General features: G+C 43.1%; 7 protein-coding genes across 29 annotated transcripts; 6 read left to right on the top strand and 1 right to left on the bottom strand.

The window, feature by feature from the left end:
• Window positions 1–3,799: 3,799 nt before the first annotated feature.
• On the top strand, window positions 3,800–25,495 carry MKRN1 (makorin ring finger protein 1). 2 transcript variants are annotated; one of them, XM_054833032.1, is made up of 9 exons: window positions 3,837–4,135; window positions 10,865–10,993; window positions 14,248–14,316; window positions 15,576–15,802; window positions 21,125–21,351; window positions 21,846–22,060; window positions 22,769–22,879; window positions 23,334–23,472; window positions 23,896–25,495. In XM_054833032.1, exons 1-9 carry the CDS (start codon window positions 3,963–3,965, stop codon window positions 24,106–24,108), a joined length of 1,503 nt encoding a protein of 500 aa, XP_054689007.1. In that variant the 5' UTR covers window positions 3,837–3,962; the 3' UTR covers window positions 24,109–25,495. The 2 variants fall into 2 exon arrangements, with proteins under 2 accessions (XP_054689017.1, XP_054689007.1); XM_054833042.1 differs by lacking the exon at window positions 14,248–14,316 and having other exon boundaries at window positions 3,800–4,135.
• On the bottom strand, window positions 15,802–35,816 carry RAB19 (RAB19, member RAS oncogene family). Of its 3 annotated transcripts, XR_008577995.1 has the most exons (6): window positions 35,609–35,816; window positions 35,289–35,501; window positions 34,230–34,413; window positions 30,953–31,855; window positions 16,588–16,698; window positions 15,802–16,465 (listed from the first exon to the last, which is right to left on the bottom strand). XR_008577995.1 is itself a non-coding variant. In XM_054833056.1 (4 exons), exons 2-4 carry the CDS (start codon window positions 35,481–35,483, stop codon window positions 31,590–31,592), a joined length of 645 nt encoding a protein of 214 aa, XP_054689031.1. In that variant the 5' UTR covers window positions 35,484–35,501; window positions 35,609–35,816; the 3' UTR covers window positions 26,672–31,589. The 3 variants fall into 3 exon arrangements, 1 of the variants encoding a protein (XP_054689031.1); XR_008577996.1 differs by lacking the exon at window positions 16,588–16,698 and having other exon boundaries at window positions 15,809–16,465; XM_054833056.1 differs by lacking the exons at window positions 15,802–16,465; window positions 16,588–16,698 and having other exon boundaries at window positions 26,672–31,855.
• A 15-nt stretch (window positions 35,817–35,831) lies between these two features.
• SLC37A3 (solute carrier family 37 member 3) lies at window positions 35,832–61,427 on the top strand. 2 transcript variants are annotated; one of them, XM_054833004.1, is made up of 15 exons: window positions 35,832–35,943; window positions 39,493–39,668; window positions 40,651–40,765; window positions 43,268–43,360; window positions 43,856–43,939; window positions 45,146–45,291; window positions 45,938–46,034; window positions 47,133–47,217; window positions 48,249–48,430; window positions 50,991–51,132; window positions 52,392–52,493; window positions 54,413–54,460; window positions 55,857–56,008; window positions 57,744–57,809; window positions 58,663–61,427. In XM_054833004.1, the coding sequence occupies exons 2-15, from the start codon at window positions 39,568–39,570 to the stop codon at window positions 58,753–58,755; spliced, it is 1,506 nt and encodes a 501-aa protein (XP_054688979.1). In that variant the 5' UTR covers window positions 35,832–35,943; window positions 39,493–39,567; the 3' UTR covers window positions 58,756–61,427. The 2 variants fall into 2 exon arrangements, with proteins under 2 accessions (XP_054688979.1, XP_054688990.1); XM_054833015.1 differs by lacking the exon at window positions 35,832–35,943 and adding an exon at window positions 36,023–36,269.
• A 1,886-nt stretch (window positions 61,428–63,313) lies between these two features.
• Window positions 63,314–89,483, top strand: LOC129201437 (uncharacterized). 8 transcript variants are annotated; one of them, XM_054812718.1, is made up of 5 exons: window positions 63,314–63,605; window positions 75,825–75,912; window positions 79,602–79,674; window positions 85,419–85,552; window positions 88,426–88,883. In XM_054812718.1, exons 1-5 carry the CDS (start codon window positions 63,446–63,448, stop codon window positions 88,427–88,429), a joined length of 459 nt encoding a protein of 152 aa, XP_054668693.1. In that variant the 5' UTR covers window positions 63,314–63,445; the 3' UTR covers window positions 88,430–88,883. The 8 variants fall into 8 exon arrangements, 3 of the variants coding, with proteins under 3 accessions (XP_054668693.1, XP_054668692.1, XP_054668691.1); XR_008575402.1 differs by having other exon boundaries at window positions 63,314–63,533; window positions 75,820–75,912; window positions 85,419–89,483; XM_054812717.1 differs by having other exon boundaries at window positions 63,314–63,533; window positions 85,419–89,483.
• Window positions 89,484–90,924: 1,441 nt separating this feature from the next.
• Window positions 90,925–161,888, top strand: KDM7A (lysine demethylase 7A). 3 transcript variants are annotated; one of them, XR_008575415.1, is made up of 21 exons: window positions 90,925–91,233; window positions 119,660–119,745; window positions 124,523–124,640; window positions 125,537–125,697; window positions 127,608–127,749; window positions 128,022–128,208; window positions 128,880–129,042; window positions 132,572–132,659; window positions 133,392–133,498; window positions 136,597–136,688; window positions 139,068–139,157; window positions 140,028–140,237; window positions 141,828–141,952; window positions 142,486–142,643; window positions 146,835–146,932; window positions 149,233–149,381; window positions 149,529–149,741; window positions 151,888–151,969; window positions 153,092–153,368; window positions 154,166–161,450; window positions 161,569–161,888. XR_008575415.1 is itself a non-coding variant. In XM_054812756.1 (20 exons), exons 1-20 carry the CDS (start codon window positions 91,115–91,117, stop codon window positions 154,258–154,260), a joined length of 2,757 nt encoding a protein of 918 aa, XP_054668731.1. In that variant the 5' UTR covers window positions 90,925–91,114; the 3' UTR covers window positions 154,261–161,888. The 3 variants fall into 3 exon arrangements, 2 of the variants coding, with proteins under 2 accessions (XP_054668731.1, XP_054668730.1); XM_054812756.1 differs by having other exon boundaries at window positions 149,236–149,381; window positions 154,166–161,888; XM_054812755.1 differs by having other exon boundaries at window positions 154,166–161,888.
• Window positions 161,889–175,920: 14,032 nt separating this feature from the next.
• Window positions 175,921–200,644, top strand: LOC129201453 (cystine/glutamate transporter-like). 5 transcript variants are annotated; one of them, XM_054812757.1, is made up of 14 exons: window positions 181,620–181,900; window positions 182,580–182,685; window positions 184,652–184,921; window positions 187,702–187,828; window positions 188,558–188,673; window positions 189,305–189,430; window positions 191,865–191,964; window positions 192,054–192,098; window positions 192,284–192,407; window positions 192,715–192,818; window positions 194,621–194,717; window positions 195,552–195,701; window positions 198,165–198,339; window positions 199,227–200,644. In XM_054812757.1, the coding sequence occupies exons 3-14, from the start codon at window positions 184,726–184,728 to the stop codon at window positions 199,289–199,291; spliced, it is 1,425 nt and encodes a 474-aa protein (XP_054668732.1). In that variant the 5' UTR covers window positions 181,620–181,900; window positions 182,580–182,685; window positions 184,652–184,725; the 3' UTR covers window positions 199,292–200,644. The 5 variants fall into 5 exon arrangements, 3 of the variants coding, with proteins under 3 accessions (XP_054668734.1, XP_054668735.1, XP_054668732.1); XM_054812759.1 differs by lacking the exon at window positions 181,620–181,900 and adding an exon at window positions 175,921–176,224 and having other exon boundaries at window positions 182,580–184,921; XM_054812760.1 differs by having other exon boundaries at window positions 181,608–181,900; window positions 182,580–184,921; window positions 195,614–195,701; window positions 198,235–198,339.
• Window positions 200,645–202,696: 2,052 nt separating this feature from the next.
• LOC129201454 (protein mono-ADP-ribosyltransferase PARP12-like) lies at window positions 202,697–212,660 on the top strand. 6 transcript variants are annotated; one of them, XM_054812761.1, is made up of 9 exons: window positions 202,697–203,110; window positions 204,587–204,629; window positions 205,990–206,125; window positions 206,604–206,724; window positions 207,774–207,864; window positions 209,052–209,127; window positions 209,843–209,973; window positions 211,745–211,896; window positions 212,327–212,660. In XM_054812761.1, the coding sequence occupies exons 3-9, from the start codon at window positions 206,066–206,068 to the stop codon at window positions 212,605–212,607; spliced, it is 912 nt and encodes a 303-aa protein (XP_054668736.1). In that variant the 5' UTR covers window positions 202,697–203,110; window positions 204,587–204,629; window positions 205,990–206,065; the 3' UTR covers window positions 212,608–212,660. The 6 variants fall into 6 exon arrangements, with proteins under 6 accessions (XP_054668736.1, XP_054668739.1, XP_054668741.1 ...); XM_054812764.1 differs by having other exon boundaries at window positions 204,571–204,629; XM_054812766.1 differs by lacking the exon at window positions 204,587–204,629 and having other exon boundaries at window positions 202,697–203,079.
• The last annotated feature ends 34,184 nt before the right edge of the window (window positions 212,661–246,844 follow it).

The following is a 246,844-nucleotide window of genomic DNA, read 5'->3' as shown; positions in this document are numbered from 1 at the left end:
CCCCTTTGTGCTTATTCCTAAAAAGCAGAGGAATTGCATTCATGCCTCCCCCGCAACTTCACCAAATGCAGCTGTTAAGCTCTTTCTTCTCAGGGTTAAGAGCTCTACCCAGCTCTTGGCCTCCCCAGCGAGGAAAGCTGTCGGTCTAAAGCCAGTTGTGGCAATACTCTGTACAATGCAGACACCTGGCTACGCAGAGAACACCAGCTGAGTTCACAGAGAAAAACTATCGTAGTCTCTTGCTGTAAAGACAATCTATTCTAGCAGTTCTAGGGTGGCTTTGAAATTAATAAATCTTTGTCCCCTCATAAAAAAGCCATGCTACTTTGAGATCTAATGCACTGATATTACGCATGTTTCGATTTTATATTCTGCAGAAAATATCAGAGTTCAGAGTTAAATGGCTGCCCATGAAGGAATTGATTGACAGGATAAAAGACAGACATGATTCTATGCAGCTTCCATGCATAACATAAAACTAGCTAAAGTAATTGCTAATGTATTGCTGAAGTAATCAGTGTCAGGGAACTGATTTTACTGCAATCCATTAATAAGGAAATTGTAAAACATAGGTCGTTAGAGCTGTATTTGCACTTTACACTTGTCCCTTTCAAAAGAAGTTTCCTGCAACTTGTGTTTAGCCTGGTAATCATGAATGTCGTCTTATTTTCTACATCCTTCCAATCTTTTCAACTAAACACATTCAAGGAAACTTCAAACAAAGCTTGCTATGTTACAAAGACAATCCGCCTCTGACTTCTGCTATGCGGTCTGCAGGGAATTTAATTGCAGGAATGATAGATTGCATCCTCAGATACCATAAATGGATGCTTCTTCCTGGGAGGAGGAGTGGCTAGATGTATAGAAAAGAAAAAGTGTCGGTAAAACTATATTTTTGAAAAATATACACAAATTATAATGACATCATTTTACTTTCAATTAGATCTATTTGGAAAGACTGCAGTACTGCAGAAACCTATCTGGGCTATCACATTTTTGGCATGCTACAGGACAAGATGATTTAGTTATCAAGCTGGTCACTCAGTTTCCAGCTCTAAAGATCAAGATCATCTCAAGATGATCTTATGCAGTGGGCACCCAGTTCAGTCTGCCATATCAGATAAGTCAGGGCTAAGAGTACGTTGCTTGATATGCTGTTTTTCTCTTCAAACCAAGTGGAAAACCAGCCTGTTGGGTTTCTAGCTCAGCTTTCCAATATGAACCCATAGGTCTCCGAGACAAAACACGGCCACTCAAGCAGCTCTCTGAGGGCACTCCCACAGGCTTGCGCACAGCCCAGGTTTTGGATTTGTCTTCTGGGTTTATTACAATGAAAACAAGAGCTTATGTGAGCAATTTTCAAGGGCTAACCCCATCCTTTACTAGAAAAGCCACTGAGGCTTGCTAAACCAGGAAGAGAATGGGCCACTTCGATACTGGCTAGCCCCTACGCGGCAGGCTGGCCGTGCTGTTCCCAGCACGTTTCTGAAATGGGGTATATGGCTGCTGATGGTATAGGGGCTAGGGTGACAGGACCACAGTGTGTAGGTGACTGGGAGAAGAGAAAGCCCCGGAGAACAGCTGGAGATAGTTTTCGTTGGAAATTGTGGGGGCTGTGTGTAACTTGCTCCTCTGCTTGCTGCAGCTTTAGCCTATGTTCCAGTCCTGTCTGCCTGCAGTGGCCTAGAGATCTTGCTGCTGGTACTTCCCCCTCTGGGCCTCAGAAGTAGAGGTTAATATTAAAGAGGTTACTGGGTAAAATAGGAGCGACTGGGAAGAAATCGCCATAGCAAATTCCTGCTGCCTGCTGGGAGCTGGGCCCTCAGGCCACCCTTGCATTTTCGTCTCAGGGTCATTCCTACCCAAGGTATCATCTCCTCTGAAACATTTTCTCTCTCAGGGGCGTCGCTACCAAAGGCATTAGGGAAATGAGAAGCTGCACATTAATTTTGTCACATTGGCACGTCTGCCTTGGGACAGTATTTTCCTTTCCCACTGTACCTGATTTGTGTCTATTAACCTGCAGCAGTTCTGTGAGCTGGAATGTGCTTATTGGTGTCTCTCTGTTGTGAAGCTTGTTTCTAGGCCACCAGTATCCAAGAGATGTACTAGGGACGTGCAGAATCAGTTATTTAACCATTTATTTATTTTACCTTCAATACAAAGGCCTGAGAAAGCCACTCTTTAGTGATTTAACCTGTCTTTAAAGGCTTACATCCTTGCACTTTTATCAGATTTTCATGATTGTTCTAATGGTTCCAAAACAACTTTCCAGATTATCTTAATGGCTTGGTGATAAAGTATTTGATTAATTTATTTTTTCCTAATACAAAGTATTTTTTTCTCCAGCTGTTTCTAACAGAATGTAAGACTGAACATACAAACCTGGTGCAGTTTTTGAACTTGTTTTGGTGTTGAACGTTGTAATGAAAATGCTCTGATGTGCAATCAGGTGTGGAAAGTAAGTTTCTTCTTATTAATATGAACTTTAAAAAAAAAGGTCTTCCTGATTCTTATGGTTCAGCTTTCCATTGAACATCCCGGTGTACTCATAACAGTGATTAGTGGAACCGAATTTACAAACTCTCTGGCACTGATCACTGTGCTGGTGATCTCAGGAGGGGGTCAGCTGCTGCTTTAGCTAAGCAGATGCTTTAGCTGATGCCAGCTCCTTATCTTGGGTGAAGGTTGGTCTTACACAACCAACCATGTTCATTCCCAACAACTAAACATCTCTGTGCCCAGACCTCTGTCCCCTGAATCCTGTGAAGTTCAGCTTTTGGCAGTCTTTTTTTTCTGATGCATACCTTTACCTCAGCTTGAAGTCTGTTGCAATCTGTATGTATGTATTTCACCTCCTTTTACTTCAGAGTTCTGTTTGCCCAGCTCACGGCTCTGTATACTCCAAAAGACTGTATTCACATTACCTCATTCCTCAGGCCGTTCAAGGGCACTTAAGTCATTGTTTCAAGGCAACCTGAAAACAGGCTTACCTCTTCTGACCTCTCTAGCGTACTTCCTAAAGTCCTGCCATGCCAGGATGGCGTCCTGCTGTCTACTTTGAGAACAAAGGCTTAATTTCAGTATTGTCTGAAGTGACCGATGGCTTAGGTATGTTTGATTTTTAAATATATTTTCAAATAGATATGCAAAATATCAGGAACATTGCACTGACAGACTCCTCTCTTCACTTTGCCCCTGTATCCCTGCTTGTCACTCTGCCTTTTTGGGCTGTGTCTAGTATTTGGCTTAAGACTCTTGGCAGTAGGAAGAAGTCAAGGACACGATGCAGATCAGGCAAGTAGTAGTTTCACAACCAGGATTTATTATGGCAGAAGGACACGATGTTTCTCACCCCAAATTAGCAGCACTGAGCTCCCCGGTGGCCTAGTGCCAATTTCTAGTTTGGGCTTTTGAAGCGTCACTGGCTCGTTTCCCCCCCCGCTCGCACCACATTGCCGTTACCCGTTCTTCCTTCCCTCCAGGGCAAGGCCCGTTTCCCGCCGCTGCCTGAGCCAGCCCAACCGGCGCAGCCCGGGCCGGCAGCTGGGCGTCTCTGAAGGCCCCACCCCGCCAGGCGAGGCGGCCTCTGAGGCCCAACAGACGGGCTACGCCTGAGCCCGGCCCTCAACGGTGCAGCCAGGTGGCCTTCCGCCGGTCGCGACAGAAGGCTGAATCACGCCGTTAAATTAATGAGGCCGCGCGGCAGTAACGGCCGGCGCCCACCCGCCCGCACGTTCCCGCCTGGACGTTCCCCTCCACCAATCGCAGCCGGCGCTCGGCAAGGGGGCGGTGCCTGTCCCGAGCGAGCGAGGGGGCGGAGCTGGTGCCCGCCTCAGCCGCTCCGCCGCCCGTTGCCGCCCGGCCCCCGCCCCGCCGCCGCCCGGCTGCGCTCCGTCCGCCCGGCCGGAAGGATGTGCTCCCGGAAGTTCCGGTGCTGCCGCTGTGTGGGATAAACAGTAATGGCGGAGGCGGTGGCTCTGGGAACAACGGCGGGCGCTGCGGCGGCTGCGGCCCTGGGAACATCTGCTGCAGCGGATGCGGGAGCGATGGCCGCAGCCTTCGACTTTGCAGCCTTGCCGCCACCCGTCGTGGGGCCGGGAGGAGGCGGCTGGACCAAGCAGGTCACTTGCAGGTACGCACTGTCCGCAGCTGGGGGGGTGGGCGGGCGGGCGATGGCGATCTCCATCGCGATCGCCGTCGCCCTTCCCCCCCACCCCGGGGCCGTTTCCCTCAGCACCGCGCTTCTCCCCTCCCCTCCCCCCTCGGTCACGTACGCGCAGCGCGTGGCCGCAGCGCCCCCTCCCCCCCTCCCTGTCCCGCCCCGCCCTGCCCTGCCAGGCGCCCTGGGGGAGGCCTGCGGCAAACTGCGCAGCTGGCCGGGCCGCGCCGCGCCCTGCGGCTGCTCCGGGCGGAAACCGGCCGCGATGGCGGGGCTTGTGGGGGATGTAGTGCGACCGTGGCGGCTCCCCACTGCCGGAAGTACCGGATGGCGTCGAGCGCGCTCCGGGCCTAGTCTTCCCGGAGCCGGACCCACGGGCGGGGGCGGTGCGGGCTGTGGCCTTTCTTCTGTCCCTGCCTTATGGGAAGGTGTTCCCTGCGGCTCCGCCGTGCAAATCGCGTGTGACTCCCATCCTTTTGCTATGTCGGGGGGGGCTGGAAGCGTTGCTGGCTCCTTCTGAGATGCCATGGGCCGCTATTTATTGTGTGAAAATATGCCCGCAGTGGTCGGTGTGAAGGAGACTGTAGAATGGAAGTCCTCTAACCGCTTTCCAGAACATACGATAAAGCAGGAAATGCAAAATGTTTTAAGTTCTTGTCCATTTGAATGGAAATTAAAAAATGGAAATGAATTCGTGATTGATATAGCAAGATTTATTTATTAAACCGGACAACGGGGATAAGTCATGATAGGCTGCAAAATGTGAGGAGTGCTGCTACTTGCCTTAAGATACTGTATGCTGCGTCACTTTCTATTTATATTTTCCTTTAAACTGTATTTCTGATAAATCTTTTATATGGGATTATGCAAATCATACTGCATGTTGTAAAGCTTGCCAGATGGACTATTTTTAAACTTACACTGCTGGTTTGTTTGCAGGCTGAAAGGAATATAAAACACTTTTATGAATAGAGAAATATATTAGTTTATATGAAAGCAAGTGATAATCCAAGACTAGCATCAAGGATCATCTCCCGATTTTTTAAAAAATATTTTTGGTTTGTATTTAAATGAAATTGTAAATTACATTTAACCTGAATATGTTTCTGGGCAAATACATTCAAAGTCACTTGGAAGCAAAAAGGAACATCCTTTGGGCAGAAAGGAAGAGACTGTAGATCTTGATGAGATCTGTCTCTCTTCTGCATATTTTTCCATTTGTGCCAATCGCAGATTGAAATAGTATGAAGAACCGTTGCTTGGCTTTCAGTGCCTCTCTTTTGTGCTGTTAAGTATGCCCTGCAGTATGTAAAGCATTCCTGTTAACTGTTGGTCACTGTTTATTTTGGTTAATGCACTGTTAACGTGTCCATTTGAGAAGCACTGTTTCTCAGCTCTCTCTGAGTACATCTGCATACAAAGAGGTTTTGCCTATGAATAACAGGGTTAATATTTGATGCATGGCAGTTAAAGGTAGGCCAGCAATGAGGAAATGACCGGGAATGATGCTTAGCTCAGCTTTTAAGTGAGCTGCAGGGCTATAGGTTAGTGCTCCCTCTATATAGATTGCCTCATAATTTCTGAAGATCGAAAGGCTCAATTAGGTGAAATGGATTGGCGAGATAGAGAGAGAGATGTTCTCAGGTAACAGACACAATGAATCAATTTATTGAAGAAAGTGACTGCAGTAGTACAGAAGCAGTCAAGTTCATCAGTGTCGTGTGGTGCAGTGAGGCCCTCTAACGAATGTATTTATTTACACTCAGGACTAATGGGAAGTAAAAGCTACTCTCTTATAATGGTTAATATGCTTTAATTTGTTCTTTTTGACTAGTCCTCCTAGTTATCCCATTGCTTGCTTATTTACGTGGTTGTGTGGAGTGCAGTTTTTTGGGGGGTTTTTTGTTTAGTGTTTTTTTTTTTACTGGACCGTTCAAGTTGTAGGCAGAATAGCTTTCCTCAGACATGAAAGTGAAATTAACAATTCCAACGAGCTTCTGGGAATGTGTGATAAAAATTTTGTTTTTCTAAGTTTGGTTTCAATGGGACATATTCATAGTCAAGAAAATATATTTCTTGCATTAAATCTTGCTTTATCTTCATAAATGAGCTTCAGGATTTAACTGTGAGGTGAAGCAGTTGAATTTTGAAATGCGGGGTTTTTAACGTAGTAGGAAGAGCAGTTTCTGTTTTGAGTAACACTGCACAATTCTAGTTGTTCATAGGCTTTATTTACTTGAATCAAGTAATCATATGGGTGACAATAAATGCTGCCTGAAAAACTTCTAGGAGATAGTAGTCCCTTCTGTATAAGGATTTAGCACTTCATAGCCGGTGAAGAAATACTGCTTTTTTTTTTATCAGAACTGGCAGTTTTAGAATTGGTAGAATAAGTTACTGCTGCTCCTTTGAATACCTGATATGATAGATTGGTTGGCTAATGAGTTTTATTATGCCAGTGCGATATCCTTGAGATGGATGATTGGTATCTCGGAGTGAGACACATGATGATTAAGATGAAGGACTTTCATTTCTCCTAGACATCTAGTTTTGCAGATGTTACCCTTCTGCTTTTCTTGCAGCTAAAGTTTAGAAATCTCAGGGTGAAACATAGGAATTCATCATATTCCTTAAGAGATAATGAAAAATAATTTTGTTACATTGCTTCTATGATTCAGCAGTTTTCAAGGCTTTTGTGGTGTGTAATAATTTATAATCTCTTAATCTGGAATAAAACTGTAATTAATAACTACTTCTTATTTAATATTCTGTTCCTTTTGTTCTTGATGTGTTTGAAATGAGAAAAAGAATGGTGGTCCTTACTAAGTTTCTCTGTCCTTCCAGTTTCAGGTGGATATGTGGTTTTATTAAGCAGTGGTATGGCCAACATTTTTTTTCCAAAGACATGACAATGTTAGTTCAGATACTTCCCCCTAATATCATGCAATAATAGTTGAGGTCATCAAGTTGACGTAAATAGATTATGTTTCATTCGTTTGTTTAATAAATGAATATAAATAAAACCCTTAGCAACTAATTAGTGTATTTTGAGAGTTGTCTCTGTGTTTGTATCTTTGCTGTTCTTTCTGAAAACCTAGATCAGGTATTCATCTGTCTTTTAATATGAAGAATCTGAATCGATAAAGTATGCCTCCTTAATTCAGTGCAGCACTAGTGATAAGGTGTGGAGCGCAAACCCTGTAACCGCCTGCTTGTATTGCCCCTTTCTGAGGTGCTCAGTTCTGGATCCCACACTAGCTTCTTGCTGAAGGAGGTGAAGAAGGGACAAGGAAATGAATGCTATTAAGACCTCTTTTCTTTCTTTTATTTTCTTTTTTCTTAAGGTTACTAACTCATGTAGAATTTCATCAGCCACTCATGCGGCTGAACGCCCACGTGCTGTGCTAGATAGAACAGTGTGCCTGGCCTCTTCCCCGCTGCCTTCTTCCTTGGGAATTCTGTGTCTCTGTATGGCATCTGAAGAAGCTAATGAATGCGGTTGGCTATTATCCTGAGGTTCCCTGTCTGCCAGTCATGGCAACGTCTCAGTTTTTGAAGGAGGTCTGTTGTTGGGTGTGACATTCTAATTCAGCAAAACCAGTAGTTTAATAAACAAGATGGAGTTACCTGAAAGCAGAATTAAGTGGACCTGAAGTAAAGAACAAACCACACCTGAATAAGCAAACTCATTGCAAGCTTCAAAAGCTATGGAAAGAAGTATTGCATATTGATTTCACTAATAGGATTACAGAAGTGTAAACTTAATACATAGAAGGAAGCATCTGAAAGAAGCTAGTATGTGTTCAGGATTTTAGACTGTAGTTATATGTGTTTAACACTGCAGTGTCTTTTTGATAAAGGCATTGCAAATTCTTTTTCTCTAGCTTATGGTAAGTAATAGAAGCAATATTATTCTAGCAGTGGACAAAAATTGGTGCAATCCTTAGAGAAATACATTTTTCTTTCCTCCCACCCCAGCCTTCTTGTTCAAATGTTGCTGAGTTTGCTGCGTAGGATTGCAGGCCTCTAAAAGCGAGGTGTGAATTAAATTGAGCTTGTGAGTGTTTCAGTTTTGGGTTTTTTCCCTTTTATAGCCTACCATCTTGATGCAATGAATTGTGACAACTTTCAGAATGATACAGAATCTGTATTTTCAGAGGATTTTCTAACATAAGATGGGAAGGAAGGAAAAGGACTTTGAGCTCTGTTTCCTCTGTCTAACAAGCATTGGGAGAGCCTGATTTTGAGGCTTGTGCATTTAGGATAAGTTATGTTGACCAAGTACTTTCTAACAGAAGTCCTCACATCAGGCTGTTGCCTTTCTCTTAGTCACTTATTTCAGTCGTAGTTGTGTCCCAGCACTTTGGTGGCTTAAGTAGCAGTGGGGCTGAGCAGTGATCTGATCTGGATTAAAAATAACCATGGGGGCAGCAAAAGGAATGTCAAGTTACATCTGAAGGCATTTCCTGATCTGAGTCAGCTGGTGGCTATGAAATTGCGTGCCCCAACGCATGGGGGAAGCAGTGCTGTGTGGAAATAAGCCAAGGGTGGAGATAACAGTTGTTAAAGAATGAACGTTTAACAACCTGAATTATTTTTTACCCTATTGGTGTGACTTCTATTTCTTAAAAGCAAGCCAGAAATTCCAGTTATGTTCTGGTTCCACAAGGTTTTTTTGTGGGTTTTTGTTTCTTTTGTTCATTGGGTTGCGGGTTTTTTTTCACTTTGAGGTGAGTTTATTTGTGAGTGGATTGTGTTGGGTGGGTGGGTGGTGGGGGTTTTGGTGGGGGTTTTTTGGAGTGTGGGGTTTGTTGTTTCGTTGTTTGGGGTTTTTGTTGTGTGGTGGTTTTTTCTTTGTTAGCAGTGGAGAGTGCTGGTTATGGAGCATGGATTTTTTGTTTCGTTTTTGCAACACCCTATTCTGGTGCGTGCTGGCATAGCTGTGCAGCCACCTGGCAAACCTGACCATGGTACTCATCTCTAGGGAGACTGTCCTGCAGAATCTTATCTTGGCCTTTTATCACTTGTTTTTATGTAGGACTACATTTCTTAATCTGGTTACTATACAGCTACAGTGTACAGACAGGTGATTGTTTTGAGTGTGAATTGCAGCTTGATGGCAAGTGTCAGCTGGTGGTTTACAAAACCACTTTAGATTTTTTGTTCTTAATACCTCAAATACACCTCTGGTTTTGGCATGGAAGGTAATCAGCCCTCTTAATACTCACCTCAGGTTTTAATATCCCTAGTACTGGATTACAAATGTAGCTCTGCTTCTGTAATTTGGTGAATTGTTCACTTTGATTTATCTGACTTCTTAAAAATATAGCAGACTAAGTACCTATGAAGAAATTCATGCAATTCAACAACTTGGCACTTTTAGGAATATCGACTTGAACATGCTGTTTTGTGAAGAACTATTCTAACCTTAGTTTGGGCTGCTGAAAGATGATCCTTCTGTCTCTTGTGCTGACTCTACTGCTGTGTGGCTGCAGTCAGCTGGTTGTAGGACCTGATTCTGCTGGCTGCGTAGGTGTGATGCCAATGCAAAGCAGTGGAAGTGTGCAACAAGAGGAGGGCAAGACTGCCCCTTTCAGCAGCAAGATGGGCTTAGAAGGGTATAATCTGCTTCTCAATCTTCCATCAAGTGGTGTTTTGTGTAAGACCTAAACCCTAACAAATTTCCCTGTTTACCAGGATTTGATATTTCCAATGAGTTCAGAGTTTGCAACTTCCGTGGTATCTGGGGGCCAGTGCTTCTCTTTCTAAACTGAAGTGTTGGTAGTCATGTTGATGGATTCAATTCTTATGTAGGTTTGAGTGTTCTGGGTTTTTTTTTTCCTTCTTTTTTGCTTGGCTAATGGTTCTGTGTGGATTGGGAAATACGTACTTAAACTTGTATTTTTAGTTGTGGTTTTGATGAGAACATATTGAATGAATAGTTACAGTGCCTTGAATTTAAAGAAGCTTGTGTCTTCTAGGTTAAAACTTAAATTGAAATTGTTCAGTTTTCTTGAATAGCTGAGTTTGAGGATGCTCAATTAAACTTGCATTATTTGACATGCTAAAATGTAGTAAACTGTCCTCAAAAGCTTTGGAACTGTACAAATCTTTCAAGACAAGCAGTACAGTATTGAAGCAGGGTGCTTCTACTGATTATTTGGCTCCTATGGCAAAAACGAATGTGTATGTTTTGTGAGATGTAGTTATCCATCACAAACGTGTTTTGCATTCTTGGAGAAGAAATTACTTTTGAATTGTTTACAAATTAAAAATAAATTTAAGCCTTCAGGAAACTTGTTTAGGGTGTGGCTGATTTTGATTCTTGGATTCAGTGGTGGGCTTCTCTAAGGTTTTTGTTGGTGTTGAAACACAGGAGCTACGAGTAAAACTTTGTCCCCACCTACCTTGTCCAAGACTTTCGTCTCTGTGTCATAGCCCAGGATAAGGTTTGCTTTGCAGGTTTTTTTTGCATGCATTTGTAAGCATAAGTCTCTAAATGTACAGTGCAGTTCACTGGAGTAGCTAAGGCTTCATCTTTTCTCAGATCTTCTTATTTGTATGTTTATGCTGCGATGTGGTCCCATGAGTCATTAGTGGTGTTCCTAATTCAACATACCTTGATTTACAGAACTCATCATCCAAATACTTTGTTTACAGCTTCAGTGCTTCTCCTTAATTCACAGATATTCTATCTTACAGATATTTCATGCATGGAGTTTGCAAGGAAGGAGACAACTGTCGCTACTCCCATGACCTCTCCACTAGTCAGTCTGCCATGGTGTGCAGGTATTATCAGCGAGGATGCTGTGCTTACGGAGATCATTGCAGGTAAAGAAATGCTGTTGACCACCCTGGAGGGGAGTAATTTCATTCTTGAGTTCCTGAGTAGAGAGCTCATAGAAAAGCAATAAATCTTAAAATGTTTTCCTTTTTATTGCAACTTCAGAAATTTATAAAAATAGCTTCTTTTTACAAACTGCCTTCTCTTGCTAAATACTCTGCTGTGCAAATAAATAAGCAAAGGCAAGGCAAGAAGAGAACTGTTTTTTGTAAAAGTGCTAGGTGTCAGGGTGTGGGGGGTTTTTATTTATTAAGAACGCGAGTACGTGAATTAATTGAAGTGTGAGACTACATTCAGGCTAGCTGAACTGATGGAACTGTTACATTTGGTAAGTGATCATAAAAGCCTCAACAGGTAAGAATTTTTTTTTTTTTTTTTTTTTTTTTCAATTCTGTGTATCTCTTCAGGAATTGCTACTCTGACACTGGAACTGCCATTTTGGAAAAGTAACTGGAGTGTAGTCATGTAGGTTCTAAAATGTTGCCTGCACAGAATGGCCCTACATTAAGAAAACATAATATGACTTAACTTACACACCTGAAATTATTGTAAAAAAAAAAAAAAAAAACGTGAAGAAAGGAAACGGATGCTTTCCTAGTGTAGCAAAGCTTTACAAAGGCTTAGGGATGTTTGCATCATCTGAAGTTCACTTTATTAAAACTTATCAGGAGTTATTAACATTCTGTCTTGTTGCAACTCTAATGCATGATTAAATATTTGCTTCATAACTTCATATGGTAGCTCATAGTTAGCTTTACTTTCATGTTTTAATATACGGTTACTATGTATAAGAAAGATAAGAAAAATAGGCTATAGAGAGGCTTATCTGCCAGTGTTGCTTTCTTGACCACATAGATCAGTGGTGTCCAAACTTTTGATCATACACCCTATCAGCAAAAAATTTTTGAGCACCCTCCCAATATAGATATATTCATCTGTAGATTATATATACTACTGTGCTAATATATTGTGTACATTATAAAACATACAAAAAAAATCAGAATTTTTAAAAGGCTGTAATAAAGATGAAATAAACAATATTTTATAAGTATTTTATTAACAGTCCAAAACCATTTTGCTCTCACTAAAAGCCTTATTAGTAATAATATTATTTTACTGGCAGTAATATTGATTGAATATATTTCATTATTTTTTTAAAATCTTAGTTTTAAATTTTGCAATACAGCGATTTGAAGTTCACTTTATTTCAGTAGGTAGTTTTAATGGCTGTCATAGCTGCAAAAGGTCTTTCACGAAGATACATAGATCCAAAAGGAAGAAGTGTATTGTTTGCTGCGATTACTAATATGTGATAACATTTTTTCAATCCTGTCCACCAATTATGCAAAGATTTTTGTTAAAATTTGGCTAGTAAATTTCCATCTTCTCTGATGTCAGTCAGCTGTTATGGCAGACTGATTGGAAGGTGTTGCATTTCTATTTTTTTAACAAATGGATCCAAAACCCCCTGAAGCTCTTTGGAAGATTTTTAAACATGCTAGAGAATTCTGTCTCCAAATTTAAGTGTACAAGATATAGGAGGTTTTTTTTGTTATCGTTGACACACTTGCATCAGTTTTGGCAACAAAACCGCATAATGGTGGAAAAGTTTTGGAACGGCCGTTTTCAAAATGTTGTCTCCATACTAGAACTTTTTTCCAAAAAGCAGTGACTTGTTCTTAAAATGTCTTTACCTTGAAGGGACAGATTGAGTGTGTTTATTTTGACAATATCTGCTAGGTAGCATACTACTGACAGCAACTGGTCATCATGGAAAAGGTCAGCAAATTTGGAACACTTGTCTTTTTGTGAAAGAAAAATGCCTAACTCATCTTTGACACCTTTTAAGCACTTTACCACGAGATAACCAGCAAACTTTTGTGTGGTACAGAAGACTTTCCTGGTCACTTTCCATCTCATAACAAAGTGTTGTAAAAATTTGACTATTTAAAGGTCTTTTTCTAATAAAATTAGCCATATCGATGACACTGTAACAGTTCGTGTGCTTCTGGCTCCATCTTTGCTACAATATCTTGCCTATGAACAATGCAGTGAACGAATTTCTGGTGTGGTTCTATCTCTAACCTTACCCTGGAATCTTTTTATTTATTTATTTTTTTTCTAGTCAAAGCAGCAACTCCTTCAGTTGTAATACTTGCACAGTTTTTTCCATAAAACATTGTTTTTATTAAAGAAGTCATTTACTGTTGAGAATATACTTCCTCCAGTACATCTTTTTGTCTTTATTAAGGAAGTTATTTGTTGAGAATATATCTCTTCCGGTACATCTCTTCGTTAGTGGCTCACAAAAAGTAGTTCTTTGTGTATTTCATTGTTGAAACAGAATCTAGCAAATATCATAAGCTGAAACATGTTAGAAACATCTGTACTTTCATCCGGCAAACTTCCCGCACTGCAAAATTCATTCTAATACTTGTTTCTTCAAATCTTCAGCAGTGTTTTCTGTGCATTTCCCAACAGTGTTTGCTGACAAAGGAATGTGTTTTACTTTGTCACTGTATTGTTTTCCATGTGTTATTTCAGTCATTTTTACCACAGCAGGAAGAACAAGTGGTCCAATGGTATGTAGCTTTTTGTCTTTCACTATTACATAAGAAGCCTCAAAAGAGGCTTCTAAACATTTATTATGACGTTTTGTAAAGTACTGGATTGAGTATCACATGAAGAAATTGGCACATCTCTGAAAAAACTGTGGAGGTTTGTCTTCATGTTCTGGATGTTTAGATTTTAAATGCCTTGTTAATTGTGATGGCTTCATACTACCACTAGTTAATACCTCAAGGCACAATATACACTGAGGGCAAGGTTCATCATTAATAATACTGGATGTAAATCCATTCTTATGGTAGTCTGCTTGGTAACGTCTGTTCTGGTTTTTTTTCCCCCCTCACAAGTTCTTGTCAGATATGATTGGGTTGACATTGTCTTTACTTTGTAATGTGGCTGATGACGAGCTCCTAGTAGGACATTTTCTTGTTGTTTGCTTTTGCTCACGTTATCAGTATTGTCTTCAGTCCACAGTTTATTTGCAGGAATCTTTTTAAGCCACTTGTACATTTTGTCAGGGTTAGCTTAGGTAAAACAAGATAATATAATCTGTCAATCCATTTCATTGGGCGCAAGCAAACTGCAGTGTGTTGCAATATGCTGAAAGTGAACAAACAAGTGAGGGTGCCACTGTCAACCCTGCTGTGTGGTGAAACACCCATTCCTCCTTCAGGACACCTCGTGCATACCATACGTGGGACCCTCTGACATATGGACCGAGTGAGGACGCTTCCATCAATCTGTATGTTAAATATTAGTAAAACTTAATTTCTTATTTTTTAGAAAAAAAGAAAGACAAGAAGCTCTAGCATTTTCTTCCTGCACCACAGTGGGTTGTATTGCTCACCTCATAGGGTGCATGCATACCACTTTGGAGGCCACTGATGTAGAGATCTGAAGGCTTGACTTTTAAATTTGTGCTTCATAGCTTCCTTAGGATTTCAAAGCTGACATTTGGTTGGGAGCATCTCTTTAATATGCAAGAACTGTGACGCTTTTTTGTTTTTAATCTAACACAGGATAAATGAATCACAGTTGCTTAAAAGTTTTGTATGATCTCCAAAAATTCCCTCCCTTTTTCCTTGAAATTAGTCAGCAAATATCTAAGACTTCAAAGGTACACCTGTAATCTGTTTTCACATGTAGTCTACTAGTTACTGGAAGACAGATTTTTTGAGGGAAATGTCACTTTCCTGTTGCTTGTGGGCAGTAGGGATCAAAGTGTTCTGAGCATCATTTTCCACAATAAGTTGAAAGAGGCATTAGAAGTAACTAGTAAAATTCAATGTAAAATCTGAATGAGGCAAGATGCTCAGATGCAGAAAAGGAATCATTTATGTTGATGAGGATCTCTGGAGCTGTTCTGAAGGCAGAGCCAGTTTAGGTCAGGTTGCCCAAGGCATTGTCCTTTCAAGTTTTGATTATCTGCAAAGGATGAAGATTGTGCAGCCTCTCTGGGCACCTGTTCCAATGTTTGACTACTCTCACACTGAACCTTTTTCCTAATGTCTAATTGTAACTTCCTATTTTGGACTCGTGTCTACTGACTGTCATGCTGTCACTGCACCTCTGAGAAGACTCTGGCTGCATCTTTTCTGTGGCTTCTCATGAGGTAGTTGAAGACAGCAGTATCTGCTGTCTTCTCTTTTTAAAGCTGAATGAACTAATTTATTTCATTCAGTAATGCTACACATGCATAATAGGTATGTGACCAGTTTTGGACATAATTGAAGTTCATTTTATGTAAGTTAAGTAAGAATTGTGCATGCCGCTCCATTTCCTCCAAAATCATGGAGTACCTTCTGTTTCCATAAGCAGTGCTGACAGATTACACAAGTGGAAGCATGTCTCTCATCAGTGGCTTTCTCTTCCAAGGCATTTCTAGGTCCTCCTTCCAAATAGTGTGTTTACATCTTAATCAGTTTATTTCCAATACCTTGGGCTGCTTTATGGAGGTGGGTTTTTTGTGAAGAATTGACTTGATGTGTTTTCCCTTCTTAGATACGAACATACCAAGCCACTGAAACAGGAAGAAATGACTGATGTGAATCCAGATGAAACAATTTATCCCTCAGTATCCTCAGACTTTGCATCACTCCCTGAAACAGTTGAAGAAATTCTTGCTGAGATAGAAGATGAAAATGTAGATCTGGCAGCTGCAGGAGTAGGTGCTGAAGACTGGGTGAATGCTGTAGAGTTTGTCCCTGGGCAGCCATACTGTGGACGTGGTAAGCTGATCATGGGATAACAGTAAATTTTTTGTCATGGGTCAACAATTTATAGGTAGTGCATCTATTGTAATGCTTTTGGGTTTGTTGCATACGGCTATTCATATGTATTAATCACTTCAAGTGATCAGTCCTTAACTTATGCTTGAATTTTCTGACATGACTAGTCAGTGGTGACTACTGCTGTCCTGTTCTGAAACCAGGTATACCTAAAGACAGTCTCTGCATAATTGACTTCCTCTTGTTATGGCTCTGAATGACTTGGAAAATCTCCTTCTTTGAATTTTAGTTTGCATATGTGATGGGAGAAGAAAATACTGATGATGCAGTTGATATTAATATCACTACTCTGGAAAAATAATCTGCTGTCTTTGGGTTTTGGTTTTTTGTTTGTTTGGGTGGGGTTTTTTGTGGGTATTTTTTTTTTAATCTTCTAAAGGTCTTCCAGTAGAGGTACAGATTCCTGTAGAACGAATTGAAGCCTAATGCTTGCTTTCATGAATCCCATGGCTATTCAGACCAGAGGCTGGAAATCATTTATTCTAGTTACCTTTCTGAGATTCGACTTTTTGATACTGTGACACCTCATGTTGAGAAGGAGATTGAAGCAGCTCATCATATGGGATCAGACTGTTTAAGCAGTGTACTTGTGATCTGCTTTCCCTGCAGAAAAATAGCACAAAGACTTAAATTTTAAGTGAAAAGTAGGCTGAAGGTATTTACTTTAGCATAGTTTCTAATATTTGGCTCTCTAAAACTGAAGGCTTATGGCCATGAGTACTCACATAATTGTTTGAAATCAAAATGGACACCTTGTGTACAGAAGAGTTTGAAGTTGTCATACAGTTCTCGGATTATACTTCTTTGTCTCCACAGCACTACTCAGATTCTCGGATCTGAAAAGAAAATGACCTTCTCAATGTTACAGGGTGCTGCTGGAGTCTGATCTGAGCAAGGGTGAAGAGGAAAGGAATGGTCTAGTGACACTAACATTTTGCTAGTATTGTTGAGAAGTTTGATTGTGGAATTGTTGGGTGTATCTGACTTGAATATAGTCCAGAGGAATGAAAACTCGTCTTCTACCTGTCAATATGTCACCTTACTGTCATAAAAGATACAACTTCTTTGTTCACTGACACAAAGGATCCTTTTTTTAATCTTTTAATCAGAATAGAATACTTCAGATTGGAAGGGACCTCTAGATGACATCTAGTTAATTTCCTGTTCAAAGCAGGGTTAGCTACATCAGGTTGCCAGGTGGTTTGTTTAGTTGAATCTCTGTCCGCAGAGATGCTGAAAACACCATAAGCTCTGGGCAGCCTTTGCAGTGTTTGACTTCTTTCACAAGGAAAAACTCTTTCCTAGTATGTAATTGGATTTTTCCCTGCCTCTGCTTGCCTTCTATCGTTTGTCCTGTGCACATCTGAGAAGAGTCTGGCTCTGTGGTAGCTTTTTTTCCCCCATTAAGTAGGTGAACGTAGCAATAAGATTGCTTCTTAAGCTGAACAAGTCCAGTTTTCTCAGTCTCGAAGGAAGTCCTGAAGCGTAAGAGCATTTCATTATACCTTGAAGCAGTTCCTTTTTCTAGGGGGTCAGACTTATTCTTCTCTGACTGCCACAGATTAAATTAAATAACATTCTCTTTGCTGAATCTTGTTCCAAATTCACTGTTTTGTATCCTTTGAAATTTGATGTGTTTTAGTGTACAAACATACTCAGCTGTTTCTCTTCTGAACAGTGCTACATGATGCTAATTCCCATGGTGACTTCTTAAAAGCTGTATTTTAAAAACTTCACTTTTCTGAAGCCACTGTCTTTATTAAGCTATAGTAATGAAGAACCTTGCTGCAGTGATCAGGAAGATGTGTGCAGTGTGTTCCATTATTCTTGTCAAATGCCTGGAGAAATGTACAGGTACTTGGAAACTTTAAAATGAAGCCTATTTCTTAAAAATAGCTAGAAGAAAGAAGCCTGTGTGTTTTAAATTGTCTTACAAATGCTGAAGATTCAGGGTTGGCAGTTTAACTATGCATAGCTTGGGTTATAATGTTCATCTTTTGCTGTGAGATGACATTCTGCTAATGTAGATGATTCTCTGATTTGGGACTAAACCTGGTATCTGATATTGATAGTGACAGTTCTTCAGATAATCACTTGTGTGTTGTACGGATGCACCAAATTTCCCTATTTGTTCTGCTGCTACTGCTGCTAGATGTTCTGGAATAATTGAGGGAGAGTAGAAAGGCAGAAATATAAGAAACACTCTGAATTAGATGGCTGTTTCCTGCTGCTACAAGAGGAAGATATTTAATGCTACAGAGTGTGTCCTAGAGTGAAAGCAGGTGGTGTGTGAATTGAAGGTAATGAACTAGGGTTTTTTTTCACTGGTATGAATTTAACCCTGTTGACTGTGAAATGGGCAGTGAGAAGATAGAGATTGGGTCCACCTACTGGAGGGTAGTGGTTTTGCAAACAGCGGACAGAATCAGAGAGAGTAAATGTTACTCTGTGGGGGATGTTGGATTCAGAACTACTGAGGCAGTGGAGTCTTGTCAGTTTCTCTAGTTTGCTTTCGAAGAAGAAGCAAAACTGTAGCAGTTACAGTGCAGTAGATTCAGGAGATATGCTTGCAGGCCTTTAGGTTATGGAAGCTGAGATATTCAGAAGTGGAAACACTAATTTAATTTTTATTTCATAGAAATACAGCTCTTGCTGAGGGAAAGTGCTGGGACAGCACAGAAGACTGGGACTGGAAAACTAATGTCACTTTTAGTATGGTTTTCCCTTTCCCACCCTCTCATAATATAGAAGTACCCAGAGCCATTATTAAAGACTGACATTAATAGATCTGTATCTTTTTGTCTAGATGTCTAATCACTAAGAACTGGTTGTACTTTTTTATGCAAGGACTTGCTGGAATTTGGTAGCTGTACTGTGTACTGTGCTTGTTGACTTAAGTTGTTGTTGGTTTGTTTGTTTTTAAGTAACAGCTCTATACTTTTTTTGTGCTAAGATGCGAAGCTCTGCTCTCTCCTTCTGTGAACCAGCATAGTAAATAAATGGATTCCTAAGTCAGTCTCTGGAGGGCTAAGACTTCAAAGCCTTTATTCTCAACCTCAAGCAATAAGTGGGTTTTTTTTGGTTTTTGGGGTTTTTTTTATTTAAATGAATAAAACCCTTACTGAATAAAGTTTTGATAAAAGATAGTCTTGAGGGAAGTGCAGGTGAGACTGGAAAATTTTTCTAAGAGAAACTTCAAATTTGCCTCTTCTTTCAAAGTATGCATTTTCCAGGGATATAGGATTGCGTTAAGCAAAGATCATCTTGCCAGACCCATTAATATTGTATCACTTGATTCCTTTGGAACTCAGCTGCATTTGTCCGTCCAGTAGGCTTCTGCGCATCCATGCTATGATCTGCTAAGCTCTCCTTCCTCACTAAGGGTCAAACAAGATGTCAGAAGTCATGTGAATCAACTAGGTAAAAAATCTGTAGCAACATTAACTAGAAAAACAGGGGCAAAAATGACAGTTAAGGGAATAGAAACTGACTGGTAATTGTGATTTTTTTGTTACTTCTTTTGGAAGTGGAGACCATTGATTTCAAATGGGGTGGAATTTCAATTAATAAGTACAAATTTTCATACTATGTTCAGCTACTCAGAAGAGTAGGCAGACCCTAGTGTATGGTTACTTACTTGTTACTTTTTTTGGTGCCAGTTCACTAGAATTCATGGGGAAGAAGAGGTAATGAAAATTTTTTTGTTGGGAATCTCTTACTGAAAAATGAGCAGGTTGACAGCTGACTTGTTACTCTGTCACTCACTTGCTTTTGAAAAGTATGTTTCTAGCAAACAGACCGATCCAAGATTAGCGCGAATGACCTCTAAAGTCAGAGATGGTTCAAGAAGCAGACTTGAACTTATTTTGAGAGCTAATATTTTCCTACACTAATCTTCAATATTTGCTTATCCCCCCAAACTGTGAGCTCTCGGGGACCTTCTTTTTCTTTTTCTCTGTATGTTCGTAAGCTAACAGGCTGATAACATGTTCGTTGTGTCCCTTTGCTCCATGGGGATGAAAACTGTGTGAGCGTGCAGCCTCCGATTCTTTTTGGGAAGGAGTCGGTCCTTTACTAATCCAAGTCTGCCTTTGATAGTTTTTGCTTACTTCTCTAAATCTATCTCTCGAACAGTTTATAAAAGTAATACTTTCTTATAGCATAGATGACTTTTTATTCTTGTAACAGCTAATGGTTATGTAAATGAAGTCCAGTTGCTGTTCTCCCTGGTGTTTATTCTGAACATGGTGATGCTTTGTTGTTCTGCTGCATTTATTGTATCTTCAGACTGACTGCTTTTGTCTTGTAACTTGGTTTATCATCCTATTTATGTAGTGGTCTCAAAAGCCTGCTTGGCTTTGGGTGACACAGATAAGCATATGTTCAAGAGGTACAGGGAGAAGCAGAAGCTGTCTGTTAAGCAGAAGCTGTCTAAATGGGGAAGAGAAATGACACAGATTTCAGTTCAGTTTAGAATTAGGTAAGGGAATTTACTTAGGATTTTGCAAAACTGATGGCTAGCTTAGAATGCAATGAAAATGCCCTCAATTTCAGTTTCTGAAAGCTAGGCTTATGTGTCTGACTGATAGACCGGATAGAGTTTTTGGCTAATATGTAGAATAGATTTAGTTAAAGGTGTGGACACAGCTTTTGTATCATTCATACAGATGCATGGGAGTCTAGAAGTGAAAGTTGGTTGTTCAGGCTGAGCAACAGCATGCTAATTAACCTGCACATAAGGAACTGCTGGGTGGTGCTGCCATTCTAGTGTTTTGTTATGCTGGATACACCTTTAATTGCTTCAGCTGTATAATTTCTGGGGAAAAGCCTGTTAACTTTAGCCAATGTGGAATTGATTCTTAAAGCAGTGAGAGATTTGTAGCCTTATTTAATTGTTGCTGAACCAAAGTTTGTATTAAAATGTACTTAAGCTGCTGAGGACTGATGAGTTGGGGTTTTTTTAGTGCCTACTTAGCCTGTAAATGGGTCTGAATCTGACCACTGAAATCTTGATAGCTTTAGTCTTGTCTGGATTGAAGGATGAAGAAATTGGTTGTGCTTTCTTGAGTGGGAAAATAACTCTTAGTTCAGGTTGAGGGTGTGTAAAACATGGACTGAAATAAACCTTGGTTGTTTTTATTATTCTCTTTGGATAACTTGAGCAGGGTTACCCAAGGATTGTTTTGTATTAAAACAATGTGTTCTCACTCCCTGTGCTCTAAATCTGAGTGTATTGCTTACTGTTGTTAATTTTATTCCCAGCTGCTCCTTCCTGCGCTGAAGCACCCTTGCAGGAAATGGTGATTGAGGAAGAATACGAAAAGCAGCAAGTGGATGTGGAGATAAAGAAGGAGCTGTGCCCCTACGCTGCGGTAGGAGAATGTCGTTATGGAGAAAACTGCGTGTATATCCATGGGGATGTGTGTGATATGTGTGGACTGCAGGTCTTGCATCCAATTGATGCTGCGCAGAGATCTGAGCACATAAAGGTAAGTAAACAACTGTCTGGTGTTAAACAGCTTTAAGTTATTGCTTCCTAGCTCCCCGCAATCACTTGTCACTAATTCCCTTTCTTTTGAAGATGCATGCAGGTCAGGCAGTGAATGAAATTCCTGTTGTAAACTGGACTGTTTCCTGTCAGGGCCATATTCAAAAGCAGCTGGGTTTCCTTATCTGTGCTGGGAGAGCAGTCTGCTTAAAGATTCTAAAGCTTTGTTCTTTGCCTAGTAAAACTGGATGGTCTTTTAGATTGCCTTTCTCATGTTTAAAAGCAATGTCTGAGGAAAGGAATTTGAACTCGGAATTGATTGTTCCCCACTATCTGAGCAAATTTATTTTTTTTTTTAGGATAAAGATTTTTCAGCTTATTCATACTCCATTCATTATGCAAAACAGCAGAGTAAAACTGAGCTTAAAAACCTGCTTCAAATTCATCAGGTGACCAGTTGTCTCTGTAGTTGTTTTCTTTGTCTCTCCTTTTCAGTCTTGCATTGAAGCTCACGAGAAGGACATGGAGCTTTCATTTGCCGTCCAGCGTAGTAAAGACATGGTGTGCGGGATATGCATGGAGGTGGTGTATGAGAAAGCTAATCCTAGTGAGCGCCGCTTTGGGATCCTCTCCAACTGCAGCCACACTTACTGTCTCAAGTGCATCCGCAAGTGGAGGAGTGCTAAGCAATTTGAGAGCAAGATTATAAAGTGAGGCACTTTCCCGTTTCGATGGTGCTTTGTTACTATGGAAGAACGTAGTAACTTGTGACAACTTGCAACAGACTTCCAGATGCAGACTGCACAGAGACTGCATTTAATGCATACTAACTTTAGTTTGGAAGTAAAATAATTGCTAGGAATAACATTTACACTCTGATTTGGTTAATATGGATTTAGTTTGCAAAACTCAACGGTAGAAAATAATTTTTGTTTATTTAGTAGCATGTTGTCCAGTGGTTACTGTTTAAGTCTTTGGACACCCAGCCAGGAATCTGAAAACAGATTAACCAGTTCAGAATGTATGCTTCTTAATTCATTACCGCCCTAGTTCATTAATCAGTTGACAAAACATTTCTCCATTTAAAGACTGTTCTAAAAAAACCCCAACAAGGTTCCAATGAAATAAATACAGACATCAAACCAAAATAAATTTATTTAATTCTAAAGAAAAAGGAGTCTGTGTGAAGTGTTTTTTTCAAGCTTTTCTGAGACAAGCTGACTAGCTGCCATTGCCATTGAGTTCTTTAAGAAGATAGTTTAGGTTATCTTCATGTATGGGAGAGAATCTAGATTGAAAAACCCATACAGCAAGTGTACGGGTACAATACGTCTTTAGATATATGCCATGACTTGTTATATAGGAGAGAGAGTGCCCTGTAATGTGGAATTCTGCAGCACAGTCTGTTCATTCCCCAGGTCCTGCCCAGAATGTCGGATCACATCTAACTTTGTCATTCCAAGTGAGTACTGGGTCGAGGAGAAGGAAGAGAAGCAGAAACTCATTCAGAAATACAAGGAGGCAATGAGGTATGAGCACTGCAGCTTTTTGTCAAGTTGAGACAGTAGAGATAAAGGCATACCTGGATAAGAAGGGTGTTGATGTAAAGCCTTCTCACACCTTGTTTCCACCACCACATGTGAAATGCATCCTTACCTATCTGCTCACAGATCCATGCAACCACACAGTCGCAAAGCTATTCCTATGTTCTTTGACCTCAATCTTTCCCTTCTAGACACAAAAAGTCAGTGGTGTAGCCATAAGGTAGTATGAGCTACTGCGCTGCAAGCCATCAGTGTCCCTATGCATGCATCGACCCACACACATTGTGTAATACGTCATTTCTGCGTGTAGGTGTTATACTGACAAAAATACCTTCAGCTCCAAATGGTACCTGAGATCCTTTTGGGCTACAGGTAAACGCAATTCTGAAGTCTGGTTGGGGTCTGCTGTGAGTAAGGGTTATGATATTTTCCTTTCCAGCAACAAGCCATGCAGGTATTTTGACGAAGGCCGTGGGAGCTGTCCATTTGGAGGAAACTGTTTTTACAAGCATGCATATCCTGATGGCCGCCGAGAGGAGCCACAGAGACCCAAAGTGGGAACATCGAGTAGATACCGGGTCAGTGCTGCTGGTTTTTGTCCTTTCTATACAGAGAGAGTGCAAGAGGGGCATGCGTTAAATCAACTACCTTGAGAAGAGGACAGGGAAATGTTGACTCTTTTTTTCCCACTTCTGATAGACCTCTGTAAGGGGGAATTTGAAGGAGGCAGTGGTTTAAAGTTTGTGAACGCTGGAAGATGGAAACAGTGGCTTTAAAAAAACTTTCCTAGTACACCAACCTACTGAAGTAGAAATGTTGGGCAGCATTAATAGGGGTGTGTAAGGGTAAATTCTACTGGAGGTCAGTATCTCCCTGAATGTGGAAACGTCGTTTCCTGCATGTCAGAAAGTAGACCGGGGGCTGAATCTTGTCAGCCTCTGGGAAGACTCCAACCTTGTACCGCTTGGTCACCTGTGGAAATACTTGTGTTCCACTTGCAGGCCCAGCGGAGGAATCGGTTCTGGGAGTTCATCGAGGAGCGAGAGAACGGTGATCCGTTTGAGACCGATGAGGATGAGGTGGTGACCTTTGAGCTTGGTGAGATGTTGCTTATGCTGTTGGCAGCAGGAGGTGACGATGAGCTGACGGATTCCGAGGATGAGTGGGACTTGTTTCATGATGAGCTGGAAGATTACTATGACTTGGATCTATAGCACCTGTCAGTGGAGTGTGGACTGTCGTCTTGGCTTCAGGCAGTAGCTATTACCTGTGGTGTTGTGGCAGTGCCTGTGTTTCTCCTAGGCAGGCCGATCAATTCCAGGTGCTGTTGTAATAACTTTTACCCAGGGTCTGTCTCTTCCCATCCCCTCCCACCCCAGGAGTGTTGTTTTTCCTCTGTTTAAATGAATAACAAGAAATAAATCTTTAAAATGTTAGTTTTTGTAAAAATGAATTTAACTGTCAAACAGTTAGCTTAGGTTTGTTGCTTCATCTGTGTACCCAACAGAGTTCACCCAGTTCCAGGGTTAAAGTGTTTACAGGACTTCCACACTCATTTTGAAGAGCCCAGATACAAAAATGAGCAGTGGCCATGCAGTGGGGATGTAAATTGGCTGATGGCCTCTCTTCTGTCTTTGTACCAATATTTCTGATTTCAGGCCAGATACAAATACTCTCTTTCTGGCATCAGCTCCGTTCCAGCCCCCTCATGTACACATCTTCATTTGTGATTTTGGTCTCTTGTTTACTTGCACATTACTATTACTACTGTGTAACCAGAACCAGGTGTGAACGTTCTGGGTTTTTACTGTGTTTAGCATGAAAGGAAAATGTCTTTGTGAAAGGAGAACTCTCTATGTGTATATACAGATAAATGTAGAGTTGGACCTCAAGGATGGGGAGACTCTGTGTAAGTTAAAAATAACAAAACCATCTTTCATCCCCTCTTGGTGCATGAAATCTAGCCTCCAATTGGACATGAAACTGGTTCAGTGGTCTCAGCTCAGTCTGTGGCAGTGATCTTTACTATCGCTTAATAGATGGCACTCCCTAGTACACCAGCTCTCTTTCATGTGTATGATTAGGGTTGTCCAGGAGCAGAAATCCGGTTAGCCAAGGTGGGGTCAGAGGAACACCAGAGAGGCCCCTTTAGCTTTATTGCTCTGTAAGTTTTAGAACTTGGTGTAACCACTTAAGCTGCAAGCTTTGCTAGGAAATCGCTATGCCTCTCGGCTGGTTTGAGGTACATGTGCCTCATGGCATCTGAGTTGGGCAGGTTGCCTGGTAAAGCTGTTCAGCTTATGTGCGTTACTGCTTACAAAGGCAGTCATGCAGTTTCTGGCTGTAATGTGCATTGAGAAATTACTTTGCCACCAAAGCCCCAGCACAGAAATTTTAACCTTGCATTACATTATTGCTGTTTTTTATTGACTTGTGGATGCCCCGTGATCTGTTCTCCTGCTGCTCTTGTCCCCTAGACTGCCTCTCCTTTCACTTTTAAATGGAATGAGAAATTGTTCTGAGGTCTATAACGTATTGTTTTGCAGCTGCCTTTTGTAAGAAGCACTTTTCCCAAATAAAAAAATCAAAAAAAAAATTAAACAAGAAGTCTGTCTGTTCTGTGTTTCAGCTTGATTGATTATTTTTGTGTGTGTTTCTGTAAATACAAAGGCATTTATGTCACTTATTCTCAACTCATGCAGAACCGTGTCACGCTAATATGGAATCTTAACTTGGTTAAGGCAAAGAGCCTGTAATGTAAGGAACATGTTCTGAACAGACAGCTGAGACAATTGAACTGTAGAAGGAATTTATGAGGCCATTAGTGAGAACAGATGTGGCTTGCTTTCTCAGAAGTTCTACACTATGGTATTAATTTTATTTGTCCTGAACAAAGCCAGTTGCAGTGCATATTCTATGCATAGTTTCCTGTTGTAATGCTGTTTAGACAGCAAGTCCAAGCATTGCTACAGGCCACTTCCTGAGAATCTACATGCTTTTTTAAGCCTATGTGTGTTCAGAAAAAAATGTTCTTCAGCAGAAATACATAAAGTTGGAAGAAAACTACTAGAAACATATTCAGATGCTGAGGGATATGACTAAGAAAAGTTTAACTGAACAGTCTAAACTGTGTTTGGTTTTTTTCCCCAGAGGCAAGTAGCAGAGGGAGAAAAGGATTTGAGCTTGATTTGCACAATTGACATTTAAAACTGAAGCGGGAAGAAACAGGAAAAAATTAAAGGCTTTGAAGTAGAACTAGCCTTTCCTCCTGTACATAGTGAACATAGGTTAACATCCTATTGGAAAGCTGCAATCAAACATAAGTTTAACAAAGATCTGTGGTGGCAAGATGCAAAAACATAATAAAGGTACCAGTCAGAGTACGTGCATCAGCTTTCCTTCATAAGGGGTCAGAAAGGGCATGTTTTACTTTGTGTGTGGTGTACGTGTGGCATAGTGGTTGATGCTGCTGCTTCTAAGCCTTATTTCTGCTACAGGGGCAGCTGAGTATGCAAATCAGTGATTTGTTTTGGTGAAGGCTGTTTTGTCTAGCTGCAGGGTGACTGATGTAGTCAAGTGCATTGTGACAAGTAGTTTCTGTTGAGCTCTTGCTTTGAAGGGTGCTGTGGTTCTTGTTAAAGAGCTGCATGTGTTTTGTCATCAAGCAGTACTGCTATGTGTCACTTCCAGTTTGAAAAACTTACTGGTGGTAAGCCTGTTTCTATGTTTCTAAGCTTCCTGTTGCACTATGATCCCCCCCTCCCCTCCAAACTGGAATGACTGAAAAGAGTAGGGTCTTTGAAATCAGTAAAGTATGTTAGCAGGCTGCTATGCTTTTCCTCTGTAAGAACAGGAATAAATTCAGTACAATTAAAGCAAACTTTTTATGTAAAAATAAGGAGGGTGACAACTTGGGCTGTGCTACATTTTCATCAAGCAACTACCTGACATACAGAAACTGAAGAGGCCAATGAGAGTAGTGTCAAGGTGAAAAAGGTATAAAGACTCCATAAATTTTCACCAGCAAAATCTTGATTTTGAAACAAATACCTAGAAAAAGATGCATGCTTTCACTTGAAGTGCCTTGACTTTACTCCCTATGCAAGAATATATACATGTGGTTTGATATAAAATTTTATATCTTGTGGTAAATGCAAAATATGACTGCTGCCCATTCTAGTTGGTTGGAGTGGGATCATACAAGCAAAGAGCACTTCTTAAAACCTCTGCTGCTTTAGTTCAAATTGCAGTAGCACAGCACTCTCTTGATTGTAGCTTAAGGCCTATTGTAATCTTGCTGAGGGATGCAAAGTAACAAAGTAACTCCTTCCTGCTACAGCAGGTACAAAACATTTCTGCTTAGAAGATACGGTGAGGTATGGAATGTCTCATGTTTGGAACAAAACTTGTACAGATGGAATTATTAATGCTGCAACAGCTTAAAACAAGGGAATCCACATGTCCTTTAGGATTGAAATATAATACAGGGCTGTGCTGTAGGGATCAAGTTGCTACAAAGTCAGCTTTAATCTAATGCTAGCATTAGGGGGAATTACTAAACTGTAGTGGTGAGCCTCACTTCAGGGTAAGCAAAACTAGACAGACTTGGCAGTGAAAACTGTCATAAGTAGTGATGTTCACGGACACAGCTGTAGCAAGGAAATGTGGGATTGCAAATATGCTAAATTTCTGCCCCTACTTGCTGCTGTTGCTGTTAGCTGTGGGTATGCTATTTATCATTTTCAGTCAAGCTAGAGTCAACACCTGTTTGGCACCAGCTTGATGTGATTGCATAGACCAAGCCTGTGCAGGCAGCTGAATTCAGAACAGCAGCACTAGAAAAAGTGCTTTAAAAGACTTTTAAAAGTCCTGTCTCTCTCAAACTGTAAGTTCCTATTAAAAGTTATAGGACTCTTTAAAGGCTCTTGGCCTGTCTAAAACTACTCGTACAGAACTCACATATCCCAGTGTTGCCTGTTGTACGTAGTTCCAGTAACACACACTTGCTTGAGAGGTGCTTGAAAATGGCTTCATGAGTCAGTACATTGAGTAATGAGTATTAAAGCACCCTGTCTGGAGCTGAGTGGGGGTGTGGGAACTGATACACATAAAAATCTGCCTCTAGGCAGCCTGCAGCTGGCAAGGGGCACCTCTAGGCAGTGCGTGTGGTTAGAGTGCTCATCTGGCTGGGGGAAGCTTCAGTTTCAGTTCCCTGTCCAAAAACACAGGCATGCATCTCCTTCCTGAAAGGAAGCTCCAGGATAGAGCCCTCTCCCTCTCCCCTCAGGGCCTGCAAATTGCTTTCTCTCCCTCCTTTCCAACTATACTTAAACATTAACTGGAATTATTAGATAAGAATATCAGCTTTTGTTATTAAGAGCCTGTCCCCTATGTATGAAGAAAAGCTTGACCACATAGGTGGTGCCATTTGCCTTTTACGTCACTGGGTTACAGTTAATGGTTGCTTTTAAGCCACTCACCTTCTGGGATGTGTCAAGAGTTTGCTCCATTTTAAAATACTTCGGGGGGGGGGGTGTTACCCTGTTACGTGGATAGGTGCTGCTTCAGTCTCATCTTCCATGGCTGTGATACCAATGCAAGTAATGTGCCACAGCTAAGATTCAAATACTTCTTCCAAGTACACAAAAATTTAACAAATAAGCTCATCTGCAAGCTGGATGTGCAGCTCTTAAAACTGGGGGGCAGTAGTAGTTTTTAGAATAGCATTGTAAACAACATTACATTAAGTTACACTTTCTACAAGTGTATTAATGATGCTGTCAAGAAGCACGTTAGATTTGCATATGATGCTGGGGGAACAAACACGTTAATATAAGGTTCCATAGCAGTTAACATGGTTTTTGGTTAACATGCATTGTCATAGCTGCATGCTTCCATCTGCTCCCTGATGGGGAAGACACAGCTGCAGAAGTTACACTGTGCCTGTTTTTTTAATGTAGTGGTTGCTATCTTACAGTCTAGAATACCATGCTATGAAGGGATTTTTTTAAGTTTATAGCTTACTTTGCATATTACCTCATGAATAATACTGTCTACTAATATATACTCTGAAGAGCCTCCTTCTTAGCAACTGCTGCAGCTAGCTCTTCATTCACCTGAGGACAACTCAATTACTCTGGAAACCATTCAGTATAACTGCCCCAAGGGCTTGTTGAAGATGCCAAACAGAGCCTACCAAAAGAGGTCTCACTCCTGTTGTCATTACACAAGGGGCAAGTATTTAAGACTAGTTTCTTGAAAAAGCATAAGGAGCCTGTAACACCCATTAAAGGAAAGGGACAAGTGTAGCTCGAAGCACAATCCCAATCCTGTTCTCCCAGATCCCGTGTTGCACAGCTTTCTGCCAGTGAAGGACTTTGCAAGGAGCTCCATGTGTGCGGGCAGGGAACAGCGAGAGCCCTGCAGTGCTGGGCAGTTAAGGGAGCATCAGCCTGCAGAAGCTTCTGTACTGAGGGTAAGCAAAATAACTTCAGAGAGTAAACTAATTAAGGCAGTAAACCCAAGGGGCCATACAAAGGTTAATACTCTGCTGGTAAGATCCTTCCTCTAATTCTTGGATAGTGAAAGTGTAACTGGAGGTGAACATGATACTTTACTGTTAAGGTCACCTGGAAGATTAGTATTTGTTGCAAATACTATCTCTAGTATATCTGAAATAGAACAAAGTTTATTAGCAGTTTAAGTGTGGATACTAAGAAAAAAGTAAGAACTGCTACATTACAAACTACTACTGGGAGTAGTTTGGATTTTAAACATGCAGGAATATTAAACTTACGTTTGACTGTTTTCCTAGTGATGAGGTATAGAAACTAGTTGTTTGGAAGCTGAATTGCTACTTTTTCAGCTACTTTGAAAGGTTACGGTGTTTACTGTTGCTTAAATATGCAAGCTGAAATGCAACTACTAGGTTAGTACCAAATCAAGAGGAAATTAAGATTTTAAAAGTAAACAGATCAGAAGGAGGATGCCTGAAGAAGATGGAGCTTTCTCCATAGCAGGTTATAGCAGAGGGCTTAGCAGCTAGCATGGAAGATTTCTCCCTCAGTTTACACATAGCTGAATTAACCCCTGCTCTTTGCATGTCATAGCAAATAACCTGGCCAGAGGAAGCATTAATGATATTAGAAATATTTGCAAGACTAAGTTAGTGATTCATTCTACTTTATTTTTTGTGCTTCTCGGACAAGATTTTCCAGAAATATTTGCTACATGTTTTTTCCTATTTTTCCAGAACTTGTGAAACATGGGCAGACTGCCATCTGGTAAGCTAGCAGCATACCAGCCTTCCCAGGGTTTCTTTGCATGTAACCCAGACTGTATTTTATCATTACAGAGTTTGATTTCCAGTTCATAGCATAACAGTAACTACTTAAGCAATGCACTTTGGTACATGTGGACTGCAGTCAAAAAGCTTCCTCCATATATTTCTTTCCTCCCTCTCCTTCTGTTTCCATCTACTGAAAAAAACCCCCACCAAAAAACCACCCAACCCCAAAACACAAAACCAAAACCCAAAACAAAACCGTCATTCATTTCAGTACACAGAAGTGGTGAGCCCCCCCAGAAGCAGACCATGCATTTAGAAACAATACAAAACCTTGTTGCTACCAAGATGTTCAGTGTCCACAGCAGCAGCTTATATGCTTGCCTAGGGGTAGCTTTCTGGTATGCTCCATACCATTCCCTTACTGCTTTAAGGTGAGGTTGCATAATTAAACCATCTTACCCCTTGCTGAGTTTTACAGGAGCTTCAATCACTTCTTCACACTCCCTTGAAAATCTACAGGCATACTCTCAAGCTGTCTTTGGCCCATCACACAAACTACAGAAGGTTTTTGATTAACATCAGCACATCAAAAGCAAGACAAAGTTAGGAGGAAAAAAAACAAAAGTCCTTTCACCCCAGCACTGATTTAGGCCATTACTTGTGCCTTCAAAGCTTCACTACTCCTAGCAAGTCTATATTAGTAAGACAGAGATCACTACTGGAAACAATTCTTATAATTAGAGAAGAAAATAAAAGACAACTTTTCTCACCCCAGGAAGAAGGCTGGGCCCCTCGTGTATCATATTCTGCCTGCTATGAGACCCCAGGGACATCTCCCAGTCTGTCTGGTGAGGAAATCAGTAGAGATGTGGAATCACATACTCTATTATGTTCCTTGGCATGGGTGGCCATGCACCTGATTCAGGACCACCCCTAAACCAAAGTTTAAGCAGCAATGGATAAGTGCTGTCCAAGCACACATCAGAGTTTTTAAAGCTACTGGCAAAGAGTAAAGTGCTTGCGCTAGAACAAACAACATAGCTTAGAAGGGTCAAATCAACGCAGAGCTGTGGTGCAAATTTATCTTCTGACACAGCCAGAAAATCATTTAAGGATATAATTAAGGCAATAATTTTTTTAAGTTCTCTTTGGTTAAGGCAAGGGCTGGCAGCTTCCTGAGTCCTCTCAGCTCAGAAGTTCATGTTAAAGTATACGCTGCCATGTTCAAAGCAACCTGTGCTGCTAACAGCAACAAGGATCTCTGGAGATACTTAGAAGCCAAACTGCAAGGTAGAGATATCGGAGAGATGGCTTGAGGTGACATAGCACACTTTCATCAACTGAATAAAATGAAATCAAACAGCCTCAGAAGAATGACTACTTCCAAGTTCTTCCTGATATGTCTCTTCAACAGAGGCACTGGGACTTCTCCACACTTGGACTGACAATCAGTGGCCTGGAATCAAGATAGATGCTGTTCGGAGGGTTCTCTCCATGAAGCTGTAAGGTGTTTCGGGCTATTAGCTCCTTAGCCATTAACGTGAAGACCTCTTCTATGTTTTGAGCTTCCTTTGCTGATGTCTCCAGTACAGCTAAGAGCCCATGCTTCTCTGCTAGTGTGCAGGCATCTTCAAACAGGACTTGGCGCTTATCCACAGAATCTGATTTGTTCCCTTAAGGCAAATGGATAATTCAATAATTTAGTCTCTCAAAAAAATTCATCTTTAAATGCAGTACATTAATTCAATTTTGTTAAATAATGGTATTATGTTAGGAATAAGAGTTACTGGAAAAAAAAAAAAAAACAAGATCTGAGCCACAAACATAGAATGTGGATCAAAACTGCAGCTAATCATATGATGATATAAAATGAGTTAAAAAACCCAACCAAACAAAAATCCAAACCCCTGTGTTCATTCAATTGCTTGCTGTAGGTAATGGTGCCAGAGGATTATTTGGAAACAACTGTTGGACCCTGTTCCCTTGTGTTTTTAAATATTAGGCAACATTTAAGTTAAATATTAAAAAAAAAACAAACAACAACTTAAAAATCTCAGAGCTATAGTGACTCCACACAGTAAACCAAAGCAGTGTTGCATAAAGGTTTAGTCCATCTTCAGTGGAAGCCACACGTGTTATGCTACTGTCAAGGTATTCTGACACATCTCAAAGTGGATGCTCAGCTCTGAAGATCTGTGATGTTGTTAGTCTAAAGCAGATATCCTCAAAAAAAACCCAACAAAAAACAAACACCAAAACTGAGGAAGAACCTGCTCAACTGTTAAATCAGATTTTAACATGGCCTAAGTCAGTCATTTTAAGATGATGTCAAAAAAGACAAGAATTCACACCAGCTACCTTAATACTTAAAGTACATACTTAAGTTTCTGCATGTATAGATTAAACTTATACTTGAAACAGTTTAATTAAACCCTGTCAGAAGTCATGAAACACCTCAGATAAAATACCTTTGTATATTTAAGGAGTTGCAGCATGTGTGGCGTTATCATCAGTTCTGGTACATGCAGTACCTGATTGAAGTCTATGTTCATAGTTTGAAGACAACTTTTCATCAAATTCAGATATTTAATTTGAATTATATATGAGCCAGCCCCCCCCCGCCCCATTAAGTCCCTTTCAGTTTTTCTAAAAGGAAAAAAAAAACCCCACCAAAAACCCAGCCTACAAAAGAAAACCACAACCCCGCAAAAAAACCACCTTGCTTGAGGGTTATTTGCCTTCTTAAAAAGACTCCCTTTCTTTCCTTCTTCAGTTCCACATGGGAAAGTTAGACTTCTTAACCTCATACTAGAAAGGTGTATGTAATAACTACATCTAATTAAATGTACAAAGCCTTCCTGCCACAGTAAGTAAAGCAAACAGCACCAGCTTTAGAAGAAAGGATCAAGCTGGATCCTTGAAAAAAGCTTTATTTTTACCAATTTCAGAACTTCTTAAAAAAACCCCACCAAACAAATAAACAAAAACCACCACCAGCCCTAACACACACAGATAGGTCTTGTTCTTTAGATTCATGAAAAAAGTTATAAAAATCCTACCAAAGTTTAATGATTTCCCCCCCTTACTCATTCCAAGCATTGCAGTTACATGCAGGGCAGAATTTCAGAATGTGTTTGTTTCTTCAGAGGAAGAACAGGAAGAACCACCGTGGCAGAAGTAATTTGCTAGGAGCACAAGCAGCAGCTTAGGTCCCATGCCTGCTGTGCTGTGGGGCTCAGCACTGCCTATCCTCAAGGGCCAGCGTGCGCTCGGCACAGTACCACAGTGGAACAGGCAGAAGCGGTGGAATGTAAATAAAAGCTGTCATTTTACTACGCCAGTTCTCTCATTTGTAGCTTCTTCCTTGGAGGAGGGAAGAGCGATAAGAACCTGAAACACAAATGGGAAAGAACCACACTGCTTCCTGCCAGCTCCATTCTCAGATATTTCCACCCATTCCTTTCCTCAAGGGGCAAAGTTTCTTGAATGCTAGTGGAATAAACGAGGAGGAGGAATGCAAGCAGACTACTTTGTGCTCTGTAAAAGCCATGTCCCCATCTACTGTCTTACCTGATCAGAATCCCATTACAGAGCGATGGACATGCATATCAAAAGAACAGAGAGGAAAGATGAGACTGAGGAGTTGTGTTGCTCTGTGCATTCCCCTTACTCTTGAATTATTGAGCTGCTAAATTCCTCTGCATCAGGAGTATAAGGTCAGACTTACTGCAATTCTAACCTCAGTATGGTTGTCCCCACTTGCTAGACTAGCAGCAAGTTTGTTGTGTTATTCCAGGAGGAAAGGAGCAAGTAAAAAAGTTTCACTGTCTGCAATGGGCTTGGTCCTATCAGGACCAGGCTGTGACTTCAATAATTTTTTAAGCTTCGGTCAAATTGACACAATTTCTGATCTATTCTAATTACAACTGCATTCTTTAATGTATAGTCCATAGATGATTTAAGTAGGGGGCTAGGGAGGAAGTGAGGGGGTTTTATACATGTATTAAAAAAAGCTATACAATATAATATTTAAAATTAGATTCCTACCAATTAACATCATGACCAAGTTTGCAGCACCATACTTTTCAATTTCATGAATCCAGTGAGGAATGGATTCAAATGTGGACCTCCTAGTAAGGTCATAGGCAAGGATGGCCCCATGGGCACTCCTGTAATAAGACTGGGTTATTGTCCGGAAGCGTTCTTGACCAGCTGTATCCCACACTTGGATCTGTAAGAGAAAGGATAGAAGTTGTAAAGACCAGCAAATGCCACTTCCTATGTGTTTGCCATCAGCATCTACGCTTTTGAAACCCCTCATCTAGAAGGCAGCGAGACCTGCCCCAGCTCACTCTGCTACACCCACAGCGTGCCTTTACCCTCTCTACATCTGAGGAGACATTTACATGCCTGTAAACACAATCTACACAGACCAAAGAGAAAGCTGCAAGCATAAACACGGCTTTGCAAAAGGCCAAGAAACCCAGTTTCCACAACTGTACTAAAAGATAGAGAGCATTACAGCCTTTTAATAGGAAAGGAAGAAGAGCCAAGAAGCCCTGATGCGGGGCTGAGCAAAGCAGAGCTATATAAAGGGCAGGCATCTTTGTGCATGGAGGTAAGTTCTAGCTAACAATTTCTTCCGATGTTCATCTTGCAAGTCTTCACCTTTCCTCAGATCAAGCATGCATCAAAGCAGAGCCTTTGCAAACTAGAGGGTTCTCCCCCCTCAGTGTCCCAGCTCAAACCCTCACATCTCTGAAAGAGAGGAGAGACCTCCCCTCCAAACCAGACCTGGCTTTCAAAGAACTCCCTGCAGGCAAAACATCAGCCCTCTCCACAGGTAGATCCAGAGAAGCCACAAGGGCAAGCCTGTACCAAAATTAGGGTGACTGCATCCCCCAGGGCATCCTCCTGAGGAAAAGCTCCCCTCAGCAGCACCCCTGGTCAGGAAAGCAGCCGGCTTTTGCCTGCTGCCTTCAGCAGGGCCAAACAGGGGACACTGAGCATCCTGCTGCTCCCCTGCACAGGAATGGCGACCCACTGGGTAATGGGGTGCAGCAGGTGCTGCCCACTGAGCGGCTCCGGCTCACTCTGGCCACCAACCTTCACTTTCTTGCCGTCGATGTCCATCGAGCGCACAGTGAAGTCGACACCGATGGTGTTCTGCTGCTTCTCGTTGTACTGCCCCGTCTTGAAGCGGTGCACCACGCAGGTCTTGCCCACGTTGGAGTCTCCGATCAGAATGATCTTGAAGAGGTAGTCAAAGGCATCATCCGCACCAGAGCTAGAGAAAGGCATTGCAGCTCCCGGGCAGGCCTGCGGCGGGGGAACACGACAGTAAGAGGGAGTCGCCGCCCTGGCCCCGCTCACGGCAGCCGAGGGCCCGGGGAAGGAGCCCCTGTCCCCAGCAGCCACCCACTCACCTGTTGGCGCTCACCTGCCGGGACAGGTAGCGCCCGCTTTGTACCCGCCCCGGCCCTCTCGGGGCCGGCGGGAAATGTAGTCCTCCTCCTCCTCTTCCTCCGCCCGCCCTGCCCCGCGGGCTCAGTTGGGGGAGCGGTGCCGGCGCCGCTCGGTCCCTGCCCCCTGCGAGGGGGGAGGCGAGCAATGGGTCCGGGGCGCCCCGATGCAAAGCCGGAGGGCCCTCCCTGGCGGCGGCGGGGGGCGGACTACAACTCCCGCCGTGCCCGCGGGCCCCTCCTGCCGGAAGAGCCGCCTCCCTCTGACTTCCTGAGGGCTGTGCTGGCCGCCGGGCCCGGTACGTGGGGGCGGGTGGTTTTCCCTGGGGCGGGGAGGGGGAAAGGGGGTTAGGGGGTGCGGGGTGGGCGGTGGTTTAGTGGCCGTGGTGGGGTAACGGTTCCGGTGGAGCTGGTGTGTGCGCTGTCGGTTCGGCTCCCCACCCCGCTGAGGACGTGGCCGCTGGGCCACCCGCGCCGGGACCCGGGCAGGGGTTTGCTGAGGGGAGTGAACCGCGTCCTCATCGTCTGCCTCGGCGCTTCAGCGGGGGAGCCGGCCCGACCGGCCCAGCCCAGCCGCGCAGCGGGGTGGGGCAGTGTGCGAAGCCGGTGCCGGAGCCCGTCTCAGGTGAGCCGTGCCCGCCGGCGGGAGCGCGGCCTGCGCGCCGGGCCGGGCCGGGCCGCTCAGCCCAGGTCTCTTTGGCCGGAACTGGGTTACCGGGGCGGGGGGGCGACCTGTCAGCCTGTCGCCTCCCCAGCTGGCGTGACCGTGCTCGGGTCGACTCGGTGCTTGAAGGAGTCCCTTTTCCTCCCGAACGGCATCCAGCTGGGGCGCTCAGGTGATGGGCCGTCTGCTTGTGGTGGGTGCCAGCTGCCAAGGGCCTGTGCCTTTCTTCTTCTGTCTGTTTGGAAAGACGGCATAAAAGAGTGTTGTTTAAAAAAAAAAAAAATTCGTTTGTTTGCTTTGCACTTTGGAAGTCCCAGGAATGTTAATTCTGGTCTTTCCTGTCAGCTTTGGAGGGCGACAGGGTGGTATTAAGGAAGTTTATTTTGAACTTAAGGTGTTTTATTTTGACCTTAAGCGAAGGGATAAGGGAAAATGCAGAAAGCTTAACAAAAGCTTATTCAAAATACCGGTTAGCTGAAAGTAAATAGCGCTAAACAAGCAGACAAGGCAGTCTAACACCCTAAAAGCAGTCTTCTTCCTTTCTTAAGGGCTTGTGCTTCACTGCCTTGAGTTCTGTGGTTTATCCTACCTCGTAGTTTTTGCTCCCCCTCCACTACTAATGTGGTGTTCTCAGAATAATTAGAAGATTAATTTGTAAGGATAAACTCCTGGATGCATACCCTTCTAGCCTAGGGAGAATGCCAATTTTTAATATAAAAAGGACAGGATGAAGAAAGAAAAAAAAGGAAAACAAAATCTTTCATACTCATCTCTACACTGTAAATAAGGTGAAAATTGCAGTCCTGTGCCAGAAGGTTGTCTTCTAGAAGGCTAGCTGAGATTGAAAAGCTCTGAGGAATAGATATTTTTTTTTTTATAGTATTTACTACTGAAACTAGGTGACTTTAAGGTCAAAACCAGGTCTTTGTTTTAAAAAGACTTGGTATCTTAGACAAATAAGGTCTATATTTGCGTATGTTGACATGAAGCAAGTAGTAAATCTCATGATTCGAGCTGCAAACTGATTACCCGAGGAAGGAACTTTTCCCGCAGCGTTGCACAACTGGCAGTGTTTTGCTTTCCTCAGGAGAACTCTGTTATCTGTTGTTGCCTGGTGGGAGAGGCAGGGAAGGAAAACAAGCTCTGGTGTTTGACCAACAGCCCGCGTGGTTCACAGACCTTTAAGGACTGTAGTGCTGGGAAGTTGGAGTGCCTTCAAGTTCCTTTCTCCATGCAGCTTGTGTGGGGGACAGCCCTGAGCACTTCTGCTGTTGCCTGAAAGGGAGTAGCACTATGTGATGCTTGCGTGGGTGCTCAGTTTTCATTCACTGATGTTGAGGAACAGCCTGGGACCTTAGATGGATGTAGTTTCAAGACTACTTATGAAGATGCCTCTTCCAGGCTTAGCCTTGCCTTCCCACAGCTCCAGCTGTAGGTGCTTTTTTTTCCCTTTGCGTGCACCCAAGCATCCTAGAACCATGTTCCTACGAGAAAGTGCTGCTGGACCTGGGCAGGCTGTCCTACCTGGAGGAATGGGAGCGTGGCTCAGCTGCACCTGGGCTGCATAGATGCAGATGGTCTCAGATCTTGTATAGGCTTGCTGTGTTTATCCTGGATGAGAGTGGAGGCATTCAGGTGTGGTGTAGGGTAAACATGACTCCAGTGTCTCAAAAGTGTAATAGCTGGGTCCCTATTACTCAGAGGATCTCCATGCCTTGCTCTGTTTTGGAGGTCAGATGTGGCCTTGATTTCCGTGATGGTTAATGTATCCAGTAGTAGCTGGCATCTGTTTGTTGCTAGGGCATGCATCATCGAGAGAACAGGAAGGGACGACTTCCTACAGTGAAAGTTGTCTTGATGAAATCTTTAACAGTTATTAGAAGGAAGAGCAGAAATCTCTGTGAAATACGGGCAGAAATTTGGATAAGAGGGAGTCTGGGCAATGACTTCTAATCTTTCCAAGTGATGGTATGAAGCTGAACTTAAAAATTGTATGTCAGATTTACAAATCATTACAAAAAGCACCTGTGGATATGAAAGAACACAAAGGCATTATGTTCCATCTTATTTCAGCTCTGATTCTTTGGGGGAATGGGGATGGTGGCTTATTTTACCTCAGCATTCAGAATGTGTGTGATGTTTGAATGTCTCTTGGAGGCGCAGCTCCCACCAACCGATTTGTCTAGCTGTCTTAAGCCAGCTAGCATGAACAGAATCAAGTTCTGCCTTCAGCCCTGCCTTTGTGAGCTGTGGCAGGGAAATCTGTCTGAAAAGATCTCTGCCAAGAAAATAAAAGGGAGGATTGGAGAGAGCAGCGGGGTTGTTTCTGTGACTTGGTTTGTAGAAACGGCTCCTCAGCCACACCAGTACGGCTGAGGGAGTAGGGTGGTATGGCATGAGCTAGCACTGAGAAACTGTGTGTCTAACATAGCCTTTCCTCAGTACCGATAATGTCTGGTATATAGAAGTTTAGGCAGATGTCACCATGCCCTACAGATGGGGACAGGAAAGTATGACTTGCCACATGCTGTACTAATGAGTTAGTGACAGATGGAGCTATAATGTAGGGCATGAGAATGAATAGGCAGGGTGTCTAGCTGTTGGATTGCAGCACTGTCCTCACAGTTACTTTCCTTCTTCCAGCTGTCCAAGTCCACTCTTGGGTATATTCTTTCAACAACATCTTAAAGAGGCAGTTAGACCCAAAACCATTCCCCACTAGTAACCAAATGCTGCTCTCATGACTATATTCACTATAGCCAGCCAGGTGGCAGTGGAAAGTTAGTTTATTTATGACCACTCTGTCACGCACCATGTATGTAAAAGGTGCAGAATGGTCTTTAGCATGGGAACACTGGAAGTTACTAGATCCTGAGGGAACCCATTTGGCGATGGGCACTGCAGAGGCATCTGCTAGGAGGGGAACAAAAAAGAAATGGGTTGGAGGATAACCACAGGAGTACTGGGCGAATGGGAATAAAAAGACATTTCTGGGCATAGAAGGTGTCAAGGAATGTACAGGTGTGATGAGATGGGTAGCGATGTGAAACAAATTGGGAAGGAACGGCATAGAGTTTTTCCTGCTGAATTCTAGCTGTCTGGGTAACACAGCTGTATTTTATACATGTGTTTTAATTCAAATATGTTTTCTTTTTTCTTCCTTTCCCACCACCTTCTGTTTAAGTGAGGAGAAAAATGACCTAAGCACTATCCAGCCTTTGCGGCCAAGGGTGGAAACAGGGGTAGGACAGCCAGGAGGATGGCTTTCCCTGGAAGCTTACGGAGGCAGCCTGCAAACAGAGGCCTTGTGTCCCATTGCACCCACCATCATATTGTTGTGTTCCTGCTCACCTTCTTCAGGTAGGTTGAGTTTATCTCTGCACAGAGAAGTGTTCCTCTCATTGTATTTGGGGAGGTGAGGGCATGTCCAAAGAAGGAGAGTGAAGTAGGGAAATACTTTTAACCTTTGGCTGTGAGCCTTGAAAACAAACTTAAAAGCTAGTAGTACCAACCGGTCTGGGAGTCACACAGTAGTGGAGCTAAGTGTGCTATGCCCCTGGGAAATCCAACCACAAACAGGGCTTGCACCAAAGGTGAGGCTGACTGTGCCAAGCCAGCAGTGGCCCTTTGCAGAAGGATGGGTGTGAGGAGGAACTAGCTGAAATGAGGAAGAAAGCAAACTCTGATGCTCAGAACTCGTTTAGTTCCTGTTCTGACTGATGGAACATGCTCTCAATGCTTCTGGTGGCCTCTTCTCTCATGAAAGTACTGTTTGCAGAGGGTGGACAGGCCTCTAGAACAGAGAGGTCACTGCTTCAGATCTGAAGGTCTACTAGATTTGTTTGTTGAAAGCTTGTTTGTTACACCAGCTGACAACAGCTGGAATACCATACTGCCTCTCTTTACAAACTTTGCCTTGCTGATATCCTCTGATCTTCACAGCAATACTGCCACTGATACCTAATCTGTCTCTGGAAGAGCACTTGTAACTGTGGTTAGCCAAATGAGTGCCTCTTCTCTTTCTCTTGTTTGTTTGTTATGGGTTTTGTTTCTCTTCTTGTCTTTCCTGAGGTACCTAATTGTTGTTGCACAGTCACTTCCTCTTTTGAAAATAAAACAGGAGGTCCTTTCCAGTCAAGATCCTATTTCACAACTCCCCACTAAAATCAGTGTGTCTACCCATAATTTGGGGGTTCCTGCTGCTGACTACTAGCGCCAAAACTGCCAGTCCCCTGCTAGTCTGCCTGCTTAGACAGCACGTATCTGTATTTTGAGTCCCATCCTTTCCCACTTGACCTCCAAAGAAGATTTAGCCAACCTGTGCTTATGTGTTTTCTGGCAGTTACTCCCTGCTCCATGCTTCCAGAAAGACATTCAGTAACGTCAAAGTCAGCATTTCCAGCCAATGGACTCCCTCCTGCCTAAACAGCACAGCCCCCGAGCTCCGGCCGTATGAGGTAAGGATACAAGGGATAGGCAGGTGCAAAGAAAGATGGGTGACTTCCAGTATGCTGAGTTTGTGGTGCTGAAGAGACCCCTTGAAGTGTCCATCAGGGACACTTCTCAGAATGTGAGTGGGAACTTCAGGTGTCTGAATTGTAGTTTTCTCTATCATCAGGTGATGCAAAATCTTTCCTAGTGGTCCTCAGAGAGAAACTTCTCAAGAAGTTTCTCCCAGTAGAAATGGGGACTGCAGGAGAGTGTAGTAGCCAGCAGCATGGAGGTGGAGGAGGAGGGGGAAAGAGGGACCGTACCTCTGAAGTGTCAGAGGCAATAAACGAGAGCAGTTAATGGGCTTACAGAGATCTCTCTAAAACCCTGGCTGTGCCTTTCTCTGTGGTGGTGGTGATGCTGCTGCCACCCTGTCAAAAGGATAGCCAAAGCAGGAGAGAAGAAAGCTATCTGAAAGTGACAGCTGCTTATCCTAAATTGATACTGAAGAATGACATTTTATCTTGCATCTAAAAGGTCTGATTTCCAAAAATTCTGAACATCCAGTACCCCTTGTCTGTAAAATCGTAGCTTCAGTGAAATCAATGGGAGTTTTGGCTGGGTTTGCCTGCAAAAAAAAGTTGTGTACTGCTTGCACCTCACAAATGGGAATGCAAGGACTACCTCCTGGCTCCTACCCATAGTCATTTTAGGGGCATGCTTGTTTTTAGCAGTGGCTTGTCCTGATGCTTTTGAGAAGTGGAAGAAATCATACATTCACAGCTTGGTCACAGGCTATGAGATCTGTTAGAGCAGGGAGATCCAAGTTGGTTCCATGGGTGTTGTCTGTGTTAGAAATAATCAATTATTTGAACGTTTGACTGAGGCATGATAAATACTGACTTTTTGTGGTTAGTGCAACCAGTAAATTGGGCCTGTAATGTGTTCAGGATTTTATAGCACGCCAAAAAGGAGTGAGCATCTCGGGGATGCTAAAATGAACTACAGGGTGTTTATATTTAGTTCCTTAACTGACATTCAAACAACTAGTATATTTTGGAAGCTGTTTTGATTGATTTTTTTTTTTTAATAGATGATTTGGTGTTTGCTGGATGTTGAGGTGTACGTGTCTGATCAAAAAAATGGTCCTTTTGGTATCAATTTAGGTTATGTCAGTTAACAGTAAAGTGCGTTTTGGGAAATTGATAGATTAAGGATATGAACAGAGAAGCCACTTAGGTGCTATCAGTTTTGAACTTTGGTATATCTTTTAACCACAGTTGTTCTTTATTTTTATACTTTAAAAATATTTTTAAAGTGTAACAAAATATTTTGCAATTGTTTTGTAAGTCCTAGTATGATTTTATTAGAAGGACAACTTAGATCTATACTTTTCAGCCTTTAAACAACCTCTGAGGTTGTTTATTGAATTTAAGCCTAGTGACAAAAGACTGGGTTCTCTTATCTTTCTAAGACTCTAATAGCTTGCAGACCTCCAGGGTTCTGTAGTTAAAAGTTGAAAGCTACTAGTGTAAGTAGGTATTGGTGGCCTTAAATAGCAAAAAATATTTTTCAAGGGCTTTATTAGTTTTCTTGGACACATGAGACTTAAGCAGAAGCTGTGTCAGTAGGCCTCACCCATGTTACATCTTTTAAACTAGGTGGATGTGTAGTTAGTGTTGTCTGTACAGAATGTTCTCCTGGAGAGAGGTAGAATCAAACTAAAACTGATGATATTTGAGTTAGACACATCCATCGGTAAGGTTTGGATTGAGTTTTTTGTTTTCTAATGGGGGCATGGTCAGGAGGGAAGAAAACTTTGTCCTGATTAACTTCATTTTTTAAGTCATCCTCAAAGCTGATATCATTAATCTTAGTTTGGGGACAATTGAGTCTGTTTTTTCCTTTTTTTTTTTTTTTTTGATCATCTTGAAAGTAAAATGAAACTCAGGGTAAACACAAAAAATAACAACATTAGTGACTGGAATTCATTGTAAACAGTTTCCAACCAGTCTATTTCTTTCCCTTGTTCCTTTTGTGTTCTTTCTTTTCTGTTTGTGGTCTGTCATTTCATGTTATGATTGCTGCCACAACTACTTTAAGGGAATTATTCATTTAGTGAAGACAGCAAGATAGGTATGGAAGAGACACTGTACATAAAACAGAATATGCCTTTATTGTATTATTCATTAAGGTGCTCGTCAGTGTTTCTGTGTAAGATGCTAGCAGTTGCATTCTTGTTAGAAGTAGGGTTTGTTTTGCCAGTCATTTGCTTGATCCAGGTGGAACGAGCATTTCTCGCTTCTCGTTTGCTAGCTTGCCCTTTAGAAGTGAAATGAAGTGGCAGTGGACATTTTCTGCAGTAGATAATACCAGAATTGTTCTTGATTTGATAATTAAAGTGTCGGAGGAATGGGAGGTTGCTGGGGCCAGGTGCTGCTCTGCTTTGAAGTTGGGGTTTTCAGTGTAAAAAAAGTAGAATGAGCTGTGACTCTCCTTGTTTACCTGTCAAAATTTTCTCTGTGTAGCTCTGGAACAGCAACCATTTATTTCCAAATGCAGAAGAAGCAACTCTCTTTTTGGGGATGTTGGACACTATCTTTTTGTTTTCTTATGCTGTGGTGAGTAAAACTAACCCAAAGCTGCTAAGCTTTGGTGGAATCTTATTAGGATGATCACACTCACATTTGGAGGGGATGAATAGGATCTTCTTCTTAGACTTGCCTAGCACTAATGCGGTTAAAAAGCTTAGTTCAGGAGCAGATTTTTTTCCTTCAATTTCTGTTAGTTCTGCCCATGCCTGTCACCCATGTGAAGATGCTTGTTAACAAAAAACCGAGAAATACTATCAGAATTTCTCACACCCCTGTCACCAGTGGGTGGGAGAGCTAGTTTTATCTCTCCAAGAGCTCTCAGCTGAATTTTTTAAAAATAAGAAATTTAATGAATAACTGCTAGCAGAGTTTCTCTGGTGGCAGAAGAAGCGGTTAGAATCAAAATGTAAGTTGGTATAACAACAACATTTGGATCAGTTTGACCCTTCTACATCATTTTAATTCTTGCAAATAATAGATGCAAATCTTGTGGCTTTATTTAATGCTGTGTTTTGTTCTTAGGGTCTTTTTGTCAGTGGCATAGTTGGAGATCGCCTGAATTTACGCTGGGTTTTGTCTTTTGGCATGTGTTCCTCTGCTCTGGTGGTAAGTCGGAACATACTAGTGTGATTTGGAAATATCTCTTAGGGTTTCTGAATAGGGTTTTACATCAGGGGAGAAGAGGCTCTGTTTCTGTGTGAATCCACCCATGAGCTGTAGCTGTACCTCAGTGGTCTCAAAGTCTGTGTGTAAAACTTTGTCCTGGATGCACTTACTGCATTGTCTCAAGCGTAGAGCTATGCTAGATGACTCACCTCTTCCTGAAATATCTATTTATGGATACTGTGTCAGAAGGAAATTCCTAAGTTTGAGGCACCGTCTAGAGACTTGATGAACAGCTTTTGTACGAGATTGGTGTGTTTGGACTTTTTAGGACTGTTTTGTATTATAACTGTTCTCCCAGCCCACATATGTTGTCATCAAGGCTTTTGCTTCCAAATGCAATCTTAGCTCCCTTCTTTAAAGGACGTGCTAACAATACTAAGCATTCATTTACTTATTTTGTAATTGCTGGAAGGGCATGTGTCAAGAAAGAATGTCCGCTTAAAACAAAAGGGTTCTTCAGGTTCAAGCCACTGCAGATAAGTGTGAATCAGTTTTATCTCATTGTGGCTTTCTGGTTATTAAAGTAGTGGTAAAATGCGTGGAGTGCTTTTGATTCACCCAGTGGCTACAAACCCCACTATGACCTATTGTGTTCTGCAAACACACGACCACAAACATGCATCAAGCAGAGTGTGCCACAAAGTGTGTTTATTTTCTCTAGTTTGCGTTAGGGCTCTTAGTAATTTGAGACCTGGCTGTAGTATTAATGTTCAATTTTGCTAAGGTAAATGACTGCTGAGGGTTTTGTGTTTGCACAGAGCCTCTTGGATTAGGATGTCAGTACAATAGCAGATCAAGAGGCTACTGTATTTTTAGCATTGTTACTGAAAGTATTTGTCTCTTTCTTCTCTCCTGTTATAACTGTGCTGTTAATGAAGATAAAAGTCTTTTGGAGTGGAAGTGCCATGACAGCACATTTGTCTGGAGCTGTTTGAGCTGTGGTGGCTCAGCAGAGGGTGCTATTAGCTCTGAGTTGTTTCTTAAACAATGCCAGGCTTGCCTCTGGCGAGGGACCTTCTTCCTCAAATGTTACATCTTTCTTAGGACCCCACTCCTGCCTGGCTTTCAGCAGTAGCCTCAGTTTCTTCTCTCGTTTTTTTTTTTTTTTTTTTTTTTTTTGGTTTGGCTTTTTTCCCTCCACTCTAGGTATTCTTCTTTGGCACACTCACAGAATGGTTGCATTTCTACAACAAGTGGTTCTACTGCTGTCTCTGGGTTGTGAACGGCTTGCTGCAGTCCACTGGTTGGCCCTGTGTGGTTGCTGTCATGGGCAATTGGTTTGGAAAAGCTGGGTAAGTTGAGTTTTCTTCAGTGACTCACTTATCTGACCTGCTGAGTAGCAGATTGAGCTGAAAGTCTCAAACCAAAAAGACCAACTGGTAGGTGAGAATTAAAGTTATGTGAGATGAAATATGCCTCACTTGTTACTATTCTCTCTTCTTTTTTCTTTTTTTTTTTTTTCTCTGGAGCCACAGTACAGTTTGGTGTGAACACAATTGTGTGTGTTAAAGGGACAGGCTCAAACTTCAGAAGTCCTGTAGTGCAGAGTGGCTGAATTTGAATTTTCATGCCACTGGAAAACCTGTTTCTGTCCACTTACCACTGAAGAGACTGAATGGAACCTGACTCATTGTAGATTCAACTCTGTCTCTTTGGGGTATTGCAGATGAGCTCTAGCCATAACTTGTAACCCTGTTGTTGCCAGCTCGCCTCTGCTGTAACACAGGTGTTTCAGGATGGAACACTCCTCACTTATCTGTTTGTTACCCCCAAGTTATTCTGTGTTTTAAGTGACCTTTGAGTCTCCTTGAAGCAGACTGGGAGAATGCTCTAACTTTATTCATAAGTTAAAGTTCACTTGAATGTTACATCTTTGTCTTGCTCCTAATGTTACCTCTCCCTGCATCACTTTTTTCAAATACTCTTCCCCTTCTGCAGGAGAGGTTTTGTGTTTGGACTCTGGAGTGCCTGTGCATCTGTGGGAAACATCCTCGGGGCGTTCCTTGCCTCCTGTGTTCTCAAATACGGCTATGAGGTGGGTATTGCTGTCTGGCTTCTAGCTAGGACTGTGTGTCTGATTGGGTTATGTGAGATTAGTTTCTTATCCTGTCTCTGAGAGATAACAGGCTCAGAGTGCCCAGTTTCATCTTCCTGAATTCTGTGGTAGGAAGCAATAGGCAGAATAGAAAGGGTATTCCTTTCCTGACCCTTCCAAGTTGGGAGAAATGAGCCTGAGACTTCTCTGTAAAGGGGACTGATGTTATTGAAGAGCCCTAGTGTCATAGTATACCCTCTTCTGATTTGGGTGGCTTAAAGTGCTCTTCAGAGTCATCCATCAGAGGTTCTCATTTCACTGAAGTCACTACTGCTGAATAGTGGCAAGCTTCTGGCAGGTACAGGGGCATAGCTTCTGTAACAGGGAAGAGGCCAGGCACATGCGATGTTGCTGTAACACAGCAGACAGACAATGGAATACAGGGTGTATAAGTGAACCAGCGCATCTTGCGGCACGTGACCTATGAGGACAGGCTAACTGAGCTGAGCTTGTCACTCTGGAGGTGCGGAGGCTTAGGGTACCAAATACCAGCATTACGAAGCCTGTGAGAAGATTGCTGAGAAGTCAGAGCCAGATTCTTTCCTGGGTGACATGGTGAGAGCGCTAAAAACTAATGGGTATAAAGTGAAGCAGGGTCAGTTCCAACTGAATGTTTGGAAAACTATTTCACTCTGAAGAGAGTTAAGCATTGGAACAAGGGGCCAGAGCCTGGAGGATCTGTCTGTGCAGGATTTCAAGACCTGACTGAACAAAGCCCTGGGCAACCTGGTCTAAATTTGGTGTTTGACCCTTCTTTGAGCAGTCCCTTCCAATATACTTGGATTTGTCGTTGTGTTGGGTGAGCTCCTTCCTCACTGCTGTCGCCTCAGTACACTTAACCAGCTGTTTCAGCCTAGATAGAACAGAGTCTGTTCAGGAGACGCAGAGATCACTTGTTTCCAGGTTTTATGGATGAAGTCTGGGTTGTTGTAGCTGTGTTTACTCTCAACAAGGTTGGAATGTAAAGAAACCCTTGTTAGTCAGGGAAGCCTGTGTGACTGAAAGTGTTTTAAAAAATAATATTTTATTTATTTTCAGTATGCTTTCTTGGTGACTGCCTCAGTACAGTTTGCTGGAGGAGTCATTGTCTTCTTTGGGCTCCTGACGTCACCGAAGGAAGTGGGTAAGTAGAAGAGGGCTGTACCATTTCAGATCTGCAGCTTTCCATGTAGTACTAAAAGTACTGCTCATTCTGACAGTGCTTATCCTCAGGGCTCTTATAAAGTGGTGTTGCACTTTAGTGTATTTAATGGAGCAAATGCTTTACTCACCAAGATCACACTAAATGCCACCGTACATCGTGTATAGAGTCTGGATAACAGTCTGGCTCTAACATCTCCATTAGAATGTGCCTAACTATCAGTTTTTCTTCACCTGGAAAATCAGTATTTTTTAAAGAAACAGTAGGCAAACTGATAACTGGCTATTGTAGGAGAAATCTATGGCAAGCGTTAACTGTGCAGTGGGAAGGGAAACTATTTTTCATCTGCAGCTCTCCTGCAGCCTGTTAAATAGCTCTCAGGTTGGATATGGTCCTTCTCTGAGAAGATGGTAGGCAAGCCAAAGTGTAACAGGAAGACAAAAGAACTTTTGGGTTTTGACAGGGCCATGGAAGAGGTTTCCCAGGTGCCTGCAAAGCCTATAAAGTTGGTAGCACTAAAGCAACCATAAAGAGCGCTCATAAGAGCACTCAGCAGCCCAGAAAGTGCAGTGCAGTTCCTAGGATTTCCGCTCCAGTGGAGGTGTTAACAGGCAGCAGCTCTCTGAGTAGTTGCTGGTACACTCAGCCTCCACACTCAAGGAAAGTGGTGTCCAGGAGCCAGGTCCAAGGATCCCAACCACTAAATAAGGGGGGAAATGCACTAATTTGTTGTGTCTTCCAACTAATGGCCAGACACTCAGAACAGACAAAGCCGACGCCAGGATCAGACAGAATACTTTCAAGAGCGCTAGAAGACAAGGGGTAGAAACTGGCGACACTGCAGAACACCATCTAGAAGAGTTTCTAAGCCAAAGGAGGATGGAGGTATGGGAGAGCAAGGGAATTGCTAGAAGGGCGAATTGCTTGAAAGAAGCTAGCATAGCTTTAGAGTGGGGAGAGGGTGAGTAGGCTGTGGTCTGTTGTTCCTGTTGCATATCCCTTGTGTAACTTAGGCCTCCCTGAGCTTGGAGCAGATGAAGACGGTGGTGTAGAGGAAGATGCCAACAGACCTTTAATGGGCAATGATGATGCGGATGATGATGACCGGAATTACTCTATCCAAGCAACTGACACTGACAACCAGCCAAAGGCCATTGGCTTTTTCCAGGCTTGTTGCCTTCCGGGTGTAGTGCTGGTGAGTATTACTATACACAGATTCTTGAGTGGAACCTGACTTCTTATGTCGTTAAACATAAAGCTGATTTTTTTTTTTTTGTGTATTGTCAACATTTGTTGACATCACTGTTAATATGTTGATCATGTGGTGTAGTTGTCGACATTTGACTTCTTACGCTATTAAAACCTTGGGGTTGGGACTGTTATCCTTGTATGCGTGGATTATATATACACACACCGTCTGGGTATGTGGTTGCGTATTGCTCTTCCCATCAGACTCCTGCTTCATTTAGTGCATGTAATGAGCCAACTAAGGGCAGCAGAGATCCTGCCCTTTTTGCTGCTCAATTTAGAACGGAGGCCATGAGTAAAGGTGCCTGTAAGATGCTTTCTTGGTAAGGTAGCTAAGCAGCCCTGAGGAATGGGATTCTCACTGCTAGCTGAGCATCACACAGAACTCTCTGGCACTGATATTTGGGTTGGTTTGGGTTTTTTCATTGCCTTAAAGCAGAAAGCTGGCCTGACAAGCCTTAATCAACATGATGTAACATGTGACAGAGTAGGCAAGTTTTTTTTATAAACAACTGGAAACAAGGCCAGGTGATGCAGTTTCCACATATCCCCATCCTGTCCCCATGTGAGAACTTGTACTTGTGCATCAGCAGTATTGCCCAATTAATGGATTTGGTTCAATTGAAAAATTAACCTGCTATTAAAAAAACAATGTTAGCTTTGTGTCAGTGGGCTGTGTGCCTCCTGAATACTAGAGCTAGTACAAGAAAGGGGACAGGGTAGCTGGCCCAGTAATACGGTGTGAACTGTCTGGATTTGATCATGAAGCAGAACTACTGAATGCACAGTATTGCCAGATACCCTTAATGAGTAAAGTGGTTGGTTGTTGTGATTAAGGCAACACAAAACCTAGAAGGGATGGGTCAATTGTTAGTGTTTAGAGTGCTAGACAGCCATAGCTCTGTCATTAAGATGAGGGATGGCAAAAGAAAGCTTACTCATTTTGAGTTCTTTCCTAATATAGCTAAATGCTGCATAGACTATGGCTTGGTTTTCGTGGTGCTAAGAATGGGCTGAGGTACAAAGAAACTCTAGGCAAAATTTCTTAGTGGTGGAGGCTGCCTCAGCTGATGTGTGACTTTTTTTCATTGACCAGAACATAGGGAGGTCCTATATAACTGATGTTGCTGTTTCTGTACTTGGAATTTTAAAGATGTGTTCTGTGTGGTAACCCAGCAACATGAACACCTCTGAGTCTGAGTTTTATCTGATGTCAGATCAGTGCCCAGCCAAACCAGGACACTATGTCAGATCAGTGAGAGACCAAATACCAAGAGAACTTCCAAAGCCTTGTCAAGATTCTACAAAGACTTTATTTGACATTTTTTTTTTCTGTAGTTCCTCTCTTCTCCTGCTGAGTGATATGGTGGAAGAGTTTTAGTACACTTTTCTCCCGAGCCTCTAGAAATTCAATGTTTAATCAGTCAGACAATCTGGTAGACAGTTTCTAAGCACGTTGTAATAAATATCGCTTTGTACAGTGCGCTTTTCACACCCAGAGGCAGGAGAACTCTACCAAACATCCCTGTGTCTTACATGTATCATGGAGATTAGTTTGTGTCCTGTAAGAGTGGAAAGGCATTAATAACACAACTAAAAAGTATGTCTCTATTAAAATAATATAAATTCAGAAGAGATGATTTTGTGGAGTTTAATATATAAAAAGATCTGCTTTTTGAAATTCAAAGACAAGTGTGTATATAAACACATACATACAGTCTCAAAAGCTGTGACTCTAACAGGTTGGGTTTTTTCCCCAACCTTCATGCTTGTTTACCTCTTCAAATATGGGTTCCCTGAACTGCCATGTCAGTGTTTATCAGGAGGCCTTACTGAAATAGCGTGCCTTGTCCCTCTGCGTGCTGGGCCAGTGATCCCAGAGAACAAACCTCTGCCACACTCGTGAAAGCTCTAAAGAAGGACATCTGCTAGCTAAGGAGAACTTGAGCCCAGCAGTCAAAAGCAGGAGGTTGTTTCAGCTGTTGGGTTTGGAGGCGTGTGCTTAGCTCTGGCCAAACCTTTTATCTCATGTTCTGGAGGTTATGAACGAAGCTTTCACTTCTGGTGCTGTAAGGAGATGAGCCTTCTGAACAGCAAAAGATAGCACAGAGGAACTACTTCACATAACTTTTCACAGTATGATGCACAGATGACTAAATCTCAAGGCTGTTTTATGTCGCATGGTTGGCTCCCTTCTCTTCAGAAGGTGAATTAAATTTCCTTCATTTTTTGAAGTCTGGTGTCATTTCCTCTCAAGATTACACTGAAAGTGTTTTAACCCGTTACATTCAGTGAAAAGAAAATAACCTTCTTGACAGTGATTTTTGTATTCCTGGGTTCCCTTTGATGTTCAGCATTAAGCTTTCATAATGCTGCCTTCTTACATGAAATGCAGCAGCACTTCCCCCTGAAAGCTTTAGCTGGAGACAGAGCTTTATGGCAAGAAGCAGAAATGCTGTTTGCATTTCTCAAGTGCTAACCGTTTGCTGGCCCTCTCTTTGTTCTAGTACTCTTTGGCCTATGCCTGCCTGAAACTGGTGAATTACTCCTTCTTCTTCTGGCTGCCTTTCTACCTCAGCAACAACTTTGGATGGAAAGAAGCAGAAGCTGACCAGCTCTCTATATGGTATGATGTGGGAGGAATCATAGGTGAGTGAGCAAGTGAATGACCTCTTCCTGCAGTTGCCCTGCTAGCGTTTGAAAATGAAAGACAGCAAATGCAGCTCGGAGCAGTCACGTTCAGTAGGATCTAGCTGTTTACTGAATATATGAAGAGGTTAGTTATGTATGTGGCTGCTTGGCTGGTTTTTGGTTTTTTTTTTTTTTTGGTTTGTTTTTTCTTTTTCACATAGACTATATGAGCCCCCTAAAGAGTTTACATATAATTTAAAGGGCACTACCATGTTCATGTACATTACCCCCAGCGGACACTTTTCAAGAAGTCCCAGTGAGTAAAGAAGAGTGCCATGTACGAAACAGTGTCCCTGCTGCTTGCTCCTTCCTTTCTGAGAGGTGCCCTTGAGGGAGAGTTTACATATGGACTTACTGGGTTCTGAACTGTCCCTGCTGTCCTGTATTTTTAAGAACAGACTCAGTGCAGATATCAGCAGAGCAGGCACAACTGTGTTACATTCAGAAATGAAATGTAGTTGCGCTTGTTTCTGCTGGCTGCAAAATCTGACCCTGTTCCTCCAGAATAAAGAACATATTGTATATGTGTTTAGTCTTTCACTCTCCTGTGCTCAGGTGCTTGCTTTATTACCTTGTCCAGTTAGCTTTCCTAGAATAGACATCTTTGTTTTGGTCTGTTCAGGGTCAGTTTTTCTGCCTCTCTGGCCTTTTCTATATTAGGCATTCTCAAACACTCTAGTTTTTACCAGCAGACCAGTTCCTTCAGAGGTAGCAGTGATACATAAGGTGATTTTTATCAGCTATTGGCATTTGTTGCAATTAGTTGCACCTGCCCTAAGTAGATGAGACAGCAGGGAATGTGAGGCCCCTGTGTGCTAACGCTTTCCCTGTGAAAAAGAACTGCCTTTTCCTGCACTTCTGTTGGAGAAACCAGCCGCAATGTTAAGCTTGCTTACATCCAGAGTTGTGGTGATCCTAGAGCTGTGATGGTCCTATAGGGAAGGGAAAGGAAAGCAGGAGCGTTGGCTAGTTGCGTGCCAGAAAAAAAGTAGTGATAAATTCCTGGGAAGGCAGTATGAGTAGTTTTCCCTGCCCTGTCAGGATCATGTAAATGCTGTTGTCTTGTGCGTGGGGCAGTGAGGGCAGGAGACTTAGTTTTCAGGATTTTAGAGAGAATGCATATTGATGAGAAGGCAAGAGGCCACTGCACTCCGTGAAATGAGTTTTGTTCTAGGTGTTAGCATCCTGAGCCTGACAATGATTTATTTTTTTTGCAGGTGGGACTATCCAGGGCTTGATTTCTGATGTGCTACAGAAGAGAGCCCCAGTGCTAGCAATTAGCCTGCTCTTTGCCATAGGATCTCTTTTTGGATACAGCCGTGAGTATGCTTTTGCCGCGCAGTGGTAAGAGGTTCATTTGGTGGTACTTAGAGAACCATAGCACGGCCTGTTCTAATTATCTTTTCTGGTCTTGAAACTGCTTCTGGATCAGGATGGTGCCTTTTGGTCTATTTTGTCTGAAGTGTGGCACTGCAAAGAAAGAAATCGGTTCTCTGGTTAATGAGGTGGAAAAGAATTAGCTGAGTGGTTGGATTTCTCTGGTGAGTTATGGTACTGCTCCTTCTCCTGTGTCATTGTACCAACACCATAACTGGCAGAGCGGGAAATATCAGGTGCATCCCTATAGTAGAGAGGAAAGAGAATCTGGGGACAGATCTTTGCTGGAGTATATATACACTACAAAGAGACAGAAGCTCTTGGACTTCACCACTTACACTTCTGTGAGTGATGAAATTGAAGAGTTTCTGACTCTTATAAAAGATACAGTTCTCAGTGATTTGTTATTGAAAGGATTCTGTCAGGAAAACTGAGTAGGAGGAGACAGGCAGATCACATTTCTATGAAACGTCTATGGAGCTCTTCTAAGGGTAACAGTTTTGTGTCTTCAGACATGGTGTCCTGTGGTACCAGAGGGCTTTAACTCACTGGGATGTCTTCTGCTTCTGTGTCTTCCTCCAAAATGGGGTGGCAATACAGACTGGCTTTTATAGAGCACTTTGAGATCTGTGGACGGAAATCGCTGCCAGAGCTGGACGCAAACAGTAAAGTGTGCCTTTCAGAAGCATGCTGGCTTACTTGGACAGTCTCAAAGTAAGGTCAATAAGGTGTAATCATTAAATAGCAAGGATTGGGTTTGGTGGAGTTCGGTAGAGTTTTGTAGGCTCTTGTGCTACCTCATTACTTTCAAAAGTGAATTGGAAGCAAATATAAAATTATTGCTGACAAAGTTTGAAGTTTGTTGTAGATAGCAGAGCAGGCAGAGGTCCAAGTGTCTTGTGCTTAGCTCTGTCCAGCCGGTACAGAAAGCTCAGACAGGCGATACAAAGTTACTGCAGTGTGATAATTAAATTCCAGCAGCAAACCAGGAAACCTTTTCCTGCTCATAGCATGTTGCCCATAAGAGTAATAATGGCCTGAGAACATGTGAAGAGGGCTGCAGCTTGCCTTACGCATGATAACTTGACCATGTGCGGGCTCTAAGTTGAAGCAGTGAGTAAGGAATTCAGGTGATGCCTGGAAGTGAGGTATTGGGGAAAACAATGTCTGAAAAGCACTGAGACTGTAGTGGAAAACCAGCTGCATGTACACCGTATGATTCTGTTCCTGGAAAGGCAAGCAGAACCTGTAGATACCCAAGCATGGCTTTGTAGGGAGGAATGAGGATATGGGGGTTTGCATTTTTTTTTAATTTATTGTGCAGCATTGTTTAGGCAGTTGCTGGATTACTAACTCCGGATCTAATCTCTGTATTTTAAAAAAGATTTTGGAAAAATCAGAATGCATGGAAGGGTGATTCAAGTACTGAATACTTTATGGTGGGAGAGATTGAGTTGAGTCTAACTTCTCCAGAGAGACACAGGGAGGATTCTCTTACTATTCAAACGGACTTTCAAGGAGGGTAAATGCAAGCTCTGTGTCATAGAAAGATGCATAACAAGGGCTGGAACCCAGAGCCAGGCAAATCTGATATCGAAATAGGGTGCAAAATTTTAAGGGCAAAGGTGACTTTTCTACTGTAAAGTGCTGTCAGGAAACTTCTGGGTCTTTAGTTTCTAAATACCTTTGCAGTAAGACTCTGTAGAAGTCTCTAGTCAAATAGAAGTTATTGTTGTCACTATGTAGCTACTTGAACAGGCAGTTCAAACTGGATGTTTGCATGCTTCTTTCTGATCCTAAATAAGTGGCTTTCTTAAGTTAATTTGTTTTTATTTACACTCATCTGGGCTTTCTCTTGCAGGTTCTCCAAACAGCAAACCTATCAATGCTGTGATCATGGCAATTACAGGTATCTATATCAAGTGCCACAGTTATGCTAGTACACATATATAGGTATATTGCAGAAAAATCAGTAACACCAGCCTCAGGTGGTGGTAATGCATTTGTGTGTGCTGCCATCTCTGCTGGTTTTGCAGAAAGAGTGAAAGCTGGGGCCCAATTTCTCTTACTTTTGGAATACAGCTGTATTACAGAGGGAGGTATAGAATATAGACTGTATAGAATAATGGCTTGGAACTAAAGGGGTCTGCCTTGGCTCAGTATGATGAGGACAGATTTATGCCAAAATAACTAGCAGTCATCTGGTATCTGAGGAAGTGTATATATGGTAAAGTCATGAGCTGCAGCTCATATTTGAGAGTGTTTGTCTGGCAAAACCTCAAATGTACCCCTGCGTACTGTGAGAAGTCACAAGCTTTGTGTGCTAGCAGACATAGTATGCTGCGTAGCAGAGGGCTACAAAGAAGATGAGGGGACTGGAGCATCTCTTGTATGAGGAAAGGCTGAGAGAGCTGGGTCTCTTTGGTCTGGAGAAGAGAAGATGGAGAGGGGATCTCATCAACACTTACAAGTATCTGAAGGCCGGGTGTCAGGAGGATGGGGCCAGACTCTTTTCAGTGGTGCCCAGTGACAGGACAAGGGGCAACAGGCACAAACTGGAACACAGAAGTTCCATCTCAACATGATGAAAAACTTCTTTACTGTGAGGGTGACCGAGCACTGGAAGAGGCTGCCCACAGAGGCTGTGGAGTCTCCTTCTCTGGAGATATTCAAAATCCACTCGGATGCAATTCTGTGCAACCTGCTGTAGGTGATCCTGCTTTAGCAGGGGGGTTGGACTAGATCATCTCTAGAGGTTCCTTCCAACCCTTACCATTCTGTGTTATGGAATTAAGATTAGCATGCATGAATAGAGTGTTTCTTTTCAAATGCTCCTACTTCAGAACTCTGTCCTGTTGCATTTTTTTTTCCCCTTCCATCTCCATCTTGACCAATCTCTGGATACTGAGGCAGTAGCATGGGAGTGTACTACTCTAAAGTAGAAATGTGTCTAAAGCTGCTTTTTGTTGAGGGTTTGTACATGCATGCTGTTCAAAAGTAGCTTTCTGTATTGTTTGGTGTGTTCTGACTCTTCTTGCAGAGTGTGCCGCAGCTAATTACCTCATTTTTGCTGTTGGATGTTGTTTTGCTTGTTGGCAATTTCTGTGTGCGTACTCCAGGTACACAAGATGTGCCATGACCGTATGCTTCAGCCGTGAGGGTGCACCTCTACCTATAACTAGTCTGTGATCACTATCCCTAGACTTAATCCTTTTCCTGAGCTTTGCATGGTAGAAAAATCTGGGTTTTGAAGATGTTTTGTTGAGAATCTGTTTGCACCAAGGCTGTTTTCTTGGCACTTCCAGGATTTTTCATCGGAGGCCCTTCTAACATGATCAGTTCTGCAATTTCTGCTGACCTGGGGCGCCAGGATCTGGTGAAAGGCAGCAGCGAGGCTCTAGCCACAGTCACAGGAATTGTGGATGGAACTGGGAGTATTGGTGCTGCAGTGGGCCAGGTGAGGCTACCAAAGGAAAATAGGGGTCTGGGGAAGGAGGCAAAGAGTCTGTTGTAGTGAGAGATGTTAGTTCGTTCCTCAATCCAAAACTGCATGGAGAGAGAGAAAGAAAGGGTTATTTTGTTTTTTAAATTATTTATTTAAGAAACAACCAAGGGAATGTGTGTGTTTTAAGCTTCCAGTGGAAGCAATTTAATTAAGAACTAAACTAAGTATTCGTAGTGGTGTTATGGCACTTTCATAATTTGAATGAATTTTAGAGACTTTCATATCCTGAACTCCAAAAAGCAAATAAAGGTCAGTTTCACTCTTTGTGAAGATAAAATATTTTGAAGTTTTTTGGGGATCTTTTGTTCAAAGGTAATAGCAAAACCTTTGCTTACAGAAAAGTTTACGTGTATAACCAAGTAAAATTAGAGTATCTATTATTAATGTCAGGTGTTTATAAAATAATTTTAAATTTGCTCTTATTTGTGGTTCCCCTTTTTGTCTGTGGATGCCTCTTACACCTTGTAAATCCAGCACCACTTGCTTTGATAGTCCTTACAGTATGCTGCCAGAGGTCTGAAGATTAGACTGTTGCAGAAAAGAAAGCTGACAGTGTGCCCGCTGGGGATGTTCTTCTCAAATACAAATGTTACCTCTGTGAAATAATACAGTGGTGGTTTGGGGAGGGGAGAATTTAGTAGAAAGATTGGAGACAGTCCTATTCCAGGCATCCTCTGGTGCTGGTAAAATACCATGGGCACAGGCAAGACATACAAGCTTATTTTCTGGAAAGGGATTTGGGTTGGTACTTGCCATTGATTGCCTGATAAATACAATTGTTCAGTCTCTATTTTATAGGAAAGATGCTGCTTAGCTTCATTAAACGTGGAAAATTACAAGTGCTTTGTGGACATCTTAAAGTGCACTGTTACATTCAGTGTTCTTGCATCGTTTACAGTGCTTCTGTCTTCCCCCACACATACCATTCAAACTTACATCATCATAAAAATTGGCTCTTTAGTTCTGAAAAAATCCACCTGCCTCCCATTCTAACATTGCATTTATTTCAACAGAGGCAACCATGATGTCATTCTGGGGGTGTGTGAATAACAGCAAACGCACAATGAACATGTTAGAAATTCAGATCCTGTTTTGTGCTAATATAACCCAGTAGTGAAGAAGGGAGGCCCTTATACAGCATCTGACTATCAATCTGCTAATAGGGAATACATTTTCTTTTGTAGCCTGTGTAGTCCTATTGAACTAGGATGCAGATCAGAACAGACTGTAGTCTCAAGTGTCTTGCCTACTACGAAGGGTTAAGTAGTTAGTGGTTGCACGGCTCTTGAAAATGCGTCCTGTGTAATTTATAAGCCATTCTAGAGCTTTTAGTTCTTCTGAGAGTACTTACATCCACTTATGTCCCAGTCTTCTGTGCAAAAACCTTGTATTCAGCGGAGTCAATTTGTCACCCTTTGAAACTGTAGTTCAGTTCTGTCTTTATGCTGCTATGAGTTAATGTAAAGCTTCAGGATGGTATCTTTGCTTTGCTGAGACTGTAGGCTTTATACAGAAAGGCTGCTGTCCTGAGTCATCTCTTCTGACAGGAAAAGATCAGCTGGAAGGTTTTGTGATCAGCTCTGTATGGAGTGTTAACAGCCCACAAATTCTAGAAAATGATAGTGTGATGCCTGAAAGTCATGCTTATCTTCCCAGTTGGAATAATTTTTCCCCCCTCTCTTTTTAGTATCTAGTGTCTTTGATCCAGGAGAACCTGGGATGGATGTGGGTTTTCTATTTCTTTATTCTAATGGTAAGAAATCTCCTTTTTTAAAATTCTTTGTCAAAGTTCAATTTGCAATAGAAAGTTTTTGTGAGAACCTGAAAATTGTGAGTTAGCCATGCGATCTATTTCTGCAGCTGCTGTGAACTCTGGTGCCATTCTCAGAGTGGTCTATGGTGTGCCTTTGCCTCAGGGTGTCTAAATCAACAGGGTTCGTTTTGAATCCTTTAAAGTCATGTTGGCCACCAGGAACTGAGATTGTGGCAGAGGCACAGAAATACATGCCTTAAAATATCTGTATGAATTTCCTAAAGCTCGTACCGCCTGACTGACTTCCAAGGCAGGACTTTTTCCTCAGTCATCATCTCCATGATAATCCCTAACATTTTCAGGGAGCTGAAGCTAAGCTGCTTGTTTGTTAGCCCTTGAAGATTAGTGGTAGGAGTGATGAGGTTCTTGAAATGAAAATGAAAATGCCTTGCCCTGGTATACCACGGGGGGAGAAGACCATTCAGGCCCTGATCTCCTCAGCATTGCCACAGTGGTGAATGCTGTACCTGTTCTTCCCTGCTGGAAGTGCCAGGAATTGTCTTTGCATCTGTGCTGACAAGGGACAAGGCCACTTTGGTAAGCAGCAGAGGTGGCCAGGAGGAAGGCTGTTGAGGAGGTGAAGAGCTCCTCTTCTTTATGAAGAGAAAATCATGACAGCTGAAGTCGTACGAGCTTTCCTGCAAGCTCAGTCCTTCCACCTGATGCCCCACTTTGTCATCGCTTCTCTTAGCCTGTGTCTTTCTGGGGAGGCCCTGAATGCGCGTTGGAGTGCAGGATGGCTGCAGCTATGGTTGCTCTGTGCTAATTGTCCTGGATATGCTTCTTTTCACAGACGAGTTCAACAATCCTGTTCATTTCACCATTAATAGTGAGAGAGATCAAATTGCTTCTGCATGAGCGACGCCTGCGAATGCTGACTGAGTGACTCCTGCTTGCCTCTGGAAGGACTGTTGTATGGACCCGACAGCTGGAACACTAATCAAAACTCCGGGAGACTTGTTTCTTACATCCTCCAGGTTTGGACTAATTCAAAATGGCTCTGTAAGACTTGATTGACCTGCCTTTGCAAGCTCAATAGTGAAGTACCAAATACCCGTCCCGAGACCACCTGCATCGTGGAGCTGCTGACCTAAGCCAGACAATCCACGGGACTGGCGGATTGTCCCAGCCTACCAGACTCTTTCTTGTCAGCAGTCACACTGAGGTCTTCTGTTGGGTGGTCTCACTGCTATACCCTTTCTTATTTATTTCTGGATGTCCTGACCAAAGGTCGACTGTTTAAAACTGACGGTGGAGAGGCTGTCTTGCAATGAATTTTGATGCTCCGTTGTGCCGGTGAAATCATGTAGTGCATTTCACAGGTAGTCTAAATTTATGATCTCCTTAGCTTTTAGAAAGGGCATTTGGAAGTTGCGCTGTCTAGTTGTTTAAAAAATGCTGTTGCTAAATCTCTGCACAGACAGACCTCTGCTATCCCTAGCGATTAACAGTCACATATTCCAGTAGATTCACATGGAGAAGTTACCTCCATATTTGTTTTTTAGCATTTTTTAATAATAATATTATTACTAATCTCTGGGAATTGAGATTTCAATTTTTAACTATTTAAGCAGGCAAATAGTGTGCAATACTTTACTGTGATCTCTGACAATAAGCCTTAATAGATCCTTTGTGTCTGAAGGATCCTTGAATGGCTTTGGGGATCAGTAATGGGACACAAATACTTTCACTACTGTTTTGTTTTTTGAACTTTGATCAATACTGACCAAAATGGGACTGTCAGGTGACCCTCTGAAGGAAGCTGGTGTCACTGATTTCATACTCATCAGGCAATTGCTCATCTCCAGCAAAGGAGAACCAGAATGGAGTTAAAGGAATTTAAGGGACCTAGCTGCTCTCGAACATGGGCTTCCAGGCAGGGACTGAAGCATATTCGTGGAATAGCATCAATGAGCAAGTGCTGCTGTCTTCCCCCGTGCTCCTCTGCCTTCTGCTGCATAGGGGACCTCAAGCTCCAGGGTTTTAAAGCTTGAGTTGTATCTTGAAGAGAAAGGTAGATGCCAGTCAGCACTAAGAACGTGACTGCACTTTGTGTGGTGGTATCTGAGTATTTCACAGTACTGCAGTAAGTGAGGTGACCGACTGACACCTCTAACCTTTGTTGATGATGTTAATAGGGTCGTCAAGTAACTTCTCAACAAATTGTTTTCTGATTATGCCTTGGGATGTTTTATTGTAATAGGTATGTGTCAACCAGCAGAACTTCTGATCAAACACCCAATCTAACTAGTCAGTGATCAGGGTGGGGGGCAGGAAGATTCTTGGAGCTGAAAATCTGAAACATTTTAAACGGGAAAAGTTGCCTTTTTAAAATGTACAGTGATTTTTTTTTTTAAATTTATGAATGTCAGTTTTTAGTCATGTGTTGGTTGTAATGAGTGGAACACTATTAGTGCCTTACGGTTTTACTGTATTGAACAGTTGCTTGGTGATTGCTGCTTCTGCAGTGACGGCTCTCTGCACAGCTTTGCTTACTGTGAAACTCAGTTGCTCCGTTTTATACTGCTTTTGAGAGTCTCTTTCCTTCTTGGTGGAGGTGATTCTTGCATTTTTTTGCTAACCCTTGAAAAATTTCAGGGCTTGGGAGAAAATGATGCCATTAAGCTGATGAGGGACCTGAATCCTGTTCTCGTCTCTTCTCATTCCTGTTCCAATTTTTGCCTGTATAATTACAGCAGGAGACTGAGAATCTATCATCCTGTTCTCAGAATTATGCCCTGGGGTTAGTGTTCACATCCCAAGCTACTCATTAGCCCCTGTACAAATAGAATCAAAACTCCTTGAAATTTAGTTCCAAAACTGATGGCGGCACCGTTTGCCCCAGCTGTGGCATCTGAGAATCTGTGGTTTCAAATTCCAACCTGGATGAGCTTTTTGGCTGCCCGGCTGGGCACTAGATAAGCTTCTGATGAAAGGTGGGGTGGGAAAGGGACGTGGCCGGGGGGAGGAGAGGCAGGCCCCTGTAACAAATGGTTTCCTGTAAACAGTTCTGTCCCCTCTTGAGAAGTGTCAGATGTGTTGCAAGCGCTGCAAACAGCAAGCTGCTCGGCAGCTCACATCTAAGTGTGTGGCGGTGCTTTGAGGCCAGCCTCAATTAGCGAGACATGCCTATGATTTCAGGATTGTTTTGTTGTCGTCCTGGATTTTTGGTTCTGTGTATTTCCTCAAGGTGCTCAGATGGAGAAAGGTTTTCAATCTGATCATGTCCAAAGTGATCTCACGTGAATAAACTTACTTTGACTTGATGTGGGCTGATTGTACTGTGTGCTTTATTCCACCCTTCTCAATGGGGCTCTGCTGAGCATGCTCCTCTTCCTCCTCATTATAGGCCTAGCTCTAACAGCTGCTTTTCACTCCACTGTTGTGAAGACCTGAGCCCTAACGCTCACCCCAACCTAAAAGGGGGCCATGTTCCCACATGCTGTGCTTTGGCACTCTTCCTGACCAGTCTCATGAGAAGCTTTGTGGAGTCCCCCAGCAGAGATGCCCTGAGATAACAGTGTAATTGATGGTCTCAAATAAAGAAGCCAGAACGTGCACTTGGTTTTATCTATTTGTTGATCTGTGTGTATAAGTCAGGTGTTCTTCCCTTGAAATTAAACGTGCCACGTGGCTGCTGGCCCTGCTGTGCCTTCCCTCCTGTGACTTGTTACTTGACACACAAATCCACACCTACGCTTAGCTGTGTTTAAAAGGACATAGTGGGGAACTTTGTAATTGTGTTTGTGTTTTATAGTTTACTGTAAATCAGAGTTGAGCATAAAACTGGATTGCTGGAGGAGCCCCCATGCCTGCACTTTCTGGTCCCTCAACTCCTAGTAGTTGGGTAGTGCTGTGATGCTGTTCCTCAAGAAAAGTAACAATATTTTTATGCAATGCTACTGTGTCCTGGTTTTCTCAGAGGTCTGGAACCCAAGCCTGCCTGCCCGGTAGCAGTATCGCAGTGCTCTCTGAAGGGGGAAGAACTGGGCTTCCGCTCTAAGTGCTGCGCAGCCTTACAGAGCATGTGAGCTTCTTGTCCTCACCAAACCCAGAAGAGCAGCTTTCCCTTCTGCAGGAAAGTGGGAGGAGAGGCAGCAGCATGTTTTAAGGGTTATGGTTTTTCTCCCTGAGATAAAAGGAGACAGTATCTCTTTCGAGATAGTCCCACGGATGTCACCAGTGAAAGCACTAGCTTGTTCAGGGATGTCTCAGGCACATCACTGATCAGTTCCTCTTGTGTATTTTTGCCTTCTATCCAGTGGTGGCCAAAGTGCTCTGCCAAGCCTATTTGCAATTCTCCCCCTTTCTTTTCTAACTGAAAGTGCCTACGGGGATGTTTTGGGTTCTGTATTGCAAAAGTTTTCTAAGGCACAGCATGCCCACCTCCCTACATCTTTGTCAAGCCTTATCTAATCCTTTTAGTAAACAGCCTACCGTTCTCTGAAGGCTGTAAATACAAGCTCTTAGACCATTTTGTGGGCTTGGATCTGAGGGGCGTGTGTGTGTCATGTACGGGCCTATGAAAGCATCTTGGTTCTAGTAAAGCCTTTCTTAAATGAGAGTTGCTTAGATGAATATTCAGAGTAATGCAAAGAAGAAGAATTTGGGCAATTGCTGTGAACGTTCCTTTGGTTCTCCTGCGCTGGTGATTATGTCTGTGTACATGTCTGGATCCCTGGAGGTTCTCCTGGAATGTCTCCTTTGGCCTCCTCTTAAAACAGTGTACAGATGTCTATGAAAACAAATGCAGTGGGCAAATCAAAATGTACTCCTGGAGCAGATAGCAAGTTTTGTGGCTCTCTGAGGTTTAAGGTTGCTGCCAGGAGGAGGAAGATTTCTGTCTGAGATGACAGAAGCCCAGGTAAACTGTTTGAGGACAACCTATCTTGCTTCTGAATATTTTTTAAAGCAGCAGATGGCAGTCGATGGACCTTTAGGTGAATTGCTGAAGTCTGTGTCCTTTGGTGGTGGTGCTCAGCTGTGAGGGACAGGCAATTCGTACACTACCACCTCTGCCTCTTGTCCTTGCGGACCTTATAAGTAACAATATAATCCAGAGCGTACCGTGGAATGAGAGCGGGTAAAGATGAGATTACTTGGATGTGCTATTTAAATCTTCTTTCCTGATAACGTGGTAAGCAAAGTATTGAGGATCTGGGATGGGGTGATTTCTCTGGGCTCTTGGATTCCAACACTAGCTCAGAGAACTCCCACACCCAGAGACCTACATCCTCACTCTTTTTCCCGTTTATCAGGTGAGACCAGTTTCCAGAAATTCACTCCTCTGCTCCGGGGCGCATGGCAAAGAAAAGCGACGTTGGGCTGGCAAAAGCTGCTGCTTGCCTGCTGCAAGTGCCAAAGATGACAAAGCAATTGGGTAATAGCTGACTGTTATTCAGCCAGAAGGATGGGAGTATCCGAGAGGCAATTTTCATCAGGACTGGCTCCACTATTCATTCACCTCCTCTTCAGCCTCCTTGCCCTCTGCTGTAACTCTTGCATCCTTCTGGGAATATTAATGTTTCGTTTCTTCCAGCCAGAAGCAGGTTCATCCCAGGACTGCTTATCAAGGCATGGCACCAATTAGGACAGACGGCAACAGGCGGCTGTGGTTCCTACTGTTGAATGCAAAGGAGCTGTTATGTGAGGAGAGAAGCAAAGGTAGGAGCCCTGCCTGCAACGGCAGCCATGCGTCAGTGATTTCAGAATTGGTGCGCACCACTGAAACGTCAGGTGAGCGTGTGTGCAGGGCTGGTAGGGTCTCTGCCGGAGGTGGCTTTGCACCGCTTAGCTTTTCTGTGCGCATCTGCGATGCTGTTGTGGGCTACTGGAGCTCCCAGCCCCTTCTTTAAACCATCTTGGCCCTGTGTGCTGAGGGAGTGTCGGGGCTGGTTTCCCTGAGGGAAGGAGGAGGGTGTCGGGGGAACGTGGAGCCATGGCCCCAGCAGCTGGGTGCCACCGCGGTTCTGAGGGACTCTGGCCTTTGCTCCCAGACGGCGAGATCCAGAGTGCTTTATGCGCCTGGTTCTGCTGTACTTTGCCACTTGCTTTGGCGGCCGTTTTGCTATTGGTGGGATGAGGATCTCTGCCTGTCTTCTGCGACTTTGCTGACTGCAATTTTCTCAGCTGCCCTCTCTTCTTAGGAAGGGAGCAGAGAGTCACTTTGGTGGGTTTATCATAAGTCAAAGTCTTGGTTTGCCAGACTTGCTCTTTTCTTCCTACTTCCACTGTTTCACCTCAGGTTATCCATTCAGCCTCAAATGTGCAGGGCCAGATTCCTCTCTTTTCTGTCCCCAGTCTGCTCTCTTTGCTCCAGCCTTTGTGGAGCTTGTGTCCAGGACTAGAAAAGGAGTCAGTATTTTCTGTGCTAACAAAGTGAGCATTGTAATGCAGTTGCAGAGTGGGTGGATGTGATTGCTGACAGACGTATTCCTTCTGCTAGGGTGTGGATTAAAGCTCAAGGTGACTTTGTTCCTGCATAAATTCACTAACTTTCCCGGGGGAAACCAAAGGGGCAGGGGTGGGAGGGGAGAAGTATGATAAATGAAAGTGTCGGAAGGAAACGCACTTACATAGCACGCGCTACCAAAGCATAAATGTGTGCTCTGTAAGGAGCTTTCAACAGAGCTCCATGGATTAAAAATAAACCCAGGACGATGTTTAGCCGAGAAGTTGAGCCTGGCTCTCTGCAGGCTGCTGTCCCGGTGTAATTGCCTGGGTAAGTGGATTAGCAAGCAGCAGCGTGGCTTGTTCAGGGCTAGGTGGGCTTTGAGGGGAGCGAGGAGGGCACTGCTCCTCACAAGAGGATGAGAGGGAGGCAGGCAGCCTTTGCTGCTCTCTACCAGTCAGACCTGTTCGACACTGAAAGCTGTGGCAGACGGTTGGGTTGTCATCGCGTGCGCTTGCTGAGAAAGGGTCCCATGGAAACAGTTCCTTTCAGAGCTATCACTTGTCCTTATCTGCCGCGAGGTGGGTATGGTGACAGCAAATCACATCTTGGGACACTTCTTCTCTGCCTTTGTTGCCATGGGAATCGGTGTCTTCCGCAGCTTTGTCTTCTGTGAAAAAAGAGTATTGTTACCTCCCCTGGCTCACCCACCAAAATGCGTCGAGGATGGAGGGCGGTTGTGGTCAGCCATGTCGTGCTTGGAGCAAAACATTCATGCTGGGGACGAGGCTGCGAGGTTGCTTGCCTTAAAATCTCATCCAGTCGTGCATGTCCCTCTGTGGTAGTTACCACGTCTGCGTTACGGGGTGGTGATGCAGAGCACAAAGCGGTGAGGCACGCTTGCCCAGGTAGCTCTGCTCTGCTCGCCCTGGTGTCTGACACAGAACCATCTGACCTTGCCTGAGTAACAGGGCTGGGACCTGCCCTTGCACCCGCTTCACAGTGAGGTAGAAGAATCTGGGTCATGCAGATGTCTGACATGTCAAAACATGATGTTTTGAAGGTCTGGCACAACCTGGGGGTTAGAACACTTGTCCAGCGGGGACTCAGGTGGGGTCGCCCACCTTTGGGGGGCTGCGGGGGGGGGGGGGGGCAGAGGTGCACCAGACTTGTGGGGAGAGGTGCTGTGGTTCGGTTCCCTCCCTGGGTGAGTGAGCAGCCCCCGGCAGGGGTGAGGGAACCACACGACCTGTCCTTCATAACCAGGAGGTGATGGCACTGCGGAGCCTCCGAAGGGACCCAAGGAGCTCCCGGGGAGCCCAGTCGGGAGCCCAACCCAGGGTCTGCATCTCTCCTGTGCTTCAGCCAAGCCCTGTCGAGTGCTGTAGGGAGAGAAGGGAAACCGCTTTGACAAAGCGAGCTTTAACTCTTAGGGGAAACCATTTGGTCCCTGGAATTTTCCGCGCTGTACGGGGAGCCAAGGCTCTCGCTCAGAACTATCCCGAGGCGACAGGAGAAATCAGCTCAGTTCAGAGAGCTCCCCGCCTTTGTACCGTACGTCTCATTCCTTCCTCCCAGCCCTTGCTTGTGTCATTTCTTTAGATCGTAACTGATCTCTGGTTTAGTTACGCTTCTTGAGCGGATTCCGATACTGAATTAAAAGATATTTATCTACCCAAAACTCCTACAAAATAAAGAAGTGGTGTTATTTCCACAGTGCGAATGAGGAACTGAGTCAGCGGGAGGCTAAATGACACATCCAAGGTTACCCAAGAGTGCCGAGCGCTGCTGGGAACCAAAGCTGGCAGTTCCTCTCCCCCCTGCCAGAGCCCGAGCCCTCCGCGGCGCTGGACGTGGGGCATCGCCCCGCTCTGCCCCCGGCTTTGCACCTCAGCCTGGCCCTTGGACTCCGAGATGAGCCATAAATGCAGTCAGCCTCTTTCAAGGGGAAAGAGTGATTTATCTCGAGCCCTAAACTTTTGGCAATGGAATTAAAAGTAGAATTTGAACTGGTCTGTGTAAATAACCCCACAATTACAGTCCGGCGCTTTTGCTTAGACTTTGGTGTTTTGTGGTGCCGCCTTCTCCTGGGGAAATGGCTCTTACGCCTCCAATTGACAAAAGGTTCGTATTTGTTGCAAAGTTGACATGGGGTTTGCAGCTAAAAATACTGCACGCTTTCAAACTGTGCTGCTTCATGCTATGCAAAGAGTCTTCTTGATGATCAGTCACTCAAGTTAGCAGCAGTTAAATGTAGAAATATAGATGAGAAATGGGGAATTCTGAGGAAGCAGGAGAAAAAAAGGCCACAGCAGTTTAAAACATACAGTTCTCTCAAAAATGTGTGCAAGTGCTGTATTTTTAAATATAAAAAATATCTATGTAATAAGCTGTTTTAAATGAGCCATAAATACAGGAAGTTTCACTCTCTTGTCTAATAGATGCATGTTTCTGTGTTTACCCTTTTGCATATGTATGAGTATATACACATGTATAAATACATGAAATGCTCACACTGCTGTAGCTCCAACAGTTTTTCCATCTTTCTCCTTCTTCAAGTGACGTTGTTTAGTCTTCAAGGATATTCATCACAAAATCCACTTTAACTCGCGCACCGCTAATTTAACAGAAGGGGGCTTCGATTACAGCTCGAAGCTGTTTTCGTTGCCCTTGACCTCTGTCTGCGAAAGGGCCTTCTTGGAAGTTGTCAAGAATCTTGAAATAAAATGATGGGATAAAAACAATGAATAATAGAGGGTGGGCAACTAATGAGTCACCACGAAATACCGTCAATGGAATATGCTGAGTTCCAGCTCAGCTCGGTCTGGCTACCTATGCATCATTGCTGAGTTCTTCGAAATGCCACTACAAACGGCTGCTGCAGTCAGCTAACCACAGTGAAATGGTAAAACTTCAAAGCTCTGGGAATAATAAAAGTCATGTCTGCCACTGTCTGCTTACTCAGCCTTGAAACGAGTCGGTATGAAAGCAGCGGAGAGCGATTTAGGCTCACAAACAAAATGACTTGTGGGCTGTGATGTGTTAGAAATTAGTCATGTTTCGGTCTGTGCTTCTGATTTCTCTCAGCAGTCGTCTGCGGCGTCTCGGCCTCTGCCTGGAAGTCGGGCAAGACGGGAGAAGCGGGGGGAGCTCACGGTCCGGTGTTGGCAGGCAGCCCTCGCTGCCGGCACGGCCATGCCATTGCCTCTGGTCGGTGACCGGCTGCTGCGGGCTGAGATTCACCGGCGCTGCCGGCAGGCGGGAGCGATGAAGGTTGGGAAGCGCCGTCGGACGGGACGTTTGAAGGCACAAAGGGATGCTTTATTGGCCCGGGGCTTCTCATTCAGCAGCTTCCCTGGCGTGGACATCTCCTCAGGGAGGTCTTTTACCTTTGCCAGAAGAAAGGAGGGAAAGGTTGCCCTATTGTTCTCAGGCTTCAAAACCGCTTCCCCTCCCCAAAACTGTGTGGCCAGTGGGGGGCTGCTTTGGTGGTGTTTTTCTTTCATGAGCCTGGGGGTGGGTTAGCCTGGTTTTTAAACCCCTTCCTCCAGTCTTTCTCTTATTGTACAGCCATATACTTCTGCCGACAGGCAGTAAACCAGCAGTTAAAACCAAATCCCTTTCTGGTGGGCTCTGTGAGTGCCCCGTCCCTCCTCCTCACTGCTGTGCTGCTTTTGAGGATGGGCGTACAGAGGTGCATCCACCATGGCTGCAGGGTTTGCTGGAGGTGGGAGCTCGGCGCTGGCCGTGCCTGCAGCCCTGCCCGGTGCAGCTTGCTTCCCCCAGCAAACTGCAGATGCTGCGGGCCAGAGCTGGGCCCTTTCCTCTGCTTATTCTGTCCTGGGAGCCCACGAGGGCTGCTGGCATTTCCACCCACTCCCTGTGGGAGCGGAGCATGGGATACCTGCGCTGGGGCAAGCTGTGGTGGGAAAGAGCTGAGAGAAACGAGCCTAGGGGTGCAACGCCATGCTGAGGTGGCACCTTGCTGTCCTCGCCCTCCGAAACGAGGTGCCCAGCGCACAGGGAGGGAACAGCAATGCTGCAGCAGCGTTGGTGCCATGCTGGGAATGCAAAGGGCCTGAGCAGTGGGCGGGTTGATTTGTGGGATGTGCAGCGATACATTTTCCCTAGCGCTGTGGGCATCCTGGGTTGTAAAGTGTGCTGAGACTGCCAGGTGCTCTGCGGAGCCCAGTTCTTATCAGTCACTTTGTCTCTCTGCCCGGTACCCGGTCGCAGGGGACACAACCCAAGCAGCGGCACGGCCGAGCGCAGGCGATGCCCACCCGCCTGGCGTGTCACCCGGTACATCCGCTGATGGGCACGGTGCTACATGGAGCCCACCGAAAGCTCTCAGCCGTCAGGGCAAGAAAACTTGCATTGGCTCTGGTCTTTCAAATAAGAGCTAGGCAACGTTGGTAAATGTGAGCAGAAGCTGCAATAGCTGTTTTTAATCAATGAGAGGACATCTTGCAGGTGAGATCAGCTCCCCGCCACGAGGGCCTGCAAAGGGACCCCTTCCGAGGGGGTTACCCAGTGCTGCCAGCAAAGCCCCAGAGACCCGTGTTGAGTTTGGGCTGCTTTAATGTTTACCAGGTGCACCTCCACAACGCAGGTGGTGGAGCAGGAGGCTGGTGGTAGTCAAAAGAGAAGGAGTTTTACAGCACGTGCTGCAGGCGCTTTTTGAAATGTTAATATCGCGTCATCCTTCTTCTACTTTTCTGAGTCGACAAAGTCCAATTGGAGCTAAAATCTTCTGGTGGAGCTAACGAGAGTTGTACATATCAGTCTTTTCAGTGGCTAGGAATTAATACAGAATATTTTATACTTTAAAATGCTGGGCAAACATTAACTAATCCTCTCAACACCCTTCTGGGGTAGGTAAATATTCCTCTCTCCCAGGTGCAGAAACTAAAGAGGAAAAGTTACGTGATTTGCTTAAAGCCACAGAGGGAATCAGGTGGGGGTAGAGATGGGGGGGGGGATTTTATAGCTTGTGCCTGTGCTTGGGCTCATTGCAGGTGCTGCCTCTCAGCCACAGTTGTTTTATGAAGTCAGTTGTGGTGGTGGGGTAAATGTGCTGGCGGTGTCTCAGCGCTAGAAGGAGCGGAGGGGCCGATGCATGAGCACCCCTATACAAACCAGTGATGCTCCGGGGTCTGCCCGGGGTCTGGACAAAAGGAAGGGCTTTTGGTGACAGGGTTTTCAGGGACCGCACGGCTCTGCAAAAGCCCTCTCGCTTTGAAGTCTGTAAAGTTTCGGCCAGTCGGCTTCAAGGCAGAACTTAACGCCATGAAAAGCTCGTCGCTTCCAGGCTGAGCTTGCCATGAGTGGGGGTGCCTCTCGGGGGGCTTAGCCCTGAGCCGCCTGCCTTTAAAGTGGGAGATAAATGTTGTCTGCAGAGCCGGACTTGTTTATCTTTGGGATTTACATAGCAGATACAGTGGCGGGACGGCTCTGTGTTTGCAGACCTGGAGGGAAAGCTGCGCACCCATTCCCCCCAGCCCGGCCCGAGGAGGGGGCTGCTGCCGCCTGGGCTCAGCCTTCCCGCAGCGTCCGCCGCTGCTGGGACGAGGGTGGCTCTTGGGAAGCCGGTGCCTGGTGCTCCTCGGGACACTTGCCTTCTCTTCTTTGCAGCTGGGATTTTAAATGCCCTCATAGCGAGGGGTTTCTGTTGCTGTGCTTAATTGCACCACGCTAACCTCTCCTTGCTCCCGTTCCCATGGCGTGTTGGCTTGTCTCCTTGCTTGTTTTCTCATCTCTGACCTGTCCAGGGCTTCAGTTCACAGGTGATCAGAAAAAATTCAATGGAAACCTTTGTGTGCAAAGTCGTTCTCGCCTGCTAAGATAAAGGTCACCTGTGTGCCTCCAAGGTAGCGCTGGGGTTTACCGAGTGATTACCCAGCGCCCTGTGACCGCCACCACCTCAGGGCAGTTGCCGTCCCATTGGAAAGCCCTTGTTTGTCATCCCCCGATCCTGTGTCAGATGGGGTCTAAGGCAGGGCCGCATAGTCGGGGGCTGTTCCCGTGTGATGGGCTGCCGGGGAAGAAGGCTCCTGTCTCTGCCGCGCAGTGCCCGGGCTCCTTTAATTAGAGACACATGGCTTATTATTTAAAATAACATGTTTTCCCAGTCGTTTGTTAGCATCTTGTATCTGAGAGTGCTGCAGCTTGTGAACCTTAAATTAAGCCGTACGAAGGACATTGAGCGCCTCGGGAAGGGGGTGCTGCAGAACCGGAGCCTATTGTTCTCGCCCTGAATTGCAGGGAAGCTCTTTCCCCGCGCCGGCTCTTTTACTTGGTAGCCAACTAATACACACAGCGGTTTGTTTCTGTCTCCATCTGTTCCAACTTCAGTTTATTCACGGCTCTGTAGGTATTGTACACTCTGCTGCTGCTTTTTTTTTCTTTTTCTTTTTTTTTTTTCCGATGGGAGAGCCTCCCCTTTTCATGGTTCACTTATTCATTTTGTAGGTCTCTGGCTTCCTTGTCAAGTTTTCTCTTTTGTTGTATTAATTGGTCTTAAATCTATAGTCAGGTGCTACACGCGTGCTTCCCGTGTACACCTTAACCATCTGCTGTTTCATCTCCATGGTAGCCAGGCCAAATTCCAGCTCTGGTAATGACATCCTGCCTCCTCGCGTTTTTCCCTGCGCTTTTAATTGGGTTTAGTTCACTTTTTTTTTTTTTTTTTTTTTTTTTTTTTTTTGTCGTAAGGCGCCCCCCGCGCTCGGTGGCGGGGAGAGGTGGACTTGAGCGGTGAGGGGCTCCAGGCTGCCGGCACCCACCTGGGGACGGGACGTCTGGCTCCGTGACTGGGGAGCGACACGGGGAAAACATTAGATCGGAAACAAGCTGCACGTTTTCAGCACTGAAAGCAGTTGTACGATTTTCCAAGGCACGCAGTGAATTTTGCATTTTCCTGAAGTCTTTTTCAGGAGAGTAGGTGGCTTTCTGAAATGGGTGCCACTGCCTCCTGCCCGTCCTTCTGTCAGAACAGATCAGCTGTAGTTCCTGGAGGAGGGCAGAGCAACTCCTGATAATGTTTACCTCTGGCCTTTACCCTCATAGATCTTGATACGTTCGGAGGAAAACCCGACGTGTCCAAGTGATCCCAGAGCATATTGAAGCTCCAGGAGTCTCGCTGGCGCTTTCGCCTGGCTTATCTGACACTTTAATAGCGCAACAGTTGTTAGCTTTACAGCCGGGTTTCGGGAGGACGAGACTGGTGTCTGCGTTTGGGAATTGCTCTGTGCAGCACACCTTTTCCTGGGGGAGGGCTGAGCGGGTTCTTGCTACTCTTTTTTCCTTCTTTTTTCTTCTTTTCTCTTTCTCTTTTTTCCTTCTTTTTTCCTTCTTTTTTCCTTCTTTTTTCCTTCTTTTTTCCTTCTTTTTTCCTTCTTTTTTCCTTCTTTTTTCCTCCTTTTTTCCTCCTTTTTTCCTCCTTTTTTCCTCCTTTTTTCCTCCTTTTTTCCTCCTTTTTTCCTCCTTTTTTCCTCCTTTTTTCCTCCTTTTTTCCTCCTTTTTTCCTCCTTTTTTCCTCCTTTTTTCCTCCTCCTTTTTTCCTCCTCCTTTTTTCCTCCTCCTTTTTTCCTCCTCCTTTTTTCCTCCTCCTTTTTTCCTCCTCCTTTTTTCCTCCTCCTTTTTTCCTCCTCCTTTTTTCCTCCTCCTTTTTTCCTCCTCCTTTTTTTCCTCCTCCTTTTTTCCTCCTCCTTTTTTCCTCCTCCTTTTTTCCTCCTCCATTTTTTCCTCCTCCTTTTTTCCTCCTCCTTTTTTCCTCCTCCTTTTTTCCTCCTCCTTTTTTCCTCCTGCTTTTTTCCTCCTCCTTTTTTCCTCCTCCTTTTTTCCTCCTCCTTTTTTCCTCCTCCTTTTTTCCTCCTCCTTTTTTCCTCCTCCTTTTTTCCTCCTCCTTTTTTCCTCCTCCTTTTTTCCTCCTCCTTTTTTCCTCCTCCTTTTTTCCTCCTCCTTTTTTCCTCCTCCTTTTTTCCTCCTCCTTTTTTCCTCCTCCTTTTTTCCTCCTCCTTTTTTCCTCCTCCTTTTTTCCTCCTCCTTTTTTCCTCCTCCTTTTTTCCTCCTTCTTTTTTCTTTTTTTCTTTTTTTCTTTTTTTCTTTTTTCTTTTTTCTTTTTTTCTTTTTTTCTTTTTTTCTTTTTTTCTTTTTTTCTTTTTTTCTTTTTTTCTTTTTTTCTTTTTTTCTTTTTTTCTTTTTTTCTTTTTTTCTTTTTCACTGGATTCTGATTTTCATTTAAAAGATCCTTTAAAGCTCAAAACTCCCTTAAAAGCATGGCCTGAACACTGATGCACTTTGTTTATTCCTTGCCAGCCTAGAAGCTTTCTCTTCTCTCTGCTAATCCTGTTACTTCCAGTGACAGCCCCAGTCGTGGGGGTGAGCTGCTGGCAGGGCTCCGTCTTCCCTGCGCCCTCCGACTGGGACTCTTTAATGTCACAGCCCAGCTCCAGGTGTCGTGCCGAGTCCTGTACTGATGACTGTGGGCACCCAGACCATGGATGGATGGATGGGTGTCCTCCTGCTGTTACTGCTTCCTGCTTATCATCTAATCTCAGTTTTATTGGAACAATTTTGTGTGGTTTAATGTCAATGGTCAGACCTCTGCTACCCTGGCATGGTTAGCTGCTCATTTTTATTGTTTTACATGGGGCAACCTGTCAGGGGATTTCTCCCTGGCCGTCACCTTGGTGGGAATTCAGGGCATGGACCCATTTCTGCCTCCTTTCCGGTGCTGGCCGGGAGCAACAGCAATGCAGGATGCTCATGGAGGGGCCTCTGCACTGGGCTTCCCAAGGGCATCTGCGTGTCCTGCTTTCAGGCATCACCGAACAGGAGAAACAGCGACCGTCTCCTTCATAAGGGTGATGGCCGAGAGCCCCAAGAAGGGGCCATGCTCTTTGGGATTCACCGCTGAGCCTGGCTCCTGCCTTTCCCGTCCAGAAACCCAGCACACTCTCAGATGACTCCGTGAACTCTTAGAGGGGACCAAAACTGCTGTTGTCTCCGTCCTTCCCAAATCCAGCTCCTCTTCATGTGGATTAGCGGTTCCCAGGTGCTTTCTGAGGGCTATGCTTTGGACCATGTTCCCCTCCGTTTCCTTGGTGTCGGGTGGAAGCCGGACTGTTTCCCCCATCGCAGAGCGGCTTGTAGGGGCAAACAGTCCCGGTGGCCAAGGCAAGGGACTAAACTGGACGGCAGGGCCAGGTGCCCAACGCGGAGGCGTGGGCCAGTGTCTGGCCAGGGCCACCACCAGACTCTTGCCAGCTCTGCCTCTGTTATTAGGTGAATTTATCCATGCTCAACTAACTTCCCCCCTTTACCTTTCATACAATCTTGTGTGCCAGTTACGGGATAGGTTGGGACTCTCATGTGCTTTTAAATGTTGGTAAAACGTGTATAAAATGAAATACCTCCATGCCTTTGCGCTTGTTGGCACTTGGCTACCCAGTCAGTAGCACTCTTACAGCTTGCACAGCCTGGAGCTGCTGGTACCCACCGAGAAGGTGGGTGCTTGGTGAGGATGGTAACAACACCTGCCTCTTATACGGCATTTTGTAGCAGGTAAAATCTTCCTGGTGGAGTGGGGGATCAGTGGTGGAGGCTGGGCTGCAGGCAGCCACTCAAAAGCAGGGCAACGATTGGCATCACCTTTTGCCTCGGTAGGCAAAATGTCCGCGGGACTTGAAATGCCTGGTGGTGGTTTGGGCTGCTTTGGAAATGTGAAAGGAAGGATTGGGACTGTGGGAGTATTCAAGGGAGGGTTGCCATATGAAGTTATGTCACCTCCTGGGCTTCTGTGAACCAGTGGAAGAAACGTCAGGGCTTGTCCTTGCAGATATCCTCTCACCCTGTTCTGCACAGACTTTCTCTTGAAACAGCAGTAAGCCACCTGTGTTCCTGCTCTCCTAGCAGTGGAGGATAAAGTGCTTGTACCGATGTCTCCCCTCGCAAACCAGCATTGAACGCGTAGGGAGAAAGACCAGTTCTTATCAATGAACAAAGGAGTACAGCTAGCAATAAAAACACCATCAGGGAATATCCCTGCAACTCCCAATCCAACAAAATCCTTGGAATATTATATATTATTTGTCTTTTGAGCCTTAAGGTCTTTGTGAAGATGGTGGCCTGCTTGGCAAGGTGTTAAGCATGCACACATGTGCGTGCAGGGAAGTGTCTGCCCTGAAGTATTTAGAGTCCAAGTGCACAAACCAGGTGGCAAGGGGCGGGGGAAAGGAAGGGCCATGGATCCCGATTCCCTGACCGGGAGCAGGCTGACTACAGGACAGATTTTTTAAAATAGTATTTGGAAGCACAGAGACGTAGAGAAGAGGTTTCCCTGATGAGTCGCTTGCTGGGACACTTCATAACATGACCTTTGGTGCATCTCTGAGTCATTAAATGTCCTTGAAAATTCAGTCTTTGACTTGTGAGACTTGGGAGTTCAGCACCAAGTTTCTGACTCTGAAGTAGTCTTTTAACCACGGCAGCATCCTTCATTTGCTGCAAGGTCAAGACTTCTAGATCAGCAATCTGTTGGGTCAGATTTGATTGTTTCAAACACGTGGGCTGGTTTACCAGTGTAGGGGGTCGGTACGTTGCTTGTGTCTGCCCCCCCGTAGCTCTAATTTCTGTACTGATGGAACAGTTTGTGAATGTTAATGGATTTATCACTGCTCTTGCTCCTGTGAGAAAGAGAAGTGTTTTTCACGTTTTACAAGTAGATGGTGTGCCATAGAAGAAATACTTTTTTTTTTTTTTTTAACTTGGCATCAGAGAAGAAAGCGTTGGCGTGGCGTTAGCATTGCCTCAGGTGGGCAGCATCCCGCCTCTGCCACAGGAATGCTTACAGCAGGGAGCAGAGGTCCCCTGGGTAAGGACGCAGTCGGTGCTGCCTTTTCCTGCCCCTTTCCTCGTTCCCACAGATCAGATCAGCCCTCTGTGCCACAGCCTGTCATCTGATTTATGGGAGCCATAAACTGCAAAGCAGAAAGAAATAAAAATACTAAACACTTAGTTTTTTAAAAGGCCAAGAGTGCATTGAAGTCTTGGTGATAATTTGCTCATAAAGAAATATTATGCTTCAGATCACAATCTCAGGCTGCAGATGGAGGCTGAGATCTGGCCTGAGTCTCTTGCACTTAGGCTGTAAAAGGAAGGCAATGGGATGAAAAACCCCACGTAGCATGTGTGGATTACGCTTGGCTATCATGTTGTCCATCACCTCCTGTGCTTGGGAGGTTGTGTGGAGAAGTGCTGATGTTCTCCAGAAAAAAAACCCTTGTCCTCTGCTGGAGGGACAGCACGCTCATGGAGGGATCGGAGATAAGAAGAGAGGCAAGGATAAAAATCCATGAGCAGAAGTCAAAAAACTGAGATTTATAGTCTGTGTGGGAGTACCCAAATTGGATTGAGGGCTGTTCGCCTTGGACTAAGCAAGGGGTGTCACCTACTTTAACTGTAATATTGTCAGCCTGGCCAGGCCAAACACTTGTAGGTGCTATTTGGGGAGCACTTGCCTTTAATAATGTTTGCTGAATACTGTTTTTTGCTCAGTGCAGATGGGTCTGCTTCCAGTGGCGAGAACCAGCCCCCAGCCAGCACAGCACCTGTAAGAGCAGAACAGAGAAGCAGGAGGCACGTGAGCAGGTTAGACCTTAAGTGGTGTCGGTGTTTGATTGCTAGAGAGGTTTCCTGGCTGCCCCAGGCAGGGGCCTGCTCTGAGCGGATAAAATTCCTTTCTGGTTAAGCTTCCTGCTGCAAACACTGCCTGTGCCTGTTTACCTACTGGGCTTGCACTGGTCACCAGCACCCGGCGGCTAAAAGCAATGTATTTCTCCAAAGGAGATCAAGGATTTCAGGGCCAGTTCAGTGCAGCCGTATTTTCTCCTATCTGATCTTCTCCACCTTACCCTGTCAAAACCACCTATTAGTCCACTGCCATCTCAAATGAATCTTGCTGTGATGCTCTAGGGTTGCAGGAGGGCAGGAGGGTTGTCAGCAATGTTTGATCTTTTTTTTTTTTTCTCCTTCTGTCCTTTCCTTTGATTCATTTGAGATGTCCCGCTGGCAGGGAGGTTGCTGGCAGCACTGCTTTGTGCCCTGAACAGCACAGAGCTTGGTTCCCTTTTTCAAGTCTTCCTCCTACAAGAAACTTTTCTTTAAAAGAGAAGCTTGCTTTCTGAGGTACACATCCTAACTGTGGTGATGTAGGGCCATTTATAAAGATGTGGGAACTGGGAGGAAATAGTCACATCTGGGTTTTTGGGAGTTTTTTCCTTTTTTTTTTTCTCTCCCCAATAATCAAAATGAACAGATTTCTGAGCCCTAACTCTACTCTGGGACTCATAATATTCATGAAGTGCACTCTTCCAGCTCTGTTCCAGGTGCAGCCTTAGCAGTGTTGAATTATCACCTCGCCACGGCCTCGCTGGCCACGCTGCCCCTGCCATTGCCCACTATGCAGTTCATGGCGTTTGCAATGAGAGCGCGCTGCTAACTCACACACGGCTTGGCGGGCCTGTAACTCCCGGGTCCTTTTCAGCCGGGCGACTAACTTGGCCAGTCTGTTCCCAGCCTGCGCCGATGCCTGGTGTTATTCCTCCCCAGGGCAGAGCATTGCGCTCCCTCTCCTGTGCTTCATGAGGTTGCTGTTGGCCCAAAACTTGAGTTTCTCAGGGTTGTTTTGGATCCTCAATTTGCTGAGAGTATGATCTTTCTCCCATGCTACATTTAAAGGGTTTTTATCACTCCTTGACAACTACTGAGGTCAGCGAAGGCTTGCTGGCGATCTCAGCAGACAAACGTTAATGGTAACCGAAGTGGCAGGGTACTTCATTTCAGCAAGGACTTTCTTAATTAAAATAAGAAGGCTTTAACAAAAACAGATCCAAAGCTTAAATAGCCTGGCTGAAAAGGGAATCTGAAGTGTTTAACTTCTCCTGCAAAGCTGCCACTTGGACAATTCCCCAGTTGCCGGGGTGGCCCTGGGGCCGGCAGCACCTGTGCTCCTGGGGCAGGCGATGCTCCTGCTCTCCTCATGCAAGCAGGAGAGTTTCAAACACTCTTTATCAACCCCAGAGAAGCAAGGGCATGAGCCTAGTTTAACTTCCCCTGGTAAAAAAAAAATCACTTTTACCTTGTAAATTAATCCAGCTGAGAGCATTCCCTGCTCTCCAGCCCTTTACAGTATTGAACGTTGTAGGAGAAACCTCTCTGGGAGAGAAGGCTCACAGGCTATTTCTACTCTAGTTAGAACAGGCAGTTCATTATCTTGGAGAAATCAAAACTTTCAAAGCTTCTGGCTGCCCCCATCTTTCCCTTAGTGTTTCCTGAAATGTTTAACAGCATCCTCTTTGCCTGTTTCCCAGAGACTGGGTTCCTCTTTGCGGTCAAGGTTTCTCTTTCCCTCCTCCTCAGTCAGTGAGAAGGGCCTCGTTAGTACGTCTTGGCAGGGAAAACAAATGATCACGATGGCCAAACCACACCATTTCTTCATAAGTGGCTGCAGAAGTGGAACTTTGTTCCTTTCTCCAATTGTATTTGCTTCTGGGATGTTTTGTGCCACCAGACACGAAGTACGCTTGGAAGCGTGGTGAATTTTTAGGGGTCTCTTTTAATAATACACAGAAAGAAATCAGCTCCCAACTTTATCCCCCCCAGAGCCAGCCTTTGATTAAAAGGCCACAAATGATGTGTCCTTGCAGGTCTGGCGATAGGCACTGGTACCATCCGAATGGCAGCGAACATCTCGCTTCTAATAGGGCTGAAATAGTGGCCCTTTGTGGATCAGAGTAAGTAATAGTTGCATGTTCACAACCAGTGCCAGAAGCGGTTGATAAATCACTGTTCACTCCAATAAAATGCTCAAAAATAAGGAACACTTCCAGTAACTTTACTTGGATGTTCTTAACTCTGACCTTGAGGGAGTGCAGATACTTACAAAGAATAATACACAGATACAGTTCATTATAAAGTACGTAAATTAAAAAAAAACCCACACTTTAAACAACAGAACTATATCCTCTCTGGACATCTGCAGGTTTGGATAAGCAAGCAAGCATGCTTATGCATCGTCCTTTAAGTCAGCGTAGGCTTGTCTCTTGGGTATCAAGTCCAACGCTGTTACCTACGCTGGTTTGGGCAGTAGCTACAAAGTGAATGAAACCTGTTTGGCTCTTTTTGGTTGTGAGCCTGCAGGGAAGCTGTGGGTAGCAGAGGATGTTTGGGTGCTCCGCTGGGGGGGAGGTAGTTGTAATTGCTGTGTAACCCCTTCTCACTGAGTAACTTGATCGCTGCAACAGGCGTACGCTGGGGTAAGCAGTGCCGATCCCAGGTCAGCCAGGATTCAAAGCATGCCACCTGTCAGTGACTCTTTTGCTTTGATTTTCTTTCTGGTGTTGTCATGCCCAGTGGTACCTTTCAAAGACTACATTCGCAACTCCATCCGTCAGTCCTTCTCTCCCAGGTTTGATCAGTGATGGGCTCTTGTCTTCCTCTCTGGTTAGTAAGAACCTCCTTTCCTCTGTGCCCTTCTTACGGCTCCTCTGCGCATACCCTCGCTGCCTCCAGTGGGGTAGGTTTCCCGCCCACCAGTGGGGTGACCATGCTCCAAGTCTGCCAGGGCTGCTCTCCCTTCCTCTGCCTCCGAAGACACAGCTCCCCGGGAGCAGCGGTCAGCACAGCAGGCGGCGGATAGAAAATCACGCCTGGCATCTCCAAATTTCTTTTGGAGGTGACCTGGCTTGTGTGGGCTTTATGGCCTGACAGGAGTCTGGCTGCAGGAACCACAGCAGTCCCCTTACACGCCCCTGTCCCTCGCTCCCAGGAGGAACAGCCCCGCTGCTCTCAATCTGATGCTGAGGTGCAACGCTGACTCCGTTACCCATCGCCATTTGTCCAGCGGCAAAGCAATTAATTTTCCAAGTGACATAGTCTATTGAACACTTCTTTAAATTAGGGCACCAGAGGCGTAATTTAGATTAGTGTTAAGTTCCAGCTGCAGGGGAGACACTTAAACCACGCAGCGCGTGTGCCAACAAACCCACTCGTCTCACCAGAAAGCAAATAAATCTGCCTTCTTGGCAGAGAACTTTCCCCTAAACCTGGGGACCGTTTCAGGCTTTGCTGGGGCACAGAGCTGTTCTGTCGCGAGAGGAGGAGGAGGAGGGAGCCATGGCCTGATGGAGACGGGTGCGGTAGCTGAGCAGAGCTGACTCCTTAGTCACAGCGTGGCGAATAAACACAGTCTCACGACCCAAACACACAGCGGTGCGGTGGAGGTCTCTGGGCAGATGGGGTAGGGGGTGCTTTCTCTGGACATCTCTTTTTATTCCTAGGAAACCTGCGCGATGTGCTTTTCAAGTCTGCTGTTCCAGAAGAGCAACTAAGCACGTGCTGAACTTTGATCGTGTGAGTGTTGGCGTTAATAAGTTACAAACTGACCCGAGTGCTCCGCAGGAGCTGAAGGCAGCCTGGGGGAAGTTCCCTGCTCTTCAGTACGGGGCACCTCGCTGCTCCCCATCCCGTTCCCACCGGCTTCATTAACTCCGGCAGCCTCTCCGGCTCGGATGCCAAAACAGCTCTTGCGGTCACTTCAGTTCAGCGCTGGGCTAATGCAACCAAGCCTCCAGCTGCTGAGATGTCGCTGTGCAGGAACGCCAGCTCGGTGCAGGCCCGGCGGGGCAGGGTGGCCATGTCCCTGTTTGCCTGGGGAAGCAGGGAGGTGTCATGGAAGGGCCATGGAGAAGAGGGACCAGGAGCTCTGCCACCAACCCACCGCCTAACTCTGGTCTTTCCCCTTCCTCTGACTTTTTATAGTCCAAGATGAAGGCCTTTTGCTTTATCTGTCATTTTGCCTTATCTAGCCTCACAAAGTTGCCTCTTAGTTGGTGGCTTTGGGAACAGTTGCTTCTACAACTCAGACATTACTGGGAATCTCCCGTCCACTGAACTCAGCGCTAGTCCTGCTTATAACGCCTGAGGATACTTTACAAGAGCTGCTGAAGCTTCACTGTGAAGTGCAAAACTGAAGGAAGGAAGTGATGCTGTTTAGATATCAGGGTTTCCAGGCCTTTGTTAAAGTAGGAATTTTACAGTTTTCTTTAGCAAAAACTTATTTCTGAACAGCGCTTGTTTGGAGACCTCCTTGTTGATGGCCATAGGAGCTTTTTTGCAACAACTACTTAGAATTTATTTTAACTGCACCAAATATAATGAAAAATAGGAAGAGAAACTGAATTTTGGATAGAGCCTTCCTCTTTATCGTGCACTCCTTAGTACCAGTAAATGTCAGAGACCATTTTCCCAGCACAAAACTGAGAAATGAGCTCTTTAGTTGTATGTATACAGCTGCCTCCTTACCATCCTTGTGCCTTATAGACACCCTTCAGGCTCCTTCAGCAGCCTCCGTACAGTAAGTCTGTGCTTGTTCCCAGCCCCTGCTGCTCTCTGCGCCGGAGCACCCAGTGCTGCTGTCCCAGCGGTGGGCCAGTTGCGTGCTGGGGCTCCTTCACGGTCCCAGGCATCGTCTCTCAGGATTAAGCTCTTCCCTTGGGTTTGGACCTTATCTTTATTTCTTTGCTTACGTCCCATTACTGTCCAAACGAGACCCACCTTGCGGTTGTTTCCACATGTGGCTAAGATCGCTGGTGGGAGCAGTGCCTGTGGGGTGGTGCGAGACAGCCGAGGGCGGGGAGGGCAGGGACCGCACGAGCCGGCGTGCCGTGTCTGAATGAGCAGTACCTCTCCGTAGGTCACTTGCTGGAGCCGGCCCGTGTGCCGCGGCCGCTGTGGGGCCGGGCAGCGCTGTGGTCCCTTGGGTGGTGGCACAGGCATCGCAGGGTCACCCTGCTCCCCACGCTGGAGGGACCTGGCTTTCCCCTTCTTCCCTCTGTCCTGGTCCCTCTAACGGCAGCGTGCGGTGGCGGTGGGAGGAGAGCCGAGCGAGCGGTGTGCTGCAGCTGGGGACTGACCCCTTGGGAGGGCTTGGCAATTATGGCTCTGCCCTGAGACAAGGGACTCCGGGTTCTGCCACCAGCCCCGCAGGACTTGGGGGGGTGTAATGCTGCAGCCGCAGATGTGACTCGCGGGGGGCGGGGGGGCACGGCCACTGCTCAGCAAAGCGGCAGAGGTTTGGCAGAGGCATCTGTGCTGCTCCTGAGGCTGGGAGGGATGCAGAGGGACGTGGTGGGTGCTCGGTGCACACCGAAGTCTGTGTTGCCAGATCTGCTCCCTAACGCAGCCCAGCAGGGCTTGCCGGCCATGCTGGCCCTGCATCAGCCCTCCCGCTCCCCTCTGCAGGACCAGGTGACCGCTCCCCGCCTCCCAGAGGTGTCTCAGGGTCAGATCTCTGGGGAAGCAGGAGGCGCTCAGGAGTGGGCTGGAGACAGAAAGCCCAGGTCTGTCTGTCCCTGTTGCTCTGTAGCCCCTGGCTCCCAGCCCTGGGCCAGGCTGGACCGTTCAGGGTGGCACGGCAGGGACCCTACCTGCCCTCTGGGGCAGAAGGAGCAGGGGCCCGTGTGCCAGACGGGCACGTATGGCAGGGTGAGGGCAGGAGGCTTTTTGCACTGGAAAGGCTTCTTTCAACAAAGCCGTTTCTGTCCTGCTCCCAATATTTCTGCCTGTGCGGTTGGGGACTGGGGGGGGGGGTGTGGGGGGTGGAGGAGCACAAAGGACCCCAGACAATAGGGCGAGTGGGAGCATTCCTCACACCCATGGCGGCCAGCGAATGAGCTTTGTCTCCAGCCGCTGCCTCCCTCCGTTTCGGGGGCAGTCGCTGCCGTCCTCCCCTGCTCCTTTGTTCCCGCGCTGCCTGCCAGGGGTGAGACAGGCAGGTGAGCGGCGCGCGAGGCAGGGGGCTGGCGACGTGCTGCGGCGGGTGCATATTAATAGATTTCCCCAGCCTGTCGCTGGGTGTTTGACTTGATTCATAAGACTCCTCCGTCTTGGACGACGAATGCAGCTGGGAGGGAGAGAGAGCAAGGACAGAGCTATTGTCTGCCAGGCCTGGGGCCCTGCTGGTGCCGCTCCGGTGGCTGCCACTGCCACCCCGAGCCCCAAAAGCGCTTTGCACCTTTGCCCCGATGTCCTTCCCGCCCAGGGTGTCCGTCTGTCCATGGCGATGCAAGAGGGACTGGCTGATACCCGTGCACGGTGCGTGTCCCTGTGGTGTGAAGGTGCGCAGGGGAGCAGGCAGGCAGGTTCCCAAACACACTGCCTCGAAGTGCAAAAGCACGCTAGTCGCAACGGGCTGCGTCCAAGCAGGGCTGCTCATGCGAGTGAAAATGCTCCCACCCAGTGCCTTAGCGGCATCAGAAATCAAACACGGAAAAGCCTTTTGGTGCTCTTTTTTTCTTTAACGGCAGCTGGAGATTTTACACTAGATTTTATGATTGGTTATAATTTTCGAACAAAATAAATACGCAACTGGTGGACAGATATTAGCTAGGCAGAAATCAGCCTCTGTCTTGAAAAGGCTGATTCAGGTACAGCATTTGATAATGCTCATATGGAAAGGGTGTGTACGGTAATACCAGGAAAGGAAAACAAACAGGACGGAGCGTACTCCATCGTGCTGACAAAGACCTGGATTGTACATGCTGGGGTGCAAATAGGATTGTTTGCATATTCAGCCGACTCTGTTTTCCCTTTTCCCCATCCCCGAGCGTTGGTGGTGCCTGAGCTCCTTGGGGAGCTGTTTAAGTCGGGGGGACAAATGTGCATGGGGGAGGGGAGTGAAGGAGCACGTGGAGGAGGGATGAGGGCAGAGAGGGTGCTGCTTTTGGGGGCTACAATGGAAAGGGGCTAGGTGGTGGGATAAAGCTCCAGGGGTAAGGTTTATCAGACTGAACGTAGGAAGCTACAGCTGAGCTTGTCTGACAGCTTTCCTTTTATATCCCTAACATGTAGCTCATCCTGTCCTGAACTAGACATCGAACAACACATCTAAATCACGCTCCAAAGCAAAGTAAAGGTCCTGGGGATTTTTTTGGTGTTCCCACCCCCCTCAGTTTCAAGGCATGAAGCTGAACTGAGAGGGAAAGGGGCGCTTGTTCCCAGTGGGTAAAGAAAGGAAGGCTGAAATTAAGGATTTTCTCCAGTGATAGTACTCCCCAGGCGGCAAACCCCACCTCTGAGTTTCCAGTAAACCTACCAGCACTACAAAGCAAACAAATCAGGAAACGTCAAGGTGTATTTACTCTCCTGTTAACCTGCTGGCCCTCTCCCTCTCTGGCACACGTTGGCGGCACGCAAGGGTGCACCCCGATGCTGCGTCCCGGGAAGGGGGCATGGCTGCGAGCCTGGCTGCGGAGAGGTGACCGAATGAGGACCTGGCTCCCAACTCCCGCTCTCCGGCTGTCGCAGCGTGGAAAAGGGGTGCTGGAGGGGAGCCTGTGTTGGGAACAGCGGTGCTCAGGGGCTCTGCCAGCCCTTTGTGCTCTCTGCTCTCAGCCAGGGAGAAAATTGGTTGTAAAGGAGAACTTGCACACACCTGTCTGCACCTGAAGCTGGAGGAGCTTATGTTAGAGGTCACCCAGACTTGACTGCTGTCAAATATTGCCTGCAAGTGAGATGGGTTTCCTGAATGCTTTACTTGGTGACACATCCAGAATCTCTGGGAAGAGCTTTTTCAAATAAGCTTGTCCTCAAGCTTTTTGCAGGTCTCTTTTCTTTTTTTTCTTTTTTTTCCTTCTTCCTTCTTATAAAGAGAATTAGGCAATGACAGCATTTTGATGAAGTTGCTTCTTAGCCTCTTGCTTCATAGCACGTGGCCTTCCTGAACAATCAAGGAAATGCTGATAAATTGGGTGTAGGAGTCTTGCCTGCCGTTCCTTTCCTCATCTTATGTTCCTCTTTCCGCTGCCCTTGGAGCATGTCCTGTCCCTAGTTGCTCTGTTAATTTGTCTATACTTACAACACACTGTACATAAACCACAACTGGGCGCATTTTGCTCTGATTAAAATCATGCTGTGTAAAAGAAAATACAAATTAGCTCTGGCCTTTGGGCTCCTGACAAGTTTCCAGCAGCACTTTCAGTAGCACAGAGATTGTGTAACTCCGTGTCCTCCGTGCAGTGACGTCTCCTCCTCCGTCATGAGCTGGGCTGGCTGCTGCACATCCAGGTTCAGCTGTTAATACTTCAAGCAGCTTTTAGCACTGAAGGAGGTAGGCAGAGAGGTTGCCAGCAACTGGGTGAAACGCAGGAACATGCTGTTTCTTGGTAGGGGACAATGATGTGGGAAGGGGTAAAAGGAAGAGGATTTCCTGGGTAATTCCCCAAATCTTGATGATTGTGCAAATACCTCCCGGTCTAATGTGTCCCGAGTGACTGGGGTGCCCAGCGCAGGGAGAGCTAATGCTCCAGTACAGGATTAACCCTTGAAGGAAGAGTACAGTAGCATCTTATACAAACGATGGCTTAAGTTTGCCAGATTTTTTACGCAACGAAGCACAAGGCGCTTTCCTGCCTCCTCCAGGGATTCAAGCTGGGTACACTATGTTGCATCATTTCAGCATTGCTAACAGAAGGGCTGAGGCTGCAGCTATTGCGTCGCATTTTCAGTGGAAACCTTTAAGTCTCGGTGACTTCCTCTAAGGATGCTGAACCAAACACCATCCAGACCCGCAAGTGAACGAGCTGCAAATGACGTCACTGGTTCGAAATGGCGCGTGGGCATGATGTGGGCGAATGTTCCCTGAGCTGGGTGTTTTCTAAAGGTCTCTGAAGAATAAGGCATGACTGAATGACTTGTGTTTTCTTTAAATGACGTGTGGGTGAATCTTGAGTCGTTGGGCTGCTTTTATTTTTGTTAGATGTGTGTGGGCTGACAACATGACTCAGTATTTTCTCTGCAGATGCAAAGATCATATTGCCAATTCTGGGTATACTTCGGGCAGTTTCATGCAGAGAACTGAAATGCTTTTTTAGTCCGGAGCTTTGCTTTTTGGCAGCCTTAAGCCTCTTGACGTGAAAATAAATAAATAATTTTAAAAATGAGTGCTTTTCCACAATGTACAAAAATACACTGAAGAAATGGCTGAACATGGGGAAAGTACCTCTACCCCTATGTTTTCCCAACAGTTGATCTGATTATTTTCATGTTATTCTAGAAATGTCCGTTAATGTCTGATTTTTCTTTCTGATTCTCCCCAGTCTCGATTGCTGCTGGGTATCATCTCCGGTATTTGTTTAACCAGCCGTGCCCTGCTGGGTGACAGTCACCGTCCTCTAACTGATGGGTGTGAGTTCTCCCCCTCTTCCCAAGAGACAAGAAGGCATATTTGTGGGTATGTGTATGTGGTTCGGCCAGTACATGGAAGTGACAGAAGTCCCCTAAAATTTCCCTTTCTCCCTTCTAGCAACCTCCCTGCCCTGCTCCCCCTTCTTTATCCTCCCTGTGTGCCACCTACAGCATATGGCATGTGCTTTGGGACATGCACGAGGTCAGGCACGGGCTGTGGATGCTTTTATTGTGGCAATGATGAGCACTCTCTTCTCCCATCCCCTCTGCTGCTGAGCAGAATGCTGTTGGTCATGTCCTTGATAAGAACAGATTGCTTGCTAAGACCCTTACCTGTAATCATAGCCCAGCATCCCAGAGCCATCAATAAACCATTTTTTCCCTGCTGATACACGCCCTCAGCCCACCATGAACCTTGCTGAAGATCTGGGAATGGCTAGACAATAAGAGACTTGTGGGTGAAGGATATTGTATGGTGAGGGTTTTCTTTCTTTCCTGGATAACGAGGTCCAAATGCTTTTTCAGAAGGGTGAAAATGAAGGGCTTCCTATTCTAAGGTGAGCTGAGCAACTGAGTGCTTCCGTGCCAAAGTGTGTGAAGGAGGATCACTAAAAATGCCTCTAACTTTTCAAGTGGACAGAAGAGGCTGAGTAGCTAGGTTTAGGGAGAAAATAAGAGACCTATAGAGATAAGATTAGGGGACAGAAAAATGTTTCCTTTGGTTCTGTGGTTATGATAACCGCCCAGGTAGGGCTTCTGTTTGGGAGATCAGAAGATGATGAGCCTACAGATGCATTTTATAGAGTGCGCAGGGTGAAATGAATTCCAGACACCCTGCTTTTTTGATCTCTAACAGTAACTTTAACCACACAAAAATTCCCACACTCAACCCCTAGTGACAGCCTTGGCTAATGTGACCTGTACTTAGCACCATGACCCAAACCCCACTACTGGCCCCCACAACAGTGAGCCATACCCAACCCATAGTTCATTATAAGCCACATGCATAAGCATGTATTGTAGTGCTAGGGGTCTGTATCATCTTCTTATCATTCTAGTTCCTCAGTCCTAAGCTCTATTCCCTATTCCTGACACTTTTTCTAGCCTTCACTGCCCACTCCTGGCAATAATTCACCCCAGACTTTAGGTCCAGCACATCGATCATCACTCCAGACCTCACGGGAAGCAATGTGATTTGTTTAGCTCAAGTGCCTTTGCAGCCCTGTCCCAGAATGACAAGAACCGGGTCCTAGATCTTATCGCATCTCTGCAATCCTCACGTTATTCAGGAATAATCCTAGACTTTCAGCCCTTTTTATCCCAAAGCCTGATTCCAGCTTTAGACATAAACTATCACCCAACACCCCCCCAAACACAACCCGAAGCTTCTGCCTCGCCGAGTACCAGCAATCATCGGGCTTGTCCAGAGGAGCATAGAAAGTGGTGGTGCTCCTTGGTGTTGTGGTCTCTAACCCTAACTTTAGTGTTACAAACCTGCTGCTCTATACATACGGGCCTATACCTCTGACTGCCAGAGCTGCTCACCCCTGCCAGCCCCTGCCCTCTGTGTTCCTAAGGTCTTTGCTGGAGTCCGGGCACAGGGCTGGGGGCACCCAGTGGTGCTGGGTGTGGAGGTGGGAAGTTGTGTTTGTCAGGATTTGTGCTCGACAGGGCAGGACACGTTTTGGTGGAGGTTAGGGTGGAAAGATCTTTCTTTTGGGGGGGGTGTGTGGCTTTAAGGATCAACTGGCTTGTTCCAGCTGCTGAGGGGATGGTAGGCTGGGTGCAACCTAGAGCGTGGGGCAAGAGGGAGCGTGAAAGTGTCTGTACAGCAGTGACAGAGCAGGGAGGCATGCTATCACAGAGAAAAGGCAGTGGGTCAGGGATGATTAGCAAAGCCTGAGAACGGCTGATGTGTTTCAGTGGCCCTGCTCCTTTCTTTAAACAAGCCTCATTGCTCCTGCCTGCTTACTTCTCACTGCACTTCCACTGGTTCTTCATCACTGTCCCCACCCCTTGCCCTCCTGCCTCTGGATCTCCAGAGCTACTTGCTCCTCTAGAGCTGGTTCTTCAGCCTCCCCAGCCCCGTGGCACTGCTGCCTCACCTTCTTTTGGCAGCCACATCTCATCCAGGGGCCAAGCATATGAACCCAGCGTTGCTTATTACAAGGCGCTCTGCACCCCGTATTTCACGTTGGCATGTCTTGCTGGTCGGGAGCTGAGGACGGAGAGGGCTGTAGCTCCAGGTGTCTCCAGGTGCCAATGTATTGCTGTGAATAATGAACTTGCTTCTGAAGGTTTTTGGGGATTGGGCTGTAAACTGGCTTCATTCATTTGTTTACTTTCAAGGTTGGTATTGCAATTTTTTTGTTTCTAAACTGCATTTAATAAGACTGTCATATAAAAGCTCTCCAAGTTCCTGGGAAGAAAACTTATTAAAAGTGGGTTTGTCATCCTTACAGTGTGCGGTCTTTGGCTTTTCTGAACTTTTGCTGTGTTACATTCAAGAATAGTTTAGTGTAGTTGGAAAGAAAGCTTGGAAAGAAAAAAGCTGATGAAGAGCAGATCAGACTGAGAGGGCGACGGAGCTGGTTTATGCTTCTGTTTTTTGCAGCAGAGGAAGTAGGTATTCCCCACCTGCTTAAGGAGTGCCCACAGCAGACTGAATCACTAGCACACCTTGTTCTGAGAGGAATCACAGCAGCAAAAGGACGTTGTTTGTGGCAACAAAGAAAGTGCTTATTAAATGGCAAGCTTTGCTTTGCGTGCTTAAGGTCGCGACTTCTTTCTTTTCCAAAAAACCCTAAGTTTGTTGCATTAATCAAGGCTGGTGAAGGGAAGGTCCCCACAGAGTGCCGAGACCAGCCTGCTTCCTCATTCTTTGCACTCTCATCATTGGGCAACTTTCTTCTATGTCAGGTGAAAACTTCCTCATCCGATCCAGTAACGCTGGACTCACTCTGAAGAAAACAAGGTCTCCTCCCCATGTAACGCATGTTAGGCAGCCTCACCCCACCTCTTAGGGGAATACCCAACGGTGTGCTTCACCATGGTGATTAAGAGACCTCCTGAAATACAACGTGTATTTTTTATGGCCACTTTGGATAAAGTTACTGCTGCAGCTGGTAACTGCAACTTCAAGATAAAACCCGCCACCTGACAACCTAAGAAACAGCAAACTAAGGAGCAAGGAATTGTTCGTTTTTTTCAGACTCCAGCATGGCTATGTATACTGATGCTTCATTGCACATACACAGAGTAACAACTTTAACAGTTGTCTCTTAGTAGTTGTTATGTTATCTGTAATTATTTCTGCAAGAGCTCGCAGGCCCTACTGTTAATATGCATCTTCCTGGGGGTGCTTTTGAATCAGATTAATAAAGGAAACCAATATTTTTCATAAAAAAGCCTCTTGATATGTATTATTTCCAGAAACGCACCTTACTGGTGTTTTTTACCCCTATTAAGCTTAACATCAGCTTTTTAGAGGACCGAAGCGGCCACATTCAGAGTTGCTGAAATACTGGGATGTGCTGGAAAACAAGAGTCCTGAAACACCCACTACCAACATCCTGCATGTCAGAACCACACGCACTTTCTAAATAGGTCAGGGTTTGGTCTAAGAATCTGGTATTTCTTGAAGACGTCCTTTACATTTCCTATACTTCTCTACTTCATTCAGTCACATAGCCTGTGTGCTGGATTTCTTTGTTTTACGTTTCTTTGCTGCCAAATCATCATCTCGTGTTGCTGTCTTATATAAATGTTAACGTTAGCTAGCTTCACAATAACAGCCTGGAAAGGAAACATTTACTTCTGAGTTTTCCCCTGCCAAAAAAACCTACAGCGTGGTTTTTTTGGTGGCTACTGGTGGTTAAGGGTATGGGATGTAAAATGATAATGCTGTATGCATGGTTAGTCTATTACGGTTATGATCACCGTAACATGCACTTCAACATATTTATTGTTTCACTTTTAAATTGGTACATTCAGCATGGAGGACATGACTCCCCGTTCCCTTATACAACATAGTCTCCATAGGTCCTTCAGACTCTGCCTGCCAGCAGGAAAAAAATATAAAAATTTACATTTTAAAATCTACTTTTTTGTCCTTGATGACATATAATGAATGCATCAGTGTTACTTTTGTGTCCTGAAAGAAAGGGTGATGGCATGGAACAGTTGTACAAACATATGCAGAGAGCCTCACAAGAAATAAACTGATTACAAACCCCAGCTCAACAGCATGAAAACACTGGCCTGTCTAGGCTTCATTACATCAGCCGTGCCTCTGTCCTCAGATCCCCCCAGGAAAGAGCACCACAGCACGTCCACTGTAGCTCTGTGTGGCATTTAGTTTGTGCGCTGGTGAGCTGCAAAAAAAATTCTTCAAAAAATGCAATAAACTAATGCTATTTCATTGACTTTCCATAACCCTTGGTTGGGTGTTCAGCTACTTTTATGTAATCCACATGAGAAGAAATGTTACCACCGGAGGAGATGACCTCCTTGAGCAGGCCCATGCGGGTCCATGGTCAGACGCAAGCAGGACCCAGCCATTCCCACCAGCCACCAAGCTCGGGACGGAGCTGGCAGCGCAGGCCCAGGAGGCCGAAGCACTGGCGCTCCACAACACCTGCTCTGAACACACCTCGCCGGTTCCTCAGTGGTGCCAACCGCAGAGGGGTCTCTGACAGACACCGGTGCTGGCCTCCGGCCCCGCGGGCCGAGCCCTCCGGCTGCCTGGCAGCGGCCCCTCGCCAAGGCGGGTGCTGTCTGCGGGAGGTCCCTGCTCAGAGCGACAAGGGCGAAACAACCGCCGCCTCACGCGGCCCCACCTCACACACCTGCTCCACGCCAGGCCGGCAGCCCCGTCCCACGCGCAGCCCCGCTGCCCGTGACCCTCACGCCCCGACACGGGGGGGGGGGGGGGGGGGGGAAGGAAGCGGGGACCGCGCCTGCGCCGGCGGCCCGGCAACACAGTCCAGCCTTCGGACACCTTCGGCAGTGCTCGGCCGCTTCCGCCGCCGCGGTTACATAAGGGGGAGCCGGCGCGCGCCGCGGCCCGCCTTCTCTCTGCCCGTGTCCTCGCGGCACCCTGCCCCTCCCCCTCCCCGCGTGACACGGCCCGGGGGAGGGGGAGGGCAGGACTAGCGCGTGCCTCCCCGCGCCCCGCCTCCCGGGGGGAGGGGCGGGCGGCGGCACGTGCGCTCCCCTCCCCGCGCCCAATGGGAGCCCGCTCCCCCCCCCCCCTCCCCCCGCGCACGCTCAGTTCCAGCCGCTCGGCGGAGACGGCCGGGCCGGGCGGGGGTGGGGGTGGGGTGCGGGCGTTCTGCGGGGCGCAGGCGCGGCGGGGACGGTCGCCGTGCGGGGAGGGCGGGGGGGGCGGTTCCCCCCCTCCTCCCGCCTCCGCGGGGGCCGGGTGACGCACGTGCGCGCGCCCCCGCGCGCTGTTGTTCGCTCGCTCCCGCGCCGCCTGCCCGTGCCTGCCTGTCGGCGGCGGGGCGCGCGCGGCGTGTGGGGCTGGCACGCGCGCTGTTGTTATTGGTGCCGCCGGCCGCGGCGGAGGGAGGGGGAGCGGACGCCTCAGTCAGTGAGTTCTTTAAAGATGGCCGGAGCGGTGGCGGCTGCCGCCGCGACCCCCGTGTACTGCGTGTGCCGGGAGCCTTACGACGTGAGCCGCTTCATGATCGAGTGCGACATCTGCAAGGACTGGTTCCACGGCAGGTAGGCGCCGGGAGCCGCGCGGGGCCGAGCGGCGCTGGGGGGGGGGGAACCGACGGGTCGGCCGGTCGGCCCCCGGGCACAGGCGGTGGCAGTCTCCACCGCCACCACCTCCCCGCCCGGTAGCGGCCGGGGGCACAATGGCTGCGCGGTGGCGACACGGGGGGGGGAACGGGCTCCTGTCCGCTCCTGCTCCCCCCCGCGGCGGTGGCAGCGGCCGGTGCCGGCGAGGGCTACAGTTCCTGGGCACATGGGTCTTCGCTTGCGAGGGGGCGGTCGGGTCAGGCGAGGCGGCCGGGCGGGGGGTGGCCGGTTATGAAAGAGCAACAGATGAGGGGCTCCCCGGCCGGCGGCTTCTCTGGTGGGGCCGGTGCCACCCTAAAGTTGAGCCGGCTTTGGGGAGGTGTCGTGTACCCCCGTCGCCCCGCTCCCCCGGGGGGTCTCTCCCGGGACAGGGTGGTCTCTTCGCGGAGGAGTGCGGAGGGGGCACTGCGCCGGGTGCCGGGGCTCTTCCCCGGCCGGGCCCGGGCTCCTGGCTCGCCGTGCGTTTTGTTTGGGGTGGGCGGCTGGCGGAAGGCTGCGGGGGGCGGAGGAGGGTCGTCCCACTCCTCTCGCCGCTTTGACGTTTCCAACCCGGTCCCGAGCGGCCGCCGCCGACTCGCGTGTGTTTTGCGAGCCGACCGTGTTAATAATAAAGGCCCGGCGGCAGCCTCCCGGCTGCGGGGAGGAGGAGGTGGAGGTGGCGGTGGCGGTGGGGATTCACGGGCAGTTAAACAAAGGAGCAAGTTGGGGGCCCGCGGCTCAAGCGGTTCGGCCAGGCTGAGGCTGCGGGGCTCCGACTTGCCGCCCCCATTATGTGGGGAGCCCCGGCGCCGGCGTGCGGGCCGGGGAGCTGGCGGCGGTGTAGGAAGTGGCTTGTGATTGACAGCAGGACATTTAAATACCCCCGGTGTAACAAAAACAGGCTCCCGGCGTCGCCGGCGAGACAGCCGCCTCGCCCTCTGCCGGCGCGGGGTGGCAGAGCCCGGCCGGGCCGAGCAGAGCGGAGCCGAGCGGCCCGGATCGGAGCCGGCCGCCGCCGGGCGCCCGGGGTCCGGAGGTCCCCGGGCCCCGAAGTTGCCCGGAAAGCTGTGACCGCACCGGGGTTTTACACCTCGCCGGCGCAGCCGGCCGCTGAACAAAGCGGTGCGCCGGGGAGGGCTTCCCGTCGGGGAGAGGTGTCGTGCGGCAGCGCGCCGGCGGTCCGGCCGCGCTTGCCTTTCATCTCATGCCCTCTGCGCTGGCAGTAGAGACACGATGATTGTGTGTGTGTATGGTTTTTTTTGTTTTGTTTTAATTTTCTTTATTTATTTTTTTCTTTCTTCCCCTCAATGGCAAAAGAAAAACGCTGGCTAAAAAGTAGGCTGCGTGTCTAGGGGTTACTTAACAGTGATTATTACACATGGGTGTTTTCTTGCCACATTTTAGGATGAAAGGAATGCTTTCAGTATTTCAGAAGTTGACTTGTACATATGTTGAGTTGATTTGTTCTTTGTATATGGATTTCCCTCGACTCAAACCACAGTATAATAGAAAGTATGAAAAGGGCTTTGTACACCGTAAAAACTGGCAAAGCAGAATTGTTGTACCTTTAAAAATAACCCCTCATTAATAATTTTAACTAGACTGCTACTACTCTTGCCAGTACTGTTATTTGAAGCTAGACGCGTGACAGCTTTTTCGAGTTAAAGTAGCTTAATAAAAGTTCATCAAAACTTGGTTGCTGCTTGTAGTAAAGGTGTAGACATCTTCTGAAGGTCTTTGTACGGTTACAGATTCTCTCTCTTGCAAGTATTTTTCTGCATTTGTGTGTTGCTCTTTCAGTCTGTCTTGGCAATTGTGCAGCTTGCATGCAGGCTTAACTTAAATGCCAGTCTTGTGCGCTAATATTACTAGGGTACAAGGTATTGTTACGAGGAGGAAAGTATTGACTGTCTGATACAAAGGTGGGACAGACCACTCTGTAGCTTTCTTAAATCTCGTTTTGCATAAAGATCCACAGTAGTTCTGTGCTTAAGCCTTCGTGTTCTCTTTTTTGGTAGAAAAACTGTGCTGGCACTGAACTGCTTTGCTATTCTGAAACCCTGATTATGGAAGGTAAGCAAGCCAGCAGGAGCAGGCAACAACCATGTTGCTCTGGGATTTAATTGCATACTCACCCAGTCTTGGACAGGATTGTGGGAGACTGTTGTCCTCTCCCAGCTGTGATCTGCTCTGGGAGTGCCTTTCCCCTTGATCTAAGAGTATCTGAAGACTGTTATGTAGCTTGTGAAAGAAAATATGCACCCTCAAATCTTGAAGTTTTTGATGAACTTCTTGGTTTCATGCTTTCTTGATTATTTTTTTTCCCCAGCCTGTGGAATGGGATTGATGTAACTTCATGTTAAGAAACAAGTAAACCCCATGCTTACTTAAGGCTGTGATGCACTAGCGTGATTTGTAGCACGTTTTATTGGATTACAGACTCTTTGCTGCTTTCCTATGTGTAGTCAAGAGAGTGCTTTAGCATATGCTGGAGGCAGTACAAATTCTGTTCTGACAGAACACTAGTCCCTTTAAATCTGATGTGATATGTGATATTTTATCTGGGTGTTCTTGCACTATCTGTCTTCAAATGACTGTACTTTGGCTTACTATCAATATATTGATATTATCAAATATGCATTTTATTGCCTCTGGCAGATACTTGTGTAAAAGCAAATAGTTTGATATACCTTACAAGGTTGCAAACCTACATTCTGTGTTTTAGTTACTCTACGGGCAGGCCTAATATCCGGCCACAATCTTGTGTAATTACCTCTTGCTGAACAAAAGAGCATAACGTGTGTGTCTGTGTGGTTTTCTAGGCTTCATCACTTTCTTGAATGACTTGCAGGAGAGGAGAGACTACAGGGACTGAAGTGACAAACTGCCAAATCTTTCAGATGGGCAAATCCATTTATATTTTAGACAATTTCTGTGTTTTCCCTGTCTTTTTATCTTCTTTAAATGAAAATATCACATTAGGCTGTTTCCCCCTTTCTGGCTTGTCTAGAATATACTCCAGCTAGAATGCAGCAGCAGAACTCCTGTATGCTGCTGTAAGTGTTCAACTTTTTCTTGAAACTGTTCAGTAGCTCTAGACACCTATTTAAATTCTTGGCTTCATCTTCAAATGATATGTATCATAGTGTGATACTTCTCGTTCTGTTTGTCTCAATTTTTTGATGCTCTACCTCAGTTACTAGGTTAACTACGTACTGTCATCTTTTCTTGCTTGTGTTTTTTACTGTGATGTATGTGACCTTACGCACAGAACATCTTTTTAGCTGAACTTGTAGTCAGCGCTGTTCTTGGAATATGTTTATGGAGTTTGCAGAAATCGTATTGTCAGCTTTGAAATGTTTGTCCTTTTTTCTGTCCATAATACCTGTACTCGACTAGATTTATGTGCATTGCGTAGATGTCACCTATTCTTGTAGACTAGATTTCAGACAGGTTGGAACGAACTTAAGTTTAAGCATGTAATTCAGGTTTTGTCTGCACAACATAATGTTGTCTATAATGCTTCAGGAGGAAATGGTTATAGAGTTAGCTTTTAAGGCTGTTTGTGTTGTAAAGCTGTACTGCTACTGTACTGGTTGTATGGGAGCATGGAGAAGTCAGTCAGTCAAACTGAGAATCTCTGCCTCTACTAAGTTTTCTGTTTAGCACTTTTCCAAGGGATGTTTTGTTTGTCAACAAATATAAAGTCAACTTCTGGCATGTGTCAATGACAATAGGGTAAGAAGTTATCAAATGTGTGAATGTCAATTACAGTAACGGTCTCTGCCTTTTAAAATGCCTGTAATCTTTTTAATATTTTTTTTTTACATTAAAAATTTTTTTAAACCGAGGAAGTCTTTTAATTTTCAAAGACAAAGCAGTGGGGAATAGGAAGGGAAAGTGTCATTTTTTGTTCAAAATTAGTAATTTTTCCTAAAATTTCATAGTGGTGTCAACCTTGGTGTTCCACACTCCAGGAGAAGAAAGAAAACAGTCCATCAGCTTTGCTCAGTTCATATCTTTGGTGTTTTGTGTAAATGAAACTTAAAAGAAAAAGGATTTATGGCTTCTAAATTTATACATTTATGTTTATAGAAATCAGCATTTCATTTGAGCAGGTTGGAGGGCAATAAAGGAAATACAGCACTAATCTGTATGTAGTGTACGTATGTATGTACTTCTGTTGCAAAGCAAAATCAAATTGATTAAATGTATATAAAATTGTTTTTAAATTGATAGCTTTTGCTCTCAGGATTAATTCTGTATTCTGTGTAGCCTTCTTGAAAGAATTAACTTTTTTTTTCCTTTCCTAGAGCAGTTTATTGATGATATATAGAACTTTGCCATTAAGTGTTTGATGTTTTTTACAGCTTTGTCATTATTAAAAAACATTTAATAACATAATTTAAAAAGAAAGGTGATTCACGTACCTTTTGAGGATGATTATTTAAATTGCAGATGCCTTGAGGCTTTTTTCTCAAATGGAAAAAAATTTCAGCGCCAAAATCACATCTGAGCTAAGTTCATGTATAACATAGTTTTTCTGATATTGTGTAGACTTGAGCATGTCTTCATTTGGTCTCTGCAGAAACATAAAATTTCCCAGCTACTCCTTAATCTGATCCCAATTTCAAAATCAAGGTTCCTTCTTGTAGCTGTTAAGTTGCATGGTACAGTAACATGTGTTAAGGTCCCTCTTAACACACTGGGTTGTACTCTGAAGGCAGGCTTTCTCCTTAAGAAAAGAAGGAAATGTACATGCTATAGTGACTACTTTTCCTGAATTGGTTCTTTGTTTTGGAGCTTTATACATGAGGTTCTGCACGATGGGCTTCGCCAACTCTTTGCTGCTGAAAGAGGCTGTCTCACTCCTGGCTGCATGCTACTATAATTTCTCTTTTGCTGGTTCAGTGCTTGTCTGATTGTTTGGTAAGTCAACTCTGCTCAGAAAATTGACAAAACCCATTCTTTTGCTGGGTTAGCTTTTTGTTGGGTTACTGAGCTGAACAGGCTCATCAAGGGCTAAGGTGAGTCCCAGACTGTAGCAAAACACTGGTAAGGACCGTGTGGCTGGAGGAGATGATAGGGAGTGGGAAAAGACAGGGGAGTTGCCCATTTTTCTTCCTCGCTGCCCACTTTGGGATCAATGGCTCACTCAGTTTTGTGGAAGCTTGTCTTTTTGTCTGTCACCATACGTGGTTCTGCTTTGAATCTGATGGCCTCGGCCCAGACCTATCTGCTTGTCTAGTGGGGTCCTTAGCAAGCAAGGCATTTCTAGTGCAGCTGCAGCATGGCAACCCCAGAGCATCATCTGTTTGCAGAGGCAGGCAGAGCTCCTGCATCTGTCTTAAAGGGACTTAGAGAGCAAGGTATGGTGATGCTCATGTCAAGAAATGTGGAGACTGCAAAGAGAGACTGTTACAATTGCCTTCTGGTGCAGACCTCCTGTTTACAGAAAATTAAGGCCTTATAAATGTTCAGGGGCCTGAACTGAATCAGCATATCATTGTCTGGTCACTAGAGCTTTGGTCTGGGACTAGAGGCTCTTGAGCTGACTTTATGGCGTTTATAATGTATAAGCCTTAAATTCTTCCTGTGGCAACTGGGTGTATGTTAGGGAACGTTTCTGACCTCAAGGGAAAGTTAATGTGTTTGTTAACCTTACTTTTCTTTGGTTTAGCCTTGTTTCCTCAGAGGCAAGATAGAAGACTCAGCTTAAGTCCAATGAGCTGTGTCTCCTCTGCCAGAGAATTAAGTGGCTTCAGCTCTTCTAACAATACAAAAGCTGAAACAGTTTTGGTTAAACTGAGAAGAAACTAATAATAATAATGATTCCAGACTAGCACTTGTGTAATTGGATGTCTGTTTCCAATCCTTTTATATTCTTCATTTGAGCAAGGCATTTTTTCCCCTCTTGGTTCCCATCTGTGAAGTGGGAAGACTTATTAATATATATTAAAGTAGATGTATTCTACCATAATAAGCACTGTAGAGTAGTAAGTATTCAAATGCCTTCAATTTTTGAAACTGTGTAATAACATGTGGAATTATATGTACAAGGTTTTTTCTTTACAATTTTCTTGAAAAACTGGTTTTTTTTGAAGTATGTATACTTTGAAAGTTAACACTTCTTTCCTTTAGATCTGTAATTCGGTAAGTTTTTTTCATTTGCTGTTCTGGAATAAAACATAGTAGCTGTTTTAGAATATGCATTCCGACATAATAACTAGGGCAAGGAAAAAAAGTACTGTCCAATAAAGATCTGTAAGAGAACTGAAGGGTACATAATTTAACTTTTTTAATTAGAATTGCAACAAGATTCTAGTGAGTTTCTAAACAATTGTTAATTGCGAAGAGTTCTAATTTCTAAAGTACAAATTAATTATTGTCTATTCAATGTTACTTAAAAGATGTGAAGGTTCAGAATTAGTGATTTAAACAATACCTTTATTTTGGTTTGTAATGTTATAGTTGATCTATATCAATATTTTTGGTATCGTTGGGGGTTTTTTGCCATTCTTGACCATGCGAACGAAGGCTCTTTATGTGTAATTTCGCTGGCCAATAATGATTTTTTTTATTAGCTAGTTAATTTATGATGATTTTATATTAAAAGTGTCTTTTGTTGTTGCTTACATAGCACTTTAGTATCTTCCTTTCCTTTCGTTATATTTAATACATGCTCGATTTGATTGAAAAATTAAAATGTTGTCAGAAGGCCCTGTTTTGTGACTTCTGTATCTACAAACTACAGAGGTAAGAGAAGTCTGTGTAGGGGGCTGCTGCTTGGTACACTTAATTTCTGTGTATATCTGCTAGAAGCTACAGTGCTGAGTGTGAAATATATTCTTTTCCTTTGAACTTATCTTGATCTGTTTATAATGCTGAGTTCTCTTACAGCAGCACAATGGCAATAAAATGGATTAAGCCTTACAGTGGAGTATCACTCTGTTAACTGCCAGTGGGAAAAATCACATTAATTTTGTTTTCATTCTTCATTTGTGGTTTCTAGCTCTTTTTTTTTTTTTTTTTGTGGGCAGTTTTCATATTTCAGATTTCTTGTGCTCAGTGCAGTTTTTGGTGCACTTTCTGTATCATCGTTTGAAAGATCACGTGATACAGCGTCTCTGTTCTGTTTACATGACAGTTTGCACAAGTTGAAGATGAACTCATAGTCTTCATGTAAATATTTGTACTTTCCCTACATCATTTTAAAATAAAATACCATTGTCTCAAAACAAGTCTGAGTAATCAGTAAAGACTTTCATAGGTACATGAGCATGTTTCTGTTTAAGTATGTGCAAGTTTTACATTTGTCTCATTGCTGAAGTATGAAAATTCAATTAACATTGCTATTGCTTTATTAGCAACGTAGAAGAGATATTTTAGTGAAATGTACAACTTTTAAAATAGCGAAGCTATTTTTCATTTTTCAGTCCCTTCTAAGGTGTTGTAACATTAGCTCATGAATATACAGAACTAACAATCTATGGAGTATGAATAGTCTTGAGATGTCTGCTATATGGTGGTAATGTGGATTTATGTGGCTAGTTACATCTCCTCAGGTCAATTCTGCTTTTGAATGGAATTAATATTTAATACTGTTTTCTCCATTACTTCAGCATTAACTAAAGTAGACTTTAAAACTGGTCTTTCTTTTTGAAAATATTGAGTTCATTGTTGCTCAGGAAGACATAAATGCTGATGTTTGCCACAAAAGCAAGAAAGCTTGTTTTAAAAAACCCTCCCACATCATTCTGTTTTAAAAGCCAACTGGAGTGAGGATGACTGTTCTAAATTTTTAATATATTGTGGTATGAAGTCTATTTATTTTCATTTGAAATTGTCAGCTGACATTGCAGCTAGCCTGGAAAATTAATTTCATAAATTTAATTGTTTGTTCCATTTACATTAACGCTTTATTAGAATCATAGAATGGTTTGGGTTGGAAGAGACCTGAAAGATCATCTAGTTCCAACCCCCCTGCTACGGGCAGGGACAGCCTCCACTAGACCACGTTGCCCAAAAGCTCATCCAACCTGGTCTTAAACACTTCCAGGGAGGGGGCCTCCACAGCCTCTCTGGGCAACCTGTTCCAGTGCCTCACCACTCTAACAGTAAAGGATTTCTTTCTAACATCTAATCTAAATCGACCCTCCTTCAGCTTAAACCCATTACCCCTTGTCCTGTCACTACACTCCCTGATAAACAGTCCCTCTCCATCTTTCCTGTAGGCCCCCTTCAGAAACTGGAAGGCCGCAATTAGATCTCCCCGGAGCCGCCTTTTCTCCAGGCTGAACAAGCCCAACTCTCTCAGCCTGTCCTCATAGGAGAGGTGCTCCAGCCCTCCAGTCAGCTTCGTGGCCCTCCTCTGGACTTGCTCCAACAGCTCCATGTCTCTCCTGTACTGAGGCCCCCAGAGCTGGACGCAGTACTCCAGGTGGGGTCTCACGAGAGCAGAGTAGAGGGGCAGGATCACCTCCCTTGACCTGCTGGTCATACCTCTTTTGATGCAGCCCAGGACATGGTTGGCTTTCTGGGCTGCAAGTGCACACTGCTGGCTCATGTTGAGCTTCTCATCAATCACTATCCCCAAGTCCTTCTCCTCGGGGCTGCTTTCAATCCATTCCTCACCCAGCCTATAATCATGCTTGGGATTGCGCCGGCCCACATGCAGGACCTTGCACTTGGCCTTGTTGATCTTCATGCGGTTCGCATGGGCCCACCTCTCAAGCCCATCAAGGTCCATCTGGATGGCATCCCTTCCCTCCAGCGTGTCGACCACACCACACAGCTTGGTGTCGTTGGCAAACTTGCTGAGGGTGCACTCGATCCCATTGTCATGTTGCCGACAAAGATGTTGAACAGTGCCGGTCCCAGTACCGACCCCTGAGGGACGCCACTCGTCACTGGTCTCCACTTGGACATTGAGCCGTTGACCACAACTCTTTGAGTGTGACCATCCAGCAAATTCCTTATCCACCGAGTGGTCCATCCATCGAACCCATGTCTCTCCAATTTAGAGACAAGGATGTTGTTCTTATTCACTTAAAGGCTCTTAAAGCACTATTCATGAAAATAAGTGCAAGGAAAGGTGACTTTCTGAGAAATGAAGTCTTTGATATTGAGGATATAGGATTGATCTGATCTGTCATTCTTACCAGTTATCAGGCAGTATTTTCTGAACAGACTGGCATTTTCCTTTTGGGATATTGATGTTTGAGGGCCAATAAACAAAGGCCAAATCAGGTAAATGAAGAGCAACCAGAGAAATTGCTGTGTCGTCTTACCCAATAGTACTTGTAAAACTTCTTATTGGCCTGCCCAAGGTATGGATTTTTAGTTTTGTTTCAATAACAAAAATATTTGGATCTCTTCACTAAAGGACTACATCATGCTGTTGACTTGCAAAACTCAGTGTCAAGAACAAGGGGAAGCGAAATGAGGCACTACAACTTAACATACATCTTTCAGGGGTACTGATGGGCAGATCTCTGGGCTGCACAGTATGGAGCAGTCTACGAACAGTACCAAAAGCAAGATAGCCATGCTAATGTGACATTGTGTCCAGGCAAATCTTGCCAGTCTACCTTTCAGGATAGTGTTTTCCCTTTCTATTTCATGATGTTGTGCTGTGTTGACATGCCACAGCCTCAAGCCCAAACGTGCTGTCCTAGGTATTTCTCTGTGCTTTATTATTGCTTATGTAAAATAGGACCAAAAGCATATTAATAAAAATGGTGTACAAATGTAGTCTGTTAAATCTCACGTTAAGTTCTGACTACACTATTTGTCTGCCTGAAGGATAGATACATCAGTGTGATGCACGCAGGTCAGCAGCAACTTGCTGCCTCTGATGCTGTGCCCTCCTGTGTGAATTGCTAGGACCTCTGGGGGCATCACTTTGAATCTCAACGCTGCGGTAAAATGTGCTGCTCTTGATGTAATGAGTGTAGAAGTAGTTTAGAATACTGTTCTTGCTGACGGTGAACGGGGCAGCTCTGCTATTGAGTGATTGGACTAGCATCCTTGATGAAAAGTGTCTTATTTAACTGAGTGAAAGCAAATGCCTTGGCTGTAGTTTATACTTCCAGCATGGTCAGATGGCTTGTGCTTGAAGCATCGTGAAACTCCAGTAAGAAGGATTTAGGTATGAACTAGATTTAGGAGTGTCACTTGAGTAGATAAGAATTTTCTGAAGCGAAGATTTAACTCATAAACACTTCTGCAAATGTTACCTCCTAGCTTTTATATTGTACCAGTAAGGGCAAATTGTAATTTTGTTTTGTTTTTTGGAATTGGTGTCTCGGCTGGCATTGCCAAATGAGAACGTACTGTGCATTCTATTTCCTGGCCCTTATTCGAGTGTGGAAACAACTTTATTGGCTAATGAAAAAACCACAAACCCTCCACTTAATAGAAGAATAAAATTTTTTACTCCCAGTTAGTTCTGGGACTGGATACTGAATAGACTTATTACTGCAAGAGAGATCAAAATCTTGTATATTAGTGAAAGGAAGGTATCACTGTTGGTGCCAGATAATGTGAGGTGCCATTACCTGCTTCTTACGAAGATGCCTTACATCAAACTGTATTTATCTTCAGAAAATGCAAGAATTAAGATTGGACTTGATGCAGCTGATTCAGGTTAGATTCCATTCAGAGAAAGATACAGAAAGCTACATTTTAAATTAAAATTAATGTCGATCATCACTTCTTACTTTCTACATACCATAAAGTAGTTTCCATCAAATGAAAAACTCAACCATGCATCTGTATCAGCATCAGCAAGCCTACTGGCTACACTAGAACATGGATCTTCCACACTTCACTTCAGAGTGATTAGTCATTGCAGCAGATACTTAGCACAGAGGCTTTTTTCACTCACAAATTAATGTTCAAATTTAAAATTCCAGATTCTTGCAGTACAAGTTAATATTCTCCAACTATTCTTTGTTCTGATAGGTGTTTCCTTCTGCATTGTCTTCAGTTTCCTGTCCTCTCTTCATCCAGCTTCTCACCTAGAAGACTCTCTCTTCTTCACTACGCTGCTTGCTCCCTTTTGTAGATACCCCGTGAGAACAGAAAAATCTCCTAATCTCAGTTCTGATTTTTCAAACACCTGAGTTTGGTTACTTTGTGTCTGGTACAGAGTTTTGAAAAGGAAGTATCTGCTTTACTCCCAGCCCCTTAGCATATAGTCAGTAAGTTTCCAACAATGATCATTTAGAGATTTGCAGTTTTTCTTCCAAACAGTATACATGATGCCAGCAAGCATATTAAGGGTAGAGAACATTTCCTAACAAAAACCTTGTTCCAACGTATCATGGTGCACAGACTTCATAGAAAGCTGATGAATTTCTCAGAGGCTCAGAGCAATGCATACATTCACACCGGAAAGAGTCTCATCCAGTTTCCTCAGGTTGGCATTATAAGAAACTGAATTCTACTATGCTGTGTTAACCAAAAATCCAGTATGTAAAACACATTTACCTGCTACTTCTGTCTCCAGATTCCCTTCCCCATTAGCTGTACAAAAAAATACAACAGAAAAATAGACCATTCAAAACATTTACTAATGTGTTATAAAAAGTATGTTATATTTTACTAGTGTTGCCCTGGGATGGGCAACTGCAGATAGAGGCTTTCCTGCTTCAAGCTGCTATATGGTCCACAAGGAACTCTCCGGGAGTTTTCCATGTAGTTTGCATTGGGAACTCACATCATATACCGCAGGGATGCGTTCACTTCCATTCTTGGTACACCTGCTCCAAGAGCAGTAAGGAATGCATTGTGGTTCACTCTTAATTACATGATGTAAATTTGCCAGTACCTGTTTTATGTAAGTTTAGCCCAGACAAACAAGATGTTTGCTCAGAATCATTTCACTGATCATCCAATGATACTTAAAGGCTAAAGTTTTAATTTCCCATGTTTTACTACTTTTTCATGATTTTATCTCATTTCTTTGTCCTCCTCAGCACATAGCATTGCAATTTAAGACTGTGTGTAACATCAAAGAAAAAAGAGAATTAGATGCAGTGCTACCCTATGAAAGACAAAGATTCAGCCAATTAAGGTGGAGACATGCATTGACATTCACATGCTGGGGGGAAAGAAAAAAGGCACTAGAATGCTAATGTGTAATAAACAGGATTGTTCAGATATCTCAGCTCTGTTCCTTAGTGTAAAGAAACTGCTTTTGGGAAGAGACCTGTGCTATGTAATACAAACAAACTGATAAATAAACTTTTCTTCTGTAATTGAATTGTAAGAAAATGGCTTAATACTTCACATTCAGTGAATTATTGAACTCATTAGACGTGCTTTAGAGATCATTGACCTCTAAATCTTTATCTAGGAAACACTCGTGGTAAAGGATTGTTCTTATGTGAAGTATTTACTACTTTTTGCTAATTATTAAAGAAAAACCTTTTTGGCGCTTCTGGATTATGTTATTAGAGGTCGTAAAGAAAAGAAAAAAAATTACTGTTGCTTTAAAACCAGAAAAGCAACAACTGTTAAGTGTTACTGGTACTCCACAAAGTCTGGCAGGTATGAGTCAGGTTTTAGGCAAATTTAAAGTCTTCACCAGTTCCTGAAACATTTAGAGAAATGGACAGTTCTGTGTTTTTTAAAAGAAAAACAGGTGCATTCGTAGTCAGGGGAAAGACTGTTACGTTCCTGTAGGAAGTGCTATTAAATCAAAAGACAGACAAAAAATATTAGTATATCTTGTAAGACCTGCAAAACGTTGTGCTGTACTGCATGCTCGCTGGTTGTGTTTTTTCACTAATGCCAGAAGCAGGGACCAGGACCCAAGATAATCTTGTCAGTGTCTGAGTGCCCTAACCAGAAGATTATGTTTGGGTCATGTTACATTCTGTTATGGGCCCATAATTCTTGGATTCTTTTCTGCAGAGTAAGAGGCTGTACGTGGGGGAGGTAAAAGGATCTTTACATAAAAAGTAACCTGGAGGTGAACATTCCCTTGAGATGTGTGGGCCTGAACTCCCACAACCTGAATAAGCGCCACTGCCATCTCACTTGGAAAAACAAAGTTACTTTTCTCTTCATAACTATTTTTTAGTTCCTGGTATGTTGAAAGTATGGCAGCTGTGCTTGCCTTCTGGCTTAGATGCCAGGGAATGTGGCACAGGGGGAGCAGAATAGATAGTGCTTTTGGAACTATCAGGTCAAGTGGTGAGGTGCCAGTTGACTGTAGGCACCTCTGTGGTTTGCTGTCCTTCTGAGTTTAGGTGGGCTTTAGGGGCCAGCATCCTTATTTGAATATTACCCTAATACCCTTATACAGATGTATCCTTTTTTTGTGCATTCATGCAATTTCACCCTCATTCTTCTCTACTCTGGATTTGAAAGTAGTTGTTCCTTACAACTGCTCATTCCAAGGCTGCATCCTGTTGTACTTGCTATTTTAACTAACCCACTTAGTATTAATTGATGTGGAACAAGAGTCCTCGGGTAGTCTTACTTTTGGTTTAAACCAGATTTATAGTAGTGTAGTGATAGATCCAAATTAATCTAGAAAATTTTGATTTAATAAATAACTTCACAGAATCACAGAACCACTGAAATTGGAAGGGATCTCTTGACATCATCTAGTCAAGCAGGGTCAGCTAGAGCAGGCTGCTCAGAACTGTGTCCTGTTGGGTTCTGAATGTCTCCTCAAATGGAGACTCTTCCAATGTTTGACCACTCTAGCACCAAAAAACCCCCAAACCCATAATTTTTTTTCCTTGTGTTCAGGTGGAATTTCGTGTGCTTTAATCTGTGGCCATTGCCTTTTGTCCTGTCATTGGGCGCTACTGAGAAAGGTCTGTCACCTTTCCCCTCCCATCAGGGGAATTTATACACATTGATATTTACACACATTGATAACATTCCCCCTGCACTTTCTCTTCTTCAGGCTGAAGGGTCACAGCTGTCTCAGCCTCTCCTCATCTGAGGAATGCTTTAGTCCCTTATTATCTTAGTGACACTTAGCTAGACATGCCTCAGTGTACCCATGTCTCTTCTACTGGGGATCCCAGAACTGGAACCAGCACTCCAGGTGTGGCATCACCAGTGCTGAGTAGAGGGGAAAGATCGCCTCCTTCGATGTTTTGGCAATGTTTTTCCTAACGCCGCCTGGGAGGCTACTGGCTGCCTTTGCCACAAGGTTGCATTGATGGGTCATGATCAGCTGCTTGTCCACCAGGGCTACAAAGAAAATCCTTCTCTTGCAGAGCCACATTCCAGCCCATTTGCCTCCAGCATGTAATGGTGCAGATTACCCTTGCAGAGAAAGACGAGGACCTGTAATCATGTGTACTTTCACTCTTGAATTGCTAATTTACTTAGCTTATATCAAAACATTTTCATATAATCACTTCTTGTAGTATTGACACCCAAAATAAAACACTTGGATGTGTTGCTCTTTGGCAGACTTCCTGTCTTCTCTCATGGAAACAATTAAGCAAAATTTGAGTGAGAAATTTTCTCCTGAAGAATTAATTTTGTGTTTTTTTGCAATAAGTGAACCATAATGTCTCCTGTATTTTTTTACAGGAATGGTAACTCACTGTACCTTTTGCAGTAGGTCCTCTGCTTCCTGCTTCATACTTTTCTTGTACATCTCTTTGAGCACTCTTGTTTGAATGTTATTGGTGTTTTTTCCCACTACGAAGAAAGAGGCATTGTAAGGGCTATATACATACACTAGAGTGATACGTAGATAAAATCTTTTTTTTTTCCCCCATCTACAAGCTGCAGAGTTGAGTAGTACAGACTTTGAAGTAAATATTACGTCTAAAAGTGTTTGTGTATAAAATCTAGAATAAAAGATGTGGATTTGTGTGTTTCCAAATAATTTAGATGACTCTAGCTTATGATAGAGCAAAACTGGTTTCAGAAACCTGGATCTGATAGAGTTTTAGTTTAAAATCAGTATGCCAAATTACATCCAGAATAAAAATAATTGATGCAGATAAAATTAATCTTAGTCCTGATGTAACTCAGCCCCCAAACTCTAGCTTTGTTCTGCACTATTTGAAGTTTCTGCGTGGTCTGAAAATTAGTGTGCTTCATTAATTCCATCTGACGAGGATTGAACAGTTAGATTTCTATAGATGGAATAATGTGTAACAATAACTTCTTGATATGTTACGGACTGCATGGATGCAGTTTTGGCCAGTATGGCCCCCTGGACCTCTATAAGCAGCTGAGAATGCAATAAAGATCTTTAAATTATGGGCATTATCTAGTTGATTGAAGGAGCTTATTCTACTTACTGCTTTGCCAGTCAGCCAATGTAACATCTGATATTTAAACTCATTATCTGTGTATCTGAAACAGTTTGCTTGTATCATAGCTTAAATAGAAGTTAATGTAATCAGCTACTCCATCTGCGTTTGAAACGAGGATGGGGAGCTAGAGATGATGAGCCAGTTTGCTCTCAAATTTCTTCAAAAATGAAGCGTCTGTCTGCTTGCTATCGACTGCAAGTCTGTTTGCCTTATAAAAGTAAGGTATTTCAAAGCTATAGGAGTCATCACGTATTATTTTATGTTGTGGTTAGAAGATGCAGAAATTATTCTGCTTACTGAAATGCTTACTTAAAACGTTCTTAGCAATGTCTGGAAAACATTGTAGACTGGAGGGGGAATTACACAGTTGAGAAGCAGAGGAGTTTAAAAATGTCTTTGTGTTTTTGGTGGTTGTTTTTTTTCTTACAGGAGGAGAACTATTTAATGAGTTGAATTTTGAAGGTAATAAAATACTCATTTCAGGTACAGCTGCAGAGAGTCTAAATGCTACTGTGAGTGTTAAGGCTACATAATAGGAGGCTCAAGGAAGTCTTTAAAACCAATCTGGTTCCAAAATTTTTAAACCAGTTAGGTGATACACTGTAGTCAGTGTAAGGAGCCAGTTAAAAGGTGTGCAAAGAAGGCTGAAGCCTAGTTTGCTGTTGCTACAGTCTGTAAAAGCAGTAAATCAGTCATATAGTAACCCAGAAATAAGGGATTTGCAGCAATGGAGTCTTAAGGTTGTGCTAATACTCGTTACTGGTGCTAGAACGTGGGAGACAGAAAAGAGTATTGCCTAATGTTGTTAGCAGAAAGTTGTATTTTCAAATCATGCCTGATGTCATTTTTCCAATGAAGGGACACAGTTTAAAAACAATCATTAGCTTCCTAATCATTTCCCTCAGGCTAGGAAACCATTGTGGGTTTGGTACTGTTCACCTCCAAATCTTTTTTCATCACTGTGCTTGAGAACAAGACAGATCTGATGGTGTCTTACTGACAGTATTACTCAGGATGTGGAAAGCTTTACAGACTGTGCGTTGCATAACATAGTGCAGTACCGATAGTACTCGTCATGCTTCATGATCTTTCTAAACAGCTCATCTTTATTAGGCAACCTGATCTTTCTGAACAACTCATCTTTATTAGGCAACTGGAATAACTAGCTAGTACTCTCTGTTGGAGACTGCAGTCTATGCCCTTTGTTGATGAGGAGCAGTCAACATTTCCAGCTGCTGAGAAGGAAATGGAACTGCTGAAGACATACCAACAAATTCCCAAATTAATTAAATCCTGCTTTTAATATACAGTGCAGATCACCTAAAAGAGGTGGTTGGCCTAATACCTAATATTGAAGAGATCTGTTTGTTACATAAGAATATTTTATTAAATTATATAATTTGTTCAGCTTGGAGAAGAGAAGGCTGAGGGGTGATCTCATTGCAGCCCACACCTTCCTCAAGAGGGGCAGCGGAGGGTGAAGTGCTGATCGCCTCTCTCTGGTGACCAGTGACAGAACATGAGGAAATGGAATGAAGCTGTGTCAGGGGAAGTTCAGATTGGATATTAGGAAAATGCTCTTTACTGAAAGGGTGGTCAGTCACTGGAACAGGCTCCCCAAGGAAGTGGTCACAGCACCAAGCTTATCAGAGTTCAAGGTGTGTCTGGACAATGCTCTTAGTCATATGGCTTAGTTTTAGGTAATCCTGCAAGGAGCAGGGAGTTGGACTTGATGATCCTTATGGGTCCCTTCCAACTTGAGATATTCTATGATTCTATAATTTTTTTTTATGAGACTTGGGTGTAGGTAATTCTGGAATTCAAGAACTGCTGTGAGTGAATATGCAAGAACCATTAGTGAGTTTTTTCTACTCAATCTCTAAAAAATTAACCCCAAACATTGTCTTGTTGCTTCCCAACAAGCTCGCATAAAGTGATATTTCTTTTAAGAGCAGGTAGATACCTTCACACTTCAGAATGGTCATCACATTTCCCTCAAACTAGGAGGTGGGATTCTAGCTGAAAATTTGTCCTTCTGATTTTGTCCTGCTTTATGGAATGCCATGTTTGATGTGGTTTAGAAATGTGGCTTTCAAACTGTTCGGGTTACTTGTTTGTTTTTCTGATCTGTTATAGTTACTGCTGTTCTTCAGTGAATTACTGGAAAGAGTCTTTTGTAGGCAAATAACATACTGGAGTGGCATAGTCATACCTCTGGCTGGTACTTGCCTCAGCTACTCTTGTAGCTGGAGCTACAGATAACTGGTCTCAAGGAACTGGTAAAAGTAAACACTTTGTCAAAGAAAAATTGGGATACCTAAAGGCAATCAGACTAAGGCCATCTTAAATGCTGTGCTATCTGAAAAACCTTGGTTCACTTATGGCATCTAGTGCTAGTATGTGCATCTCTTGGAGTTGGTAACATCTTTTTTGATGTTGTGCAGGGTATATAATTAATTTCTAGGAGGTTTTTCAGATGCAGAGAGGGACGTTCCCTGTAATCTAATTGGTAGGCTATTGGCAATTTATCTATTAGATCGGAGTAGTTCTGAGTATTAGAGGATAATGAGAGTGAAGTTCAACACTGACTGGGCCTAGTAACTTCCATTGCCAAAAGAAGCAGTCTTGCTTCTCATATCCCTCTCTCCAGGTTGTATAGTCCCACTCCCTCTTATGAATTGGCTCTGATAGTTGTACGACTGTGCTGTAAGCTAACTTGATAAACAGGCAGAAAACTGGTTAGGTTAGTTTCTGTCAGATAAGTGAGTGAAAACAGGTTACCTTGTAACTAGGCAAGTACCAGGGCCATTGCATGGAAGGGGAATGGGAGTGCTTGCTTGGAAGGGAATGATTAACCTGCCCCTTCCAGTGGCTGCAAGCTGTTGGATCAATGCAAGCTATATCGTGTCATTGCTTCCTAAGGTTTGTTTGTCATTTTGGATTGAACCTCAGTTTCTCTTCATAGGCTGTTTGTGATTCAGTTAATTTCTCTCTTCTCCCCTCCTCTTCCAATGCCCTCTCTCTTAGAAACAAGTAACTAGTATGTCTGTTCTGTGTACAAAAGGCCCTTGCTACGCAATAGGAAACTCTGCACTGGACATGGAACTGAAATTTGTGTTGATTGTGGTCAAAGGACTTGGGATGCCAGTAATTCTTAACACTACATCATATGCAATATTTCATGAAGATGGCTAGAGACAGAGTGATAATTAACAGGAGTCTGTATGCAAGTTGGTGCTGAGGAAGATTAAGACAAAAAAAACTAAGAATGTAAAGTTGAGGCAAGCAAACGTGTAGACAATATATAACAAAAAGAAAAGCTTATTTAATTTTCATTTTTAAAATCTTCATTCAGGAAAAGGGGTGGCCTTCACTTGCTGTATTACAGTTGTCATAGTTGCTTTATTCCTGAATGAGTGAAGGTCCAATTAACTTGTTTACTGACTTCCCTTTTCCATCCTCTTGTTATCTCTATAGTAGAGCTTAGCCTTTTTCTTCCTCTTTCTGTTAGCGAAATAATGGTAGCAATTTTGAGTAGCAGTTTGTTCTTGAGTAGAGTACAACCACACACAGGCAGTCAGTTATGAAGTCTCTTTCAAGAGAGCTATGGCAGCTGTTTTAAATGGGTTGAAGATTTTGTGGTTTGATGTATTTTCCTTTTCTATTCATAAAATCGAGGCAGAGTGGTGGTTCTGCCTTTAAAACCTCTGTGGTTTGAAGATATTATTTTAAAGTACTGGGGTTTTTTGCTGCTTGGATGTAAGGGTTTGGATTTTTGTTTCCTGTTTTTGGTTTTGGGGGTTTTTTTGGTGGGGGTTTTTTGTTTGTTTTTTTTTCTTTTTTCCTCTCCCCATTTGTAAGCACAATTATAAGAGAATAACCCTGTCTGGGAAGTGAAATAAGGCAAATTATGTAAATAAGATACAGTTACCTGTCAGGGGTTTTTACTAGGTTCTGGAATATCTTAGGGTGAAAGAGGTGAACTTTTGTTGGCTTGGAATCTTGAGGAGGAGATAAAAATACATGATGGAAAAACTTTCATAACCAGAATTAAAATTCATGTTGGCTGTGGTCAGATAAACTGGGACTCCAGTATTCATAGAATTACTTGTAATCCAATATTAATCCTGTTTCTTGTATCATTTGTGGGAAGGACAGGACAGGTCTCATTTATTTCAACAGGCTTCTAGCAGTTGCAACTCCGCTAAGACACAGTGCCTAAAGAAAGATTGGGCTATTGTTTCTCCTTTTCTTTGGTGTGTCACTCTGGCCACACTGGAAAAATGAATGGAGAAAGATGGGAGTCTGAACTGCAACAGAGAATCTTTCTGAATTCCTGAGACGAATGCTTTGCTTCATATGTGAAGGGTTGCACTGATTACTGGTTTTAAAGTGCTAAAAATTTTTTCTTCAGGTCAGATTGATAGACATTTTTTTCTTTCTTTCCTATGAATCTTATGTCTTCATTCACTTGCTGGTGTTATTCTGATTTAATTTATTTGGTTTCACACTGAAATGAGGCCTTCAACTACCACTACTGCTTTTAAAATGCCTTTTCTCTCTTCTCTCACTGACATGCTGTTTAGTTTTGAGGTCTGCTGTAGTTTTCTTTAATGTTATTTTTCTGATCTTCTTGAGGCAGCTTATTTTGCGAAAATCCATATTAAAAGATCTGGACTCCTTCAGACCTTCATTTCTGTAAAACAATGAATTTAAAAGGACAGGGACAGAAATTAATTGTAAATACTCTTTTAAAGCAGCTTGATGCATTCAGTCTGGTTGGGAAGAATAAGTAGAAATCTCAGTTGGCATAGGAAGGAGGAAGAAGAAATTGGGTATGTGCTTAATAGATGATACTAAACAGAAGGAATACGTCAGAAGTACTTTGGTAATGTTACCTTGGCCTTGTCAGGAAATTGTCATTAGGAAAAGTACTTCTCTCATAAAACTGCTACATGTAATCCATGATGATCGATGCTATTATGAATTAAGCTGGACTATGTGTCTCTTCCCAGCAGTCTTACATTGTAGTGAAAAGGTTTTTTGCCTTCAGTGTGTATTTTTGCATGTAAAGCTCTTTGGAGTATGTACTTTTTTGACTGCAGTTTAAATAATTGTTTTACTTTTTTGCTTAAATTCCTAATAGTTACATGAAGTCATTGTATAGAAAATCAGCTCTCTTACACAATCTTTTCATAAACAGATGATTAGAAGTAAGATTGTGCTGATTATACCAAGTATTCAGTTGTCAAAGTATTTTGTACAAGTAATGGTCCTTTCTCTCTTCATTCCGGCAATTTCAATAAATTGGACTAATTGTACTTAAAATCTAGATCTTAGAAAAAAGCATGTGTTCGGTTTCAAAAACATATCAACTAATTTGCAGATTGGACTGGAATTATGGAATGGAAGAATCAATGTACAAATAATGTATGTCAGTGTTACTTCCCTGAGATTTTAGGTACCATGGTGATAATGTTGAATATATGGCTACATCCCTAAAATGTAGGCAGAAAGTTTTGTGTATCTGTAACTGAACCTATATCATTATGCAACTTGATAGCTTTGTTCCATTGATCATCATTTTCCTATTAGGTTTCTACTTTTCAGAATCCATTCTGTGGAGTTGAGCTTGCTTTGACAAGATGCCACGTACTGGTTTTATTTATTTTAGCCTCTGTGCTTTAAGGGAGTGAAAAGCACTGTTACTTGAAATTATGTTTACTGATTTTCTTTCTCAATGTAAGAATGCACGTGGGTATTGCCATTAAAAATGTCTTCAGTAAGGACAGCACTGTTATAGCTAGCAAACTTAAAATTTTCTATCTGGAGGTCCAGGAAGCCAGAGCCTATCTGCATGTTTGTGTTACTGCAATACCTCATTTCAGATAAATGCTACATAATTGAGAAGCAGTAGGGTACAATAGCACAGTCTAAACCTATGTAATGAATGTTTCCATTTTTAGTGTGCAATGTGATGGTTAATCTAAAGTAGACTAAGATCTCTTAGGACTTTGGAAGAGTCAAAGCAGATGCCTCTGAGTAATCAAATGTCAGAGTTTTATGTGCATTATGGCACGAGGTGTTGTTTTTCTTGTGATTCTTATGTGTGTTGTAGGATCATGCAATATTGAATGTTAATATATTTTGGGTATTTTGAGAGTTGGCCTTAACATGTCATTCTTCTGTCCTTGATAACTTGGTTGGTGGAATGTGTGTGAGTGAATATGTATTAAAACTATGTATGCTGTTGGGCCAACATGCATATATTTTATACAAATCTAAAAAATGATTATTTTTTTTTCTGGAGAAAATTGGTAGCTCTGAGAGCAGGGAATATTTGCTACAGGTAACCATTATTCTGTGTTTTGTTTTTTATTTTTTAAATTATTTTTTAAAAGTGTTTTCATGCATGCTATTTGAGTTATGTTTATACCAGTCATTACTTTTTAAAAGGTATTTCATTTTCAAAAGTGAATATGGCAAAAACAAAGGCTCAAATATTTTTATGTTGAGTATTTTTTTCTGTAATTTATTTTAAGGCAGTATGGTTCTATATCTAGTGTATAGAAGTTTGTAACCTTTTAAAATTATTTAATTGCCAAAGTAAATTGTTGTAAGCCTAAAATTACTAGTATTGTGATTCCAGAATTGTTACCAGGCTTATCGTGGTAAGACTAAGAGATAGCTTGCACTTTCCTTGAGCTTTCCCATAATGCTTTTTGTTTTTTGATCAGTTTTATTATTTTGATGTAACTGCATGCATTTTGAATAGAGGGCGTTAAAAAAAAAAAAAATCTAGCTGGCACTTGAGGTTAAGGTTTTTAAAGCCCACGACCTTTCTTTTAAGTTTTAGACTCTCTTTCAAATAAACTTGATTTTTTAGCTGTTTTCATGGCTGGTATGTAGTCTGTCACACTATGACTTTGTCTTTCTATTCCTAATTAAGTATTTTAATATTGTCCCTGAACATTTGATTGTGGCAGTGACGTCTTTAGTACTTCCATTGTTTTAACCTGTAAATATTGCCTACTTGGCATTCTTTTCCCACTTGGAAAGAATAGGCTTGAATTAAATAACTAACCAGAATTCCGTAAAATTTGCCAAATTTACTTCCTACCCCATGCTTTTCTTTGCATTCTTGGGATGGAGTAGGAAAAGCTGTTCTTTGCATAACTTGCAAGCTTGCTAATTAATTTTGACAATAAATGCAATGGTTTTGTTATGCTCAAAGAGATGAGGACTGAAAGCAGCAACTGCAGACCTCGTTACAGGTAAACTGAAAAGTTTACTATAATACTTGCCTACTACTACTTAAAGAGTTATTTGCTCAGTATGTTAATAGAAGTATCTCTCATCGTGATGATTTGAAATTCAGTAATAAGGCCTGATACTAAAAACACAAGTGTCAGTCTCCTTCTTATGTGTATATTGTCAGCATAAGATTGCTAAACAAATACCTTTTTCCTATTGTTTAGCAATCATTTTTAGAAAGACGAAATAGTGTAGAGGTGCAATAACAGAATATTTTCAAATATCGTATCTTGAAAATAACAGCAAGTTATATGCTTGGTAAATAACTGCATATAACTGTAACATGTACCATTTTATTTTTATTTTTTTAATCTATAGGAATCTTATTGTTAGGGTTTCTAAAACCTATCTGAAAAAGTGAGTCAAGTGGTGGTTAATTTTTTTCCTTTGGATCAGCTTGTTAAACTGACTTGTCATGTTGGCTACCTGATGGTTTAGATCTCGTGAGAGAAACAATGGAAGTCCATGGTCAGACAGTTGGGGGAAGGAGGGTGGGACCTTTTTTCAGCAGCAGTAGCTACGCTCAGTTTAATATTACATGAAACTGTACTCTGTGGTAGTGACTTCAGGTTTTGGACAGTTAAGACTGTCCTGTTACTAATGAATCTTCGCTACTTCTGGAATTGACTTATTCCTTTCCTCATCCCTGTTAAGACACAGTAGGGACCCAGTATCTATGTATCTTCACAGCTGTTCTGTGGATGACTGGAAACTGAAAAAGGATTTTGGGGATCTGCTCTATCAGATAATAGGAAACATGCGTATACCCCTAGTAATTGTCTATAGCCCTGCATTCCTAGTAACAGGGAACATGCTCTAATACCCCTAGTATTTTTCCACTGTTCCAGGCTTTTTGTTGATTTATTTTTTTTTTCCTACTGGATGTCAAGACATTTGCTTTTCTCTCCTTTTACGGATAAAGCCTGCCACGCTGTCTGAGGCATAGCAAGGAAAGGTTGTGGGTGCTGATGCAAGGGTGGACTTAAAGAACAGGAAGTGCCAAGTTCTTGTTCAGAAATAGGGTAGTAGAGAAAGAAAAGAACATTAATTACCCAAAGTGTTCATTCAGGGACAATATAGGGGGATCTTGGAAAATGTAGTTTTCAGTAATTTTATAGCTTGGAAAAGATACAAGGTATTGTGCCTAATTAAACATACTAGCAAGAGTCCTGAACTTGCATTTTTGCTGCACAATGACAGCAAAAAAAGTCAGACTGTTCAGGTCAGACTGTGGAAAACCAAGAGGTCTTTGGGCCTGAACTTTTTGTATCCCAAGAAGAAAGTAAGAGTCTTAAAAAACCCTTTGTCTCAATTTTGAACTGTGAATCAGTATCTAATTGTAAACCAGTATCTATCTAACACTATCTGTTGAAGAAGTAGTAGATGTTCCTGTGATGGCCTGTCATGTTTCCTCATCTGCTAGGTGAAGCTTATAGGTACACAGTGTCATGCTAGTGTTGAGAAAAGTGGAAGCTACTGTGGGAAACTTCATATGAAGAGCAATTGCATCTGGAAGGAAGAGTCTGTTAGATTATCTTCCACATGCTGCTGAAAGGGGTGAAAAAGGAGCTTACGGCATTGAAGTGATGGCGGGAAGACGGAATCCAAGAGGATGATGTCCTGTGTATGACCCAGCTTCTTGACAAATGAACTCATTTTTTCCATGCTGAGGATGATCCATCTGTTTTCTGTAGCCCTTTTATTAGATCATTGAGAATTGCTTACATCTTTCAATTTTCAAGATTTATATTTTCAGTATGCCTTGTATACAGGAAAACTCAGAAATTTCCTGATAGGAATATCTTGCTGACAGATGATAATCTGGCCTGTTAGTCTTTTCAGCTGTGCCAATTAAATTGGGAAAATGGGGATCCAAACTTAACTCATATCTTGACTTTTCTAGTGCTATGTGTTTAATCATTCCCTTCTGTACTTGGAATTTTATATATACACTAATTGTTTTAATCAGATAAAATAGCTTTTCAAGTAGTCGTGTCCCTTTAAGGACACTGAAAATAAGGCCTTGAATCAAGAGTGCTTTGTTTTTTTTCTTAAACCAAGATTCTTTCAGTCATACCAACAGAGGCAGTTAAGCAATCTGTAAAATATTGTGGTCATGCTTGATAACATCAGAAATAGGGAAGATAAAAAACAGACTGGATCGAGAGCAAGCAGGTAGGAGATTTGGAAGGCGCAGCAGCCTATGTGGTGACTGACATGGATCCAATACTTGTTCACAATGTCGTGCTGCTGTAGGAGAAAAGAGGTGCCAGGTGCCTTGGGTGGCTTACTGTGTACAACTGTGCAGTCTTTAGGGATAATGCTTCCTGTAAATGTTCTGGACTTTTGCAAACTCTTTGTACAAGGCATTCCAGCATAATTGTGAAATAGTTGTTGAATCTGTCATACCAAATTATCTGTACTCATCTCTTAAATTCTAAATTAATAGCCATACTGCAATAGAGAACAGCCTCTGCAGGATTTTTTTTTTCCCTGTGAAAGAAGCCTTATTTTCCCTTTACGGAAAAGCAGAGGTCCATTGGTATCTATCAGATATGTTAGATAGTCATCTTCTGATTGTTTTTGATTTACACTTGCTCCGTTTTCATAGCTAAAAATACAACATCAAATGGAAAGTTGAGACTTAATCAAAAACATTCACCTTTTAGTGAGACTTAAGTCTGGAGAATTAATTCCTCAAACTTTGAGTAGCAAAGGATTTCTTCAGTTGCCAGGGATGAGCATGTTCTTGTATGTGAAAAAACTCAGTGCTTCCCTGATTCTTCTACTACCTCTTCCTGACCTTGCCTTGACACTGGACACCTCAGGGAAGTTATGAAAGTCTGACCACTCAGAGACTGATGTCATGGAGTCTTATTTTTGACTAAATTTCTCTACGTTGCTACTGCTTCTAGAACCATTTCAAGTAAAATTGGGCCTATTTAGGTCTTCCGCCTTCATGAACAGAATTAGAGATGTATTTTTGCATAGTCTCCTACCATTGTTTTTATTCTTGTTATTGTATTTTATTTTTTATTTTGTAATACTGTAAACTTTTCGCCATTCCTGAAGATTAGTCTACAGCCTCCCTGCAGGAGATGAGCAATTCAGAAACTAGGTAATATATACTAATGACATTTCAACCCAAATGGGTGGTGAGGTGAAGGGTAATAATGATATTTCATTCAGGAAAAACATCAGTGGATTGGGAGTGTTACTGTATTTGAGTATGTTAATGCTTTCCAGGCTTTCTGCTACCTCTTGGTGACCTTGCTTTGATGCTTGAGGTCTGAAGTTGCACTTACCACAGTAATTGATTGCTTGCTAGTAGCCAGAATGATTAATGTCAGATTCATCTGTGTATGTTGGAGAAAGGGACTCAGGAAAGTGACTTGTAATGGTGCTGTATGTGATTGATGTGCTCTGTGGCATCCTTGGCAATGCGTGGTCTTGCAGGTGCTGGCACCTCATTTGCCCTTTGCATCAGTCAGGTGTTGACTACTAGATTCACTTCCAGTATTTCCCAGTTAGTGTTTTGCCTTTCCAGTTAGTTCTGAGTTTAGAGCATAACTAGTAGACCAAAAATGTTTGCTGTCTTTATTGAATGGCTATTCCAGCTATTCTAATACCATTGCAGCATCTGCTGCTCTCTCTGTACACAAAGCCCCATGTGCCTTCGTGAAAGGTTATGGAATTAATCAAGTCAGAAAGTATTTAGTACTTAACAGATTTTCTGCTTTATTTTCAGGCTATCTGTAACATTCTATAAGAGACAATAAAATCAACATTCTTAAACAGAATATGACAAACAATTGTTAAATATTTACTATACTTTGATGTATAGTAAATATATACTATACTTTGATGTATAGTAAATATGTATGTTCTTACTGTTAGCAAGGTAATCTGATTGGGGTCATGATGAATGTATCAGAGAAACACCAAGAAAAAGGAAAGGGAGAAAGTGAAGTTTTCCCATGGAGCACTGTGTTTCATTGAATAATTGTGCAAACTTGGTCAAGATACAGTCCAACGTAAATATCTTTAACTGTTCAAAAATCAGAAATTTAGCTAAAATAATGGAATGTGTAAAACTAGCCTTCTCATTTAGGGCTTTTAGAGTGTACATTTTTAAAACAGTTTTCTTATAATACATAGGATTATGAGTCATCTATTCTATAAAAAGAGAACACAAGCAGAAGGAAATGGGACATGCATTTTTAAAGGCTGCTTCTGCCTTCCTTTTTGTTTATATGTCAGCTGAATTTTCATGTAACAACAATTCCTGTAGTTGTGGTCTTAAAACAGATACTAAATATTTCAGGAATTGTGATGAACTGTGGCAGCTGAGTTTTGCATTTAGATTTTAAAATAGTATATATATAAAAAAGCTATATAATTTCTAAATTTCATGTGGTATGTAGTGAATGGAGAAGAAGAAGAACCAGCTGAATCTGTTCACAGAGAATTCAGAATGGTGTACTTCTCACTGATAGTTATATGGGAGATGCTCTTCAGTTTCGGATTTGATTTGCTCAATGGTGCGCTTTGAATGCTAGACCATTTAGTATATTGTTTTGGCAGCACGTACTGACACTTACTGGAGCGTGTCAGCAGTTTTGGCACTAGGCTGCTAGGGAAAAGATTTCGTGTAGCTGGATCATTTCAAAGCTTCAGTGTTTAAGCTGTCATTACACTTTTGATATGAAACGGGTTACCTGAATGGAGTACTGTTCAAGTTCTCATGTTACTAGAATGCATTGAATATAAATACCCAATTTTGGTGTAAATGTTCTGTGTTGTAGTCTTGCTTCTGTATTATCAAGTCTGCAATTTTCTAAGTGTCAATGAACTTTTGAGAGAAAGAACTCTGCCAGCATTCAGATTCTACCAGCAAGTAGGGATTAATTTTTTTTTTTGAGAACTTTGTGCAAAAGCACATCTTCTCCAATTAACCTCTAGTGTTTCAACTTCTAAGAAAATGCACTTCATTTTTACTTGAGAATTGTGGTATTTAGATATACAGCAGTGTAGATGCTTTGTCATGACTGTTATAAAGATCTTCAACTTTAATCCTACTTCTCCTGTTTTACTGGGGAAAAAATGTGCACCAGGAGAACATTACATCTCTCAAGTGCTCTTTGAAATACTTGTTGCTATTTTAAAACAAAAACACTTCTACAAAATGGTTTGTGTGGTCACTGTGTAACTTACATAGCTAGTACTAGTAGTGTGAAGATTTCAGGAAGAATATGAAAATATTCTTTGATTTGTCTTGGTGGACAGGAATCAGTTAAGTGCTTTTTGCAGAAAATAAAAAACAAGAAAAAAAATCCAAGATATTTTCTATACATTGTCAGCACATAGACTTCAGATTTTTTTTTAAATTAACTTTTATAAGGAAAATTGCTTGAATGATTTCTGCATAAACTGTTTCCTGTAATTAGGATCAAAGCTTTTGGGGGGGTTGAGGGGTAATGGTATTTATTGTGGACTCATTTTTAAAGAAACTTGATTCTTGTTCCCCTTTTATGATTTCTTTTTTTTAAATGGCATTCTCTGTTCAGTGATGAGCAAATTATTACTCAAAATTTATGTGGCAACTCAGTAGTTGAGATAATTTGGTATCTCATTACAATTTTGTAGACTAAGCATGTTCTGGTAAAAACTTAAGATTTAATTATTTTTCAGCTTGAAAAATAAATCTTGCATGCATTCTCATTAACATTTTAAAAATATTATTCCAGCTGTGTTGGGGTAGAGGAACACCATGCTGTTGACATTGATCTATACCATTGTCCCAACTGTGCAATTCTCCATGGACCTTCTTTAAGTAAGTATGGGTTATTCAAATTTTGTTTTACACTTTCAGTCTGTTTTCTCTCCATGTACAATTCAAAAAGACTATTCGGAAGAACATTCAAGATGAGTTTGATAATTTAGAAGGTACTGATTCTACATGACTAACTCTTGAGCTGATAAAAAACCCCCACAAACCAAACCAACCATCCTGAAAGGTTCCTTGACCTGGAGATGCAGATGGAATAAAATATAAGCCATTGCTACAGATTAGGGAAATCAAAATGCACAGAACTAGAAGAAAACAATCTGAACTTGACAGAGAGTAAGAGAATGAAAATTAGGAAGTCATTGTTGGGGTTTTTTTTGTTTTTTGTTTTGGTTGGGTTGGGTTTTTGTTTTGTTTTTTAAAAAAAAGGAAATCCAAAAGAAGGCTTAAGGTTCCTATAGTTTAATCATCAAAATTCTAATACCCAGGAAAGGAACTTTGAGAAAACGTAGGAGTTAGCTGTCTTACCTTCTTACTTTTCTTGATGATTGTAGGCTACATGCCACAACAGTCCAGTGAGATCTGAGGATATATATGAACTTCCTGTGGGTAGGGGTTTTCTTTTTTTTCTTTCTTTCTTTTTTTTCTTTTTCTATTTATGTCCTTGAGAGTTACACAGCTCTGAATTTCAGGTTTCTGATTTATAAACAAGTTTCCACCAAGGTCCTCATGCAATTTTATGAGTTGCTAGAGAGTCTGTGAAACAGAGCAGCAAGAGTCACCTCTTCTTTGGTTCTCCTTTCAGTAGATAAATTTGCTGTAGAGATCTGTAGTGGAAAGATGGAATACTTTTTGTCTTTCTGTAACTTCTGAAAGGATATTGCATTATCCAACTCCCTAGTTTTTTCCCCATGAGTTCTGTTCTCAGAAGGAAACAATGTAAAAATGAATTTCACCTTTCCAACAATGAATTAAGTTCCTGTGTTCAGACCTGAAAAATGTTTATATGCACTGTGTCTTTAACCTCAAAGCACTAAGTCATGGTCATTTGTGTTTTCTAATGTGTTTGCTTTTTTCCTTGAAGACCACATAATGATTTATAATCAGCAGTGACTTAAGAACTAGAATCTTTTGAAAGCTAAATTTACTTTATGATTTAGAAATAAGTTTAAAACTACTGCACCCTCAGTGGTAGTCTTGTGGAGTATGAACAAAGTGATAACGCACAACTTATTGATGTAATTAATATGTATTGCATGATATGTGTCTTGTATAGTATGTGAGCTTAGGGATAGCTACTTTTAGGTTTTTAGGCTAAAAGGTAAGATAAATGCTATTTTACATGCTTGTAGTTTTTAGTAGTACACTTGTCATTTTCAATTAAAAAACCTCATATCTTTCCTGTAAATCAGAATACAAATAACAGCTATTTCTTTTGCCACCTTTCTACTTGGCTCTTCTGTGGAAGAGGAGGAGGAGGAGAAGGGGGATCATACCAGACTTTCAAAATAATAAAGTAGTAAATTTGAAACTTCTTTTCTTGATTTGGGAGAACTAGTATTCACCATGATGCCTGTGAACAACTTTTCTTGTAATGCAGAGGCTGCTAGCTCTAATGGCAAGCTCTGTCTCACCTGCAGCAATTTGACAGTGAGATAAGAGTGATGTTTGTGTTGAAAGTGTTTTCAAAAAGACAAGAATCTGTAGTAAAAATTGTCATTACTTCATATTGCCTCAAGAAGATCATCTAGATGTAGTAGAAGCTTCAGACACATCACTTAACAACTGAAGCAGAGGTGATATATTGAAATATGTCTTCACCTGGAATTTTATTAATTGTTCTCAGCTAAGCTGTCAGAATCAAATCTATGATAGTTTGTGGTTTGGGCTCTACTAACTTTAGTGTTTAGAGAGACCAATAATGTCTCATGACTTCAAGTGTTGCAGCAATGCTCCAGAGTGCTTCAATCATATGAAATTATGTATGTAAGTAAAAAAAGCATTTTTATTTACAGCTTTGTATTCTAAAATCCCTTTGTCTAAAGGAGTTTTGAAAGAGACAAAAATTCAGCTGTTTGATTTAAGAGGGCTAGTATATCTGTGATTTCAGCGGACACTTGTGTATATAATCCCGTCTAATCAAATGATACAGTGCAAAAATTCACTAAAAATATACAAGAAACACATACTTCATACTATCAAATGGATGGTTACTTTCAGTATCCTACAAAATTATGTGAAAGCTCCAATAATGAAAAAAAAGCTACTGCATAGTTAGATGTAAAGATAAATTAACCAATGAATTTCTTCTTGTATTTCAAACAAAAATAAGTCATCTTCTTGATTTGGAAGAGCAACAATTTTAGAAGACCTTTAGTAAGCAGCCGTGCATGTAAAATGCTAAATAATTAATCCTAAAATCCCAAACAATTAAAAAAAAAAAAGAATGATTTTAAAAAATAGTAATACACCATGGATTTTTCCTAGCTTTTTTTGGTTTAGAGTCTTCATATTACATTTTGTTATTTTCAAAGTTTTCTCAGTGATCCTTAAAGCTCTATTTGTATGAATTCTGGGAGCCAGTTCTGTCACCAGACTCTAGAATCCAGAGCTTTAAGAGAGCATGAGGTGCAGTAAACGTTAACAGGACTGTGATTGTCAGGACGTTACTTTCTTAATCTGGTTTTACTTCTCAAATTCTATAAATACCCTCCCACTTGTTGGGTTTGGGTTTTTTTGTGGTGTTGTTTTGGGGTTTTTTTTTGACTGTGATAATAATGCCAGTGTTTGGTTTGAGCTGACAATATGAGATGATATACCAAGGTTTAGAAGTGGTGTTGTATGTATGCTCCCTAAAATTTTTCAGTCTTCCTGTGCTAACATCTCTCTTGCCTTTTCGGTCACTCGATATAACCTAGAGGACCACTTCCAAGACTTGGGGCCTCATTGTACAGATGTACACCCCTTTATGGGTCAGTCCCCTTTTGAAGTCTCGCATGCAGCCTTTGAGGCAAACAGACTGGTAGTGCGAGAAGACCAGGAATAGTGTTTGCCTAAAGTAGGTACAGTTATTGGCCTGTTGTTTTGAGTGTATAAGGAATGTAATTTAAAAATAGCTTTCTGCTTATTTTTCATGAAAGCTTCCAGCACACTCCTTTGCTTTTTTTAACCCCCCTGCAACTGTCTAGTGTACTTTTAGTGTTGTCACAGTGGGTTGTGCCTCAGTTTTCAGGAACAGCAAGGGTGAGCACTAGTTCCTTCCACTGGTTTGGAGCGATTGGGAGGGGAAGGTGTTATATGTGCATTTCAACTTATGTAGGTTTTTTTTCTTTGTTTCAATTTGAGCATGAGGATCAATTCAGTGAAATTATTTTTCTTGCAACTGTTATTGTAATATCTTAAGGGGTTATAAAACCTCAAAAATTAAGATACACGTAAGTGGAAAAAGTTTTCATTACTGTTTTCTGTTCTTCAGTGTTCTCTTACTTATGGAAGGTTGATGTACATTGCCAAGTACTAAGTGAAAGAATAACTTTCATTTCTGATTTTTAAGTGTTGGAAAGTCAGATTTTTAAAAGTTGGTTCTGTGCTATAAAATCTCTTAAGCAGCTGTATCATCTTACAATTTTAATGAGCTGTTGTAACAGCAGTGAATTTATGAGAAACTACTCTGTTGCAAATTAGTATTAGCCACTAATTTCTTGTATTATTATTTATGACTGAGAAAATAGCTTTGAAAACTTAATAAACCTGACTGTATTATTTATGAAGTTTTACTGTATTTGGATAGTTGGCTCATTAAGCAGGCTCTTCAGCACTGGTTTTCAGGTTAGCGAATAGCTATAAATGTCAGTTTATTCTCTTAAATGTCTTCTAAAGGGTGCATTTTGTCACATCTGTAGGAAACAGCTTATCAATAGGAGTAATTACCTCATGCGTAATAACTATAAGATGTCAGTTATTCCTATATAATCAACTGTTTTTTCTAGACTATTTTTTCTTCTTAGAAACGACTTTTTTCCCCTCTTAAATCCTTAGCTTCCTGTTACTGTTAGCTGTGTTTTCAGTGTTGCTAGCACTTTTTTAGATTTTGAGTGCATCGTGACTTTAGTAAACTTAAGAATGAGCTCTTCCATAAAGTTCAAATTCATATTATTACTGTTTAGCCAGGTGTCATATTTGCATTGCAGGCTGTTTTGTATGCACCTGTAAAACACCATTTGTGTTGACAAGTAACAGTGGCTTTTCCTTCTGTGTTACCTCAGTAGATGTAACTAAATTTCTGCTTAATACTAGTGGTTTAATTTATAGATCTGGTCTCAGTAAATCTTCTTGGGGCAGTCTTCCAGTAGCAACTATCTAATGCTGTAGAGCAGAGTTTGGCTTTTCTAGGAAAAACTGAAACGCAACCTAAAAATTACAGTACCCTTAGTATGTTTCTTACTGTTGTAAATGATATGTTAGTGGGTCAGTAGAAAGGTAGCAAGTTCACCACTGTTGGAGTTTCATTCCCAGATGATGAGATGGCAGTCCTTTTGGGAATTTAATAGGGCTTCTCAGCCTGTTGAATGTTTGAGGACGAGAGATACAGGTTTATTTGTATAGACAGAAAGTGCTTCAAAGTGCATTTTGCTAACAGATTATACAATACAATAAGAACAGATACAATACAATAAGAACACACAGATAGATGATACAAAACAATAAGGTTTGTTAATCATTGTAATGTGATTGAGGCATGTCTGGCTCATATATGGGATTACTGCTAATCTGAGCCATCTGATTTAACTAATTCAAAGTTTAATCCTTCTGAAACTTGTAGTGAAGAAGAGGAGGAACTGGCACAGACATGACTACACAGAGTTGGATGATGGTTCCAAACCGGTGCAGGCTGGAACACGGACCTTTGTTAAACAGCTGCGGGCTCGCTCTTTCCCAAGGTACAGAAGCTTACTTACACATTTAAAAAAAAAAAGATAAATGTTGTCAGCTTGAGTGTGTTCTAGGGCAGGCGACTAACTTTGCTTCAGAAAAAGAAGGTCAAGGATGACTTCCTTGTCCTTTAGAGTCCCCCCTGGCCCCATCCCTGTTTCAGATGGATATGGTTGGACTTAAAATCTCAAAGGTCTTTTCCAACCAAAATGATTCTATGATTCTATGACTTGCCTTTTCACCCAGTAGCTTCCCCTGTTTGGTTTTGCAATGGGCTATGTTGTCTGTCAGGACAGGATGGTGAGGGGGGTTTTGTTTGTTTTTGTGGGGGCAGTAGCATGAGTGGTTAGTTTTTGTTTTTCTTTTCTTGTGCCTGAACTGTCAGAATATTGTCTGTCAGTTCCTCTAGTCCAGGAATAATGCTCAGTTTCATTCTAAATAACATAGAACACTTACATGAGCTGCTAGTCTATCCATTCACATGTGCTTTAGAAGGAAGTGGAGAAACGTTGTTGTACTTTCATCCTGAGCTGTCTGTGACTGGCTATTTCACTGAAACATAATGACTTGCAATTCTGTAAAGCAGTTTGTTGTTGTCGTTATCAAAATGTACTTTAAAGCCTTCTCTGAGAATTCCTTTTCCACATCCTCTTAAATTAACTGTGTTCAGTCATATAGAAAGATTGAGTTCCCAGCTTATGCATGACAGTAAACCTTTCCTCGCTGGTTTAGGTTGTTTTCTTTTCTTATTGTTAAATGCTTAATATAATAGTACTGGGTCCACTTCTTTTGGATTCAGATGTAGCCATTCCCATCTGTCCTCCCCCAAACTGTGACATAATTTTTTTTCAGTACTGCTTGGAGGATGCTTTTCTGCTAATATTTCATTATTTTTTTCCACCAGTGCTGATGAAGTCATTCTGAAAATGCATGGAAGCCAGTTGACACAAAGATACTTGGAGAAACATGGGTTTGATGTTCCCATTATGGTTCCTAAATTAGATGGTCTGGGGCTCAGACTTCCTCCGCCAACTTTCTCCGTTTTAGATGTGGAACGCTATGTAGGTAAGAGTCACTCTGGAGTACTTACAAATGATCCTGTCTGTAAATTAAAATAAATACTTACATGATTACAAGAGCTTCCAGGGTGTTAAATATATATTCTAAATTGAAGACTAGCAGAGAGAAAAATTAAAGCTACAGGTTTGGATTTTTTTTTTCTTGCTCTTTTGTTTGTGTGGTAGATATGTGATAGGACTACATCCTTATTTTTAAACTTTCAAACATGTTAATTTTGGTGCAAGCTGAATGTGGAATGCTGGAGTTTTTTTCTGCTACATGTTGTAAACCAATAAAGTATAATGACTTTTAGATTGTTCTCTTTGTGGGAATTGAATGAATCACTCTTATGATCAATGAAGTTTAATCATTGGTTAGGATATTGCAAAACTTAATGTTTTGGGCTCAGTAAATTGGCATTTCTGAATTAAATCTTTCTTCCTGGAAAATTTCCTACCTTGGCTTCCTTTGGCAGGAGAGCTCAATCTTCCCAAGGACCATTTCTTTCTTATCAGGTCTCTTGACAGTCTGTAATTGTTTCAACCTCATGTAAGTGTGCAGTACAGAGAAATAGAGACTGAGCCAATTGTAGCATGACATTTCCTGTAACATATAGTACAGTTGGGAAGTCTGTATATGGCCTTGTCTGTGTTCTTGTGATAATCTAATACAATGATGTGTGTTGAAACTAGGTGTTCTGTCTATCAGCATTTTACAATGGCACCAGAATACAGGAATTACATAGTATATGGAATGTTGTTACCATTACGATGATTTTAAACAATAATGTGTTCTGCTTTACAGTGTGATTATAATTTTGATACTTCTGAATCTTTTCTTTTGAAATACTGCCTCTTCTGATTCAGCAAGAAACTTGATCTTCTCATTCTCTCATACATATATTTTGACCTGTCAGGTTCTCCAGTTTAGGGAAAAAATTGGAATGCCACAGATTTACCTTTCTATTATTGAAATCAAAAATTAGAAAACTGAATAAATACTGTTCCAACTGGAATTTATCAAGATGATACTAACTTACAAATTTAAAGTAATTATGTTTATTATGTACATCTAGATACATTCCAGCTTCCAAAATTAACTGTCAAGTTTGACTATTGTATAACTAAATGGACATAAACCAATTACTGTTATAATGTTGTTGTTAGTCCTTTCTTTTGGGTAAAGATTGTGTCTTGCTTGTCTAGTTCTACAGATGTATCACTTTAAAACACGGAATGTGTAACCCAGTCCTTGTGGTCTTCAGAAATGAAGCACACTCATGACAATTATTCAATGAAATTACGGTGTGCTTAAAAGTTATGCATGTATATAAGGAGGGTGGGCTTTATAACGTTTGCGAAGGAGTACCTGCATAGTTTTCAGTGTTAATAACTTGCCAATTATGACACAAATTTAGTTCAATTTGCTAAGAATTACAGGCTGCGAGCAGTAGGATTTATTATTTGTAAAGAATTCTCAGTGGTCCTTGTGTTAAATATTCAAGTGCTATGGTGATTAATAGGAAGAGTGAGGAATACATCTGCCTTGATAACTTTCTCTACACTAGTCTTTCCAATTGCAGTGACAAACCTTTTTTTTTTTTTTTTTTTTTTTTTTAAAACCAGTTGCAGTCATTCTATACTGCTCTTTTTCTTTTTGGTTAACCATAGGAAAGAGGATTTATTTTTAGAGTGTTTTCAGTTCTGTCCTTAACTGATTATAGTAATTAAAGTTAAACCTAATAAAAAGTTGGTTTATACTGATCTGTCTCTGTTCCAAGAGAATACTGATAGTAGTGAAGTTTTTGTGCAGAAATGTTTTGCTAAAGGCTGGAAAAAAGTTAAATTTCTCTTAAACACCTTAATTGGCTGGTTTTATCTGTGATAGGTTTAAGAAAGTCATCCTATTTTTCACAGGTGGCGACAAAGTGATAGATGTAATAGATGTAGCAAGACAAGCGGACAGTAAAATGAAGCTCCATAATTATATTAAATATTTCACAAATCCTGAGCGACCAAAAGTATTGAATGTGATCAGCCTGGAATTCTCGGACACAAAGTGAGTATTGACTTAAATTCTTTGAACGTAGGAAGTGGGTTTCACTAAGTTGAACAGTATGTGTAGTAATATAATTTCAGTTGTGGGAAAGATAGGAGGCTGTGTATTTTATGTAGACAGCTACTGTGATGTAATGCAGGTATAAAACATTTTTTATTAATTCATAAGTAATAACTTTATAGGAAACAAAAATTCAAAGCTGTCATTTAAAAAGAGGCGTGCTTACTCTTGATTATATTTACAGTTCTTTTTTGTTTGTTTGTTTTTAAAAGGATGTCTGAATTAGTGGAAGTACCGGATATTGCCAGAAAACTTTCATGGGTGGAAAATTATTGGCCAGATGATTCTGTCTTCCCTAAGCCTTTTGTTCAGAAGTATTGCTTGATGGGTGTCCAGGACAGCTACACCGATTTTCATATCGATTTCGGAGGAACATCAGTTTGGTACCATGTTCTCTGGGTATGAAGGCTTCTTGATTTATGACTATGTGAAACAAATTTTTATTCAGTGTGTAATCTTCTGCCATGGCATCATCACCTGTATGAAATTTTGTGCTTAAAAAGCCTGGGGAGAAGCTTGAAAGTGAATTACTGATTGTTGGTATTGCATTTTTATGCTTTTATTTTAGCATGCTGTTGGTGACTTCTAGACTGTAATTGGTTGATCATTTCAGTAGATTGGTAGGTGATATAGTGAGGTTTTAGTATGAAAAAAATTAATTGAATGAAAATCACTGATATGCTCAACTTTTTATTCTTCTCACAAACTTTGATTATGTATACATCCCAGAAGAGGCAAAGTGGCTTCATCTTATGTTTTCTTATTTGGCATGTGTGCACATATCCATAAATTGTTTATAAAAGCTGGAATTTTTTATACTCCAATGAAAAGTTTTGGTTGGTTTGTTTGCTGCTTTTACATCACAAGACACCAACTGGTTAGTGTACTACTCACTAAGCTTTTGGTGGATTACAGTTGTGAGCACTGGGGCTAGGAAACCCTAACATTCCATAGCGCGAATATGGAATACTTGCTGTTTAGATCAATCTGTTACTTGATTAGGAATGACTCAGAGGTTGTAGTGTGCCTCCAGGACATTAATTTATTTATTTCATATTTTCGTTTAATAGGGTGAGAAGATATTCTATTTGATCAAGCCCACTGATGAAAATTTGGCTCTATATGAGTCTTGGAGTTCATCTGTCACCCAGAGTGAAGTATATTTTGGGGACAAGGTTGACAAATGTTACAAATGTGTTGTGAAGCAAGGACACACTTTATTTGTTCCAACAGGTAAGATTTTACCCTTATTACTTGGACTTAGTATGTCGGATTAAACTTAGCATGTTTAATCACCAGGAATTAAGGGTATCCTAAAATGGTTGCATTATCAACATTTGGTTTGTCCTAAAATTTTGGATAAGAGAGAATAATAAAAAATTAGATTTTCAAAACAAGTAATTAGCTTTTTAGATGTCTTACAGTAATAACAGTTATCAGGGAAAGAGGGTGTTTGTTACCCAATTATAAGACAACAAATTAAAGCTTAATTTGGATATCAGGGAAATAGTTCCAATTCATAGAACATACATTGTTCACCATTTGTTAGATATCTAGACTGAATTCTCATCTTAATTTTATAATACAATCTTGATTTTATAGCTTTTGAATATTGTAAGACCTACTAGGCAAAATTATTACAAAAACATCACATAAACTTCTTGTAAGCTGTAGGCTAGAGGATTAAAAAAAAAAAGTTGGATGGGTGGTTTTGGGGTTTTTTGGGGGGGAGGGTGTGGTGGGTGGTTTTTTTCTATTTTTTGTTTTCTGCCAGCAGGAAGTCTAAACTGTGGTGGAGCCTGTGGAGACTCTCTGAATCTAAATGAAAGTGTCCCTAAATAAAATTGAAGAATATATAATTGAATTAGTGTTAATTCCTTTTAATAAAAATAAAAAGATATTTGTAGATATAGTTTATGAAACTCTAGAGTTCATAAATTCATTTCAGCATCTTCCTTTAAAAATGATGCAGAGGCATGTTTTTTTCTGATTTTCTTTAGCAACATTTCTTGTAGCTGTCACCCAATAGCATCTGATAAATTACAGGACATTTCTGAGAAATGAGAAACACCAAAACAATTAAACTTCTTTATTTAAAATAACACAGAAAAATCCTCCAAACAAAGCACCTCACCCCCACCCCCCAAAATTGCAAATACCATAAACTTAGAAGTCTTTAATAAAATGAATTTGCCATTGATTGCCATTATCAATCAATTTTTCCAAAAAAGTGAGTGCTAGTTAATTTCTTGTATTTTCACTTATCCAGCCCATCCATATAAATACCTTTTATTATTTTATTATTAAAGATTTGTACTGCGTACTATCTTCCCTTTTTGGGGGGAGAAAGCTTTAAATACATGGAGAAGGAAAACGGTGGATGATTCTACTTCTGGAATAATATGTTCAGTACCTTATTCTGTCATGGGCTTCCTAGAGACACTACCTTATTTTTCTCATACCTCAGTTCTGTACCTATGGGGCTTAGTGTTTACTGTTCTAGTTCATGGCATGTACAGAATAAATAATATATAAAATAATATATAAATAATATACAAAATAATATATACATAATATTCTTGAAAAATAATATACAAAATAATATAAAAATAATATTCTTGAACACCTCGAGCTTTTTAAAACCATGTATTTTTGGCAAGAGATGACATTAATTTTCCATTTATCTAGGGATAAGGTCATACACCTATGAACAAAGAACGCAGAATTACAGAATTAAGAACTTTATTGTGACCCACAGATCTTTGAAAATAGTTACTGCTTCCCAAGTAGTCAGCTGAACCCGAGCTCTCACTATAATATGGCCAAAAAGAAAAGTGTCATAAATGATAGTTTCTGATGTATACATGTATCTGTGTATATATACACATAAAATTATACTTTTTAATGTAAATGTGCGTATACACATATACATATATATTCATATACATACAATGGAGTATAGTGTAAGAACCAATAAATTAAACTAGGGTTCAAGACAGGTGTTTAAAAAATGGGAAATTCTGTAAGACTGATTAAAGGCTTTAAAAAACCCGTGATCTCTACTGAAAACCACATTTGCTCTTCCTGCCTGCACTGATGCTAGTGGATGTCATAATTATTTTATAATCTCTGAAATACGTTCAAAGTAGACTTTTGATTTAAAATTAATCTTGCATGTAGATGAACAGCACCTACTGGGAGGCTCTTGAGAGTTATTTAAATATAATTCAAGATATTCTGTGTGGTCTACACCAGATTTTCTTGCCTTGTTACATAGACCTTGATCAAAACTAAAGCATAAAAATAGCAAGTAGGAATGTAAAAAAATTAAATCCTTTAGTTGGTACAGGTATGCCATAAAAATCCTTGGTGTTGATGCAACAATGACGAAGCCTTGTTGTCTGGGAAGATGTGTATTTTAAAGATTGAAATACGCATATTCCTTGGAGAGTCAGAGGTATTCATCTGCTGTGATGATAAGAATGAAAAATTGAAACCATGTTAACAAACATAAAATGCAACTGGTAATACAAGGCAATCTTCATTGCACTGCACTTCTCAAAGAACAGAAGTAAAACTGAACAATGTATAATATTAATTAAAACATACCCCTTAGGTTGTATGTGGTGTTGTATTCTACATTCTCTCATACACTATTTTGCGACTTCCTTCCCAGGCTACATAGTGGGCATGTTGCTTAGTCATCATAGTTGCTAGAGTTCAGGTCTTTTTACAACTAGAACTGCTGGTTCTTAACTGAATTAGCGCATGGATTTAATGGTAGTTTGCAATACATAGTTGCTTGTCGTTTGGTGTGATCTTCTCTCAAGCTGGGGAGCTTCCTGTGTTTGTACGTCTTGCCTTCTTGCCTACACTCAGTCAAACCATGAAGTAATCTGCAAATGTATGGCCAACTCATCTCTTGTCAAAAGATCTTCTGTATGCGTGCAAAATCGGAAAAAAAATCTTGAAAGAAGAAACTCTATTTGTAGTTTATTTACGTTAAAGCTGCACAGTATAAATTTTAAAGGTAACAATTTTTAATCAGGAAGCTAGTATCATATGGGTTTTTGTGTACTTACTTGAAATTACCTAGTAGTAATCAGCAAGATTGATAGCATAATGTTGGTCATGCATTGCCATGTTGAATAGCAGAGTTCATGAGAACAATATCTCAATTGTGTGACAAATTTATATAGTCAGAGTGCCTAGACTGGGCTTTAAACTGATCGTAATTTCACTGGAATTAGGATGACTGGATTTAGAATAATTAATGGCACTACTTCTGAATTCCTATTTGAGAAACTTCAATATTGCTAAATGGCTTTTTCATGTTGTGCAAACAGCACAGTTACTGTAAGCAACATGTAAATATTGAAAGGAAGATAATTTCTATATTATTTTTATGACTTTATATTTTGTTCAGTATATTTTTTCTCTCCTCGCTTGTTTTTGTTGATTAGAGGGAAAACTTTTGGGAATTTTTATTTGAAAAAAATCACTGGTGGTCTTGCATTCCCCCCCCCCCCCCAGTGAAAAATGTCTTAATCTTAACTCCTTCAGAAAATTACAGTTCCACTCAATTTCCGAAACACTGTAATTTACAATTTGTTAAAATTTAGATTACTTGCTCTTAGCACAGAATACAAATTTGTTTGCTTTTTTTGTTTCCAGGTACAGCATTTTTGCTTACATATCTATTTAAAAACAGTCTTAGAATAATTTATATATATGTATTGAGTTTCAGAATCTGTCATTTCAGGCTGGATTCATGCTGTCCTCACATCTCAGGATTGTATGGCTTTTGGAGGAAACTTTTTGCACAACCTCAATATTGGCATGCAGCTCAGGTTAGTCTCAGCTCTTCCTATATACCTTTTCCTCAGTAAGTAGGATATTCTCTTAATAGATACTTTTCTTCATGCTCTTAACCAGGATCAAATCGGTACAGGCTCTCAAACAGACAATAGTGGCATTTTCAGTTAGAATGTATCAAGCACATACTCTTATCTCACTTCTGCAAAGTTTGTTTCAAAAGCAAAATGAAGGGTATGCAAGAATTTAAGTGATAAGAGAGAAAAAAAAAAAAAGAAAAACTCTACTTTGGAGCTTAGTATAAGTGAGTAAAACGAAACTGAGCAAGCCCAGGTGTGCGACACTGAGTTGAAATGAACGTCCTCAAGTCAGCATTGCTCTAAGGGCAGCTGTATTTAGTTTTTGTCCAAGATGTGGAGCTGTCTTCTAAACATATTGTTTTTATTTATTACAGTGGAATCCTGATAAAATTCCATCTGTTAAAAGATCACACATTGGGTTTGTATCCTAGTTTTATGAAGTCCAACTTTATTCTTAGAAGTGCCGCAGTCAAACTTGATAAGGTCAGAGCCTGGATGAGACCAGAGTTCAATCTTGTCTGTGGTCTTGTTGGGATTTAACTATGTGGTACTTGACTTCTTTTATTTATCATGGCCATGGTTATTTTATTTTATTTTGGACATTGTGTCTATTTGAATGATTACATAGTTGAATAACAAATTCGATAATTAAAACATTCATGTTTTGTAATATTTCTATTTATTCAGGTGTTACGAAATGGAGAAGAGGCTAAAAACCCCGGATCTTTTCAAATTTCCTTTCTTTGAAGCCATCTGTTGGTTTGTGGCCAAAAACTTACTGGAAACATTAAAAGGTAATCCTTGTTTTGTTTTAAGAGATATGCATGTATCTGCTTTTATTTTTATTTTCTCTTCATTGATAATGGAGAAAATTATACTACTGTTGTGTGAACAGAGGAAACTTTTAAAGTCTGGTTTTCCAGCTTAATTTTTTTTTTTCTTAAAGTCACACTATTTTTTTTTGACCAGATTTTAGTGAATGCTGCACTGTGACAGTTTTAGATCCAACAGTTATTGGTTTTAGTAAATGATCTTTCTGAAAACTACTTCGGTGATTAAAGGTTTCTAGGGTAACTTGTGCTGTGCAGAAATCTTAGTGCACTTGGTGGTGTGTGCAGCTAACACTTTGTATCATGCTGCTGGAACCTTTGAACTATTTTATTAGTGTTTTTCATCCAATGCTGATGATGTATCTGGTCAGTGAAAATATCCTAGATTACCAAGGCAGAGTATCTGAGATCCTGGCACAGTGCAATTTTACTACCAGCCAAATAAGATTAACTTGCTATTTTCTGAAAAGGCCTTGTTAAGGAAAACAGGAAACTTATTTCAATGGCATCAGTTTTTCAGTCAGGCTTTTTCCTTGTCATTTAAGATCTTTGAGTACTCACTTTGATAGCCTTTCTCTTCTTTCAGCAAATGACTCTCCAGATGATCCCACTAACACATCTGTGAGTTTCTTCTTGGTGGCTTCACAGCTGAATGAAGAGGTTTTCTTGTGCTTCTACAATTGTCTTTGACCTTTTCAGTCAAACTACCTGTTGTCTGGTGCTCTTTGTTGTGAAGGGAAGGGTGTCTGTGAGGGCTTCTGTAGGAAAGGTGTTAAATCATTTATATCAGTGCTTATCAACAGCCTCTTGTTCTTGACAGTTGCTGGTCCTTTCCAAACTTCTTCATCTAGTCCTGTAATTTCTATATCTGTACCCATGTATAATTGAGCTTGAGAGAGTGCCTGACTTCACCTTCTTTTCCTCAAATATCTAGCCCTCTGCCTGCTCTATTTAATCTTAATAATAAATGTCATATTCCAAATGATGTATTTCAAAGGAGAGAAATCAACCTTCAGAGGAGGCTGCTGAATTCAGCTTCTGCTTTGGAAGAGATCAGAATCTCACGTAACCTTTTTCTAATATGAAAACAGTCACAATTATTGAAAAAGATCTATTCTCCTTTCAGCAAATGAAGGCATTGAACAACCCTCGTTTCCTAAATCAGTGTTTACAGTTTCTGGATAAACCTAAAGCAACTCAGAAATCTTACCATAGAACGAACTTGCAGAAAATTTTTCCTTCCAAAAAAAGAGTGTTTTCTTCTTGAAAACTTGCTTTCGTTGGTCTTAACTCCTGCATATTTAAGATTTACAAACTCAATAGAAGACACAGGAGCTGTATTCCTGATGGAAGAGCGGTGGGATATATGTCTGTATATCATCTAGCTAAGTATGAGTTGTGTCCCGTGTCTGTTCCCCCCTCTTCACCCTCCCCTTTTTATCCCATGACTCCTTGAGTACTTAGACTAGGAGCCTCTTGTGACTTGCGTCTTAGGGGAGGGGTATGAAGCTTACTGTCATGTTATTTTTAATCTATGGCTTAGCAGATATTTTGTTGCAGAACAATGCTGTGATCTATAAACCCATCATAAAAAAAATAATTGAGGTTTCCATGGTTAGAGTGAAGATCATGTTGGGCTTTGGCATCAACTCATGTGAAGTAGGTGTTTGCTAGTCAGAATCCATTGCTTTATAAATAAGGGATGATACCAGTTCGGTTATGAAAGGTAATGGTGATGACCAGTGGTCATGACTTGTAAAATGTTGAGTATGTGGCTGTTAGCAGTACTGTATGTGAAATTCAGTAAGCAAAATCAACACAATGTGTCTTTCTGGTTCTTTTTATAAAACAATAACAAGGTCATACACATTTTGATTTTGTCTTTTCATTGGCAAGAAGTATTTCATGATAAGTGTTGTAGCATTCACCTAAACTATTTTTCTTCATAGTTCTTGGGGCTTCGGAATAGGTAATTTGCTCATCTATTTGATACTCATTAATTTTGATTACTCTTACATCATGCAGTCTTTTCTATTGCAGCTAAAAAATCCAGCCTGTGGTGCTGCATTATATTCTCAAAAATTTATCAACTGAGTCAGCTAGTGGGCAGGAAGACTTCTGCTGCAGCTCAAAGGCCTGACTCTCCTTTTCCTGCCCTTTAATGAGTAGGAGGCATCTTTGAGGGAAGAACAGCTGTTTAGTAACAGAACTTCCCTTTTTCTGCCAGCAGACTAACACATTATCCATAAGAATAGTGTTTTATTAGTGTATTCTTGTAAGGGAATAAAATGAGCCAAATAGTGCTAGTGTTGATCGATTTGCTATTGACAAGTGGAAATATTTGTCAGGAACATGGGGAGAGGTTGCAGTCTACTTTTGACTGGAGGATTTGTCTTTTCCCTTCTTTTTTTCCCCATGAAGGAAAAGAGAAAATTGAAAGGGAATTGCAATCATTTGGGAGCACTGGCTTTCTTAAGAAGAGCAGCTTCTGTAACAGAGTGATTTCCACCCCCCACCCCCTTTGATTTTAGGAGGGAAAAATGATGTAAATTGTGTGAGGGAGAACTGTGATAATTGGCAGGGTGACAGAAAATGTTTGGGGAATGGAAGTGTGCTAATGTGAACCACTTGGTGTATGTATGGGAATAAGCAATGGGAATTCTAATTTAGAGATACATCCCACATCTTTCTGTCTCCTTTGACTAAAATATTTCTGAATGAAATAAAAGTGATTTCTTTCTTCAAACATGTTTTCTCTTGTTCTGTATCTTAGATCTTTTTCTTTTAATTGACCTTTAGTATGTTGTAAACTATCTCTAATTTATACAGGAATAATTAAAAAAAAGATTTTATGTAGAATCAGTTTAGGGTTGAGTTGTTAGTTTTTGGTTTTTTTTGTTACAGTGTGCACACAAATACAGGAAGTCATGTTTCATTTGCTTCCACAATTTTTCCTTTTTTGTGCTGTTACATAATGGCAACTTTATTGGCTGAAGGGTAGGTATCGTTCTATTCTTTTCACTGTTAGTGTGTTTCTAAATTGGTATCTATATCCTTTTTAGAACTGAGGGAAGATGGTTTCCAGCCTCCAAGCTATTTAGTGCAAGGAGTGAAGGCTTTACTTACGGCTTTAAAATTATGGATGAAAAAAGAAGTAAGTATAAGTGATTTTGTTTGCTATTTTGGTGAGCTCTGTTTTGATTTAGAAGTAAGTGAAGGTCTGTGCCCTTTCAGACCTTAAGATTATTTTTATCTGTTAATGAGTACTGAAAGACTCTATGGAGATTATGTACTGCTGATCTGGGGAAGAATCATTGTGACAATTTTATATTCCATGATGCTAATAGAGTCTTTTTAGACCAATTAATAAGCTTTTGTATTGTAGCTGATAGAAGTACAGTCTTGCATCACCTCAGGATGGGATAAGAATGCTAGCTGATAAGGTGGGACTTCTGTCTAACACATCTGTTTATGTAGTTGATTCATCCTAGTCTGAGGCAATGGAGGGATGGAATGTCCTGATATTTAGCATTTTCCATTTATGTCAGTGCTTTGGAGAGCACATTTCAGGAACACCTGTATTACTGAAGAATCGGTTTAGATTCAGATGAAGCTATTACCTTCAGTTGAATACTGTCTCTGCTGAACATTGGCTGACTCCTGTAAAATAATTAATATGTTGTCTACGCTGGCTTTGCTGGTGCTCTGCTCTCCAGGAAAGCTTGTTTGTTTTGGCACAGTACTGGATCTGGCCTAACTCCATGTGTTTTTTCATGTGCCTGAGCTAATAAGCCCTCTGGGAACCTGTGCTTCTGGGAAGTGCTGTTCACTGACAGGCAGTTTGGTTCTGACTGAGCTTACTAATTCTAGTTTGTTGCTGGCCATGCTGACTTGAACAGGCTCTTGGAGATCTGTTTGGTCTTTCTGCCCACAAGTTATCCTTGTAAGAGAACTTATACAACGGGTATGATATTTACACAATGCTGCATCCAACATAATGAACTTTCCTTTTGTCAGACTGTTAGGTTATATATCTATTTGAATTTGTTAGCATATTTAAGTTGCTTGGATGGATTTTTATTTTTTTTTAAATAATTAATCTGACACAGGTGAATTGAGAAAGCTTTGGTGTAAGTTGATACCTTTTATAGTGGCAAGCAAGTGCCAGTGGAACTTACTTTGCTCAAAGAGTTACTATAAATCATACTGGCAAAATAATATGCTTCTGATATAAACTATGTTTGTATTAGGAAGGCTTTTCAGTATTTTTAAACCAGAGAAACTTTGAAGTCAGTGTTTTGGAGGGTTGCATCGGTCACTTCCTCTTTAAGTCTTCATGGACAGGAAGACTTTTGGGAGAGTGAAGTCCTTAAGAAGAAAGGCCTGAATGGTCCTAAGATGACCAGTAACTTGCTGGAAGAATTAGAGTTTACTGACAGGTGCTGTGTTCCCAAGTGTGAATGTGTAGAGGTGATGCATTCAAAGAATGAACAATGGTAAATAATAGCAGCTGATTTAATCTTTCCTGTAGAATTAATGGCACTGAAATTAATTATTATATCATGGTTACACATCCATATTGGTTTTTTTTTTTGGGGTGGAGAGAGCATTTGAAAGCCAGGTTCAATGAAATGCACATATAGTATCAAATTACTTCTAGCAATAATTTTGCTGCTGAATCTCATTTTTGAAATGTGGGTAGCAGAAAGTGTTTGTGGGATGTTTTTCCATTTAAGTAGTCGATTAAAGGGATAGCAGAATTAATGTCAATCATTCTGATCTATGTGTGAGTGCTGTTTTGTCTGTTTAATTCTAACTGAAAGTGTTTTGAGGCACATTTAAACTGTACATACAAAATAAACCTTTTTTACTACATCTAACTGTAGAGTATTTGGACTTACTCAGACTGGAGATATATATATGAAATCTGTCTCTGAAACTGTTTCAAGGTATTAAAGCGAGCATAAACTGTTACGGCTTCCTAAATTGTTTATAGGGAATGATTTTTTTTAATTGCTTTCTCCAGCCTACTAGATTCTAAATAAGCTAAGAGCGTAATTTTTAAAAGTGAAATGGGAGGCAGCTGTCTAAAAAAATCTGCATGTCGGTTACTGATTGTTATTCTTGATTTGCTCTTCGGATTAAATTTTTGCCAGAGTAAAATTCCCTTAGGTTTTAGCTGTTTTGAAGGTCATTCTGAAGCGTGGTTCTATACTGACCATGCTAAAGGGAAAAAAAGAAGCTGATTACTGTACTGAGGGGAAAAAAAAATTAAGTGGTTGTCAGTATGGCTTTGTATTACCCCTTCTTGGGATTCTTAGATACACCGAGGGATGTCTGCTGCCTTCTAAAGTTTGGACTGGAAGCTTCAGTGTGTGTGTGTATCTGTCCTGGCAGTTCGCAATCATTATTACAGAAATTAATCTGTTTTTTCCTTTCAATTTTTTTCCTTGTAGATTTGTTTATTTAGTATTACTTTGGCTTTTACCTGAAAAAATGAATTAAGTATCTTTTCTTCCCCCTTTGCATACAGCTTGTAACAGAACATGCCTTTGAAATTCCAGACAACATTAGGCCTGGGCATCTGATAAAAGAGCTCTCAAAAGTGATTCGTTCTGTAGAGGTAAGAACAGAGGCAACCCTACATAAGCCTGCATTGAAAAACCCAACTTTGAATCAGGGAATTCCGTAGTAGTTATGCTTCTGATTGACCGTATTCACCTTCTGATTTGTTTAACATTCATTGAATAATAGCGGATCAAGAGGAAAGCTGTTGGCAATACTAAGTTATGGGTATTTCAGATGAAGAAAATGTATAGTGAGGGTGTTCTATGTATTAAAAAAATACATATATTTTAATGGTGAAATTATTTGTAGGTTAGTATTTCTAAAACATTTTCATTTATAACTACTTAAAATAATTACTGAGAATTTGTTGTTAAAGAGTTTAATTTGAAATGCTGTGCATATTCCATTCTCCTACCCTCTTGTTTGTTAGTTCTGGTCCAGTTGTCATCTCTTCCGCTGTTTCTTACGTTTTGTCACTGTTACATAGTCAATGGGTTTTTTCTTTCTTTTTTCCCCTCCTATACCAGTGGTTTGCTAATTATTCCTTAATGAATATTGATTCTTCAAAAATTTCTCACATTTGCCTGTGGAAAGAACAGTTCTGAGAACTGAAGAGAAGTGTAATCTGTTGAGTGCAATACATGTCTACCCTATGCTGCCTTCATGAATAAAACCTTATGTTTTGGTGGTAACTTCTGGTGTTAGTACTACTATTTTGGGAGAGTATAAAAGCCTCAAATGGGAAAGAGGTGCAGTAGAGCTAAGCTTTGTATATCAAATCCATAGGAAATACGTAGTACTTCTCTGAAAGGTCTAACAATTTTATTTCTATAATTTACATTTAATTAGAGGAATAAGAAGCAGCATTTAAATATGTGGATTTATTCCTCTGAGACTATTCTAAAATATGTGTTTTTAATTAAAGGAGGAAAACAGCAAACTAGTTAAAACTCAGGGAATTCTTGGTGTGTGTCCAACTTCACGGTCTTTGCATGAAACAACTTCCCCTCACCACTCCAGACGAAGGGTGAGGAAACTGCGAGACCATGCTACCAAAACTCCTTCTAATCTGGACATCCTGGAACTCCACACCAGAGAGGTACTGAAAAGGCTGGAGATGTCACCGTGGGAGGAGGCAAGTATCGTTATGTGCAAGAAAAACAAAACCAGAGTAGATTTCTAATCTCTGTTGAAAGGGAAAAGTTTTTAACATGCATAAGAATATAGGCTACTACTCTTTGTCATATCAGACATGGATAGACTTGTTTTCCGTTTCTTGCTTTTGAGTTTTCCTGATAGGAATTGCAGCCTTCCAGTACCTGAAGGGGGCCTATGAGAAAGCTGGAGAGGGACTGTTTACAAAGGCATGTTGTGATAGGATGAGGGGTAATGGTTTTAAACTGAAAGAAGGTAGATTTAGATTAGATATAAGGAAGAAATTCTTTACTGTGAGGGTGATGAGGCACTGGAACAGGTTGCTCAGAGGAGCTGTGTGTTACAGTTTTTGAATTAGGACTGCTGCAGCTATCCATTGCTACTTAGAATCAGTTCTGTGAGGAAAAGGGAACTTGCAAACCCTGATTTGGTGAGGCTCTGAGCCAGGCTGTTTCTCTATATGTTTTTAGATAGCTGTTTCTCATAGTTCAGTTACTGTCATTTGATTAGCCTTGTTTTTTGGTCATGTTCCTATTTCCTGTTTGACTGTGCCTCCCTACCAGTAAGCCTAAGGCTGCCTTTGGTCTCCATTGTGGGGCTGTGGACTTTGTGGTCATATTACAAAGGTATCATGGAGTGAATGAGTGAAATGTAGTCCCTTTAAAAATTCTTTTTTTTTTTTTTTTTCAGGTTTGATAGCCTTATTTCAAAAAACAGCAGTAGAAATGGGAGAAGGAGTGAGAGAATGGAAATAAGTAGCTTTTTGGGAATAAGAAATGCTGACAAATTTAGTTGGGGCAGGATGGACTGTCATAGTGGAGAAATACTGATTTGGGTCTTTACATTGATCTTCATAAGACATGAACAAGAGACATTCATTTAGCCTCCAAAGTCAAGAAGCTGAACTAAATATTTACCACAAATAGTTAACCTGTGCAGTCCATTGCTATAAACAGTTTTTTAAAATAAAATGTGAAGAGTGTTAGTCATTGTCATTTAATGTAGAAATATATTGTTCACTATCAGTATTGACTTGTAAAACAGCATTATTTTTTTTACATGTTCCTGGTTTGGCACATATCGCCAATTGCTTCAGAGTATGTGTCAAACGTAAATTGCTTTGAGCTAAGAAAGTTCTGCTTATGGCAAGTTACTTTCCATTATTAATGTTTTGCTGTCTTACAAATCAGTTCTGGGATACGAATTCAAGGGATCAGATACCCAGTCCAGGAGTTGCCTTATCAGTTCCAAGCCCTGATTGCATCTTGCCTGTCTCTGTTGGTATTTCTTTGTTTTGAATACAATGATAATTCTCCAAGGAAACACACAAGGAGTATTAATAGTGAAGTTGTAGCTGTTACAGATGCTTCAGGAGAGTATAGATGATTCAAGGAAGGAGAAGATGCAGTCTGCTGTTTTTTATATCCAAACATGTTTTGTCTGAGCTTTCTTCAGTTGGTTGTCAGGAAGGTAACCATCCTGGCACTGAGTTTAAGCTTTTGTGAAGTGCAGAAAAAACAATTGAATTTATACAAATAAATAATAAGCAACATTGCTTTTATTTCTTTAGGATACAGCAAGCTCGAAACTGAACGGGAGATTTAACAAGCCGTTTCAGCCATCTTCTACAGTACCTGAATGGCGAACAAAAGACAATGATCTTCGCCTTCTGCTGTCAAATGGAAGAATAATTAGGTACAAAGGGTTGATTGTGTGTGGATCACTTGTTCCTAGTCATTATGGTCTGGAGCATGCTAATAGTTAATAACATTTCTTTTCTATTTGTGAAGCTCTAAGTTCCCTTTTACTAGTAAGATTCATGTTAGGAATATAGAAGGAATGTGTTGTCTGTTGTGTCTGCTGTCCCCTAGTGGAGCCACGGTTATGGAATGAAGAGGAGGAGATGCTTTGCATGTTCCTTTGTTACAGCATTTCATTCAGTTGCTCAGTTGGATTTGTACTGAAGGGTATGCTTCAAAGTAGAAAGGGTTGTTCTGTATCCATCTATTAGAGTGAGTCTTATTAAAAACATTCTGGTGTAAAACTTCACATCTTTATGGAAGTGACAGTTGTACAGGGAATAAAATGGAAATACATACAATTTGGAATGAAGAGATAAGCATAAGAGAACGTCACTGTTGTATCACAAGAGCATGTTGCAAATAATGAAAGGAAAACAATTGCTTCAGGTTTGTAAGAATAACATGACTTTTTTTCTTGTGAGACAGAGATGAGAGACGCCCATTTACAGATCGAAGTCTTTACACAGCAGATAGTGAAGATGAAGATGACAGGACAAGGTCGAAAAAGACAACTGTTAAGGTAGAAGACCAGCCCTCAGGACTTGAAGGAGAAGGGAATTCAGATGCCCAGAAACCACTGAACAGTAAGCTTGTCTCTAAGTCCTATCAGTTGAACATTTTGATGATCTTGAAGGGGATCTATCTATTGTGAAATCTGACTGAAATTTTACCAAAGTATCAAGAGGATAAACTAATGATCAGAGTAGCAATATTAGAAGTTACAACAAAACATTTGTCAAATATTATGTGTCTACTGAAGAAGCTAACAAGGTAGAGTTGAAAAGTAAAATTCACCTTTAAACTTTACTCTAAACTATCCTTCACTAAGAGTTAATCTTTTCTGGTCTTTCTGTAGCCTCAAGCCAAGTGTTCAGCAGTGCCAATCACACAGTGATCAGTACTGTATCAATACTGAATGCCTATTTTCAGTGCCTGGTTTTAATAGCACTGTTATGTGCGCAGTGACAAATTGGTCCTTGACATAGCTGTTCAATTTAATTATCCTTTCACTGTAGATCTTACAAGGGCTATGGGGGTACATATTAGGAAACTGAGGTGAAAACTTAAAAGATAACGAGACTCCTCTGGAGACTTACAGTTCCATTAGTTTCCTGCATAACAATATGTAACATCTGAGTCCATTGTCAGCCTGTATAAAATATTTAATTATTTTTATTAACAAAGCAATTTGTAATCCCTGTTGACTGTGCTTCCAAAAGGTCACAGAGGACGGTATTAAAAATTTGCACAGGAACGAGGTTCCTCTTGGGTACTCATGAACCAACAAGGCAAAGAGCTTGTTGAGTGAAGGCTTAGGCATGTGTGGTGTTTTTTCACTTTCAGAATTAAACTAAGTTAATGAAACTATACTTGAATCAAAGATTAAAACATACAGAGGAGGTGCAGATTTTCTTCAAAATTGTTGCTCTTATTTGATACAGAATGAATATGGCAGTGTGTGTCTAAATGTAAGAAAGGTACTTACAATTAGAAGTCAATGTTGAGATTGTTCTTCCAGAAACTGAGTACTCAGGACTGTCGCTAGTATTTTTAATGGAAGCAAGTCTTCAAACTTCCCTGTCAAAGATCACCTACATGTAATTATTTTGCCCTCACTGAAGGTCTACAGAGAGAGAGAGAGAAAAGATATTCTTCTGTAGATAATTTCATAAAAGGAACTACCTGTTTCTCTAACAGCTGCTACCTTCCATTGTTCTTATTGGGATTTAGGCCAAGAGGCCATGTCCACAGAGAGATGCCTTTAAGCAGATCAAGCTCTATATAGCTTTGTGTGTCATGCCAAGATCCCCTCTCTAAATGGTGAGCCAGTGTTATCAGAGAGACAAAGATCAAGTGCTGTGCTTAACAGAGCAAGTTACTTTGTATGGATGAAGGGAAGGTGATTTCAGAAATTTTTTGGAATTCACAGTAGTTTAGCCTGATCTCACAGATGCTGACTGCTTTCATTCACCTGATTTCTGGAATACTCCTCCCAGTCTCTGGAAGCATGCAGAGCCATAACTTCACCTGAGGGCAGACTGGTTCATTTTAAAGTAACAATAGTAATTACTAAGGTAATTCACAAAAACAACAACAAAAAAAGCGAAACCCAATTTGTATATTTAGACTGAATTTTTAAAAATCTGAATCACAAATCACATTCATGGATGAAGAAATGAGAGGTCCTAATAATACATGATGTGTTGTTCTGAAGATCAGTAAATGTATCTGAAATCTGTATGTGAAAGGGAAGGGTGAGAAAACTACAGTAATATTTTTGCACAGAGTTTGCAAAATAAAGAAGTGGTAAAAATGGACAACGGTTTGGCCACATAAAGGAATATTGGCATAGCCAGACTGGATCGAACCTGAGGCTCATACAGTGTGTTATGTCATATGTGCTAGTACGCAGCCCCAGGTGAACCAGGAATGTCTCAGTAATGTTAGGTGGCTTTAGCCATTCAGTCTAGATCATATAGATAGTAGGCAGATAACAAATAATTTGTCCCTCTTAGTAGGGTATCATCAGTTAATCTCTGTGAGAAGGTGAGAGGGCTTCTGAAGTATGAGGCTCTGTATTTAGCACTGCTTTTATAAATCTGTATATTTTACTAATTATTTACATGTCCAGGGTTTTTTTTTTTTTTGTCTTGTGGAATCATTTGCCTTCTTATATGAAGACTCACATTTCTTCTTAATAGTTTTTTCATTTTAATAATTAGAATTTTCCAGTTCCTTAAGACAGAAGAAAAGTTCCTGAGGAGCCTTCACGATGAAGGTTGTTTATTTTCAAATTGTGGTTCGTTACTTACACATTAATTTTTGCCTAAGATCTGAAGCTCCACATGTGAGCATACTTAGATATCCTTAATTCCTTTAAATTGTCTCTAAGTTTGGAGCACTTTTTTTCTTTGAAAAAGGCAGTAGTCCAAAGGAAAATTCATTTGACCTATGTAATGGTATTATTTTCTGTATCATGCATGCAGTGGCTTGTCCTAGAATCTTGGTTTGCCTTTTTGAAATGAGTTGAAGACTTGAGTTATCATCAGAAATCCCTTGGTTTTTTTCGAACAACAGTAATTTAGAATATTCATTTTATTGTCATATGTTGAACATTACTTTATTTAGCTTACCTTCATATACAGTGGTGGTGGTGCTCATTTACTGTGTTTGGGTATTCCTTGCAGTTCTTTCTAATACTATCTTAATTAGTCTTCTAGATTTTGGTCTCAGCTGTTCATGTTACTCACTTTCTGACAACCTATCTCATTCTTAGCTTTCTTCTGACTCTAAAAATAATTTCCACTTATGCAGTGTTTAGAAATTAATAATATCCCTTGAAATATATTTGATGCCTATTTATGAGCTTTGCCACAGTCTACAATAGGAACAAAATCCTGCTAGAATTGCAGTGTATATAGGGTTACAGGCGCATCTTTTATGCTTGCATAATTAATGGATTATGAAGAATTGCATTCTGTTTATGTGGTTTCATATAAAACTATGCTGAAACCAAACCTACATTTTAACTTTACTTGTCTTCATTCCAGAGGTAAAGTTAAAATGTTGGTTTGGCTTCAGCATAGTTTTATATGAAACTGTAAGTACTGGAAAACTTGAAAAAAATATGTTGCTTTCTTTATCTGCTACCTTCTTGACACACATTCATGAATTTTTTATTCTATTTGTTTTTTTCTCCAAAAACCTTTTGCTAGTTAAACTGCATACTGTAGTCTTTCACAAATTGGTACTTAATCAAGATTTCTGCCAGCAGCCTTGACACAGGTATACAGCCCACTGACCTTGAGCCTTGGATTCTGAACACTTGCAAATGTGTTCCTACTCGTGGTTGATTGGGACGTATGCTGTCTTTTAAGAGGACATGCTTCTGAGAGCTGCTCAGCTACTTCATGTTTGAGTTCTTTCGGCACTTAAAAAAGTAAACCGTGTGGACTAGGTGGATGATTTGATTGATTGCTTTGTCATATGCCAGTGTTTTTGATGTCTATTTTGACACTTCATTCTCTGATTAGTACTTTATCTTACTACTAGCAAAAAGCATGTCTAAGGTTGGTATTTCTTCTCCTCCTCTTCCTTTTCACGTCTTTCTGTGATGAAAACCAGTGCAAGTATATTGTGTATCATCACAGTAATATTTTAATTGTCTTTAACAAGTCTGCAGTTTGACCCCTGATTGGCAGCTCTGTAGTAGCACAAAACAGAGAGAATATGCCAGTAAATTTTGATGTAAAAGTAAAATTGCAAGTAACGCAATGATTTTTTTTTACCTTTAAATCACTTAATATTCTGACTTCCATGTTTAGCATTTCTGTATAACTGCTTTTATTTTTAAACAAGGAAATTCCAGGTTCAAAGAGTCTAAGACAAAGTAATATTGAAGATTATTTCTAATTAATGTTTTCTGAGAGCCACTTCTCTGACTCTAGCTGATAATCAAAAGCAGGAATTGCCCAAGGTGCCATCTGTGAGTATGTGCTCTATGGGAGAGAAAAAAAAATATGCTCCTACTGCACCTGATTTCTTTTCCTCTGACTTCATCCAGTGAGCTGATTGAGGAGTCTATTGGTCAACAGCAGGCAACTCACTAGAGTTTTAAGCAAACTTGGCTTGTGAACCAGATCAGTATGTGGATGTTTTTGTTTACAGACTGTTAAAAACTAAATATGTGTTCCTTGTTCTTTACTTCCAAAAGAATTGTTAAATGTTGTATGTAATAAATGTTGGGTCTTATATTTTAATTTTTCTCTCCTCAGTGTTCTTTGAAAGTGTGAAATCAGAACTCAGGAATGGATCCTCAGAGTACTCTGATATTTCTGATTCAGAAGAATCTGAGCCTGATTGCACTACACAGGTATAGCTAGAAAAAGTCACAAAAGTTAATGAAACAATTAAATGTAATTTTGCTCACTGATTTCAAATTTATCTGGTCAAAGTTTGTGTCAAAAGAGCATTAACAAAGTATTTAATTTTTGTTTAAGTTACTATCGCAAACTTACCGTTCTTCCTCATTCTTCATTTATTCTAGTGTTGAGGAAAATGACAAGATATGATGTCTTGAGCTAAATTTTAGGATCTTTCTTGTCATTAAAGTGGGGCTGGCAAAGGATGAGCCCTGCTCTGGGACATGCAAAGTCTGAGAAAAGTTAGATCCTAGTTGTTTTGTTCATTTCTTCCATAACAAGTCTAATTTTCATCTTTAGAATTATGAGTATCTACCACACAGTTTGATTTTAGAGCATGGTTAAATGGAAACAATCTTTTAGGCCTTCAGCTATTTAAATAAGTTGAAGTGGCTAAATTCTACTGAGTTGTTTTAGACTATTTGAAACAAATGGGAACCCTCCATTTGAGGATCTAGACTGTAGTGTTTTCTTTACAACTAAATGCAATATAAATGCACACACACACATGTACATGTGTATATGTTTACACACATCTATTTGTATTACAACTTTTAGTGTTTAGAACTGTACATATGTATATACAAATATTTTTAATTATTTTTTCCCTTGCAAAATTGTGCTCTGACTTACTAATTACAATTTTAATTGGATAGAAGTAAAATGCTAGTAGGGTGGAGTGATTACCTCAAATTTTTGTTTTGTGCTTCTGGAAAACTAACGCTTTGGTCTTTCTTTCAATCATCAGCCTATTATAAGACTTTAGAAGAAGTCTTCAAATTTTTTCATGGTGGTCAAGATCTGTTTTTAATATTTATTGTCTTCAGTCATTACCTTATCTAGATGTTGGAATAAGTGATGGAAACCTTCATGATGTGGCTTCTTCTGGTTTCCTAAACTGCATTGTCAGCAACTTTGGCTCAGCAGGTTTCCTTTTTTAAGAAACAGAATCAATAGTTATTCAGAAGTGATATATTTCTTCTTCACAGGAGAATGTAGCCAGTTTTGAATGACTTTGTCATTGAGTGAAATGTTTTATGTTAACACCACTTACTCTCTCAGTTCCTTCTATATCCTTCTGCTTCTTAATTTCTAATAGTATCTAATGGAATAATGTTTCTGCTTGTTTAATTTGTCTTTTGTAATGATATATTCAAAATGAACCATCTCAGTAGCTCCTGTAAATCCTTTCTATGTTTTTATATTGCACCAAAGATGATCTCAACAAAACACGATAATAGCTTTATTACTAACATTGAGTCATAGTTATAATTTAATTGCCCATTTGTGTCGCTTTCCAAGTGTCAAAGATTAATAAGCTGCTCTTGTGAATGAAGCTATTGTATAAAAACATCCCATGGTGATACAATGCACTTCATTCATTCCAGTTCCGTTTTTGATGATAGGGATAGTGGTGTCAGTCTTGAAGGATTATGATTCCTCCATGTTCTGATCTTCCACTTTCAATGCTTTTATTGAATGTCATGTATATTTCTTGACTTGAAAAAAAATTGGGGCATTCTCTGTACATGTTGAAAGTCGATTGGTCTAAATTACCAAGATGGAACATATCTATTGTAGCTCTTGCTTCAGGTGAAGGCATATTGTGTCATACATGGTTGCTCCACCTTTGAGAAGCTCCTGCCCATACAAGCTGTAATCTCAGCAGGAGCTGAAAAGCCCTTTCATTCATGAAATGAGGCTGTGCCACTATAAGAGAGGCAACAGCTGCTATGTCTCTGTTCCCGCTGTGTTCTGGATTTACCTGAGAGCTTCTGTCACTCAGAAGAGAGATGCTGCTGCTGAAAGTTCTCTTTTGTGAGAGCAGGAACCAGAAACAGTTACTTGGGGCAGGATATGTCCCGTTGTATGTAATAGGCATCAGTTCTGGCTGCTGCTTGGAACCATATTTCCATATTTTTTCTCTACTTTGAATATAGAAGACAGGAATAATCAGTGCTCTCTTTAAAGATAATACAATAATTTGTGCATGGTTTAATGTGTGTAGTGATTTCTGTAAGAAAATGGATTTTGGAGATGCTTTCTGTATTGCTGGAGTGTGTACTTCTCAATGTTACAAAATTTGGATGTGTAGCATCTCAGTTGCTATATTCAAATTAACTGCATTCTGAATATATATAAAAAAGTTGGACCTGGAAGCTTTTGCGTTTTTTACTTAGCATAAATTAAGGTAGCATCTCTATTTAGGACATATGGTGACCATTCTGCGTACTGTTTCCTCTTGTTTCAGCAGAAGGATTCCTCCACAGAGGAGTCGGAAAGCTCAGGTGATGAAGAGAAACAGGAAGTAACATCAAATTTCAAAGAGGAATCCAAGGTCACGAGACACCTTTGTCAAAATACCCAGAAGCCATCCAGAAATGAAACTCCCAGTAAAAAGTAAGCACGTTGTAGGCATTTCTTTATAAACAGTTAGACCTTTTCACACATATTTATGGGCTTTGCTTCATACCTATGTAAAAATCATTCCTTCAGAGAAATTTAGGGTTCTGTTTTGAACTGCTTAATACCCCTTTATTTTTCTAGGGAATGTCCTACCTCGACAAGTACAGAAGAAGAAGCTATTCAGGGCATGCTTTCTATGGCAGGATTGCACTATACTACATGTTTACCAGGTCATACTCAAAGCACAGACTGCACAGATAAAAGAACCTCTCTTCAGGAACACAAAAGCTACCCCAGGAGTCGGCATAAAGACAGACAGCCATCTCAGAGCTACAAAACAACAGAATGTGGTAGGTATCTGAACTACTGACACTGCTGCGCTCTGCTCTTGGACAAACTGCTCAGAATAAGCACTTAAACTTTTAGATTTGTCACTAAGTTTTTAAGTAAGTCAGATCAGCATTTAAAAATGTGTGTTCTTTGGTTTGGTTTTTCTATAAAATGTAAACGTTTTTTCTGAAAACTGGGACAAGCTTAGCTTGAGAGGTCATCGGAATACATCGTCTCTAAGTATTGTCATCTAAAAGTTATGTGGCATCCTTACAAGAATGGCAAAGTTATGGCTAGATTGAAAGTGTAGTCTCCTTATTGAAAGTGTAGTCTTCAGAAAAGATTGACAGAACCATCATGCTTGCAGCTCTCATGGCATGTGTGTTACTTAGATATCCATAGGAATCTGCTTGGTGATTTTTCATGTGTCTTTGGAAGGCAAATTTGGCTTTACTCCTGAAATTCTACTGTGAATGCCGTGCATTAAAGTAGAATCTAATCTTGAAGAGGAGAATTCAGAGGTAATTTTTTTGTCAGTGGCATTTTGATGTCTGTGGAAAACATACATCTGTTAAATTCATTTTGGGAATGACAGACAGCAGAACATTAACACTAATCCCCTCAAAGGAATCAAAATCACTTCCTGGAACAGAGAGTCATTATGTTTGAAAATTCTTTTCTTGAGAGGGAAATGGAAGAGGCTTATAGCTTTGCTGATGTGAAACAAATAGAACCCCACCAACAAACAGGGTGCTAATTCAAAGAACAAATATAGTATGTTGGGTTTTGTTTACATGGATAACAGGAAAGCCTAATGTGGTGTCATGGACTGTGGTGTTCTGGTAACTGAAGCTGTTAAAAAAACCCCACCAACCAGCCAACCAAATAAACAAAACCAACACCAACAAAAAACCTCCAACCAGCAAACCACGTAGACACATACAGTGCTTTTCCATCTTTGTAACTTTATGAAAAACATAATATCAGGGTTTCAGAATTGTGGTGGGCTGACTGAGGCCAACAGCTACGCACCCACACAGCCACTTGTTCTTTCCCCCCGCCCTGTGGGATAGGGGCAAGAACAGAAAGAGCAAAAGTGAGAAGATTCATGGGGTGACTTAAAGACAGTGTAGTAAGTGAAGGAAAGAGGAAAAGAAACAAGCGGTGCAAAGGCAGTCACCACCTTCTGCAAGCAGACTGATGCCCAGGCAGTCTCCACGCAATGACTACCTCGGAAGCTTGCCTTTCCCCCAGCCGCTTCCTCTACCCCATTTTTTATTGCCAAGCATGACGTTATATGATATTAAATATCCCTTTGGCCAATTCAAGTCAGCTGTCCTGGCTGTGTCCCCTCCCAGTCTCTTGCCTCCTCCAGCCTACTTACTGCAGGGGGCAGAGTGGGGAAGGAGAAAGCAGTGACACTGTGCAAACACCGTTCAGCAACAGCCAAAAACTTTGTTGTGTTTTTAACACTGGTTTAGCCACAAATCTAAAATATAGCTTAATATGGACTGTTAGGAAAAAAAATCTGCTCCAGCTGGACCCAGTACATGTATCAAACTCCGCAGGTGAAGAAGATGAAACTCCGCTTCTTAGCTAGCAGGTTTTGCAAAACCTTTTGGTCTCTCCAAATTTGAATTAAATTGATGTATTGAGATACCCTTAATTTTGCAAGTTAACTGTATTGTAAATGTGTTTTCAATCTGGACACTACTTCTCTAGGCCTGTCAGCATAGATCTTCCATACGTCGTACCTGAATAGCACATCAGTGCTTAGAAACAATGGAGTCAATAATACCTGAAAATTAAATGTCCATCTTTGTATGAACTCCTCATGATACAAAGCCATGGTAGAAAACTGTAGTGTAAAGAGGAAAGTAAGCTGTCTTCAACATCAGTACTTCCGAATTTGAATTACTATATTTGTCTGACCTTCTTACTGTGCTATATGGATCTTTAATTAGGTGTATTTATACTGTGAGATTGTTTTTCCTATTTAGTGTGTAGAACCAAGCAGCTCTGACAACTTTTATTTTGTGTCTAGGAAATATTTTCCATTGTATTTTCCTTTCTTTCTTGTTTTAATTTTAAAGTCATTCAAATGTATAATTAACTTTATTCCTAGTTACTGATTTTAAAATTGAAGCTTGTTGAACCTCTCTTTAGGTAGGTCTGTGAAGGAAGAGGAAGGAGAGTTGGGGACTTCAGCATGGGCCAGACAACTGAATGAAGCTTCGAGGATTACCCCTCAGGTAAAGCAATATTTTAAACATTTTGAACCCACTTCTATAGGAAAAATAGATCATGAAGTTGTAAGTACTGAAAGCATGGTGGACAGGTCTTTCCACACTGCATATCTGATAATAGATACTTCTGGTTCTGGTAACTATTATATTTTTGTCATGCTTTCTTTCATTATTGTGGTGGTGGTGGTGTTTTTTCTTTCAAACTCTCTCCTGTCATAGTGACTAGTATTAAGATGCTCAGGGCAGTATCTTGAAAAATAAAAAATACTTTATAAAAAAAAGTGTGAATTTACATTCAGTCTAACTGGGGAAGCATTGTATTGTTTATTCATTGTTATTCCCAACCAGAGCATCAGAACAAGTGGAACCTGTTGATAGTATTTATAGTAAAGATACTTGCTTAGGAAATTGGTACTGCCAAACTGATACAACCTTTCAACAGCCAGCAGGTAGGAATATTTTTGCTTTCTGATGTCCAGGTGGAATCCAGCAAAGAATATATGAATGAAAGGTTGTGTGTCTTACACTCTGAACTTTTTAGTATTTCTAAACTTGTCTATGCTAGAAGTATTAGAACAATTTAACAATTAAATAGGACAATTAAAGTTGCAAAATAACAGTGCTATTTAATAGCTGTATTTTAACTGCATATTTTGTAGGTTTTTTTGGTAAGAATATCTGACTACATGGTACTCCTTACAGTTTGTAATTGCCAGTTTAGCATTTGTTCTCTCATCAGCTGAATATTGAAAACAAATTGCCTGTTTAGGTAGTCGATGGTTATGGTATGACTTGCTATAGTGGCCAATTTAATCAAGAGCAATTGCGTTTGTTTCGATCACTGCAAACTAAACCCAAAAAGTAGTGAAATTGAGTACACTTGTATGTGTGATTAATCTGTAGGCCTTAAGTGCATATGGAAAAGCTTGCACAGAGATAATATACTGTGTTATATCTTATTTTTAAGAGGTATCTTTACTAAATGATGGAATCTTGAAGTGATCAGGCACTGTTGGAACTGAAGTATCTTCTTCAAAGATACAGTAGTATAATTAGAAAAACTGGAGTGAACATGTAGCCAGAAGGTATTAACTTCTACTTTTTTTCTTCTCCTCATTTGCATACTAGGATCCAAGTAAAACTCAAAAGTATATCAAGAAAGAGGGTGCATCAGAAGCCAATCATAAGGTTCAGGAAAACAGAAGTATAGTCCACAACAACAGCTTGAGTTTTCAGCATGGCAAGTATACACGAGACTCCAGTCTAATTCAAGGAGAATGTCGGCTGAGTGATGGCAGCCTTAGCCCTGACAGGCCATATGGTGAAACATCCTTGTCTGTACCACTTCACCCAACAAAGAGGCCAGCATCAAATCCACCCCCTATCAGCAACCAGGCGACAAAAGGTAATGTTCATCTCTGTCCTCTTGCCAGAGTGGGGAAAAAAGGAAAAAGAAGACTAGGAAAAGGAGATTGTAAACATCAAAAAGAGCTGTTAGATGCAGAAACTGAAAAAAAAAAAAAAAAGGACAGGGTTAGACCTTGAGGAAAAAATATAAAATGGGCATCCTGTGGACATTCGAATTTTGGCACAGAATGTGTAGAGGTGGAATTAAGAGAGATCTGACTGGGTGTGTGGCCAGGTGAAACTTTCATAGTTACTGTTGCACCTCTGCAGGTGTATCTGTTTTGCATTTATTACAGGGAACAGAACCACAGCTGTACTCTGAAACACTGGCCTGAATCAGTTACCGAAGTGAAGGTTTAAAAGCTGTGACACTTCAAAAAATAGTCTGATGATCATACTATTTAATTTTTAGTTTCTAGTTTATTTTCTATAATTTACTCAAGGGAATAACGTGACCAAAATTTAGGAAGCTCAGTTTAGGTTTTCCCCTACCACACCCGCTGCCATTCCCTAGACTGGAAATGTTTGTAAATAACATAATTGTTTTATTTATGATAATGCTAGTCAGAGTTTAGGGAAGACAATTCCTACTTTTTTAAAATTCTGATTCTCTGTTTGCTCCCAAACAGACAAATAAAGAGCTTTTTTTTTTTTTTTGCTTTTTTTTCCCCCTTGAAACTGATTCAGGTGAAAATTTTGCCTGCTTCAGCTTGAAAACTGGGTTTCATCTTTGTTCTGCAATGATAAAAATTTGTTCTGAAATTCCTGATTGAAGCACTTGATTTCATTTTCTAGGCAAACGTCCAAAGAAAGGAATGGCAACTGCTAAACAGCGCCTTGGGAAGATCTTGAAGCTGAACCGGAATGGCCATGCACGCTTCTTTGTTTAATGTAGCTGCTACTTCTACTACTGCTGTCTTTCCTACACAGACCAGTATCGAGGTCAACAGAGCCTGGAGCTGCTGTTATTCCTCTGCTTGAAGCAGACTTGCATGTACCATATATAAAACACTGCCTGATGAACAAAAATGAGAAAGAAAGAGAAAAAACAAAAAACAAACAAAAAAAAACCCAACCCAATGCTGCATTTTCACTGTGCCACACCTGCTCAGCAATAACCATACAGGAATGGGGAAATCTTCAGAGAGACATGGACTGTGAGAAATAGTCTCTCATCAGGGCTTGAATATCATTTGTTGCTGGTAGTTTCTGACCTAATTAATGAGGGGAAGATGATGAAGGTGGTTTATCGATAATTTATTTCTGATAGATTTTGACAACTTTTAAATTCATTTAAAAAACCTATTTATTTGGAAGACTTTTTTTGTGGGGGTTATTAATTTAGATTTAAGAATGTGAAAGTTTTTAATTGTTTTGATAATGTATGTTTGGTGCAGTGGAGAGCCACATTAATTGTGATTAGTCTGGACTCCTAAATTTGATATTCAGGTTATAGTCTTAAATAGGGGTGAGATACATTATTAATTATTTTTTAAATTAAGGCATATGGAATCTTTTTTTTTTTTCCTGCTTTTTGTAAGCTATTGGCTGGGCTTCTGTTGACTTGCAAGTTGCATATTCTCTGCCAGCTTGATTATTTTTTGACCTGTCCTCTTCAATACAGATTTATTTATTTGATGGACTAGAAGAGACTCCTAAAGACAGAAGGATCTTGTTATGTCAGTCCAGTAGCTAACTTGTCTTAAACTGTACCCCTTTCCTCCAAATTGAAGCGCATACTTTTCCTCCTGATGATCTGTCTGATGATTTTCTTCTGTAAAAAGGCTCCCTGAAATTGCATTTGTACAGGTTATTTAAGAGTTGGTACAAAGGAGGGAAACCTTATGTATCTATCTTTTTGGAGGAGTGGGGACATCATTTAAGATAAATGTTTCTTCAGAACAATTACTCTGAAATAACTTCGTAAGATATACATTGCAGTCTTAAGATTTGTCATATTACTTAATGTAGCATGGAAGAAGCATTAAAATACTAATAGTATACTTTAAACACATTTTACTGAAGAGTCAGGAAGGCAGGAGAATGTGTGTTGCTTTCAAAGCTGGGTGAGACAGCCAATTAAAACTCTTAACTGGTGCATATATAAGCATTAAGTAGCTTACTGGTATCAGAATGATCATTTGTGTCAGGCTTCATACAGAGCTGATAGCAAATGCCGATTCTGAATTATTGTAAATAATTTTGATTTTAAATTTGTATTTTTCTGTAATATAAAATTAAATATTTAACTTTTAGGGGATGGGGATGATGGTGGAAAGGTGAATACTTTTACTTGATTCTGGAAAAAGGGCATTTTGCAGGGTCCAGCCAAAATGTAAACATTAATATGCTAATGACAACAATATTCTTGGTTGTTCAGGCTTTTTTTTTTTTGTTGCTAAGAGTAAAAATACTAAGGCATAGCTATCCAAGTCATTGAATTGATTTAACTTGACATACCAGTTTTTCCTTTCTCCATATTCTATACTGGAATCATTCTCTCTTGATGTGGTTTAAAAACAAATGCAGTTGGACTTTCCAGAATATTTGTGCAGAATTATTTTTATCTAGCCTAGATTATGAATGCCTTTACAAATTTATGGAAGTAGTTCTGATGTCAGGTGGTTTTGATTGTTGCAGGGTCAAAACTATTTAGCAGTATGTTGTCCTGTTTCTAAGTTGAGAAACATCAAAACAATGCAACTGCAAATAAGTCAGGTAGCTTTCATGGCTTTACTTCCTCTGGAGCTTGAAAATTATGATTGAGGAGTGGTTGTTTGCAGCCCTGCTTTTACATTGTATTGACTTGAGTTTATAGTTTTGTGTGTGTGCATATGAGTGAATTTTTTTAACCTTTTTGTTGTTTGCGAATTATGGTTTCACAAAAGCATGTTTTCAGTCTTTTTTAATTTATTTTTTTTTTAATTTAATGCAAGCTCTCAACCTTGTTTAGATTATTGGGAACGGAGTTAAAAGATTTCTAAAAAGCAGAAGATAAGCTAAGAGGTACTTACTCTACAGGTGCTGAAAGTGACTAAAAGTACTTGCTGTTCTCAGGTGCTATGTTTTCCAGATGGAAATCGTTAAAAGACAATATTTTAACTATCTTCTAAAATGTTCACACCAAAGTCAGTCAAAGAAATAAATTATGTTGTCAATATTAGTTAAAATTATATACTCATAAATATTCTCTGTGCTTAAGCAAATGGATTAATGCCTGCCAGGCTTTGGAAACTGTTTCAGCTTTAGCGTATTGAACCAAACTGTTTCCTTGTTGCTGGCTGTATAGTTTTTAAGAATAGAAAATTCCAGTTTAGGGCAGCAATCAGATTCAGAGCAGAATGAAGAATGTGCTCTCTCTCCATAAAGGCAGATTTTTGAGAACACTTACCTGAAGTAGAAGTATGCCAGAATAGAATCTGGAGTAAGGAATTTTAAAATATGGAGTATGCTTTCTTGTACATGTGAGTGGCTTATACAAAGTCTCTTTTCTGACCGTCTGCATTATTTGTCTGTATCTTACTATTGGAACACAGATGTGGCTGGACCCATATATATTATTTCTTCTTGGTTTTATTCTTTCTTTATTCTACTTTCTACCTTTTTTTTCAAAGTGGCTCTCCACTGTCATGAATTTATGTAATAGTCTCTTCACAGGCTGTCAACAGGAAGAGGTTCATTCCCATTTTCTTCAAATATCCATACTTCCAGCAGAAGTTAATTCTGATGTTCCACATCAGAACAAGTAATTTAAAAGAAATTGCCATGATGAGCGGTATTTAAAAAATTTTTAAAAAAAGAAAAAAAGGAAAAAAAAAGTCTCCTGGTAGCTCATGAAGAGGATGTGGTGACCTCACTTGTTTTGTGTACTTGTATGTAGGGATATTTTTATTGTGTTCTAGATGAAAACACTACTGCACCAATCTTTCTGTAGATGGACTGAACTTTGTGTTGTTGTAGTGGACAAAAAAAGCCCTGTTTTTCCCTTGCTGTCTCACCTGGGGTGGAAGAGGGAGGGAGTAGGGAACGGTGACTGGACAACAAAGAGAATTAAGCCTGCTATGGTAACTTGTTTTCAAGGATAACCTTTTTTGAAAAGTCAGAGAACTTGGATTTGGCATAAAGCTTTTTTTTTTTTTTTTTTTGTAGACAGAACAATAGGAAATGAAATACTGTAGGGGTTTTCCCATTCTCTAAGTTCTCACGTTCCTGCAATTGAAAAAAAACCAACAAACAAACATGAAAATGGAAAGACCACCTAGAAACTATATCAAAGACTCTTCCAGCAACTTTCCCTTTTCTTCTCCTACTATACTTGCTAATAAACCCTTGCTACAGGGTAGCCTTTGTTGACCTCTGAGGTAGATGACCTATGCAACCTATAATACTCTACATTAATCCATTCTTAAAGACAATTTTGAAAGGGTTAGATGTTGAGAGTTAAAATTGTTGCTTTCTGATCACATGGGGGTTTTGTTTTTTTGGTGGTTGAAGTGCTTGTGTTACCCTTAGTAGAGATATAAGAGAGCACAGTGTCATGATCACATTTTAGAAGCTTCAGCTTTCCCTAGGCTTTGCTATATGGCATAAGCTACTGTCATTCACAAGGCCATGAAGTTGTAAATGTTGAAAATTTTTGCAGGGTTTCAGAGTCAGAGCTGATTTGAATCTTGTTACCCCCTTTTTTGTAACTGTGGAGACTAAGCAGAATTGAAGCTAGAACGACCTGGTACTACAAGCCTCTAACTAGTGCCCTATTTAGGCTCCACATGCCCACCTATCCCTTCACACCCCCACCATGACCCCCAAATCTAGTGTCTTTCCAGAGTTTCATTCACATAATACTTCCAGACCATTAAAAGCTGTTTGTAGCTCTGGGGTCGAGTGAGCCCAGAGATACTCTTTCACAGAAGAAATATAAATGGAACCAAGGGCCTTACTGTTTGTGGTTAAACAAGATTAAAAGCTGCAACATCCATTTTTCCAAAAAAAACCCAAAACAAAACAAAAAAACCCAACAAAAAGCCCACCCTAGTATCCCTCTTTGTGGGAGCGTATGAGTGATAAATCATGCAGTGGATGGGAAATATAAGTAGCACTGATAAGGAAATGCATGTTCTTCATAGGCTGCATTTCTGTTTGGGAAAAAAAAAAAAGACTTTTTCTACTTTTAATATAAATTAAGCCATAAGAGTTTCATGCTGTGGGAAGGGAATGAAAGGGATCACTTTAAGAGATTATATTGATATGTATTGTCACTTCTGCTGGGAAATGTCTATTGCTGCCAATGCTTTGGTGAATCTTTTTTTTTTAAAAAACATGGAATTTGGGGGAAAAAAAAAAAGGGGCTAGTTCTTGGCTATATTTACTAGTTTTGTAGTAATGTTTTGCTGGCCCATTTGTCTTTTCCTCTCCTTTTTCTACTCAGTCTAATTTCTATCTTTCCTTCTAATGTCTCTCAATATTAGCTTGTCTGCTCAGTAGGGGTCGGTGTATGTGTGTCTTCCTTTTTACAGAAACGCACTACTGTGTTAAGTATTTGGCTGGGAAATGGGATGCTGCAGCTTTAAGAGCATTTTTTTCAATTCAGAACAGTATTTCCCATCCTCTTTTGCCTGCAGGCAGGGAAAGTGTATGTACAGTATTTATTTTGTTTTGATTTTACTTTAAATTTGTAAGTTTCTATAAGTAGTTCACATTGATTATTCTAGGGGAGGACAAGTGGCTTTGTTTAAATTTGTATTTGATATTCATAGTTTCCACTTTCTGTACTTTAAAATACTGAAATTAAAAAATTGTATTGCTTATGTTTTGATTTTAGCACTCTAAAGTGTTTAATTTCTTCAGACTTCTGCTCCTTTGCTTCAGTGTAAATATGGAAAACTGTACAGAATGTCGTGAACAGAAAAATGCTTTTCTAGGTCCAATCTCTGTGCCCTTATTGCATTTTAAAGAAGTTTTCTGGAGAAATGTGAGAGGGAATATTCTCATACTGTTGTTTTATTTTTTCAAGCTGCAAATCTAATTTCAATCCAAGTATATTATATGGCAACTAAATGCATTTTGTGAAGATGTGTATATTCTTCACAAAAAAGAAGGTGGAAGTGTTTGTGATCCATCATATTAGCAGATGTAGGACTGTAAGAAGGATGTCAAATGGTATTTTCATGTTCTTGCTCTTGGTTTTTGTTCAAGTTTGTCTCATGCTACTGATTACTGACTCATCTCTTGATTTCTTTTTTTTTTTTTTTCCTATTTTATTTTCCCTTTAAGTGTATGCAGTTTCTGGAAGAAGATATTTCTCTTTCACACTCCTATGTACTTTGTCATACTTGCTTTTATCCTGGATGACTTCTCTGCTGATTGCTCCCACCACACGTTATCTTCTGGTTTACAGTTGTCAGTGCTCCCTATTTTGACTCCATATGGCAGTACAGTGTTTGCCTGTGGGTACTCTGCTCGGGGTAACAGAAGCATTACTGTGTTGCACTCCATGCAATGCATTTTCTTCTGCTAATAGTGTTCCATGCTACTGAACTGCTTCAGCAGTGCTGTGGTGAGCAGATGCTTAGATTCCAGTGATGGTCATTTTATGAGAGCCTTAGATAAATAGTGCAGCAATGGCATTGGAAGAACCAGGTGGCAAAAGGTGTTTGATTTGAGCATCCTGTGTAGCTGCTCAAGTTTACTTCTTAGCCTGGCTTGTAGTTTACAGAGAATTTATGGTTGACTATAATGACTAGGAGATCTGTTCATGGACCAGGACTTCATTATGCCAGGTGCTTTACAAAGAACAAGAATGCTGACCTCATCAAACCATGTACTGCTTAAGTATAAGATTGAAATAGTTTTTAAAAACCCCAACAAACTAGTAAGTTCTGTGGCCTAAAGTTTAAACATGGTAGTGGTGTAGATTTTGGGGGCAGAAACTTCTATGCTGTTTCAAAAACAAATTTCATTTGAGTGGAGTAAGAAATCATGAGGAAAAATCTTAAGTACAGGGGATGAAGATTAAATATTTATATGTCCAGAAATCTGTTCCTTCTGTATTTTGACATGCCATTACATCTTTTCAATTAATGTGTTAAAACTGATTTTAAATTTGGTTAGCCAAAGATTTGCCAAAGATCTGAAAGAGCTGTTTGTCTGTCAGAGCAACCACGTATTTTGAAAAAGTCTTGATCACTGTGATTGAAGAACAACGCGACAACCTACGCATTTCCATGAGACTCATCTGGATTTGTCACGCTGTGCTCACTGCTTATACTAATGTTTTGGTCTGAAAGTGATAGACTCAAGAGAGCGCCTCAGTGGGCCACTAATATAAGTTTCATACCCATATAAAAATCTACATAAGCACCTTTTCTATTTGTCCTTTTGGTTTTGCCAGCTACGCTCCAGGGGTTTTCTCTGTGACTGCTGTTTGGTGGGTAATACGTAGGATAGTACATTGGAAAATCTGTGAAATATCTCAAAGTGCTGCTTTAAATGCTACTGGATAGCCTTCAGTACCTGGAGCCGTACGTCTATTAAAAGTTAGATTTTCTGGTTTTCTGCTTTTCTGTTTGGGGAGCATGGGGAAATACTTACCTGTATTGTTCTTTCCTAATGGACAGATGGATTTTAAAGATTTCAAGGCCACCAAATACAGCAAAAGAATTGAATTTCTAAAGTCAGGGAATGGGCAAGATACCCTTCCTGGTATTTGAAGACTAAAGTTTTTGGTTTTTTTAATCAACAGTATTCTGCTGCATTTGAAGTAGAGTACCCCCTTGTAAAGTGCCTACAAACTTTGGTTCTGTGTACATTTACTGAAGTTGAACTCTTTCTCTAGAGGGTTTGTCGTGACCTGCTTAAGTTGTGAAGCTATTGTGGTGGTGGCTTATTAGTTAACACGTTAAACCAAACCTTTTCTTGTTTGTTTTGTTTAGATATAACTTTGGATTGATGATGGAAGCCTGAGTAGTAGAATGAATATGGTGAAGTCAGTCATGCTGATTGTTGGTTTCTATAGAAACTTTTTTTTCTTTGTACAGAAGTATTTCTCCTGGGAGCCCTTGACATTAAGCTTTTACTGCTGGTAAGTAATGTCAACTGTCTCAAGCCAAAAGTTAATGAGGACTGAAACTGTAAAACCAGAATGTTATTGTTACTCATTCTGATAAAACCAGGAATTTTAAATGCCTTTGTTTCTACAGGGGCCAATGACTAAAGTCTTTACCTGCAGAAGAAATAGCTGGTGATCAAGACAGTGAATAAAGTCTCTCATTGCCAGAGCTCATAGTATTCTACCTAACAGCTGGCTAATAGGACAGTTTGCTTTGTCTAGACTAAGGTCTGATTTCTCTAAAGTCAGTTATATTCAGTCTTTAGAATTAACTGCTGCAAATTTTTGCAGAATTGTGTTTGGCTTAATAGTTCTATTTTTCTGTACTATTCCTGCTGTATTTGCTTTGGTCTTGGAAAAAATACTCTACTTTGGAACATATAAGTCAACTAAAAGAACAGTATACAAAGAGTCTGCTTGTTTGTGATGCTTTGCCCCAAAGTTTATTTCTCATAAGAAATGTTTTATCTGCTGCAATGAATTTGAGTAAAGTTCCCACCCATACTTGGAGAATGTGATATTTGTCTGGAAGAAATATTTGCCCTTCCATCATACACCTTGGTGGCAAGTCATAAAGATGCAAGTCGGCTTTTTGTTCAGGTGAAAGTAAAAGCCAACAAAACTCTAGAAACTGCTACTCTGGTCTCCTAAAATACGATCTGGGGCGTGGAAATGTGGTTTAATTAGGCAGCTTTTTCAGGCTAGCATTAATTTGAAAAAGACACTAAATCGTGCTTCATTCTGAAGTTGATGATTTCTAGTTACAGAGGTTTTGCTTTTTTTACAAAAGATCTTCGAATAGATGCATTGCAGGTCTGGCGCAGTGAAGATTTTCCTGTGCTCAACCAGCACTTGTAGAAATTGTTTTGAATTCCATCATGTGACAGCTACTGAACAGAGCTCTTCCCATGTGGTTAAAGTTCTTCTCCTCAAGAGGCAGCTAACCTCTGTTTTCCCACCAAGTTACACCTATTGAAGAAGGAGAGCATTCAAAGAGTGTATTTACCGTGCCACCTGTCCTGGAAGTGATGTCAGAACTGGGTGGCTCAGATGAGGCTAGCATCGAGAGGAACCCTTTTGCTTCGAAGTCCATCCATATTCAGCCCAGGTCCACTGGGAGGGGGGGGCGAAGAAAAATCTGTCAGCTGTGCAGCATGCTATTGCAAAATGAGTTGATCATATTGCAAAGACTGCTGGACAGCTGTGCCTGTCATAAAACTAAGCACCACAAGTGATACTGAATTGCCATAGTCTTGGGAGGGAGACCAAGCATTAAATGAGACGTGGCATCTGAATGATGTCTTTCTCCCCAGGCTTTTGCGGCAGCTTGGAGAAGAGGTAGTAGTGAGAGGCTTTGGAAAAATGCAGGAACATTGTGTAACATACCTCTTCTGTGGCTACATGAGATTATTTTAGGAAGCGGTTCTGTTGATCCGTTTTCTTCAATATTAAGAGGATTTCACTTAAAGCAGTTCAGTTTGTACAGAAAGCAGAAAGAGGTTTCATGTTCTACATCCCCTCTGAGTGAGGTTTGTAAGGAGAAGTGATATGTATTAGAACAACTGACGTACTTGGAGAGTAGGAAATAAAATGTGATGTTTAGCACTCGTGGTTCAGATGTAAGACGTTGCCTCTCCACACAAACCTTGCCTTGCTTATGTACTCACAATACAGGGCCACTGCTATGAACTGGCACCTTATAGACTGTTTTCAGTAATGTTGCCACTAGTAGCTTTCTGATTTTAAAATACATTTTAAATAGCACTTACTATAGTAACTGAGGAGAAAAATCATGTTATTTGGATGGATTGAGTGCATAACATATGTAGTGTCTAGAAGGAGATGTAGAAATAAGGCAGAATTCCCTGAGGCTGATGTGTTCAGTACATTAAAAAACCACAACAACTTCAAAAAGAGGATCATTCACAAGATTACAAAACTGAGGAAGTCAGAAATGCTTTAGCAGGCCACAGGGTCTGTATGTATTTTTTTACTGTACTCGAACTGTCTTCAACCATGGCAGGTACAATATCAACTGTGTGTGTGTATGTATACACACACATATATAGATACATATATTTATTCTGTCTCATGTTTTCTGTTGCCACTAATTTCAAAGAATTTTAATACAGAATGTCAGTTACCAAATTCCAGTAATATTAGCATTTTTGCCTTAACTATGATTAAAGGAATGTCTTCACAAATCCTTTTATTATACATTTTAATTGACAACAGAATAGTGCTGTCAATACTTTTAAAATACTGTATTTAGATTCTTTTCCATTTGGTTGGGACATTCAGAGATTTCTATAGTGGTTTTTTTCTGCAATGATGCTAGCTCTCATTATATGTTACAGTTCATGGCTTGAAGAAAAAACTGAGGATCATTCTGTGCCAGACCATTGGGGTTCACTGAAAAGGACTCTAAAAGACTGGGAACAACACAAAAAGAAATCTCTGATCTGTTAAATGTTCTGTGGAACCTGCACCTCCAGTCGTTAGCTGAAGCACTAAAGCACCAGCTATAGTATAACTTGTGATCTTAAAGATGCTGTGTTGACTAATCAGATCAAAATGTATATAATGGTAGAGAATAGAAGGGAAACCATATCTATAAAATGAAGTAATTTTTTTAGCTGCAGGAATGCTTCATTTTTCACTGTTTCACCTGTGTGGAGGAGTTGCGCTGAATGGGCTTAATACTTGAAATGCTTAGACTCTCAGGTGATAGAAATGGCTGCAAGTACTAGGGCCAAAATAGGGTTGATTTCTGGCAAGAAGCATCACTGTTTTCTTTTTCTAGGGAAGAATCTGCTTAGATTTGCACACCTTGGCTACAATCCTACCCTTAAATTCTAACCAGTTCAGCTGCTGAACATCCATACACTGATTTTAATGAGGTCTAAATTAATGCCTCAGCTGAAGTGACACACCTTTAAATATGTATCTGTACTTTTAAGGTTTTTTCAGGTGATGCTGTAGTTCGCTCTTTTGGGATCCTTGGTCAAGACTTGTGATGATTCAAAACTCCCAGTGCTCTTCTGGAAAAAAAAAAAAAAATTGTTGTCTTGGAGATTCCCAGTCCAACCTACTGTGGGAAGGAGACAGGGTGATCCTGCTGCCTGGGAGTTGCTTTCTCCTCTGCAGGAATTCATTTAATGGGAAGGCTTTGGATTGTGCTGCTATATCTTAACCTTTGTTCTGCTAACGTGATGAGGGCGTGTGGGTGTGCTGGTGAGGGAAGGGAGCAGCAAGGGTCAGAGTAATTGGCCAGTGAGGAGAAGAATGTGTGCCCTTCAGGAGACTGAAGCAACAGTCTGCAGACATCACCCCGGCACCTGCAAAAGGCTTCAGAAGGAATTTCTCCTGTTTTGACTGGTTGACATGCCAGCTCCTGTGGGGCTGTTCTTTTTACCTCTTTCCTCATGAATTCAAACCCTGCCGGCCCATGTGGTGTGGAGTGAGGAAGTGGTGGGACCCCAAAAGATGGGCATCACTGCTTTCCCCTGTGTGGGGGGAGAAGCAGTAGCCAGACTAAGATCTGAGCAGTCTCACCAGGGTCGTCTTAGAGGAGGGCTCCCATCCCCAGCCACTGCCCACTGAGGACTGCTTCCAGCTTGCAAAGGGTTCTTCTGTGCTTCCCTAAGTTGGTGGCCTCCTTATCCTTTGCACAGATGTTGGGTTTGGAGAGGTTAAGCATGTTTCTGTGATAAACAGGACAGAAAATAATACGGATGTATCCAAGCTGATACCTGGAATGGTGTGAACTTTCTTACATATGGAACCCCAGGGGTCAGCTTGAGTTTGAGTATTTTGAAGTGTTATTTAAAATCTTACTTTTCTAAATCGGTCTTTCACACTACTGGCATAATACAAAGTGAACCTCTCCATTTTGCAATTTTGGAAAAGCTTTTTTTTAAACAATTGTTGTTTTGCTATGTTTTGTTCCTCAGCTGCTACTTTGAATGAAATTGAGTGGAATGTAGCTTTGTCCAATGTTTCAGTTACCTAATAATGTAGCAGCTTACCCTGGAAAGCCAGGTTATCACTGCAGCACTGAATCATCAGTGTTTCTCTCACTGTACTAAGAAGAGCGAAGGAGGTTGAACTGACACATTTCCTTTGCTATAATAATATCTAAACCATGTGATCTCTTTGAGAATTATTTAAGGTCTCTGGATCTCTCTGCTTGAATTTCTTTATCAGCTGCCAGGAAGATTGGACTATAATGGATCCATATTCTGGCTATTTTTGTCAGGTCTGAACTGGAGGATCTTTAGTGACTTCTTAATTTTTTTTAAAAAATACTTTTTTTTTTTTTTTGGGTCCCATTTTACTACTCTCTTGTGTTTAGGCTTTTATTCTGTTGCAACCAAGTTTGATGACAGTTAAAAATCACAAGTCTGAGAAATCTTAACTGGATTATTTCTATAGATTTTTAGGTTTTGTAGCTGAAGGCTACAAAATCTTATTGGGCATTTTAGGGAGCTATACTGATTTTTATATTTTCCTTCCACTTAATTTTTTGGCTATACTTTGCAGCGTTTCTGCATTGAACTACTTAGTCCTTTTCATGCATGTAATTGTCATATGTAAGCTATAGACATCTCTGGCCTTCCATTTCTACATTTTTGAAATTTTTCAAAACGTTGAGGGCATTTCTGGGTGCAACTGTTGCTAGCTGATTTTTCCTGTCTCCTCAAACAGTATTGATATCTTAAGGTGTTAATTAATGATGCGGTGTGAGCCCAAAGGTTGCCATACCTGTGAACAGGCGATAAAATTCAACAGCCTGAAGGGCTTTCTAATCAAGATCATCATCAATAACATCAATAGCTGGGAAATAATTAAAAAGGCATAACAGTAAAATTCAGAAAAAGAAGCTTTTCTCTCTTGGAGATATTATGGCAAAGGACTTACAGATCACTTTCAAACAGAGGATCTACATCACTGTTAGTTGGTAAGGTATCTTGGAGGTACGCAGAAGAAAAGATACGTATTTGTGTGTATGGGTATGCAGCTCGTTTAATCCTTGCTTTTCCCAGGAGTGAGGATTGACTGCTGAGGCAAATACTGTCTACACAAGAACACAGTCTGACAGAGGGCCAGGCCGTGCCTCTGATCTCTGGTGCAATCCACTTCTCTCTGTGTGACAGTATCTGAGCAAACTAGGTGTTAGAAGCCCATGGTCTGCACTTCTTATGCTGAATAAGAGACAGTGATCATGTAGAAGCAGCGAAGGAAAAAAAAAAAAAAAGGAAGGGATGCTGAAGATAGTGGGAAAAGTGGGTCCTCTGATGTTAACGTAGATCAGCTATTGTACAATTCCATGCCAAGTCACCAGAAGGATATCCTGGACAAAATGTTTCTAAAATGAGCCTTGCTAATGCAAGATGCTGGGTTTAGTAGCTCTGACATGAGGCATTTTGGCTATGCACTGAAATGGGCAGGATTAACAAAGATTTCTACTAGCCCACCCTGAAGAAAGTATCTGATGCCCGGTACTGAAAATTTCTACATACATCAAGTCGGTTTTTCACAGCAAGGCTCTGAGCAGAGGCAGATCTGACACCAAGATTTTGTTTCTGCTACCTGGCTAGCAGAGTGTGTAAAAAGAATTCATATAAATTAATTTGTTTGTTTATTTATATATTCATATATTTATATACCTTCATGTTATAAAGAGATCAGAAGATACCCTGGAATACCATAATACTATACAGCCAGCTAGAAGGGGAGTAGAGAACATTGCTAGTGAGAGTCTTCGCAAAAACTCTTAGATTGTTTTCTTTCCCACCTTTGGTTTCACTTAGGTGTTACTGCCTGTTCTTAGTAGTGTAACCTTCCTGGGACAGCAGCTGTTGGATGTTAGATGCTTGTGCAGTGCCTAACAAACTGATTTGGTTAAAGCCTTGAGCCAGGATTATTTATAATTTACCTTTCTGTAATATTTTTACCCATGCTATTTGAGTAGAATAGAATTTCCCAATCTATTCCATCCCAATCTCAGAAAATGATGTGGATGATAACTTTCCTTCCTCCTTCCCTCTTCCTGCCCTGCAGACTCAGCATACAGAAAGCTGTCTTGAGCAGACACAAATAGTTAGGAAGGATGTATTTCTTTGGCTGTGGGTAATACAAAAAGAGTAGAATCTGCAGCAAAGTTGTTTCTTATGCTAGGAAGAAAATGTGAAACTCTTGATTTTTATTGAAAAAAATCAATGCGAGGGGTAAAGAAGTGTTCATTCCCTTTAGCCACATCTGCAAGCAGTGAGGAATGAAAACCTGTACATCACTCTCAGAATAAATGGTTTATTTTCTTTTTCAATTTTAAAATGTGTTTCTTAAGTATAGAAGAAAAGAAGAGAAAAATGTCCAAAAGCTGTGTTTTTCTTTTTTAGCTCCTAGTGGATGTTAATACAATATTAATGGCCACCAGGAGGAGCTCACGATACAGCCTGCAAGCATTAGCGCCCTGCCTCTAAGCTTGTTGGAATTTCACCACAGAAGGAACTTCGAGTCCAAGTACGGTGTGGGCAGCCATCCCGTTAGAGCTCTCAGTGCTGGCATTTGACATAGGAATGCACAAAATAAAACTACATCTGGAAAAGGCAAAGGGACCGAAAACAGAGGCCAGGTGGGACAACCTGCCGTGGGCAGATGCTGGGAGGTTGGAGAACAAGATGATCCATCATGCTGTGAATGGCCTCGTTTATACAGGGAATTCCAGCCTCAAACTTTACTTCCAAGATCTCTGTTTTCTCCTTGGTAAAACAGTAAGCTGAGGTGGCACAAAGACCAGCTGGCAAGCAGAAGGGGAGAGTGTTCACATGATACAGTGCTTTTTAAAGTTTTAGTAAAGCTTTTAGTAAAGCAGGTCAGTAACTCAACTCCGCTCGCTAATGCGAATGTTCCCAGCTATCCAAGGGTGGCAGAACAAATTTGTAAGTAAAAGGCTGGTAGTTTTTATTGTGGAAGAGATGCTTGATTTCAGAAAGCACAGATCTTCACTTTGCAGCTGCTGTTTCCTCTGTCCAGGACAAAGCAGGACAGGGCCACCAGCATTGAAATTGCTGAGGAAATATTTTAACAACTTTCTGCAAAACTCCAGGATGAATGAGAACCAACTGTCTGTCACATCTGTTCTGTTCTCTGTTTCTGTACTCATTTTAAAATCCAGTATTTAACGTTGCCTCAAGACTAACCAGTTCCCATTTCACTGAGGCAAGAGACTAACGTCTGTAACCCAGTGACTGTGGGCACCTTTCTTCTTGCTAAAATAAATTAATACTGAACAGAGTCTTTTTATCATGGCCATCTTCTTATCAGACCATCTCCCTTTATATTCCTTCCTTCCCCAGCCATTGTGGAAACAGACATCCTGCCCAAGGCATCGAAATCCACAATCTGCTGCTTCTTCTATGGAGCCTCTGGCTCTTTGCCAGTAGCCCCTTGAGATAGTCCCAGATGTGATTGCTTTTTCTGTGCTACCCTGAAAATATCCGGTAAAAACAAAGGGCTGCACTCACCACAGTTACTGCTTTGGAGGCCAGCACTTCCTCTGCTGTCAGGGATGTACAGTGGGAGATGTTAGTCATGATGTACCCCAGAGAAACCATGACTAAAATGGCAGGGTCACAGTCAAAGGGATATTCCTACAATAGAATAAAGCCAATCTTTTTATTGCATCTTTCAGCTGGTCCTCGAGTTTACCTCCAGTTCCCATGAACTCAGGAGATGTGTATGGGGTGTCTTTCCCACAGCATTCTTCTGCAGGGAAAATGCAGATTCCTTGTACCTATGTTGTGTGTGAAAGGAGATTAGCTTTTGATACTGCTTTTCTTCAGGGGAAAAAAATGCAAACAATTCTGGTTTTATTTCAAAGTGACTTGGACTTAAATAGCAAACCAGCCAATGCCTTAAAATAAAACCACAATGTTTTTTGACTGACTCAAAAACTTTTTTGGGAGAAGGCTGGGGGAGAGAGAAGGGAAGTGGAAATACCAACTTCTGACAGTTTTTCTGGCTTGGATTCGTGGGGGCTTTTGTGCTAATTTGGTAGGCTTGGAAATTTTTAGTAGTCCTGTCTATCAGAAAAACAATATTGTAGTCCTGGCTGTTACCGTAAATGGCTGAAGATACCCATGAGGAATCATGGGGATGATGGTATAGCAAATGCACCTTGCTGCCGGGGTTCCTTGTGTAACGTCTTGTAACCTTTTTCTTTTTTCTTGTTCCTTAGATCTTCCTTGCAGCTTCCCTGCTTTGATGTGAGTTTCCTAACTGCCAGAGTTCCCATAGCCTAAAAGTGCACTTGTCTCTGTAAGCGTTGGTGCATGCAGTAAAACATTCAGAAGGGTTTTAGCCCGTTCATCAAGTTTTAGGCATTCACCCATTGAGGGAGGACAGGTGAGAATCCAATGTGATCTCTTGTGTGAGTCTGTGCTCATTGAGTAAAGGCTTTACTTCAGCGTCAGAGCACAGAAAAACTTCAAATGTCTCTTTATTGGATCCATCTGGCAACCTGCCACTAAAATGAAGAGATTGGAGGAAAGTGAAGAAAAAAGATGGATCCCTACAGACCATGCCTCAACCGCTCATGTTGTTCAGTTGGGCTGGGGAATTGTTACCATTGAAGGCACTCTGTTGCTACTTTAAATTAGGAAAAACCTCTGCTCTGCAACTTCTTTTCCTAACAGGAAGTAATTTGAGAAAGTTGCTGCTGCACTTGTCCCTTGGAGTTTGCAGTGTCTTTTGGATGAACGGTTATGTAGAACCTGAAATGAATACAGCTTTTTCAGGACTGCAATTTGGTTGTTCTCCCCCATGTCTCCTCACCAGTCTGCAGATAAATCCAGCCAGCTTTCTAAGATCCAGCTTACGGTGGTCCTCAGGGCCATGCAGTAAGTTTGTGTCATGTCAGGGATGGGTGGGCATGTTCAATATGGCCTTCATGTTTATTTCCAAAACCAGAAGTGTTTCTCTGTGGCATCTGTTCTGTTAAATATTGACTTTCTATCAGCAGTTTTAGAGGTAAGGAATCTCCCTGAAAAAATCAGCTCACAGGGATTTGCATGGCATTTCTATGGCTGGAGCACATTTTTTTAATTTTTTTTTTTTTTTTTTAAGTAAATTGGGACAGAGATGCCTTTTGAAGTGTCTCTTCATACAAGGCAGGAACATTGCTTCGACAAAGCACGAGGACTGATACTCAGACCTTTGTATGCAAGACTGATAAAGCAGAATACCTTAGTGACTGATGATCTGAGATCCATTTTAAAAGGTGTCTGCCCTTTTGTTGTTACTTCAGAAATATCCTGACCTTGCAGACTTGCAGAGAATATGTGCAATGTCAGCACCAGCCAGAAACATATCACCCTCTGAAAGCAAATGTCCTGAAATGAAAGGCCAGAGGTGGTTTGTAAAGAATCAGTGAGCTTGAGTCCAAAGCATGATGCAAACTTTCACAGGAGAGGAAAATACAAGAACTAAATATGATGGTCCCTGAAAAACTGGTGATAAAGCCTCAATGGATATGCAATCAAGAATGATGTAAGTATATTCATGCCTTTTGCAAGCACAGTAGTAACACAAAACCAGCCTGTGATGGTTCCATGTGGCAGGGGCTCGACTTGTTTTGCGTCAGAAGGAAGACTGCCCAGCCTGGTGTTTCGAGTAACACACTGTAAAATGCTGTTAGGTAAGTCCTATAGCTGTCCCCCTACCAATCATGTGAGCCTACAGCTTATCTCGTAAGGAGGTATCTTCATTTGAAATCACTTATGGCTGAGGATGTCCCATATCTACTGGTCCTCTCTCTGACGGCTAACCGCTCTCACTGGTTCGGCGCTCGTGTGAAGTGTTTGGGTTTGATCAACAGGCCAGGGTCTGTGTAGCTGTAAGTGAGCATAGCTGCTTACTGGTGCAAAAACTGGGAAAGGCAACTCGAGCTGGTTACAGAGATTTTCTATGTAAAGTAGGAAAAGTCATGGATAATTTTGGCAAGTTTGAGTAATTGGACTGTAAGAGGGACAAAAATAGGGATCTTTGTTAGTTAACTAGTTTACAGAAACTTTGTCTTTCCAACAGCAAGAAGGCCGTTTAGAGGAATGGATGTGCATATAAAAAGCAGTGTATTGTAGTGCTGTGTCAGAGAATATATATTGTATAAAACAGGAGCTGGAGTACTGTGTCTTTAGACTTCTGCCTGCAGGCAGCTGCTGCCCTGCTGGTGGTGATCTGGTCCGTGTGCTGGCACTGTGCTGTTTGCTTGTTTCCAGAGTAAAAGTAAGCTCCGGTGCCGTTTCTGGCTGTGAGCTAAGTTTGTGGACAGGTAGAGGAGAGCCTATGTTAACTGATGGGAAGGGTGGGTCTCAAAGGCCTGACCCATCACTTGATGAATTCCTCCTTAGCCAGGCTCTTCTCATCGGCTTGTCTTCTTCGTGGAGGTCCTGGGTCTGGCATTGCTGCCAATTGCACGAGGGGTAGCAGTACAAACGTTAGTGTGAAGCAGAGAGATGGCTCAGGGGCCTGGCAGTCCCCCGGCTTTTGGGGTTCAGGTGTGTATGTGACTCGGTCCAAGCAAACCAAGCCTCTGCATCTTGTTGTAACCAAATATTGCAAGGGGCACCTTGCGTTTCTGTGCTCTTCCTCGTTGCAAATGGTAGGAGAGAGGACATCTCCTGGGGAATGTTAGCAATGATTTGTATCTTCATAGAGCTGAACTCTGTGTGGGCCATCAGGTGTGCTGTGCGCACAGAGCTATTGTTTATGCTGAATTTCTCTTTGTTGTTTTGGAGACTTTAATACAAAATGTAAGCATTGGTCTAAATAATTCTAAGAGCTGTAATCTCTTCATCCCATAGGAAAGAAAACAAATAGGCCCCCTCTGCCCATTTATTCCCAAGTACTTCTGCCAAGGCTTCAATGAAGAGACCAAGCGTGTGGGTGGGGAGCTCTTGCCCCATCTTTCATACGCTTATGTTCCCCAAAGCACAGCAGAGGAAAGACGTGCTATTGCCTAGTATCATTGAAGTAATGCTGTGCTAAAGACACCAAAAGCAGCTGACTGCAGAGCAGGGACCTCTGCCTGTATCCCTTGGTTCCCAGCTTGGCAACCTGATAGCTGGCTGTGGTTATTTCATTTCTAGGAAAGAGGGTGATGCTATTGACCCTGAGCTATTATTTGTCTAATGAAATACAAGGAACCGAGGGGTGGGAGCTAGATGCGAGGATCTGCAGCTTACTGTCTTTCCTCCCTCTCCTTCCCTGGAAGAGTTTTGCAGGAATGCCTCAGCACTGCCAGAACACAAGTGCCGATGGCTGGTAGTAACGTCCCCGCTCCAAGGGTGTCATATCCTGAAATGCTCTGTGTTGCTGTCTGCAGCCCTTACAGACTGAAACCACACAGCTGGAGCCTTCCTGCCTGACAGAGGAGCTACGGTCCTAATACTCCAAGGACCTTTGCAGCAAGACAGTGTTTTGCCAGAGACCCTCAGCCATTCACTAATGGTCCTAGGTAGCCCCTTGCGTCTGGGGCACTGCCTGTGACACTGAGCCTGGCTGTCACCTCGGCTCTGTGACCCAAGCAGAGCATCCTGCCCATTTTGACAGGCCTGTGCAGCTCAGAGATTGCACTGTAGCAGGCACCGGGAAGGCATGGCCCTGCCCATGTCCTGCCTGCCTTCTCCCCGGGGTGCTGCAAGGGCTCGGCCACGAGAGCTGGCTGACCTCAGCCCGCACTGCCGGGCCAGGTGGGCTCTGCCAGACCTGTCTGCTACAGCAGCTATTGCCACTGAAGGCAGAGGGAGGTACGTCATCTATCAAACAGATTTCCGGATACCATGGGGTCTTTTTCTGTCAGAAAATCCAATTGAATTTGCAGAATCACAAAGAAAATGCCGTCTGCCTCATTACTGAGCTGCAATCTGTTCCTTCTCTACCTCCCAGTTATATTCCTCACCAGGGATTTATTGTTCCTTTTCAATCTGATGTTTTAATCTCCCATTCCCCTGTCTTTGCCCCTCTCGTTTCCCTTTCCAGAGCTCCTGCCCTTGCCAGCTGGAGTGAGACACTTGCACGGTGTTGCACTCAGAAGTGCCTTTAACTGCCCACTGCCACTAGCTGCCAAAAGAGAGGAGACGCCCCGTAAACACAGCAAATGAAAACACTGCCACAAGGCTGCATAGGTCCTGCCCTTTCCACAGTGGCCCTCTGGCCAGGCATTAAAAACACAAGCTGGCAAGCACAGGGTCTGGGGTTTTCAGGAGACATCATCAACCTGGGGGGCCATTATATCTGTGCTTGCCCCGAGATCTATGTAATACAACTCGCATCAAAGTGAAACAAGGGAAGAGAATGTACATGTTTGCGTTGCTGTTGCATGCACAGAGCTTGGCCAAGGTCTGTGCATCTTCATACTAGACAAGTTCTTGCTCTCAAGAACCTCTACAGCAAAGCAGGAAGAAAGATGGCCCTGGCTGCTTGCTTTGCAGAGATAAGTAGTTGGAGGCAGCTGAAAACGAAACCTTTGGTGACAAGGCCATCTTTCCCTGCAGGTAGAAGCAGTCTGGGAGAAAGGACTGAAGACATACTGCATTTGAAGACCTCCCAGAAAAGCCTGACAATTACATGTTTTGGGACATGTACCCTTATTCCAATAACCTAAATAGTTATGCTTAAGGCCAGTGATGTGGTACAGCGGGGACATACTGTTTGCACTTGAGTGCCAAATCTACACCCCTCCTCTGTGCTCCGATATCTTTGGTGTGTGCTGTACAAGAAGTCCTTTCTCTTCTAGATAGAGACGCGCTTCCTGTGGTTTGTCCTCCAGTGCCTATTTTTCAGCTTTTCCTGCCGAGGAGACACAAGCTTCCAGTGATGCCATCAGCTGGAAGTGAGCGAGCGTCCGCGGCGAGCCCACGTCGCCCCAAGCTTGTCCGTGTTGGCTCCGCAGCCCCGGCGGCGCGTGCCAGGCGTTGTGCAGCTGCAGGGCTCAGCGCCAGTGGTGAGGTCTCTGCCTGCGCCGCAGAATGCCTGATTCAGCAGCAAAATCCCCGAGCTGCCTCCAAGCCCTCCTGGAAAAAACATCTGCAGGCATCCCGCTTGGGTGGGAACATCCAGTGCCGGACGTGCCTGCGAGCTCGCCCCGTCTGCCGCACAGCATGCTGCTCCCTGGGGATGGGGAAAGCCCCCAAAGGCTTCATTCACCTCGAGTGTCCCGGGCTCCTCACTGCTTGAGGGCATGAACAAAGCGCAAGGGTTTGTGGTGTTCTCTCCTTCCTTGCCCTGAAGGTCTAACCCAAAGCCCACTGAAACCTGTGGAAAGACTCGCGTTGGTTGTCCTGTGTCTTGGGACTGAAATTGCTGCTTGTTTCTGTCAGCCACATATCTGTAGAGTTCTGCTAGTGCCTTTCTAAATTAGATTTCCTAGGATAAAGCAAAAAGAATATAGGGGAGGAGGTGGAAAAAACCCCATAATAAATCTTTTCCTTCATCTAAAACAGCAGTAGTTGGCTGGGGAGGGATGAGATAGTTACAGGAATTGCCTGAATACAGTGGCCTGGTATCCTCTGTACCTGCTGCTGAGTAGCCACATGTTAAATAGAACCAGTTAAATGCATCTGGGATAATACTTAATACTGCTCCTACTCACTTCTCTCTGTTGATATGCGTCATATGTTACATCTTCTTTCTGAATGTGCTTTATGGAAGTACAGCAAGAGGCTAGACGTGTTTTGCATGTCTACGCGGTTGTACAACGTATGGCCCACTGATCTGGGGCTGAATGACATGCACCATTTGATCCGGAATGGAAACTTTTTCCCGGCTTTTTGCACCAAACTTGTGTTAGGGTGTCTGGCAGGTGGCAGCCAAAGCAACACCAGGAACGGAGAGGGTGGCTGTTTGACAACCTTGGTCATGATGGGTGAGTCCAGCAAGCAACACTGACCATCACCACCTCCTTCATTTGTCCCTGTGCCTCTCCAGGGCTCAGCATCGATGGGCTAGGTCAGCTGTAAGCAGGGGCTGCATCTGGGTGGGAAGCCCCTGGCAGGGACCGGCAGCTCATGCTGGTTGTGGTGAGGTCTAGGGATGCTCAGCATCGCTGCTGGTTGAAAGCAAGCACTCTTGGTGGCCCAGAGGTCCAATTCTTAACAGGGCTGAGGAGTTTTCCTGACACGTAGTTAACTCGTCCTGGCTGATCATGCTTCAGTCCCAAGCTTTGACAAGCGCAGAAGCCCAATTGTGACCAGAGGCCTTGTGTCCCTAAAAACCCATCTTTGCGTGGCAGGGGAGGCCCCCAGGGTTCACCGGCACTGTGACAGGGAACTAGGGCTTGGCTCCAGCTGTGCGGTCACTGCCCTTGGAAGTGTTTTTCCGTCTCTGGAAGCAGTGCCTCAACTGGTGCAGATCGTGCTGGTCCCAGTGACATGTGGAGGCTGTTACATGCTTACATCAGTCGCAGCATGCCAGTTTATTTTCTTTCTCCTTAGCTGTTTTGCAATGCCTTCCCAATTCAATTTCTAATATTTTTCAAAATTATATTTGAGCAGCTGCATCATTCTGGAATTTGTACAGATGTCCTGAATTTTGCAATGTTCTCACTAGCATGGGGCACCTCTCACAAACCACTCGCTCTACAGAGAGGATCCTGCAAGCCAGCCAGCATTGCTGATAGTGCCGCAGCCCCTGCCAGAGCAGCGAGCTTCCCCAGGTAACCAGCCTCCTCATCACGCCGCTGCCGGGTAAGTAGTAGTCACCCTGCGCAATCCCCCTGTTCTCCTTGTCTTATGTGGCAAGTCTGCTGGGGACAGAAACAAGCAAAGGTTTGATTGTTACCCTGCACAGCAAGTACTGCAAAAGAGTAGTTGTGTGGAGAGGATGGGGGCTAGGGATATTCAAACCAGTATTGCTTTAAGGCACCCAGGAGAGGAGCTGAATTCAGGTCTTCCACGTTTAGAATGGCAGCTTCTTGGTGCTGGCCATAGCGACCCCACATCCCAGTGCCTCATGTAGCTACAACCTCATCCTGCAATGGAAGGTTCTCCCTTCCGCTCTCTGCTTGTAATTTGTGTCCATGCTGAGCCACAACAACAAGGAAAAAAACATGTGGTGTTTCTTCCTGTGAGCGGCCAGCAGTAGAGTCTTGCTGGGCTGCCCTGGCCCAGAGCTCAATGCTGTGCACAAAGGAAACCTCCTTCTGAGATGCCCCGCAGCGCTCAGATTTGCTTTTGAAGCAGGAGACGCAGTGACCTCTATTTCAACATGAATAATCACAATTGTAGTTCCTGCCCCTCCAGTGATGCAGGTCTTTATTAGACCTGACTGGGGTCTGTAACCTCTGCTGGCCGCAGGTTCTTCCAGCTGCCGTCATGCTGTGTGAAGTGCTGTTTGTATTTCCTTCTATTCATGCTAACCTTACCTGCCATGAATGATGCAATCATGCAGACAAGAAGAGATCATAGGGACACTCAAAGTCCAGGATGGAAAAGGAGAGGGAGAAAGGAAAAAGAAAAAAAAAAAAAAGGGCAAAAAATAGAGTTTCCTAGACTGGCGGTCATTTGGGTGTGGGGCTCAGGGAACATCGGAGACATGCTGGAACCTCCAGGTTGGAAGGGAATATCCACTCGGTGCCTTTCACTCGCTCATAGCTATCTGTACTTAAGCCATCACAGCCCACAGCTGTCGTGAGTCCACTGACTTCAGAGAAACTGAAAATGAAGTGAGTCTCTGGGGGCCAGTCGAGCCCTGGTTGCTGGAGAGGGAGGCGTGGCAAGGACCGTCACCAAAGCTTATCCGTGCAGGGACACATGAGGTTGAGCTCCTGCAGGTCTCAGGAGTGGTAAATGATATAGCTGTGGATGACAGACATAAGTGGTGGCTTGGCATGTTCAGGGTGGACATTGGGAGAAACTTCTCCTGAGGAGGGTGGTGCAGCACTGGAACAGGTTACCCAGAGAGGTCAGGGTCTTGAGGGGTTTTAAGAGTTGGCTAGACAAAGCCATGGCTGGTCTGAGCTAGTGTTGGCAACAGTTCTGCTTCTTATGGGAGGCAGGACCAGAGGCACTCAGAAGTCCTTCCCAGCAGATACTTCTGTGACTGTACTTACATTAAAACTGAATAAACATGCCCTTGTGTTGACTTAACCTTCCCAGTGAGCATGTTGATCAAGTTTTGTTGACATGCTTGTTCCTAGAATCTGATTCTCACTAAATACAACTGAAAATGGGAGGTGGCCTGTATGTTACCTGAAAAAACATGTGAGTTGGGTTTTTGGTTAGTTTCTGGTGCAATCCTTCAGGCTCTGGGAAAGCTGGCCGGGGCTGCACACTCATCCCTGTGATGACACAGTGCCAAACGTTACCCCATAGCAAGCTCTATAGATGCAGTTATTGGGATAAGACTCCTTCTTGTGATCAGGAGCCAAATGGTCCTTCAGCACATAGTCCTGCTGTGTCTTTGCACTTCAGCTTCTGCTGCAGGTAAAATGGGCAGCAGCCAGCAAGGGCTTGGGTGGGGAATCCAGTGCCAGACATTCATTCCCTCACCTCTTCTAAACCATGAGATGTAATAATGTGTTTCTGCTTCACTGCAGGCACAAAACAGGACCTTTGCGGGATTTGTGTGCACAACTGGAGATACTCCTTTCAGACCAGGGGCTAAAGCTCTGCACAAGCTGCTCCCAGCATGGAGCATGCTCCCCTCCCCTCCGATAACTGCCACCCTTAACCAAACCTTCTCCCGCCCCCGTGCCCCACCAAGACCCTTGTCTGGCAGCTGCCGGCACAGCTGGGCTAGAAAGGCCATGTAAGTGCTGCCAAGGATGAGCATAAGTGCCCTTTTCCTTCTGGCCAGAGGGTTTGCTGTCTTTTTACGAGGCACTACTCCCTGTTACCTGGGACGGGCCACCAGACGCTCTGGACGTGCATTCCTGTATTGTCTCACAGGGGATGAGGTAGAGGTTCTGGTCAGAGAAAACCCTCCTTGTCCCCCTTCCCTCCATCAAAGACGTGGGGAATGGTGAGCAATTAATCTGAAATTCTGTGTAGTAAAATATAAATCCTCATAGCCTGAGAAATTCTGAATAAGAGCCAGAAAGGGTTAACAAGGAAACATGTTCCCTCCAGCGTAATTGTATATTTGGCTTGTATTTTAATAAATGAGTAACAGCTGAGCAGACAGGCCAAAAAGATTGTCCCCCCACCCTGAGGCACGCTCAGGGCAGAGTTTGGGCTGCATGCAAGTCAGGTACTGAAGTGGGCATTTAGCACAAAACACTGAGGATTATATAGCTACGTAGACAGTGACTAGCAATCAGAGCGAGTGGCTGATTCAGGTGTGAAGGGTTGGGGGGTTTTTTAACGTTTAAATTTTCTTTTGAATTCCCTGAAGGCAGGAAGAGAAGGAACAAAGCCAGGAACTCTGGTCAAGCCTGAGGGGAGCCGGAGGCCTGGGGTGATAAATCAGCAGCGTTGCAGTGAGATTAAGGGGGGAACTAGTATAATATATGAGGCAATGTGGAAAGAGGAGTTTTATTACTGCGGTCAGCTCTGAAAGGATTAAGTTCCAGATGGTTAAAGCAGGGGTAGGTCAGGAACCCCCATCAGATGGGGCCCACCACCTGACAACAATAGCAGAAGCACTGAGAAAGGGTTTCACCTGGAGGGAGCTGTCTCCATAGCAGGATAAAATAGCTTGCTTCAGTGAAGAATTTTCTCTTTGTGAGGAAAGCTGGTGATAAGCATGGCCATTTGCTATTTCCATTCAGGAAACGTGTCTTGTTCTTGCAGAACATTTCTGGGAAGGCTTTGGGATTAGTTTGCTGCTCAAAAGCGAATGCACCAGGTGGTTTTGGATGATGGTGCCGTTGGCCTAACATCGATGGGTATATTGGCCTTGGTAAAGCTCCCCCACCATAGCGGCTCCACAGACCAGCAGCCCCAGGGGTGGGTGGTAGTTTAGTACCCACTACACCATGATGGGGACCCCTGTTCCCCAGGGAGCCACCTGAAGCTGTTGAACTTCTTTTTGATAAATCACCAAGCAGTGGCTAGGAAGCAATATCTTTTATAGCTTTCAGCCAGGGGAAGAGGTAAAACAAAGACATGGTTCATGGAGGAATTTCTCCTGCAAGAGCAAGGGCTGCCGGGCGTTGGCACTGCCCAGCTCCACGTTGACGGCAGGCTAACCCTCAGACCGCAGCATTGATGCAGTGTGACAAATCGCTGGGAGGAGGGGGGGATGTTGCTCTATTATGGGGTTATTATTTTTTAATTTGAAATGGTTAAGAAGAATTCTCATTTGGGGAAATTTTGGCCGTTCTTTGCTACAGCATTAGACTTCTCTGTTGGGTCTCTTCTGCTACAAAAGTTTAGATTTATTTTTGTTTGTGTTCTGTCTTACGCAGCTAAGAAAACAGTTTCAAATAGGACAAATTGTCTTGTTCCAGGGAGGAGGTCTGATCTGGAGAGTGAAAACAGCTTGCTACTTGGAGAGCCGTCCACAAAAGAACAAAGCTCTAAGGACAGTTCCCTACACTGTGCCCCACAAGAGATATTATAGAGCCACGATGTTGGCCTCGGGAAGCGCTACTATGCGAGATGGTGTCCTTGTTAAGTGGCTTTTTTTTCTAGGATTTATGTGCCCCAGTGCCTGGTCCTCTGAGTGCAGGTCCTTTGGGTATGATGGGCAGGGAGGCAAGTGCCTGGGGTATTCCCTTCTCCTGCTTGAAAGAAAGGCAGATCGTGTTAGTTCATTTCACGGGGATGCTGGTGCACCTTTCTGATGCTCTTTAATAGCTGGCGCTGTAGAAGAAGAGTTGAGTCTATTTTAATCAGGTGCACGTCTCCCCCATATTTGTGTTTTGCGTGTTACTGGCAACATGGAAGGAAGACATGCTCGTGAAAGAGCCAATGTTCCTGCACAACATTCATGGAAAATCAGTTTTGGATGCACAGAAGTGTGAGTTTCTTGTGGCAGTTGGATGGAGAGTCACACTTAGATGCTTAGAAAAGTGAGATGACATCATATGATCTGTACATCTTGTGCACTACTATTATTAAAACTTCTCCACTTGTAATGGCTGCTTTGGCAGACTGGTGTAATGAAGAATTTTAAACTTGGTGTAGGATATAAATCCTGGTAGGAAGGAACTCTAAAAGCAACAGGAATTTTGCTGCTTGAAAACCAGGCGCAGTTTAGTCCAATTTCTAGCCAAAGAGCCAAAGTGTGAATTCAACACTTTTAGGTTCTGAATTAAAAGGTCATCATCAAGAGGTCCAGACTCACCACATCATCTGCCTGTTTTCCAGAAAAAAAAAAAAAATCACTCTTGTCCAAAGTACGACTGGAAATGCCTAAATGAGATGATAAAAGTGGTAAGTGTGACCTGAGCCAAGAACCATTTTGCTGTCAAGGCTTAAAAAAATATTTTCACTAAGAAAGAAATGTTAGGAAATGGCAGCCTTTTGATATACAACTTGCAAGACTAAATTGGTGAAATTCTTTAGAAAGAGGATCTGATGGAAATTATTCTTACATTTACACCTAAGGCAATCACCCTGGATTTATTACTACATCTTGGGCTGCAAGCCTGAGTCTGATTTATTAACTACTGTCCCTTTTGGTTTCTTATCCAGGGTGGTAAACCAGCTGTAGAAAGCTGAAAAGAAGTTGAGCTGCATGTCTTGTCTTTTCAGCCTGTTTCTTGTGTTCATTTTGATCTATAAACAAACATCTCTCAGGTCTCCTAAATAGATTTTTCCAATTGAGTTCCCAGAACAGACCACCACCAGTCTCATTAAAGCTTATTTATGCTACTTTCATGCATGAATAAAAAAAGCTCCCATTCACTGCTAATTTTATTTAGTTAGATCTTGTGCCTTGTGGTGGACATTGAATTGGAGTGACATTTTTGGCACCAAAAAAAAAATTAATAGCGGGACTGTGGAGAACAGTTTGATGACTGCTTCTGTTGCAGTATGAAAAGGAAGGGGTTAATCTGGTTTTGGCTGTATTGATTGAGGCTCACTCAAAGAAAATACAGCTGTGAATAGTTAGGAGTATTCCCTAGTAGCTGGGGTGGGTTTTTTTTCGGGCAAGTCATTGAACTGGGACTCTGGAGGTACGATCTGTTTCCCAGGGATGCCACATGCTTCCTGCGTGATAGGAGGAGGAAGGTCACTAGTTGCTCTAGGTCTCAGCTCCCCAGCTGAGAATGATGCTCTCTTCCCTCTGTTTTTTCCAACTTGCTTGTTTATATCGCTAGCTTTTCAGCAGAATAACATCTACTCTTGCCTGTGTGCTGATCACGATGGGCCCTGCTCTCAGCTGGGGCCTCTAGACACCACTATGAACAACAAATATGATCTTCCCTTTACGCTTGTCTCCTTCATCTCCATCCATGCTGCACTGCCTGTGAGGTAAGCTTAACAGCTAAAAATAATAATAATACCAAAGAAATCAGTGAAGATGAAGAACAAGGGAGTAAAGATCCAGCAGGTGTGAAAAGTTGTGAAATGGGTTTGTTTTTCTCCAGTCCTGCTGGCTGATGATCTCATGCAAAGGTACCGCGTTTTGGACCGAGAAGGATTTGAGCCTGTTCTTTAAGTCAAAAGGGTGAACAAAAAGCAGCTTTGTGTGTTTTCTTTGTGCTAAGCACATTGTGAATATTCTTAAGCATTGCCACAAGGATTAACATCTCTGCATTTTAATGTGCCTGGTGCTGGAATGTAGCTGGAAAGCAGAGCAGGCAGGAATGGTCTCTCCAGGCGGTGGGCTCTGCTAGGTGTCTCTTTGAAGTGATATTCAATAGCTTTCTGTTACTCTTTCTTCCCCCCTCCTACTTTTTTCTCCCCTCCTTCAACAGCGTCTGGAACAAATCCTGATAGATTTCACATTTCTGACATTTACTGGACTAGACTGTTTTATCTCCAAATACTTTTGCAGGGCAGTAGTATAAAAAAAAAAGAAAAAAGAAAAAAAGCACGTGGACAGAAGTATGGAGTTTGGTATTTACTTTGGATCATTAACCTGGTCTGTAAATTTGATTTGATCTCTCCTTTTTTTGTTCCTCCCCCCCTCTCCTTTGTGTAATTTCAGAGCCTGCAAAGAGACCCTGTCTTTCGCTGCTTCGGGATCCCAGCGAGAAATGGGAGTCTGATGGATTGTAAATGCACCTGCTCTGTTTAAAACCCAGCCAAACAGATAAGTGCCCTTTTAATTATCTCACAACAGCATTTTAGACATAGCTGTGCATAACGTCTCTCTTCAGTTCGGTTTCAATTTGGTGAGCCCTGTGTTTCACCATTGCAAATGAATGCTCTGCGGTTCTCCTTTCGGCTGAGAAATCCCCGATGATATTGGTATTTCACGTGAGCTAATTAATTAACGTCTGAGGGAACTGCAGCTGACGGCTCAGGAAGCTCCCGGGGGTCTTTCCGTGCCCCTCTGGACCTGCCGTCTCTGGCAGCCCTGTGAGGTTTTGGGACACTGAGGAGAAGCTCTGCGGGACCAGATGAGGCTGATGTGACCCATCTGAGCCTTAAAGAGTCCTCCGGGACTCATTAGAGGTTCAATAACCAAACTTGGCTGGTTTGATTGAGAAGATGCTTGTGCAGGCTTGGCGCAGTCTCAGAGAAACCAGCTAACGCTGCTGGCAGGAGACAGGGCTTTCTGCATGTGCTATTCGTATGTGTGCGGAGAAAGTGATAACCCCTGCTTCTTCCTGCCGGTTTCTAGGTGGGAAAATAGCTGGGGATGAGGGAGAGAAGACCTCAGTTTATACAGGGCATCTAAAGAGGTATTGTGGGGGAGTTGTAACAAGAATTGTCCCCTCAAAGTTATGGGGACGCTTACATCTATGGATGGAAAATACAGACTATCAAGAAAACTTCTGGCTGCTTAGATCTGCTTCTGTAGGTGACTGCTGCCTGCTCTTGAGCACACCACTGCAATTATTTAAAAATATAAGAAATCCATAAAATATGGTTTCATGTACAGTGTAACTTTACAATAGTATACAGCCACGAGGCTGGGGCAAATATTCACTACGACCGTGATGTATGGTGTTAGAATAATGAAAAAAAACCCCACTAAAGCCGAGTGTGTGAGCATCCCCATGCGTGGCAGGAGGAGGGACAGGAGCCAAATGGCTCCAGACTTGTCTGCTATACCAGGGTTAATTAGCAGTGTAAAATGTCTGCCTTGCTGTTAGGAAAACTACAAACAGGTTTGCTACAGCAAATTAGACTGTAGTAACTGACGTGAATTCATTTTACCTACCTAAGCAGAAGGTGAGTTTCCTGGTAAGGTGCCAGCCTAGGACTGAGAGAGGGACTGGAGAGACAAGACGGTGAAGTAGGAGGTTACTGCGGCACGAGAGAACTAGATCTAGATCAACTCGTGTGATCCCTGGAGTGTCTGAAGTTCCCTCTTTTCTAGGAAAAAACTTCACTCCTGCTGTTATTACCAAGAAAGTTTTTATATTAATAGAAGAAATGACATAGCTGATTATTAATGACTATGCTCTGTCTTGCAGTTGTAAACAGTGCTTATTCCTGACTCTTCAATACTCTGATAGCAGAAAGGCTTGACAGTATATTAAGAAACACTGATAAAACAAAGCCCTAGTGAGAAAATCAGGGTTTGTTCATTCAGCAAGGATGGATAGGAAGTTAAAAAAAGCTTAAATAATCTGTGTGCATCTTTACTCCTCAAAAACAACCCTACATTTTTTTTTTAACCTCGGAGATCCTCAAGGTCTTGATTATTATGTTTGCAACTTGAAATGTGCTTTCTGCCAGCGTGCTGACATCAATGTTCCCTCAACTTATGTCCCATTAAATTAACCCTAATCTGGCCAGTTCCAGTCTGGACATCAACGTCACATTTGGAAATTGTATCCTGAAGCGTGGCACACAACTTGTAGCTCCTGTGCCTGTGTAGTTCCTGTAGAACCTGTGCTCCTTGGCAGAAGAGGCAGAAAACACTAACAGTCCCTCTCAGGAGCGGTACTGATGTGAGAGGTGATGCTGAGCATGTTATATGTACCTGTGGTTTGGCTGGTGCGTCCAACAGCTGAGAACAGATTCAAACAATCTTGACAGGCTTCTACAAAAAATCTTATCTAGAAAAGAAGACCCCCGAATCCCAAACTCTTTCTTCATCTTACAGGTGAGCCTGGAGGACACCTGGGAGACCATAGCTCCTGAATGCATGAGCTTCCCCTGGGATTAGAAGAAGAGCTATGGGGAAAGACAAGAAAGAAGGGGAGGCTGTCTTTCTGAGGAAAAAGATAACTTTGCTGAGGGCTTTCTCGCTCCTCATCGGCAGCATGGTTGGCAGCGGCATCTTTATTTCCCCAAAAGGAGTACTGAAAAACTCTGGCAGCGTGGGTTTCTCCCTGGTTGTCTGGTTTGCCTGTGGGCTCCTCTCAATGTTTGGTGAGTGGTGGTGAGCTTTGTCAGCCTTTGCTTAAGCACCTGGGAGGTGAGGGGAACCAGCACATTTTTATGTATAAAAGGTTGGGGGCAGAATAGACCAAAATTTCCCAGTTCTTATTGCAACAGAAATACAGGTTTAACAAGCCTGGAGGGGGGAGGATCACCAGTGGTCTTTAGTTCAAATTATTCCCCTGTGATGAGTAAGAAAATCCCATCACTTATGGTCTGTGAATATGAAATTATGTGTGAGCTCAATGACAACGGCTGCAGATGGGGATAGCATAGTCTCTGCCAGGAGAGCTGGGAGAAAATGAGGGGATTGACTCCATAAGGCGGAAGACAGATGTAGGCATCTAAAAGGCGCTTGTGAGTACGAGGGCTACGCAGTGCTTTTCATGGACACTGTGAAAAGGGCAAGAAGCGCCAGTCTTAACGTGCCATGAGGTTTCCCCTTTCTGTCCGTGAGGAGAGAGAAGCACCAGAGCAGATTGCCTGGGGAGCTGCAGAGTATCCACCAGCCAGGGGTGGGTGTCTGGGTGTCTGTCAGAAGTGGTTTGGATATGTCTGCTGCTGCCTTGGAGCAAAGAAATGGAGCAGATCAGTTCAGCCCTGCTTGCTGTGCGTTACCCTTGGCTCGGTTTCTGGCAATTAATACCGGTCTTTTCTCGTGAAGGGTTGACTTTTTGATGACAGTTTCATCCTAGTTCTTCTGAAATAACTTAGCTCTTAAAGTTACGATGAATAAAATGTATGCTTTTCAGTTTCCCTGATTAGCTGTATAAAAGCACCATCTCAGAAATGCTCTGAAGGTGCTGTCGGGAGAACTGCAAGATCTCTCAATTCTGTGGAGAAATCGGGTGTTTGTTTATTTCAGTGGGTGACTTTAAAGTTGTTCTTCTGTAGTAACTTAGAGGAAAAAAACAAGAAAGGAGAAATACTTCATGTGAAAAAAACCACCTTGGCACTGTGACATGTGCGTGCAAGTTTAGAAATCGGGACATACAATTGTTAACATGGCAACAGTTGTGGTTCTTGGTCTTAATATATGCGTACCAATATTTCACGTTGTTGCATATGCAGTTAAGTGCAGGTCTCCTTTACCATACATGTGGGATGCAGCCTGTGTGTGGTTGGTTGGTGAATGATATACTTTTGCTTAAAGAAAATCTTAAAACATAATGTGAGCATGGTGTTTCTTTTAACTGAGCAGAGCAATAAATGATAATGTATGTGCTGGTCACATAGCCCAAGCTCGGCACTTGGAAAGGTTTCTCTCTCCGTTGCATCCTTTGATAGCTTCTTCTGGAAGGGCCTTGGGAGCCTCTTTACCAAGTTATTGTGTTTTGTAGCCAAATTTATCGGGTCATTCTTCCTTTTTATCAGTTTGATGACCTCCCCTGATCATTTCTCCAACATGTTTTTTCGCAGCACATTAAAAAGGCCTGCTTTCTTTTATGCTTTTTTCTTTCAAGCATGGCATTTATACAAGTCCCATAGCATGAGTTCAGCAAAGCACTTAAATGCACGCTTGAAGCATGTAAAGAGTCCCACTGGAATAAATGAGAGGAGGTGTCTGCCTATGTTCAAGACTTTGAACAGGGATTCTGCACAAATTTACCAACAGAGAAGCAGGAAAAATTGAGGTCCTCACCATCGGCATGACCTGAATATGGCACAATCGCCACGGGACCTGGAGGCATCTTGTATCACCACTGGGTTCCTCTGCAGCTGCCTGAGGTGGGCAAAGAAGTAGACAGCACAGCTAGAGATGGTCTTACCCCACAGTGTCACATCCCAACAGCACTCAGCCCCATTGCGAGGAGAGCTGTGCTCAAAGAAGCAAAGTGTTTTATGATTTCCTTTGGTGAAGAAAGGATGTTTAACCTAGCAAGCGAATCCAGTCTAGGCAGGGCTTAAGATTTGTACTTAGGCACGTTCAAATGGCATGATGAATTGCTCTAAAAAGAAAACACAGATGGGATTTTCTTGGCACAGGTGGAGGCATAAAGGTTTCTATCCTTTTGCCTGAAAGTTTTAAGCCGTCTTCTCCGTCACACCTCTCCCAGGGTTTCTTGTTGTGCCCCGGTGCAGGGGCAGGGAGGCGAGAGGTGCTTGTGCAGGCAGTCCCCAGGTCTGTTGGTGCACTTGTGAACACGTGAGAACAGACTGACCGAGCCTCTCATGTGGACGTTTCCCTTGCTCTGCACCATCAGGGCCATGTTTTCCTCCAGTGGCAAGTCCTCCCTCTCAGAGGAGATGCCCTTCCAGGTCCTCTGTCCGGTGTCTTTGAATGAAGGAAGGGATTTATGTGAAGATGCAAGATAAAGACACAGGAACGTGGGTCTGTGATCAAAACCACGACTGAAACGATCAGTTCAGCCACAGCCTGTCGGCTAAGCTGCCGTAACTGCCTTGTAAGCAGTGTTATGCCAGTCTAACTGGGAGGAAAAGCAAGGGAACCCAAACCTCCAGGACGTTTTCCAAAGAAAACCTCTTGTAGTTTCACGCAACATTTTTTTCAAACACCTTTCCACATAACTTCCATGGAAAAGTTGTACCGTTAACCAGAAAACAGTGAATTTCTTTCATTCTGACAAAAAAGTGGACTTATTTCAAAACACTGTAGCCCACAAAAATAGGGAAAAGAACAGTTCTGCTAAACCCCTTTTTCTTCCTCTAATTCACTACTTATTTTAAACAGATTCATTCAATCCTGGAAAAGTTGTACAGCAAAGAGATGGGATGATTTAATCAGGTCACTTCTACCTGAACTTTTCCAGGTGCCTTGTGTTATGCAGAGCTTGGAACAAGAATCACCAAGTCTGGAGGACATTATATCTACATTTTGGAGACACTAGGGCCTCTGCCAAGTTTCTTATTCCTGTGGGCAGAGTTTTTTGCTATCAGGTAAGAGATTTTGTTTGTTTGTCTTTTGCTCAATGCTGTGATAATTTAAAAAAACAAATGTTACAGTGCCAGGTAGGCAGTTTTTAAATGAAAGAGTAGGAACAATCTGAAAACCTTTTAAAGATTTTCAGTGATGAAAGGAAGAAGGCATAATGAGGAAATAGTTACACATGTTCAATGTGATCTGTACTTGAAGAATATCCCTCTTCTCCCCTGGCAGCTGGTATCCTCCAAGAGCCGTGGTATTTTTCAGAGACTGACAATAGATGTCAGATTTAGTTCAGATCTTCTGTTTTCATTGTGAAACTTCTTCAGATTCTCCCGTGGAGACAACTTTCTGGCTTAGCCCTGAGTTAAATAATATTTTAGGATATTGTACATTTCTTCTTTTTTAACTTTAAAAGGAAAGTCCTCCCCTCCCAATAACCTGTGTCCTTCATGTAAGCCGACACGAAGCAGGACATATGAACCACACTGCATTGCTCAGTACGATTAATCTCAACTTTTGCTTTCAAGTTGGGAATAAATCTTCTTGCAGCATGTGATTGTAACCCGTTTACTGAGAAAACCTATGAAAAAGACCCTACGGGAAGGCGCCATCAGCATGGGAGAGCAGGATCAAGCTGGGTTGGGAAAATTCCCCCCCTCCCGAGTATTGCGCAGTTTTTCATCATGCCATTTTTTGGCCGTCCGCAGACTACAGTTTGTGCTCGGTTCCCCCCCCGCCAGGCCTGCCAACAGCGCGGTGGTTTCTCTGGCGTTTGGACGCTACATGCTGGAGCCGTTCTTCGCCCCCTGTGCAGCGCCTGTCCCTGCTGTGAAGCTCGTGTCTCTCCTGGGGTACTGTAAGTACCAACTTTCACGGGACTGCCAATCTTGGAGCCTCTCTGCCCCAGACCAGGGGTGCTTGTGGGGTGTTATCTTCTGGGATAACCGTGGGATTGGGACCCCCTCGACCACCCAAAACTTCCTCATCCAAGGTGCTGTTTTGGGGCCACTGTATTCTCCAAGAAGGCGATGCCAAGTATGGGGGAAGAAACTGTTCATGTACAACTGTGTAAATGCCACCTGGTTTGAGGGTGTAAGGGTCAGGTTTTGGACTCCTCACCTGGTGCACCCAGCTGGTGAAGCTGTCCTGCCTGCTGCGAGCTGGTGTGTGCTGGCACAGGGACTGCTGTGAGGGGGGCAGCTGAGACGTACATCCCTGCAAACTCACACCTTCCCCCCAGGCAGGTGTGGATCACCCGACAGGAACCAGGCTCCTGGCTGCTCCTAGGAGCATAGCTCAGCTCCCCCTTTAAATGCTATACGCTGGGCCACACCTGTAATGCTTTCTGACATCTCTCACCCCAAGCATCCCCTCTGTAAAGATGCAGCCTTCTCCACGGTGTCCCTAGAGCAACGAGCGCTGCTGTATTTTTTTCCTGCGTGTGTTCAACGTGGGCTACAGCTGTAGCAGTGTGGTCTCCTCTCCAGACACGGTCCTCACCCTCAATTCCTGGAGCGTCACCTGGAGTGCCCGGCTGCAGACTGCTCTCTCCATTGTCAAACTCCTGGCTCTTGCACTCATCATCGTGCCAGGGATGATGCTGCTGGCCCAGGGTAGGTGTGCTGCTGCGTGACCGAGGGAGGGTGCTCGACATGCCCGCCTGTCACAGCTTTTATCGGTCCCTAGTGACAAGGGTGGCACTCCTTTGGCTGGCAGGAGCTTTCTCTGCCTGTGTGCTGGACACGAATTAGCTGGGAGCTGAGGCCGGAGTAGTTGGCACTAAGATGCATCATTGCGCTGGGCTGATGCACCTGGCTCAGCTGCACTTTTTCCAAGACTGGGCGAGTCTCAGTGCCTGAGGGTGTGTAAGCCTACCCAGGGTCCTACAGGCACCTTCCTCTGCAGATGGTCCTTCTTTGGTGTCAGATTTGCTTGTTTTCAGTGTGGCTCAAAATCCTTCCAAAGCAGCACAAATTTGATGGACATCAGGGATGTGTGACAGCGTCCAGCGGTGGCCCGAGCAAGTCACAGCTGTGTAATGAGTTACCAGATCTCAGATGAACCCTGGTAACTGCATCTCTAACCTTTCTGTGGCTTAAGCTAATGGTTTTTTACCTCCTAATTGAGATTGGCGGTAACTTAGTAAACTTACAATGGACTTGCGCAGTATTGCACGCTCACATCCAGAGTGGGGGAAAAACCCTACCAGTAGTATCTTCTGGGAATGATACAAGAGTATTAACTTTAATCCAAGCCTCAGTTTATAGAAAAGCCCAAGGCATTCCCACTCAGGGGATGAAGCCTGCTCCCTCTTCACTCTGTTACCTTCCTCTGCGGAGGAAACAACACAGGCAGTAGGCTCCACATTCATGTTTTTTTCTGATGTCTGGAGGTGGCTCCTTTGAACATGCGAAGATCCCCTCAGGCTGGCAGCACTTCTGAGCTGAAGGACTGCCCTGCAGCTAGAAATCCTGAGCCATTATTATTCGGAATGCCTTCAAGTGACAATCTGGAGCCCTGGCACCCGTCCTTCTGTGAGGGGGATAAGTGCTGGTGACATCTGGAGGGAGAATTCACCAAGAGACCCCAATATGACAGGTTGTATTTAATGTGACTCATGGGGGGCTGTAAATAACTCATTAATGTATTTCAGGCAATAAATCCTCTTTATGCACCACCACTTATCAGCAATCATTTTAGAACATAAAAAGACTACCCTGATAGGCCCACTCCCATGTTTTTGGTTTAGTTTTCTTCAAATTTCTTTTCTTTTTGACTTGTTTTTTGTGCTTAAAAATCAGTTTTTACTTTGAAATCAGCTTGCCTGATTCCTCTGCTTTGTTCTACTTTTTTGGTCACACTCCTATCCTTTCCTCTGCCATTACCTTCCCTTTGGCTCAGGTTTGGTTTAGAGACTTGCTGGGCCAGTGTTTCAAACCCAAATGTCCAAATCTCATCGCAGAGCTCCTTGCAGAGACACCTCCATAGAAGTGGCCTGAGTTCCTCCATGTGGTCTGAGATATTTCATCCCTTTCCTGGCGAAGCCTAATGAGGCGAGCTCTGCAGCTTTGACTTTTAAAGAGACTTTGATGTGGAGAACTGAATATAGATGTGGAACCCAAATTTTGGGCCACCCAGACTTGAAAATATTGGAAATACAACTCCTTTTGACTGCGTTTTTTTTATTGGTCTTTATTTGAATGAGAGGCCTTTAAGTGTTTCTCCCTCTCTTTGCTTTTTTTTTTTTTTGTGTGTGTTTGATAAAATATGGTTCATATTAAAAATCCTAGGGGTTTTTTTGTTATTTCAAGCAGAGAAATTTCAGGAAAATTGGGGGAGTTGGTAAAATGAGATCTTTATCTGAGCCACCTCTACTTTTTTAGATTTTATTTGCTTTGCCCTCTGTGTGCTCAGATCCTCCTCCTGCAGGCGAGCTGCTGCGGCTGGCAGGGGCAGCAGGCGGGGAGCGTGCCCGGAGCTGGGGGGGCCTGGGCAGCAGGCGGGGAGCGTGCCCCGAGTGGTTCCCATGCTCCGGCCAGCGTGGGGCTGGGGTCAGCGCTTCTGGCAGCGGGATCAGGAGGGAGCACAGCGAGAGCCAAATTAGCCCCCTCGCTGGCTGCACCACATCAAAGAGGAGTTGTGCATCCAGCTGCTTAGGGGGCTGGCAGGGGGAAGAGGGGGATCAACCTGGTGAATTAATTTTGGGCCTAAAGACAAGACAGGACACCTTGGGTCCTCTCGTCTCCACGATCTCCTGTTCCCACAGCAGGCTCTGTCTGAAACAGAACCAGCTGCCGCCATTGCCCTTCCTGAAATGTGTCCTGTATCTGGATGGGGGACAGATTTGTTCTGTCGCTGTTTGTGAAGTAAACTTGTCAGCACAGCACTATAAATTAAAGCAATGAAACAAATCTGAATGCCTGGCTCCAAGGAAGTCATAAGCACTCTTCCCAGGTCTGGGCAAGAGGTACAAGGTGTTATCCCGTGGTAAGGAAGCCCGTCTCCGATGTTTCCCTGCTCTGTGTCTATTGTTCGTATCTTCTGCAGGCCACACTGAAAACTTCCAGGACGCTTTTGACAGACAGTCGCTGGTTTTGGATAAGCTGCCCCTGGCTTTTTACGCAGGCATGTTCGCATATTCAGGCTGGTATGTGTGACGGGAGGGCACGTTGTGGGCAGCAGACTGCTGTCTGAGAGGTGGCTCAAACTTTCTCCTTGTCTCTTCCCACTGTGCAGGTTTCAGACCAGCTTTGTGCGTGAGGAGTTGGTCAGACCTGAACGGTAAGGCTGGGAAGAAGTCGTCTTGGGTTACCAGCCTCTGTGCTACCGTGGCTTTCCCAAACACAGCATGGGAGGAAATAAGTTTGTGGGTTCACCTAACCAACGCCAGCTGCAATCTGCAGTAGTACTGTGCATAACAAGGGATAACAGCTTGTTCTTTATGTGTGTCTCTTTCCCTCTCATAGAAATATCCCCCTGGCTGTCATCGTGTCCGTGATCACGGTAATTGTGGGGTACATGCTCACCAACGTCTCTTATTACACCGTCTTGGGAAGGCAAGATGTTCTGGCTTCTCCTGCTGTGGCTGTGGTGAGTTGTCACCCCTACTGTTATCTTTCTTCAGTGTGGTCAGCTTATGCTGAAGGGGGTGGTCATGGCAAGTGTTTCAGAGATGTTTTTTCTATAAAATGCTTTATTGTTTTGTCATTTCTCTGGATTATTGGGCAACAGTAACTTCTAATCTTGCCTAAAAGATAATGAAAAATAACCTGCAGATGACAGTAGAAAAGGCAAGATTTATTTTACTCCGTTGATGGAGGAAGTTTTCTTTCTTTTGAATCTGATGTTGTTTAGAGATCATCACATGTTCCTAAAGTCATGCTTGCTCTTCCTCTAGAGCTTTGTGCAGCGAGCATTCAAAAGCCTGATCTCCGTGGTCCCTGTCCTTGTGGCACTGTCCTGCTTTGGAACCATGAATGGAGGAATCTTCACATTTTCAAGGTCACGTCCCTAAGAATTTATTACTCTTTTGGCTTACTGAATTGGAGGGAAGCACCAGCAACCCATGCAACTGCCCACCCACACGATAGCATTTTAGCCACTCTTGTGGGAAAAATAAGACTGGGAGTTTGACTCCCAGGATGTCAACTACAGGATGATCCCTGTTGGCTAAGAGTCTACCCTTTCTATTTCTGGCCAGGTCCAGACTTTGATATCTAGGGCTAGTCACAAACAAAGGTTTTTTTATCTTCTCCCTGCACCCTTCAGTTTAAATCCCCAGTTTAAAGTGAAATGTCAATGTTTCTGGTGAACTAGAGGCTTTGTTGACATTGGCAGCTGCTCAGTGAGACTGAGTCTTCTTTTACTGGGTTCACCCAGCCGCTCTGCCGCAGGACACAGGGTCCCTCTTTGTGAGGATCTCTGGCCAAAGGCAAACTATCCCTTGAGGTCTTTGCTTTGAGGTCAGTGAAATGTTATCGGGGACAGGCTATTCCTAAAGCAATAGTTGAGGGTCAACATGTCTTGTTGTAGCAATAAGAAAAGCCTTGTTCAATGGAAAAATTATCTTGCCAGCTTCACTGGCTACTACTCTGCATGTCCTTATGGGAACCTTGAAACTGGAGAGGAGGGCAGAGCTCATGGAGAAGCACGTTGTGCTGGTCCCGAGGAGCTGAGCGAACTCTCTGGAGCCGGTTCTGTTTCACAGCTTTGATTGCAAAAGGAAAAATCAGTTGATATGAAAGGGATGTTTCATAGCCTGAGAGCTAATGAGTTATTTGATCCCCTACCCTGAAGTCCTGTATTAAATACAGGTGTGGAGAATCCTCCCTGTTAGCTCCTCTAGATTGTGGTTTTCCTCGAGGATGAGAAGTCCCTGGACAGCCCCGAGGTTCTGCGTGTCCCTATCGCCTTTCTTTCCCCCATCCTGGCACCAGTAACATAATCACTGCGGAAAGGCCGTATAAACAGCGATGGGGCCTCCCTGGCTGCTGGCCAGCCACACCCCTGCAAAACCACAGAGACAGTAATAAAACCAGTTTTACACTCATGCCCCAGCTGCTTTGGGCCCTGCTCCAGCCCAGCTGATGCTCTGGCATGGTTTGTTTGTGGATATTAAATTTATAAAATTGGATGCAATGCCTTCTCCCTAATTGCCCTTTCATGAGTCAAAGGAGGGATGGAGGCAAGGAGTTCTCTGCTGTCGTTTTTGTAGCTGGTCTTGTGTGTAGCTGGCCTCTCGGCAGTACGCCAAATTATATTTTCCAACAGCTGGCCAGAGGATTGAAAATCCTCTATTATTTGAGGAAATTGCACTTTATTTTTTTATATATATATATTTATATATATTAAAAAAAAATAGGCATCAGGACTTACAATCCCCTTTCACAAACTGACCAGCCTCTCTTATAAAGAATTTTGTGACCCCTCCACTTCCTACTGGAAAGATTAACCCCTTCTCTGATGGCAAGAAACTTTCTTGCTTCTGTTTTCAGCCTGAACTCATTCATGGTCACTTTGGACTTGCCCAAAGGTCTCGGACCACCCAAGGGGATGCTGTCAGTGGTCCTGCTGGTGGGCTCTGCGCTGCGTTGAACTAACTAGTCCTGGGAGAGCTATGGGAATTCAACATTGGGTTTTTCTTCCAAATGCCCCAAAATGCAGCTAAAGGTAGAACTGTGGCCTTGAACAGAGACCTGTGCGGGGGGTCAGGGGGTATGCCTTGGGTCAGTCCAGCGACTGATCTTCTCATTTCTAGTCTGGATGTAAGATGCTAATGCATAGGGCTCCCTGTCTTTTCCTAGAACTCTGTTTGTGGCTTCCAGGGAAGGACAGTGGCCTCCTCTCTTCTCCATGATCCACATTCGAAGGCATACACCCCTTCCCGCTGTCATGTTAATGGTAAGGAGATCGGGCTGTGTGACATGCCCTGTTCTTGCAGTCTTGGCTTTCTTGCAAAGCCTGGAGAAGCTGAGGAGGTTTAAAGGGTGTTGAGATACTAAGTCAGCCTAAGAAGGTGGAATACTGGAAATTGCTGCAAAGTATTAAGTCCCCTTGTGCCAGCAGTGGTATCCAAACCTGCTACCTCAAAGTCCCTGCCTTATAGCCTTGGACACCTTTTTTTAAAAGTAATGTCCCTACCATCTACTACAATTGCTGCTTGATATGGTCCTTTGAAAACATTTCTGCCAGGCTTTGGCTATTTGGAAAACTGAAAATCCCAGATGTGGTGGAAATGCAGGGAATGAACATTTGCAGACATACTGTCAGTTTTGGTGTGGTTGTTTTTTGTTTGTTTGGTTGGTTTGGTTTGGTTTTTTTTTTTTTCCCTGGCAATGGTTCAGCTCCATCCTAACTGTGCTGCAGTGCGTCTTGCAGCTTGGCTGACCTGCTAAAAACCTACTAGGTATCTTTGTAGGTAGCCTTTGTACCGGCAGTGCAGGCTTTTGGATCATGCATGTTTTAATTGCCCCACCTAGGACATAAAGCATCAAAGATGCTGTTGATCTTGAAAGGGTTGCTCCTTTCTGTAGCACATCATAATAGCGCATTTAGGCCTTTTGCCTTCAGTCTGTGACACTGTTTTGTAGAGCTCTCTGACCTCTGAAAAGTCGGGGCTGTGAAGTAGCTGCCTGTGATTGCAGGGGGGCTGGAGGAGGTGATCCATATTACCCTTTCTAGTCCAAGGACCATAGTAAGGCTTTAATGACCGTATTTCATCTTCACAATGCTCAGTTCCCTTTGGTTACTGCCATGGTGTGTATCGGAGATATCTACCATCTAATGAACTTCTTCAGCTTTTCCCGATGGCTCTTCATAGGATTAGCCACCCTTGGGCTCATTGTCCATCGCCACCGTCACCCGGAGCTGCGCAGCCCGTTCAAGGTAACGCATGGCATGTATCTAACAGCCAGGAATGCGCAGGCTTGTCCTTTCTCTCTCTTATTTGCTAATAATTAGAGCATTACATGGCCATGGTTGCCTTTAGGGTCTAAGGGGTCTCAATCTCTATTGCTCAGTAAGGCATGTGGGGAGCTCCTGAAATTGGTTGATGTGCCCGAACAGGAGATGTGGTAAACCCTGTAAAGCCAGTTCTATGCAGTGTCACCAGTCACATCTGTAAGATGGCAGCTTGCTCCAGGGGGCTAGGAACTGGGAGATGTGCAGAAGGCAGTTCCCACACTCATCTCTCGTGGGCTGCAAGGAGGGACCCTTGCCTGGATGTTATTTCAGTGGTAGGTAAGTCTGAACTCTAGCTGAGAAGCAGGAGGATATCAGGTTTGGCAGGAAAAGAGCATGGCCAGAGGGATCCTGGGAGCAAAACTGACTTAAGGGGAATCATCTGCTGGCACAAAAATATTGTATAGTGTAAAGCAGCTTGTGTGCAGCTATTGCTGCTGCAGGTCCTGAGGGTGTGCAGTGTGCGCATGTGTACCACAAAGTGTAGGACGCCTTGTCCTCTCGTGCCTTTCCCTAGCCTCTGGCTGGGCCCCTCCGGTGGCCCTTTTTATGCTGCTGGGTGCTGGGATCCTCTTCATGTCGGCTGGGAAAGTTGGGAGTTGGTGCTGGAGCAGCTTTCTTGTTCTCGGGGCACCTTTCCCACTGCCGGATAACATGCAGAAGGCGTTTGGCCAGGGCGGTGCTTGAGGCGTGCACAATTTGTTCCTGTCCCCGGTCACACCTGCACGGTGGCTCTAGCCAGGTCCTGGGGAGGAGAGGAGACCTCCAAGGCCACAGGCACCAGGCAGCCGATCAGCGAGAACCTCAGGGGACAGAAACGCTTCCCGAGGCTCCGGGGGCTCCTCCCCACCGCGAGGCCTGATGTGAAGCTTGGGGTAATTTTTCTTCTCGGTCTTTGCTGGAGACAGCGTGTTTAGCAGAGACCTTGAAGCTTCCCAGTTTGGCTGGCTACACTTGTGTACTTACCCAGAACCAGATTTTAAATAAGTTTTCTCTTTGTCTTTTATACCAAGCTTCTCAGGGGAAAGTTCAATTGTGGATAGCACTGGCAATGTTTTCAGTTGCTGAGATTTTGCCTCATTTTGTTTTAGGCAGAGATTTAGGCTTTTAACGGTTCCTAAAGGCAGAGGGAGGGGAAATACTGGGCTTTTGGTCAGTTTGGTTGATTTCTCCCCCCCTCTCCTAGTTTTTATAAGCACTTGAAACCCGAAGCCCAGGGATCTGGAAGAGGTAAGGGCTGCGCGCAGGTGGTGTGGGCATGTGCTGCGCTCTAGTGGCCAGAGAGAGGTCGTCTTCTGCCACTAGCTTACGGAGAACAAGTCATAAAATACTTGTGATTGTGCTGGTACTTCCAACCTATAGCATTTTGAGTTAAAAATGGTAAGGAAAACACCGGTAAGAGGAGGAAGCAGTCCTCTCGCACACATCTCAAGCAGATGTGCGGCATGAGTGCGTGTGTGTAGGAGAGGCTGGCAGGGGATGCTCCGGCTGGAAAGACAACAAGAGCACATAAGTTTGGTGGCTGGATAGCTGCCATCGCTAGAGCAACTGATCTCTTCCAGCTCGGCATGGTCAGCATCCAAAATAAGATCTCTGTTACCGGAAAAGAGATTGTCACCCTAGGTGAGACCAGCAGCTCCTTCATTCTGTCAGCCATGGTGAGGAGTAACTTGGCTGAGGTTGGATCCAAGGACTGAGGAAATGTTTCACAGTTTCATTATTTATTGTAGTCTTCCAATTTACTCTCCAAATAACCCAGATGAATTGGCTCACCCAACTGGGTAAGGCTGAAGTGGTGACTGCTTCTTTGGACTTTCATCAGGGTGTCGTCGAAGCTCATGTTCTTGGTGCAGGTGCTGTGGAGGGGGGGAGTCTGGTTTATCCTGTTTTGGCCACTATAGGTCTCAGGCAAGCTGGAGGCAGGTCAAAATGAGTCATGACTGTTATAACCAAAGAACAGTTTGGTTCAAAGTGCTGCTTCTACTCTTGGCTTCAGATTTTCCACCAGCAGTTGCCACAGGTGGCAAGTAGGTACATGTACACGTGCATGCACAGGAGCAGTACACTGAGCGAGCAGTGGGGTACAGATGCCTTCTCCACCTGCTTGGCTTCCAGTTGCCAGTGAGGCTTATATTGTGATGCACATGAATACAGGAGGCACGCACCTCACAGGGCACGCTGGGCTCCAAAGGTGGTACGAGTCAATTTTTGTTCTATGCATCCTACTCATTTGCAACTGATTGTACAGAAACAGTGTGCAGGACAGCTATATGATTTTTCTCATCTGTAAGATGGAGAACTGAATACAGTGTGTCCTGGCATGTATGGAGGCAGATTTGCTACAGCCATCAGTTTTGCCTGAGAGTCTTCTGTGTTCTTTCCTCCCAGGTTCCCCTGTTCGTTCCTATCTCTTTTACCATCATCTGCCTCTTCACAGTGGCAATGTCTTTCTACTCAGACCCTGTGAACATTAGCATCGGATGCACCATGGTTTTAAGCGGTTTTCCAGTCTACTACCTCATAATCCACAGGCAAATGTCAAGTCGTTGCCGTAGCCCATTTTGTAAGTATGCATTTGAGTTTCAGTGTTGCGGATATAAACGCTCTCAGGGGTGGGGATGTCGGTTTGTTCCCAGGGCCCATCTCTAACGCAAATTGCTCCATGACCAACGGACCTCATGAAACCTAAATCATGACCCCTGCCACCCCTTCAATGGCTTTCCCAAGACACAGCCTCCGCAGCCGAAGAGACGAGGGGTAGGCTGTGCTGCAGGTGGTTGGCAGCCAGGCATGGCCAGCTCGATGCTTTGTTTTAAAAAAGACAGGGCTGAGGTCTATCAACAGGGGGAATAGAGAGGGTCGCTTTCACATCCCAGCCCTGATTTCTGCTAAACTTTACCATATCTTTGGGATCACCGCCTCTCAGTCAAATTCGGCTGACACTGAGTAACACGATCAAAAGTAAGGATGGAGAGACTGGCGGGCAGACACTGTAACCCCGCGCACAAACATCCTTGCCGAAAGGCTGGGGAGAGGACTGGTAGGAGAAGACAGTGCTGCCTGAGAGATATCTGTTTGGTGAAGAGGCCAGGGTGGTTTTAGGCACAGATGTGGGTGTGTAAATGAAATACATCTCCTCTCCATGAAATGTCCAGCACAGATTTCCTTTGGGTGTAGCCTTGGTGGCACAACGATTTGCCCAGAAACAACAGCCCAGTTTTGAGTTTAATTTATAATTTCAGTTATGAGTCTTGTTTTCTTTTGATTTGATGTTGTGCCGAGGTGTAGCAGTAACCACTGAATGGAAGAAAACATAGAGCAAGAAAGGAAACAGACACAGTGATCTGCTAACATAAAGTGCTCCAGCCATCGGTGCTGATTCTCTGATTTTCAGCCATATCTCGAGATTTCCTCTGGACTAAACTTTCTTCATCTTTTCCCCCCTTTCAGATTATCTTACACACAAACTACAGTTACTGCTGGAAGTAGTCCAACAAGAAATCAAGACTTACTGAGAAAACCATCAGAACTCACAGGACAGGATAAAATCTACTTACTCAGTTTCTGATACCTTTCATTCTACCAAAAGCAGGCCGTGTTATTATTCTTTTAATCACTGCAAATGAGGATGAGCCTGAGCCAAAACCTTGCCGCAAGTGTTCCTAAGCTTGCCAATCGGGATGAGCGTGTCACATCTGTTTCTGCCCTTTTCTTTTTTAACAGAACAATCTAGTTCTCTGAAATGAGCTTGCTTTGCCTGCAGAGTGTCTTCAAAACCAAGATCCTAATTTTGCAGCCTAGACCAGTCCTCAATAAAATAGCACGTGTGTGTATATATGTATATACACGCTATTTTTTAATTTCCTAACTTGGCAAATAGAGGAAGGGAGCACACTGCAAAACTTAGAGCCCAATACATGGAAGCCAAATGCAGGTTTCAAACTGAAGCGTTGTAGTAGCCACTCTGTGGACAAGTATTATGAATGGAAATGGGTAAGAAGAGCAAATTAGAAATAAGGCAGATGAATTAGAAAGGAGGAGGCAGGGGGATAAGAAAGTGCAGATTCAGGTTAATGAGAAGATATTTGAAACCCCTTTGAAATTCAAATATTAACAAAGTAAAGTCAGAATGTTTTGCTTTGATTGTTATATAAGCAGAATAAGTTTGTCTTTGCTTTGAAATAATGTTTCCATTTTGAATTTTATTTCTCTGAAATGACATTTCAAAATTTACAAACACATTTTAAAAAACCAGCTAAATATCACCAAGAATATGACAAAATAGATCCTGATCCCTCCTCCAAATCCCCAGCCCCTCTCCCCACCCAGTACTACCACTGAAGTTGAAAATGCAGATTTTGGCCCCCCTCCAGTGAAATACAATTTCTTCTTTAGTTAGACAAGACCACTGATGAGACTTAGGCAGATTGCTGAATAAGTGCATCTTTTGGTGCTGTAAGAAAACATGAAAGACTTCATGTCAGAGCTTTAACTTTAAATCTGCGGTCAAATGACTTGCTGAATCCATACGTAAAAGCTCATTTGAACTATTGACATAATAAAGGTTTCTGTTATCGGAGTACTTTGGTTTACATTATTCATGTGGCAACGTTATGTCCAGATAAAACAGCAATTAGCTATTTCCAATCATTTAATTGTTAATCTTTTCCTGAAAGATGGGAAGTAGTATGCCGAGACTCCTCTAATGACTGCTGGAGAGAGGAAGAGCAGAACGTGGAGCATTTTTAATCTTTTGTATCAAGCATTTATGTACTTAGAGTAAAACCAAAGTACCATTTACAAACCGAATGTAACCTACCAAAACTTGTAAAATTCACCATCAAGATTTGGAAATAAATAAGTTCGTTGTTTTTTTGTTTTGTTTTGTTTTTTCCCCCCAAAGCAATTGAGAATTATTATTCTTGTTATGACTGCTTCCCGTTCCTGTGCTAAGTTAAGCTGGGATAGCAGCAGCGGGGTTACAGGGCTCATTTCCCCCCTCCCACAGTTTAATTTACAAGCTGCTGGACATTGTCCAACAGGAAATCCGGTCTTACTGGGAAAACCATCACAACCTACAGGAGAAGGTACCAGCTTGAAATGGTAGTGTGGTTTCAAGTGAGATCTGGAAATGTCTCTGGGCCTCCAGACACGCATCGTTCTCCCCTCGCGCCAGGCTTCGCGGAAGCTGAACCCCCTGGCACACCTTCCCGCAGCGCCCTGCGGCCGGGCCCCGGTTTGGGTGGCTGGCGAACCAACCTGCAGAAGACCTTGCAGAACCAAGTGAGCCCCATCACCCCAACGTAGCCTGAGTACACCCCCTCAGCTACCGGTTTGGGGGATTTTCTGTATCTTGAGGTAGAAGCATGAGGCGTTGCCAGCCTGGTCCTGTGCTGCAGGACCCCTGTGAGCACAGTGTGCCCACGCTGTAGCATCAGCACTTACGCATCAAACCTTGGAGTGGTCTGACATTGCAAGAGAGCTGCTGTGTGTCTGCAGATAGACACGTAGAAAGAGTGAAATATCACTTTTTCATCTGTTTCCTCTGAAGAGAAAAAGGGAACAAGAACTAAAATTCCTAGGGACAAAATAAGTAATCCTACCTGCTGGACCACAGTTTCTTTATAAATGATAAATCATTTGACATATGCAGGGAAACCACACTTGGGTGCCTCTGCTGACTGTGCAGGAAAATGATCTCGCAGGGCTATATATAGGATGTCTGCTTAAAGACCTGTCAGATACTGGAAATGCAGACGGATGTAGTACCACGGTTAGATTGACAGTGGAAATCGGAGGTTCAACAGCTCCACGGATGACATTGCAATTGAAAGTGATAAAAAAAATATGATGTTCAGAAGGTATCAGCTTACAGTGAGCTGAAGTTTCCAGTTTGTGGCAAGTTGTTTGTTTTTAGAGAGGATGGTATGCTGCTCCCAGCAAAGCTATATAAACATTTTCTATTGAGCCAGAATGTTTTTCCTAGAGCCGATATCTTGTGCCTACTGAAGCTCTTTGCCTCGGTACAGAAAAGTATTTTACTAGAGAATTCACATGTGCAAAAATGAACCTGTGGAACCTGATCCTATAAATCTCATCAGTCAAAGGGAAGCATAAAAGTTGTGCAACGGTGGAGCTGAGAGCCAGATACTATATGGGAGGTCAAAAGCCAGTCAAAAAAGGCCAGATGGGGAAGAAACAAAGTTCAACTTCATAATCACATTTGTGGGTTTTTTTTCCTTTAATATTGTTTCTATAAAAATCCCTCAGAGTGCAGCTTTTCCAGATACTAAACCAGAGATTTATGTGTTTTAGCCATTACTGATCTCGTCTGACTAGATCATCAGGAAATAAAAATGTTCTGAGCAATTTGACTGAACATGATTTGTGTAGCGCACACACAAAAAAAACATATAAAAATGTTTGCCTCTGAAAAAGTCTACATAGTTAGTACTATTTGAGCTGTCATTGAGCTTTATGCTTCAGAACTCTGCTGCGAAACGCTCTCCGCCTTTTAGACTGGAAGACTGGAGGTCAGGCTGGAAAGCTCCTAAGCCTTCTCTGATTTCCATGGGGAAGAACAGAGCAGAGGCTCAGACTTTGAGGTAAAAGGAATACAAATACTCGCTTGGTTTGCACTGGTTTGGGCCACTCCATGCAGCGTTGCGTACTGCGACCCCCCCCCCCCGAACAGTGCGAGAACCAACATGGAGAGCATGTTGAGAGATGCTTTCGCTTTCTGCATTGAGATTTGGGGTTTGCTTTGCAAGGCAATGCCAGCTTTTGGCTTTCAAAGAATGATGTTCAGCAGAAGCTGCTCCCGGCAGGAATCTTGAAAGGAGAAGGTCCTGAATATCCCCTGCCACGGGAAGGATGGGAGGAGTCAGGGCAAGGGAAGTGTCGGTGCGCAACGGCAGGAATCAAGCAGTAGGGATAAACTATGCTGGTTCGTAGGGATGTTGATTTTACTGATGATCTGCCAAAAACATCAGCTGTGCCTGGCTGCTCTGCTCATGCCTGGCAGATGCGCATGTGTATGGTGCAATAACCAGAACGAAAAGTTACTCAGCTCCGTTTCCTAAGGGTCCGTGGCTAGTGGAAAGGCATCCGTGACGTCCCGCGGAGAGAGGCTCCAAGAGAGAGGTTCGGGCGTGCAGTTGGGAGTTCACGAGGAGCTCTCACAGGCCAGTCATGTTTTATTTCTGAAGGTCTTATTGCACCCGGAGGACCTTTACCACGTGGAGCAAGGGTTCAGAGGGCTTGCCCGACTGGCAGGCACGTGGCTAGCGCCCTCAGCTTCCAGGTTGGTGGCCGGGCAGCCCGACGGCAGGACTGTGAGTAGGGGAGCTGGGGAAATGGCACGTGCCGGGCTCTGACAGCGTTCCTGGGGTGCTGCTGAGCTGGGAGGGAGGGCAGGGAGGGAGACAGAGGAATGTGGGGATTTCATGGTTTGTGGGCTCGGCTTTAAGGTCTGCCGGAAGGGTAACTGTTTGCAGTTAGTCATACCGTAAGCGGTGTTTGTATCTTCGTTAATTCACTCTTTCTTCTGTACGAGGAGGAAGTGTGTAAGAGAAAAGGTGGCATGGGGTTGCTTTTTAGGTATAAAATTTCCTCTGTATAAAGCTATTCCTGTGGAGATATAAAAAAAGCAAATTTACAGTGTATCTCTCAGTTGCACGAGACCAGATAGCGAAATCTTCAGCAAAAGGTGAAGGACACTACCTGTCTTGCAAGTGAAATATTTCTGTCTGCTTTATTAAGTGTTCCACCTTTGTTTCATTCTAGTTGGGGTTAGTTAGTGAGTGGAAAATCCCTGCACGGAGCAGAAACACTGGCCAAGTGAAAGTGAAAGTAGGGCACAACTGGACATTTTGGAAAGCTCATGGAGTTAGGGCAGACTGGGAGCCCTGGGTCTCAGCAGGGGAGCCGGCAGGGGTTGGCATCCATCCGTGCAGTGGGAAGAGAGGGAACAGGGATGAGGGGAGCAGTGGAGAAAAGCTGTCTGGAAACATCATCCCACCCCACTCCCCCACTTTCCTCTCTGTTTCCCCTCTGCCCCCTCAAATCCAGCACTCGATACCCACAAATTTCAAATTCCTCTGCTGCGGCAGCAGCGACAGCAGCACGCTGCTGTGCAGAGAGAAGAGAAGGAGCAGCCGCATCCAAAAAAACCCTCCCCAGAGTACGGGATCTCATGAATCTTCCGCAATGGGATTCGAGAGCAAATGAATTGGGAGTGTTTTTCTAGGAATAGGCCTGGCTGGTGTTACTGTGTATAAAGAGCAACCGTGGTCTGAAGACAGCGCTGGAACAAGCTAAGGCTGCGAAGGAGACTAGGGTCCTTCCTCACTCTTTGTTCTGGCAGTCCGGGGGCTGCCAAGCCTTTGTTTATGGACCTTTGTACCGTAACCAGCTCTATAAGGGAGCTCTCCCTATGACGATTCCCACTGATTCGCCTGCTCTGAATGCCCACGATCCCTGCCAAAGCATGAAGGGCGTCAGAGCCGGATAAATGATCGTTTCCCGTTTCTTTGAATACTGTGTTTCAATTCTTCAAGCAGCTCCGAGTAGCTCAGCCACAGACCATTGCAAACTCCCCGGCGGGCAGGTGGGCAGCTCTCGGCTGCGCTTGTGTGCTCCACAATAGGGTAATGTTGTAGGAGCAGCAAAGTGATGAGATGTATAGAAAAGTATTGTCTGGGTCCAAAACTGGGACATTCAAAGGAGACTGAAGCACAGCAGCAAGCAAAGTAAAATCCTCTGAATTTGAATTATTGGTGACTACCTGTTTCAGCTTCTTATCTCTGTAGGTGCTGTGTCTCTGGGGTAGAGCACAGAACAGATACTTTGCTGGCAAGTGATTTTTTAGTTTTTTTTTCCCCGTCTCCAAGGAATTTGACCTCGGCTGGCTGCCAGATGCCCACCCAGCCACGCTCTCACTCACCCTCCGCAATAGGACAAGGGAGAAAATAAAATGGAAAAGTTCATGGGTTGAGATAAAGACAGGGAGATCACTTACCAATTACTCTCATGGGCAAAACAGACTTGACTTGGGGAAAGTTAACTTATTGCCTATTAAAATAGCTTTGGATGGTGAGAAAATTAGAACACCACTGTCCCCTCATCCCCCCTTCTTCCCAGGCTCAACTTCACTCCTTCATTCCTGACTCCTGTATCTCCCCCCTGGCCCCCAAAGTGACAGGTGGAATGGGGAATGAGCATTGACCTCAGTCCATAAGAGTTGCCCTCTGCCACTCCATCATCCTCAAAAATTTCCCATGCTCCAGCATGGCTCCTTCCCACCGGCTGCTGTCCTTCAGGGTAAGCCTGCTCTGGCATGGGCTGCTCTCCATAGACTGAAGCTTCCTTCAGGGCATGTCCACATGCTGCAGCGTGGGGTCCTCCACAGGCTGCAGTGTGGGTGTCTGCTCCACAGGTTGAAGCGGGGACAATCTGCTTCACCATGGTCTTCTCTATGAGCTGGAGGGGAATCTCTGCTCCAGCACCTGGAGCATCTCCTCCCCTTCTTCTTCACTGACCTGAGTGTCTGCAGGGCCATTTCTCACATTTTTTCTCACTTCTCACTGCTGGGAAGATTTCTCAGAGGTGCCACCAGCTTGGCTGATGGGCTCAGCTGTGTGCTGCAGTGGATCTGTTGAGCTGGCTGTGTCCAGCCCCCTGGTCTCTTCTGACAGAGGCCACCCCCGCAGCCCCCCCAATGCCAGCACCTGGGCACCTGCACCCAATGCAGTACCTGTGAGCGGCAGCTTTGCTTTCCTGAACACTAAAGGAGGGGTGATGCTATCCGGGCCTTCTGAAGGCATTCTGACTTCTGCAGCTGATCACGCAATGCCTAGAAGACAAATCTCACTCCTGTTAGCCAGGTGGCACCACTGGCCTTCATGTAATGAGCTGAGTTTATCGTGTCAAGTTGTATTTTTCTTTGACGTGTATTTTAGAAATATATATTTTAGGGAAAAACAGTGACCAAGGTCCAAGCCACAGAGGTCAGGGTCATTTCTGTGATGCTTACAATGACCCATAAACATACAAACATAAATTCCTCGGTTCTGGGTCAAACCTGCACTTCCCAACTGGAGGGATCTCCTTTTCTGAGAAGTGATTAGACTTCTGACCAGATCAGGGATATCACATAGTTTGACACCTTTGGAAAAGACCTATGCTTTAATCTGGATTTCTCTTCTGATGTTAGGGCCAAGCAAGCAGCCAAGCATCGGTCAGCTCTTCTGCACCTGTGGTATCTTCTGACTCATCCGTCTGCTCCTGAAATGCAGTATGCTTGGTATTGGCTCAATGATTCTGGGCAGTGGATTGAGTATGGGGAAGAGGTGAGATCCTGCTGCTGTTGATGCCAAAAGCTCTTGTTAAGCCATCTTTGTAGAGTTATTTAGGGCACGTTGTTCTGCAGCTGGTGTGTTTCACACGTGCCGCTGGGTGCCCTTGCAGTGCTGCTCTGATGTCTTGGTGGATTTGTCTTATTAATTGTCCCTTAAAGCAGTACTGCTACTCTGTGAAAGCTTTCAAAGGACTGGCTTGAAAGCGAGTGCATTTTCCAGAGATGATGGACGTCTTTTGGCTGAAGCTGAGCACACAGGCTGAAGGCTGCTTTGTTGCTGTTGTTACAAGCAGCTGTTCTCTGTGGGGTACCCCTCCGTTGCTGAAGAACAAAATGCTTGAAGTCTTAGAGACTTAGTTCAAAATGGTGTCCCACGATAGGGGCCTGGGAAAACACTGGTATTTCCCCACAGCGTCACCTAAACCAAAGACTGGTTTCTAACAGGTATAATTTCCTTGTTCTTTCTATAGCATCCAGATCACTGCTCTGCCACGGTAACATCTGCAGACCTGGAGAAGAAATTTTTAGCTGACCAGAAAGGCATTGTGTTATTCAGAGCTGGATCTCAGAAGTATGCTTTAAACTTTAAAGGTGAAGCATCTCCTTATTTTAAGTTCATTATACCGTGTAGCTGGCTCTAAGGTAGCCTCCCTCATGCGGAGTTTTCACCCTATTTTTCTGGGTTTCTTTGAACGTGTCTGTTTCCTCCTATAAGTTTTCTCCAAGCAGAACTTGACCAGTATGTACATTTCTCTGCAGTTTTGAGATGCTTGAGCATCTAGACTTGTGCGTCTGTAGTAAAAAAAAATCTCTGACAATATTGTATATTCAGAATAAGAGCTGAGAGTAAACGCTTCATGGCACTTGGCTTATGCATTTGGGTTCATGCAATTAAAGAGGAGAAGTGAGAGAGCACTGATAAGCACTGAAAAGTCAAACAGTGAAGAAGTGAGCCCATGGTAGACATCTTGCAAGCTAGTTATGGGGAGAGAAAGCACACAGTGCAGCAAAGGAAAATTTAGGGCTGGTTGCATAGAGAGAGAATGGGAAAATGAGAAATGCTTTTCTGTTTCTAATTTATTTACCCATCTTAAAATTCCTGTTAGCTTTCCAAACTTTAAATCTGTTTCCTGGCGTGAATAAAGAGAGGGGTATTTAAAGGAGGAAACAATGGATAATTAGCCATGTCACACAGCATGCGCTCTGTGATATTGTTACAGGACCAAGAGGAGAGGGCAGACTTTCCTCTGAGCACCACGTAACAATCTCGCACTGCCAGGAAAGCTAGATCTATGGCCACCATCATATTGGAAACTCTTCCCTGCTGTAGGCCTGACATCAGATGTGGTTTTCTTTGGCCGACAGCTTGGATGTGAATGCATGTGCAGGTGCAGTTGGTGGTCGGTTGTCTTTGAGCTTCACAACCTGTGCTAGCAGGTGGTTGTCCTTGCTGATCTCCAAGCAGAAGCAGCACAAGTGGGAAAGGTTTTGAAGTACGGAGTGGGGTGGGTGTGGTAGAGAGAGCATCACCATGTGGTATTCAGGGCTACCTCCTTTTTTGATTTTTTCTGAACACATAAGTGTGTGTCCCTGGACAATAAATTATCTAATTATTGAGTCAATGTGGTTTTTATTTCAAGACATGGTCCAAACAAATTTGATCTATGAAACTCAAAGAAAAGTTGCCCGACTGCCAAAGTTTCTGCCCTCTCAAGGTGGACAAGACAGAAGGTAATATACATTCATTATTTAATAATGTCTCTAGATGACAGCACCTGTCTGCTAAGAAGTTCCTCCTACCTGTCTAGAATTCAATTTTAGACTTCTTAAATTAATTTTTAGATACCTTTTGCTCACTGGTTTAATGGCAAATTCTGCAGTGACAGTATTAGCAAATTATGCAACGCTTCTGTGAAGTGTACTGGAGGGATGTTTGGTGGCATTCTCTGGCAGCTGTGAGAGACCCCTAGAGTAGATTTGTTCTCTCTGCAAGAGCAAGGCCACATAGGGCTGACACAACTGTGCCAGGAATTTTTATCCCTTGATTTATGCCCCAACAATACTAAATAAACTGTGCACAGAGTAGGAGCAAGGCACTGACAGTCCCAAGAACTGTGGAGCAGATAGATGCCATCCCCTGGAAAGCTGAGGATAAAATAAAACACAGAAGCAAATCCCTCTAAATGAAGTGAACTGGATGCACTGATTTGGGATACCCTATCTTAGGACTTTTTAAAGGAAGTTCAGCTTAATAGAATTTGAGCACGTCTGCTGTAAAAGTTAGTTGTGCTACTGCTTTATTTTAAAAAGAGCCACCTTTGCTTCAGAGACTCACAGACAGTGCATTTGAAGCCAAGGGTTCAATTTAAGGGTTGGTTCGACCAAGGATGGGTTGATTCGAAACCAAAACAAACTGTAGCTCCTGAATGGATGCTAATGCTTCTATTGCCTGGGTTAAAACATACGTGCATGGAGGGCGGTAGTGCTGGAAGGTGTTGAGCACTGGCTGGTGCAGTAGTGCCTGCAGGGCACAACTGGCCACCCATAGCCTCCTGACAGGCTTGGTCCTGGGGCCAGCGATTTAGGGATGTGGAACATGGAGGGAGAGGGCTCACGCTCCGGTTTCCTAGAGGTTCTAGCAGCACCTGTGAGGGGCTAGCTGGAGCAGTTGTATAAACCACGTGGCTACAAGCGTGACATTTGTTAGCTCTTCTAACGGTGTCTTGACCTGCCAAGAGATGCAGGATGTGTGTGGAAGTCTAAAGTGGAGAAAGGGATAATGTTTATGTGGAAAGTAAAACAAAAATAAAAATCCAGGGATACCTGAAGGCTGCCATAGAGCCAGCAGCTGAATCCTCTGGAAGGAGGATTTGGTTAGGAGTATGATCGACTGCCTTGCTCCTTTTTCTTTTCTGCAGCCAAAACATGGCTCTATCGTGTTTTGTCTGTCCTCCGCAATGGGACCAATCTGCACTGCCTGATGTTGGGTTCAAGGTAGGTCTCTCCAGCTCCCCAATGGTTAGGGCAAACTGTGTCCTGTGGTGATTTCTCGGAGAACATGACCCAAGGCACTTGAGATGTTTCCAGCTTTTAAACGTGTCTTATAAAATAAGCAACTATGAGATGAAACAAGACTGACAATTTAACATTCAGAATAGACCTGTGTCTCCTGGGAGGCTCTCTGAGACCCCCTACATATACCACATGAGATAAGAAAGGCCCTTTTGGCCATGACTGGTCTGACTCATCCTTTGCACTCTCCCAAGGCACCTGATCCTCTGATTAACTGGATGAATTGCATCTTAAGGGGGTGCTGTAGTATTTGCTCTGTGGATTTGAGGCAAAATGTTATTTCTTGTGGTAAAACTAGGGCTTAGCCCTGTAGGAAAGGAGCTAGAAGGAGCTGAATACTGCTGTGCATTTCACCTTTAGGTTAATCTGAAATAAATAACAATCTAGATGCGGAGGTGTGTCCACTGAAGGAAGCTCACACGGGATTGCATTCATTTCCCTCAGTCAGTGCCTGTGCTTCCATATGGGGAATGAGGGTGAAGGTAGGGAGAGGATGGTTAACTGGAAAGACAGGAGAAGCTCGTGATTTTAATGGCAGGGCTTTTCCTCTGCTGTGAGGAGGTTGATGATTCCTTTGGAAGGACTGGGAGTTGTTACTGTCAGTAATACCTTATTTTTGTTTTTTTTAAATTTTCAGTTGGTAAAGCTCAGCTACACTTCCCACGAATATGGAAAAATTAAGACGCTCTTTAAGAAGACGATGGAAAATTACTGCATCCGCCAAATGCAGAGGATCCAGAATCCAACGCTTTGGCAAGTTTTTCAGTGGTTTGTATTTATTTTATTTCATTATCTTTATGGTAGCAGAAGACTGGTGTTTCCTGATCTATTGTCCTCCACAGTCTGCATTTGGAGTTACCAAATCCAGCAACCCAGCAGAGGTGAGACTGCCACGTATCTCTCTGCCTGAGTCCAGCTGGTAGCAAGGTTCAGCATGCGTTCCCAGTAGGGACACACGCAAAATGACACACGTACACACTGAACGTATGAATATGCACACAGCCAGCCACAAAACCCAACACAGACAGCACAGCACTCATGCAATCATAAATGGCACCAACAGGCTCATCCTGTTCCCCTCTTCTGGCTGACTGGGATGCAAGCCTGTTACTGGAACATACGTACACGTATGGGTCCCTCTAGGAGCTGGTCTTAGACACTCAGCCTAACTCCTGTTATGTTCTGCATAGACACACACACATGCAAATGGATCTCTATAGACTTCATGGTGTCTTCAGTGGCTGGCCTGGACCTCCTGGTCCCTCCAGTAAGCAAGCTCAGACCTTCTGGTCTCTCCAGCATCTGGCCCAGACTTATGATTGCTCCGACACCTGACTCCCAGGCCAGCTACCCTCCTCACTGGCTGTCCAGCTGGATATTGGCTAGTGATCACACACACACTCACTCACACACACACCCGCGCTTGCTGCAGTTGCTGGTGCTGTGGACATGCAGCTCCTGTGATCTGAGGTCCCATTCCAGTTGCTGCACCCAGACGCCCATACACGCACATGCACACAGACCTGGAGAGTCCATCACCCTGGTAAGAGTTAGAAATGGAGTTTAATGAGAAGATAGGGCAGCTTGTGCTGATCAGGCACAGAGCATGGCCAGACAAACCTACTGACCAGCCAGTTGCCTGTTTATAGCCAAATTTTACCCCCTTATCCATGTATTTTTCCATGTTTGTTCCTCCTCAGACCATCTTGCTCCCTCCCTTCTCCCACCTACAGTTCCTCTGTTAAACATCCCATTGTAAGTCCTGGGCAATCCTCAAATGCTCTTCCTCTGTGTCCCATAACGAGTCCCACACTCTCATAGGCGGTACCCCACTTCTGTCCATGAGCTGCTCCAGAGCCTTTCCCCTTGCTCATGGTGCTGGGTGTCCCCTGGTCCCTGGGGCGGCCCTGGTAGGGGCTGGAGCTGGGGTTCCTCTCTCTGTGATCAGGTTATTGGGGTTGTCTCTGTGCTGTTTTTATCACATAACCTAACAGGTTGCATGTGGGGTTCTTTCTAGTGTTATTAAAAAATAAAATTATTTTCTTTCATCATGACTGAACTATGGTATCTCAAATTTATTCTTTTTGTTTCTTAGCCTCTTCCACATGGGTGGCTTTTTTTTAAAAAAAAAAAAAGGAAATTTTATGTGGTAAAGATAGGGGTAGAGATTATGCAATCTTCACTGTGGCTTCATACAGCTCAGTTTCATGACCATATTTATGCATTCAGGATTTATATAACCTGGGAACTGACCAAATCCCAGTCAAGAGATGTTTGTCACTTTACTCTCTCATGTGGTATGAAGTTGTGGGTGACGCAGTCCATAGCGATGCTGAGAACTTTTTGTTTTGTTGGAAGGAGCCAGCTGTGCAGCAGGGTACCAACAGAAGTGAAAAGCAGGCCATAACCCCACTGAGTAGTTTGTGTCACTGTTCCTCCATGACCCAAAAGTAGGAGTTGTTGAGTTGGGAAATTGCCCTCATTTGAACCAGGGTAACATGTCACTTTTTTTTTTTTCTTTTTCTTTTTTGGTCCCTAGGCAGAAGGAGCAGATGAAGAAGCTCAATAAATCCCAATGGGTGGATGAGCGGCTCCTGTTCCATGGGACAAGTCTGTCCCACATGTCCGCCATCTGTGAGCAGAACTTCGACTGGAGGATCTGTGGGACTCACGGGACAGTATATGGAAAAGGTACAAGTGCAGGAGTGTGGGTGCAGGGGCCGTAGCAGCACGGGCTGCAGACCCCGGCCAGGCTGGTGGGGGGGTGCAAGGTGACTGACTGTCCCTGACCCCCGCACTCCTGCCATTAGGGCACTCTCACCTCTGTGCATCCGCATCGCTGCAGGCAGCATCAGCAGCAGTCCCCTTTCGGGAGGGGTTAAAGCCACCCCTCTTTGCCTCAGGTACCTGCTGTTCAGCAAAGCTCTTGGACAGGTGGGACTGGGAGGTTGATGGTGAAATGTGGCTAGAGTCTGTCGATGCTTTAAAACAAGCCAATGTGGAAACGCCTGCGCGCAGAGCTACCTGGGGTTGTTGAATCGCTGGCTGCCAAAGTGCTGACAGCAGCTATTTGTTCCTTGGCTGATGTATTGTCTTACCCGTGGCTTTTTCTGGTCCCTAGGGAGCTACTTTGCCAGAGACGCCAGCTATTCCCACGAGTACTGCGCCCCTCGCAGTGGTCACTACAGCATGTTTGTAGCTCACGTTCTTGTTGGAGACTTTGTTCAAGGAAACCCCGAATACCTTCGCCCTCCACCCAGACCCGGCAATTCAAACAGACTCTATGACAGCTGCGTGGATGATCTGACAGACCCTTCCATCTTCGTTATCTTTGAGAAGCACCAGATTTACCCTGCCTATATCTTGGAGTACAGCAGCGAGACCCAGTGTATGATCCTGTAATGAATGGCAGAATCTCCTTTGAATTTACACTGAATAAATTACACTTTAGTACATCTTTTTTTAATGTGGTTTTTTTCAATTTTAGTAGTAGCTTTAGAAGATTTTGTAATGCAGCCAACCAATATCAACCCCCTGAAGGATTTTGGGGCATAGTTTTTTTGGTAGGGGCTATTGTTTTACCACCAGAAAGTGCTAAACTTTAACCTCCACCTTACCTCTAGCCTGGGATTGCGATGTACCTGCCTCACATACCCTGATGCAGTGACACCTGCTGCTGCTGACAGTGGCACTGCTGAGCATACAGTTAACTCGATATAGTCACTCAGGCATGATTCCTGCTGGGATGATGCTGATGTGCTAAAGGGAGAGTGGGTGGGGAAGGAGGAAAAGTGAAAGTACCTACATCATGGTGCACAAGACAGGAATCATGGCCTGTCCTTCCAGTAAAAGGCAGGAAGCTCTTGCATCCTGGAGGCTTTGTAATTAATGAACTTTGCTTTGTTTCCTAGTTGCATTGCTGACGGCTCTTCTCACCCTGTTCTTCTATGTCGTCTGCCCATCCTCATGACACCCTGTCTTTGCTCTATCCCCACTGGGTTTAGGTCAAGAGAAGCAGGGATATCGCAGCTGCAGAAGTGAGATCCCCACCATGCCATGACCCTAACAGCGAGGAAGTCCATGGTGAGCCGAATAACGGTGCACGGCAGTGTCCCACCAGGGCTGCAGAGCCGGTGCTCGCAGCAGTGAGCGGTGAGGCAAAGGAGCTTTGAGAGGGGTGGCCGCTGGCACGGCCGTGCCCCTTCCCACCCTGCAGGCTGAAGTTGTTGGTGGCTATTTTGAATTGTCGTGCTGCTGCCTGGCACTTCTCCTGGCGACTGAGAAGGGCCCCAGTGGTGTGCGCTCCGACTGAGATGGATGGGGGAAAGCTTGGATGATGGACATGGTACTTGAAACTTGGTGGATGGTGGGATAACATTCAGGATGACTGATAGCATGGAAACAAAAATTAATGGTTTATTTTAAAATAGTTTTTCTGTATAAGCTGTTGTAACTCAGCAAAGAGTCACAAGTGGTTCAGCTGTGCATGCTATGAGTGGGAGGAACCAAGAGCAGGGACGAGGTTGGATCTCATCAGCTTTCCTAAAGCTATCTTCAGGCACAACCAGTGCCCTTAGAAAATGTCAGAAAGGCAGCTGACTGCAACGAGTCCCTGAGCTGCCATATTTAGTGCACTTCCACATCCCACCTCTTTTGCGGGAGCCTAAAGGTTGTTCTTTTGCAAATTAGTGACCTCATCTTGTCAGCCACAGGTGAGGAGAGATCTTTCTGTGTAGTCAGGAAGTAAAAGTGAAAGTCATTTAAATTGACTTTTTCCTGAATATATGATATTTTTAAATTAAAAAAAAAAAAAGGCAAATGGCAACAAGTTATCCGCCACACACCTTTCTCAATAAGGAAAGTGGTTTACAACAGTTAATTGCTTTCCTGTGCTATCAATACCGCTGCATTGGAAAACTGCAGTGATTTTGGAGAGCTGTTTGGCTAGGATTTGTCATTTGTCATAGATCTGCATCCTGTGTTTTGCACAAATGTGAATCTGAGCAATATTTGCACAAACAGTAACACAAAGTCTGTTTTAAGCTGTTAATTTTACAAATAGGTGGGATTATATAGAGATCTTCTTCAGCTTACAGACTTGCTGCCCGGCTGTGGCACCCAGTGGGTGTCGTGCATGGGCAGCCTTCACCCCGCAATCGCCCTCCCCTCCCTACCTCCAAGACGTAGGCTCGTGAGGCTGGGAAAGGACTGAATAATGGATATTTCCAGCTGTCACCCTGCATTGGTCCTTGCAACAGTGCGTGCATTTGCTCCATTTATGAGAGGTTTGCATGCGTGGGCTTTGGGCAGGTCAGGGGCTGGGAGATGGAAGGTTTGGGAAGAGTTTTGCTATTAGAGAAAAATGGTCTGTGAAATGATGCCCTTGTCCAAACCACCTTCCCCCGTTCTTCTCCGCCATGACAGAAGAAACCCCATCGTGTGGGAGAAAGCTATTTCCAGCAAGGTGGGCTTCAGAGTGTGATTGCCAACTTCCTCAGGGGCAGGAGAAGGTAAGGGAGAGCCTGCGGAGGGGCAAGCCAGCCACTAAAAAAGGGGGTTTTGTTGGTCTGGAAAAAGAGGAAACCAGGCAGAGAGGAGAGGACAGGTGCAAACATGCAGAGTTTGGAAGAAAAAGGAGATTTTCCAATAAGTAAAAACTATTTCTGCCTGTAGGGAGAGTTCACAAAGCCTCCAGCAATTAGGTGCCGGGTATTATATTGAGAAGATCAGGCAGGGTGCTGGTGTGCTCAGCTGTAACGGTGCGCTGTGGCGTGGGGCTGCTGAGGTGTAGCTGCTGTTGGCTTCGTAGGTGCTGGAGTAGCAGATCTGAAGCAGAAGCACTCCTTGAGGAGCCTGCATTATTTCGGGGTCACCCTCTGCAACTCTCACTTTGTGTCACTGCCAAAAGGAGCATCCCACCTCCAGGCGCGTGTTGCTGCTGTTTTCCCCATGCCTCTGCTAGTGACTGCTGGGCTGGGGAGGATAAGATGCAGAGCATTCACGTACTTGAAAACTGACCTAGCCAAAACCTCCACAGAACCCAAACCCAAAATACAGTGTTCAGCAAGAACGGTTTCCAGTTCTCCTTGTGCCAACACCGATAAAGAAGAGAGGGGCTGCAGAATAGATTTTGACTGGCATAAGATGATACTGAGCCTCTAGACCAAGCAGGGTTTTGAATGGTAAAAGATTTGGCAATATTTCAGTTAGTGAGGCACTGGGAGCAGAAACCACTAGTAAAAGTGAAGAGCAAATTAATCTGTGAATAATTCTTCATGGGAATTTTGTTCGGTATTATAAATTTGCTAAAACTTCTTCCAGACCTGGACATCCTGCTACCTTTGGAGTACCTGGGTGCCTGAGGCTGTGAACAGAAAGCATTCCTCAGCACCCTTTTAGAGGACAAATGCTTGCAAACCATCAGCAACACGTGCAATTGTTGGCAAGCACTAAGCATAGATCTGATCTGTGGGCATTTAACTTTTTTTTTTTTTATTTTTCTTTCTACCCTGTTGAGAAAGGGTTAGATTACTTCTGACTCAGATGCATGGGACTGACAATTTCAGTCTCACCACGATGGTGATGGAAAAGGTCTGACCTGAGGAATGCTGTGAGTCGCCAAACTGATTTCTGTGGCGTTTGCTGCCTTCCCCACCAGCCAGGCTGGTGCCAGCTGGGCAGCTGTTGGGGTGGGCTTCTCCTGGACCCTCCATGGTTCGCCGAGCTCCTTCTGCCCAAGGGTAGGGATTAAGGCTGCCCTCAACATGAGATGAGATGATCAGTTGGTATCTTGGCTAATCACTTCTCCACCTTTCAAATATGGTCCCTGCTAGGAGGATGCTGTGGCAGCACTTCATCTGTGCTGCCATGGGGAGGTTTTTTGGGAGCGTGGCAGCTGTAGGAGACCAGAGGGAGAGGGCTCTGCTGAGAGGCAGGCCAGCTGCTTCCACAAGAGTCTCCAAATGCAAAGGTGTTAGCTCAAGTGATCTTTTCAATGTCATGCACTTCTAATTGATTTTCTTGTGGTGCTCTTAGGACTTCACAGTGTCTCTGGTTTTAACGCTGTCGGTTACATATTCACGCACCTGTTCTAGGCTTTCTATTAAATAACACCTCAGCATGTTTCCAGACTTTCTTTTAATTTACTGGTGCCAAATTCGACTTTTCAGCATTTTTAAGAATCCTTTTTAACAATTTTGACGGAACTTATTACAGGATGATTAAACTGTAGAATTTAATGTTTGATTGGACATCTTGAGTGGCATGTTATTTTCCAAAACATTTAAACTCCTAAAAATCAACCTGAACCCCATAACCTGGCATTACCACTGTATGGGTGCCAGGTGAAGAAAACACAGGTATTGTTCTTGGCATGACATGCTCAACAATTGCATTACTTAACAAGACTGTTTCTGGAGCGAGGGAATAATGATCCCGAATCAATGTGTAGCTGTGGTAATGATGGGGGCGCTGAGGGTTTGGGGGAGGGCAGGGGTCCTCAGCTAGAGGCTGCAGGAGACACATCTGGAGGAATCAGACTTCCACTGCTCAGGGAACAACTTTTTCAAATTTTGCAGTCCTGTTTCTTTTGATGAAAGATGCCTATTGTCTGGCATGCTGAGTCCTAGATGCTATTTCCCAAACCTCAAACTGTCTTTCCAAGATTACTTTTACGTCTAGCTTACAAATAGGAGCAATAGGAAAGGCTGACCTGGTTCTTATTCATCTGTTCTTAATAAGGTTAGATTTTCCTTCCAGATGCTTTACTGCAATGTCAGAGGACCCATTAAGCAGCGTGCCAGTGCTCAACCTGTAAATACTTGGGAAGCGTCTACACGTGATATCCCCACCACTGGAGGAAGCTGTTTCTTTACCCAGTCCCAAAGAGAAGCTTTATTTCACTGTGTGTTCTCTGAATCATTTTTCTTGGGCTATATCTTCAGCTTTGGTCTCCTTAATTATTTTTTTTCAAAATGGTTTTCCCTTCACTAAATCCAAAGGAGATGTTAGAAGTCACATCGATCTCTGCTTTCTTTAACACCTTGTACACTCTTTTACTCTTGCTTCTTGCAGACTCTTTCTGACTGCTTTTTGCACATAGCCCCTTGCATCTTCCAGTTTGTTTTCCTTTTGAGGGTTCCTGTAGGTTTACGATTTTTACCTCTACTCTGTGGCATCCATCTGAAGCTGTGATCTGTTCTTCTGACCTGAAGGCCAACTGACCTTTGTTTTGCCTCTCAGCTCAAGCAGGTTCTTGTAAGAGTCTTCTCCACAGCCTTTTTCCCCTGGATCTTCATACAATCTGACATCATATAAATGTTTAAACCACCTCTCCCTTCACAGAACTTATTTGACTGAAAGTCCTCGCATCCATCATAATGTCTTAAAAAATGCTTCCCTTTTTTGGATTTTTTTGGCTGAGCAACTCAAATTCCTTACTCACAGAACAGCCTCTTTACATTTCTTTAGTGTAGTCTGAGATGCAATTAGTTTCACTGCATGAAACCGTAGGCTACTAACCGAACATAAACTTTGTGACAGCACTATCAAAAATACTTTTTCACCACCAGGACCTCCTCCAGCTGCTGCTATTTCTGTATAGTCTGAGTAACTCCATGATGTGTCCTGCTCACCAGCTTTTCTTTTCCTACCCAGATCAAGCTCTGGATTTGTTTTCTTCCCCCACCCCCCTACTTCTAGTTCTGCTTGCTCTTGTTAACATATGGTGTCTAGGCAGACTCCTGAATCTGAAACATAACTAACAGGACTCGTAAGTAAAGCAAAAGCTTCATTCCATAGCAGCTGGGAAGGCCATTTGCAGGACTCCTCTCTGTCTAAATGCTATCAACTGAGATAAAAATGAACAGAATCCTCTAACGACCCTGTGAGTTCATGAGGATTGTGAAAGCTGTTGCTCATCACGGGAAGCAGCTTGTCGCAGTGGGCAGCATAAGGGACATGGGCATGGTAGCTGGGTGAGCTATTCCCACATCTGGCGAGGTTTTGTTGGGGGATCCAGGGAAACTCAGAAGTATTGACTTGTACAGGTGAAACATCAATAACAACCAAATAATACTATCGCTACCTAACCAGGGTCAGGCGTCTGCTCAGTGCGTATACCATGTGCTGGCACACTCAGAAGGCAGAAAATGGCACATCTGGGTTCAAGCACAGGCAAAAAACCCAAAAACCTTTTAGGACTCTTTCTCTTCCCTGAGGATTTGGAAACCAGACAATTTTCTGGGCTGTGAAATGATGACAACAGTCCAGGAATTCTTGCTGAGTTTGGGTTTCCTTCTCAAGACTACTGTTAAGCAACCTGCCAGAAGCTGATTGTCTTTTTTTTTTTTTTTTCCTTTTCATCTTTTTTAAGATACTTCTGCACTTTTGATTGATTCCTGAAGCTCACTCATTTGGTGGCATGGAAACGCGCTGGTACTGGCTGGAGGATTCCCTGTGGTAGATGGAGTACAGGAAGCAGGTAAACTCCACTCCACCCCTGAAACCCAGCTCCAAGTCCCAGCCACTAGTGGAGAAGTCCTGCTCTGAATGTTCGGGTGAGCGAGCTGTTTGCTCACCCTTCCCGCCTTGGATGGGGGAGAGAACCGAAAAGAAAAAGGTAAAACTCATGGGTTGAGATAAAGACAGTTTAATAGGACAGAAAAGGAAGATAATAAAAATAATAGTAGTAGTAGTAGTAATAATAATAATAATAATAATAATAATAATATACAAACCAAGCAATGCACAGGACAATTGCTCACCACCCAAAGCCACTGCTCAGCTGGTTCCTGAGCCGCACCACGTCCTGGCCATCCCCCCAGGTATATACTGAACATGATGCCATATGGTATGGAATATCCCTGTGGCCAGTTTGGGCCAGCTGTCCTGGCTGTGTCCCCTCCCAGCTTTTTGGGCGCTCCCTGCCTTCTCACTGGCAGGGCTGTATGAGAAGCTGAAAAGTCCTTGACTGCTTGGCAACATCTAAAACATCAGTGTGTTATCAACATTATTCTTATCCTAAGGAGGAGACCTGGATTTGCTGAGGCTGCGTAGGAGGAGAGCTGCATGAGAGACAGCCTGTGGTTCTCCATCGCCGTAGGCTGGCTACTCAACTGTGGGGCTGTTTGCTGAGAAGGACGTTGTTTGGGTGACTGATATTTGCAAGCAAAAAAGATGGGGTGATATTCAAAGAAGAAAAAGAGAAGACCTAAATCATCTATAGGTGCTATTTTAAGTACCCACATCCATTTTTGAGGAGTGGGATTGTGATCGCTTGAAACTGGTTGTGTGATGGGATCAAAAGAGGAGCCTTCCAGGTGGACAAGAAGACACACATCTGCACTGTTCACGCTGCCAGTTCAAGCGGGAGCAGCACTAGACAAAATGCCCTCATGCTGTGGGAATAAGACAGAGAAGGCCACAGGTAAGGCATTGCATGGCTATGTTAGCAATTTTTCATATGCCTTTCTGTATATCAGTGGCTGAACACGCCAAAGCGTGCTAGCCTGGCTGCTGCCTTCAGCAGCGGCAGGCGTTGGATCCCTGGAAAAGAGGAGGAGGAGCGGTGGGTAGTGATACATCTCTCGCTGCCAGCAATGTGCAACTCAGGGACTTCCTAAGCCTGAGTTAGCATATTTGTATTTAATGGCCCTTGTTGGATTTCTCTTCTCCTGTGGATTTATTCAGTCTTTCCTGAACTGCTGCAGACTTCTAGTGCCTGCATTGTGTCATGGCAGTGAGATCTGTGGTAGAGTTATGCATTTCTTGAATAGCTGCTCTACTTCTGCCTGCCTTCGTGGTTTGTTTTTTTTTTTATCAAGACAAAGTCCAGAGAAAACTGAGCATGCAGATGACAAGAAAAAATCTGCTCTTGGCCAAATGACGAGTCTGGTGGAGGTGGGAGCCAGCTGGAGGAGAGGTGTGGGCTGTTCAGTTCGCATATGCCATGTCATTAGCTGGCAATACCCATCCAGCTTTCCAGGTCTACTGGGGAGATGGCTGTGGTGGTTGGAGAATTGAGGCCCTCAAGTCCATCCTTGCTGCCACAGTGTTGAACACTGTTGGTCTGTGAGGTGGGGGCAGCAGGTCTGGCCTGGCTGCCAGCCCTGTGGGAGAGCTTGATGGCCACTGTGGGTCCTGGACACAGCACTGGGGTTGCCCCTGGTGTGCTGTGCACTGGCAGTGGGCAGGGGGTCACTGGCTGTTGGGTCGTGTGTTGCACCGTATATTTCCGACTCCACCTGTCACAAGGTGACGTGACTCAGATGTCATCTCTCCCCTCCCTCATCACCAGTACTGTGAAGAACAACTCCACTTTCTGGGCCTCTTGAGATGAGGGGTGGCAAAACTGGAGGTGTCCTCTCACACATGACCTGCCCAGACTGGTGGTGGGAAGGTGCTGCAATAGCTGCACTGGCAGGAGGAGGTGGATGCAGAGAATGGAAGGGGTGAAAATGGAGGTTATTGATTTCCATAGCTACCAAGCACTGATTTGCTTTTTCCTTCCACCTCCACATCTTTCCTCTCGGTGTGTCACGTGCTGGTGCTCCCCGCAGTCAGTAGGGAAAACTGCTGGTACTGGCTGGATGACTCTAACCAGCACCTCTCCCCTCCCTGCCTGTGTGCCAACCACCCCTGGGGGGCTGCCGTTTCTTTTACCCTTCACAAGCAGTGCCTTTCACACACGTCTGGGGTCTTGCCTCAGAGCCTCCCCATGGTGCACAGGCATTTCGATGTATTCAGCAGCCTCTCATAATTTTACTTATAACAAGGTGAGGTTGAGGTCTGAATGCTGTTTATTTTCTTGGCTAAACCAGACCCTTTCAAAATTGCTTTAATCTAAACAATTTTTATGCTGTGTGTGCATCTGTGAGGAGAGTGCTCTTTTCTTGTGGAAATCCTAATAACTCACTGTAGAAGAGAGTGCCAGAGAGCTATCTCATGCGCTGACAAGGAACAATAGCAGAACACGACTGTTTTGAGAGCTGTGGTGATGTTCTCCAATCCTATGTGGAAGGGCTGAGTAGAAGGCAGTGAGCACCACAGCCTGCAGAGATGGACGGGGCTACCCCGCCAGACCTTGTCTGTGCATGCTCTGATGAGGAGGGAGCAGTGGCTGGGAGCAAGTGGGGGCAGAGTCTAGCAAACAGCTTCTGGTGGGATGCGGTGTAGGGCTGGGGTGGGCCTCTGCACAGGGAAACTCTGACTTGTAGGCAACTACCCCTGGTTAGCAAATAAAATTCTGCTCTGCAGGCCCTTTAAGCCAAAACTTTCCTGTGATGGATATTTCCCCTCCTTTTTATAGTGTCCCAACCATGGTGCTGCCAGTGCAACCTCTACACTGGTGGAGAAGGCATTTTGGGCTGACCAGAAAGGCACTCTCCAGTTTCAGGCAGGTTCTTGGCAGTATGATATCAACTTCAAAGGTGAAATATCTGTTTACTTGATGTCTAATGCAGGTGGGATGCGACTGGCGCTGCAAGGCAGCATGTCCTGGGAGAAAGCTTGCAGGCGAGGGCACAAAAGGGGTGGGAAGCATTTTGTGGATACAGCAGCATGAAGGGGAGGATGGGAAGGAAGGGATCCTCCAGTGAGCAGGCTCAAGGACACCTGCAGATGTTGGCACGAGGAAGGATACAGCCCCAGCCTCAGCAGAGGGAGCGGGAAGGGGTGGGGGCTGAGGGTGGATTTGGGACCTCTCTGCATGACTGCGCCATGTGATGTGGTGCAGGACCCACGCTGTGCCAGGCCTCTGGATCTTTTACTCCAAGAAAAAAAGTGCTCCTTGAAACGGGGCAAAACCAGGTGGCGGTCTGTTCTTCAGCTGTCAGATAGGTCCTCAGATGTGTGCAGAGTTGCAGTTGACACTGACAATGAAAATGGCACAGAATAAGGCGGGGGGGAAGGCGGAATTAGGAGTACTCCAAAAAGAACGGTACCCAAACTTTCATGCTTTTCTGCTTGTGCCAGGTGGAGGAGGTGTTCAAGGCACGCTGCGAGACTGCTCCTTTTCTCACAGCCAACGCGCCCCGACACCAAAACCGGCGCTTCTCACGCTGCCCGCCTTTCAAGCCACGCTCCAGAGGAGCCTGCGGACGAGGCGGAGCCGCGGGGTGCGGCGGGGCGCCGCGGCCTTCTGCTGCCGGGTCCCTAGGTGGCGGTGCCCGTCCAGCTCTGGAGGCCTGCCCGGAGCCCCCGCCGGCCCGGCAGCCCGGGAAAAGTCACCCTGGCTCCGGACCCCCTCTGCGGGGAGGGCTGGCCGGGTGCGGGGAGCTGTAGGCTGCTATAGGGGAGGTCGGTGTAGGAGCAGGTAGGACTGGGGTATGGCGAGAGGACGGTGGGAGAGCCGAGGGCGGCTGAGGGAGAGGTGTGGGGCTGAGGGAGAGGTGGGAGGTATCGCACAAGTCCAGCGTTAACCGTCAGCAGCCCGTAGGATCTGCAGGGTCCTGTTCTTCATGAGTATTTGCACCACAAACAGGTCGGTTCCCCCTCCCCCCAAAAAGTCATGGTTTAATCGCAGCTACTGAGCACTAAGTGCAGATTAGTGCAGGTTTTGACCCACAGCAGGAAGAGCTGGAGACTTACTGCAAATGCTTTTGGGACTGCCAGAAACTGATCTGCCTTTTTTATTGCCCGTGGTCATCTTTCTGCGCTATCAGTGGATCGCTGATGCCCGCTCCAAGGGCAGGATGGAAAGCTGCTGGTATTGGCTGGATGGGCACAACCATTGGGTTGCATATGGGAAGCAAGTGAGCATCTCCCTCTCGTGCCCAGCACCCTATGCCAGTCACTCCCTTCCTGCTGTCTCCTTCCCCCAAAGCGTCGGAAAGGCTGCGCCATACCAGGACAAGAGGTACATCTAGGTTCAGAGCCCATAGCCATCGCTGGATGACAGAGGTGCCCAAAGGAAGTTATAAGCTCAAGGCAGGCATGTAGCGATACTTTCCCAAAATCCTCTCCCTGCCTCCAGCAATTTTTGGCTTGAGGATCTCCTGCATCAGAGTTGGTATCTATATATGTAATAACCCTGGATGTGTTCTTCCTTCAGTAATTATTCCATCACTTTTAAAATCTGTATAAGTTTTTAGCATCCATAACATCTTGTGGTAACTATTCCCACAGCTGAACTGAATGTTGCTTGAAGGAGGCTCTTCTTTTCCTTGCTTTCAACTTAGCACCTGCCAGCTTTATTTAATAGAAGTGATGCAGATATTTTCCCAATGCTTTCTTGATCGCCTCACACATCTCTGTCATTTTTGCTGATTTTTCTCAATGCTCCCAGGAACTCCAGCTCTGAAGACAGGCTGCCTGTACAGGTGGCTGGGCAGTTTGTTGAAAACTCATTTTAATTTGAAAGTTCTGTGTATGTGAGAAGGGTTCACTTTCTGCATACTTCTGCTGAAAAACAAATCCCTGAAAACCACCTGCTTTTCCCATCAAAGCCCCTGGGAGCCATCCCCATGTATAAGCTCACTTGGAAATAACTCCAGAGTCTGGAATCGCAGCTCCTCCTTCCAGGGAGCCTCTATTCCTCCCCCCGGGGCAGTCAGAGCAGGGTGAAGCACTCGCTGCGGGGAGTGAGGTGGGTGGCACTGCCCAAGGGCAGTGAAGGGAGGTGACAGGCACAAATAATCAGACTGCACTGCAGCCACCCGTGGTCCTTGGTGGGGGCCATGGAGAGAAGAGATGGGCAGGAGAGAGCCCCTCCGATCCGCTGTGGTGCAGGGACTGGCAAAGACAGCAGAGAGACCCTACTGTAGCTCAGATGTGAGTCCGTGACCTGACTGGTTTAAATCACTGGCTTTTCCTCATGACTCGTATAGAAGTAAATCCAACTCTGCTCAGCATGCGGCACCACAGTGGCCCGAAGCCCATTGCTAACAAATATCCCTCTCCTTTGTAGCATCCAGAACAAGGTGCTGCCCCTGTAACTTCTGCAGATGTGGAGCCGTGGTTTCAAAGTCATCAGTGCGCTTTTGAATTTCAAGTTGGTTCACAGAAATATGAGACAGATTTCAAAGGTAAAAGATCTGTGTGCTTACTTCTTGACATAATTACGGGGGAACTAACTGTCATGCAGCTTCTTTTCCAAAATGTTATTGAAAATTTTTTTCTGCTTGGATGTGAGAGCAATGAGGGGACATTTCATGGAGTAAAAGCAGCCTCTTTTAGCACGGTAAGAAGGGGAAGTGAAACATAAAATAAAGAAAATGGAAGCAGTTTTTCCAAACTAGTCTGAGAGAGCGAGAGGTAGGTAGGATGTCCCCTTCTTCTGTCTGGGGTTGGAAAAAGAGCATGGCTTCTCTGGTAGCCTTCTTCAACAGCTGGAAAAAGAGAGAAGTTTGTTCAAGATCTCTGCAGGGCAAGTGAGTTGTAAGCAGGCCAGTGAATTAGTGCTCAGACAGTGGCTGAGCACCCTCCTGGTAGCTCCTTCTGGGTTTTATCTTCTCATAGCTCCGCTCCATTACTGTGCTCTGCTAAGTCAGTGTGCAGAGTTTTTTATCCTTACATCTTCCCCAGTGATAAAGCTGAGCCTGAGTCATCCAGCACAATCCAGGCACATCACTGCATGGGGGCTGGAGAATCTGGCATTCACCGGAGAGGCTGCCAGACTCTCGGGGTGTCTGCACGCAGCAGGCTCGGGGTTTTCACAGCCTCTGAGGCATCGACCTTCTCTGAGGTACTGTCTGGTGTGGGCAGTGCGAGCTGCCAGGTTGTGGGGAGCGGCAGGAATTACCCCGAGCACCTCTAGCAAACAGCAAAACAGTGAGAGCGCCTGGGATGGGAGCTCAATACAAGGCACACTGGTGGAAAACAGAACAGTTGTAGCATGAGTAAGGCAGAGTCTAGATCCCCAGAGAAGGACTACGTAGTTGAGAGAGAGACCTGGTTTTGTGATAGAGATCACACTACTATAAATGGAATGAAAAGTTTGCTGGGTATCACCACGCTTTGACCACTTGGGGTGAGGCACAGTCAAAAAGATGTCCACAAACCTCCCCAAAACTTTCACAGGCAGCACTTCAAGTGCCTGTGAGTGTTTGCCCTGTGCTGTCGCCGCGAGGTCAGAGTGGAGAAGGTCTCTTCTTTCAACACCACAAGAGGAGCTAGTGCTGGTTGGAAGCCAGGTCAGCAACCCCCTAAGACTCGGTGGCTTTGGAGACAGAATCTATGTGAAGGGAAGAAAATGTGAAATCGGGTGATGGTGATAATCGGCTCCTCAGTCAGCTGCTACAGCACAAAACGTCTGCACGGATCCCTTCCTACTGACAGCAAAATGCCTGAAGCAGAAATGGCAGGGAGCAGAGGAGGGGCTGGGTGCAGGAGCAGCACGAGCGAGGCTAATCCCAGTGTGTTGCACAATGACATCTGCTCTCCTGGGCAGCATTCCCAGATGGCAAAAACCTCCCTTCTCATTTGTGGTGCCTTTGTCTTCTCTTTCAAACGGTCCAGAGAAATCTGAATCTTCAGATTGTGATAAAAATCTGCAGAAGTCCTAGCGCTGCGACAAGTGGCAGTAGGAAACAGGACAAGGAAATTTATGGGATGTTATGCTCATTATTTTCCTGCCCGTGGAAAATAATGTCTGTTTATTGAATCCTCTCCTGCTTCAGGATGACTCATCTGCTGAGGCAGACTTCGCGCAGGTAGGCTGGGTGGTGGGTTTGACAGCGTCGGCTGACTGTCACTGTGTCAGGCACGCTGCGAGGGCAGCGCACCCAGGAGAAATCCCGGCGGCCTGGAGACTGCCAGGGCAGTTTCCCACTTTCTGCCGATCAGAAGTTACACGGCTGGGGGTGTTCAAATAAATCTGACAGAGACAGAAAAACTGCCGCAATGGAGTTTCTAGGGTGGTATTTTATATTCTTCTAGCAAGGCTGATACTGGTGACAGTGTGAAACAGCAGGTCCAACCAACTCAGGCATGCAGAGCCACATAGCCTGGGGAAAACATACTTTTGGTTTGCCATGCAGCCTGCTAGTGAGCTGGGAAGCTCAGGGAATAAGGCTGACATCCTGATTTGTGGATGCCGTAGTCTGGAGCAGGAGGAAGAGTGGGACTGGAAGAGCAAAGATGTCAATTAGGGGAAATTTGTGCAGTGTTGCTGGAACAGGGGTGGGTAGAGTCTTGTAGCAGTCAGGGGAAATAAGAGAAAAGGGAAGAAAGTGAATGTTCTGGTTGCAGCAAAAGGCAGATGTTGATAATCTGACGTGGTTTTGGTGAGCTTTTCCTTCTCTGATTCCTCTCCCAATGGGTTGAATTGCATGGTCCTGCCACACAATTCAGGAAAAGGATAGTTCCAATGATTTCTTAGCATCTCAACAGGCATTGTGTGAGCTGTCTGTGCCACTGCATTTTTTTTTAATTTTTTTTTTGGTAGCTTACTGCCAGAAGAGGCCAATATGGCCTGGTGGTGGTAAGGAGAGGTAATGCAGGGATTGTGCTTGAAGAGCTGTTTGAACTTTCTTTAGACAGAACGAGGTTGCGATATTATTAGGCATGTTTATAAGCATGTAGCCAAGCAGGGAAGGAAAAGGTAATGCTTTGCTGCACTTTGCAGAGCATCACTATAACATACATGGACATTCTCTACTTGTAGCTGGCATAAGAGAGAAGAGTTTATATAAAATATAAAGACAGAAGGTTTTCTGAGGCAGTCCCTGAAACATGACTAGGAGATTCTTTTGTGGAAATCCCTTGGGTTTGTTAATGTTGGTCAAACTTGTTTTAAACAGGCAATCGGATGCTGTTCACATATGTCATGTTTCCTTCAGACTGGGACCATTCAGCACTGCCTGAAATAGGATATGACGTATATAGCTGTTCACATCTGCTCACTACTTTGGGAAAAGTTATAGTGTGTAATGGCTTGCATCCAGCAAATCTAAAATACATCCCTGAGTCCAGGAAGTGGTTTTGTTAGTTTTCAGCTTGCAAACGTGTCACTCCAAAATGTACAGCTACAAGAGGGACGGCTGCGCAGAAGAGCTTTGTGGGGGACACAGGGCTGTCCGTTCACACCATGGCATTGTACATCTAAATGTGCAATGGTTTGACCTAGATGACAGCTGATGATCTGGAGGTTGAGCCTCAGTGCTCCCTATTCACAGAATTGTTTCTCCTTTATATCTCAGTCACGCTCTAGAATTTCAAATCAAAGCATGCGCATTAGGGGGACCATCAGCTCATTTAGTATTGCTATAATGAGATTTAGGTGTGTTTTTGAAACATCAGGCAGCATGATTATAAATAAATCTGCTTTGATGACTCACTACAGTAATTTCAGGGCTTGTCTATAAAGATGAGTTAGTGCACAAGAAAGCTAAGTGTGCATTTGATACAGAACAACGATTTCACCTTCTCTTTCCAGCTGGACACCTATTCTGAACCCCCAGTGTCTTTGCACAGCTTCGCTTTGGCTTGCTTAGGACTGCAGATGCTCTCTGGGCAGAAGAAATGTGCTCCGCAGAGAGCAATAGCTCCTTTGTACTACGGACAAGCTCTCAGAGCAGGAGTTTAGAGCACACTGGGACAGGAGTGAGAGTGAGGAAAGGACTCAATAAGTTGGAGAAGGCTCTGAAAAATCCCAGGCGGTGATCGCAGCCGCAGTGGCTGGTGGCTAGCTCCTTTGGGAGGGATCAGGGAGGTGTAACCGAAAGCGCTGTAACACGTTGGTCTGTGCTGCGTTAACTTTTTTCCAGCTAGTAGAAGTCAGCCGCGATGACAGCAAATACAGGGAAATCGAGAACCTATTTCAGCAGACAATGAAGGATTGCAGCATCCGCAGGCTCCGGAGGACTCGGAGCCCGACACTTTGGCAGCATTTCCAGTTGTTTGTATCCGCTTTACTTCATTCCCCCGGTGGCAGCGGAGCCGTTCAGATAATGGCTGGGCCCCCATCCTGTGCTCTCAGCGTGTGGGTGGTTCCCCCTTGGCAAAAGGCAAACCGCCTCCCTCTCTGCGCAGCCCCGTATCCCGGCCCTCGTGGGCTCAGGCACATTCCTCCGGAGTGGGCTGCTCCGATTCTCTGATTTATGGTGGAAAAATAACCAAATCCAAAAATGGGAGGGAGGATGACAAAAAGGTTGGAGCCCTGTGGAATTAGACCTGGGGTTTATAGGAAATTCATGTTTTGATTAGGAAAACCCAGCAACTTAAAAGATTTTTATTCTAAAGATGGCTTTTATAAACCTGGGGTTTAGATTTGGGGTGCATACAAATCATGTTTTGTAAGCCTGGCTTTACATAAGCCATTTTTTAAAACTATCAGATTCTATGAACTTTTTTAGGAAAAAAAAAAACAACAAACCAAAACCAAAAAAATAACAAACCCAGGCATTATAAATTTGAGTTGTACATAACTTCCCTGTTAGTAGAACAACATGATTTGGGGAAATATTTTCTTTACTGTTTGGCTTCTCACAACTGCAATGTTCTCATTCAAAATGGAGAAGGCCAGAGTTTAATTTTTTCATGAAATCTCAGAGGTCAATTAACCACAGCCAAAGGAGTGGGCGGACTGTTTCACCAGGTTATAGGAGATCTACACTTAATCCTATACTTGAACTGAACCTAAGGCTCCCTGTTTTGGGTGCCTGCCCCTATCATTTCACAAATGGAGCACTGGATAGGGTCACTTGGGCTCGAATGTAGTAACCAGAGATGCCAGTCTGGGTAATGCCAGGAAAAAACAGCACCAAACCTGAATATTCCTGCAAAAAAAGCGGTTCCAGTTGGCACAAGCATTTTCCATAAATTCAGCAAAAACATTTAGTCAAAACTTTGGTGGAGCGGGCTCTTTGTTTTGTAGGTGTAATGTGTAGTTTTACACATTTCCTTGTGTCAAACTTGGCTATGGCTGAACAGAGCATGAGAAATTAGTAGAGAGGCCAGTGAGGTGATGGATATAACTGATTAAATGAATTTTACCCCTCTGATAGAGGGAGGAACTGAAAATGTTTCAATACATCTAAACAAGTGACTACTTCAGTTCTTCTCTGAGAACAGATATACTGAATTTGTAGAAAATGTGGTTTGCTTACTGGCCAGTGTTCTATCAGAAAAATTGAGGTCTGAGACCAAAACTTGAAATGTTAATTCTATCAAGAATTAGAGTTCAGGGCTGCAGAGGGAGCGTGAGATAGCACTGTTTGGCCTGTAATCTATGTCTTTATCCCTGTATGATGTGTGAGTAGCGGCGATTTGCTATATATCAGAAACTCAGCTTTCTTGTTTTGGTTCTCTTCTCCCTCATCAGGACAATCTTGTATTTCTGAAATAGCTCCCGTTATTTGCTAAGAAACTAGCAAAGTTTCTTTTAAAAAATCTGAAGTGGTTTTTTTTTTTTTCATTTTTGATGACACAGGGATTCCTCTTAGCTCCAGCTCAATTTTCCCTTGTTTCTTCTGCTGGTTTTGCAGGGAAGATGGTCTAAAACACTTTCCTTGGGATGAGGGCCAGGGAAGGAAAAAGCGTGACTGGGGAGGACCACCTAACACACAGTAGTTACCCTGGCCTTCCTGGTACCGATATGGACAGAAAAGAAGAAAACCCTTTTTGAAGGCCACCTAATGATCAAGTCACCACTTCAGCCATGCCATCAATTCCAGCCATCTAGCTCAGTATTTCAGCATCAGGCCATAGTCTGCTGAGATCAGATCTAACACCACAAAAGGAAGAGGTTGTTTTTCTTTTTTCCCCAGCCACGTAACCTCTTTCTCTGATAAGGGATTTTTGCAAAGGCAGTGCTGAACAGAGGGAACAGTAGCTGTGGGCACCGGCACACCTGCCATCTCATGGCATGCAGGAAACCACCGCCAGCCGGCTGATTTCAGGTGTGAGGCTTGGTCCTCACAAGTCAGAGAGGGGAAGGCTTGAGTCAAGGAAAGAGGGTCTTAGCTCAGCTCCTTTGCCTCTTCTAATTTCAAATACCACTGCCTCTGGTTCGGTCAGGTACACAGATTTACTGGGGAGACCAAGGCAATGCTCAAATGTGTGCAGTGTGCGTGTGTTTCGTCATGTGCTGGGATACAGGTCATATGGCTACATCATTTTTGTTCCATCTTCCATTTATTTTGGATCTGGCTGGGACTTGGGTGGAAAAGGCAGCCGATCCATAAAGATAAGAAGTGCTTGTGCATGGGTGTATATGCATATGCTAAACCTCTGATGTGTTTTTCTGTAAGCAGAAAGATCACATGGAAAAGAGAAACCCAGAGCAGGAGGTGGATGAGCAACTCCTTTTCCATGGGATGAGTCCATCTCGTGCCTGCTATCTGTGAGCAGATTTGCAACTGGAGGATCTTTGGGAATCATGGGACAATATATGGAAAAGGTACAAGTGCATGACCTGGACCTGTGTCAAAATGCTTGGAGTGTTTCCCGGGTGCAGGGAAGAGCACAGCACGAGCTGTGCTTCCTACTGTGTGGGCTTGATCCTTCCTCCTTAGACCTTTTGTAACTGGTAAAGCAACAAAAAGCAGTAGTGAAAGCCGCCAGATCAGCCTCATCTGTTGATGCCTTAAAATAAACTCATGTGGAAGCACCTGGCAAGGATGAGTTTGGAGCTACCTGGGGTAGGAAAGAGAAGAAGGTGCTTGTTGAGGAGTTGGCTGCCAAAGTGCCGATAGCAGATGTTTGTTACTTCAGTTTATGCATTTTCTTACCCACGGCTTTGGAAGCTACTTTGCCAGAGATGCCAGTTATTCTCATCAATAGTGTCCATCCAGCACGGACCACCACAGCATGTTTGTAGTTCTTGTTGGAGACTTTGTTCAGAAAAACCAAGTCCACCTTCACCCTGCAACCAGACCTGGGATTTCAAACAGACTTTTGGACAGCTGTGTAGATAATAGAAAAAAATCCTTCCATCTTTGTCATCTTTGAGAAGCACCAGATTTACCGGGTCTGTATGTTGGAGTATACGCGTTCAACCCGATAAAGATGATGTCAGAGGTAACAATAGCTTGTCTGAGAATAATACTTTAAGGTTTGACTTTCTGAACTCTATGTTTTATGTAAGAATCTCATATCTGACGTTCAGCTATACTGCAACTCTGTTTCAGTTACAGGAGTGAAACTACAAGTATGGTAACTTATGGAATGGCTGGGTCCTCTATGAGTGTTGTTTTCATCCTAAACAGACTGGTGGCAGTTAAATTGTAATAAATAATATAACCACGACAATGCGATGATGATTTGGATGCAAGTGCAATGTAGATTCAAATGTGCATTATGATTAATTTATAAAACTGATTGCTTCCATGTAAAATATGGTACATAAGTAGGTGTTGTTTAGGACATACTTGGGGAAATGAATACAGAAAATGAGGAAAATGGAGTATAAAAAGCATGTTTGAGGGGTGACTCTTTGGAGTTGTTTTTCCATGGAGTAAAGATCATCGGCATCTTGTCAGAGTAAGAAAAGTAGACAATGGGCTCTGAGCTGTTTTTGTCCTGTGGTTTGGCTGCTTTGAGTTTTGTGGCAAGAAAAGGCTTTTAGATCATATCCTAAAGTACTGTTACATCATGTTCCCTAATTTCTCTGCTGGTCCCATTTGGTTATCTTGCAATAAGAGTCAGAAAGGCTCCAGTTCAGATGGAAAAAAAGTATTCCTGGATAACAAAGAAACAAATGACTCATTAGTCTTACTCAGTCTGCCTTGACCATTGATCATGTGGTGAAGCTGGAGCAGACAACAGTGGACAGCAAGTGAAGGGACCTGTCTTCACATAACTCCTCTGAGAGAACGGGTAGGTGCCACAGGCTATTCTGCAGTCCAGTCATACCACAAATCAAAACAACAGTAATTTCCTGCTCTTCTAGAAAGAGCTAAATTGTTATTTTGAGCTGTCTGTGCCCTCCTGGACTGCAGGCTGGGCTGGGATCTCGCTTTAAGGGGATTACACAACCTCCCTCCCAAAACCTGAAGGACGAATGTGCAACATTCTTTGGATTCGCACCGGGATATTGTAGTGGATTTCTACCAGGTGCTGCCACACAGGTGTGCAGCAGCCTGCTGCATACCTGGCCCTCCCATGCTGAGGGCAGCTCCGGCACGTTCGGATGTTAAACTGGAGCTGTGGGGGGGAAGCAGAGTAGTGGTGCCATTGCAGGCAGCTGTTGCTCAGTTTTTGCTCTTGGTGAGGGAAGAGCAAGCTTTTCAGTGCTTGCCTGAGGGTTGGTCTTGTCCACGGACCAGCTGGGATCAGCTCCCTTGAGCTCTGCCCTGGTGCCAGCCCTTACACTCAGCCACCCCCCCCTTAGCAGCCCTGGCCCCTGCAGGTCACTTCAGGAGGTCCATAAAGGGGCCAAGGGTGCAGGGCACTGTGGTTGCTTTGAGTCATCTCCTCTTTGCTGGGGATGTTGTCTCCTACCCTTGCCCAGCGCTGAGTTTTGAGTCATAACGTTGGAAACACCTGAGTGCTGGTGGCCCCATCCCAGCCAGCCACTGGGAAACACCATGAGGGCAATTCCTGCAGCCTCTGTTGGCAGCAGACCTGGGGGTGTAAGAAACTGATGCTATAAAACATCCTGTGACCCTCATAACTAACACTGGGGATGTGGCTTGCTTTGTTCCCTGATCGCATCACTGTCAGCACTTCTCACCCTATTCTTCTATGTCAAGTCTGCCCGTCCCACTGGTGACACCCTGTCCTCACCCTGTCCCCACTGGGTGACTCTCTGTCCCAGAGCAGAGCTTCCCTGGGTTTATGTCAAGAGAAGCAGGGATATCGCAGCTGCAGAAGTGAGATCCCCACCATGCCGTGACCCTAACAGCGAGGAAGTCCATGGTGAGCCGAATAACGGCGCACGGCAGTGTCCCACCAGGGCTGCAGAGCCGGTGCTCGCAGCAGTGAGCGGTGAGGCAAAGGAGCTTTGAGAGGGGTGGCCGCTGGCACGGCTGTGCCCCTTCCCACCCTGCAGGCTGAAGTTGTTGGTGGCTATTTTGAATTGTCGTGCTGCTGCCTGGCACTTCTCCTGGCGACTGAGAAGGGCCCCAGTGGTGTGCGCTCCGACTGAGATGGATGGGGGATTGCTCTGTCATCTCAACTTTCAGTTCGTGTCTGTAGGAAATCCCCTAAGTAAATTAGCCCCTGGACTGAACTGTTGCATTTGGTTTGTTTTCACCTTCTTATCCTTCTGTGGGGAGTTGGGGGGATTTGATCAGAAATGGAACATTTTTCTTAAGAAAACTCGTGAGCCCATCAGGAGCTGGTGGGTGTGGATCTTGTTAACCATGGCTAAGCCAAGGGCTTTGAATGAAAGCAGGAGGTAAAGGATGCATTGGAACGGGTGATATTTACTAGACAACACTTCCAGTTGGTGATGAGACTGTTCTTTTAACTCTCAGCATATCAAATCCCAGTCTGTTCTTGCTCTCTTAAACCACCTGTCCTGCTAGGTGTTGTTGGGGTTTGCTGGGATGTAGGTGCTTTTCACTGCAGGTTTATCAAATCTGATATTCCTACCCCTGAAGTGTTCCTGTCTGTTTGGATAGTGCACATTGACCTCTGCATAACAATCTGAGGACCCATTTTACCGAATCGCTAGTTTCCGATTCAAGGCTGGAGGTGCACGTGTGTGTGTGTCTGAGAAGGACTCTTGCCATTACTGGGTACAAATATTTCCTCCGCAATGCAGAATACACCTAAGGGTTTCAAATGAACTACTTCCCGTGACTGACCGCACACATAGTCTGCTGCTAGGCTTTTTATGGAAGCCACGTTTCAGATTCCCAGTTTAACAAAAACACCCTGCATCGAAGGCGTGCAACAGAGCAAACACTGTTAGTTAAGTCACACACAGGCAAACAGCTCGTTTCCTTCCTGCTGTGTTGTTAAACCTTGTAACTCAAAATCCAGCAATCTCATTTCATGGTTTTTTGAAGGTGAGGAGGGAGTTGACTGTACTTTAATTTCACAAAATGCTATTGCTTAGAGCGTTTTGTATTTTTGAATGCTGGAAAACTTCTTTGCTAACAAAGTGCTGGAGAACTGAACGTAGTATCTTGCTGTTCACCGTCCATCTTCCTCACTCTGGCAAGCTTTTGCGTGAGGGGTGCCACGCCATTAGAGCACACTGTCCCTTCATGTGGTCAAGTCCCAAAGGGAAAGCACCCCAGAGCACTATTATAAATTTACTCATATTTTGATTCAATTATTGCGTGATAAAGGGAAACAGTGACTTTGGTCCATTGAGGTGCAGGAGGAAATGAAGGAGATGGACTTTGACCCGTACTGGGGAATACCTACTCACCATAGACGGCACAGCTGGCTGCAGTGTATTTACTGGAAGAGGATTTGGTGTCTGCCAAGTAGATAAGCTATTGTCCAGCCACCCGGAAAGCCCCATGTGGCTTAAACTGATTACTTATTTACTCACCCCACAAATAAACTCACTGTCCCTACACATAGGGAGATGGGTGTGATGAATATAGCTATTTTCACTGCATGAGATTTATAACTCTAATGGAAAATAATGGCTTTTGGTTCCCGCAGGTCTAGATAAGGTTCACAGAAAATGTTCCAGTTTAGTATTGGTAATGGGTGTAGGAATGGCAGTAGGAAGCGATGGCTAATTGGCACTCAATCATAAGATGGTTGCAGAGGGGCTGCTGGCAGTCGTGTCGTTCTGTCGTACATCACTGTCTGCTCTCTCAGCTTGGACCAAACTTTCCGATTTCTGCATTAAGTCTTGGGACAAGGCTGTCCAAGGGGTTTCTTGCTTGCACAAAACTGCACTCAGTGAAGCTTCTAACACAATAACAGAACAAATAGTAGCTGTAATACATTTTTTTTCCTTAGAAATCAGCTTATTCCAGTGGGACAGGAGGATTTTCCTCTGTAAGTGCAAAGAGTTTGAAGGAAATGCTGTTGAGAGGCATGTTAAGAGCTGGCTACTACATCAGTGTGGAGGACAGGATGACAGTTTTTCCCTGGGAAAGGATCAGATCTCTTGGAGGGTGTCGGGGGTGGTGGTGGGGGGTAACTCACAGATGCCACAGATAGGGGGACAGGAGTATTTAAGGAATGATGAAACTGAGAGTTTGTTTGAGTTTTGAGTTAGAAACCTGAGGAGGATCTGAGCCTGAGGACAAGGCTAAGGCTGCAGCTCTGGTTGGGTACTCATCCAGAAAGCCAAACCATAGTAAGGCAGGCGATATCCCTTGGGGTCGCAGAGTGCTCATGGCAGGAAATGTGGCCAAGGTTTTTCTCCTAATCAGTGACTCACAGAATGAACTTCTTAGCCGTGCTCTCTCTCCCCAGCCTTGCACAGTTGGGTTACTTTCTGCAGAGAGGTGCAGGTCCCCGCAGGTGGGGTGCCAGTCTGCCTGCCTGCAGGCATTTGATGGCCTGAAAATGAAGGCAAGATTGCTTTGCAGCTGAGTATTATTCTGGTTTTAAAACTGTTTCTGTGACAGTAGGAAGTTTGATTACAGTTGCATCCCTTTGTTCATTGCCATTTACATCCTGGTTTTGGCCTTGAAACAGCAGAAGTCAGTGATCACCCAGAGCTGTGGGCACCTGCTGCCTTCCAGTCAGGTCCCACACCCAGCAGCTCAATGTCACCTCAGATACTGCTAGCGATGGCTTAAGCTACAAACCCCAATGCTTTCAGCCTCCCTCTGGCTTGGGAAGCATCTTCCCAGGTCCACAGACCATCACAGGCCCTGTAAAGCGAAAGAGCTCCAGCTGTATTTTGCAAGCTGGTGCACAAAACATTAACCTTTAATGCAGACAACTGCCAGATCATTAAGGACCTCCAAATCCAATGCCCACTCACAACATGACAGCTAGTAGGGAGAGGCGTTAATAATGTCCTTGACCGCTGCTCTCTGGGCTCTCCCTGAGAAAAGCAGTAGTGCTTGGAGCTGGCTGTATGCGCCTTCCAGCATGAGGGGTAAATTTGTGGCTGCTAAAATGGCCAAGGAGAGCTCAGATGCTGCCCCCAGGAGCAGAGGCTAGCAGCTGGGTAAATAAGGGATGTTGTGAAATATATGGACAACCCAACCAAAATTGGCTCATGGTCTTATTAATTAGGCAAAAAAAATGGCAGAAAGCCTGATTTTGAGCATTAAACAAATGTTTCTTTTAGAGAAGAACCTCTGGGAGAGCGGTTGCTAGCATGCCCTGACCATAGGACACATGCAGAGCCAGAGCTGGGATTTCATATCATAGTGTCACTTCTCTGGCACCAAGTATAGCTTCGGAGTTCAAAAAAATACCTTAAACAATTTCAATTCCCTTTGAAATCCTTCTGGGGGAAAAAACAAAAACAAAAACCAAAACCACCAAAAAAACCCCCAAACAAACGGTGCATAAGGAACCAGAAAGCAAGGCAGAAAGAGAGAGAAAACCAGTGGTCTTTCCATGGATTTCCGAATTCACTTTTCACTCTTCAAATTGTCTTAATTTCTTTTTGCTTAACACACCTCAACCCCAAAGCCATGCAATCAACAATTCTCCAGTCATCTGCTATAGTCAGGTGGCAGCCGGAGCAAAGTTCAGGTAATTTAATGTTATCCCTTTCTAATTTCATTATGATTCATCTATTGCTTGAAACAGAATTACAGCTCCAGTCCATCTTTTTCTCTTGCGGGGGAGCTCAGGGTGAAATACAGCGGGACTGTATGTTTGCCAGAGGGTTGTTACCCAAACAGAATGAATGCCACCTGGACTACTCTGCAGTGAGAGGGGCTGTGGTGACGGACCAGGCAGGTTGTGCGTTGTGATGGTTTCTCCATCCCTGCCAAGTAGCAGTTGGTGCCCTTCAGCCACTGGCACTGAGACAGCAGGACCATGGGTTTGGGTAGGCGGGGAGAAGAAGGAAGGAAGGAAGGAAGGAAGGAAGGAAGGAAGGAAGGAAGGAAGGAAGGAAGGAAGGAAGGAAGGAAGGAAGGAAGGAAGGAAGAGGCAGGGTGAACCGCAGCGCGAATGGGAGAGGAGGAGCTGTGCAGGATGCAATTAAGCTCCACCGATTTGAGTTTTGTACTTTACATTAAAACACAATTCAAATCCGTGAGCATTATACAGGAAGGAGCAACGCTAAAGCCCTTCTGCCCTCTCAAAATTGCCAGCAGGTTAGAAAGCTGACGCAAATGTTGGATTTGTCAGAGAAAGCTGACTCAGGTGAAATTGCTAAAGGTCAAAGCCTTTGTCAGGACGCCATCTGCATGAACAGTACCAATTAGATGTGCTATCTCGTGTGCGTTACTCAATTTCTTATTTGCCAGTATTAAATTATAGCTGTTGAGATGGCCATCACTGATACCCACCAGCGTGGAAGGTTCTTTGAAGATAAAGGCTGGATCTGCAAAATTGACATTTGTAGCAACAAATTTTAGATTTTTCAATAATTCTCCCCAGTTTTCAGGAAACTAGAAGTCAAGTTTTGTAAAGCCTACACTGAATAGGAAAAAAAAAATAGTTTTCTTGAATCAGATAGAAGTATTTATTTGCATTGTGCCTTGACACTTCGTATTTACATCTGGTCCTCTTCAAAGGATCTTGGATGCAGCAGCTACCTGAATGTGAGCTGGACTCTGAGGACTGAGGTTCATCAAGCACATTCATTAATATGTTATTGTGGCTGTTTTATACAAATTTGCTTTGCCATCACATGACTGTTATGAAGACAAAACACCACCTACTTCTCAGGAGGTGCAGAGACTATGAAGACAAGCATCTAAGATAAGTTAACCAAGATAATCTAAATGTCAGTATTTAGATGCTGGAAAATTAAACTCCTACAAATACACCAGATTATGGCAAATACTCCTTCAAAACTTCAAATATACCAAAGTAATATAGTTCTCTGAAGTGCACCCCTTGATCTGTGCTGTTGTTCAGATTGATTCATTGCACAGAAATCCCTGAATATTCCCTGGAGCACAGGCTGGGATTCAGTTGAGCATTATGCAGGGAGGAGTGCGAGGTTTATATAAATCTCGAATACCTCTAATATATCTAGGATCTAACCATGCTTAGTTTTCTTTAATTTTCTTTCTTCTCCCATTGATTCCACTAAGTTTCTCTGTCCTTAGTGTGAATTTCTTCTGTACCTTGTTTCTTTCTTGTATAGGTTACAAATGTGGCATCTTTACATGAATTTTACTACTTCATGGTTGCTATCAGAAAGAAAGAGAAGGATATTTAAACACACACTAAAAAAAGCCCAAATGTTTGTTGTTTTTTTTTTTAAATGGCATTTGAACATATTGCAAAAATACTGCAATTTATTAAATTAATTATTAATTCTAAACAAATTATATCTGAATAAATTCTGAAATTACTTTAGTTTCATAGTAGCATGCTTAAGCATGTGAAATTCTTTAACCCTGACAGAATCTGAAGAAATCAATCATTCAGGGGTTTTTCCCTATGCTTGTAACCAAGCGTTTGACAACATGCAGACCTTAATAAGTGACACACACAAACATCTGTCCTTAAATAGCAGCAATTCCATCTGTCAATAAAAATGTTTCTATTCCCCCGCATTGGGCTTTGAGTTCACAACACACAGGCTGGGCGAGCAGATGACAGCACACAGAAAGACTCCCATTTATCGAGACTGGGAATTGCCATCTGGTTTTCAGCTCCTGCTACGAACTGAGCCCTAATAATAGCGGGGGGGTGGGGGGTGGGTGTGTGTGCTCAAAACGCAGAAACAACACAATGTCCTTTCTTCGGCTGAGCAAGTCTTTAATATTTTTTTTTTCTTCAAAAAGTAGTATTTTCAAATACTCAATTCCAATTGCTCTTATTTTGGAAGGCTGAGTGAGAACAAGTCCTATGGCTTTGGTCACACTCAGCTGGATGTTATTTACTAATGCTCCTGGCAAGCGAATCAGAGAGTGCCCCCTTACTGAATGAATTAACGAGAATTCCCAGTTCACTATACATTTATTGAGCTAATGGCTGTGTTTGCTTTGGGTTTCTTAATGTGGGCAAGGCTCCCAAAAGTGATACTGCTGATCTGAATTCTATTGAAATGATGCTCTGGCCACTTCACTTACTGTTTGTTTCAGCTGCTTAGCAACAGTGACAATAGTCCATCAGATTGCTGGGGTCTCCGAAGGGTATTGAAAACCCGGTAGTTCACGCTTGATGGCCGTACCAGCCACTATTTAGTACGTGCTGGTGTTTCTAGTTGCAACGTCCTTTAAAAATAAGCAAGAGACGACCTTTCTGTTTCAAAAAGTCTAATCTGTAGTGCACCTAGTGTATCTTCCAGGGGCGTGTTTTGGATTTTAGCATCTCAGCAGAGACGGTCCTTTTCTTTTAGCTCCTCTCTGATCTCTAAAATAAGACGCTTTCTTACCTCCCTCCCACTTGCCATGGGTTTTTCTCTAATTCCTAATCATTAAAAATATTTTACTAGATTAATTCTAAAATTGTGTATCCAGTGGTAGGCACTCTTTTTCCTGAACAGCTTTAAGCAAACTTGTATATAGATATGTACACATTTGGTGTGAATGTACGTACATACTAATGCAAATTTTTATCTTATCCAAATAAACCTGAACATTTTTGATTTGCAGTTTCATTAGTGCAAAATGCATTTACTGATGTAGTGTTAGGATTTTACATTTTTTGCATGAATGAACTTGAAAGTACATGAGAACTTAGGATAAATCTTGAGATAAGAGGATAAGACAAAACACAGAGGGTAACTTATTTCCTTTAAAACCCAGAAGGGATGAATGAATATCCTAACAAGATTAAGGGGACTGCGACATTTACTTAGCCTGGTTTTGGAGACAGAAAGTTTCTGCTCATAGCTTGGGATTGTCAAAGGCGTATTTTCCACCCAAGGTCCTCCTTTTGCTCCTTCATCTTTGCCAGAGAATAGCAGGAGAAGAAATTTGCATTTGTAGCTGTGAAGCAGCTCTCACAACGCAGCCACATCAGCTGATGTTTTTGGTCAGCGGCTGAGCCCGACCCATCACTCTCTTTCAGGGCGAAACAGGAGCTCTGTTTGCCGCCGTCCCCATCCGCAGCAGTCTGGTGGGAGCAACAGGTTGCTGGAGAAAGCTCTGTGGTGCGAGCAAGGCTGTCCAGGTGAAACCAGGGCCGCCCACCCAGGAGGGTGAAGCTGCGTGGCAGACGGAGCTCGCCTCTCCTACCTGCCAGGGACAGCAAATGCAATTTGCTGCCACATTAAGGGAGGTCTCTGGGCCAGATTTTATTCTGGAAAATAAACAAAAAAAGACTGAGCCACAATCAACCAACCTTCCGCCTTGCTTCAGGCACATTTAAAAGAAAACCTCCTAGCTGCAAGGGTCAGTTGTACATTAGCCCCTACCCAGAGCCCACTCCTAGGAGAGAATCCTCCTGTGCAAGTCCCTCGCTGCCTCCCCAGCCTCTCTGCAGCCATGGATTTGCATCCTGGAAGCAGGAGAAGAGAGTATATCAAGGGGTTGTCCTGCTGCAGTGTCACTCACAGAAAAAGAAGAATCAGACAAACCAGACAACACAAATTGCAAAATAGCCTTGCTCTGAAATCAGGCAAACAGCCAGAGAGCTCTTATGCAAAAAAAAAAAAAAAAAAAGCTGGAAATTCAGCTCTCCCACATAAACAGCTTCATTTCAAAGTCAGAGTCCAGTGGATACAGGCACACATGCATATACATGCTGCTCTTCTTCAGCAGGGTTTAGAAATCAAATGCATGCTATCCGTTCAGTGTTAGCATTGCCGTTGTCACAGTCTCTGGCAGCACCACCAAATAGTGCAAGCTTGAAATTTGGCACTGTGGGAGATCTGTTTGGTTTGGGTCATTAATTCATTTTCCCAGGTTCTGTCCTCCCACGCAGGAGGAAAGGAAATGTTATCAGAAGGTGGTGCCTGCTGGAGCACAGGGTGCCCTCTGGCCAGCCGGACCTCGGCTCCACCAGACATCCCCACACCCTCAGAACAGAAAACTCAATGTTCTGTGTTCTTATGGCTTGGAACAAGCAAATATTTCATCACAAGCTGTACATATCTAAACTGATCTGTCTTGCACAACATCACTATGCATTCAGGCAGTTCACTCTAATTATCACTTTATAACATTTTGCATCTGCTTCTGTTAAGGCACTGAAGTTGCTAATATGTTTTCTTGAGTTGTTTTATTTTTAAACAAATTGTTTCGGTGTCTGGCTGTCAACAGCTGCACTCTTCATTTTACACGTGTTATATACACTCATTTTCTGCAGTGTGCCCTGATACTGCAGCCCAGCTTCAAACTTGAACCCACCGAAACCCTTCGACAGGCTGTCAGTTAGGCTTGCGGGTCATCTGCAATTTCATTTTTTTCCCTAGACTCGTGGAATTTGTTCTTGAATAAAAACTAATACAATCTAAGCCCTCCCAAAAGCATGGCAACTGTTAGGGGATCTTCCCTAAGGTTTTCTCAGTGTGCCCAAGAGCTCTCCAGCCTCAGCCAGAAGCGAGCTGGTAGACGTGGGTAAGATGTGTGACTCCTCGGAGTCGGCTGGTATCACCCACTCCATCATTCACCCCGGCAGCAGTAGAGCCTGTGGGCTCTGGGTGGTGCTCCAGATGCCCTCCTTAACATCTAAGCTCCGCCAGCGTTAGGCTTGGTATTACCGGTACCTCGAAGCAGGGAACATAAACAATGAGGTGGTTAAGTGCAGGGTTTGGTATTTGATTGCTTCGGTTCTTGACACAGTGTGAAAACCTGAACAAGTTTATTGTAGATTCCATTCCATTTGGAGTAAAATAATGAAAGACCAAAGAAAACATAGAATAAAAGTATGGTACTTTTAAAAATGGTATTCTTGTAAGTTTATTTTTATAATTCCAAATTGGATGCATTTTCTATGAAATGTTTCAATAATTTTTAACAATAACAGTGTCAGTAACCAATCAACAAACTGTTGTCTGATAGATCTGTGGCAAGACCTACTGAAAATAGTCCAACACAAAGTTTCTAACATTAATGTTTGTAGATAGTTTCTTTCTCTCTGTGGTTCCTCAGCTCATGTTCGTAAGTGTGCATTTGTTATTTCTAGTGTGTTTTTTCTCTTCTCTCTAAGTTGTTCCAATGATACTTTAAGGTGGTCATACACCATGTTGTACGTTGCCACAAACCTGGGCTGGCTGGCATCCATTAACAGTGACGTGCAGTGACTCAGGTATTAAATGGATGAGGATGCTTGTGTGCTCCGTCATTCTTCTGTTGGTGTTTAACAACATTCAAGACAGTAATTAAGTAATTAGATATATATCGATATTTGCTTGGTTCAATCTTCCTGAAAAAAATACATGGGCAGTATCAGTTTGGACAAAACTCAGGGATCTAAATATCTCAGGTAGAAAAGCTGAAGTTTGTATCTCTGAAACACTGAAGTTCTCTCATGTTGCTAAGCGTGACAGCGTTACTGCTGACAATAACAGCAGTTGTTCGTCAGCAGCCAGCACCATTACAATACTCTAAGCAGCAAGGCATAAGCAAACCACCAGTAATATACATGGTATTTAATAATTTTCAATCCCAAGCAGGATACAAGCACCTTAGTTTTAAGATTTGGATTTGGTAAAGCACAATTTTGAGACTGGAAAACAACAGAAGCATATGTTGTCATATGGTGGGATATGGGTGGGATTCCGTGTTTTTCATGACTACACGGGTGACAAAGTGTGCCCTGTCCCTGACGGGTGTTGTGTCAGGAAGGCTGTGACGATGCGTGTCTCTGGGGCAGCAAGGGTTAAGCTGTATAGACTGCCACTCTTAACAAAGGCTCAATTCATCTGTTTTCTTCCTTGAAGGGAGTGAGAGAAAGAAACATAAGTAAAATATAGCAAAAGCTGTTGTGAAACAAGCCTGTTGCTGTTCTCTGAAAAACAAGTATGTGAGGATTCATTTTTAGAGGCATGCTGAAGCAGCAGGGGAACGGGAGGGTGGCCGCAGCCGCTCTTCCTCCAGGGGCTGTCACTGCCCTGCCAACGCCAAGGACTAAAATCGGCCGGCTTCTTAGAAGAGGACGTGGTGCTGACCGTGTGCCACAAAAAATGTCTGCTGTACAAAACCACAAGCTATTTCCCACTCCAAAGCAAAATCTTTAATAGTAGCTGTTCTTGTAGTAATTGGAAAAGTTATTCTGATTCCCTTTTTTTTCTGGAAAAAATATCCCCAATTGCAACTTATGATCTTGAAGAGCAGTTTGAAAATCAGTCCAGCTGATCTAGAAAAACTCAAAATCCATTGGAATAAAACTTCTTCATTGATTGCTCAGCTGGGCTCAGAATAACACGGTCTATTACTGAGTGCTGATTAGTAAAAATCAAATCAATTCAATTGTTCTCATTTATGCACCCAGAGATGTTATTGGTGACTTCTATTCAAAAGGTCTATCCCTCACCAATGATACCAAGTGAAACGCTCCATCATGTTAAGGTTGACATGAGGAACATTATAAACTGATGTGACTAGACAAGAAGCACAGTGAGCTGTTATATCTGTAGTCACAGTGTGAATTAAACTATGGGTAACTCTTCGAAGACTTTGCCTATGTGCAGCAACAGATCCACTGCCATCTGAAGTCTTATATAGTCATCCACAGTGGTGGAAAAATAGGTGTGCCTATTATATACTTCTGACAAACTATCAGTATTATCAGTAAGCTGTGGTAGCACCTCCAGAATCCTCTGGGAAGGTGAGGTCTCGACCACACTAGGTCCAAGAGACGTGTGCAGTAAGAGATGTTTCTGGTTGAAACCCTACAGTCTAAAGGAGCATCCCTGTACAAATCTACAGCAGACTCATGTCGCTGCTGCAGTGCATCGTTGGATAGTATTTGGCCAAATCACCCAGTCTCTCTGCACTCCGGCTTTCGTGCGTGGTATGAATGTGAAGTTGGACATTGGCACTTCCTTTGCTAATGTGTGTGAGCTGAGGCACCAGGGACCACGCTGGAAGGCAGGAAGGATGGGGAGCATTGGCCCAATGTCAGTGCTCACTGGGGTTCGAACATCGCAGAACTCCAAGCCTCAAAGTGTAGGAAGATGAGTCTCCACAGGCTGCAGGTGAATGAGACAGAAGGTGTAACGCGGCAGCCATAGTGTTTTCCAGCAGTATCTTCTGTGGACCTGACAGCTGACACAGTCAAGGCTTGATTTGCACTAATGCTCACTCCAGATGTGCACTCACCTTGGAGAAGCCAGGTATGTGGACACCACCAGCAGCTACGGGAGTTACACTGGCGCGGTGGATGACTGCTGTGCACAGAGGACTCCTTCCTGTCAGCACATCTAGGCCTGCGGGATCTGGGAGGTGTCTGCCATTGCAGACAGGTGGCTGTCCTTGAAAATGAACATTCATTTCATGACCAACTGAAAGGTCAATTTTCAGCTGACAATTAAATAAAGAAGCAAATGCATCTATAGAAAACAACTTGATAATATGCTATGGTTCATAGCTGATAAACTGCTATGGTTCATAGCAGTGCTGACAGATTTTACCACAGACAATGAGTTTATTGATTTTGGCAGCACTCCTTGACCATCAAGAAAGTAGTTATTACAGATTTTTTTGGTGTTAGAAGTGGTTACTTAATATTTTGACATTTGGTAGTTAAAATACTGAGAAAAGCAAGGAAGTGCACTTCTTGCAACTGGAGGAATGGTATGGGATTGCAGTGTGTTGCTCGCAGCTGCCTACACAGTTGTTAATACATGCATCTTAGCATGCAACTCCAGCAGTTTCTTGCAACTGCACCAGAGCGTGCTTCTAAATGAAGTCAAGAAGCAATAATTACAAATTTCAAATAGCCCTAGGTAAGATCACAAAAAATAATTTGGAACATACAGAGCTGTGGACTTCATGTTTTCTCATATATACATATGCATGTGTGTGTGTGTGTGTATGTATATGTATCATTGAAAGCTACTAAATAAAATCACACTTCATTAAGCTACCTTCAGTAAGAACACAGAGCAATATATGTCTTCATATTTTTGCAAAAATGTATTTGTGAGACTGCTGCATCACAACTTTTAAAATGACTTTTATTCTGAAAGTGCCAAAACCTATTAACTTTAAATGAGACTTTTCAAAACAGGATTCAACCTATTCAATCCAATTGCAACATGTTTTATTTGAATACGCACACTGAAACATAAAATGATGACAATAATTATTCCTGGAAGGTATTAAAATGTGGATCTGTATGCATAAATTGAATTATGGCTCTGGCAAAGGTGCATTACAAGCAAATAGACATAGTATAAACACTTCATACTCCTCTAGCATCTACTGCCAAGGTCCTCTAATCATTTTAAATCAGTTCAGACTGTTGCTGTGAGGTAGCCTGCCTGTACTTGATTACATACGCACAAAAATCAGAAGAGTAAAGAAATTGTCGAGAGTACAAAAGTGATTTCTTGACAAAGTTAGCAAGGGAAGGCCAGCAGCGAAGGTAGTGAAGACTGCACGAGCGGCAGTCCCAGGGACTGGCTGTTCAAATGCCTGAGCAACACGGAGAAACCATAGGGGAGCTCAGCTGCCAAGAAGTCTAAAGGCATTTCAACAGCACATTTGTGAAGCCTAATTTTGCAAAGACTTATAAACTGACCAAATTGGGCAGGTTTTCCTGGGATTAGCAAAAGACATAGCCTTGCCATGAAAACTGCTGCTCTGCCAGACTTCATGTTCTGCTACAAAACATAGTTTTCCTCACGGAATAAATGTTATAATGCTCATTGGATATTAATGTTGTTAAATAACAGCAATAACCACATAGAAGCAGTTCTCCAACATGGAAAATTTCAATATTTACACAGAGCAAAGCTAGCTGCCGGTGAAAATCAAGGTGTTAGAATAGGAGGGATGAGGCAACCCAGCAGTAGTCGGCGTTATGTCCTCCACCCGCCGCAGGGACATGCAAGTGTGCATGTTTTGTTGCTTTGCCAGCTATAAGTCAGCACTGAAAACTCACTGCCCATCTACAACTATGTGCTTCAAGTAGATAATGACAATTTAAAAATTGAATGGTAAGGTGTATCAGGGCAGGAGTTTCTTGGTTAATACTTCACTGAAAAAGCAGAGAATCACTGAAAAAAAAGAGAAGTCTTTTTTCTTACTGTCCCCCATTGTCTACTCCTTTGTAACAAGCAATGAGCATGGCTGCTCTGGTCCCATGCTGATCTCAGACTGCTGAACTGTGTGAGCAGGACCTCAGCATAATATGGAGCTCATGTGAATGTTTAGCTGTGGTCATGACAGCGGGAGCTGGGGAAGCATGGCAGAAATGTGAGGACCTATGTGTTTGTCCAGGTTGCTCCATTCTTTATTCTCTCTGGGGTTCAGTTCCCATCCCATAAAGTGGGGTCACTGCTTTGACCCAGATGAATGTTGTGGGGGTAAATGTGTTCAAGAGTGGGAGATACATCCATGTTGTAGTAATGAGGAACCACCAAAACCAGTGAGAATTGCCTGGACTGTCAAAGCCTCCTTTCCTCTCTAAAAGTGACTGTGGCATGTCAATGAATGCTGACCTTGTTGCAGGATTAAAGGACTTGACCAGAAAAGAGGGACACCCTCCAACACGTTGTATTTAAATAACATGATAGTCAGTTTGTGACGAACAAGTTAAATGACCTAAAACAACTTTTTACCTTTGGTCTGTATGA

The sequence above is a fragment of the Grus americana genome, chromosome 1 (genome assembly GCF_028858705.1).
Source record: "Grus americana isolate bGruAme1 chromosome 1, bGruAme1.mat, whole genome shotgun sequence".
In the NCBI taxonomy this organism is placed as follows: domain Eukaryota; kingdom Metazoa; phylum Chordata; class Aves; order Gruiformes; family Gruidae; genus Grus; species Grus americana.
This window is presented reverse-complemented; position numbering and strand designations above follow the sequence as displayed.

What these genes read in the sequence shown, in the direction of transcription:
- MKRN1 (XM_054833032.1), top strand. Translation starts at nt 3,963, where the DNA reads ATGGCGGAGGCGGTGGCTCTGGGAACAACGGCGGGCGCTGCGGCGGCT. An exon ending in GCTTACGGAGATCATTGCAG is followed by an intron (nt 10,994 to 14,247) that starts GTAAAGAAATGC and finishes TTCCTCCTTCAG; the next exon opens with GACACCTCGTGCATACCATA. An exon ending in TTTGAGAGCAAGATTATAAA is followed by an intron (nt 22,061 to 22,768) that starts GTGAGGCACTTT and finishes TTCATTCCCCAG; the next exon opens with GTCCTGCCCAGAATGTCGGA.
- RAB19 (XM_054833056.1), bottom strand. Translation starts at nt 35,483, where the DNA reads ATGCCTTTCTCTAGCTCTGGTGCGGATGATGCCTTTGACTACCTCTTC. An exon ending in TCGACGGCAAGAAAGTGAAG is followed by an intron (nt 34,414 to 35,288) that starts GTTGGTGGCCAG and finishes TTTCTCTTACAG; the next exon opens with ATCCAAGTGTGGGATACAGC. An exon ending in CTTGGTCATGATGTTAATTG is followed by an intron (nt 31,856 to 34,229) that starts GTAGGAATCTAA and finishes ATTTGCCTTAAG; the next exon opens with GGAACAAATCAGATTCTGTG.
- SLC37A3 (XM_054833004.1), top strand. Translation starts at nt 39,568, where the DNA reads ATGGCTTTCCCTGGAAGCTTACGGAGGCAGCCTGCAAACAGAGGCCTT. An exon ending in AATTGGTTTGGAAAAGCTGG is followed by an intron (nt 45,292 to 45,937) that starts GTAAGTTGAGTT and finishes CCCCTTCTGCAG; the next exon opens with GAGAGGTTTTGTGTTTGGAC. An exon ending in TGATGTGGGAGGAATCATAG is followed by an intron (nt 51,133 to 52,391) that starts GTGAGTGAGCAA and finishes TTTTTTTTGCAG; the next exon opens with GTGGGACTATCCAGGGCTTG.
- LOC129201437 (XM_054812716.1), top strand. Translation starts at nt 63,446, where the DNA reads ATGGCACCAATTAGGACAGACGGCAACAGGCGGCTGTGGTTCCTACTG. An exon ending in GCGCACCACTGAAACGTCAG is followed by an intron (nt 63,606 to 75,824) that starts GTGAGCGTGTGT and finishes TGCTCAGTGCAG; the next exon opens with ATGGGTCTGCTTCCAGTGGC. An exon ending in ACGTGCTGAACTTTGATCGT is followed by an intron (nt 79,675 to 85,418) that starts GTGAGTGTTGGC and finishes GATTCTCCCCAG; the next exon opens with TCTCGATTGCTGCTGGGTAT.
- KDM7A (XM_054812755.1), top strand. Translation starts at nt 91,115, where the DNA reads ATGGCCGGAGCGGTGGCGGCTGCCGCCGCGACCCCCGTGTACTGCGTG. An exon ending in AAGGACTGGTTCCACGGCAG is followed by an intron (nt 91,234 to 119,659) that starts GTAGGCGCCGGG and finishes ATATTATTCCAG; the next exon opens with CTGTGTTGGGGTAGAGGAAC. An exon ending in AGATGTCACCGTGGGAGGAG is followed by an intron (nt 140,238 to 141,827) that starts GCAAGTATCGTT and finishes TTATTTCTTTAG; the next exon opens with GATACAGCAAGCTCGAAACT.
- LOC129201453 (XM_054812759.1), top strand. Translation starts at nt 184,726, where the DNA reads ATGGGGAAAGACAAGAAAGAAGGGGAGGCTGTCTTTCTGAGGAAAAAG. An exon ending in GATGATGCTGCTGGCCCAGG is followed by an intron (nt 189,431 to 191,864) that starts GTAGGTGTGCTG and finishes TATCTTCTGCAG; the next exon opens with GCCACACTGAAAACTTCCAG. An exon ending in GAGTTGGTCAGACCTGAACG is followed by an intron (nt 192,099 to 192,283) that starts GTAAGGCTGGGA and finishes TCCCTCTCATAG; the next exon opens with AAATATCCCCCTGGCTGTCA.
- LOC129201454 (XM_054812766.1), top strand. Translation starts at nt 206,066, where the DNA reads ATGCAGTATGCTTGGTATTGGCTCAATGATTCTGGGCAGTGGATTGAG. An exon ending in CAAGGTGGACAAGACAGAAG is followed by an intron (nt 207,865 to 209,051) that starts GTAATATACATT and finishes TCTTTTCTGCAG; the next exon opens with CCAAAACATGGCTCTATCGT. An exon ending in CGGGACAGTATATGGAAAAG is followed by an intron (nt 211,897 to 212,326) that starts GTACAAGTGCAG and finishes TCTGGTCCCTAG; the next exon opens with GGAGCTACTTTGCCAGAGAC.